At 35.6% G+C, this 247,848-nt stretch overlaps 2 protein-coding genes and 1 pseudogene across 4 annotated transcripts; 1 reads left to right on the top strand and 2 right to left on the bottom strand.

Annotated features, from left to right (window-relative positions):
* Nucleotides 1-88,766: 88,766 nt before the first annotated feature.
* Nucleotides 88,767-144,400, top strand: LOC149788864 (chitinase domain-containing protein 1-like). Of its 2 annotated transcripts, XR_016424270.1 has the most exons (13): nucleotides 88,767-88,857; nucleotides 95,776-95,922; nucleotides 104,146-104,298; nucleotides 108,811-108,943; nucleotides 118,664-118,705; nucleotides 122,934-123,040; nucleotides 126,207-126,268; nucleotides 128,223-128,315; nucleotides 131,462-131,560; nucleotides 132,801-132,956; nucleotides 135,770-135,847; nucleotides 139,334-140,147; nucleotides 140,241-144,400. XR_016424270.1 is itself a non-coding variant. In XM_089974979.1 (12 exons), the coding sequence occupies exons 2-12, from the start codon at nucleotides 95,803-95,805 to the stop codon at nucleotides 139,473-139,475; spliced, it is 1,185 nt and encodes a 394-aa protein (XP_089831105.1). In that variant the 5' UTR covers nucleotides 88,767-88,857; nucleotides 95,776-95,802; the 3' UTR covers nucleotides 139,476-144,400. The 2 variants fall into 2 exon arrangements, 1 of the variants encoding a protein (XP_089831105.1); XM_089974979.1 differs by having other exon boundaries at nucleotides 139,334-144,400.
* LOC149788865 (uncharacterized) lies at nucleotides 89,895-91,556 on the bottom strand (annotated as a pseudogene).
* Nucleotides 144,250-224,415, bottom strand: LOC149788863 (vacuolar protein sorting-associated protein 11 homolog). Of its 2 annotated transcripts, XR_016424269.1 has the most exons (29): nucleotides 224,352-224,415; nucleotides 220,596-220,670; nucleotides 218,575-218,748; nucleotides 213,727-213,777; nucleotides 212,157-212,222; nucleotides 209,971-210,068; nucleotides 203,428-203,569; nucleotides 202,887-202,976; nucleotides 201,721-201,857; nucleotides 199,823-199,961; nucleotides 197,937-198,016; nucleotides 196,093-196,246; nucleotides 195,447-195,593; nucleotides 193,840-194,031; nucleotides 191,513-191,618; nucleotides 188,540-188,569; nucleotides 182,365-182,465; nucleotides 180,532-180,618; nucleotides 177,640-177,690; nucleotides 174,653-174,741; nucleotides 173,648-173,722; nucleotides 168,618-168,709; nucleotides 159,459-159,666; nucleotides 156,434-156,532; nucleotides 155,666-155,725; nucleotides 153,215-153,281; nucleotides 152,370-152,435; nucleotides 145,782-148,377; nucleotides 144,250-145,740 (listed from the first exon to the last, which is right to left on the bottom strand). XR_016424269.1 is itself a non-coding variant. In XM_089974978.1 (28 exons), the coding sequence occupies exons 1-28, from the start codon at nucleotides 224,361-224,363 to the stop codon at nucleotides 148,300-148,302; spliced, it is 2,766 nt and encodes a 921-aa protein (XP_089831104.1). In that variant the 5' UTR covers nucleotides 224,364-224,415; the 3' UTR covers nucleotides 144,250-148,299. The 2 variants fall into 2 exon arrangements, 1 of the variants encoding a protein (XP_089831104.1); XM_089974978.1 differs by having other exon boundaries at nucleotides 144,250-148,377.
* Nucleotides 224,416-247,848: the final 23,433 nt, after the last annotated feature.

The raw sequence follows: 247,848 nt of genomic DNA, 5'->3' as shown, positions 1-247,848 counted from the left end.
CCTATCTAATTTATATATACATTCCTAATCAAGCATTTATTACACTGTTATAGCTTTTTCTTGAATCACGTAACTGGATATTTATCACAAGAATAACCATAATTAGCACAGTATTGTTAATTAATCCGCGAAGCAGATTGGTCTGGACAAGACAACTCTCTAATGAAAACATAAACACGAAGCGGATTGGTCAGGACAAGACTACTACCCAATGAAAACATAAACACGAGGCGGATTGGTCATGACAAGACAACTCCCCAATGAAAACATAAACACGAAGCGGATTGGTCAGGACAAGACTACTACACAATGAAAACATAAACACGAAGCGGATTGGTCATGACAAGACAACTCCCCAATGAAAACATAAACATGAAGCGGATTGGTCAAGACAAGAAAACTCCCCAATGAAAACATAAATACGAAACGGATTGGTCAGGACAAGACTACTACCCAATGAAAACATAAACACGAAGCGGATTGGTCATGACAAGACAAATCCCCAATGAAAACATAAACAACATACTTTTTAGAGTCATATACATCTTCCTTGAAAAGAAAAAATGACTTCTTTGTGATACAGTGTGAATTTAAAGAACAAAAAAAAAAACTTGTGTATAGCAGAAACAGTACAATACAACATTCTGGTCTATTTTGTCAACAGTACAGATAAGATAACAATTTTTACTTCCATTTCTAACTGTAAACTTGCGTGGAATTAATGGATGGAAATGGGAATCATGCGATGATTTACCAAAATGCACAGGGAACAATAGTCAACAAATTTCGTTTTTGTATCATTGCTTTACATAAAACTTTTCAGTTGAAATCTCACTAGTCATGCCCAGCGTATGGAGGTGAGAAATCACTAGCAATGCCCTGCGTATGTTGGCGAGAAATCACTAGCCGTGCCTTCTGTGTGATGGTGAGACATCACTAGCCATACCTAGTGTATGGTGATGAGGAATCACTAGCCATGCCTAGTGTATGCTGGTGAGAAATCACTAGCCATGCCCAGCGTATGGTGGCGAGAAGTCATAGAAAAAGCATATGCATGTCAGTACTAAGTAGTTATGAAACAAAATGAAACTTTTCTTTCTTTTACACACCAGACACAGAAAGAAAGTATGCATTGGGAATGAGAGCAGAGCGAAAAAGTGATATCGGTAAAAGGGCCCAAATAAAGCCGTATTCTTTTCATCTCACAACGAGGACAAAACTAAACAAAGATACTAGTTGCAACAGGATTCGCTTCTCTTGGTGTCTAGGTGTGTGTACAATTATCTTGGTGCAAATACACACTTGGTGTCTAGGTGTGTGTAAAATTATCTTGGTGCAAATACACACTTGGTGTCTAGGTGTGTGTACAATTATCTTGGTGCAAATACACACTTGGTGTCTAGGTGTGTGTACAATTATCTTGGTGCAAATACACACTTGGTGTCTAGGTGTGTGTACAATTATCTTGGTGCAAATACACACTTCATAGAAATAATTTGAACATGGGGATATTCTTTACATGGTAATACCTAATTTTGGTAATACCATTTTACCCTTTACATGGTAATATCCTTTACATGGTAATACCCTTTACATGGTAATATCCTTTACATGGTAATACCATAGTAATTCCATTTACCCTTTACATGGTAATACCATAGTAATTCCATTTACCCTTTACATGGTAATACCTATTTTTGGTAATACCATTTTACCCTTTACATGGTAATATCCTTTACATGGTAATACCCTTTACATGGTAATATCCTTTACATGGTAATACCATAGTAATTCCATTTACCCTTTACATGGTAATACCATAGTAATTCCATTTACCCTTTACATGGTAATACCTATTTTTGGTAATACCATTTTACCCTTTACATGGTAATATCCTTTACATGGTAATACCCTTTACATGGTAATATCCTTTACATGGTAATACCATAGTAATTCCATTTACCCTTTACATGGTAATACCATAGTAATTCCATTTACCCTTTACATGGTAATACCTATTTTTGGTAATACCATTTTACCCTTTACATGGTAATATCCTTTACATGGTAATACCCTTTACATGGTAATATCCTTTACATGGTAATACCATAGTAATTCCATTTACCCTTTACATGGTAATACCATAGTAATTCCATTTACCCTTTACATGGTAATACCTATTTTTGGTAATACCATTTTACCCTTTACATGGTAATATCCTTTACATGGTAATACCATAGTAATTCCATTTACCCTTTACATGGTAATATCCTTTACATGGTAATGCCATAGTAATTCCATTTACCCTTTACATGGTAATATCCTTTACATGGTAATACCATAGTAATTCCATTTACCCTTTACATGGTAATATCCTTTACATGGTAATACCATAGTAATTCCATTTACCCTTTACATGGTAATATCCTTTACATGGTAATACCATAGTAATTCCATTTACCCTTTACATGGTAATATCCTTTACATGGTAATACCATAGTAATTCCATTTACCCTTTACATGGTAATACCCTTTTCATGGTAATTCCATTTACCCTTTTCATGGTAATACCCTTTACATGGCAATACCCTTTACATGATAATACCCTTTACATGGCAATACCCTTTACATGGTAATAGCTTTTTCATGGTAATTCCATTTACCCTTTACATAATAATACCCTTTACATGGTAATACCATTTTCATGGTAATTCCATTTACCCTTTTCATGGTAATATTCTTTGAATGTTTATACTCTTATGTTTGTAACATTCTAGGGAACACTCGGTCAAACACAATGGCTGAAGAAGATACAGCAATTAAATTTCTAACGGCTTCGTATTTGCCTCCACCTTTTTCCATATGAAATGTGTCCATTCAGAGACATTGAAAAAAAAAAAAACACCAAATCAACATTGTATTGATTTTGATTAAAAAATTGAACAAAAGAGATTTAATTTCTATGTAATATTTGTTTGTACTCAGCTTCCGCCATATTTGTTCAGTGTAATATCTCAATACAAATGTAGTATTTATACGCACCTTAGATAGATGTCACAGCTTCGGTATTATGACTGCGTGCGCAGTTGCAAATACCAACGACTTTAACTGAGAATTTTAGTCCGGCTGTAGCGAGTAAGGGGTTGCAAGTAGCGTGTTACTTTCAGGCAAACATATAATCATTCCGGTTATTGGATTCTTAAAGTATTTTTTTTGCGAAGTACGTAAAGCATGTTGTAATATGGCAGTTATGATTAATGTTGTGTTGGCATTCACAGGATGATGCACGGAGGTTATTTTCCCTCTCGATTATATCGCAGTTATATTCCCTATCGATTATATCGCATTTATATTCCCTATCGATTATATTGCAGTTATATTCTCTATCGATTATATCGCACCGCCATCACTGACTCAACTAAAAAGATAAAGATCTCAACTGTTATTCAGCAAATATGTTGTTGCGCGAGCTACAGTTCTTGAGTGTTTTTACGTCTGTCTGGTTGTGTAGTCTGTGTCTCGATGTTTCCATTTGAGTGTTTTTACGTCTGCCTGGTTGTGTAGTCTGCGTCTCGGTGTTTCCATTTGAGTGTTTTTACGTCTGTCTGGTTGTGTAGTCTTCGTCTTGGTGTTTCTATTTGAGTGATTTTACGTCTGTCTGGTTTTTGTAGTCTGCGTCTCGGTGTTTCCATTTGCTACGATATGATCAAGTGGGACACTTTATGCTGGTCACAATGGTTGATTTCTGTCCGACCCTCGCGTACATTATAATTGAGTGTATATGATGCAACACCATTTCCAAGCAGATATCTTCGACAAAAGGAACATAATTGCTACCAATGTTAGCATCCGATTTCTTCTCATGCGCATAACGTCAGCTGATTCCTGAACATTATCACCGCGTTGCTGCTAATAAAGATCCTAAATACACACGCCAAAGGCATTTAAGTACCCCAAAACCAACCTGTTTCCATTTTAGTTTCTTTGGTTTAAATTCGTTGTGTTCTATAAAGTTACTACACGTATTAGCGATGGTATGGGCCGCCTTTGCAAAAATAGATATTGTTTGGTCAAATAACATCTTCGACCAAATGCTTAATAAATTCTACAGACTTAAATTATACCTCCGATGTCATTGATTTCGGAAACTTTTTTTTACGACGGTGCCTCCCGGCACAAAACAACGTCGCTGATGTCCACGTTGGACATTTAAAGTATTCTAGATTGATGCTCTAAAATCGCAAGCTCTCCCGAGTCGACATCATCGTTAAGCCGGCCAACCCAGCTGGTAAAATCAGTCAGATCCGATTTGGTAGCAAATGTAAATGTGAACAGGTACTTCATATATGTTTCAATAGTAGTTCCTAAGTCCCAGTTTAAATTCAATAGTAATTGTAGTGCAGTTGAACGAGCCTTACATGCACTGCTTCAACAACAAGATGTCCCCATAATGGTCAGTCTGCTCGTGTTTTGACAGCAGCGCTTAATAAAACTCTCGTCGCAGGGCAGAGCAACCATGTAAATAATCAATAACTTAACGTGCCCGTACGAGTCAAAATACAAGCATTCATTCGACCAAAAGAGTTCCAGGTCATGTTGTCAAATCCAGACCAACGATTCTGAATTCCCATTTATGATCCTCGGAGTAAGTTCAGCCAGCATAAAGACACATCCGTAATGTTTGAAGGACGTTGTCATAGTTTGTAAACAAAACTGGTCAAAGGCAAGACCACAACCGAAGACCGCTTCCGCTGTGAAACCCTTGTTTCAGACTGTGTACTCAAAGACCTTTTCTTTTCTTTATGCATCCACCGACCGCCTTTCTCAAAGCCATCCAGAATTCGATCCCGATGGCCCCCAATGCCACTGCGTTTGCGATGCATCAGCCTCAGCCACCAACATGGTATCATATCTTGTTCGGATTTGTTTTGTTTTGTTCAGTTTATCCAGTTTTGTTCAGTTTTTCCAAATGGCTCCTGTTTTATCGGATCCAGTGTGTGTGTGTGTGTGTGTGTGTGTGTGTGTTGCCTAAACAAGAAGGCTAGGGGTCTGTTGGACGGAATTCGCCAAAAGCGTCTGCATTAGGCGTTTCCAAAGCATAATTTATGATGTAAAGTAACGTTATCTTGGAAACCTTTTGGTTATTTCTTGCTCATTTTTAGAGACATGGGAGCCGCCAGTTGCCCCACCACTCCCTCCTTTAGACGCTCAACAGAGCATTATGGACATTGTCAATAAAGGCTAAGTTAAACCAAATGTACAACTGCATGTGTCTTTAATGTTTCTCACTTTGAAAATTAGTGATATTTCATGTAGTTTTAAAAACAAGTTAAAATATTTCATGTTGGCTGCACAGTTTAAGAATGGTTTGGGAGAAACTGATCCAGACTTCGCCTTGATCTAACTTTTCTTCATGTTCCATTCAACCAAATAATAATATAAATAATAGCAACAACAACAACAATTATTATTATTATTATTATTATTATTATTATTATTCCATTGTTACCTTCTCGTGCATAGTTTTACCGGGATGTAATTTTTGTATACATTGTACTGGCCGTCTTAGATGACTGTTTTACCATACGCATGGATTAAATCCATTGTTCTTAGCCGAACCCTTAGATCAAAGCAATATAGATTTCAATGCGATCAGCATACCATTTCCGCAGATCACATCTCTCTCCGTGTTATATATTACCCATCATGTCATGCACCGCTTGATTGTGAGTGTCTCAAAATGTTGTACCGGCAACACTGAAAGCGTCGACTATGAGCGAGCACATAGAAACTACCTTGCAAATTAGACAAGGAAATTAATCTGTGATAAAGAAATCTGACTAGATGTTGTTCGTGTATTTCTGAAGTTATTTCCCCATATTTCATTGATAACAAACTACAAATTCATAATTATGAATAGCTGAATTGGACTTGCATTGTTTTACATAGGGTCAAATTTATTGAAAATTTACTGCAACAGATTAAGTAAACTCAATCTTACCGCTTTCTTACGTCACGTATATGGACATGATCAGGCCATGAAAGTGAGGCGAGTTTACGAAAAGCGGGTGAACATGAGTGTGTTGTGGTATATACAGATTTTAATCTCATAAGCTTCGATTCTGAAACAAGTTTGGCATATAATAAAATCTTTTTTCCTCCCTGCTTTAATAACATATATATTTCATCTTATGGACACCCCAAAAAATTATATATTTCAAATTGTGGTTTGGCCACTCGTTGAAATATAATGATTTTAGTACCAGTCAAATGAAACGTATCCGCTATCAACATGGGATAAGAAAATGTCTTCTATTTATGTTAATACAGTATGAAAACATGCCTGTCTCTAATTTTTTTAATACCATACAACGAACACATAATTAAAACAACCCACCTAACCTAACCCATCTCAATATTTTGCAGTAGAGTTTGATACCCGTGTACAAACATTATTTATCTGATATCGTGATTATAGATAATCATAATAAAATACAGCCATGAATAAAAATGGCACGTACCATAGACACAATCATGTCCTATATATACATACATACATAAGACTCAATATGTTTTGTGTTTGCAATACATTTTAAATTCCGTATTCTTTAACTTTCTTTGCTTGGTATTACTAATTGATATGTTTGCTTTTTATTTTATTTTTCATTTTGCGTTGTTTGTTAAAGATATTATAATCTAGATAATGTTCTCAAGAGTCCTTTCTTCTAGATAATCTCTCTAGAGTCCTTTCTTCTAGATAATGTTCTCAAGAGACCTTTCTTCTAGATAATGTTCTCAAGAGTCCTTTCTTCTAGATAATGTTCTCAAGAGTCCTTTCTTCTAGATAATGTTCTCAAGAGTCCTTTCTTCTAGATAATGTTCTCAAGAGTCCTTTCTTCTAGATAACGTTCTCAAGAGTCCTTTCTTCTAGATAACGATCTCAAGAGTCCTTTCTTCTAGAAAACGTTCTCAAGGGTCCTTTCTTCTAGATAACGTTCTCAAGAGTCCTTTCTTCTATATAACGTTCTCTAGAGTCCTTTCTTCTATATATCGTTCTCTAGAGTCCTTTCTTCTAGATAACGTTATCTAGAGTTCTTTCGTCTGACAATGTTCTCTAGAGTCCTTTCGTCTGACAATGTTCTCTAGAGTCCTTTCGTCTGACAATGTTCTTTAGTGTCCTTTCGTCTGACAATGTTCTCTAGTGTCCTTTCTTCTAGACAATGTTTTCTAGAGTCTTTTCTTCTGATAATGTTTTCAGGAGTCCTTTTTCTAGATAATGTTCTCTAGAGTCCTTTCTTCTAGATAATGTTCTTAAGAGTCCTTTCTTCTATATAACGTTCTCTAGAGTCCTTTCTTCTAGATAATGTTAGCTAGAGTCCTTTCGTCTGATAATGTTCTCTAGAGACATTTCTTCTGGACAATGTTCTCTAGAGTTCTTTCTTCTAGATAATGTTTTATATAGCCTTCTCTTCTGATAATGTTCTCGGGAGTCCTTTTTCTAGATAATGTTCTCTATAGTCCTTTCTTCTACATAATGTTCTGTAGAGTCCTTTCTTCTAGATAATTTTTTATAGAGTCATTTCTTTTTATAATGTTCTATAGAGTCCTTTCTTCTGATAATGTTCTCCAGAGTCCTTTATTCTAGACAATGTTCTCAAGAGTCCTTTCTTTTGATAGGTTCTATAGAGTCCTTTCTTCTAGATAATGTTAGCTAGAGTCCTTTCGTCTGATAATGTTCTCTAGAGTCCTTTCTTCTAGATAATATTTTACATAGTCTTCTCTTCTGATAATGTTCTCACGAGTCCTTTTATCTAGATAATGTTATATATAGTCCTTTCTTCTACATAAAGTTCTCAAGAGTCCTTTCCTCTAGATAATGTTCTCAAGAGTACTTTCTTCTGATAATGTTATTTAGAGCCCTTTCTTCTATTCAGTGTTCTCTATAGTCCTTTCTTCTGATAATTTTGTCAACAGTCATGTCTTCTATATAATATTCTCTAGAGTCCTTTTTCTTTATCAATGTTCTCTAGAGTCCTTTCATCTAGATAATGTTCTCAAGAGTCCTGTCTTATAGATAATATTATCTCGAGTCCTTTCTTCTGATAATGTTCTCTAGAATGGCAATGACATTTTTTATATGTAATTCTAGGCCATATGTACTGAATTTATGAATTTAAATATCCAAATAGTTTTACCTTTTGCCAGTATATATTTATGTTGTAATAATCTTATACAGACTCCCATATTCTGTAATGTTTTATGCTATCATTGTATAGTTGGGATTTGGAATTTCTTAATAAATTCCATCTCACTGTGATGTTGTATCTGCCCTTGATTGATATCATGAAAGTCGAAATGTAGTTTCTTACTGTGCTATCGCATGTGACCCTAACTGTGTGCTCTGACTGTTTCGAGAACTTTTAGTCCAGTTCACATAGATTTAGAAACAGATCTAGATTCTTATTTTCGCCCTCTGTGCACACCTTCATACAATCATGAAAGGCAAACTTTATCTTCAATGATATCGAACATTATTAAAGTTTATTCTGATTCCATCAACTTTATTTCTTTTAGGAAAATACATATCAATAACGGCCACCAAAAAGGACAATAGGGATGAACTAGAAGAAGAAAACCCATCATTTTAGGGACGTTTGCCAGTTAGAGTGCTTTTTGTCTAAAATTTGATTTGCTATATTTTAACTGTTTCTTTCATTCTTTCTATCTTTTATATTCATCCATTCAGTATAATATTAGGAGATGTATTGATAGATGGCTCAACGCAAACAGAGACCTACGCGAAGCTCTACGAGAGTAAACAAGTAGCTTTTAACTTTGAAACGTGTATGGACTGCGCTACTGAAGCACGCTCATATGCCGGAAGAAGCATTTACAATAACACACTAGGTCTTGAGAAGAGTCACCCCGCTCTTGCAGTCTTGTTTGAACAGCGAGAAAAGAGCTTTTGATTGATGCTAAAATGTTACCAGGAGATGGTACAAAGCTTTGTCCTTTAGAATATTTCTGGTTGTAAAGTGTATCAGCACGATGTGCTTGCTATTAAAATAAACCCACATTTCTATGTTGCAGTTTAGATTCATTTGTAAGAGGTCTAGTCTCCACATTCTTTATAGCAAGGTTGAAGTGCTTTCTGTAATTCGTCTCACCCTGTCTTTCGAATCAAAGTCATTTTCTGGACCTTTTCATCTGCTCAAGGTATTAAATGTTTCCAGTTATGGCTTAATCAAATATGTCAAATAAACGGATTCTTTTGGAGAACATAAGCAATGAAACAACACTTGTATTTTTACCCACAATGATCTATGTAGATCTTTTTTGTATTCTTGGAGTTATCGGGAATCCATGTGTCATTTTCTACTACACTCCCACTTCATCCTGGTTTTTGGCGTGTTTGACTTCTGGCTATGTATCATTTGTATGCCGGTGGAGATACAGGAAATACGTTTTTCTTCTTCATGGCAAATGACACATTACTTTTAAATTCAACGGTTTTTCTAAGTATGTGTTTTCTGTTTCGTCACTGTTTGTGCTTTTGAGCATTGCTGTAGAACATTATCGAGGAATCTGTCAAACTTTCAAACCAAAAATGACAAAAATGAAATAAAAATTAGCTGTGTATCGTGCCTTTTGCTTGGTGTCTTATTATCATCGCCAGTGCTATTTTTTTCATGATATCATTCACGTGAACGAGACGTCATCGGATGAATATGTAGTGGAAGTGATTTATTGCACGACCAACACCGAGAATTACTTTCAAATTTTGTATTGGATTACTAATTTTTAGATTATTTTCAGATTTGCATTTATATGGTAAAAAGACAAAATATCCACACTTGTGCTTTAAAAACTGTTAGTCATATTTGTGGAACACTCTAAGCGATAATCCGGTATGATATCTATCCAGTATGAGTTTCTGTGTAAAGCTGGATCAATGATGCTTTCCTCAGTTCCTGTCCTGACTTTAGTAGAACTATGACTCGGACAATAAGTGCATCAGTTTCCGCTCTGAATTGTTTCAGTCTTTATAAAATTCTCACAAATAGGTTTTAGTTTCGAGCTCATATTTTGTTCCTAAATATTGTTATTCTTTTATTCCATTCTTCATGATTTTATAAAACCTTTTTCGTGACTTTTTCCCAACAGGGTCAGACACGATGTTTGTTATTACGTTTCAGCAAATTTGTACTTTATTGTCTGTTGTCTAACTTTACTCCAGATTTCCTATCGAGAATAATACATAAATGCTGGGGCTTGTGTTTCATACATGGTGCTTACACCTAACTGCCTTAGAATTACAATCTAGTTTTAAATATAATGACCTAAATCTCATATGCTGTGTATTATAATAAGTTATGGAGTTTAAATGCATTGTAAACAGGACCATTTGTCTACATTAACATATGGCGAAAATAATTTCTGGTTTATGGTTCATTAGCTGATTGCTAAAGATCTTTGATTCTAGTAATAATGCATATTAATCTGCATTAAGATGATACTTAAAACAGGATATTTGCTTGACACGAGTGAATAACGGATTTAGTTCATCGAGTTGATGAAAAACTCAGTATTTTCACGAGTGGCGAAGCCAAGAGTGAAAATTCTAGCGTTTTTCACCCACGAGATGAAATGTATCCGTTATTCACTCGTTTTAAGCAAATATTCTTGTTATTTTTTTGCTCACATACGTTGGCTACCTAAAGTTTGTGACACAGTGACTTAGCAGATTTCTTACGGTAATGTCGGCTATTTACCGTACATGTTATGCTGTGCTATGTGTACCTGCGCACAAAATTAGTTCCACATCAGATTGATAAAAATTAACTGATATTTCCAGAATAACAAACTTCAAGTTTCAAGAATAACAGACAGGGATTGTTAATAAGAAAACAACCACAAATAAGGAAAAAAGTAGTTTACTGACGGAAAATCAAAGGGAGGTAAGTATGTTCTGACCCAAAAAAGTAGTTCCTGTAGTGAAAATATATTATGTTTTCACTACAGTGAAATATTAATATTATTTGAATTAGAAAATCAAGTAATTCACTGCTTAGCATAAAATAAATATTTATATTTATTAGGGCCCACATTCATATCTTCTTTCAAATGTTATCAGCATTTGCATAATAACAGTTCATTTGAAAACTGGTTTGAATCGGACATTTTGCATCTTTTGAACTGTAATTTCATTTAGGAAATTATGATTCAGCAATTTTCTTTTGAGATATGACTAAATAACCATGAGCGATTTTACGAATCTATTTATTTATTGTAAATTTATAAAATTTATTTAAAAACATAATTACAGTTAAACCAGTCTTCAGTTATCTCTCCCATTATTTTTCAAATGACCTTAAATATATGTGCTTCAATGAAATTGTAACATCTGTTGGATATGAATATAACGCCAATATCCCTTTTTACGACTTATGTTCCACACTCACAAAATATGATATCCTCTTTTACGACTTATTTTCCACACTCACAAAATATGATATCCTCTTTTACTACTTATGTTCCACACTCACAAAATATGATATCCCCTTGTACAACTTATGTTCCACATTCACAAAATTTTATATCCTCTTTTACGACTGATGTTCCACGCACGAAATATATAATGTACTTTTTATGACTTCAACTCTACGCTCATAAAATATGTTTTGCCCTTTTTACGACTTGTGTTCCACACACAAACATATTTTATGCCCTTTTACGACTTGTGTTCCACACACAAAAATATGTTATGCCCTTTTTTACGACTTGTGTTCAACACACAAAAATATGTTATGCTATTTTTACGACATGTGTTTCACACACAAAATATATTATGCCTTTTTTACGAAAAATGTTCTTTAATCACACAATATTTTACTATTATTTTAATAGTTATACCTTTCAAACAATGCTTGCAAAAACCGGTTTTATTATCAATCAGAAAGAAACGGTAAATTTTTGAATAGTGAGAAAGGCATTCGGATTGACATTTTTGATTCGCAAATACCAAAAGTAGGTTAAATAAATAAAAGCCTAAAGAATAGTTTTGATTTGGCACTTACGATTCTTTTTGCAGGGTACAATATGCCATGTTTCATATTGGACACCTTGGAATATGTTCTAGGTCTACATTTCTTGAATTCCCGTATTACCACGGTTTGTAAGTCGTATAAAACTGCAGCTGTGTCGTCATTTGAAAACGATTTCGTGTTGGATTTGCAATCCGCATGGGATCCAATTTAACTGCAAGAGAGATTTGCGTAAGAAATCACAATTTCTGGAATAGAACACACACACACACACACACACACACACACACACACACAGAGACACACACACACACAGAAGTAAGCCAAATACAGAAGCACTAGCACATTGCGAATATATATATATATATATATATATATATATATATATATATATATATATATATATATATATATATATATATATATATATGCAATCCACATGCCTTATCAGTTTAATACATGCTAACTTCAGCTTTTATCCCTTACTTCACAGAGTGGTACGACACAGATTTTATAGCTGGAGAAGGAGAAGGAAAACAAAAGAATTTTGATCATTTTTTGACAATAATCTTATTTTGTCACCGTGCAAAAAGAATAGACTGGGTGGGGTTACGGGTTGTCTTTTTTAATATATGTTTGATAAACTTTTTGACTGATTCTCATTTTCGACAAAACGAAAAATAGAAAACACATCAAATGTATTCTCTTTATACATTGCTTTCATTTTTAAATAATTTAATTTCTTAACCTTTATATGAGACATGATTGAATGAAATTAAGTAATACTAAAACTATTGGTTTATTAATGCATAACACACATTAAAAAGTTCCTTCTGGTCACTCATGGATGTGCGTAACATTACGATATATGATTTTGTCATGAGATTATTTAGGTCACTGCATGATTGAAGATAGATGATACTATTTAACCAGGTCAGGGTCAGATTTATATTATTTCGCTTCACGGAGCGAGATTATACAGACAAGATCAAATGGATTAATTCTCCATTCAGATCCGGAATTTTAAAAAAAAGAAACGTTTCTGCTCAATCAAAAAGAAACGTTTCTGCTCAATCATAGAGTCTAGCAATGCAATCGACTATATTCATTGGACTTCAACAGAAACTGATGACAAAAGCTCTTAATGGAAAACGTTTAGAATTTTTTGTGATATGTCACATAAGAAAATTACGATTCCAAACTATGCTTTCCTTGTATATAAACTTGGATTAAGGCGAGATAAGAATCTTTCACCACTTTTGATTTCCTTATTTCTGAATGATCTGGAATTATAAAGGAATAGAGATGGACCGTTATGATGAAGTAGAACTATTTTTGAAAACTTGTTTGTATTCGTTCAAATTAAAATGAGACTGATCTTAACAATAATGAAAACAAACTACATAAAACTTCTGATAGAAACTTCTATGCTCATCGCAAGTCTTGAACCTTTTTATATAAAATAAACTTTGGTAAAATTTTATATAAATTGAATTTTCGTTCATATAAGCGAGAGAACATAAAATTCATTATTGGTGCACACGACACTGAAATTGTGAAGCATTTGAAATATAAAGGTGTTTTCCTTTCCTAATCTAAACGTCTTGCAATGCACTACGGCACGCAACGCTACCTACCTCTTATTCAAACTTGACTTACAATTTAAACTTTTTTTCATCCTGCTATAGTAGCTATATACCAAATAGAAGAAAGTTTCTTGGAGTTCAGAACAGAAAACTAACGAATTGATACGGTATCTAAGTCGACATCGAGATACTAACTCATTTGTATACGAACACAAGAGGATAACTGACTTTAGTATAAGTGTCATGCGGTTAAAGACCACAATTGAAAATACCTAGAATTACACAAGACAGTTTGAAACAAAATATAAATGATACAGGGATGCTACAGATATAGGATAAAAAGTTGATAGCAGAATTAAAACAAATTGGGGTCGAGGAAGTCCACTGTCTGGATGGTTGTTGTGATAAACAAATTATTGACTAATTTATTTTACCTTTATCTTTCTCTTTCATTTTTGTTTCTTTTTCTATCGGTCCATTGAGATGAAAAAGTGATGGATGTGGGATTTAAGAGAGCAGACAAATCGATTTTAAATTTTAAACATGCAGTGACTCTCTGACAGCATTTATCAAAGTAGCATCTGTTAAGGATCAAACTGTCCAGATAAGAGTCATCCTACTCCAGACAATTTTGTTTGAACAGCGAGACAAAAGTTCTTGACGGATACTAAAGTACAACCAGGAGATGGTACACAGGTGCATCCATTAGAATATTGTACGTTAAAAGCACTGTCAACATGATGCACTGTTTATATAAAACGCAACAAATTATTATTTTGCATCTTATATTCATTTTACCAATTACATTGCTTTTGTAATTTGTTCCAACGTGCCATTGTTTTACTTTAGCCCCTAATTAAGGTGTTAAATAGTTACAATCATGGCTACGTTGAATATGACGAAGAAAATAATTATTTTGGATCAGTTAAACGACGAAGCAGTACGAGTGTTGCTACCCACAATGCTCTACGTAGTTGGTTTTGTAATTCCTGGAGCTTTGGGAAATTCCTGTGTCATATTCTACTCCAGATTCAAAGCGAAGTATACACTACATTTGTATATCATTCTTGCTCCTGCAATGCTTGACTTATCTCTTTTTGCCCTTTGTATGCCTAAGGAGATCCAGTAAATAGGCGTTTCTTAATAGTACACGACATGATACCTTGCGAAGTCCATCATTTGTTCAACTGCGTATTTTCATTTTCGTTCCTGTTCGGGTTTTTGAGCATAGCTATAGAACGTTATCGAGGAATCTGTAAACCTTTCAAGCTAAAAATGACATGAGCAAATTGAAGGATGGCATGTATATTGTGTTTTCTACTTGGTGTCTTATTGTCATTGACGCGCGTAAAGGGAAGGATGGCTTGTATATTGTGCTTTCTACTTGGTGCTTTATTGACACGAGTAAAGGGAAGGATGGCTTGTATATTGTGCTTTCTACTTGGTGCTTTATTGACACGAGTAAAGGGAAGGATGGCTTGCATATTGTGCTTTCTACTTGGTGCTTTATTGACACGAGTAAAGGGAAGGATGGCTTGCATATTGTGCTTTCTACTTGGTGCTTTATTGACACGAGTAAAGGGAAGGATGGCTTGCATATTGTGCTTTCTAATTGGTGTATTATTGTCATTGACACGAGTAAAGGGAAGGATGGCATGTATATTGTGCTTTCTACTTGGTGTTTTATTGACACGAGTAAAGGGAAGGATGGCTTGCATATTGTGCTTTCTAACTGGTGTATTATTGTCATTGACACGAGTAAAGGGAAGGATGGCATGTATATTGTGCTTTCTACTTGGTGTTTTATTGACACGAGTAAAGGGAAGGATGGCTTGTGTATTGTGCTTTCTAAGTGGTGCATTATTGTCATTGGCATGAGTAAATTGAAGGATGGCATGTATATTGTGTTTTCTACTTGGTGTCTTATTGTCATTGCCATGAGCAAAGGGAATGATGCCATGTTTATTGTGCTTTCTACTTGGTGTCTTATTGGCACGAGTAAAGGAAAGGATGGTATGTATATTGTGCTTTCTACTTGGTGTCTTATTGACACGAGTAAAGGAAAGGATAGCATGTATATTGTGCTTTCTACTTGGTGTCTTATTGATATTGACATGAGCAAAGGGAATGATGGCATGTTTATGGTGCTTTCTACTTGGTGTCTTTTTGACACGAGTAAAGGAAAGGATGGCATGTATATTGTGCTTTCTACTTGGTGCTTTATTGACACGAGTAAAGGGAAGGATGGCTTGTATATTGTGCTTTCTACTTGGTGCTTTATTGACACGAGTAAAGGGAAGGATGGCTTGCATATTGTGCTTTCTAATTGGTGTATTATTGTCATTGACACGAGTAAAGGAAGGATGGCATGTATATTGTGCTTTCTACTTGGTGTTTTATTGACACAAGTAAAGGGAAGGATGGCTTGCATATTGTGCTTTCTAATTGGTGTATTATTGTCATTGACACGAGTAAAGGGAAGGATGGCATGTATATTGTGCTTTCTACTTGGTGTTTTATTGACACGAGTAAAGGGAAGGATGGCTTGCATATTGTGCTTTCTAATTGGTGTATTATTGTCATTGACACGAGTAAAGGGAAGGATGGCATGTATATTGTGCTTTCTACTTGGTGTTTTATTGACACGAGTAAAGGGAAGGATGGGTTGTGTATTGTGCTTTCTAAGTGGTGCATTATTGTCATTGGCATGAGTAAATTGAAGGATGGCATGTATATTGTGTTTTCTACTTGGTGTCTTATTGTCATTGCCATGAGCAAAGGGAATGATGACATGTTTATTGTGCTTTCTACTTGGTGTCTTATTGACACGAGTAAAGGAAAGAATGGTATGTATATTGTGCTTTCTACTTGGTGTCTTATAGACACGAGTAAAGGAAAGGATAGCATGTATATTGTGTTTTCTACTTGGTGTCTTATTGATATTGACATGAGCAAAGGGAATGATGGCATGCTTATGGTGCTTTCTACTTGGTGTCTTTTTGACACGAGTAAAGGAAAGGATGGCATGTATATTGTGCTTTCTACTTGGTGTTTGTTTTGTCATTGACATGAGTAAAGGGAATGATGGCATGTTTATTGTGCTTTCTACTTGGTGTCCTTTTGACGCGAGTAAAGGAAAGGATGGCATGTATATTGTGCTTTCTACTTGGTGTCTTATTGACACGAGTAAAGGAAAGGATGGCATGTATATTGTGCTTTCTACTTGGTGTCTTAATGACATTGACATGAGCAAAGGAAATGATGGCATGTTTATTGTGCTTTCTACTTGGTGTCTTTTTGACACTAGTAAAGGAGAGGATGACATGTATATTGTGCTTTCTACTTGGTGTTTTTTTGTCATTGACATGAGTAAAGGGAAGGATGGCATGTATATTGTGCTTTCTAATTGGTGCAATATTGTCAGTGGCATGAGTAAAGTTAAGGATGGAATGTATATTGTGCTTTCTACTTGGTGTATTATTGTCATTGACACGAGTAAAGGGAAGGATGGCATGCTTTCTACTTCGTGTCTTATAGTAATTGACATGAATAAATAGAAGGATGCCATGTTTTCTACTTGGTGCCTTTTTGTCATTGCCGATGCTATTTTATTCACGATATCATTCAAGAGACGTGACATCATCAAGGCAATACAAAGTGGAGGTATGTTGTTGCGTGATGACAAAAGAGAATTCATTTCGAATTCCTTGTTGGATTATTAATTATTGATACCTGCTAGGATTTGCTTGCATGTCGTCATCAATAATAACACTTTACAGGCAGAAAACAGAGCAGATTCAAAAAGCATGTACATGAAGGGTTGCAAAAGAAAAATACATATTCACCTTTACGTGTATCAAACAGATTACGGAGCATGATTCTGCTGTAACAAGCACACATCACTGGTATTTTACTTTAGTGGTCATCGCTCTTGTCTTATAAACCAATTGTTTTTGGTGACTTTATCAATCAGTTAAGAGTGTTCTTTATCGCAGTATTATGAAAAAATTGCAGTGTCATTGAAACTGTGCTTTAATTATATGGAATATAATATAACTTAACATGTGACAGAATGTCTGTAATCGTCTGCAAAAGCTTATATACAAAACACGAATGCATTTTCAATTTATTACGATGATGATATTTCCTTTCCTATATTGTTTAACTTAAAGTCCATTTACACTTTTAAGCATCGTCATGCACACACCGAAAGTCAAGACGACATAGCGTTCATGGCTGCAAACATTTGCTCCGTGTCGGTTAATATAAAGATATATGTTTCAAAAGTGAAAATAAGGAATGATAATGATTTAACCAATAAATTTCTACATTTCACAATAAAGTATATAATAGACAATAGCTATTGCACTTTTCATAAATTTGTACCATTTGCAGAATGAATGAAACTCAAACGGAGTTTGATTTATTTAACAAAAAGCTTTGTCACTGTGTGTAAAACTATCGCCTCGAGGACATTAAATAGGCACCAAAGTACAATCCGAGTGTGTGGTACATACGTATGGATCAAACATGTGTATCCAATGTGCCATTATCCATAAAATATAAATGGATTCGTGATAAGTACCCTATCTGGCAGCAGGTGTTGCCAAGACAGATCTTAATTTACCGATCGTAATTGAACGCTCGTGGACCGCTCCGGTGGCCTAGTGGTTAGAGCGTCGGCCTCGGATGCGGGAGGTCGTGGGTTCGATACCCGGCCAAGTCATACCAGAGACTTACAAAAGTGGTACTAACAGCTGCCTTGCTTGGCATTCAGCATTATGAGGTTAGTGTTAGGACTGGTCGGCCTTGTGTCAGGATAATGTGACTGGGTGGGACATCATGCTACATGTTTGCGGCATGATGCCCCAGTGCTAGACATCACTATAAACTGCCACATTGCAGACATCGTAGCGACATGACTGAAATATTGTTAAAGCTACGTTAAAAATCAAAATCACATCACATCTGAACGCTCGTGGTACACAGTTAAATATAATAATTTTAACTGCTTATTCATTCATGCATGCTATGACTAAGGGAAAACCAACCCATGCGTTACCGTACATTCCTATCATTCTTGAATGATGTTATGCTGCACCCCCATGCTACACGTGCACATTTTAAAACGTAAATATTAATTCTGAGGTAAATAATGATAATACTTATAGATGGATTGACTGATTGAGTAATCAGTGATTGACAACGGTGAAGTGTGCAATTAAAATCAAAGAAGTATCATGTGTTCATTCGCTGTGTTGCGTTACCTTGCTCATTATTCAAGTCTTTTGGTTCATTTATCCAAGAATCAAAGTTACGATTCTGCTTTCATTTTCGCAACTGATCCTTTACTTGAACATTTTATTCAGTGCTATATTATACAATCTGTAATTGGTTTGGAGACAGGTGACTATGTTTGCTTCTTAACCTACATTTTTTCATTTTGCATTTGTGTTGAAGGAAATTTTTGTCAGAACTTTTTTTGGAGGGAATGGTTCAACGAAATTTAAAATTTTTCCATAAGTATTCTTAATACGAATATATAACATTTCAGTAAGTATTAATAATAATAATAATAATAATAATAATAATAATAATAATAATAATAATAATAAGATAAAGAGTAAGAAGAAGAGCAAGAATTCCACTCACACGTACCAAAACCCTACAAGAGAGAGAGAGAGAGAGGGAGAGAGGGAGGGAGGCAGCTCGAGCTTGTGGGGATGGAAGGAATAACTTTGCATCTGACGATACAGTCATGGCATGCCTCAAAACTATTGTTATACTGCAAGGAGTGCAACTTTATATTTCACAGTAAGCATCAGATAACTGTGAATGTCGGAGAACCTGGAACGCTTTAAACATTTTATGTCTAGTTTTCGAGTGATTCCATCTCTGGGATACTTTCCCAGGTGGGGTTTTCAATTTATCACTCCATCTTTTGCTCACGCATGTCTTTTCCGTCTAATCATGCCTTTAAACCTTTTGCACAATTCCATTATGTTAGCCATTAACAACTGTCATGCCTACGAAAACAACTTTTCAGCTGTTTGAGTTTTAAACTGTTAATTTGTTCTTCGGTGTTACTACATTTCGCGTTGTATATACTTGCCAGAAGTATTAAGTTTGCAGCGGCGCTCAATTGGAGGCAGGTAAATGCATTTTCAGATTTGTCTATACAAAGGAAATAACAAACTTATTAATCCGGAAGTCACATAAAGAGTAATTAATATTGCTTGGATTCAATGACTATATGGAGTCTATACATTTTATATTGTCTATAGATTTATTATAGTGAATGACTTCTCAGAGTATATATGCTTTAAACTAATGAAAGAGAATATTTTAAATGGTATGACTGAAATTATATAAAGGAAGAGAATGCCAAATGTTTTTAAATATTGAAATATATAGCGACAAATATGTGTAAGAAAGGAAAGATATTATTCGCAAAAATACTGAAGATTTTGGGTAGAAAAGATTCAGAAGTTGAAATAACGAAAGTAGAAGAAATGTATAATAAAAAAACTAACGGAAACGAAGGAGCCGTCAGCTGGATGCGGAATGAACTTCTAACAGACTTGATAGTCAATGAAAAAGTAAACACAAATCTTAAAACCCAGGATGATGGTGGCTTCTTGTATGCAATAGAATAATGAGCAAATTCAAAGTCTGACAGCAAACAATGCCTCTACATAAAATATCACTAAGTAAAAATATCATTTATGCCTATGTATAGTAGCAATTAACGATATCCCGCCTTTTAAAAATATCGTGATATTTTCATATTTGTGTATCAGCCAACAGATGGGGAAATAAAATAATCCAGTTTTTAGCAATCATAATTTACCCAAAAGCATCTTCGATGTGGGTATTATTGCTATTATGTATACGATTATATAGAATAGTCTCCAGAACCCTGATAAATTGCATTTTCGCATGTTATTTTGCACGTGGCATTATGTTGAATCTGGCTACGTTGTTTAAAAACAGACAAACAAAAGCGAGGCAATAAGTAAAACAACATTCTGGGTTTCGTATATGTCATATTTACACATGACATACCTATTCTGTGGAAGTATTTAAGAACCATGACAGAACGAATCTTTAGTATTAGAATTCTTGAGTATTAAGCAAATGGGACTTAAAAATGCAAAACATCAGCAGAATATGTGTTAGGAGTTTATGTAGACTTCGAATCGATTGATGCTGTTATTAAAGTGGTATTCATTAAATAATACAAAAACTGGTTAAATTTTAACCGGATCATTAATTAAAACATATGCTCGATATAGAGTGATAAAAAGAGCTTAATACTGTTATGCAAAACAGCCAATTTATTTACACGAATCGATGACTGGAAAGCTCAATAAGTTGCTATGCAAAATTGTTTTAAGCAACAATGTGCACGATTTGGCAAATAACCCAATCAAATTTTCAAGATAGGACACTCGTCCCTACGAATATATGGATTTATTTGTGAAATGATTCTAATAACGTAATCTCAAACTAACTAAATCTGCACGAGAAGTAGGAGCTCACAATAAATTTTAAAATTTATACTGTGATCTTCATGTCTATTACGTAAGGAAGCCACTATTGTTTGTTGGTGGATTTCCAAGAGTTTATATTTCTCATGATTTTTATTTTTAAACAGAATTACCATACCTGTAAAAAGGAATAGACTGTGTTGGTGAGTTTTCTAAAGATGTGAAAAATGTTGCACATAACTTCAAAGTAAATGATAAAGACTTATAAACCAGTATATGTTGGGTTGGGTATATTACAGCTATCTAAAGGTACAATGTCCAAGATCTACTATGATGTGAAAATAAAACACAATTATAAAATCAAAGTATTTATCACTGACACAAATTCATTCATATTTCCTATGGAAATGAGTGCTGTTTGTTTCTAATGATCGGAAGGCAACAACTGAATAATTGACAGTGATTATCCGATTGATAATGTACACATAATTACAAAAGCGACTATGAGAGCAACATGACGTTTTAAAGATGAACTAAGTGGCATCCCATTACAAGAATATTAGTGCATTCGATCCTAAATTTGTGCAGTAGTACAGTCTTATACGACAAAGAAAATGTATGGTTTATATTTCATTAGCTTTTTGCTTAAAGTCTTTGATTCTAGTAGTAATTTATGCTTATCTGTGATGAAACGATAATGCTAGTCTACAAAGTTAATTAAGACCAGTATTCTTATATTCTGTCATATTTTATTAACTTTTGCAATATTCCTTTCAAATGTATTTAGATCAGACACATTTACACCTTTTAAAACTGTTATTTCGTTTAGTAAATTCTGCTTCATGGAATTTTCATTTGCGATCTGATAAACGGAACTGTACTGGATTTATGATTCACATGTGGGATCCAGTTTAGCAGTAAGAGAGATCCTCTAAAGAAATCACAATGACCGAAAAGAAACACGCACGCACACACACACACACACACACACAAAGCAACAACAAAAACAACAGTTCTGGAACTATACCAATATATAAAATTCCTCATTTGTCTTGAGGTTTTTTGATGCACCGTGTGACCGAAGATCTATGATACCTTTCCATAACAAGGTCAATGTCAGATTTATATTAGAAGAGGGACTGATTGATTGGTATGTATTTAAATTTATTGATAAGTTGATTGGATATTTCTAAATTTTGTCTTGGTAGAATCAAGACTATAAGATAGTATTTCTGCACATTGTAAAAATAAACGAATGGGGTTTGATTGATTTGTTTGTTTATAAAATGATATTTCATTGGCTGATTCTCAAGTTCCTTTGTCAGATGAAGAGGAAGACATATTGAATTTTGTTTCGTTAAACATTCATTATTTTTAGTGGTCATACATCAATATTTCACAATTAAAACAAATGAGTGACTAAATTAATATAAATATACAAAATTTATTTAATAATATTTGCAGTTACTGAACTATATCTAATATCAGACTTCTTAAAAACTATCCCAGATGTAGATATCCTTAAGTCACATTAATTTGTTGTCAGTTTGTTTAATTCATAGTATGATCAAACATGAATGACACTTTATATTACTAGATCATAATAGTTAAGTTGTTTAAATTCGGAATGACATCATCGTGTTTCAAAATGACAGATTAAAAAAAAATACGATTGAATGTATTAATACTCTTGTTTTAATCTGGAAATATGTAATAAAAGAACTTTACTACTCTCTCGTAGAGTTCAGTAAAACATTCAATTTAGTTCGGCGTATTGGACTATGACTGAAACTCTTCACAAATGCTCTAAATAGGAATAAATTGCGAATTATATTTAATAGATATCAGAAAAAAATAAATCTACTTTCATGGTGTGATAAAGTCGATGAACACAAGATAAGAGCATTTCATCAGTTTTGTTTTCTTTTTTTCTGAAAGATTAGGAATGATAAATAAATGACTGATTAGGGAGAACTATTATTGCAAACTTGAATTAGTTTTATAGATGAGACTTTCCTCCACTAATGGATGCAAGCTGCATCACACTCTAATTATTTCAATGTTTATCGCAAAATTGTTTAACAAATAAATTCTGGGACGTCTACAGAAGGGATCTACCTGCACACGCGATCAGACGGCAGTCTGTTTAACCTGGCACGACTAAAGGCAAAGAGCACAGTGCGTGAAGTAACTCACCATCAGGGACATGCTCTTCGCAGACGATGCTGCTCTAGTCACTCACACAAAAGCTGAGCTACAGCGCCTGATGTGCCGCTTTGCTAATGCATGTAATGAGTTTGGGTTGACCATCAGCCTAAAGAAAACAAAGTTGATGGTTCAACATGATCATCAACAACTATTAACTTGAAGTGGTCTGTCAATTCATGTACCTCGGTTCTACCATCACCAACAACTTCTCGCACGATGTTGAGCTCAACAAGCGGATCTAAAAGGCATCAACAACTCTCTCCAGGATCTCGCAGAGAGTGTGGAACAACGGCATGCTGATCAAGAACACTAAGATCTCCGTACCGTGCCTGCGCGCTTAGCACTCCTGCATGCAGTGAAACCTGGCCTCTGTAAGCCTCACAAGAGAAAAGACTGATCGCCTTTTACATGCGATGCCTTCGACGGATACTCAGGATCACCTGGATCGATCGAGTAACAAACAACGAGATGCTTGAACGTGCCAAGATTTCCAGCATGGTCACACTCCTCCGCCAACGTCGCATCAGATGGCTGGGCCATGTACGTTGGATGAATGACGGACGGATCCCCAAAGACATTCTTTATTCGAAGCTCGTCTCTGGCAAAAGGTCGATTGGACGGCCACATCTCCGCTTCAAGGATGTCTTCAAGCGCGACATGAAAGCCATTGACATCGATGTCAACACCTGGGAACAGCTCGCTCTAGACAGGTCCAGCTGGCAACATGCTCTGATCACTGGTCTGAAAGCCGACGAGGACAAGCTACGCTTGCTAGCTGATGAAAAGCGATAGCAGAGGAAGAAGAAGCAGCTCCAACAAACAGCAGACGCAACCTTCAAGTGTAGCAAGGACTGCCACCCCCGTGTTGGACTACAAAGCCACAACACAACCACCAACCGGGACATCTCTCATGGGCGCACTTCCATCGTCTCTCGAGACTAACGGACACACACACACACACACACACACACACACACACACACACACATAACTTAAAATTCACCATTGGTGGTCATGAAATTGAAATTGTCAAGCATTGGAAATGTAATGGTGTTTTCGGGTTTAGTCTAAACGTCTTCATAACGCCTCAGCACACAAAACTACGCTCATCGTATACAAACAAAGTTTACAAATAAACCTTTTCTTTCCTAATAATATGGGAGCTAGATCTAAACTCTTTCTAGATTTAAAATCAGAAAATATATTGAAGAATTACATAAAGAATTCCTACGATATATAAGATTACCACCAGTAGACCCGGAGAAAATCCTCAATTATAGATATCGCACCTCAAGCTATTAAAATTCTCATTAGATCATGATTTTGTCAGACATTAAAACTGGATACTGACCAATTTTAAGCAAACACAAAGACTGTAACTAACAGTATTGCCATAATGTAGAGAGGGGCTATAAGTGACAGAGGATTAAAGGCCACACTTGAAAATCTCCTAGCAACTAGAATTACAGAAGAAATATCGAAGAAAATAAATCAATTGTACATATGTAAACATAATTTGCGATCTAAATGTACTATATTATGACGGGTGATATACGCCTCATAGCTAATTTTAGTGTCTTCTATTAAGGTCACTATGTTGTGAAGGACGAAAATTTGACTTTTAAATATTTTTGCTGTGTTGCTTTGACTTTAGAAATTTCATAACTGTTTGAACATCTTTTCACAGTTGTTATTATTTTTTTAATTATTATTTTTTTTATCACCTTTGCGAAGTACAGGAAAACCTTTTGAGCCGGTGTTAGTATCGGCGTCAGCGTCATTACAGGTAACTGATATATACATATGGCACTTTTATTGAATCTTAACCCTTTTGTCACCTGCCTGTTGAAACGTTGTACATCTATCTGATCATAGTCGTTTTACATTCTTGATAACGTTTTGCGTTTAGCTCAGGATTTTGGACTTTGCATATATATATATATATACTCTTACAAATAGAATAATAAAACTTGATTAGTGGATGCATTTTCATGAGAAATACACGGTCATCACAAAACCAGGTCATCATGGCCTATAAGCTACCTTCACTGAATTTTTGTGTTAAGTTTATTTCTCAAACTATGTTTAAATTACAATCATCATCTTAGCTGATTGTATGTATCTGAGTTAGTAACATACCGTTACTACAAAAAAGGTCGTTGTTTCCTATTTTTCATTAGACTATGTTATGCAAAAAGTTGGTCACTGTCAATTATTTTTCATGCTTCACAGACGTTTGTTTTGTATTGTTTAAAGTTTGTTTCTCTGGCTCTATTCATACTAGATTTATCAAGTTAGATTAATGTGTGCATCTCTATTAGTACCACACCCTTACAACAAAAAATGTCTCTCATACGCCACATTTCACGTATTACTGATCTATATTTGGTTTTAGCGTTTAGCACATAACCGAATGACTTTTGTGCAGCCCAAATATATGTTGTTATACCAAGATTCATAAAATGAAGTGACGAGATGCAGCTAGACGAGTACTACATACACATCACAAAAGCAGTTCTTGTTACCAGCTTAAAATATTTTAAGAATCGATTTTTGACCCTCATCCTGGTTCTATTTTTGTGTCTTAGTTTTTATATAATATTATTTTCTTATACAACTACTCATTCCTGCTTTAATATATTTAGAAGAATCATTCTTATTGTTCTGCAAAGTATTTGATTTCGGTGGCAATTTGTATTCAAATTATTATTCACTGCAAATACAAAGTGCTCATCAATAATATTCTTAGACTGAACATTAATTTGGAATTATAGTGAATTCAGAGAGGACTGTTTGGTATTATATTATTGTCATACATTAAACGACTGCTAGAAGAGTATCACAACTGAGACCATATGTGTATTAGCATAATCGAGACTACTGACACATCAACACATTCAAGATTGGAATATATTTGTGATACCGTTGGAGTGCAGTTGGAACCCCATATAACTGGACTTGTGAAATCTTTAGGACCATTTGGGATTTAATTCACAATTATGTAAATTTATATTTAAACTTTTACTATTCTAAGAAAATAAATTATTTGTTGAATTGTACAAAACTCGTTGGTTCTTGCTCTTTTCTGTTCCTTAGTTTAAGACCATATGATCGTAATATCGTAGAATCGTGAAAGTGTATGAGAAAATTTTCCTGATAAGTATGTTCCTCTCATATTAAAATCAGGATTGCGGCCTTGTGGCCTAATAATATCAATGCCATTGGAAACTCTTATGAAAGTTTATATCTGGTTTCCGTTTTTTTATCTTTTATTTCACCTTAGCTTTTTCCTATGCGAGTTTCAAATGTTTAGACCAAGACTAGGACGTTTGAAACAGAACATCTATTGTTTGCACTGTCCATGCACGATAATCTATAATCATGATAATGAAATGATATCTTGAACAATACGAATCATTATCACAGTTTATCAAAATTCTGTTATTTGTGTTTTCTTTAGAAATATAACTCAATTACCATTAAATATCTGACAACATTAAATGCAGACTAAGACAATCAAAAGACAACATGAATGTAGAATGATTAGTTTGGTGGGTGGGAAACCTCTAATTAGGTGGATTGTTGTATAAACAAAAGATTGAATGAAATATTATACCATTTTCTTTTACTATTATTTTTGTTTTTCTAACTATATATTAGTAGAAAAATCAAGTGATGGATGGGTAGATTTAAGAAATTAACCTGTTTCTGTTAAATTTGAAGCAAGCATTGCCTTTGTGGTAGCAATAAACGCATAAACAGGAAGCAGCATCTGTCCGAGAACATCGCTCATGAGTATTGTCATCATGCATCAGCAAGTCTTGTTTGAACAGCAAGAGAAGAGATGATTTTGATCGATGCTAAAAGGTTTGTCAGCATGTTGCACTTAATATAAAAATATCAAAATATTCCGCCTCCATCAAGCAGTTTAAATTCATTGGTAAGATGCCTAAAATAATCATTCTGTCTGTATCATTCAATTTAAATTCATTGATTCTGTGTAATAGAATTGAATTGCTTCGGAACTTTCTTCTATTTTGTATTCGTTATAACGATCATTTATATTAACGTTTCAATCAACATACATATTCAATTACGCTCCGTTATAGCTATGTCGAACGTGACGAATAAACAAATTACTTTAGAGCAGCTAAACGAAGATGCAACACGAGCCTTGTTACCCGCGGTGATTTACGTAGCTGTTCTTCTAATTCTTGGAGCTATTGGGAATTCCTGTGTGATATTCTACTACAGATTCAAAGCGAAGTATACACCACACTCGTATTTCATCCTGGTTCTCGCTGTATTTGATTTCAGTCTTTGTGTCCTTTGTATGCCAATGGAAATCCTGGAATTACGATCTTTCTTTATGGCCTACGACGTTATGATTTGTAAAATCCACCATTTCTTTAACTACGTATTTTCACTTTCGTCACTGTTTGTGCTTTTAAGCATAGCTGTAGAACGTTATAGAGGAATATGTCAACCTTTCAAGCCAAAAATGACGAGAACAAAAGCACAGATAGCCTGTGTATTGTGCTTTTTACTTGGTGTCATACTGTCCTCGCCAATGGTATTTATTCATAATATAATTCGCGTGAATGTGACGTTATGGAGTCAATATGACGTGGAGGTACGATATTGCGTGATGACAAAAGAGAATTCATTTCGCATTCTTTATTGGATTATTAATTATGGATACCTGCTAGGATTTGCTTTCATTTCGTCAGCAATAATAACAATTTACAGCCTTATGGGCAGACGACTTTTAAAACAGAGTAAATTCAGAAAGCAAGTACATGAAGGGTTGAAAAATAAAAATAACAATCCACCTGGACATGTATCAAATAGATGCATTGGCAATATAAATATAGAGTATGTGAAAGACGGAAAACATGATATTTCATGGATACAGATGAATTCCGATTCAAAATTGCATGCAGAAGAGAAAAATAAGTCCCAACAGAAGAGTTGGATATTATAAGAAATATACCGAACAGGAACGCCAAGAGCCAGGGTCAGATGTCAGGAATTCATCAAATGAAGAGAAATCTAACTGGACGACATTTACTCAGCGCTCCAATAGCCATGAAAAGGCAGACAATGAAATTGATGAATGCAGACAAGTGACTCATGAATCAAACTTGAAATATAAAAACGGTGAAAGTCATAGGAGCGTAGAAATATTGAAACAAACGCGATTTCAAACATGGTCAAGAACATCCGATTTGCAGCCAAGAAAATTTACAATTTGCTTGGTTCTAGTAACGGCGGCATTTATCTTGAGTTACGTTCCATTTGTGTGTCTGATAATATGGCGTATTACGGAAGATGATTCTGTTTTAACCAATATGTCAGACGCAGCGCTCGTATTTTACTGTATTGGACTTCGCTCTTATCTTATCAACAGCGCAATTAATCCAGTTGTGTTTTCTGCTTGTAATAATCAGTTTAGAGCGTTCTTTATCGCATCATTATGCAATAATTGCAGAAAGTCTAATTGAAATTGTGCTTTCAGTATATATATATATATATATATATATATATATATATATATATATATATATATATATATATATATGTTGGGCTTTGATCGAGATAAGGAAATCCCAGTCAAGGGGTTACATTGATTGTCTTCCTACGAGGCTTGCCAAGTGCAGAGACATATCATGTAACCCCGTGATTGGGATTTCCTTATCTCGGTCCAAACCCCAACGTAGATTATTTTTCCAACCCAATATTGTCCTTTAAAGTAAAATAACTCTTCACTAGTGAAAGACAGTTCACGTGCAAATGTTTACATGCGGCACATTAATCCCAATTTGTTAATAAGGGCTGTGGTGTGACCGTTGCATCCGAAGTACACAGTTTATACGCGTGCGCAAAGAATAATAACAACATAAAACACTGCATAGAAATGAGGTAATGAGGTATCATCACATTTAATATATGAATGTTATATAAAATTGGCATTAAATTATTAATATTTATTACCAAAAAAAAATGTTTCATTTTATCAGTTCCAATTTTGAAAAGTTATATTGTAAATAACGAAACGATACCGGGTATTCATCTCTAATTTAGTTATACTTGGTAAAAGCTGTAACGAAGAGTACCATGTTGCTTTAGATTATTCATGGGTAATTAGTAATCTGTGTCACTATCGTACATCACTCTCCTTTCTTTGGAGGAGGTGAAACTATCTGTGACATACTTGTGTTGTCCTTAATATTGATTGTAAAATTATCCCCGTGTATAAAAGACCCTCCAAATAAGGACCCTAGCGGATAACCTTGTGCAACACTTTCAAGTTGACGGATTCTTTGAAAATTATTTTTTCTGTCTTAAAATGATGGCAAGTGCTATAGCGACATTTGCTTTTGGAATAATGTGTTGACGGATAAATGATTCCGTCTGGCTGGTAAGTGCATTATTTGTCATTAAATAGTGTAGGTATAATTTTGGTTCAGCTGGGTCACAATGGAGATGCTTAACAAAATTCAAATAAAGCATGCTTGACATAACACATTTCTGGCTGTTACTACAATTTCCGTAGTTGTTAAGAGAGTTAGGAGGCTATGAAGTGTATAGGTCTATAGGCTATGTGCATGGACCAGTGTTTTCTGTCATAGTTCATTTCACACAGCTTTGAGAATTTAATCCTATCTGTAGCACAGTTATTTTTCAGGTCAGTGTCATTAAATGTAGCTAACATTACATAATTTGTTTCACAGAACTATTTAAAACTAGTTAGGTAGCTTTAGATACATTTAATGATGCTGACCGTAAAATGTACTGAGTTAGGACTGCATATAGGATAAAACTGACCATGCTGTGTGGAACAAACTAGCATAATACCAAAAAGTTCGACATCGTATGCGTGTGTGTCTTTGTCGCTCTCGAAGTGTTTTTGTATGGTGTGTTATCAAAGATGGATTGACCTTAAGTCTTGTGTTTTTGTAATATATTTGTTGTTGTTGTTGTTGTTTGATCTTAAAACAACTACGTCAGGCACAGGAGATGACAACAAGGGTTTCCTTTTTTAAAAGTAGTTCTGAGTGCGTGGACACCTTGAATGAGACGAATGGTCTGAGATGACTTGACTGAGATAAGAAAAGTAAGTTTAGCAAAACAGCTAGATTTTTCTGTGAGAAATAAGGAATATAATAAAGGCTTAACATAAGAATGGATGTGCATAGTCGTCGTTATTACCTTGCATGCTTTTCATACTTGTAAAGGCATTAAACGTTAATTATATGTCACCCGTGCATTTTGTTGAATATTTAAACTGTTTTGAAAAGAATACACATTTATTATATGAATATTATCCTGCAATTTATATTGTAGTGCTCTAGCCTATTTATGTTTCAAAGAGAACGGTGAATGCTCTAATGTACAAACGTGCTTTGTTCTGAGTCTGCAGAAAAACGAATTTGGTATGGCGTAAGGATATGTCAAAACCCGCCAGGCTACGGCTCATTCATCGTGTTATTGAACAAGCTACTCGTCCAAACAAAGAACAGAACACGAATGCAGTACTTATTTTAATGAAGATATTTTCTTTTCCTTTATTAATATCGGATATGTGCACGCTGTATCAGTTTCGGAGCCCTTAAGAATTCGTAAAAAAATGTAAATTTCATTAGAGTTTATCTACACTTTGAATCATCGTTATACATGTACAGACCGTCAAAGCGTCAAAGTATTCATATCCGCAGACACTTGTTAGTGACAGTTTATATAAGGATATATTTGTCAAAAAAGAAAATAAAGGAATAAAAATGTGACCATTATTTTTCCAATAAATTGTTATATTTCACAATTAAGTGCATAATAGGCACTCGCTTTTCAAAATATTTTTACCTTTGCAGTATGAATGAAATTTTAAGGAATTTGACTTATATAAAAACGTCTTTTCAATGCGTGTAATAACATTTTAGAGCCTTATATGTCGACAAATGTTAAAACTGAGAACATTTAGAAAGCCAACACGTGTAGGGTTGCAAAAGAAAAATACTGATTCACCAAGTCATGTATCAAACAGATGCATCGGCGAATTAAAGCAATTTCAATAGAGCATGCAAAAATATAGAAAGTACTATAACATGGAGACATATAAATTTAGATTCAAAATAGCCGTCAAAGGAAACAAATGCTAGCACCAAGAGAAACGATAGAAATTATAAGAAACATACTGAACTGGAGTGACAGGAGCCAAAATCACATAGGAAGAAAGTGCCATATGGTTTTGAAAATAAATCTAATGGCATATCATTTACTCACATTTCAAACAGTCGTAGAAGGACATAATATACGACTAATGAATTCAGACATGTGACATTGGAATCCAGCTTAAAACATATAAACGTCTCAGGAGCGTAGCAATACTAAACAAAGCGGAATTTCAAGCAACTTCAAGAACATCAGATTTGCAATCAAGAAAATTTACGTTGTCCTTCCTTTTATTAACTTTCTGCATTTATTCTAAGTTATGTTCCATTTCTGTGCTTGATAATATGGCGCGTTACGGAGATGACTCTGTTTTAACAAGTATGTCAGACACACCCCTCGTATTTTAATTTATGGGGCTACAGACTTATCTTATCAACAGCGCAATTAATCCAACTGTATTTGGTGCCTGCAATAATCAGTTCAGAGTATTATGTATCGTAGTATTATGTAAAAATTGCAGACAGTCTCATTGAAATTGCGTTTGCAGTATACAATGATATGGAATAATATAAATATTTAACATGAGAATGAATATTCATAACCGTCCACAAAATCTCCCATACTTCGTACTTAAAAAGTCATTGAATTTCAATTATATATGGCACCTCTGTAATTTGCAGTAGACATTAAAATAATTTTTTGAAGATAAGAGAAATTTGTTTGATTATTGATGGATATTGATACAGAATTGTCTCTTTTAGCGCCCTCGCCCATTTATTATTCAAAGCGAAGCGTATTGAACAAAACTGCATACGTGTTTTGTTCCGAGTTTCCAGAAAAACGAATTTGATACGGAGTAGGATACGTGAAGCCCGTCAGACTGCCACGCATTCATCGTGATATCGAACTAGTTACTTTTCCAAACTCAGAACAAAACACGAATGCAGTACTTATTGCACAAAGGATATTTTGGTTTCCTATATCAATATCGGATATGTCTTCGAGGTATCAATTTCTGAGTCCTTAAGAAGAAATTCCGGACTAATTCGGAAACAATGTAAATTTTATTAAAAGTTCATTTATAGTTTTATTCACAGTTATACATGTACTACATGTCCAAACGTCAACGTATCCATGGCTGCAGACAGTTGTTCCGTGACAGTTTATAAAAGAATACTTTTAAAAAAATGATCATATTGAAATCAACACACATGGCAATTATTTTCCCAATATTTTTTTTATATATTTCACACTTAAGTATATTATAGTCACTCGCTTTTACACATGTCAAATTATTTTTATCTTTGCAGTACGAAAGAAATTGACAAAGAATTAAAATAAGGTATTTTGATTGCTAAAAATAATTTTGCCTCGCGAAAATTAAGAAGTCAAAAAGTACATTCAGGCTGAGTTGGTTGTACAGGTGTGTGGATTAAATATGCATATTAACCATACAAGATTAAATGGATCCGTAAGAAGTACCCTTTCTACCAGCAGATTATTCTAAGGATGATCAGAGATTATTGATTGTAGTTTAATGCTCGTGAACTACTGATAAATATAATTTTCACTGCTTAATTCATTCGTGCTAAGAGTAAGGGGGATCTCCATTACAGTCATTCATGTTACACATACACAAGAAAATATTAATTCTGAAGTAAATAATAATAAGACTCATAGATGGATAGATTAGCAGATCAGTGTTGGACATGGGTGAAGTGTGCAATTAAAACCAAAGAAGTATCATGTCTTGTATATATATATATATATATATATATATATATATATATATATATATATATATATATATATATATATATATATATATATAGTGATTATCTGGTGATACTGTGGAGAAATACAGTACAATAGATAACCAGTTTACTTGCTATTCGTCCAGTCGAACATGTTCTTTACAGTGTTAAATTCCATTCGTCCAGTCAAATACGTCCTTTACGGTATTAAATTCCATTCTTCCAATCAAATACGTCCTTTACGGTTTTAAATCACATCTATTTTTGAAATATGATTTACAGTAATTTTCTGATAGATGGACTTGAAAACGTATGGAATTTGATTAATGATGCTTATGGTTAGATATGGTCATGGAATTTATCGTACCTTTCAAGGATGTGACGGTGATGATAACTGAATTACATTTTCGGCTTTGACCCAGTTCGTCTTTACAAAATTTGAAATATTTTGTTGAAGGATAATTTTTTGAGTTAAAATCTGAGTCTGGAACTATAAACGTTTATGAATCACTAGCTATGTCTGGTCTAGAATCACGTGCCATATTTGGAGTCGAATTACATACCATATTAGGACATTGAAGAAATAGTTGATAGAATTCATCTAATAAAACAAATTGTGTGGCAAGAAAAGTAACTTAAAATTATCATTAACGCCCTTGTATGTATTTGATTTCAATCTACCACATTACTGTAGTAATAAAGGGAATGTTCAATGTGAGACATATTTGTAAATAATAATGGCACTGTGTAAGGTAACAAACCATTTTAAGTAAAACTGGTGATGTTCAATGTAGCACATAATTGCAACTAATAATGTCAATGTTCAATGCAAAACAGAATTGGATGTAATAATCGTAACATCTAATTGTAAGTAACAATATTAATATTCGTTATAAAATAATCGAAAGTACAAATCGCAATATTCATTGCAGCACATAATTGTTAATAATAATGTTATAATGATTGTTTATCATAACCTTCTTCTCGTTTATTGCTATGAGAAGGAATTAGTCATCATTAAAAAAAATGTATTTGCCCATGGTGAAAGAGAGAGAGAAGAAAAGAATGATGGGCTCTCTTGAAAGAGGGTGCCACTAATAACGGTGTAAATACAGATACATCTTGGGGAATCTTGGCTTGCAAGAGGTACATGGGATGCTGTAAAGGCAGAAGCCTGTTTGAGTTTCTGGCGAAGGAACATTTATTGAAATACTCAACGTATAAAATTACATTCCAATATCAATCTACATAAGCTTAAATTACGGATATAATAGATACATATAAAACTACGATATTCCTTCACTTACCAACATCATACATTGTATATTTTCTGCCTTTTAGATTATAATTAAATAATTAAATATCGAATCATTTCACCATAGCTAAAGAATCAAAAATTCAGACTAATACCATAATTGAAATATATTTAAAGAGTATTTTATTTCTAAATTAACTGTTACTGAGTATGAAGTTTGTAGCGAACGTTGCTTGTTACAATAATCAAGAATATAATTACAAGTAAATATAAGTTCCTCAAACATTTAAACGTTTTCAACACATTATTAAAGAATAGTAAAGAAATATTAAAATATTCTAATGTTTAAATGTACTGATGTTAGATTAACATCTTAACACTAAAATATCTTATAACACTAAAATTCCTTATATAATATGAAAAATTGTACATAGACAATAATCTTACCTGTAAAGACAGAAGTCTCTTTGAGTGTGCTTAGTTCTTGTGTACGCCAGAATCTTAAAGAAAGTGAGGCTTCATAGTTTCTTACAGATTATCGTCTGGGCTTATTTATGTAACTACGTAGGTAATTCTGCAAGATAGCTCATTTACCCATCTAGAAAAATCTTTGGAGTTCGCCTAGTTCATCTATCTACACAACTTATCAAATGCAGATTTTTTGTGTGCTGACTTTATGATGCAAAGGTAATGTATATATAAGACGGTTTTGTATTTTGTTCATAAGGGCACACTCTTTGTTAAATATTTATATATTTGTAATACCGAAATAAAGGATTTAATCTCAATATATGCTAATAGAAAATTATTTTGAATATAATTTAATCAAAACCTACTTTTAATACATATTAGAGAAAATTCCAGTCTTATTACTTTTACTAAAAAAGTCTGTCCTAATAATAACAGTAATGTTCAATGTAACATGGAATAGGAAGTAATGATCGCAATATTCAATATAAGGCAACTCTTATAGAAAATGTAAAGCGACTTCTACAAGAATGTTGTTACTCACAAGGACGTTTGCATATTTGGTGCTCTTTACTCCTGTGTCAAATACATAACACTTGCACTTCTTCCTGGATTTCGTTGTGTTTGCATTCTGTTATTGCAATCTTTATATATGGATGATGATTATAGAAATACATTTTCAGGGTAGTTAACTCATTTATTTGTATCGGACATTGCTCGTATCTTATTAACAGCGTAGTTAGCACATATATTGTATTGAACGTGACTCCTACCGTATCGACAGCTCATTAAGTCAGTTATTTGTTTTGGACATTACTACAGTCGTATTGACAGCCTGATATTATCTGATATTTTATTGGACTTAAATCCTATCGTATCGAACGCAAAGTAATTATATTTCATTGCACATCGCTACAGCTCAGTGAATCCGGTTCTTTTATTCGACATCACTCCTATCATATCAAAATCCAAGTAATCCCACTTATTTATTGAACAAACCTTCGTATCATATCTAAAGTCACAGTTATTGTACTATATACATCACTCCTATCATATCAAAAGCCAAGTAATCCCAGTTATTTTATTGGACATCCCTCCTGTCATATCGAAAGCCAAGTAATCCCAGTTATTTTATTGGACATCCCTCCTATCATATCGAAAGCCAAGTAATCCCAGTTATTTTATTGGACATCGTTGCAACTGAAGCACAGTTAGCAGTTATTTTATTGGACACAACCCCATTCATATGGACAGCGTAGTTAACCTACCTATAGACAATACAAATGATAACCGCTTTTAACAATTATAATGCATGAAGAAAAGAAAAACCGTATCTTTATTATAAGTTATTGCATTTGAAAGGGAAAAATAAACGAGTCTTTTAGGATGGATTCTGCACGACCTTGTGGAATGAAGTATCCATCCGACAAAACGAGTTCATATTTTCCCATACAAATGCAATAACCATTCTAGTATAAACTCATTTTCCCACTCTACCGGGGCGCCAAGTGGCACAGTTACGGATCACTGCCGTCTCATCTCTGCTGCGTGGGTTCAATCCTCGGGCTCGGCCATTGTGGGTACGTGGGAAAGCTTGCCAGTAGCTTCTCGCGGGTTGATGGTTCTTTTCGGGTTTTCCAGTGTTCTTCCTCCACCATCTATACTGGCCGCCATGTGTAGAATATCTTGTGCTGAAAAATGGCGTTAAACTCTACAAAAACAACATCTTATTCTACCTAAGCCTAATTATATACAAAATACATTCCAAGGAGCAAAATAATTGAATGTATGCTGTATTCAAAAGTAAATGCACAACCACAGATTTATCAATACACAGCAATAATATCAATGCGCACATAACTTCGCCTAGCGAAATGTAACCTTATGCGAGTTTTCGACATCACTTTCAATATGAATTGTCGCTTTGGTCTACTTAAAACTGTGAATGAATGCAAATTGCAAGAACTTTCCCATTTGGTCTGGAATGAATGGATTTTGGTATTATTGTCGATTCTACTAAAGTTCGTGATTATGGACTGGATTTACCTGCGTCAATTCCAGAAGAAGTTCATCTGATTTGAGCATACAGGGAGGCATCTTGACTCATCCGCTTGTGTGTTTCTGTTCCGTCATTGAATGCTTGGAACCATAATGTGGGATAAATATGAACTCTTTCAATTGTAATTATAAACAATGTGCCATTTGAATATAACGTTCATTTCATTTTGAGCGCAGTAAGGAGGATGCTTTTGCACTTGGAATGTAGTCGACATTTCATTACAATTTTGAAATGTGTAATCAGGCTTTAGAATTCATGATATAGCTCATGTAATTCGATTTTTCAAAATTAAGAAAGTTTGTTTTGAAGAAATTTTGAGATGCAAACATGTAATATATTTTCTGCCATTCTTATTACCGGCCAAAGAAGATATAGTTATTCCTGGGAACTTGGATGTTCCATAAAAAATGCACAAAAACAGTTTAAAACAAAAGGGGTTTAAATTGAAAACCTGCTAACAATCATCGCATCAAAACGAAATAAATTATTTTAGGTTCGAATTATCATTGAAACAATTAACAATAAATAACTATAGGTTCGACATGTTGTAGAGAACATTTTTGATAAGTCCTTTCAAATAAGGAAGAAAGTTTTTGTGAACCCTCGACAAATGGTCACCTCTTGAGCGTTATCAATAATTCGTCTAAAATGTCACTTCAAAAAAAACATCAGTGAAGCTCCAGACTACTATGTATTTTGACAACATAGTACAGTACTACTATGCACTTTATTTTTTAAGCACGAAAACTTAAATTAAACATTCTCCTTACTTCATATGTAATTAGCAAATGCATCGTACAAAACATACCAATGTCTGTGAGAAAACATCCTTTGCAACACCTATGGCTATTTCTTAGATGAAAACATTAGATTCGAATTTCTAAGATATATCTAGTATGGAAAACGATTTTTATCTGCCCTTGGGGCAGTACTCTTTCAAATTAGGGAAGCCTGTGAAACCAACACTTCTGGCAAGTATTAATTTACTGACATGGAGTGTTCGAGTTGATCTGTAAGACTATTATAATGCCAAGAAAAGAAATATATTGTTGTATTTGTTCCAATCACATTAATATGTGGATAGAGAGTAAATTAGAGAGGGTACATTTTTACTTCACAAACATTTTGTGTGTGGGAAAGGTTGAATAAACTAGCAATATTCCATGAGTTTTCCGAAATCGGACATTTAAGAATTTATATCACCTGATGATACAGTCGCTGCATTCTTGGTAAATATTGTTCTACTCCAAGTAGGGCATATGTCTGTCTTCCAGATATACATTATATCTCACCTGACGTTTGTATTCTTTGCAAATAGTGTTTTACTCTAAGGAGTACATAAGTGTTTCTTCCAGACAGACTTCATATCTCACCTGACGTTTGCATTCATTTTAAGCACCAGATAACTGTAAATATCATTGTCGGAAAACTGTGGAATACTCGAAACATCGCTTGCACGGGTTTCGAGCGACTCTATCTCGGGAATGGTTTTCCCTAGTGGGGTTTTCAGATAACCACGTTTTCAAATTTGTCTATACAAAGGAAAAACAAATCATAACGTAATATCTGGCTACAACAAAATAACTTGACATCAGTGTAAAAAGCCCAAAACTGAGAAATCTCTCTCTACGCATCTCCATTAAAACTAACAAATGAGCAGTAATTGAAAAACTGAAATTGCGAAATCGATATGGAGGGGGTCATGTGATTGTGTTTATGTCACATACACCAAAAATGACCATGACGAAAACCAATCATTTTAAAATAAAATAGAACTTGTTTACGATGGTTGCTACAAATTATGAAACAAAGTCAGGATTTAGATCAACACTTGGTGTTTACAAAAAAAAATGATTCAGGCCAACTGATTTTCAGGAAAAATATCATCTCCAGTGAAACAATTTACATTATAATAGCATATAATGTAATAAAATAATTTAAAACTGACAAACAATTAAATTAAAATGAATATGAATTAAATCAGATATATGTGACACCTTCCCCCATAAAAAAGAAAGATGTATATGATAAAGCTTTCTTTTTACCATATATTAATTAAACATGAATTTTAAGGAAAAACATAAGAAGTACTCTTATTAATTACAAACAGTGTACATGAAATAATACATTTCTATACACGGGAAAGTGCATCTGCTATTAAATTATCTTTTCAATTGATGTGCCTAATGTCAAGATTATATTCCTGTAACAACAATCTCTACCTTAGTAGTCTTTGATTTGTATTTTTCATCTTGTCGATGAAAGTTAGGGGGTTGTGGTCACTAAGTACAATACTCGAGGAAGGAGCTGAACTAAGGTACAATACAAAATGCTGTAATGTCAATATCAAAGCCAAACATTCCTTCTCGATTGTTGAATGATTCCTTTGGTGCTTATTTAATTGCTTGGAAAAATAGCACACTGTATGAGCAATACCACTTTCATCTTGAATCAAAACTGCTCCAACCCTATCATTTGCATCAACAGACAGTTTAAAAGATTGGCTGAAATTTGGAGCTGTAAGAACTGGCACACCTTTACGTACGGCTTTCAACTTGTCAAAAACCTCCTGACATTTTTCAGTCCAAACCAAGTTCGTCACTAATTCTGAAACAAGGTCAGAAGTTAGATCAACACCTGTTGTTTACAAAAAGAATGATTTAGGTAATATCATGTTCTGGAAAAAATATCATCTTCAGTGAATAAAAAATGTACATTATAATATCATATAATGGAATAAACAAATTTAAAACTGACAAATAAATAAATTAAAATAAATATGAATTAAATCAGATATATGTAACAATATACAACATTCTTCAGAATCCAGGTGAATTGCATGTTTGCGTATTATTTTACAACTGTCATTATGTTGCAAAATGGTTTAAAAACGAACAAACAAAACAGACAATAAACAAAACGAAATCAGGGTTTTTTATATGTCATATTTACACATGACATGCCATTTCTGTGGAACTATTATAACAAAACAAAAAACTAATATTATACAATTGGAGCATATACATGCAAAAAATCAGCAGAACATATATTAGGAGATTATGCAAACTTCGGATAGATTCTGGAAACAGATATGCTGTTATTATTAACGTAATTTTCAATGAACAATAATTGCAATTGCATCAGTTGATAAAAGTAGGGAATACTTCTATTGGTCTGAACATAATCATGTGATCAGACCGAATTACGTTTATTTCTGTACACACTATACGGCGAACTTTTTTGTACTTTTATAAACACAGTCACCTGCAAAGTAACTTCTGTGAACACTGAATCGGAAGGCATATACACTGCTTGCCTTTAAAACGATATAAAAACTTTGGGTTTATATTTTATTTAGAAAATGTAATAAACTGATTTGACAGAATCAAATAACAAACATGTATAACTTGCTTAAAGATAAATAATTCTTCTTTGATTAGGTTTGAAAAAAGCTGGGAAACTAACAATCTGCCAAGGACATCAGGACTATGCTGTATTGCTCGTTACAAATGAATTTATAACTATAGGTAAATGGATGTAGGGATTGAAAGGAGGGAGGCTCAAAGACATCGAAAAATTTCATTCACAGCACTATAATATAAGAAGCCGACCTTGATAATTACGACGTGGGGGGGGGGACAAACCCGCCACTCCCCCATTCTAACTACGATGGTCGATTTTCTTCTGGACCACATCACTATAGTCATTGATAGTCTTGATTTCTTGTATAGATAGTCCCTGTAGATATCCTAAACTGATAATGAACACGAACACAGATTTAAACAAACAAAAACTGGTTATCACGTATCTGGACAATAACGATTCGGCTACGGCACAATGAACTCATGATAGCATCAAAGCTACGGCACAATGAACTCATGATAGCATCAAAGCTACGGCACAATGAACTCATGATAGCATCAAAGCTACGGCACAATGAACTCATGATAGCATCAAAGCTACGGCACAATGAACTCATGATAGCATCAAAGCTACGGCACAATGAACTCATGATAGCATCAAAGCTACGGCACAATGAACTCATGATAGCATCAAAGCTACGGCACAATGAATTCATGATAGCATCAAATCCAAGAGTCATTCGTGTGTCAAACAAAAAACAACACGTCCTTTGCTTAGCATATTGGCCTTCTACTCAAATCACATATGCCAATTTAGATAAAAGTTTAAGACCATGATGTTGAACGTTCAAAAACTTCCAATGAAGAATTATTTTGTTATGTTGACGTAGCTATTACGTTTAATATGAACAATCCCCTGTTCTATAAATATACGAAAAATCCACACTCGGCAAGAATTATTACACTACACAAAGGCTCTAAAACTGATTGGAAACATGTTTAAAATAAAACAATAAAAATATAAAAAATTGCAATTATGAGAGTTTAATGTTGTTGTTTTATGAGTTTATCGTAATATAATCTGTCAGTTGCAGAGCTTGCACAAAGGCCCCTCGGGCGTTATTTGCTGTGTGATTCGGCAATCGACAGTATATACCACGATAAACTCAGAAAGAACAACATTACACTCTTAAATAAAAGAACTGATTGGTTTGATTAGGATCATGAAATAACAATTATTCCTGATAATACAGAGCGATAAAAACATATTACTGTTATGCAAAACAGTCATATTTATTTACACGTATGATTACAAAAATCAATGACTAGAAATCTAACTGCTTTCAAAGCAAATGTTTTAAACAAACTGATAAAGATTTGGAAAATATCTCAATCTATTTCTTTTGATAGGACATTCGGAGCTACGAATATTTGGTTTAAATCGTGGAATTTGACAATACAAAACTACATCCATTCGAATAATTACATTGTCTATGCAGGGCCGTGTTAACAACATTGTAGGCTCTGGGCAAAGCAATGCACTGGGGCCCACTACCGGCCCTACCCACCCACAGGAATTCCGCTAGATGTCACTGTTTTAAAATTGGGAAACGTGCTTCCCACTGCACTTTTAAAGCAAATTAAATTGCCAAACGATCTTTCAATATTCATTAACAATATGGGCAGCATGTTGCTCCTAGAACCGTAAGGCACTGGGCAAGTGCCCAGTGTACCCATGCCTTAATAGGGCACTGTGTCTATGAACATACTCAAACAGTAACTATATTAAGACTACAAATATGCACAAAAGTCTTGGATCATTCTTAATTAAAAATATTCATGGTTCATTTTGCATGCCAACTACGCGAGGGTAGACACTATATAACTAGGTGACCTATTTGCAGTAGCATATATTTCCAATTTCTATTAATTTACCGTTTTGCTTGGATGTAAATGGTCACGTGATACTGATCTGGAATTTTTGAAACGTCGATAAATCTCCATACCTGTGTAAAGGAATGGAATGTTTTTTTTATTTTTTGTTATAAAGGTATGGAAAACGTTGCAGATGAGTTTAAAATACAAAAAATAATTGATGTACCAATATATATTGGATTTGGTATATAAGTACTCTCTAAATGTCCAGCGTTTAATTGTCATTATAAGGTGAAAATAAAATACAAAGTATATGAACCACGCAGATTAGTTCATGCGTGTGTGATTATGATTTATAACGTAGCTTCGACAATTTTTCAGTCATATCGCTACGATGTCTGCAGTGTGGCAGTTTATAGTGATGTCTAACACTGGGGCATCATGCCGCAGATATGTAGCATACTGTCCCACCCAGTCACATTATCCTGAAACCAGGCCGACCAGTCTTAATACTACTCTCTTAACGCTGAACGCCAAGCGAGGCAGCTGTTAGCACCATTTCTAACCCACGACCTCCCACTTCCGAGGCGGACGCTCTAACCACTAGGCCAACAGAGCGGTCCAGATTCGATCATATTTCCTATTCGAACAAATGCTTGTTAATAACGATACTAAGGAAATGATTTAATGGTTCTGAATTACAATTACGGTTTAATAATAATATCAGAAAATAGAGAAACTGACATGTGCTTTCCTCGTAGGTGAACGCGGATTAGGACAAGATACCAACGTTTGACCTGTTTATTCTCAATATTTCTGGATGGCTTGAATAGATAAAGATAGCAGTGATGAAATAGAACTATTTTTGCAAACTTGCATTAACGTTTAAATGGATGATACTTTTCTCCACTTGTATACAACTCTTATTGTTTCTATCTAGGCAGGGCATTGTGACCTATCATTCACTGGCCTATGTTATGTTTTGCAAAGAGTTGGTCACTGTCTCTTATATTCTATGCTTCACTAACATTCGCTGAGTTTTGTTACAAGTTTATATATCTGGCTCTGTTTACGTTAGAGTCTTCAAGAAATGAATGTATGCATCTCTATTAGTAACAAAGCCTTACAACAAAATAAGACTCTCGTACGCCACGTTTCACATATTACTTACGTAGATTGTTGTTTACAGTTAGCACATAACCAAACGGCTTTGCGTACCCTGTATGCCTATTGTTATAGATTCATAAAACTTAGTGAGCAGATAATTGTACTCATAATTAATGATACATTGACTGGGATTCAGTATCAAGCATGTTCGAATCATTAATTTAGACGATCGTTTTTATCTTTACAAATACAACACACGCGCAGCAAATTTTCGCTGTGGCCTACATTTAACATTACACAGGCATACACTAAGATTTTGCAGTTAGCTCATGACTACATGCTTTTGTTATTTTAATGTGAAATGCTAATATAACTAGAGTCATGGAAGTTGGTGACAAAATGCTTCTTGATGAGAATTGCACTCTCATACCGTAATATATTTAGCACTAGTAGTAATATATTTAACACTAGTAGTAATATATTTAGCAATAGTAGTAATATATTTAGCACTGGTAGCAATATATTTAGCACTAGTAGTAACATATTTATCACTAGTAGAAATATATTTAACACAAGTACTAATATATTTAACACTAGTAGTAATATATTTAGCACTAGTGATAATATATGTAACACTAGTAGTAATATATTTAACACTAGTAGTAATATATTTAACACTTGTAGTAATATAGTTAACACTAGTAGTAATATATGTAACACTAGTAGTAATATATTTAACACTAGTAGTAATATATTTAGCACTAGTGATAATATATGTAACACTAGTAGTAATATATTTAACACTAGTAGTAATATATTTAACACTTGTAGTAATATAGTTAACACTAGTAGTAATATATGTAACACTAGTAGTAATATATTTAACACTAGTAGTAATATATTTAACACTAGTAGAAATATATTTAACACTAGCACTAATATATTTAACACTAGTAGTAATATATTTAGCACTAGTGATAATATATGTAACACTAGTAGTATATTTAACACTAGCAGTAATATATTTAGCACTTGTAGTAATATAGTTAACACTAGTAGTAATATATGTAACACTAGTAGTAATATATTTAACACTAGTAGTAATATATTTAATACTAGTACTAATATATTTAACACTAGTAGTAATATATTTAGCACTAGTAATAATATATGTAACACTGGTAGTAATATATTTAACACTAGTAGTAATATATTTAGCACTTGTAGTAATATAGTTAACACTAGTAGTAATATATTTAACACTAGTAGTAATATATTTAACACTAGTACTAATATATTTAACACTAATAGTAATATATTTAACACTAGTAGATGTAAATGTAACACTAGTAGTAATATATGTAACACTAGTAGTAATATATTTAACACTAGTAGTAATATATTTAGCACTCTTTGTAATATATTTAACACTAGTAGTAATATATTTAACACTAGTAGTAATATATTTAACACTAGTAGTATCACTTCCCTGCACCTGGCTCGTTTTGGTACCTTACTGTGCTTTAAATTATATGATTGTTAGAAGTACATAAGTATTTGGAATGATACATTCATAATATCCTGTCTCGATTCATGAAAACTGGGGACATAAGTTGATGACAACTAATACCGTCTTTGCGTAGTAGGTCATTTTGTCCATTCTTTACACTTCTCTGGCTAGGATTAAATGTTGTGGTTGACGTTCAGTTTTCAGGAACTCTTTATCCTAACATCGTAAAATTAAAAATGATATGCATCGCTGTTATTACCATGCACTTCAAACAATAAAAGCGCATCGTAACCTAGGCATGTGTGGTACAGGGATTAAGTTAGTGAACTGCGTGTATTTCATGCGAGACCTCAGATTAGTGCTTTTGAGGGAAAGGAATAAAAGTGAAGTCTTTCAAATATTTTATGAAGAATATTTTAAAAACAAATAACAAGAAATAACACCATTAATATATGTCTCATGTTTTGAATATATAAGGTTCAATATTTGTACGTCTAATTATGTAATTCAGTTTTCTTATACGGATGCGCATGTCATTGTTTGGCGAGATTAGTCTGCATTATTTTGGTGACATTGTGGCCTAATACTATGATTGCAATCGGACCCCATTATGACAATTCATATGTGGTTTCTAATTGTATTTTATCTCACCTTAGCTCTGTGCCATGTGACTTCCAAATGTTTTCAAACGTTTTGAGACGGGCCTTCTATTCATTGTTTGCATCGTCTATGCACGATTTTCTATAATCATCAAATATGAAACATCTTGAGCAATACAAGTCATTGTTATAACAGTTTATCAAAATTTTGCTAAAATTCGTTTTCCTTAGAGAAAAAAATTAACTGACATTCAATGTATGAGTATAATAAATACAGAAAAGGACAATATTAAAGACCACGATTTAGAATTATTAGTTTTGGGTAGGGACATTTTGATAATCAGAGGGAAAGCTCAATAAACAAATTATTTACTGAAATATGTTACCATTTTATTTTGCTTTCGTTTTCCTACATATCCTTTAGTAGAAAAATCAAGTGATGGATACATACATTTAAGGGAAAAAACCAAGTGTTGTTAAATTTGGAGCAAGCATTTTCTCTATGACAGCAATAAACACATAAACAGGACGTAACATATGTCAAGCATTTTCTCTATGACAGCAATAAACACATATACAGGAAGTATCATCTGTCAAAGAACTCTCGGTCTGGAGTAGAGTCATCGCGCATCAAAAAGCCTTGATTGAACAGCAAGAGAAGAAATATTTTTCGATGATAAAGTGTTACCATGGCGATGGTACTCATGTGTCCATTAGAGTATTGTATGTCAAACGGATTGTCAACATGATGCGCTTTGTATCAAAATATCAAACATTCCGCCTACAGCGTGTATTTTAGACCCATCGATAAGAGGCCTACAATACTCGTTCGGCCTGTATTATGCAACTTCATTGGTAACGTGTATAAAACCCATATCCTGTGTAACGAAACAGAATTGTTCGCTGTAACTTGTTCCATCTAGTCTTCATTATAAGGATAATTTATATCAACTTGTGCATATGCATACATGTTTCAACTACATTCGGTTATAGCAATGTCAAACGTAACGAATAAAACAATTCTTTTAGAGCAGTTAAACGACGAATCAGCACTAGTTCTGCTTCCAACAATGATCTACGTAGCTGTTCTTCTAATTCTTGGAGCTGTTGGGAATTCCTTTGTCATATTTTATTACAGATTCAAAGCGAAGTATACACCACACTCGTATTTCATTCTAGTTCTAGCTGTGTTTGACTTCTGCCTTTGTACCATTTGTATGCCGCTAGAAATTCAGGGAATACGGTTTTTCTTCATGGCCGATGACATAATACTTTGTAAAGTCCACCATTTCTTCAACTATGTATTTTCATTTTCGTCACTGTTCGTGCTTTTAAGCATTGCTATAGAACGTTACCGGGGAATATGTCAACCATTCAAGACAAAAATAACAAGAACAAAAGCCAATATAGCCTGTGTATTGTACTTTGTACTTGGTGTCTTATTGTCATCGCCAATGGCATTTTTCCATGATATAATACACGTGAACGTGACGTCATGGAGCCATTACACAGTGGAAGTACGTTTATGCGCGATGACAAAGGAGAATTCATTTCGCATTCTTTATTGGATTACTAATTGTGTATACCTGCTAGGGTTTGTTTGCTTTTCATCGGCAATTATAACACTTTACAGTCTTATATATAGACAAATGGTAAAACAGAGTAAATTCAGAAAGCACGCACACGAAGAGCTTCGACAGAAAAATACCGATTCACCTAGCTATGTTGCAAGCAGATGCATCGGCAATTTAAATTTACCATATATGAAAGACCGGGGAATGACTGTTTCGTGGATTCAGATGAATTCCTATTTGAAATCACAATCAGAAGAAACAAATACTAGTACCAACAGAAGAGTTGAAAATTACAAGGGACATGCTGAAGATCCAATTACACATGTCAGGAATTCTTTGAATGCACATCAAGTGAAATCTTACGAGACGTCATTTACTCAGCGCCCTAATGGTCAGAGAAAGACAGGAAATGAAATTGATGAATGCACACAAAAGATGGCATGGGAATCAAACTTAAAAGATGTGAACGGCAAAAGTCTCAGAATAAAGGAAATACAGAAACAAACACGACTTCAAACACCTTCAAGAATATTAGATTTCCGATCAAGAAAAGTTACATTGTCCTTGCTTTTAGTGACTGCGGCATTTATTCTAAGTTACGTTCCGTTTGTATGCCTGATAATATGGCGCGTTACGGTAGATGATTCTGTTTTAACGAATATGTCAGACGCAGAGCTCGTATTTTACATCATTGGCCTTCGCTCTTATCTTATCAACAGCGCAATTAATCCAATTGTTTTTGGCGCTTGTAATAATCAGTTCAGAGAGTTTGTTATAGCATCATTATGCAAGAAATGCAAAACGTCGCTTTGAAATTCAGAAGATAATTATACGTAATACAGTAACTATTTAACACAAGAATGTATGTGGTTAGTCGTCTACAAAATCTTTCATAGTTCATACTTCTAAAGTCATTAATGTTCAATTATTATGGCACCTGTGCTTTCGTTGTACAAATCTTGAAGATTTTTTTAATCATTATTGCAATGATGCTGATCCCGACGTTCTCTTTTTGTACTCTCGCCTATTTGTGATTCAAAGCGAGCGATATATACACAAACCGACAAAAGTAGTTTATTCTAAATCGGCAGAAGTACGAATTTGATATGGTGTAGATATACGTCAGGGCCGTCAGGTTGCGATGCATTCATAGCCATATCAACGACTTATTCTTCCAAGCTCAGGAAAAAACACAAATGCAGTTTTGCATTTGCTACATACAATATATTTTCTTTTCCTATATTAAAATGGGACATATCTTCGTGGTATCAGTTTGGAAGCCATTACGGATTCATAAGCAATGCAAGTTTTATTAAAAGTTCATTCACACTTTGAATTATCATAATACTTGTACTGGACGTAAAAATCTCAAATTATTCATGGCCGCAGACATTTATTCCATAACAGTTTATATAAAGATATATTTTCTTAATAATATTTGATTTGCACTGTTTGTTAAGCTTATTTTTTTATATTTCATTATATGCTATTGATAGTGTAGCATTCACTGTGCGTTGGACTTTACCGTGTCCAGAACCAAGTTCATTTCTACCTAACCTGAATCATTGATTTTTGTAATTCTGTAAACAACTAATACATAGCTAAATATTTTCTCTATGTGTATGGGTTCGTTATCTTTGCTTGAGTCAAGTATATTGTGTTGATCACATTTTATATTCTAATTATAACTGGGAATTTAGCTAGTAAACACTGAAAAGCTTTATGGAAGTTTTTTTCTTCCATTATGTGAGTTATTTTAACGCAAATGCTAGAAATTACGTCATGTAAAGCACTATATAATTTTTTTGTTTTTTGTTTTTCTAGAAATTATTCATTCGTGCCTTAGGATCTGACAATAATCAATTGTATTAGTGTTGTGTACAGAATAATTTTGGGGCTGTAGTTAATTATTCAAATTAATTATTCACTGATAAATACAGACGAATGGAATATAACATTCTTCGAAATAAAGACTTGAATTTATAGTGAAATAGTTTCAAATAACGATTGATTTATTGGATTGTATTATTGTGAGCCAACAAAAGGCTAATTGTATATCACCAAGAAATGGACCATCACAGGCACATCAAAACGTTCAGCGCTAGATTTAATTTAGATTACCAAATTAAGTATTTTTCTTCTCAGAACTTTAATCATTAGGACTTGTAATTGTAATCCTAGGATCATTTGAGATTTCATTCGCAATACCATTAGTTCCTTTATGCATTTTCTCTTCGTATTCTTACGGAATAATTATTTGTTGAATTTTACAAAGCTTGTCTTTATTTTTAGGATCATATAATCGTAATACGTTTTTGCAAGTGAAAATAAAGCAATGTAAATAAATGTGACACTTTTTGGTCAATGAATTTCGATATTGCACACTTAAGTGCATTATAAACACTCGCATTTGACAACTTTAGAATAATTTTAGTTTGGAAACAAATAGGACTGATATAAGTATTTACATTGCATCTAGAAATGTCGATTTGAAGTATGGAGTAAACATATAATAATAATAATAATAATAATAATAATGAGGACTTTGTATAGCGCCTAATATTTAGAAGCTCTAAGCGCTTTACAACATTAGACAGCACCTATAAGATAAAAAAACATATATAATGATATGATTACAGAAACAAACACCATGAAATTAGAAAACATAAAACACATGTTGAGAATATTTAAGGTAGGAAACATTATTAGGTCTTTAAGTTTCTTCTTGCAGTCGAAATAAGTGATTTTTGAGAGCACTCTTGCACTGTGTCTGTGTGTCTAAGTTCAGTGGGCAATTCATTCCACGTTTCTGGGCCCTGGTATGCAAAAGAACGCTGTCCCCATTACTTTATTTTCATAGTGAGAATAATGCATTTGTGTTGGTAAATGTCCCTAAATATCGATTAATTAATACGGATTATGATGTTTCGAGAAGAATATGTATCCAACGCGCCATTGACCATGAAAGATTAATTGGATTCGTAATAAATACCCTATCTGCCAGCAGGCTATACCAATTCAGATCCAGATTTACTGAATGTAGTTGGGTTTTTCTGTAACTCCTGGAACATGATTTTTTTCATCTTTATATTTTTTTTATTAATGGCTGTAATGTATGCAGAATAGTATTAGTTCTGCCTACGTAGCCCAAGTATCTCATGAGCGTAGTAGCTACATAGGATCTATAAATAGCTGTCTACATATTTGCTGAAAAGTAATAATAATAATAATAATCTTAATAATAAGACTTAAGTAGTGCTAATGGCTTTATTTTTCAGTAATTGATTGGGTTTGGACGTTTCTAGAATAATTCTGTAACTTCCCATTTGTTGGGCTAGGTCACACGATAAGGCCTAATTGATGCAAAATGAGTAGTATATTTTGTAACGTATGACCTATATGCATAATATATAAAATCACAATATAGGGTGTGTATTAAGAAAGAATTAAGCAGTCAGCTTTATTCCGACTTTGGAGTCATTCATACTTATCGTGTTCCTGTTGCAAGTCTGCAGACGTGTTAAATGGTTTACTTAGATATTATTAGAAAGAAGAAACATGTGTTTGTACTGTTCAGCAGAAAAAGAAAGTGCCTATTATTTGGACTATAATATTATTCTTGAACTGTTTAAAATTATTCGAAGAAATTTCGGACAGAACCATCTTGACAATGTCACGATTCCTGTAGGACTATTACATTTCTGGTTTTTAAATTTATGAGGAACTTTTAAGTCGCTTCGGACTTTCGTAGACCTTGATAAGGACTAGTTTAGTTTCACTGCATAAAACTTTAAGTTCCATTTACATTTTCATGTATAGATCTTATATAACTAAATTGTTTGTTAAGTTTAACAAAACTTTTTGGCGTTGCTTTGTTCTGTTACTTAGTTTTGTGACCATAGATTCGCAAAAACTATATTTCGTTTACTTGCACATTCACGTATTGTAGTCCATCTCTCAATTTACTATTTTTATTTATTTTTCTTTCATTTTTGCAAATGATCTATGGCTGCAAACATTTTCTCCATTTACACAACCTTTATTGGGTTGGCAGCAATGGCTCTGATTCGGTTTTTTCAACATTTTCGCATTCTGCATTTGTGCTGGAATAATCAAATGTCCGAAAATATCGATTAATTTAATAAGGATTGTGATGTTTCCAGAAGACTCTAATAGATAATGAGTTAAGAGTTTCTATAACTCACCACGCCATACTCTCATCACTTCGAAACTCGTACATGTAGAACATTCATATGGCTGTAGCTAAATCATTTAGCAGATCTGGAAATCAGTGCAATAGATAACTAGGTTACTGAGCATTCGTCCAATCAACTATGCCCTTTACGGTTTTAAATTCCACCTACCAGTGAAATAGTTTTCACGGTTATATTTAGATACTGGCAGTTGACAATCAGTGTTAACTAGAAGAAAGACACTTTGGTCAGTTTGAATTGTATCGAAACTTTTAAAACTGTCTGAATTACATTTTCAACTTTGACTTGGTTCAATTCTCTAGAATTTTATAGACTTTGAAAACTTTTATATGAGGAAATGTGATTTTACACGGCTAACATTCCAGGAAACGTCTTTTACTAGAAACGTTTAGGAGCACAACAATAACACAACAATAATAGAACAAGTCTAAAATAAAATGTCACATTATCAATAGCCTAATAAAATTAAAAAAGTAACTAACAAACAATGTAAATTAAATATACATAAAATATATTTGCAAATTTGTTACTCTTGAATCGCGAACATTCAGCAAAATTACATAACGCGCCAGCATACCAAGCATTTGCAATCTCATTTCTGCTGCCAGCGTGTGCTTCGTGAGCCAACTGCTTCTCCCTCCACCTATGCCCCCAACACCCCACTAATCCTCATTCGCATCACAGCTAGTGAGAGGGATCAAAGCATCGATCAGTACTACCACCAGGGCACAAATCAGTTAAAACATACGTCCATCTGCATTTTTAAAATAACAGTCTATATAAATAAATCGATGTTGTTAAAATATATGCTTTCTGTACATGGTGAACAGTAACATGTTACAAGTGAAGTCAATGGGCCTAATGTTAAAATGACAGACATACATAAATAAAGTGCTTGATTGTCGAATTTAGATGCCAGGAAAACCACCAAATCGCATGAAATTGCAGAAAATTCACTGCGCTCCCCAAAACCCTCTAAGTGGGGGAGGGGATAATTGTCCGCTTTTTGGACCTTCATCGTCGCCCTGAGAGCCATGTACGCTACTGACTCTGGACGCATTTTACCCTTATTACGCCACTGTCCAAAATGACAAGATTTTTTTAATTATCCATGAGATGTGTACTTTAATATATTTTTGTTGTTTCAACCTTACCCGATATTTCTGATATTGATGAGACCCAGTTCTCACTAGAAATGTCCAGATTATTTCTTTAAACGCAGTATTTGCAATAATCAATATGATTATTGGAATCTAATTGTAACATTTAATGACTCAAAATAAAGTATGTAACGTATTCTACTTACAATGAAACTACAAAATATTGTCCTGACCCCCCCCCAAAAAAAAAAAAACAGCAGTTTAAAACACGTGGTGTATCATTCTCCAAACCTCATTAATAATGAACAACATCATTGATTCCTAGAATGTCCATTAATAATGAACAACATCATTGATTCAAAGAGTACCCATTATAAATGAACAACATCGTTGATTCAAAGAGTACCCATTAATAATGAACAACATCATTGATTCCAGGAGTACCCATTAATAAAGAACAACATCATTGATTCCAAGACTACCCATTAATAATGAACAACATCATTGATTCAAAGAGTACCCATTAATAAAGAACAACATCATTGATTGCAAGAGTACCCATTAATAAAGAACAACATCACTGATTCCCAGAGTACCCATTAATAATGAACAACATCATTGATTCCAAGACTACCCATTAATAAAGAACAACATAATTGATTCCAAGAGTACCCATTAATAATGAACAACATCATTGATTCCAAGAGTACCCTTTTGCAGCAGACCATCCAAAAACGTAAGTTTTAATGCCATTTCAACATCTTCGAATTTTTCAGATTCCTCAAAGCTCTTATGTAGGTTACATATATGGGAAACTATTGACTACATAATATAATTCTAACTAATATATTTCGGTTTTCCTGTCGATGCGTTTCGACGTAATAATGATGACATTATAATGTTACTTTATACCAGAATATATATATATATATATATATATATATATATATATATATATATATATATATATAATAGCCTTTAAATATTTTGGTTCTGATATCGTCCACATTTTCAAAATGTCTCTTCTAGTAAATTTTGATTCAGGCAATGCTCTTTTGCACATAGAAATATTCATAACAATAAGCAAGTGCTTGAATTAACTTATTTGCTGTAAATTTATTTTCTTTTAATAAATATCATTTAAATATAATTACAATGAAACAATTCCCCATGTACAGAATACCATGAGTTTTATTCGAAATAATGGGATACACTGGGATAGGTTATATTTCATGATGCGATGTTACGCCATTACCAGGGTTTTGAATGGGAGTAAAACAACAACTTTGCCGTCATTTTTAACGACACTTTATTGGATTTACCATTCACCTGAGATCAAATTTAGTAGTCAGATAGCTTTCAAACAAATCCGACAAGAAATACCCACACAAAAAACAGACACAGAAACAAAGAAACAAATATCATACAGTATCGTTAACAGTAATTGAGGCTTGCAAATTTTCCTTTAAATGGAAAATTTATACAACTTTTATGAAAGGGAATTATTCATGATAGTCGTCCATCACTTGTTATGAAAAGGATTTATGAACAGAAATTATCCATCAGTTAAGAAAGGTGTTTGCCTATGGTGAGAGAGAGAGCGTTCCGGGCTCTCTTCAAAGAGGGTGTCGCTCATAACGGTGTAGATACGGCTACATCTGGGGAATGTGGTGATGCGGGAGGTACTTCGGGATGCTGTAGCCATTCACGTTCCGTCGTATGTAAAGTAGCGTGGAATAGAAAATAAGCGAAATGACGAACCAAGAAGAGGTAGTTAAAACATTTTAATCTAAAATTTCATCTAAGCTGATATTCTGCTTTAATTAACATTACCACTGACAATAAAATTCTCTCTCTCTCTCTCTCTCTCTCTCATATTATTTGCGGAGATTAATTCATCAGTTGGGTTGTGACTTTGAATTACTGAATAAAATCATTGTCACTAAATTCTCGTTTTGAATAACATCATAAGAGTTGTCGAGCCTTATTCTCTTATGCCCTACCTAGTTTTGTGCTCTGAGAGTTTGAATTGTTTGGACCAGTCCATAAAGTATTCGAAACAAGTCGTATTTCTTCATTTCAATATCCAAGCACTCTTTTCTTTATCATGAAAGTGAAATGTCATCTTGAACAATAATAATCATACTCACGATTTATTATGAAGCCGCCAATTTTATTTTCTTTCAAAATATCAATAAGGGACCAATACATTTATAGCTACATTAAATGTACAACACGACAATCAGACGGCAACATAGGTTGATTTGTGGAGGAGTCCTTCAATTAGTGCTTTTATGGGAAATAATAATTGGCTGAATTAATATACCCTTATCGTTTTCTTCCGTTCGTTCTTCTTGTATTTGTCCAAGAAGTTGAAAAATCGAGTGATGGATATCTATATTAAAGAGAGTAAACAAATAGCTTTTACAATTGTTAACAAGTGTTGACTATCTGGCAGCGGTACATGCATATACCGGAAGTAACATATGTCAAAGAACAATGGGTCTGGGATAGAGTAATCACCAGAAAGTATTGTTTTAACAGTTAAAGTAGAGCGTTATATTGATCCTAAATTGCTACGATGGTACGAAGATGTGTTCATTAGAATATTATAGGTTAAAAGGTTTATCTGCATAATATTATTGATATAAAAAGTCAATTCCGCCCACATCGTGCATTATAGATTCATTTGTAAGCGGTCTAATATTCACAATATGTACAGTGAAATTGAAGCGCTCTATGTTATTTGCTCTATCCAGTCTTTGTTATCGCGATTGTTTTCTCAAAATTTTCTTTCTATAAATTGTGCTCCGTGATAGCTACTTCGAATGTGACACATAAATAAGTCTTTTGGAGCAGCTAAACAACACGAGTATTGCTTCCCTCATTTTTGTATGCAGCTATTCTTTTAAATCTTGAAGCTATTAGAAATGCTTGTGTCAAAATTTACTAAAGATTTATATCAAAGTACATACCACACTTGTATTACATCATGGTTCTTGGTATGTTTGACTTAAATCTTTGTACCATTTGTATGTCGATATAAATTCAGGAAATGCGATTTTTCGACATCTCTAACAACATATCATCTTTTTTCTTCAACTACTTCTTTCCAATTTCATTACTGTTCTTTCTTTTGAGCATAGTTGAATGAATCAGTAAACCTTTCAACCAAATATAACACGAATGAAAGCACGGCTAGCCTGCGTTTTGTACTTTTTACTTGGTATCTTATTATCATCACCAATGATATTGTTTCATATCATTCTATTGAACGTCACGCCATAATTCCAATATGCAGTGGAGATTATTGCACAACCACAAAAGAGAATTCATTTCAAGTTTTCTTTTCGATTGCTAATTTTGGATACATGTATGGATTTGTTTGTCTGTCATCTGCACTAATAACACTTTACAGCCTTACAGGAATACAGATGCTAAAATAGAGTATATTAAGAAAGCAAGCACTGGAAGGGTTTCGACATAAAACCATTGCTTGATCTCGCTCTGTATCAATGAGACGAATCGGCGGTGCAAATAACGGAATTTCTGCAGAGTAGGTCAAAGGTAGAGAAAGCACGTTTACGTGGAAAAAGCAGAAGAATTCCGATTCGAAATAGCATCCAGATGAAATACATAATAGTGCCAACAGGTCACATGCTCTTTATACTACACCTACTGTTTCTCTTATTGAAATGGACCCCAAAGACCCACCGTCACATGTCAGGAAATCATCACATTCATATGAAGGTAAATCTAACGAAACGTCATTTACTCAGAACCCAAATAGCCATGGAGAAATAGGCTATTAAAGTGATAAATGCAGGCATGGAAAGACATCCTGTGATACTGGTAAATGCAGGCATTGAAAGACAGCTTAAGAAATTGATAAATGCAGGCATGGAAAGGCAGGCTATGAAACTGGAAACTACAGGCATGGAAAGACAGGCTATGAAACTCGTAAATGCAAGCATGGAATGACAGGCTATGAAACTGGTAAATACAGGCAAGTGACATGTGAATCAAACTTAAATGATGCCAAAGGTGACAGTCAACGTGATAATGCTAACCCAAATGATATTTCAAATACCTATAGGAACATGAGATTTGCAGTAAAGAAAACTTACGTTGTCAATACCCTTAGTAACGGCGGCATATATTCTAAGCTACGTTCCGTTTATGTGCCTGGTAATATGGTGCCTGAAGTATGATTATTTTTCAACGAATATATCTAACGTTGCACTTGTTTTCATTTTCTTTATTGGCCACCGATCCTATCTTACCATCAGCGCAATAAATCCAGTCATGTTGGTGCTTGGAATAATCAGTCCAGTGGTGTCCATGGCAGCATTATGCAAACAATGCAGAAATACGGTATGAAATTGTGCTTTTCTTTACGTAAATATAAGACAAACAATAAATAGATGAACACAAACTCATTCCCTACTGATGTACAGCATACATAAGCACCTTCATCTTCAGTTACCATGTTATTTTGTAATAAGAAACAAATTTTGATTTCGAAAAGATAGCGCATTTGGCAGATGGCAATTTATATTGATTCTGAATTCGCTTCTGTATATATCTAGCCCTTTTACGATCATCGTGAAACCAAATTAGCCGTCACAATAAATGCTGTAACGTATTAGGATATATGCTTTTTGTTCTATATGTGCTTCGTAAACGAATATATAAAAAACTTAAATCATGTTTCCTACACTTCCGCTCTGTTTGGTATATATCTATATTACCCTATATATGTTTGGTATATATCTACATTACCCTATATATGTTTGGTAAATATCTGCATTACCCGATATACATGTTTGGTATATATCTACATTACCCTATATAGGTTTGGTATATATCTACATTACCCTATATATGTTTGGTATATATCTACATTACCCTGTATATGTTTGGTATATATCTACATTACCCTATATATGTTTGGTATATATCTACATTACCCAATATATGTTTGGTATATATCTACATTACCCTATATAGGTTTGGTATATATCTACATTACCCTGTATATGTTTGGTATATATCTACATTACCCTATATATGTTTGGTATATATCTACATTACCCTATATATGTTTGGTATATATCTACATTACCCTGTATATGTTTGGTATATATCTACATTACCCTATATATGTTTGGTATATATCTACATTACCCTGTATATGTTTGGTATATATCTACATTACCCTATATATGTTTGGTATATATCTACATTACCCTATATATGTTTGGTATATATCTACATTACCCTATATATGTTTGGTATATATCTACATTACCCTGTATATGTTTGGTATATATCTACATTACCCTATATATGTTTGGTATATATCTACATTACCCTATATATGTTTGGTATATATCTACATTACCCTATATATGTTTGGTATATATCTACATTACCCTGTATATGTTTGGTATATATCTACATTACCCTATATATGTTTGGTATATATCTACATTACCCTGTATATGTTCGGTATATATCTACATCACCCTATATATGTTTGGTATATATCTACATTACCCTGTATATGTTTGGTATATATCTACATTACCCTATAATAACCTCTACTTACCACGATCGCTCTCGTGCGAATCCGGAATGGTAAGGTACTCAGATGAGAACTAATTGCTAGGTCGAGGCAAGTTGGTTAACGCCGTAAACCTTGTTCCCGGTTTCGAATCTCCGTAGAGAGCGAATAAATAATCCTCTAACGTGAAAGAAGTATCATATGTTCATTACAATATCATTGTTTAACTTAATGTTCAAGCTTTTGTGTTCATGTATCAACTTTTAACAGTCGTGTCTGAAAAAAATGAAAATTGATTCTAAGAAACTGATCAGTTCAGTTATGACTCCGTTTGTTTTCACTTGCATTCTTTTAAATGTAGGACTAAGAAAATATCCATTTCAATTAATTAGTCGTGTTTCGATGACACTCGAAGCCACGGGTGGGAAAATACGACTTATTTTTCTTTTATCTGCTAATTGACATCATAGGGTGTTGCTTTAAACATCATATATCAGGAGGACGTTGCCTGAGCCTGCTCTAAGCGATCTCCGATAGGATTTTCCAGAATTTACCACCCCATGCTGTCATCACTTCCAAGCTCGTACATGTACTTTCTCCATCTTGATGTAGCTGGATGCGATATTTCACAGAGGCTCATATTGTAGCTTTCAATGTACGTATAAACTGTATATGTACTATAACTAAATAGCACAAATTGAATCTAAAGGTAAATTGTTCGTAACACCATGTGGTATATGTATTGGGTTTATGTAGAGGGACTGTTGGAATCTTACATACCCATTTAATATTACATATCTGACCTGCCGTGTCAAACAGACGATCATTCTGTGTTTATGTACAACACACCTATAACACTGATCTACAATTTATTAGAAGTCGTCTGCTTCAGAGATAAAAATGTGCTATTTCGTATGGAATTTGATGTGCTGAATTCAAGTATGACAATTACAGCAACTGATTGGCTAATGTTTCCAAGATTTTTAAGTTTTACATTTTACGTCTATGTATGTTGCGTAGATAGTATAATTTTAATCATAAATTGTTATCTTAGGTCGTTTCATGAGTTTATGGTTGTTTAACATGATATTACACCTGTCCTGTTTATGTAACACTATAAAAGAAAACAACATAAGGGTTTTATAAATAAACTTTATTATGAAACAGAAAGAAAAAACACTATTTAAGTATATATAAGTACATAGGTGTACTAGGCGCTTCTTGGTTTGTCTCCTGCATTCATTAAATGGAGCTTTTCTTGTCCCTGTCCAACAATTGTCTGCAAGCATTGATTGGCTCTATTTGCCCTTAGAGCGTTTCTCCATTGTTGCAATGTCCTTGTGAATCGCTCGCAGTGCTCGTTGCTCACTGCTCTGCAGTTCGGTAAAAAAAAATCTAGATGAGAGTACACAGAAATGTATCTTTAGTGACATGTTGCTACCAAGGTTTTTGTATGCCTTTAGGAGGTTTTCCACCAACTCCCTGTAGTTATCTACCTTGTCGTTTCTGTCACTAACTGAAAGGCGTTCCATGCCGTCTTTTCAGTACACAGTCAGGTTCATCATCTCTAAGAAGTTCACGAATCTGAGGACCAACAATGTCACCTTCCTTTATCTGAGCTCCACGTAACCTTGGAAACTTTCCACGGAGGTACTTGAAAGCTACCTGTGTTGGGTCTATGGCTTTTATAAAATTATTCAGCTGTTATGTAAGGATATTAACAAAATCTTCAACAAGTGGTGGATGCCGAACTCTTTTCCTCCTAGGTTCCTATGACTGTCGGAGAGGCCAATCTCTCTTGCTGTATTGGGAATCTCTCGCATGCCAATCTCATTCGCAGAGAAAACAGCAATACTTGGTGTATCCAGTCTGCAGACCAAGCAAGAAATCAAGAACTTTCAAATCGCCACAAAGCTGCCACTGATGTTGGTCATAGTTTATGCACCTCTAAGGTTGTTTCATGGTTTAATAGGTTTTCTGTATATGGACTGCATTACCAACTGAAATTGATGGCAAAATATTTCCATTATGCAGCTAAACAGATTTAATACTCGTCTTCGATGAATCAATGAACAGTCTCTACTCATATGGATCATGAACAATGTTGAGTGCTGACATCACACCGTCGATGTTGTTGCAGGCTACAAGGTCACCTTCCATGAAGAAGAATGGGACAAGATCCTTGTGACGGTCACGGAACATATAAACCCTACCGTCACCTGCCAGGAGAATCCACTGCTGTAGCCTGGAACCCAGCAGCTATGCCTTACTCTAGGATAGTTCCAAATCCCTGACAAGGTCACTCAGTTCACCGTGTGTTATGAGGTGTGGTTCAGAGGAGGAGGCGGGGAGAAAATACGGGTCATGCGACAATGATTGTTCAGGACTAGAAACTTCATCCTCTTCAGTTTCCTCTTTTGACTCAAGTGAGAATGATTCTGGTGCATTAGGAACCGGCAATCCTTCTCCGTGTGGTATTGGGCGTATATCTGCTGGATTGTTTGGATAATGCACAGTCCACTTTTTAGTCTTTGGGACACCTTTTCCAACTGGAGGCACCATGCTGATATGATCTGTTTGCTCTGTCATTGGCACTGCAAACGGCATAGATGTTCGTTTCCTGTTCAACCACTAGCAAAGAATTTGTTGCACTAGCAGAACAACATATATGCGGGGCCCACCTCTTGTCCTGATCTTTAACTCTGCAGCCAAAATAACGGTGATAGTCTTTCTTAACCATAGTGGGTTTTTTGATGCAAAAGTCACTTCATCACAAGCATAGCAGAAGTTATCTACATTGTTCACACAAGTACGAGGCATCTCTGCACACTTTGGCAGAAATGTGTCTCCTTGCAAAATTAAACACTGACAAATAAGAGAGCACGACACTATGATTTCTAGAGCTGGTATCGGACGATTTGTTCAGCAGAGTGATGTAAGTTTAGTTATGAGTGCATCATCCATGACTTCTAGGAATAACATGATGCAATTTATATAATGCATGACGCAATACCAGCTTCGTATTGCAACGTTCATTGTTTTGCCTAAAAACATGTATTGTCCAAACCTAGTAATAGACTTATTCGTAGATCCAGTCAAAGATGTATTTGAGTTATTTGAGATCTCTTTCCTTTATAACTCATTTATCAGTGTCATATTTTTTAATCTAGAGCCAATCAACATCAATTAAGCATCATTTTCGTTCTCAGTGATCCAGAATTAGTAAAGTTTGACTACATTTATTTCGGAAACATTTTGGCTGTAGACCAGTGTAATTACCGCATCGTACACCCTGGAACGAGGGCTACAACTTGAAATATTCACCATGAATCGACTTATAAAATATTGTGAAAATTATTTTGCGACACATTTTAAACTACAGTGTGTCGGATTCCTGGTCATCAAGTGATCTACAGCGCTTGCCTTTTACCGATCGTTGCCATCTCTAAGTGAGTTCGAGGCTCGGGCTCGACGGATGTGGGTATGTGAGAAAGGTTCCCAGTAGCTTCCATGGGGCAGAGGTTCTTGTCGTGTTCCTTCTCCAGTGATACTGTCCGCCATGCATACCCTTTACTGTGCTTATAAATAAAGTTAAACCCACAGATACAATTATAATCTTTAATTTTAAACATATACAACGTTTTTTTATTCTTAAAAGTTAAAACCGTTTCAAGGGGGTGTACAACATGTCTTGTAAAATTGGCACAATTCACCAATGGGGTCAAATGGGTGAGTACCACACACACACACACACACACACACACATGTATATACAGCATGTTTCTATTGACTTTACAGCATTTATGATTCTAATGTTAATTTGTACTGAAATAACGAGCGATTTCCTTGCATGTAATAAAATCAGAAGAAGAAAATAAAACGTTGCTTTGCATTTCACCACAATATCCACTAAGCATAAAAATACAATAATAATTTAGCAACCAATAAACACAGCAACATGAATGAAAACTTCTAACAGCAAAAAACAAAATTTTCAGAAGAGGTGCAGTATCATGGCGCTAGATCAGAAAGGTCTGTTGTTCAACAAATCAAAATGATTAAAATGTTATTATACTGCAGCACAGTGACGAAATGGAACAAAATGAGACAAAAATAATGTAACCATACATTTTCACATTGTAATATGTTTGCTTTGATTTGTAAAATGAATCAATAATATAGTAAGTTAGTAATAAGTAATATCAATGATTCCATGCCATGGTTGGTTTCAACCCGAGAAAATAACAACTGTCGGTTGTTATTGCAACATTAGATGCAAAGGACAAGGATGATGTTTCGTTCTCTTTGACATTTAAATGCATATCTGGTATAATTGTATCAAAGAACTTGTCTAGATGGCACAACATAGTGCGGAGCAAGCACCGATCTCATGTTTAAGAATCCCTTTTTTAACACAGCACTGTATGGACGTTAGTTATGAATGAAATTGGCAAATGTCATATGTGATAGCTGTGACACTTGTGATAAAGTTTTGTATTTAATCTGTGCAACTGTCATACCTGCAATCAGTGTATATTGGTATCTCGTTACACCCTTATATATATATATATATATATATATATATATATATATATATATATATATATATATATATATATATATATATATATATATATATATATATATATATAGGATTACGACTGGCTATGGTATTAGATGTTCAACTGAGTTTGCTACCAGCCAAAAAGCGAACAACGGAACAGAGGAACTTTCAATTTGTCTATATGTATCAGCAGGTCTACAATTTAGAAGAATTACATCATCTTACAATGTTGTTGAAACTATTTCATCACTGGAACTTAAGTGGGGAAATATATTCATGTGGGGAGCTCAAGTGTGGAAATGAATTCATGTTTACATTTTAAATTCTATCCACCTTTCAAGAAGAAAATAAAAAGAAGATAAGACTAACAGAACAAAGTAGTTTAGAATAGTCTTATCAAGACAGTATCCAAACGAAAAGTAAAAATCTAGGCCGCAGTTTGCACAGAAAATAAATCTTGGATTTGTTTCTAAATGGCTTATATTGTCACCTCAAAAATGAACGATTCAATAATTTCTTGTAGTGAAAGCATACAAAATATACAGCTTCAGTATTAAACTTTCTATATAATTTAATTGATTTAATTGATGTAAGCTATTAAATATGCTCTGAACATTGCTTGAAAGGAGAGTATGTGTATTAAGTAAGTAGTCTATGTGTATTTAGTAAGTAGAGTATGTGCATTAAGTAAGCAGTGTATGTGTATTAAGTAAGTAGAGTATGTGTATTAAGTAAGTAGTGTATGTGTATTAAGTAAGTAGTGTATGTGTATTCAGTAAGTAGTGTATGTGTATTAAGTAAGTAGAGTATGTGTATTAAGTAAGTAGTGTATGTGTATTAAGTAAGTAGTGTAAGTAGTGTATGTGTATTCAGTAAGTAGTGTATGTGTATTAAGTAAGTAGTGTATGTGTATCAAGTAAGTAGTGTATGTGTATAGAGTAAGTAGTGTAAGTAGTGTATGTGTATTAAGTAAGTAGTGTAAGTAGTGTATGTGTATTAAGTAAGTAGTGTATGTGTATTAAGTAAGTAGTGTATGTGTATTCAGTAAGTAGTGTATGTGTATTATGTAAGTAGTGTATGTGTATTCAGTAAGTAGTGTATCTGTATTCAGTAAGTAGTGTATGTGTATTAAGTAAGTAGAGTATGTGTATTAAGTAAGTAGTGTATGTGTATTCAGTAAGTAGTGTATGTGTATTAAGTAAGTAGAGTATGTGTATTAAGTAAGTAGAGTGTGTGTATTAAGTAAGTAGAGTATGTGTATTAAGTAAGTAGCGTATGTGTATTAAGTAAATAGTGTATGTGTATTAAGTAAGTAGAGTATGTGTATTAAGTAAGTAGAGTATGTGTATTAAGAAAGTAGAGTATGTGCATTAAGTAAGTAGTGTATGTGTATTAAGTAAATAGTGTATGTGTATTAAGTAAGTAGAGTATGTGTATTAAGTAAATAGAGTATGTGTATTAAGAAAGTAGAGTATGTGCATTAAGTAAGTAGAGTATGTGTATTAAGAAAGTAGAGCATGTGCATTAAACAAGTAGTGTATGTGTATTAAGTAAATAGTGTATGTGTATTAAGCAAATGTGTATTAAGTAAATAGTGTATGTGTATTAAGCAAGTAGAGTATGTGTATTAAGTAAGTAGAGTATGTGTATTACGAAAGTAGAGTATGTGCATTAAATAAGTAGTGTATGTGTATTAAGTAAATAGTGTATGTGTATTAAGTAAATAGTGTATGTGTATTAAGTAAGTAGAGCATGTGTATTAAGTAAGCAGAGTATGTGCATTAAGTAAGTAGTGTATGTGTATTAAGTAAATAGTGTATGTGTATTAAGTAAGTAGAGTATGTGTATTAAGTAAGTAGAGTATGTGTATTAAGTAAATAGTGTATGTGTATTAAGTAAGTAGTGTATGTGTATCAAGTAAGTAGAGTATGTGTATTAAGTAAGTAGAGTATGTGCATTAAGTAAGTAGTGTATGTGTATTAAGTAAATAGTGTATGTGTATTAAGTAAGTAGAGTATGTGTATTAAGTAAGTAGAGTATGTGTATTAAGAAAGTAGAGTATGTGCATTAAGTAAGTAGTGTATGTGTATTAAGAAAGTAGAGTATGTGTATTCAATAATTAGAGTATGTGTATGCAGTAAGAAGACTATGTGTATACAGCAAGTAGAGTATGCGCATACAGCAATTTGTGTATCTGTATTCAGTAAATGGAGTCTGTGTATACAGTAAGTAGTGTATGTGTATACAGTAAGGAGTGTATGTGTATTAAGTAAGTAGTGTATGTGTATTCAATAAGTAGTGTATGTGTATTCAGTAAGCAGTGTATGTGTATACAGTAAGTAGAGTATATGTATACAGTAGGTAGAGTATGTGTATACAGTAATTTGTGTATGTGTATTCAGTAAGTAGTGTATGTGTATTCAGTAAGTAGAGTCTGTGTATACAGTAAGTAGAGCATGTGCATGCAGTAAGTAGAGTATGTGTATACAGTAGGTACAGTATGTGCATACAGTAGGTAGAGTATATGTATTCAGTAAGTAGTGTATGTGTATATAGTAAGTAGAGTACGTGTATACAGTAATTTGTGTATGTGTATTCAGTAAATGGAGTCTGTGTATACAGTAAGTAGAGTTTGTGTATACAGTAAGTAGAGTATGTGTATACAGTAGGTACAGTATGTGTATACAGTAGGTAGAGTATGTGTATTCAGTAAGTAGAGTATGTGTATTCAGTAAGTAGTGTATGTGTATTCAGTAAGTAGTGTATGTGTATTCAGTAAGTAAAGTATGTGTATACAGTAAGTAGAGTATATGTATACAGTAGGTAGAGTATGTGTATACAGTAATTTGTGTATGTGTATTCAGTAAGTAGTGTATGTGTATTCAGTAAGTAGAGTCTGTGTATACAGTAAGTAGAGCATGTGCATGCAGTAAGTAGAGTATGTGTATACACTAAGTAGAGTATGCGTATACAGTAATTTGTGTATGTGTATTCAGTGAATGGCGTCTGTGTATACAGTAAGTAGAGTATGTGTACACAGTAGGTACATTATGTGTATACAGTAGGTAGAGTGTGTGTATTCAGTAAGTAGAGTATGTTTATTCAGTAAGTAGTGTATGTGTATACAGTAAGTAGTGTACGTGTATTCAGTAAGTAGTGTATGTGTATACAGTAAGTAGTGTATGTGTATTCTGTAAGTAGTGTATGTGTATTCAATAAGCAGAGTATGTGTATGCAGTAAGTAGAGTATGTGTACACAGTAAGTAGAGTATGTGTAGACAGTAATTTTTGTATGTGCATTCAGTAAATGGAGTCTGTGTATATAGTAAGTAGAGTTTGTGTATACAGTAAGTAGAGTATGTGTATTCAGTAAGTAGAGTATGTGTATTCAGTAAGTAGTGAATGTGTATTCAGCAGGTAGAGTATGTGTATTCAGTAAATAGAGTATGTGTATACAGTAAGTAGAGTATGTGTATACAGTAATTTGTGTATGTATATTCAGTAAATTGAGTCTGTGTATACAGTAAATAGAGTATGTGTATACAGTAAGTAGATTATGTGTATACAGTAAGTAGAGTATGTGTATACAGTAAGTAGATTATGTGTATACGGTAAGTAGAGTATGTGTATACAGTAAGTAGATTATGTGTATACAGTAAGTAGAGTATGTGTATACAGTAAGTAGAGTATGTGTATACAGTAGGTGAAGTATGTGTATACAGTAATGTGTGCATGTGCATTCAGTAAATGGAGTCTGTGTATACAGTAAATAGAGTATGTGTATACAGTAAGTAGATTATGTGTACACAGTAAGTAGAGTATGTGTATACAGTAAATAGAGTATGTGTATACGGTAAGTATTGTATGTTTACACAGTAAGTAGAGTATGTGTATACAGTAAGTAGAGTTTATGTATACAGTAGGTAGAGTATGTGTATACAGTAGGTAGAATATGTGTATCCAGTAGGTAGAGTATGTGTATACAGTAATTTGTGGATGTATATTCAGTAAGTAGTGTATGTGTATACAGTAAGTAGTGTATGTGTATTCAATAAGTAGTGTATGTGTATACAGTAAGTAATGTATGTGTATTCAGTAAGTAGAGTATGTGTTTACAGTAAGTAGAGTATTTGTATTCAGTAAGTATTGTATGTGTATACAGTAAGTAGAGTATGTGTATACAGTAATTAGAGTATCTGTATTCAGTAAGTAGTGTATGTGTGTACAGTAAGTAGTGTATGTGTATACAGTAAGTTGAGTATGCATATACAGTAGGTAGATTATGTGTATACAGTAAGTAGAGTATGTGTGTACAGTAAGTAGAGTATGTGTAAACAGTAAGTGGAGTATGTGCATACAGTAGGTAGAGTATGTGTATCCAGTAGGTAGAGTATGTGTATACAGTAATTTGTGTATGTGTATTCAGTAAATGGAGTATGTGTATACAGTAAGTAGAGTATGTGTATACAGTAGGTAGAGTATGTGTATACAGTAATTTGTGTATGGGTATACAGTAGGTAGAGTATTTGTATACAGTAAGTAGAGTATGTGTATACAGTAAGTAGTGTATATGTATACAGTAAGTAGTGTATATGTATACAGTAAGTAGTGTATGTTAATTCAGTAAGTAGAGTATATGTACAATATTCCCTTAATGTTTAAATGGTATGTTCTATTTAAGAAATAAATCTCCGTTCGCCAGTGACTTCATCTATGTGCCTCATACATCGAACTGAACTATCTGACGTTAAAGAGGAAATTACCACATCAGGAATACGGGCAGACTGATAACATAAATACCAAGTATCTCTCTTAGGTCTAGCCCTGGTTACGTACGTCTCATGTTTGCTTCCTTTTGCCATTGGGTTGTACATTATCTTTTATAAACCTCAATATACCATAATGGTTTTACTTTTTAAAGATACATTAAAGATATTTGAAAATATTTTGTCAGTAAAATGGGCATATAATAAATACAAAACCACATCAGTGCTTTGTTCCGAGTTTAGGGAAAATATACTTTTGATACGATGTAGAAATATACATCTCGGTCTGACGATCTTGACAATATCCTACGACGTATCAATCGCGCTCTTTCCCTCGATTGGAAACTAGATACTTGTGTAATTTTGTCTATTTACGGTGTCCCATCGATAGTCAGGTTACTTGAGACAGGTCTAATCAATTATGCTCTTTAATGCATACCACAGATTACAAGTTTACCCACCATTATTACAAATCTGGTAATACTCTTTACGGTATACAGGCCATACCTGACCTCGAATCACCGTGTCTGTCTTAGAATCCCTGGCCAAACTAAAATTCGAATTACAGATTACAGACCCTACATGGCCTTGAATCACAGACCATGCCTAAGACTGATTTTTGTTTTAATTTTAAAAGAACTGCACAAGTTAAAATCGTTTTCCCTACTCGAAACTCACACGCCAGAAAGCATACTTCCATCGAAACAAAATCTTTCAAACTTTGAGGGAATACAATTATCATCAACGCCTTTGTAGACATTTGATCACATAGATTCCGTCATATTTTTACTCTTAGGGTTTTTAAATTTTTGTTATTGTTTAATGAAGTCAGAAGTCATTAAACGTTTGAAGTAAATGACTGAAACTGTGTTCCAAACACGATCACTAGAAATTATGCTTTTGCACTAAGGTGAGCTTTGAAAATACAACAGGACTGAGTTAACCACCCGCCACACTGCAGCCCTCATAAAAACTAAAGTCGCTGACCACGAGTTGGCCGTGCCAGATAGCGGATATATGATGCAGTTGCTGTTATAATAATCTTATCAACGTGGTCAGGACGCTGTGTTGGTTTTGTGTACCCGGATGACCTCTAGTGCGAGTAAACTCCTTACTTTTTTACTTCCCTCCGCATTTTCTGTCCAAACATGTGCTCTATTCCTTGGTTGCAAAGAGTACCTTCTCCATGCTAAGGCCAATGCCGCTGTCATTTCGAACATGTTCTCATTCAGTAAGCACTCGGTCTGGAACTATTTTCATCGCGTATTTTGTCCTCGGACAATGCACACTGGCGTTCTGGCTGCTCATACCTGGCGATATGGCAATTAACCCGAGTGTGTGCACGAACGTTATCAATGCTTTCGATGTTCGAGCCCTTGTATAGCGTCTTCAGGGGGGTAGCAAATTAGCAGCCCTAGACAACTTCATTATGTCAGGCACTCGCGCGGCTTGCGCTTGTTATTTCTATAAATACTGACTTTAAAACAGCTGGCCAGCAGCGTTGTCGACGTTTATATTTATATGGATGATTTTTTTCAATGATCAGGCTGGGAGAGGTTCATAGGTGACTATGTTTTCTTCTAGTGTATGACACAGCATAATTGCGGAGAGGATCCGTGGGCTTTTATCATAGTGTATGTGGAACATGTTTTGGACTATCTGCCATACATTGCGTGGCCTGTGTGACACAATGGCGTATGATAGAGGCTGGGGGTGGAAGGCGGCACACTCTCGCGTCACTGTTCGAGTCATACCATCACGGATGTCGATTGCGATGTCCTTCTCAATGACATATTCCATTTTGTACTCGACATTGGAGCTAATCTTTCTTTTGTCTGAAACTCGAGCAGTGAACTGGCTAGTCATGGGGAGCCTCAGAAAGCGACAGAACTGTACCAATAATTCTAGCTTTTAATTTTGTACTCCACATTCGAGCTAATCTTTCTTTTGCCTCAAAGTCGAACATTGGAATGGCTAATCATGCGGAGCCCCAGAAAAGTGACAGCGATAGAAATGTGCCAATATTTCAAGCTTTCGCAGGACAACAAGACCCAGTCCGCAAGCTTTGGAAATACAACATGACTGAGTTTGCGTCCCGCTTCATTGCAGCCCTAATGAAACCGAAGGCTCTGGCCACCAAATTACCAAGCTAAATAACAACGCTAGACTTGACTTCAATATTCCTCATTCTGGATACGAATATTTGCTTCGACATATCTCATTTTAAACTTCTTACAAATACGCTCTTGTTATTCTCTGAGATTAATATGTAACATGTGTTCTGGCACTGAAGTATCTAATAAACGCATTGTCAAGGTTTTGTACTATATACCAAAATACCGAATAAAATCATGGTCATATATTTATCCAGAGTTTAAAATTATTGGATCAATGCAGACTTTTCCATAATCGAGAAGAGAAGCATCATATTGAATAACACTAGTCATTATTTGTTGATTTATTTAGAAACATTGCATAAAATGCCAATAAATTTATAGCGAGATAGGTTTTAAGACAGTAGAACAATCATCTATTCATGTCATATAAACGTTGTCGTGGTGACAGGAATACAAGCATTATACTGGTAGCAGCATTTGTCGAAGACCAGATGGTCTGGCTAAGAGTCATCATACTCCAGAAAATCTTGTTTGAACGGCGCGAGAAGAGCCTGTGATCGATGTTAACGTATTACCGGGAGATGGTACTCATGTGTATCCATTAGAATATTGTATTATGATGTTTATCAGCATGATGTGCTTGATATTAAAAGTCAAACAATCTGCGTACATCATACAGTTAAGACTCATTGGTAGGAGGTCTAAAATCTACATTCTGCATAGTGAAAGTGAAGTGCTCTCCGTAATTGGCACCATCTAGTCTTTATTATCACGATAATTTCTTAGATTTTGCATCTTCATCGGGTTCTAAGTGTGTTTTCAATTATGGCTATGTCGAATATGACGAATAAACAAGATCTGCTGGAGCAACTACAATATGAAGCAGCACGAGTGTTGCTACCCACGATGATCTACGTAGCTTTTCTTCTAATTCTTGGAGCTATTGGGAATTCCTGTGTCATATTCTACTACAGATTCAAAGCGAAGTATACACCACACTCGTATTTCATCCTGGTTCTCGCTGTATTTGACTTCTGTCTTTGTACTCTGTGTATGCCAATGGAAATCCTGGTATTAAGATTTTTCTTTGTGGCCGACGACGTTGTCCTATGTAAAATCCACAGTTTCGCCAACTATGCATTTTCAATTTCGTCACTGTTTGTGCTTTTGAGCATAGCTGTAGAACGTTATCGAGGAGTCTGTAAACCTTTCAAACCAAAAATAACTAGAATAAAAGCACATATAGCCTGTGTCGCGTGCTTTTTACTCGGTGTCTTGGTGTCATTGCCGATGCTATTTTTCCATAATATTATTCGCATAAACGCGACCTCGTCGCACCATTATGAAGTGGAGGTTCGTTATTGCTCGATTGCAAAAGAGAATTCACTTCGCATTCTTTATTGGCTTACTAATTTTGGATACCTGCTAGGTTTTGTTTGTCTTTCATCTGCACTGATAACACTGTACAGCCTTATAGGTAGGCAGATGTTAAAGCAGAATAAATTCAGAAAGCAAGCACGGGAAGGGTTTCGACTGAAAACAATTGACTCACTATGTTGTGTTTCGAGAGGACGCATCGGCGGTTTAAATAAAGGAATTTCAATAGAGTATGTGAAAGATGGAGAAAGCACTATTTCATGGAGACGTATGAATTCTGATTCAACATCACATTCATCTCCAAGAAATACTAATACCAATGGAAGAGTTGCAAATAATAAGATGCATACTGTTTCTGCTCTTGAATTGGATTTCCAGGAGCCAATGTCACATGTCGGGAAATCGTCAACTGAAGATGAATCTAATACAATATCATATATTCATAGCACGAATAATTGTGAAGAGACAGACAATGAAATTGATGTAACATGCAAATCAAGCACACAACATGTGAAAGGTAAAAGTCAAAGGAGCCCGGAAATAAGGGACAAAGATGGATTTCAAACACCTCCAAGAATATCAGACTTGCAATCTAGAAAATTTACGTTGTCAATGCTCTTAGTAACGGCCGCATTTATTCTAAGCTACGTTCCATATCTTTGCCTGGTAATATGGCGCGTTATGGAGACTGATTCTGTTTTAACAAGCATATCTGACACATGGCTCGTATTTTACTTTATTGGTCTTCGGTCTTATTTTATCAACAGCGCGATTAATCCAATTGTTTTTGGTGTTTGTAATAATCATTTCAGAGCATTCTTTATCGCCGCAGTATGCACAAAATGCAGAAATACTCATTGAAATAATGCCTTCAATATATATATTCTGAAGGACTGTAGTAAACATTTAACATAGGAAAGAATGTCCGTAAACGTCCACAGAATCCTATATTCACCCATAAATTACAGATATGAAAGGTTTTCCTTTTCTACTATATGAAGCATGACTCGTTGTGACAATAAACGCCAACAGAGCAGGGTCTACGCTTTTCGTTTTGTGTGTGATACAAAGCGAATAGTATATACCCGTATCTGCTAGCGGATTATGCCAAGGCAAGTCTAGGTCTACTTTCTGTACTTGAATGCACTTAACAAAGAGGTAAGTTTAAAAAATTTCACTGCTTCACTAATTCATTCCTGCTATGTTCCAGTAGGACCTGTCTATTCTGTTACCAGTATGTACATATCCCGCATGGATTTATTATACTACAATCATATGTTACGTTCATAACCATTCTGATAAGAAAAGATTAATTCAGATATATCGATATATAGATTTTGGAAATACGTGCAGTATACAGTTAAAGCCAGAGAAGAATCATGTTTTCATTTGCTGTGTCTTTATTATACTTATACATTAGTCAGGTCTTGTGTTCTTGTGCCAACGCTCAAAAGTCGTGATTTTGCTTTCAGTTGTCATAAATGTTCTGGTTCTAAAAGAATGTTCCATGCGCTGACTCCAATTTTAATATGGATTGTGCATTGTTTTTAATGTTAGAATAGGACCATGTCCAAGAATTTCTTATAACTAAAAATACATGCCGTGATTCTAGGACACTTTAAGAGACAGTCTGTAGGAATTTCTAGAATTTACCGTCCCATACTCTCACCACTACCAAGCTCCTACATGTACATCATCCGTAACGAATAGCATATGAATTGAAATTATTAAGGCAGACGGTTGAATTCATAGGTAATACATTTACTAGCCCTTTTACCAATTAGTTATTTACTTTACGGCATACCATAGATAACAGTTATTCGCCACTAGTCATATGAATAATGCTCTTTACGATATATTATAAATGACCATGTTTCTCCCCATTAGTCGTATCATTTATGTCATTTACTGTACAACATAAGTAAACATTAGTTCTTTAATGTGTCATGCTATCGATAACAATGCTACTCGCCATTATGCATATCAGTTATGCTCTTGACCGTTTCATGCAATACATAACAAGGTTACTGGTCATTCGTCTGATCATTTATAAGCTATACGGTTCATACAAGATGCCTGTTTTTCTCTCCATTAAGGATATCAAATGTGCTTATTCACAGTTTTATACCATAGCTAACAAGCCATTAATCTAATCAAATATGCTGTACTGGTTTCGTACTGACGAGGTTAATCGCCATTGAGTGGATCAGTCATTACTTTTATGGTTTCGTACTGGCGAGGTTAATTGCCATTGAGTGGATCAGTCATTACCTTTATGGTTTCGTACTGACGAGGTTAATTGCCATTGAGTGGATCAGTCATTACCTTTATGGTTTCGTACTGACGAGGTTAATAGCCATTGAGTGGATCAGTCATTACTTTTATGGTTTCGTACTGACGAGGTTAATCGCCTTTGAGTGGATCAGTCATTACTTTTATGGTTTCGTACTGACGAGGCTAATCGCCGTTGAGTGGATCAATCATTATCTTTATCATTTCGTACTGACGAGGTGAATCATCATTTAGTGGACCAATCATTATCTTTATGGTTTCGTACTAACGAGGTTAATCATCACTGAGTGGACCAATCATTATCTTTATGGTTCAGTCTAACTCCATTACAAATCGATTTGGAACCATTGATTTTGTAACAATTAAATGCTGCCAGTTTTAACATTAAACATATAATACTTTTATGATCTATATGATTACAATGGACACACACACACAATCTCTCTCTCTCTCTCTCTCTCTCTCTCTCTCTCTCTCCAACCCCAATATGTACTTGACGTTCCAAATAGTAAAAAAATACATTAACTCCTGGTTTAATCAACACATTATAGTACTTTTTTTGTTATATAGAAAAGAATGTTTTCCATTAGTGTTTAAAGTCTTTATGTCATGTCACCGCAGGACGTTAGATGGATGGATACGTTTGTAAGTTTGCAGTTCGGCAGTTGAGTGGTCTAGAAGAAAGTTAACATTTTGAAATGTTAATATCATTAAAAATTCACATCAAAAGATAAAAGACGGCAGAATGTTATTTAGTAAAATATAAGGGGTTAATATCACTTTATATATATCTTTTCAAGTGTCTCACGCATACGCTTTTTACTGTATTATTTTGTGAGATTAGCATGTATATCTTTATTGTGTATTTAACTTTTGTCCTTGATTGCAGATTGTAAAGGTTATTTGTTAACAATATTACATAGCTAATATTTGTTTATCATTGTTGATTATGACTTTAAGATAATATTTATCAACATGTCTGCATGGCCTTTTGACCTTAGAAGGTTTTGGAAAGAGTACATTTTTACGAATTTGATTGGAAAATGACCCACATACTGGTCACCTTGTTGTCTTCGGCTTTTTTATATGATGTGTGTTGACCAAAATTATTTATTCCTGTTTTAACGTTTAGTGGAATTACTTTTAGCTGTGTTTAGATATAATTTGATGGGATTATATGAGTTATTCATTGGATGGGAATTATATGAGTTATTCATTGGATGGGAATTATATGAGTTATTCATTTTAATTACGATGTGCTGCTTTACATTTTGGACTAAGTCACTATTGTGAAATTATTACGAATTCATTCAAGAGCATTCTGGATTATATCATCGTAATACATGAAGATAGCTGGCATATCATTTCATTCAAGGCTATTGCCACATTCAGTCCTGGAATTCATTGGAAACACCATACTTTTGGACTTGTCAGAGAACTTTAACGACTGTTTAGATTTTATTTCACAATGCCGTAAGTTACTTTTAAATGTTCACTTTGCATTTAGAGATATAAATGTTTTGTTGAAATTTATTAAACCTATTGATTTTGCTTTTTCTAATACTTGGTTTAAGACCACAGATTCTTAACAGACTGTGTCACTGAATTACCTAATAAAATCTTTTGTCATTATTTTGTACTTTGAGAGCTTCAAATATTGCGAACAATTCACAACCGTTAGGAAAAAGGCGCTTATTTCTTGTTTTCTCCGTTTATGCAGTTCAAATTCATCGGTAGCAGGTCTAAACTACACATTCTGTATGGTGAAATTGAACTGCTCTCTGTTATTTGTTCCACCTAGTCTTTGTCATCATGATATGGTCTTCGATTTTGCATCTGCATCAGGTTTTAAATGCATGTTCCATTATGGCTATGTCAAATATGGCGAATAAAGAAATTCTTTTGGAGCAGATAAACGATGAAACATCACGATTGTTGCTGCCTGCAGTTTTGTATGTAGCTGTTCTTCTAATTCTTGGAGCTATTGGGAACTCTTGTGTCATATTCTACTACAGATTCAAAGCGAAGAATACACCACACTCGTATTTCATCCTGGTTCTCGCTGTATTTGACTTCAGTCTTTGTGTCCTTTGTATGCCAATGGAAATCCTGGAATTACGGTTTTTCGTTATGGCTGACTACGTTATGCTTTTCAAAATGCACCGTTTCGCCAACTATGTATTTACAATTTCGTCACTGTTAGTCCTTTTGAGCATAGCTGTTGAGCGTTATCGAGGAATCTGTCAACCTTTCAAACCAAAAATGACAAGAGTGAAAGCACAGATAGCCTGTGTAGCGTGCTTTTTACCTGGTGTCTTATTATCGTCGCCAATGCTTTTTTTTTCATAATATCACTCGCGTGAACGAGACGTCTTCGGGCCATTGTGAAGTGGAGGTACGTTATTGCACGGTTACAAGAGAGAATCCATTTAACATTCTTTATTGGATTACTAATTGTGGATACCTGTTAGGATTTGTTTGTCTTTCATCTGCACTGATAACACTTTACAGCCTTATAGGTAAACAAATGTTCAAGCAGAGTAAATTCAGAAAGCAATCACAGGAAAGGTTTGGACAGAAAACAATTGACTTACCGAACTGTGTATTAAACAGATGCATCGGCGATTTAAATAAAAGAATTCCAAAAGAGTATGTAAAAGATGGAAATTATACGTCGAATCCTGCTTCCGTCCTTGAGCTGGAATTCGAGGAGCCAAGGTCACATGTCCGAAAGTCGTCATATGAATCACCAAAACGTCATATACTCAGCGAACACATAACTGTGGAAAGGCAGACAATGAAACCGATCCATCCAGACAAGTAACATGCGAATCAGACAATAATTATATGAATGTCGAAAGTCAAAGGATCACGGAAATAAGGAACAAAACGGGATTTACAACTTCTTCAAGAACATCAGATTTGCAGTCAACAAAATTTACGTTGTCAGTGCTCTTAGTAACGGCTGCATTTATTCTAAGCTACGTTCCGTTTCTGTGCCTGGTAATATGGCGCCTTATAAAAGGGGATTCTGTTTTAACAACTATGTCTGACACAGCTCTTGTGTTTTACGTTACTGGTCTTCGCTCCTATTTTATCAACAGCGCAGTTAATCCAATTTGTGTTTGGTGCCTGCAATAATCAGTTCAGAGTTCTTTGTCGCAGCATTATGCAAAAGATGCAGACATATTCATCGAAATCTATAATTAGAAGGACTGTAATGAATATTTGTGATACAAAGCGAGTAGTATATACCCGTATCTGCTTGCGGATTATGCCTAGGCATGTCTAGGTCTACTGTCTGTACTTGAATAGCTACGTACACATAATAATTTTTACTGCTTCACTTATTCATTCATGTTATTAGAACTAGGTATAACGACACTATTGTTCCGCGGTATTTCCAACACACCGCGATAAGTACGTCGGTATACAACAGTTATATTCAATGTTCTGGGGCAAACGCCTGATTCGTTGTGGATTAATTTCCGTTTTTAAATTTCTGTCCAGAATGTTGCTCTGATTTCAAACAAAATAAGACCGCGATATATCCATATTATTAGGAAACAGTTTATTATCTTAAGATAAAAGAACAGAAATAATTCAGCTGTAACGAATATCGCAAACCTCCGGCCCCCACTCCGGTAATTAAACGCTCATTATCGCGGAGTAGATGAATTTGCTGTGTATTTATTAATTGCTTTATAGGTTGAAGTCTAAAACCTGGAACTAAAGCGGGATGATTAAGTACACAATATAGCTGATACTGTGAAAGACGTGGTGCTGACATTAGAGAGAATTGTGATAAAAATATGAAGTGTTGATACCGACGCCTACAATTCTCAAGATACAATATTGATAAATTATGAGGGAACCTATCAGACAGGGCCAGTAAACATTAAATATACTTTCTCAATAAACGAAAAATATTTAATTGACTTGAGAACTTAGGTAAGTTCAGACAACTGCCCTCCTGAAAATCGTTGGATGATACGCGTTCTTACAAAGCTATACATAACACATTCCCATTCCGTAGTATAATAACTCAGCTATTACATTTGGGGTTTCGTCGGAGGGTTTTTGTGTTTTAATACGAAATATTTCTGAAAGTTGGATTTTTGCGGATTTGTTTCACACGTGACAGGTGTCAAAGTGGTTTTAGGATCATAAATATCGTTATATTTGTCACCATAATCTTGTGACCGATACATTTTAAAAAAGGTAATTTTTAAAATTATTTTGTCATGAATATCATTAAAGTTGTAGCAAGACTCGTCGGAAATTTCCAACGTACGGTATAACGAAAAAGTTCCTCGGTACGTACCACATGCACAAACACAGCTAAAAACTGGTATAACCGTTAATACGACACACCTCTAATTGTTATGTCTAACTTTGACCCGTCCACTTCTTTGGACCCGTCCATTCCGTTACCGTACATAGACAAAACTATGTATGTGTTTTGTTCCGGAGAAGACGAGTTTGTTAGGCGTAAGATTATCTTCCTGCGCGGTAAAGAAACGAATTCTCCGCCCCCCACCCCCCACCCCATCTTGGAATAAAGCACTAATGTTGTTTTATTTTTTTTACATATTCCCTTTTTATTCACATTTTCTTCTAATAAATTTTCATGTTTGATTTTTTTAAAAATGAATTAGGCATTTGGTGTTTTATCAAAGATGTTGTACAACCCTCAATATGTACATATACGTAACTGGGGCTAAGCCTACATACTGTGCAGTTGCGACATCGGTCTGTCAGCATTACTGACGGATTTACTATTTCTCTTTGAAATTTTAAAAATGTCATACGGGACACGTGAATGGACTTAATCTGCAGTCACAGTAAAGTTCATTTTTTGTTATCTTCTCATATGGAACATAGGTCTTGTATGTTCCAAACTTGACCGTTAACTCGCATGAAATAAGGAATGTTGGAAACAATAAAACTCGTGTTATCTCTGTGAATATCATACATCAATAACGCTCTTCCAGAAATCGGTACCCTCAAATGAAACAAAAAGCAAAAAATACCTTCATTGGTCCGAAACATATAGCTTCATAAACGTAGTATTTACAATTCTCCAAAATGAGGCAGGAGACCACAAGAAAATGAGCTGATGAGAAATAATGTTTAATACGAAATAAAAGATTCGATACAGAAATAAATGTCAATATATTCAACCAATAATAACCTTTAGTAGAGACATTTGCAACATATGATTGATATGCCATTTTCATATGACGCAAAGCCTGCTGTATATGAGGACACATGCAAATTTCAATTGTAAATTGGTTGCACTGCAATCTATATTTATTTATTCAGTCTTGAAAAAGATTATGAGATAGAGAGAGAGAGAGAGAACACCTTGAAGTCAGTGTCCATATCATTATGACCTTTTGAAAATGGCTAATTAGTTGACTTTGACATTACCAGATGCCGGATGTTCAATTGACGTGAAGAAAAGGGCCTATATTAAAATCTTAATGCTGTTCAATGGTGATGTGATCATTTCCTTACAAACTTAGACACAGGTAGATGCTAATGTGTGCATTTCCTTACAAACCTAGTCACAGGTAGATGCTACTAGGAGTATTTCCTTACAAGCCTAGACAGAGGTAGATATGAATGTGTTTCCTTACAAACCTAGACACAGGTAAATGCTAATGTGTTTCCTTAGAAACCTAGACACTAGTAGGTGCAAATGTGTTTCCTTAGAAACCTTAGCACTGGTAGATGTTAATGTGAGCATTTCCTTAGAAACCTAGACACAGGTAGACGTTAATGAGTTTCCTTAGAAACCTAGACACAGGTAAATGCTAATGTTTCTCCTTAGAAACCTACACACTGATAGATGATAATGTGAGCATTTCCTGAGAAAACCTAAACACTGTTAGATGCTTATGTTTTTCCTTACAAACCTAGTCACAGGTAGATGCTACTAGGAGCATTTCCTTACAAGCCTAGACACAGGTAGATACGAATGTTTTTCCTTACAAACCTTGACACAGGTAAATGCTAATGTGTTTCCTTACAAACCTAGACACAGGTAGATAATAATGTGTTTCCTTAGAACCTAGACACAGGTAGATGCTAATGTGTTTTCTTAGAAACCTAGACACAGGAAGACGCTAATGAGCTTTCTTAGAAACCTAGACACAGACAGATGCTAATTTGTGTCCATACAAACCTAGACACACGTAGATGCTAATGGGAGTATTTCCTTACAAACCTAGACACAGATAGATGTTAATTGGAGTATTTCCATACAAACCTAGACACAGGTAGATGCTAATGGGAGTATTTCCTTACAAAGCTAGACACAGGTAGATGTTAATGTGTTTCCTTAGAAACCTAGACACGGGTAGATGCAAATGTGAGCATTTCCTTACAAACCTAGACACAGATAGATGCTAATGTATTTCCTTACAAACCGCGACACAGGTAAATGTTAATGTGTTTCCTTAGAAACCTAGACACTGGTAGATGCAAATGTGTTTCCTTAGAAACCTAAGCACTGGTAGATGTTAATGTGAGCATTTCCTTACAAACCTAGACACAGGTAGATGTTAATGAGTTTCCTTAGAAACCTAGACACAGGTAAATGCTAATGTGTCTCCTTACAAACCTAGACACATGTAGATGTTAATGTGTTTCCTTAGAAACCTAGACACAGGTAGATGATGATGTGAGCATTTCCTGAGACACCTAAACACTGTTAGATGCTAAAGTATTGCCTTACAAACCTAAACACTGGTAGACGTTAATGTGAGCATTTACTTAGAAAACTAGACAAAGGTAGATGATAATGTGAGCATATCCTTAGAAATCTAGACACAGGTAGATGATAATGGATTTCCTTAGAACCCTATATACTGGTAGATTCTAATGTATTTCCTTACAAACATAGACACAGGTAGATACTATGTGTTTCCTTAGAAACATAGACACTGGTACATGCTAATGTATTTCCTTACAAACCTAGACACAGGCAGATGCTAATGTGTTTCCTTACAAACCTAGACACAGGTAGATGCTAATGTGTTTCCTTACAAACCTAGACACAGGTAGATGCTAATGGGTTTCCTTACAAACCTAGACACAGGTAGATGCTAATGGGTTTCCTTACAAACCTAGACACAGGTAGATGCTAATGTGTTTCCTTACAAACCTAGACACAGGTAGATGCTAATGTGTTTCCTTACAAACCTAGACACAGGTAGATGCTAATGGGTTTCCTTAGAACCCTATGCACTGGTAGATTCTAATGTGTTTCCTTACAAACCTAGACACAGGTAGACACTAATGTGTTTCCTTAGAAACCTAGACACTGGTACATGCTAATGTATTTCCTTAGAAACATAGACACTAGTTGATGCTGATGTATTTCCTTACAAACCTAGACACAGCTAGATGCTCATGTGTTTCCTTAGAAACCTAGACACTGGTAGATGCTAATGTGAGCATTTTCTTTATCACATTCAATGCTAAATTGGTAATCAGAATTTTTCTATTGTGATTTTTATAAAAAGAATATATTTTTCTAAAATTGAATTTTTATATACAAAGGGTGGGCAAATATTTAGTTCGTGATTCTTTTTATAGCGTACAAACATTAATAAAATGAAATTCATTTTCGATATTAACATTACAAATTTGACATAATCTTTCTTTATAATAAACATTTTCATATCTTTCTGTGTTACCTCTGTTGATCAAGTTCCCCGCTCTTAGAACATTGATTATACAACAAAGATCGCTATCACCTAAGAGTTCTAGATATCTTTCAATAGTGAATTTTATTCTCCATCACCTATAGAAACACAGTCTTTCCATTGACTTATCTGATCCTGTTGCTTTTGCCTAACCATACTTGGAGCAGACTTAGAAGTACCAAGAATATATTTACAAAAAGACAGATGAACGTTTTCAATTACATTGTCTTCATAAAACTCTAAACCTCAGCCCCATAATTAAGAATGGGAGCAATCTTTGAGTCAAACAGTAGAAGCAATCTAGTTATAAGTACTTTGCCAGTTTGAAAGAATTTGTTTCAAAACATGCATGGCCTTCAGAGTTTGGAGAGACAGTTATCTTCACGTGTACCAGGAATTTATGTAACATAATATACATCATAGATACCTATAATTGATCCAATATTGACATATGTATGGCCATATTACCACTTAACGTAAATTCTGAGATGGTGCCTCTACGAAATACACTCTTGTTTTTTTCTTCCCCATATTCTCTTTTTAAGTTCTACTTTAGGCAATATGTATGCAGCCTATCGAACCTATTTTGCAGCTGCTGGGCTGTGTCAGCAAACACAATTAAATCGTCTGCATACAACAGTAAAAAATAGATCTAAGGTTTCTACCGAAATTCCAGTTTCAAATGGTGTCAGGTCGCTCAGAAATAAATAAAAGAGTAAGGACTATGCAACACAACCTCGCGTATTTCCATATGACAAACACTTCGGTAAAAAAAAAAAATGTTGTACTTGAACACATACTTTTGCATCATTAGAAATTGAATTAATGATTCGTGACATTTTTCCACTAATTTTTTCACTAGCTAACTTTTGGTACAGTAACAGTATCTCTACCCTATCAAAGCCATTTTCATAGTCTATAAATATTGCACATAATAATAATAATAATAATAATAACAAAATGATAAGAAATGTAATTACATGGCTAGATATTGGCACAGAATGTTCTTATGGTGCAAAATAGATTGACTACCTGAAAGTTTAATAAGACTGCGATGTGAAGATTAAATTTTGTTTATTTAGGCCAAACTCTGTGTGAGTTTTCAATTCTAGAACCAATTATTAATACTGTTACTGATACCTGTATTAGATATTAATTTATAATTTTGTTTTATTTAAGTCATTTGGACTTATGATATTCATATTTTAGTTGCTTAATTCAGCGGTTGCTCATGTTATAGAAAAAGTGCATTTATAATACAGTCATATAAAAATTTATTCATAAATCAAGGCCATGTCAACAACTAATTTGGTCAATGTACGCCACACATTTAGTTTGATTGGAGGTCACGAAAACATAACATGATGCTGGGAGTATTTTGGCTAGTAGAGATATCATGCACGCCCTAGTTGTTGAATGGCTCAATAACTTTGGTTCAATAATTAGAGAATGTCTGTCATGACTGTTAAGTTATTTCACAAAGAAATGATTTATACGTTAGAGAATCGTTTCTGTGAGTCATGTTTTGTTGATTTTGGTGCTCACGTAGAGACTATATAAGATAATCAAAGCATCACGTTAGGATTCTTCAATTTAAAGTTAGATTTGTAAGAGAGAGAGAGAGAGAGAGAGAGAGAGAGAGAGACAGAGAGGACATCGCGATTTATTAACAATTTGTTCCTGGACTAGCAGAGAGGAAAACATTTATTCTAAAGCAGAAAGTACGTAGCGGATTATGTAAAAGTATTCGACGGACTTGAAAATTTATATAATTCTGTCTGAAATTATTCAAGGATTTTTGTCTGCTTTCTAAATAACATTATGATTCATAATATAAAAGGCCTTTTCGAAATGAGCCAAAGGAGTATACAGGTGTTGATAGCTCATTGTTATTCAGCTGTTAATTTGACGGTTTTGACAGATGTGATTCTGTCTAAATCCAGACTAAAATCAATGTAGAAAAATATATTTTTGGGGATAGCAAAATTGGTGGACAAATATTTGTTTTTCAAGTATTCTTAAGATTTTAAGCAGGATAGAAATAGATTAATAATTTTAATTTATGGTCCCACATTTCTGAATCTGAAGAAGAAAAAAAAACTTTGATTGCTTCACGATATTAGGTGATACGCCAGTTTCAAAACAATTACTTTTCCTTATCCAGACAGAAAAGTGCTGTTAACTTTAATGACAGAGAGGCAATGTAAAGCAATTTCAGTATTAGAAGGTACTCGTTATGCTTTATGCTACGAAATCAGACAAGGAGGATGGGGGTGGGGACCCCGTTTAGTTCAGTAGATTGCTGACATTTAAAAAAAACACTCATTTATCCCATATGCAGTTCCGTCTTCATGCGAGGGATAAAGACTGATTTCGATGCGTTCATGTTTTTTTTTTTAAATTAATAAATGTTATCGAATCAATTGATCACCACGCAAAGACTCTTTCATTCCGTTACCTCAAACAATAAATATCATCAATTCCAACATTAAATGTATACGGTCAGTACGAAACCATTGGGTCACTCTGACAGATCGCTCTCATTACACCAACGTGTAATAAACATATGGAAGACAGCATATCTGGAGCTGAGACTCATCAGCTCCATTCGGAATTTTCTTTCGGTAGATGCCACTAAAACACTTGTGTGTTCCTTATTACTTGCAAGACTGGACTATTGTAATTCACTAATACGTGGTTGGTCTCAGTATCTACTATTCAAACGTCAAAAGGTCAAAAACACGACTGATTATATCATCCTTAGAGCATGAAAACCTGAGCACACCTCCTCCTTGGTTAATAACCATCCAGAATCAAGCACAAAATCTGTTCACTATGCTACATTTCGTTGACTGCTCCATAAAACTATACCTATCGGACCTCATCCATGTGCATAACCCATCTTGAAACTTGCGCTCCTCTTCCGACACATGCATTTTCATTGTTCCCATTGTTAAAAGAAAGTCAAACAGACAACGTTTTCTTGCGTACTAGGGCTCAGTTACGCAGAACAAATTTCCTATAGACGTTAGACAGGAGGATACATTTGATCTAGAGTGCTTTTAAAACTCATATATTTCTGTTACAAGAACAGACTTAAAGACTTAATAATGTTTACTTCCTTAATTATTGTTAGCACGCTTTTGTTTTATAATTTCATGGAAATTATTTTATAATCTTGTCGTTGTATATGTTTTTATTATCTAACGTTGTAAAGCGCTTAGAGCTTCTAAAGATTTGGCGATTTATTAAGTCCACATTATTATTATTATTATTATTAATTTTGGGTGCCGTTTGTCAGAAATTATGCTAGAGTAATATTTTATACTACATTTCTTGATAAGAGACGTCGTCCTGTTTCCCCAAGCTCTACAATTTAACCAATCTTTGCGAAGGAGGTTACGCAACTAACCATGTTAATATGATCAATGTACCATTCCTGTTGTACGTTTTGGATTTTTGGAGTATATTTATTAGTAAGGATAAAACTTGTCAGAACAAACTTACAACCCGTTGTCTGTCCTTATTGATACAACTGATGCGATCTCGATTATAGTTGTTAACAGAAGAAATCGTTATCAAAATGACAGAATGATCCGTATATAATAGTTCCATTAGTATAAATTATAGCTTGATCAGTTGATTTCGAGACATGCAAACCTAATTTTTATCACTTAGAACAGATCAGAGAATGGTGGTTTTTGAATATGGACTGTGGATGAGTAGTGTAAATATTAACACTATTGGTTTAATAGCAAATTTGGTACGGTTACGAATGAATCATATCAACCATTTTCATGATTTTATTAAAAAATTATGTTAAAATCATAAATGATAGTAAATTCCGTATTAGTCGTGGAGAGAGTGGTGCTTTCTATTTCGGTATTGGAAAGATTAATCCAAGTAGCAGACGATAAGGGGGGGGGGGGAGGGGCGGGGCGATAAACTGAACAAAACACGACTTTAAATGGTTGTAAATATAAAGAAAAACTATCCCAACTCCGATTTGGTGTACTATGTTTTTTCTTTCCAAGCTGTAACCTTCAAGGGTAATTACATGATAATCAATAGAATTGTCAGATAATGTTTCACGTTGACCAAAGAGATCGATAATGCTAGACTTTGCAATTAATTACTAATTTTGGGAAGAATTCATCCAATAGACAGATTTTCAATGTGTAAGCCGTTGAACCTTAAAACCAAAATTGAAAATAATTGGATATAACTTTATCAGCAACAATAGTTTAATTTATTAAATGGGTATAATTAGCAAGGAAGGATGCGGCGAAATGTTAAAGATATGAGGATTAGTTTTGGTGGAAGTAACATAATCAGTACATTCTAAATGGCTGCATATATACCTCAAAGTGGGAAAAAAGTTATTCCGTTTTCTTAAACGTGCAAATAATACAATAATTTGTCTTTATTCAACTATTAATCACGCATCACGAAATTCTAATAATTTCACACTTGCTTAATTTTTCTTATTTGACATCTGTATGACTCTTTAGTAAAGCTTTTGAAGCCGAATATTAGTACTTCACGCTAAGCAATACAAAACAGGAACCAAAACCCCAATACAAAGAATGATTCTTATTTCAAATTAGTAGATGCGTATACATAATCATAACCTGCTATTTCTCACTGTTTAAGAAATTAGGCAGGGTTCATTTTATGAACTAATCCATGCTATCATAAAGCCTCTTGAACGTTGTACACTATGACCTCAGTTCCTACACATTGGCAAATTACTGGGATTAAGAAACATATTTTCAGCATTGATTCCCAATAATCCAACAAATAATCAGTAAAATCAAAGAAAGCTATAAAAGGAGAATTAGTTAAAAATTGCACATGCCAAGTTTTATTACAATAATTTATCACTGACAAAAAAGAGCGTTGTACCTTATTCTGCATCCAGTGACGATTACTGTCTTTGTCTGACATACTGTTGAAGAAGGAGGGCATACTATTCTTATAATACAATAAGAACTGACATAAAAATTTAACTGATTTCTTAGATGAATGAATAGTTGAAGAAAAAAGAATCATTTATTGATTGATTCATGTGCTTTTTTGACAAGAAGAACAAGAGTAAATAAAAGTTGAAAAACACAATTTTATTTCGATGGAATTATCTTTCTTCCCAAAAGGGTCACATTTATTCACTTCGCAAGGAGATTAGATTGTTTAAACCTAAATAAATAAATAAATAAATAAATAAAGCGTGAATTCCACAATAAGTGGGTCTTACTAAATACCGGAAAAGACGTGCAAAATGACGCGTAAAGACAGCCAAGTATAATGTGCATCGTTTTTACAGTAAATTTCATAATTGCCAATTGCTGACGAGTTCTTTACATTTCGTTTGTTTTCAGTCGCATGCAGCTTGAATTCTGTAAATGACTGACACGGTGTTTCTCCACAGTTTGTCTTCGTGGTTAATGTAGTGTTTTGAAATTTTGTCCTGTGGGTACATCTCGTAGCAGTTTTTAAAAAGTTGGCTGGTCTGTGAACTTTTCTTTTAGTTCTCTGTTTTTGCTGTAAAAAGTAGGTGAATCGTTTGGACTTGATCTGTTGAACGAAGTTACTTTCATATTTTTACCCTGATCTTGCAAAAGTATTTTGTTCTCCTTCCGCCATGGCCTACTGGTGGTCAAAACTATTTTCGACAGCCTAATAATAAAATGATAAGTGTCGCGTATTTGCGTAATGAATCTTGATATTGAATCACATCCTCCAGTTAAAAGAAATTAGTTTAAGTTTTGCAGAACAAAAAGTATTAATGTATATATTTCGATAAAAGTTGGCAGGAATATTTGTAAATGAAATTACTAATCTTTAAGCTATGTATTTGATATCTCCGATATTGCTGATATTGCCATGAAAAATAAATGTCAGTCTAGGATAAACCCTATAGGCGTCAGTGATAATTTTCTTCAGAACTATGAAGAAGTAATTTTAGAAACATTTATTATATATATATATATATATATATATATATATATATATATATATATATATATATATATATATATATATATATATATTAAAATAATATGAAACAGAAGCATACAAACACTAATATATTGGTATTAGATGAAAATTTAGAAATGATCAGAGAATTAAAAGATCATGTCGTGTTTAAAACTGTAAACAACAGCGATAAAACCCACTATGTTTGTTCTAATAGCATGCCATTTTACTATTCCTATATTTCGTCATATGAAGGTGTAAAATGAAATATTGACCGCCATAGAAAACCTACACGGGGTTCACTATTGTACGGAAAATAATGACTCGTAGAAAACGTACCTAATTCGTAGAATTTGGCCCAATCGGAGTGCTATTTCTGCACTTAGTACTTTGGTTTAATTTAAATTTATTTTTTAAAAATCAATGAATATATTCATCAATGCCAACAATTAAATGGGCGCTATGCAAAAGAAGATTCATTATTTTGATGAAATGCATTATTGAATATTTAGCACGTGTCCTTCAAAGTTGAGTTCAATTAGGTATTTTAAGAAATAGAACTATCGAACATAGGCGCATCAATGATTTCTAATTTCTATATATTTTGTTTTGTATAAACTTTGTATCAGCAGCAAACATTTTCCAGTACTGCATGTTTATGCGTCTATCAAATATAAGCACATCAATAATTTCCTATTTTTATATATTTATTTTTATAATTTTTTTATAAGCAGCAAACAATTTCCAGTATTGAATTATATTACGTCTCTGCAGCGTCTTTGTGCGTCTTTGCCACGTCTTTGTGTGTATTTGCCACGTGATTGTGTGTATTTGCCATGTCTTTGTCCGCCTTTGCATGATTTTGTGTCTTTGAAACGTCTTTGCATGTCTTTGCCATGCCTTTGTTTGTCTTTGCCATGTCTTTGCGCCTCTTTGCAATGTCTTTGCTTTGCTTTTTTCTTTCTGAGTGGCTTTTTTCTTCTCTCAACTCTTACCGTAATTAAATATTTTAGAGACTTGCATTGCCAGTAAACTATATCAGAGATTAGAAGTAATAATTAATGGTGAAGAACATTTATATTCCGTATGTTAAAATGAAAATCACAAAATCAAATTCTAAAAAAGAAAAAAAATAATTCTAAAACTCTAAAAATATTAACGCAACGCATATATTATATGCACATCTATTTCCTTATGTAAAATGTTTACTAATAACTCTCCAGATAAGTGAAGTTTAAAAACATTTTTGCCTGTCTTTGTGCGCTACTTTTTATCAACAGTACTTCATATATGTACATAACATATGTTCAGTAGGAACTGTCTGCATCGGCATTAAACAGACTTAAATATATTTTAAAAAATTGCCATTGTTTTGACAAAATACATTATTGAACTTTGAGTGCAGATGTTTACTTAAAGAGTGTATATAGATATATATATATATATATATATATATATATATATATATATATATATATATATATATATATAAATGAGAGAGAGAGAGAAAACAAAAATTTCTAATTCTTATATATATATATATATATATATATATATATATATATATATATATATATATATATATATATATATATATATATATAAAATTCGAACCTCGGCCGAGTCATACCAGATACATAATTTTTTTTTTAGTACTAACAGTTGTCTTGCTAGGCGCTCAATATTAAGAGGTTAGTGTTAGAACTGATCGGCCTGGTTTCAGGATAATGTGACTGGGTGGGACATCATGCTACATGTGTGTGGCATTATCCCTGAGCGCAAGACATTACTATAAACTGTCACACTGCATACATAGTAGCTATATGACTGGATTTTCTTTAAAGTTACGTAAAAAATCAAAATCACACACACATTACCAAATCTTATATATATATATATATTCTATCAACAGTCAATATGTTTAAATTTTGTCAGTTTAGTACGTCTCTACCCCGTCTTTATACGTTTTTGCTTGTTTTTAACCGTCTTTGTCCTGTCTTTCCTTGTCTTTGCGGATTTGTGCAGGACCGCAACAAGGCCAAATTGGTCTTTCCCGGATGTACGTTACCACAAGGCATACGATTTCGTCCTGAGTTTTCGATTCATGGTACGACCGATAATCTATAGTATTTTGCAACACCAGGGTCTTAGGTCAATCGAAACGATGACCATATATTCATTATTTTACGTGATAAAACGTCATTATACATATTTCGTTGAATGTCATTGTCCCAACTGTTCTATATCTAGTGATGTTAGGTACTGTCACCTAGTTTCGTATGTACTGCTTTTAAACATTGCAGCAGTTTGAGGACACTTTATCCCATGCCGTGTCCTACAAATTTGAGGAACACACGCCATGTAAAAAAAAAAAAAATAAAGGAAACTAGCATGTAGTACTTAATGCACTGGTTGTGCCAAAAATGTGTGGACACTTGCATTTTTATAATTAATGTTTTATCAAGTAGCCCGGAACGCTGTATTATCGCCGTACATAATGTTGTTATCGGTATATATTAAAACCGTTTTGTTGTTACTGCATGGTTACATTTTGTGAAGTTTCTGTGACTTTCCCTCTATCTATTCCTATAAAAATTCTCTGTCAATCGAAGCCCGTAAATGTACATAAAGTCAAATATAGTTGATGACCCAGATTCAATTACCATGGGGAAACAATTCTATATTATCGCGGTATTTACATAACTTGGGTATGGTAACACGCACGTATTATAATAAACGTAAATTTGAACTTACCTATAAGAATGAATGTCCACACTTGCATTGGCTGAATATTCCACATAAATAAAAGGATTCAGTGATTAAATGGAATACACAAATGTAATTAAACTTGAAATCCATGAATAAAAACGCAATAAATTGTTTAAAAAAATTAAATATCTTTGAATTTTAAATGCATTGTGGGCAGAGAAATTAACTATGTCACCTAACAACTGATGTTGCACAACAAAATGAAACGTGTGTCCAATGTCGGCATTTGTCACTGTGCCCATTTAACAATCACAAGATTAACCCAACCCCTAAGTGCAGGTGGCTGATGCTTGTGACATACACAACAATTTGAAGATTCATCCTCTGATACAGATAAGCTGTCTTGACTGTCCTCAAATATGTTTTCATCGTCAATCATCGTCTACATAATATACTTAAGGACCAGGATGAGGAGAAGAAGGGATTGTAATCATAGGTGATGTTTTCAACAAAAAAATTGGCTTTAGTACAAGATTTCTTTGAGAAAGTAGGTACTATTCTGCTGTTCATTATTTCTGTTATTGCTGACTTCACAGTTGAGACAGATGATATCCTGACAGTGAAACTTGTGGAATTGTCTAGAACAGTTGGTGCTTCTTTGTAAGGTTTTGAAGCTGATGAGTGTTGCATGATGTTGACATTCTTCTTCTTTGCTAGGCTACCAGTAAGGAACGGTGTAGCAAAATTTTTTGGGGGCTTTTGGGCAATTTTTATAATTTTTCTCTTCTTAAAGAAATCATGTATGTCTTCATCTTTCTCTGATGTTTTGGCATTCATAACAACAGCTGTATCGTAATCCTGAGTTGCTGCTTGAGAGGTGTCAGTAATTTGTTCCTCACCGTGACTGGCATCATTCTCCACATGGTAAATGGTTGATGGTGCTAACTGGGAATCCAAAATTTTCTTATTTGAGAATGGATAAATTCCCGATTTACCACAAGCGGAAATTAAATTTTCAGGAGACATTGCCTTCAAGTAAGGTTTGCAGATAAGTTTTGCAATGTCATATCTTGTTACTTGTTGTCCTTGGTTCTTCTGCAGGAATAGCTGACATTCACTGTTGTACATTGATTTGAAGGGTCCAAAAATACCAATGTCCAGAGGCTGGGTGATATGGCTTTTATGAGGTGGCAGTTCAGAAAGAATGACATTGTTTTTATTTGCCCAGTCTAGAAGTGTTAAAGATATATGTGATTTATGACCATCATACAATATGAGGGTGGGCTGTAAGTTATTTCCATCAACTTTTCCACTATGCTTTGCAGAGTGTTTGGTGATGTTATTATGAAATATGGTTGAGTTTGACCAACCACTATCGGACATCTCACCAACAGATCCTGGAGGAGCACCGTCTAACAACTGAGTATTCCACTTCTTCCCAGGGAAGACAAAGTATGGTGGGATGTGGTATTGCCACACCCGATGATGGTTACATTTTGTGATCTTGTTGATGCCACTGCTTGTGCCTGAGTATCCTTGCCACATACGACTCTTGGAGGTGAATGCTCAGTATTGATTCCAGTTTCATCAATATTAAATATTTTATCTGGCCTTTCTCTTAAATTGTTGACTAAGGATGGTTGATAGCTCCTTATAATAGTGGTTTAGTACATCCTTTGAAGCATATTTTGCTCGCATGATAGATAGCTTCTGTGGCTTGGCAAGATTTAAATCTGGTCACCTGCACATAAACCCATAAAACCAGCAATCACTCGAAGGTCGTTCACTTGGATCTTTTTCCCACAAGATACTGCATAGTCTGCTGCAAGGTACTGCACATTTGCCTTTGTATATCCATATCCGATATCAGCCATATACTTGAGATGATCTACCAGTTGATGCTCTTCATTACCACTGAAGATTCTCTCTGGACCTGGCTTGGCATCAAGGGATATATTGTCCTCTAGTCCTATATCTCAAGGTTGACTCTGGAACACCAAACTGCCTAGCTGCATGATAAACATACATGTCTTCAAGAGTTGCATTAAAAGCTCTGTGTAAATTGGTATAATTATACTGTCTCTTTACCTTCGTCATACGTTGATTCTGAAAGACAGAGATAATATAAGTATACAAGTTTGTGATGATAATAGGTATATATATATATATATATATATATATATATATATATATATATATATATATATATATATATATATATATATATATATATAAATAAAGGTATGAATACTAAGGAATATATTATTATTATTATTATTATTTAAAAATAACAAATGGAAACAGTTCAGGATTAATGATTTCATATTTATGTATGATGTGTATGATCATTGTTCACGTTTTGGTCCTTATTGGCTACCATAGAATCTAATTCCATGCACAGCCTTGATATGACCGGTATATAATCTATAATTATTAAAGTGCAGACGACACATTTAGTATATTTAGTACTCAAGACTGATGTAGATATTCAAATTTCGATAGTACTTTTGTATATAGTGATCCATGAAATTGAATGCACCTTAACAGATAGTGCATTTCCAGGTTTTTCAAAATATGTATACTTACCAAAAATGTTGACATATTGATGAAATTGTGTTCTAACCGCTCTGCAGAACCTCTTTTCTGCAACTTTACCAAGGTAAACAGCCACTAGGCATCGCATGTGCAAAATTACTTTGGAAATCCCGTTTGCTGTGATAATATAGAGCCCGCGATAATACAGCGTTTGACTATACTTATGTCAAAATAGATTTTTATGAACTCTGGTTTGGCTAAAATAGCTGCTGTGTGGAATTCCCCATATGTGATCTTTCCCTGTTCAGTTTTAGTTTTCACATATTATCTACCAATGTTTATTATTACAGCAGCGAAGTTCAAGGTATATATATTTCTCTAAATGAATTAAAAAGACAGCGACAACATGTATCTCCATGTTTATCCTATCTAGGTTAATTTGTCAGTAAATGCTTCGCTATCATACATGAAAATTCATCTTGTTTTGATTTACTCTTAATTATAACATAATGCTGGCAATTCAGATAGTGTAAATTCATGTTAGTATTCCATTGTTTTAATTGCACACATTCTTGCATGTTAAAACTGAGTAGTAAATTAAAAGTCAAGACACTACTTTAACATTTTTCAAGAATACGAAGGGGATATTCCATGTTTATATTACCCATAGCCATCAGACCTATTCTGGCCGCATGGTCAACAGTTTAATAGATATCAACATCTGGTTTGTTCCTGTATATTATTGCCAGCCTATAAAAATGACATCTGGCAATTGAAAAGTCCTGAGTTTGTTATATTGTGTACTGATTTTAGTCCAAATATTGACCTATGTTTTGCACTGTAACATTTTCTAGCCTTTGGATTGACATCACTAACTACATGTACTACTGCTGCCATGTTGGCCATGCATCTTTTGGTTTGGATTACTTTCCTGACTCGCTTAAATCAAGACTCATTTTTAGGCAAGGTGCACCAATTAGAATTAACAAAATATCTTTTAAAAAGGGTAAAATTTTTGCTCATTTTAAATATGTTTGTGCTGAGCATGCATTTAGCAAGAGGCTCAGATGCAATATATATATTTTGTCATGCCATGGCTCACCCTAAAATGCGCAATAAAATTATAATAAGGCCCAATATGCAAGATTCGGGGTTTTCACTTTATAAAAATGCCAATAAATCCATGCAAGATGTTATTATATGAGCACAGGGTATGGTGCTAAGAAAGACTTGTTTTGATCTCTAATCTAATGTTAATTCCAAAAAACTGCTCACAGTCATAACACACTTGCTTGAACATAGCCTATTACATAGTTATCACACCCTTGCTTGAACATAGCTAATTACATAGTTATCCCACCCTTGCTTGAGCATAGCTAATTAGTACATAGTTATCCCACCCTTGCTTAAGCATAGCTAATTACCAAGTTATCCCACCCTTGCTTGAGAATAGTTAATTACCAAGTTATCCCACCCTTGCTTGAGGATAGTTAATTACCAAGTTATCCCCCTTGCTTGAGCATAGTTAATTACCAAGTTATCCCACCCTTGCTTGAGCATAGCTATTTACATAGTTATCCCACCCTTGAGTGGACATAGCTAATTACATGTCCCTTTTTAATGAGTTAAATTTATTTTCCAAATTATTTAAATGATTAGATGACAAAATTGTTTATCTGCATATGTTTATTTCCTTTTATGAATTATTCAGTATCACAATAAATTATAATTTCAAACTGTAAAGGCATTGCTTTATCATTGTAAATCCATTGCACAAGCAGTCATCAAAGACCCAACATAGCAATTCTGCTGATTACCATAGACTTTGCTTTTACTGCCAAATATGTTGTTTGAAACTAAATATAAATACCATCACCTATTTTTTATCACCTGGCAATGTACCTACTGCTAATGCCAAAATAGTTCATTGATTTATGTGCATGAAAAGAAGATGCAAGTTCATTTTTGTTATTATTTTTCCCTGACAAAAGCATACACTATGGCGTACAGGGGTAATAATTTCAGGGAGACAGGAGAAAAAGTTTCAGTAAAACCATGTACTGGCACTCAAAGTGCAGTTCTGACCAAGAGAAATATCCCAAGTCCATGGAGTGATAAAGTGGAATTGGTTTGATATTTCTTCAAAACATTAAACCATGTGAATGGTATTGACTTATCTGTAGGAATAACAGAAAATGGAGAGAAAAAAAAGGATGAATTATACATTAATCGTATTTGATAATGAATGTGACTGGGGGTGGTCCCAGAGATGTAAAATGGGAAAGAAAAATCCTTTCACAGAGGTAAGAAAGGAGATGAAAATTTAAATTAATCAGATTAAGAGTATTTATCCAGAGAAACTGCAGCACATTGATGTAAAATGTAAACAGATTATCTGAACTTAAATTTTCCAAATTGGTGATGATTCATTTGGAGATGGGGCCCTGAGTGGCAGAGTGGTCTAAAGCGCTTTCCATTACGGATCACTGCCATCTCACCTCTGTCTGCGTAGGTTTGAGTCTTGGATTTGGCCAATGTGGGTATGTGAGAAAGCGTGCCAGTAGCTTCTCGAGGGTCGGTGGTTCTTTTCAGGGATTTAACAGGTTCTTCCTCCACCATTAATACTGATCGCCATGTACAGCCTATCGTGTGCTGAAAAATGACGTTAAACCCCTCAACAACAATAATCATTTGGAGATTCCTCATAAGTATTAGTGATAAATTTAAAATGGTGCCCAGTTGCATCTCCAACAAATTAATCATCACAGTTTTTGTTTAGTGCTTTTATTGCCAGCCTTTATGTATTATTTTGCAGTCTCTTTATAGATAGAGTTCCTGCTTCTATGACTTCCTATTTCTGGTCCTGAACTCTTGCTTTTAAAAGCTTTTTTAAGCAATGGTTTTATATATGCTTGACTCTCACATTTTTATGAAATATAACCATGGACTTCGTTTTCATAAGCCAGCAGATAGCTCAGTTTATGACAAAGTGTTTTCTGTAAACTGTATCTGGTTATGAAACAACCAACCAGAGTAATACACAACCTAGTTGGAAACGTCAAAACTTAGAATTGCCTCTGGTCATAACACCGGCTGGAAAATACATTTTGGCTATGACACGGCCAGGTTGGAAAATATCTCTCATTATGACTCAACCTCGTAGGAAAATATCATTTATGACTCATCCTAGTTGGAAATATACAGCCCAGTCAGAAAATACCTCAGTATACAGTGGTCTCAGTTAAAACACAGATCACTTCTAAATGTTTCTCATAGATAACATGATTCGTAGTGCTGAAGAATACTACATGATGTCATGTAATTATGAGATAACATTGCATGTGATCGGTACAGTGTGTGTGACATTACATGACATAAACTGATATAAATGTAGCTCTGTATGTGACAAGTACAGTGTGTGACACTACATGACATGTGATTAAGAGATAACACTGCATGTGATAGGTACAGTGTGTGTGACATTACATGACATAAACTGATATAAATGTAGCTCTGTATGTGACAAGTACAATGTGTGACACTACATATCAAATGATAGAAAAGTAGCATAGTATGTGATAATTATTGTGTGACACTATATGATGTAACATGACAGAAAGATAGCTTTGCATGTGACAACTACAGTGTGACACCACATGATGTAACATGATAGAAAAGTAGCACAGTATGTGACAAGTGTAGTGTGCGATATGATACAAATGTAATCATGCATAAGATAAGAACAGTGTGACACTAGATGATGTAGCAGTTCCTTTTTCAGATAACCAGTTCCTCTTACAAGTAAGTCATGCAGATTAACCACCTGTATAGATGTCTGCTTCTGATAGCCATTGTGACGAAATTCACAACAGCCACCCTGTCAAAAAGTGACAAGGGCAAGTCTAAAAAGAAGGATAAGGAGGAGAAGGTAATACTATTTCTACTAAAGGTAATAGACCTTACATATAATCTTCCTCCATTACCTCATTGATGGGGGGCCCCGAGTGGCCGAGTGGTCTAAAGCGTTCTCTGTTACGGATCACTATCATCTCACCTCTGTCTGCGTGGGTTCGAATCCGGATTCGGCAAATGTGGATATGTGAGAAAGCATGCCAGTAGCTTCTCGTGGGTCGGTGGTTCTTCCCGGGGTTTTGCCGGGTTCTTCCTCCACCATTAATACTGGCCGCCATGCATAGCCTATTGTGTGCTGAAAAATGGCATTAAACCCCACAACAACAACAACAACCTCATTGATGGAATCTACCACCATGATATTGCCCACAGAATGTACCTCCATGACCTCACCCATGGAATATACTTCCATGACCTCACCCATGGACTTTACCTCCATGACCTCACCCATGGAATCTACCTCCATGATCTCACCCATGGAATGTACCACCATGAAATTGCCCATTGAACCTACCTCCATGACTTCACCCATGGAATCTACCTCCATGACCTCACCCATGGAATCTACCACCATGAAATTGCCCATTGAACCTACCTCCATGACCTCCCAGACAAGTTACTAGCAGTCATATCTCCTGAAAGATAATTCTGATCTTCATTAAATTTACTGGTTGTGACAGTTTGTAAGGTTTGGTTTCTTTAGTTGTACAAAGAAGCTGCATAAATGAATACATTGTGTTTGAAGGCATCAAATTAATGCCAAAAATTCTTTCTATTTACATGTCCCTTTTCTTGCATGCCAAGAAGAAATTTCAAACTGGAATCTCTGTTCTATGTATTCTAGCATATATAGCATGAAATAATTACATTTTTGAAGATCTGTGCTAAATCCTGTTTTTTCTTTAAAAAGGTTATCATCTCCATTATGGTAAAATATCCATATTTTAATATTTTTTTATTTTGTCAGTTTTACAGATTTGCTGATTAGAATAATTTATACTTATAATGTATAAGATGTCAGTGTAGGTAGTTATTACAGTGTAAACTGGAGGACCATGACAGAGTATTTGTTTTGTTATTTTTGTTCATCTTAATGGCATTGTTAACACATTATTTGCTACATCATGTGGAGGAAAGGGGTGCTAAGTTGACCTAGGCTGATCTGGGTTTGTATAAAACGTACTAATCTGTGATAACGAGTCTAGTTTTCTTCTAAGTGAAGCTACAAAGGAAACAGTACTGACTCCACTGTCAGCATCAGTATTTCTTTACAGTGGAGTAAACTGGAGAACAGTGCAACAAATGATACTGACTTTGATATCAGCACAACCAGTTTTTACACTGCAATAAACTGACAACAATGAAGGAAAAAATGGGTCTAATTCATGCCTTCTCCGTCAAAATGGGTCTAATTCAAGCCTTGCCCATCAAAATGGATCTAATTCATTCTTTGCCCATCAAAATGGGTCTAATTCATTCCTTGCCCATCAAAATGGGTCTAATTCATTCCTTGCTCATCAAAATGGGTCTAATTCAAGCCTTGCCCATCAAAATGGGTCTAATTCATTCCTTGCTCATCAAAATGGGTCTAATTCATTCCTTGCTCATCAAAATGGGTCTAATTCATTCCTTGCCCATCAAAATGGGTCTAATTCATGCCTTGCCCATCAGAATGGGTCTAATTCAAGCCTTGCCCATCAAAATGGGTCTAATTCATTTCTTGCCCATCAAAATGGGTCTAATTCAAGTCTTGCCCATCAAAATGGGTCTAATTCAAGCCTTGCCCATCAAAATGGGTCTAATTCATTCCTTGCTCATCAAAATGGGTCTAATTCATTCCTTGCTCATCAAAATGGGTCTAATTCATTCCTTGCCCATCAAAATGGGTCTAATTCATTCCTTGCCCATCAAAATGGGTCTAATTCATTCCTTGCCCATCAAAATGGGTCTAATTCAAGCCTTGCCCATCAAAATGGGTCTAATTCATTCCTTGCTCATCAAAATGGGTCTAATTCATTCCTTGTCCATCAAAATGGGTCTGATTCATGCCTTGCCCAAAATGGGTCTAATTCATGCCTTGCCCATCAAAATGGGTCTAATTCATTCCTTGCTCATCAAAATGGGTCTAATTCATTCCTTGCCCATCAAAATGGGTCTAATTCAAGCCTTGCCCATCAAAATGGGTCTAATTCATGCCTTACCCATCAAAATGGGTCTAATTCATGCCTTGCCCATCAAAATGGGTCTAATTCAAGCCTTGCCCATCAAAATGGGTTCAATTCATGCCTTTCCCATCAAATTGATGCAACAAACAATAGACAATAGCAGCTTATCAATTTTGCGAAGTACCCAATATTAATAAAAAGGAATTGTCATTTTCTAGCTCCTAATATATATATATCCCTTGATAAGGCCATACCTATATGATTCCGGTTGTAATTATTTCATAGTAAAGTCCACTTATACGTGTTTTCATTGTCTAATACTTGTATTAATTCCTTCATGAATCTGGGTTAATTAACTCAAACTATTCAGCTAATGGTTGAAAGCAAATGAAAAAAGTTTCTTAAATAGTAGTTTATAAAGACTTTTAAGTGTCTTCCTGAATAGTTATGCAAATGTTTATTAACCTTTGATAATTTGGGATTTTCCATCGAATATGTTCTCCAATCACATTACATTAGGAATATTTTTCAACTACATCGCGAATCCAGCCCTATGAAAGATGAAAAACATCTTATCCTGTCTACTTTTAGATAGACAAAGGGTAGTAACTCTTGTCCATTACCTCCCATTGGCTAACTCTTTGACGGGTCTTGCCAGTCTTTTCTCAATATGACATGTCGCATGTGGGCAAGCCACGTCACTCTTACCTTATCATACCCTGTTCAGGTCCCTGTTGTTCTGGAGGAAGACTAGAGGGAAATTGGAGGCAGGCAGCTCAGGTACTGCAACCCTTCTGTCTGCTCCACTCACATTGGCATTTGGAACCACTCAATTCCTATGTGTGAAGGAATTTTCAGTGGCCTCAAGACAGGGGGTGTCCTTAGTCACGTGCACCCACATCAATCCCTATGATGCAATAGTACAGTGGCAGTATGAAACTGATTTTTAGTTCACTGGACCTCACTATTCCCTCAGAAGGGGGTGGGGCTGATCCAGGTCTGTCAGAGGGCTTCAGGTTTTGTTCTTCAAAAATCCCCTCAACCCTTGACAGAAATACACTGTCAGATGGTCAGATCGGGAGATGGAGCCCTTTCAATTACAGAGATTATAGTCACTCATAAAAGGTGCTATGGGTCACATTCCCCAGCATTTTATTCACGACTGTTGCTTTTCAAAATGCAAACAGCAGGTGGAGGCCCATCATTGACTAGAGTCTCCTCACCCTATTCAAGATGGGGATGGCAAGGTCATTCTGCCTCAGTCAGATGGTGCAAGTGTGCCATCAGCTTGGATCTGACATGTATACTTTCATATCCCTATCGGTCTATGTTCCACTTACTGCCGCGCTGTTATCAATTCACTGTTCTTCCCTTTGGCCACAAAATCAGCCCTGGGCTTTCAGACTATTGATTGTGTCATCTCCCTGTTCTGGGCAACATCATCTACATTGATGGCAGCATAACTGGGCATTCTATAGAAACACATGGCAAGTTCTACTCTACTCCAAGGAATGATCTTTCTCTTGTAGATCATCTCAGCCTTTTCACTAACTGGGAAAGTCAGTCCTCCATCCATCCCAGAATTTCGTCCATCTGGGTTTGGACTCCATAACCAGCCGGAATCAGGCATGCCCACTTGTGGTTGCATTACAGGAATCATTGAACTCATCACGTTCATTTTCAGCAAGACTTGGATTTCATCAGGAGAGTTCTTGCAACTCCTCAGTTTATTGTAAGGCAGTGGGCTTGATCCTGCTTGGCTGACTCTTTATGTGGACCTTGCCAGCACATTGGTATCCTGTTTAATGTCCACTTAATCCAGCAGTCATGATCACACCCAGAATTTAGTCATTCCCATGTTAGTGGGGCAATCCAGGTTGGCTGACCATTGGAATCCTGATGTAGAACCCCAGGCAGAATAATATAAAGTACTGCTGTCAGTGCACATGGTGGGAGTGCCCACCTGTTGCTGACCTTTATCGTTAGCAACACCTGTAGAATGGACTCTACATGTCAACATCTTACAGGGATGGTCCTGGCTTTTAAAAAGCTGTTGCCAAAAAAATCGCCAACCTCAATATTTTGTCGCCAATTTTCAAAAAGTGTAGCCAAAAAAGGTAGTGTACATTTTTCTAAGTGTTAATTTAGTCTATTAATGTAACAGGCAATGAAAATTACAAAAGATGGATTAGTTAATACTTTAATTACAACAAGCATTAACAAATGTTACAAAGTGTTACATGAAGATCTGTCACGATTTTAGGGCTGCCCACTTGTTGAATGCAGTTTCAAAGTCTAATTTTTCACAACTGTACATGCTGATTCTCATTAAATTCTCGAGAGATGAGATGCAGAGCTTATTTCTGATGTCAGTTTTTATGAGGTTCATCTTACTGAGTCCATGTTCACAGTCCTCAGTGCTGACAGGTGACACCAGTAGTCTCTCAGCAGCCCCCCCCCCACCTTTTATGGTTAGCTTCACAAAGCTTGTAGCGAATCGCTTCTTAAATCCCAAGAATGATCACTGAATGCTGTATAAATTTTCTTGACAAGAAAAATATGATCTCCATTCCCACGAATGAAACTTACACGAGTCAACACCTGGCAATATTGGACCGTATATATATATATAAGCATAATAAATTCACACCCAGTTTAGGGATTCTTTCACTCCTGTATTTTGAGAAATAAATAATTATTATTAATTATGCAAAACTGTTTTTTTTTTTGCTATTTCTTGTTGCAGAGTTTTAAGTCTCGTCAGCCGTAACACGGGACTGATGGCAAAAGGAAAAGATCAATAAGTAAAATGCTGCACTGGCGACAGATGTAATTGTGATTGAGATTTTTTCCATTTGCTTTGTATTTATACACAGTAGTCGGTACTTCAAAGGTTATCAGTTTTCTATGAAGGTTCAGCAAAACTATTGTATTAGTATATGTATAAAAAAACAGAAGGATTAGCCGTACAATTAATTGTATCTGTTCTATTCGCGTCTTCAGAAGTCGGTCAGTTGTAGGTTAAGTGCGGTAGCATGATTGACTGTATCACAGCATACAGTACTCAGCCCAGATGTCAGCATAAGCAGATTATGATGTAACAATGCACTGTAAAGATGGTGTTGTCAATAAGAACAAAGGATCATTTGTGTAACAGATTGATTCCAATGCATTGCTTAGTCAAGTTTTTGGTTTCCTTTCATTCTGCCTTTTAATTTATCCAGTCCAAATCCATGATTGTATGTACAAATTAAATAACCAAAAAGTATGTCGCCCAAAAAATCGCCAGATGGGATATTTTTGTCGCCAATAAGGAAAAAAAATCGCAATTTGCGACATTGGCGAAGCCCAGGACGATCCCTGATCTTAGAAATCAAGGTTGTCATCAATGCCTTTCATTTCTGTAAAGATTGCATCTGGGTAGGTAATGGTCTTTTTCTGGTCCTCAAACTGGGGGTACCATCTGGCTGCATCAGTGTCTTGGCTGAGAATCCAGAGGTTGTCATGTCCTTCACACTGAATAGCCCCTCCAACACTTCAAGGGCATCCAATGATTGATCAACCTCTTTTCAATGAGGTGGCATAATAAGCTACCCACCTTCCTCTTCCCAGTTCCAGACACAAGAGCTTGGGTCATGGGATGCAATGTCAGCCATTTTGGAGGGGTTGTGGGCCTCTGCTGCCCCTCATATGGTGCTAAAGTGCTCAGAATGGCAAGATTATTCTGATAGCTCCTCTTTGCATGGACAAGCCCTGTATTACCATCCTACTTTTCCTAAATATAATACAACCAGAAAGATTCTGGCCAAGCTGAATCAGTCGCCCTCTTCTACACGCGCTGCATTTACCAGAACAGCCTTGATAGTCAGACCCCATTGAACTTCTAGCCTACAAAGTCACTATCATATTTACTGGTAGTTTTAGCTTCTACATGCAGGGTAAGAGGGCTGCATCCCCTTTATGTAGAGTAAGAGGGCTGCATCCCCTTTATGTAGGGTAAGAGGGCTGCATCCCCTTTATGTAGAGTAAGAGGGCTGCATCCCCTTTATGTAGGGTAAGAGGACTGCATCCCCTTTATGTAGGGTAAGAGGACTGCATCCCTTTTATGTAGAGTAAGAGGGCTGCATCCCCTTTATGTAGAGTAAGAGGGCTGCATCCCCTTTATGTAGAGTAAGAGGGCTGCATCCCCTTTATGTAGAGTAAGAGGGCTGCATCCCCTTTATGTAGAGTAAGAGGGCTGCATCCCCTTTATGTAGAGTAAGAGGGCTGCATCCCCTTTATGTAGAGTAAGAGGGCTGCATCCCCTTTATGTAGGGTAAGAGGACTGCATCCCCTTTATGTAGGGTAAGAGGACTGCATCCCCTTTATGTAGAGTAAGAGGGCTGCATCCCCTTTATGTAGAGTAAGAGGGCTGCATCCCCTTTATGTAGAGTAAGAGGGCTGCATCCCCATTATGTAGGGTAAGAGGACTGCATCCCCTTTATGTAGGGTAAGAGGACTGCATCCCCTTTATGTAGAGTAAGAGGACTGCATCCCCTTTATGTAGGGGAAGAGGGCTGCATCCCCTTTATATTCACCTGAATTTCCTTCAGAGGAGGATTTGGTGGTTCTCATCTCATGATACCATCGGGCTTTTTCGTTAGTCAGAAACCTTCCCTGCTCACTTCATTCTCTTCCATAGCCAGGTTGAGAACAGCAGCCATGCAAGTCACTGGGATCTATGATCTTAGACACATTCTGACATCAATGCATCATGGCAGATGTGACAATGGGCATGATAAAGATCTTTCAGAGCTGTTAGACAATTTCAATCTCTAGTGACCAAAGTTCATTACATTGTTTCCAAAATGGAATTCAACTTGGCTCAACTCAAGCAAATTTGAACTTCTCACCCATGCTTCATTAAAGTTCATATCATACAAGACATGCTTCCTGATAGCTTTAGCTTTCACATGCAGGATCAGTGAGCTACATGCCCTTTCAGTCGTCCTGAACTATCTTCACTTTGGTTTGGATCATTTAGTAGTCCTCCTGACATCAATGCAGATGTGACATTGGGCATGATAAAGATCTCTCAGATCTGTTGGATAATTTGATTTCCAGTGACCAAAGTCCATAACATTATTTCCAAATGGAATTTGTCTTGGGTTCTAACTTGGATCAACTCAAGCAAGTTTGAACCTTTCACTCATGCTTTGCTAAAGTTCTTATCATACAAGACATGCATCCTGATAGCTTTAGCAGGGTCAGTGAGCTACTTGCCCTTTTCAGTCAACCTGAAATATCTTCTTTACTCAACCAGGCTTAGTTGCCAAGAATTGGTTGTAGTCCGTAGGTAACCAATGCATCGTCATTCATCTTCTCTCTTCCATAGACAAATCAAGAGCGGCAGCCATGAAGGATCCTGTCTGCACTCTCATGCATACTTGGGACACACAGACAAGTCGTATCATGCACAAATGTATCTTCCTCCCAGTCAAGGCCAGAAAACAAGACATCACCTCTCAAGTCCTTGCTTCATGACTGAAGTGGGTTTCATGCTTGGCCTACTCTGAGAGCTCTCAAGATCAGAGTCACTTCACAAAGATTGCAGCCCACGTGATTAGAGCCATTTATGCAAGCCTTGCTTTCAAACAAAACATTTGATCCATCTTCTCAAGTGTTTACCTTAGAGATTTAATGCTGCAGAGACAAACGTTGGATCTTGTAGGGCCAGTGGCGGCAGCACAGATGACCACCAGACACAACTAGATTAATCAACACAGCCTGTTTGCTTCGCTTTATTTGCCAGTAAAAATAATTATGTAGATGAGAAGATTTCACATTCATCTTCTCATCCATATAAGAGTCCTAGATCAAGGGATCCCAGGGTGTGTTGCTTTTGGTATTAGGAGAATGGGTTATCCATCATATAGGGAATCCAACCACTTATCGCCCAGAAGGATGCCTGAGGTAGAGGTTGTATGCTCAGCATCTTGTCCTCCTGTTACCTATTCTCTTACCTTAATGTGATTGGGGAATATATTCATTACTAGGTCAAGATGGCTAACAAGAATTTGCTTTTTCATTACTAGGTCAAGCCAGCTGACAAGAATGTGCTTCAGCGAGGCCTAGTGAATTATGAAGTAACCTACAAGGAAATCCTGAAGGAGCATGCATCATACTGTGAAATTCTGAAAGAAATCAAGGTCTTTGAGACTGGAGATACCCTTGCATACGTGACACCGGTAAATGAATCAGATTTAGATTTAAATTTCCCTCCGTCCTTGAACACTTATCTCTACAGCTGTACCTTCAACTGTACTTCCCTCACTGACAGTTACCTCCACACATGTACCTTTCTGAAGCTGTGCTTTCTTTGCAATCCAACTTTATGTGACTTATGTACATCTGTACCTTCCATTTTGCTGCCTAGAACCAAAGTTATCTGTATACTTGTTCATCCATCACCATTGTTTTAATCACTTATTTCTACACCATTATTACCTCATCTGACTTTCTTTAATGACAGTTTGTACTACACCAGTACCTCATCTGACTTTCTTTAATGACAGTTTGTACTACACCAGTACCTCTTTCTGTACTTCCTTTAATGACGTTGTGTACTACACCAGTACCTCTTTCTGTACTTCCTTTAATGACATTGTGTACTACACCAGTACCTCTTTCTGTACTTCCTTTAATGACATTGTGTACTACACCAGTACCTCTTTCTGTACTTCCTTTAATGACAGTTTGTACTACACCAGTACATCTTTATGTACTTTCTTTAATGACAGTTTGTGCTACACCAGTACCTCTTTCTGTACTTCCTTTAATGACATTGTGTACTACACCAGTACCTCTTTCTGTACTTTCTTCAATGACAGTTTGTACTCCACCAGTAGCTCTTTATGCACTTCCTTTAATGACATTGTGTACTACACCAGTACCTCTTTCTGTACTTTCTTTAATGACAGTTTGTGCTACACCAGTACCTCTTTCTGTACTTCCTTTAATGACATTGTGTACTACACCAGTACCTCTTTCTGTACATCCTTTAATGACAGTTTGTACTACACCAGTGCCTCTTTCTGTACTTCCTTTAATGACAGTCTGTACTACATCAGTACCTCTTCTGACTTCCTCTAATGACAGTTTGTACTACACCAGTACCTCTTTCTGTACTTCCTTTAATGACAATTTGTACTACACCAGTACCTCTTTCTGTACTTTATTGACAGTTTTTACTACACTAGTACCTCTTTCTGTACTTCCTTTAATGACAGTTTGTACTACACCAGTACCTCATCTGATTTCCTCTAATAACAGTTTGTACTACACCAGTGCCTCTTTCTGTACTTCCTTTAATGACAGTCTGTACTACACCAGTACCTCATCTGACTTCCTCTAATGACAGTTTGTACTACACCAGTACCTCATCTGACTTCCTCTAATGTCAGTTTGTACTACACCAGTGCCTCTTTCTGTACTTCCTTTAATGACAGTCTGTACTACACCAGTACCTCATCTGACTTCCTCTAATGACAGTTTGTACTACACCAGTACCTCATCTGACTTCCTCTAATGTCAGTTTGTACTACACCAGTGCCTCTTTCTGTACTTCCTTTAATGACAGTCTGTACTACATCAGTACCTCTTCTGACTTCCTCTAATGACAGTTTGTACTACACCAGTACCTCTTTCTGTACTTCCTTTAATGACAATTTGTACTACACCAGTACCTCTTTCTGTACTTTATTGACCGTTTTTACTACACTAGTACCTCTTTCTGTACTTCCTTTAATGACAGTTTGTACTACACCAGTACCTCATCTGACTTCCTCTAATGACAGTTTGTACTACACCAGTACCTCTTTCTGTACTTCGTTTAATGACAGTTTGTACTACACCAGTACCTTATATGACTTCCTTTAATGACAATTTGTACTACACCAGTACCTCTTTCTGTACTTCCTTTAATGACATTGTGTACTACACCAGTACCTCTTTCTGTACATCCTTTATTGACAGTTTGTATTACACCAGTACCTCATCTGACTTCCTCTAATGACAGTTTGTACTACACCAGTGCCTCTTTCTGTACTTCCTTTAATGACAGTCTGTACTACACCAGTACCTCATCTGACTTCCTCTAATGACAGTTTGTACTACACCAGTACCTCTTTCTGTACTTCCTTTAATGACAATTTGTACTACACCAGTACCTCTTTCTGTACTTTATTGACAGTTTTTACTACACTAGTACCTCTTTCTGTACTTCCTTTAATGACAGTTTGTACTACACTAGTATCTCATCTGACTTCCTCTAATGACAGTTTTTGTACTACACCAGTACCTCTTTCTGTACTTCCTTTTATGACAGTTTGTACTACACTAGTACCTCTTTCTGTACTTCCTTTAATGACAGTTTGTACTACACCAGTACCTCATCTGAATTCCTCTAATGACAGTTTGTACTACACCAGTACCTCTTTCTGTACTTCCTTTAATGACACTTTGTACTACACTAGTACCTCTTTCTGAATTCCTTTAATGACAGTTTGTATTACACCAGTACCTCATCTGAATTCCTCTAATGACAGTTTGTATTACACCAGTACCTCTTTCTGTACTTCCTTTAATGACAGTTTGTACTACACCAGTACCTCTTTCTGTACTTCCTTTAATGACAGTTTGTACTACACCATTATCTCTTTCTGTACTTCCTTTAATGACAGTTTGTACTACACCAGTAGCTCTTTATACACTTCCTTTAATGACAGTTTGTACTACACCAGTATCTCTTTCTGTACTTCCTTTAATGACAGTTTGTACTACACCAGTAGCTCTTTATGCACTTCCTTTAATGACACTTTGTACCACACCAGTATCTCTTTCTGTACTTCCTTTAATGACAGTTTGTACTACACCAGTAGCTCTTTATACACTTCCTTTAATGACAGTTTGTACTACACCAGTATCTCTTTCTGTACTTCCTTTAATGACAGTTTGTACTACACCAGTAGCTCTTTATGCACTTCCTTTAATGACAGTTTGTACTACACCAGTATCTTTCTGTACTTCATTTAATGACAGTTTGTACTACACCAGTACCTCTTTCTGTACTTCCTTTAATGACAGTTTGTACTACACTAGTACCTTTTTCTGTACTTCCTTTAATGACACTTTGTACTACACCAGCATCTCTTTCTGTACTTCCTTTAATGACAGTTTGTACTACACCAGTACATCTTTATGTACTTCCTTTAATGACAGTTTGTACTACACCAGTACCTCTTTCTGTACTTCCTTTAATGACAGTTTGTACTACACCAGTACCTCTTTCTGTACTTCATTTAATGACAGTTTGTACTACACCAGTACATCTTTATGTACTTCCTTTAATGACAGTTTGTACTACACCAGTACCTCTTTCTGTACTTCCTTTCATGACAGTTTGTACTACACCAGTACCTCTTTCTGTACTTCCTTTAATGACAGTTTGTACTACACCAGTACCTCTTTCTGTACTTCCTTTAATGACAGTTTGTACTACACCAGTACCTCTTTCTGTACTTCCTTTAATGACAGTTTGTACTACACCAGTACCTCTTTCTATACTTCCCAAAAGCACATTCACCTCTACAACTAATTCTCTTATTCAGTTTCCTTAATCATCTTAACTCTCCATTATATACTCTCCCTCGATAACTCGAGCACAACAGAGTCCAAAAACATCACACTATAAGCAAGGGCACGTGTATCCAAGGGACCTATATAATGAAATAAAAGGATGGCAACCAACAGGATGGCAAGCATAGATTGGGGGAGGAAGCATTTACATTGTTGAACACTTATTTTATAATCATGTTGAAATTAACTATGAATAAACGTGTAGTTTGATTTCCTTCAAAGATTACCTTTAATTTCAGGAAGAGAATTTTAAAAAGATCATTAAGAACTTTATTACTCCACTTGGTGTCCATACACTTAGCATGTATACAACTAAAAAAACATTGTTTTATTCCATGTCAGCACTATAATCTCCAAAGCCGACCATGGCATGCCATGAAATCAGAGTCATTATTGATAATTTACATGCATTATCAGCACAAGAGTTATAGAGGGAAAGGTGTACTTTCATTAATCATAAATACCTCTACACCTATACCTCTCTACCTTTTCTTAACCACACCTACCCCTCTATCTGAACGTTCTCAACTGGTTTCCCATTATTACACCTGCCTCTATACCAATATATTCCCCATTTCTTTTCCAGGTTTTGAACTTACCTTCATACCTACATGACTCCACCTTATTTAGCTAAACCACAGTAGCCTCTACAACTGTGTCTCTCTTATCACTTCCCCATACCACACTTATTTCTACAACTGCATCACCTCTCTTCCATTACCTTCACTTGACTCTTCATCATCTGTACCTCACTTTCCTTAACCACACTTACCTTTATATTTGTACCAATCCACATCACTCACCTTAGCCACATTTACCTCTACACATGTACGATTGCACTTAACTTTCCTTAACCAAATATTCCTCTACACCTGTGTACCAATTTTAAGTGGATATGTATAATTGGTAGTAGTTTACCAGTCTACTGGCATTACCCAAGGATGTCTACCCTTGTGTAGTGGACAAACCAAATTGGGAGTAGTGTACCAGTCTACTGGTTTTACCCAAGGGTACATCTTTTAAATGAACTAATATTACACCTTCTTTCTTTTGCCTCACTTCAGTGGAATGGTCACGGCTACGATATTGCCAAGATGTTTGGAAATAAATTCACATATGTGTCCCCTGTGTGGCTTCAGATCAAACATAAACCAGGTGGTGCATACTCAGTGACAGGGGAACATGATATTGACAAGGGTGTGTAAGGTTTTTATATAAATAGTATATTCAACTATTTTTGACTTTAAATACTCAGTATTTTTAGCTATTTATTTTATGACTTGATATACTTCATATATTTAGCTGTTTATGACTGGGGCCCCGAGTGGCCGAGTGGTTTAAAACGCTCACCGTTCCGGATCACTGCCATCTCACCTCTGTCTGCGTGGGTTCGAGTCCAAGGCTCAGCTAACGTGGGTACGTGGGAAAGCCTGCCAGGAGCTTCTCGTGGGTTGGTGGTTCTTCCCTGGGTTTTCCAGGGTTCTTCCTCCACCAGTTATACTGGCCGCCATGTATAGCCTATCTTGTGCTGAAAAATGGCGTTAAACCCTAGAACAACAACAACTGTTTATGACTTGATATACTTAATATATTTAGTTATTTATGATTTGATATACTTATTATATCTTGCTATTTGTGACTTGATATACTTAATATATTTAGCTATTTATGACCTGATATACTTAGTATATTTAGCTGTTTATGACTTTAAATACTTAGTATGTTTAGCTATTTATGACTTGATATATTAAATATGTTAAGCTATTTATGACTTGATATACTATGTGTGTTTAGCTGTTTATGACTTGATATACTTAGTATATTTAGCTGTTTATGACTTGATATACTTAGTATATCTAGATGTTTATGAATTTATATACTTAGTATATTTAGCTATTTATGACTTGATATACTTACTATATCTAGCTATTTGTAACTTGATATACTTAATATATTTATCTATTTATGACTTGATATACTTAGTATATCTAGCAATTTGTGACTTGATATACTTAGTATATTTAGCTGTTTATGACTTTAAATACTTAGTACATTTACCTATTTATGACTTGATATACTTAGTATGTTTAGCTGTTTATGACTTGATATACTTAGTATATTTAGCTATTTATGACTTGATATACTTAGTATATCTAGCTATTTGACTTGATATACTTAATATATCTAGCTATTTGTGACTTGATTTACTTAGTATATCTAGCTATTTGTGACTTGATATACTTAATATATTTAGCTATTTATGACTTGATATACTTAGTATATCTAGCTATTTATGATTCTAACCATTTGTGACTTGATATACTTAGTATATTTATCTGTTTATGACTTGATATACTTAGTATATTTAGCTATTTTTGACTTGAGACCCTTAGTACATTTAGCTGTTTATGACTTTAAATACTTAGTATGTTTAGCTATTTATGACTTGATATACTTACTATATCTAGCTGTTTATGACTTGATATACTTAGTATATCTAGCTGTTTATGACTTGATATATTTAATATATCTAGCTGTTTATGACTTTATATACTTAGTATATCTAGCTGTTTATGACTTGATATACTTAATATATCTAGCTGTTCATGATTTTATATACTTAGTATATTTAGCTTTTTATGACTTTATATACTTAGTATATTCAGCTGTTTATGACATAATATACTTAGTATATTTAGCTGTTTAAGACTTTAAATGCTTAGTGTATTTAGTTATTTGTGACTTGATATACTTAGTATATCTAGCTATTTATGACTTGCTATACTTAGTATATTTAGCTATTTTTTACTTGAGACCCTTAGTATATTTAGCTATTCATGACTTAATATACTTTGTAGATTAAACTATTTTTATGACTTTATATACTTAGTTCATTTAACTTTTCATGACTTTAGATACTTAGTATAGTTGGCTGTTTATGACTTAATATACCTGGTATATTTAGCTATTTTTATGACTTGATATACTTAGTTTATTTAGCTGTTCATGACTTTAAATACTTAGTATTGTTAGCTGTTTATGACTTAATATACTTAGCATATTAAGCTGTTTTTATGACCTGATATACTTAGTTTATTTAGCTGTTTATGACATAATACACTTAGTATATTTAGCTGTTTAAGACTTTAAATGCTTAGTGTATTTAGTTATTTGTGACTTGATATACTTTGTGTATCTAGCTATTTATGACTTTATATACTTAGTATATTTAGCTGTTTATGATTTGATATGCTTAGTATATTTAGCTATTTATGACTTGATATACTTAGTATATTTAGCTACTTTTTGACTTGATAATCTTAGTATATTTAGTTGTTTATAACTTGATATGCTTAGTATATTTAGCTATATATGACTTGATATGCTTAGTATATTTAGCTGTTTATGACTTGATATACTTAGTATATTTAGCTATTTATGACTTGATATACTTAGTATATTTAGCTACTTTTTGACTTGATAATCTTAGTATATTTAGCTATTTTTGACTTGAGACCCTTAGTACATTTAGCTGTTTATGACTTGATATACTTAGTATAGTTGGATGTTTATGTCTGAATATACTTAGTATATTAAGCTATTTTTATGACTTGATATACTTAGTATATTTAGCTATTTATGACTTGATAATCTTAGTATATTTAGTTGTTTATGACTTGATATGCTTAGTATATTTAGCTATTTATGACTTGATATACTTAGTATATTTAGCTGTTTATGACTTGATATACTTTGTATATTTAGCTGTTTATGGCTTGATATACTTAATATATTTAGCTACTTTTTGACTTGATAATCTTAGTTTATTTAGTTATTTATGACTTGATATGCTTAGTATATTTAGCTATTTATGATGTGATATACTTCTATTTAGCTATTTTTGATGTGATATACTTAGTATATTTAGCTATTTTTGACTTGATATACTTAGTATATTTAGCTCTTTATGACTTGATATACTTAGTATATTTAGCTATTTATGATTCGATTTCTAATGTGAACTTTCGAGAGATTTCATAGTTTTAACACTAAAAGAATAACAGGGAATGAGATAAAGCATTGCTAGCACACTGATCAAAAGTATGAGGGATATATTAGTGGTGATATCCATATGGCTGCCAATCTGTCTGTGTGTAGATGTGGTTTCCATGACAAGACTTCAGTTTGCTGCAGGGTGCGATGTTCTTTTCACTGCCTGAAATATCATAGGTAAGAAAAACATGGGTAGGGCAGCTCCCTTTTGATTTTGAGACAAGCATTGTACAAGTCAGAGTCACAGGAATGGATATGGTCATTGTTTTGGTTTCTGCTCAGTAAGTCAGATTTCCTGGAACAAGTTTTCATTGAACTTTATATTTGCAGAAATTACACTTAGATAGAGGCACTGCCCTATTGAATCTTGGGTCCAGGGGTGAAAGGTCAACCCAATGTTCAGAGAAGCTAACATTGTGATTCTAGGTTCCATGTAATAGTCCTCATTCCTCAGTCCCCATGTTTCCCGTTTTATCGATTTTTTAGTTCAATTACACTTGAGGAAGCTTAGCTTCCTGTTGTGTCATGTAACTGCAATCAGTGGATCAAAGGTTAATGTTACTGGATGTTTAAAATTGGATTCTTGTGGACTTACTTTTCATTGGACTTCATAGGTATAATTCAGTCCAACAGAGGCACTTCATGGTCAGATCTGGGTTACAGATATATTTAAGGTCAAGGTTGCTGACAAACATATTTTAGTTTTTGTTACACTCAACTACAGCTGAATGTATTGTTACAGTAATGTTTAATGTTGACACAGTAATGCTTGATGCTAATACGGTAAAGCTTGATGTTAAAACAGTAATGATTATTGTTCATACAGTAATGCTTGATGTTAACTACAGTTAACTTTACAGCCAATCCTCTCCATCATTCCCTGTTCTTGACTGCCCTTTGGGAATCTCCAAATCCCATACCTGTCCACTCCTTAATGTTGTCTTCCCACCTATTTTTCTGTCTGCCCCTTCTTCTGCACCCTCACACTGTGCCTTGTAAGATTGTTTTTGCCAGTCCAGATGATCCTGACACATGACTATACCACTTCAGTTTATGCTTTATTTACATTGGTCAAGAGGTCTTCATAGGATCCGATGGCTCATTGGATCCTGTTGTGGACTTCTTCTTTGGTTACATGGTCAATGTATGAGATTCCCAAGATCTTGTGGTAGCATCTCATTTTGAAGGTTTGAATCCTTCTTTGTAGGTCTGATGTGAGCATCCATGTTTCACAAGCATACAGAAAGATGGATATGACAATCAAGTGCATCAGCCTGATTTTGGAACCAAAAGCAATGTTGGTATTTTTCCAAATTGGTCTCAACCTTGTTATTGCTGCTGTTGTCTGGGCAATCCTGCAAAGTAGTTCTGGTTTGGAGCCCTCATTTGTGATAACTGATCCCAAGTACTTGTGACTCTTTCCAGCTTCTGTCCACTGACCTTTATTTCTGCACTGATGCCATTGGTGTTGTTTGTTTACAGTTTTTTTTTTCAGCACTAATCTCCATACCATATCCTGTGGAGATTGTGTCGATGCGCTCAACCAAGTCAGCCAGTTCTTTTTTCTCTCCTGCTAAACCATCAATATCATCTGTGAAGCGAAGGTTGGTGATTGTTCTTCTTCTGATGCTGACAGTGCCCTTGTGGTCATGCAAGGCATCCTCCATGATCCTTACCAGGAAAATGTTGAAGAATGTAGGTGATAGTGTACATCCCTGTCTGACTCCATCTGTTGTTCGAAACTAATCTCATCTACTGCCATTGATGAAGAGAACACTTGGTGGCTTTGTCATAGAGGTGCTCAACAACCTGCACCAGGTTTGAGCTGATGTTATACTTTCTCATAGTTGCCCATAAAACCGCATGCCATACCCTATCAAAGGCCATTTTGAAATCTATAAAGACATGGTATAGATTCTGCTGATGCCGAAGGTATTTCTCACAATGAGTCTGAGATTGAAGATTTGTTCTGTGGTGTTCCTTCCTGCTCAGAAGCCTGTCTGCTCTTCAGCAATAATTTTTCTGCATGAGGCTTTAGTCTGTTGAGAATTATCTTCAGCATGAGTTTGCTCGGGTGACTGATCAGACTGATGGTTCTGTAGTTTTTGCATATCTGTGGGTTTCCTTTCTTAAGGGGCACGATGCTTGCCATGGATGATCCACAGAACTCAGATCACCGCATGGAATTATTGTGTATTCACAACATGACTTTCAGTCACTTTCCAAAACCACAAAATGTCAGTGACGTTAATGTCACACTCTTACAATCTCAGATACAATCTCATCTGCTTATCTTCTCTGTATACAGACCTCAGATACAGTCTCATCTGCTTATCTTCTTTGTATTCAGACATCAGTTACAATCTCATCTGCTTATCTTCTCTGTATTCAGTTATCAAATACAATCTCATCTGCTTATTTTCTCTGTATTCAGACCTCAGTTACAATCTCATCTGCTTATCTTCTTTTTATACAAATCACCAGTTGTTCCTGCCAATAATCAGCATATTTTTAAACAATTTGTCTTTGTAACACACATTAGTCATCATCTTGGGAGACTTCAATAAAGATCTGCACAAACATTGTAGATACAGTAGAATCCAACACCACAGTGGTAAGATCCAACACCACAGTAGTAAGATCCAACACCACAGTGGTAAGATCCAACACCACAGTAGTAAGATCCAACACCACAGTTGTAAGATTCAACACACTAGTAAGATCCAACACTGGCAAGATCCAACACCACTTTGGTAACCAATACCACAGTGGTAAGATCCAACACTGGCAAGATCCAACACCACTTTGGTAACCAACACCACGGTGGTAAGATCTAACACTGGTAAAGTCCAACACCACTGTGGTAAGATCCAAGAGCACAGTGGTATACCAGAATCAACCACATCTACATAAATATCTGTTGTTAAGACAGAAGGTGGGAATTCTACAGACATACTGATCTGATGTCAAGACAGAAGTTGGGAATTCTACAGACATACTGATCTGTTGTCAAGACAGAAGGTGGGAATTCTATAGACATACTGATCTATTGTCAAGACAGAAGGTGGGAATTCTTCAGACAAAATGATCTGACCATAACATTATCTGGATTTCAATTTGTTTTTAAATTTCCCATCACCTTGTGACTCTTCTTCCATGATGCCATGCCCATAATCATTATGACCATCTTTTATGATACCATGTCTGTAATCATTCTGTTAATTTCCAGTGACACCATGTCTAATCATTCTGTCCATTTTCTATGACACCATGTCTGTACTCATTCTGTCCATTTTCTATGACACCATGTCTGTACTCATTCTGTCTGTTTTCTATGATACCATATCTAATCATTCTGTCCATTTTCTATGACACCATGTCTAATCATTCTGTCCATTTTCTATGACACCATGTCTAATCATTCTGTCCATTTTCTATGACACCATGTCTAATCATTCTGTCCATTTTCTATGACACCATGTCTGTACTCATTCTGTCCATTTTCTATGACACCATGTCTGTACTCATTCTGTCCATTTTCTATGACACCATGTCTGTAGTCATTCTGTCCATTTTCTATGATACCATATCTAATCATTCTGTCCATTTTCTATGACACCATGTCTAATCATTCTGTCCATTTTCTATGACACCATGTCTGTACTCATTCTGTCTGTTTTCTATGATACCATATCTAATCATTCTGTCCATTTTCTATGACACCATATCTGTACTCATTCTGTCCATTTTCTATGACACCATGTCTAATCATTCTGTCCATTTTCTATGACACCATGTCTGTACTCATTCTGTCTGTTTTCTATGATACCATATCTAATCATTCTGTCCATTTTCTATGACACCATATCTGTACTCATTCTGTCCATTTTCTATGACACCATGTCTAATCATTCTGTCCATTTTCTATGACACCATGTCTGTACTCATTCTGTCCATTTTCTATGACACCATGTCTGTACTCATTCTGTCCATTTTCTATGACACCATGTCTGTACTCATTCTGTCCATTTTCTATGACACCATGTCTGTACTCATTTTGTCCATTTTCTATGACACCATGTCTGTACTCATTCTGTCCATTTTCTATGACACCATGTCTAATCATTCTGTCCATTTTCTATGACACCATGTCTGTACTCATTCTGTCCATTTTCTATGACACCATATCTGTACTCATTCTGTCCATTTTCTATGACACCATGTCTGTACTCATTCTGTCTGTTTTCTATGATACCATATCTAATCATTCTGTCCATTTTCTATGACACCATGTCTGTACTCATTCTGTCCATTTTCTATGACACCATATCTAATCATTCTGTCCATTTTCTATGACACCATGTCTGTAGTCATTCTGTCCATTTTCTATGATACCATATCTAATCATTCTGTCCATTTTCTATGACACCATGTCTGTAATAATTGTCATTTTCTATGACATCATGCCTGTAATCATTCTGTCCATCTTCTATGACACCATGTCTGTAATCATTCTGTCCATTTTCTATGACATCATGCCTGTAATCATTCTGTCCATTTTCTATGACATCATGTCTGTAATCATTCTATCCATTTTCTATGATACCATATCTAATCATTCTGTCCATTTTCTATGACACCATGTCTGTAATCATTCTGTCCATTTTCTATGATACCATATCTAATCATTCTGTCCATTTTCTATGATGCCATGCCTGTGCTTATTCTGTCCAAGTATGATGCCATGCATGTACTCATTTTGTCCATGTATGATGCCATGCCTGTACTCATTCTGTCCATGTATGATGCCATGCCTGTGCTCATTTTGTCCGTGTATGATGCCATGTCTGTACTCATTCTGTCCATGTACGATGCCATGCCTGTACTCAGTCTGTCCATTTTCTGTGATGCCATGCCTGTACTCATTTTGTCCATGTATGATGCCTTGCCTATACTTATTCTGTCCATGCATAATGCCATGCCTGTACTCATTCTATCCATGTATGATGCCATGCCTGTACTCATTCTGTCCATGTATGATGCCATGCCTGTACTCTGTCCATTTTCTGTGATGCCATGCCAGTACTCATTTTGTCCATTTTCTATGATGCCATGCCTGTACTCATTCTATCCAAGTATGATACCATGCCTGTAATCATTTTGTCCATGTATGATGCCATGCCTGTACTCATTCTGTCCATTTTCTACAATGCCATGCCTGTACTCATTCATTCCTTTTTCTGTGATGCTATGCTGTAATCATTCTGTCCAAGTATGATGCCATGCCTGTACTCATTCTGTCCAAGTATGATGCCATGCCTGTACTCATTCTGTCCATGTATGATGCCATGCCTGTACTCATTCTGTCCAAGTATGGTGCCATGCCTGTACTCATTCTGTCCATGTATGATGCCATGCCTGTACTCATTCTGTCCAAGTATGGTGCCATGCCTGTACTCATTCTGTCCAAGTATGATGCCATGCCTGTACTCATTCTGTCCATGTATGATGCCATGCCTGTACTCATTCTGTCCAAGTATGATGCCATGCCTGTATTCATTCTGTCCAGGATGATAGTATCTCCAGTTCTTAGTGCTCTTGAATTTCACTTGTATAACAGGACACCATATAGCAATGTAAATACTTCTAACATTGACCTTGCTCTATGGTAATCGTTAGGGAGCTAGCTATGTCAGCCCACAACCAGACAAGGGCTGCTTCCCAATGAATTTAGCATGAACATTTGCAAATTCAAAAACACTGACTTAGGATTTGGATTTTCCTGAACATTAAGGTCCAGTTTATTTCATTGATGGATGATTGAATGGGTACCATTTATTTCATTAATGGATGGTTTTATAGATACGGTTTCACTAAAAAACTTCATGTACCAACATGATGCATAAGAAGAATAACAGGAAGGGAAACCAAACAACTACAGTTTCCTCCAGGCAATAAAAACACTACACAAGGGCCTTTGAAGGAATCTTGGTCAAACTTAATACATGCACTACACAAGGGCCTTTGAAGGAATCTTGGTCAAACTTAATACATGCACTACACAAGGGCCTTTGAAGGAATCTTGGTCAAACTTAATACATGCACTACACAAGGGCCTTTGAAGGAATCTTGGTCAAACTTCATACATGCACTACACAAGGGCCTTTGAAGGAATCTTGGTCAAACTTCATACATGAACTACACAAGGGCCTTTGAAGGAATTTTGGTCAAACTTCATACATGCACTACACAAGGGCCTTTGAAGGAATTTTGGTCAAACTAAATACATGCACTACACAAGGGCCTTTGAAGGAATCTTGGTCAAACTTCATACATGAACTACACAAGGGCCTTTGAAGGAATCTTGGTCAAACTTCATACATGCACTACACAAGGGCCTTTGAAGGAATCTTGGTCAAACTAAATACATGCACTACACAAGGGCCTCTGAATTGTCTGAATGGTAATTTTTGTCAGTAAAACATTGCATCATTTGCAGGGGTGTAAGACTGGTTCCTATCTTTATATAATAAATGCATTTTTCAGACTTTTAAAAGGAAATTTAAAAGAATGAACCAGTCTGGCCAGAAACTTGATATTCACTCAGAAACACACAGCTACAAACCGTTGCTCAGGGAAACTTCTAGTATGCATCACAGTCAAATTTGGGTCACTGTGTGTCGAATTATGGTGTTAGTAATTACATACATTTTATTATGCATTATAATGACCTATATATATATTCATGACATTGAAATAGACCAAAGATATGGAATGACATTTTTCAAAAAGGCATTTGCTTTGATAAAATGTGCTTCTTGAGAGCTTCCAATTTTTCTGAGATGAATTTACAATCTATTTCAGGATGGATTTCTGGTGTCACCAAAGGCAGGTCTGTAAAGATGGGTAGGTAAGCCTAGAAAGTTTAAAGTTTGAAACCTTTTGCAGTTGTGACTTGTCCATAGTGCAAACAATGGAACTTTTCCTGATCATTTTAGTTCATGTATAACAGGCTTCCAGTTGTAAACAGTGCAGACCAAAGTCTGAACAGTGCCGAGTTAGGTCTTGACATTGCAGACACCAGTCTAAACAGTGTATGGTTAGGTTTTATGCATGCCTTTGTCTGACCACTGTAGAGTTCAGTCTGTACAGTGCAGGCACAAGTCTAAACAGTGCAGGCACAGGTCTAAACAGTGCAGGTCCAGATCTGAATTTACATCATATACCAACAGATTTGTGTCTGTGTTATATCTCTTACTTACAACTTTTAGCTGTAGGTAATACTGAGGCAAGTTTCTAATTGAAATGGATAGTGTCTTTCTGTGTTTGGGAATAAGTGATTCAGAAACAGGATAGCATTGTGTCTAAGGCATATCTAACTGTTTGGGAATATGAGTCACATGTGTTGAGTCTGTCTGATTAAAGTGGCAGAAAAATGAAAATGAGATGAACAATATTACTTATATAACCTCCAAATAAAAATGAGACAAATGATATTTCACATATGTGATAATTCACACCAGTACATCAAATCTGGCTACCTTCATTACTTTAGACCGGTACATGAAATATGGCTGACTTCATTACTTCAGACTGGTACATGAAATATGGCTGACTTCATTACTTCAGACTGGTACATGAAATATGGCTGACTTCATTACTTCAGACCTGTACATGAAATATGGCTACCTTCATTACTTCAGACCGGTACATGAAATATGGCTGACTTCATTACTTCAGACTGGTACATGAAATATGGCTGACTTCATTACTTCGGACCAGTACATGAAATATGGCTGACTTCATTACTTCAGACTGGTACATCAAATATGGCTACCTTCATTACTTCAGACTGGTACATGAAATATGGCTGACTTCATTACTTCAGACCAGTACATGAAATATGGCTGACTTCATTTCTTCAGACCGGTACATGAAATATGGCTGACTTCATTACTTCAGACCGGTACATCAAATATGGCTACCTTCATTACTTCAGACTGGTACATGAAAAATGGCTACCTTCATTACTTCAGACAGGTACATGAAATATGGCTGACATCATTACTTCAGACCAGTACATGAAATATGGCTACCTTCATTACTTCAGACCAGTACATGAAATGTGGCTGACTTCATTACTTCAGACCGGTACATGAAATATGGCTGACTTCATTACTTCAGACCAGTACATCAAATCTGGCTACCTTCATTACTTTAGACTGGTACATGAAATATGGCTGACTTCATTACTTCAGACCGGTACCTGAAAAATGGCTACCTTCATTACTTTAGACCAGTACATGAAATATGGCTGACTTCATTACTTCAGACCGGTACATGAAATATGGTTACCTTCATTACTTCAGACCGGTACATGAAATATGGCTGACTTCATTACTTCAGACTGGTACATCAAATATGGCTACCTTCATTACTTCAGACCAGTACATGAAATATGGCTGACTTCATTACTTCAGACCAGTACATGAAATATGGCTACCTTCATTACTTCAGACCGGTACATGAAATATGGCTGACTTCATTACTTCAGACTGGTACATCAAATATGGCTACCTTCATTACTTCAGACTGGTACATGAAATATGGCTGACTTCATTACTTCAGACCAGTACATGAAATATGGCTGACTTCATTACTTCAGACCGGTACATGAAATATGGCTGACTTCATTACTTCAGACCAGTACATCAAATCTGGCTACCTTCATTACTTTAGACCGGTACATGAAATATGGCTGACTTCATTACTTCAGACCGGTACCTGAAAAATGGCTACCTTCATTACTTTAGACCAGTACATGAAATATGGCTGACTTCATTACTTCAGACCAGTACATGAAATATGGTTACCTTCATTACTTCAGACCAGTACATGAAATATGGCTGACTTCATTACTTCAGACTGGTAGATCAAATATGGCTACCTTCATTACTTCAGACCAGTACATGAAAAATGGCTACCTTCATTACTTCAGACCAGTACATGAAATATGGCTACCTTCATTACTTCAGACCGGTACATGAAATATGGCTGACTTCATTACTTCAGACCAGTACATGAAATATGGCTGACTTCATTACTTCAGACCGGTACATGAAATATGGCTGACTTCATTACTTCAGACTGGTGCATGAAATATGGCTGACTTCATTACTTCAGACCGGTACATGAAATATGGCTGACTTCATTACTTCAGACCAGTACATGAAATATGGCTGACTTCATTACTTCAGACCGGTACATGAAATATGGCTGACTTCATTACTTCAGACTGGTGCATGAAATATGGCTGACTTCATTACTTCAGACCGGTACATGAAATATGGCTACCTTCATTACTTCAGACCAGTACATGAAATGTGGCTGACTTCATTACTTCAGACCGGTACATGAAATATGGCTGACTTCATTACTTCAGACCAGTACATCAAATCTGGCTACCTTCATTACTTTAGACTGGTACATGAAATATGGCTGACTTCATTACTTCAGACCAGTACATGAAATATGGCTACCTTCATTACTTTAGACCAGTACATGAAATATGGCTGACTTCATTACCTCAGACCGGTACATGAAATATGGTTACCTTCATTACTTCAGACCGGTACATGAAATATGGCTGACTTCATTACTTCAGACTGGTACATCAAATATGGCTACCTTCATTACTTCAGACCAGTACATGAAATATGGCTGACTTCATTACTTCAGACCAGTACATGAAATATGGCTACCTTCATTACTTCAGACCGGTACATGAAATATGGCTGACTTCATTACTTCAGACTGGTACATCAAATATGGCTACCTTCATTACTTCAGACTGGTACATGAAATATGGCTGACTTCATTACTTCAGACCAGTACGTGAAATATGGCTGACTTCATTACTTCAGACCAGTACATGAAATATGGTTACCTTCATTACTTCAGACCAGTACATGAAATATGGCTGACTTCATTACTTCAGACTGGTACATCAAATATGGCTACCTTCATTACTTCAGACCAGTACATGAAATATGGCTGACTTCATTACTTCAGACCAGTACATGAAATATGGCTACCTTCATTACTTCAGACCGGTACATGAAATATGGCTGACTTCATTACTTCAGACCGGTACATGAAATATGGCTACCTTCATTACTTCAGACCAGTACATGAAAAATGGCTACCTTCATTACTTCAGACCGGTACATGAAATATGGCTGACTTCATTACTTCAGACCGGTACATGAAATATGGCTGACTTCATTACTTCAGACCAGTACATGAAATATGGCTGACTTCATTACTTCAGACCGGTACATGAAATATGGCTGACTTCATTACTTCAGACTGGTGCATGAAATATGGCTGACTTCATTACTTCAGACTGGTACATGAAATATGGCTGACTTCATTACTTCAGACCCGTACATGAAATATGGCTGACTTCATTACTTCAGACTGGTACATGAAATATGGCTGACTTCATTACTTCAGACCGGTACATGAAATATGGCTGACTTCATTGCTTCAGACCGGTACATGAAATATGGCTGACTTCATTACTTCAGACTGGTACATGAAATATGGCTACCTTCATTACTTCAGACCCATACATCTTTAAAGAAACAGCTGAATGCTCTTTGACAGAGGCAAGGTGTTTTACCCCAATTACCATGCTGCTAATAACTTGTGTCGATGTGCTGTAAAACACCAAAGCCACTAAAAAAGGTTTTTAATATAAGAAAGTACCATGGTAACCTAGATTTATTAGCCATTTGTCCTTGATTTAACGTTTGAGTCGAGGTCAGCCAGATGAGTGATCTTAAATCCACCTGAGCCAGGCCCTGTAATTTTTTTAAAAATCTTCTTGTTTTGAAAAGCATCAGACTTTGAGGATTTTATTGATGATTTGATGAATGTTATAATTCCTAATGTTACAATATGCATCAATTATATTTCAATAAAATAATAATAATAATAATAAAATACAAATTTGATCCCTTAAATAGGCTATCCAGTATACTTGCATCAAGGGAGGTAAGTCTGTCAGTGAGTTGTAATTATAACCACTTAATTCTGTTAGTATCCTGTCTCTAATCTTTGTACTTTTCAGTTCCACGCATTCTGTTTGATAGCTGGACTGGGAAGGACTATCAAAACTTATTTTCCAACGAGGATGAAATGGAAGATTGTATAAACACCATCCTTGAATTTATCAAGGTCTGTAAGCCTTCCTACACAACAATATAATAAATATGTTTTTGTGAGTTCTCCTGTGTGGAATATAATATAGACCATATCAACTGGACTGGAAACTATGGTACAGGCTATATAAACTGGACTGGAAATTTTAATACCAACTGTATAAACTTGACTTGAAGAGGAAAAGAGGAAACCATTCATATGCAGAAATGTAGTGGGAGTCACAGTGTTAATGCTTGTTGGATTTTGAATATTTTTAAGTACAGAGAGTTCCATGTTCTGATTGACATAACAGTATAAAATTGTATCAAGTACAATGGACACTCACAGCTGAATGTTCAGATTAGATTCACATATGTTGGTGTATCAAGTACATGGACACTCACTGCTGAATGTTCAGATTAGATTCACTTATGTTGGTGTATCAGTGTAAATATGTACTCAATACAGGGACACTAACTACTGAGGGCTGTGTTTAGATTCACACAAATCTATATCAGTAGAAAAAGACCAAAAACGTTTTTGTTGCATTATTTAAAAGAAAACTACAAGTTAAATTACAATCCATTGGTGTTTTTACCAACAGAGGTGGTTAAGAAACAGTAAACTGTGAAGTATTTTTTGGGGGGTTGGGTACCATTATTTATGGATTTAATGGTTGTTGTAAGATTAAAGATTTGATGAAATATACTTCTTTGGATGCAATGAATAATTATGTCTCTATTGATGAATTGATGAATAATTATGTTTCTGTGGAAACAATACAAGTCCTTTACTAAATTTTGTTAATGAAGTATGACAAAAATGACTTAATTATCTGTGACAGAGCACCAAAAGCATGACTTATTCATGTGACAGCACCAAAAAGTACCTTCTTCATTCATGACAGAGTATTTCAAATTTCCATGTTATGCCAGTGTATAACATGCAGCTAGTGGTAAATATGACCAGATCTATGACAGGAATGACTCGCATACAAACACTGCAAGCTATGACATTGCATGTAATAAGTGTGTAAATCATGGTCTTGCTTTCATCAGATGTTTGGGGCTAACTGCAATTTATATTTCACAAGAAGGTCTCCAGATGGCCAAATGTCTAATGGTGCTTGCCTTTACGAATCACTGACATCCCACCTCTGTCTACATGGGTTCAAGTCTTGGTGCTACCAACATGGTTATGTCAGAAAGCTTGTAAGTAGCTTCCTGTGGGTCGGTGATTCTTCTCAGGTTCTTCCTCCACCAGATATACCGACTGCCATGTATAGCTCATGATGTGCTGAAAAATGGCATGAAGCTCACAACAACAACAACAACATTGTATTTCAGATGGTAATTTTTGTAATCCACTTAGAGATAAACTTTGCTTCAGTCAGGTTGGATATTGCAGGGCTTAAGATTACTGACTTGAGATTTGAGTTTATATCAGTTTTAAGTGTGGTAAATGTTTTGTTTATTACATATTTAAGTTGAGAAATTCTATGAACATGGAGCCAAATGTGTTTTTGGTCTGTGCTGTATGATCTGTCTAGGTCTATGCCTTATGGGATTGGCCTAGGTCTAGGCTATGAGATCCATTGAGGTCTGTGCTGTATGATCTGGCTAGGTATATGCTTTATGGGATTGGCCTAGGTCTAGGCTATGAGATCCATTGAGGTCTGTGCTGTATGATCTGGCTAGGTATATGCTTTATGGGATTGGCCTAGGTCTAGGCTATGAGATCCATTGAGGTCTGTGCTGTATGATCTGTCTAGGTCTATGCTTTATGGGATTGGCCTAGGTCTAGGTTATGTGATCCATTGAGGTCTGTGCTGTATGATCTGTCTAGGTATATGCTTTATGGGATTGGCCTAGATCTAGGCTATGAGATCCATTGAGGTCTGTGCTGTATGATCTGTCTAGGTCTATGCTTTATGGGATTGGCCTAGGTCTAGGTTATGTGATCTGTTGAGGTCTGTGCTGTGTGAGATCTGTCTAGGTCTATGCTTTATGGAATTGGCCTAGGTCTAGGCTATGAGATCCATTGAGGTCTGTGCTGTATGATCTGTCTCGGTCTATGCTTTATGGGATTGGCCTAGGTCTAGGCTATGTGATCCATTGAGGTCTGTGCTGTATGATCTGTCTAGGTATATGCTTTATGGGATTGGCCTAGGTCTAGGCTATGAGATCCATTGAGGTCTGTGCTGTATGATCTGTCTGGGTATATGCTTTATGGGATTGGCCTAGGTCTAGGCTATGAGATCCATTGAGGTCTGTGCTGTATGAGATCTGTCTAGGACTTCTTTGTGAGATATGAGATCTTTCTAGGTCTGTAGTTTATACTGTGTGAAATCTGTTTAGGTCTTTGAAGTACAAAATTTATCTCCATTTATGGTGTGTGAGACATGTCTAAGTCTATACTATATACAGTTGGATGTAAGAAATGTAATACATGACCCTGAATAATGCTATAGAGTATATGCCTAAATTGAATAATGTTATAAACTATATACCTAAATGGAATAATGCTATAGGGTATATACCTAAATTGAATAGTGGTATAGGGTATATACCTAAAATTGAATAATGTTGTTCCATTGGAAGCCTTCAATATCAAGGTTATTGTTGTTGTTGTTATGCGGTTTAACGCCATTTTTAGCACAAGATAGGCTATACATGGCGGCCAGTATTAATGGTGGAGGAAGAACCCGGGAAAACCGCGGAAAGAACCACCAACCCACGAGAAGCTACCGGCAAGCTTTCTCACATATCCACATTGACCGAGCCCGAGACTCGAACCCACATATACAGAGGTGAGATGGCAGTGATCCGTGACAGAGAGCGCTTTAGACCACTCGGCCAATATCAAGGTCATTGGATGTGAAGTTGTATAGTGTCATTCAGCAAGATATGTCATTTAAGGGACATCTCTGTAAAAAAAAATTGTATTTTGTAATGCAGTAAAACATGTATAATATAATAACAGTAAAACATGTTATAATGGATATCTCTGTATAAAGGTCGCAAATTGATTGTACTTTCCATTGATTCTCCTGCTTGGATTACTTTTTGTTGTATTTATTTGAAAGTCTGTGCTGGATACATAAGACTGGCAGTTGTTAGCATGGAAGCCCTAAGTACAAAATGAAAGGAGAACAAATGATGATTCATTCCATTAAAATACATGTTTATTCTCTTTTACCCAGGAGAATGGTTTCGATGGCGTTGTAGTGGAAATTTGGTCACAGCTTGGGGGATATCGCAGAAAGTGAGTATCACATCAGAGATTTTGTTAGTGGTCCTCTTGGCGATGAAAATAGACAGGTCCCAATCAAAACCAAAAATGTCAAAATGATGATTAATTCCAAATTTTGCCAATTTACTCCTTGATTTATTTTCCTAATTGGTTTTACTCTTTCACAAAATGTTGGCCCAAGGCTAGAAAAGCCGTTGCATAATGATTTCATTTTGTTCAGTTTGAGCTCAGATTTCTTTTTCTTATTCCTTTTCACTTTACATTTATTTTAATTTTCAAGATACCTTGGAAAAATAGCAACAAAAAAAATGTAAAGTTTGACCTTTTTAAGTGATTAAATATAGATTCATCACAGAAATCAGCATTTTTCTTCATACACAGAAATCAGTCAGCATGTTTCTCATTCATAAAAGAAATGTCTAACATGTCAATATGACTGCTTTCAAAAACATTCTACACTTAAGGTAAAATTTGGAAAATGGTCATATATTTGGCTTTTAAGAAACACCTATTGCCTCGCTAAGTTTGACCATTGATAACCACCTAGAAAAAACATGGCTGACTTGTTGAAATACTTTTACATACACGTAAAGTGAAAGCAGCTGATACTTTCATGTGAATATTAATATTGTATACCCTTCTTACGACTTCATGTGAACATTAATATTGTATACCCAGACAATGACTTCATGTGAACATTAATATTGTATACCCAGTCAATGATTTCATGTGAACATTAATATTGTATACCCAGACAATGATTTCATGTGAACATTAATATTGTATACCCAGACAATGATTTCATGTGAACATTAATATTGTATACCCAGTCAATGATTTCATGTGAACATTAATATTGTATACCCAGACAATGACTTCACGTGAATATTAATATTGTATACTCAGCCAATGACTTTATGTAAACATTAATAATGTATACCCAGCCAATGACTTCATGTGTATGTTAATATTCTATACCCTTCTGATTTTTTCATGTGAACATTAATATTGTATACCCAGACAATGACTTCATGTGTACATTAATACTGTATATCCAGACAATGACTTCATGTGAATATTAATATTGTATACCCAGCCAATGACTTTATGTAAACATTAATATTGTATATCCAGACAACGACTTCATGTGAACATTAATATTGTATACCCAGACAATGACTTCATGCAAACATTAATATTGTATACCCTGCCAATGACTTTTTTTGCAAATTCATTATGTGGAATGATGCGGTAAATTTACACTTATTGGATGTTGTTAAGCAATTATTGGAAGTTGTCAGGCACTTATTGGACGTTGTCAGGCACTTATTGGATGTTGTCAGGTACTTATTTAATGTTGTCAGGCACTTATTCAGTGATGTCAAGCAATTATTGGATGCTGTCAGACTTTTATTCAAAGTGTTTAGCACTCATTTGATGTTGAGAAGCACTTATTGGATGTTGTGAAGCACTGATTGGATTCTGTCAAGCACTTATTTAATTAAGTGAATCAGTTATTGGTTGTTGTTAAGTATTTATTCATTGCTGTCAAGCATTTATGGAATGCACACATAGGTCCCAATGCATCTATTGTTCTGTACCATAATGTTACAGCAGTTCTATTGTGATCTAACAGCATGTAACATTGCATTGTGTCATATTATGTATTTATGCATGATTCTGTTGTGAAGAACAATGCCAGTGCAGTGTATTATTTAACAAATGGAGCATATAATAAATGCAGTAACACAATTATACCAGTACAGTTTTTAGGGCGATTTTTGAGATAGTTTCTAATTTGAACCTCATGTGTCCTCCAAATGTTCACAGATGCCTTTAAAAATGAGCATGGTCATTGAAACGGTTCTCATACAACTCAACAATACAGCATTTTTTCAGCAATTGCACTCCACACAAAAATCACAGAATATCTTAGTCATTGAATGTCCATGTTTGTGCATTTCAGAGAATTGGTTCACTTCCTGACCCACATGGGAGAAATGTTTAAGGGGCAGGGCAGAATATTAATTCTTGTGATTCCACCACCTGTTCAGGCTGGGTGAGTATTTACTGGATTGATCACCTCCACTCCATACCTATATTCCCCCATCATCATTGCATGCAAGACTTCACATTTAGAGATTTCAATTCTTAATAGCATATTTCTTCAATGGCAACTCCTTCCTCAAAGATGAGCCAACTCTCCCCAAATAAAACTTATACCTGCTTGTAGCAAATTGGGAAATGTCTTATTCTAAGCCCCAGTAACACCTTGATCTCTGATATATCCAAGCCTTGTGCCACTCAATTGGGCACCTTTTTTAATTTATGACCAATACATTTATTTTATATTTTTGCCAAAAACTCTATGAATGTCTTGTACGTGGGATAAGGAAGGCGTCTTTCATATCTGGGTCAAAAGGTCAAAGGTCAAGAGAGTTATGACTGTAAGAAGAAAAATAGTTTCATACAGTCCTGAACTAAATATTATGGTGGCTTGCACTTGGAGCAGTATGTTTTGTTAACCTTTCTTTCCAAATGACATTGTACTACACAGAAAATAACAATATTCAACAAAGTTTTGATGAGTGAAAATATGAAAATGCCTACTGGTGACAACATTGTAATAAATAAGTACTAATTAAAATAAGTCATGTAAAGTGAAATTTGTGTTCTAGTTTTTTCAGTTTAGTTGCATTGTAATCATCATAACTACCTACTTGTATCCAAACACAAAAAATGTCAGTATACCATCACAGGTCTGTCTGCATTATTTCTGTGTGAACCTAGTTAAGTGCCGATTTTTGTGATCTCTGACTTACAGAAGTATTTGCTGTATTGTTACACTCAGTTATAAGCAGATCTGCTTTGTAATAGTATGTTAATTATGTTTTTTATGTTAAATCAAATAAAGGGGGTGACATTTAAAAATGAAAGGGTTGAAAGGCATGCCAATCCTACCAACATTATGAGCTAGTGGTCACAATCATGTGTCACGTCAACTCATTCCAATTAATGAATCAAGCACTTTTGTAAATAGTATGTAAGTAGTATAATTAAGCTACCTTTAAGTGGCCTACTGGTTCACTAATGTGATAAAGACAGCAAGGCGAGCAGTCTAAAAGAGTACATGGTGAGAACTAAACTTCACTTAACATGTACAGTTCATTATGGAGAAGAGAGTTCTATAGTTTATATTGATCATAAATGTTATTGAATTGGCACTAAAACATTTCCTCAAGGATGAGAAGAAGTTTCACTAATAGATAATCACGGCATCTGTATTTTACTATATTAAAAAAAACTAAATAAAAAAAGTTTTGACATTTTTTGTTGTTTTACAAAGTAAATGTCCCTTTTTCATTTTTTAAAATAACTCTCACTTTATGGTGAATCAACAACAAAATACACAATGTATTCACACACACACACACACACACACACACACACACATACATACATGCACGCATGCACACACATACATAGGTACATACATGCATACATACATACACAATGTATTCATGTACACATGATGGTTGTGGAGACCTTATTGAGTAATTTTGTTGACAATCTTTCCGACATTAGGTGTCTTGAAAATAAAAGTAGAAAACTTCATTAGAACTTTCTCTTTATTGACAGTTATTCCCAACATGAAAATAAAAGTCCCATTACACACCCACCCAATTTGTCTTCATGTCAGTCCCATTACACCCCCACCCCATTTGTCTTCATGTCAGTCCCATAACACCCCCACCCCATTTGTCTTGATGTCAGTCCCATAACACCCCCACCCCATTTGTCTTGATGTCCAGTGGTGTTATTGGGCAGTACACCAAGTTTTATCATTATAGAAATCATGGTTATTAGAGTCAACCTGGTAATGTCATTATACAAATCATGGTTGTTAGGCCACCTGGTATTGTCATTTTAGAAATCATCTTTATTAGGCAGTACACCTGGAATTGTCATTATATAAATCAAGCTGTTTAGGCAGTCCCTTTTTTGTCATTATATAAAGTATTGTTATTAGGTAGCCCTCCTGGTTTTGTCATTCAGAAATGGTTATTAGGCAGTTCACCTGGTATTGTCATTATATAAATCATCATTATTAGTCAGTCCACCTGGTATTGTCATTACAGAAATCACAGTTATCAAGCAGTTCACTTGGTTTTGTCGTAAAAATCATGGTTATTAGACGGTCCACCTGGTTTTGTCATCATAGAAATCATGGTTATCAGGTAGTCCTCCTTGATTTGTCATTTTAGAAATCATGGTTATCAGGCAGTCCACCTGGTTATTATCATTATAGAAATCATGGTTATTGGGCAATCCACATGGATTTGTCATTATAAATAATCATTTTTATCAGGCAATCCACCTGATTTTATCATTATAGAAATCATGGTTATCAGGTTGTCCACCTTGATTTGTCATTATAGAAATCTTGATTCTCAGGCAGTCCACCTGGTTTTGTCATTACAGAAACGGTTGTTAGGCAGTCCACCTGATTTTGTCATTATAGAAATGGTTATTAGGTAGTCCACCTGATGTTGGCATGATATAGAAATGGTTATTAGGCAGTCCACATTGTTTGCTTTTTTCATTGTAGAAGTCATGGTTATTAGGCAGCCCACCTGCTTTTATCACTTTAGAAATCATTGTTATCAGACAGTCCAAATGGATTTGTCATTATATGGTTATTAGACAGTCCACCTGATTTTGTCATGATATAGAAATGTATATTAGGCAGTCCACCTGATTTTGTCATGATATAGAAATGGTTATTAGGCAGTCCACCTTGTTTTTTTTAATTGTAGAAATCATTATCAGGCAGTCGAAATGGATTTGTCATTATAAAAAATTATGGTTATTAGAACAGTCTACCTGATTTTGTCATTTTACAGATCATGGTTTTCAGGCAGTCACACCAGGATTTGTCATTGCAGAAATCATGGGTGTTAGGTAGTCACCAGTTGTTTTTTTTTTCATTATGGAAATCACAGTTGATTTGCAGGTCCCTGATTTTATTATTATAGAACTCATTGCTATTTTAGAAGTACCCTGATTTTATAAATTTAAAAATCAAGTCCTCACATGTCTCAGATTCCAGTTGTATGCTGAATCAGTAATATTTAATTACACCAGTTACTAGTTTACTTTTTATATTTTCGTATCTATGTGATGTTTAACATGTCTTTGTTTCAGGAACACCCCAGGGATGATAAGCAAAGAGGACTTTGATGCTCTGGTTCCAGTAATTGATAAGTTCAGCCTAATGACTTATGATTTCTCTAGTCCAGCCAGGTTAGTTGTAATTGTTTTGTTCAAATGAATCTTATATCTACTGTGAATTGATAAGCTTTGTGAGGCACCAGATTTTGAGGATTTTGTAGTTATTACAAACTTTGAATATGTAAAGATCTGGTAAACAATGACATTCCATGTAAACATAATTGATCTCGTCCTCAGTTGAAGAAAGTAAGTGAAGAATTTTTTTAATTTTTTCACAAATTCATGACAAACTGATAATACACATTTAAATAAATGAATTGAAAGCCATTGATAAGAGTTTACAATTTTTAAGCAGTTCAGCATGGGTGATTTTTTTTTAATGTACTTGGAATCAGTGATTGTTATTTGTAACTCTTCATAATGTATGCTGACATTTTTGATGATAGGCACAAACCCATTGAAATGTGGACAGTGATATTTAAAGAGGCGGTGAGTGATGTAAACTGCAGGATTACTTGCCCATGACAGATGCATCTACTAGTTTAAAAAATTTCACAAGAATAGAGGACATAGGTTACGGTATCAGTTCTATGGCTGTTATTTTCCACAGTGATGCAGCATACCAGTGTGCTGTAAATTTATTAGCTACTTTAACTAGGTCACTAAAATACTTGAGAATGCTTCATGGCACTTCGTTCAGGCATTTTTGGGATTGTAAGTTAGTACTGCTGAGTTTCATGCTGTTTATAAGCTATTAACTTATAAAACAAAACAGTAAAGTTTATTATCGTTCTGTGGAACAGATGAGAGGTCTTTAGATATGAAAACCTTCTAAAAGGATTGTGTACTTGCATGAGCCAATTCATGGATACAGCGATGATTCAGTGGATGGGCTGGACTCATTTGAGAGAGGATCATCTATGGTAGAAGAAGTTATATGTATACTGTGCGACATTTGTCAAAATTGTTGATGTCCCACCTAATGTCAGTTTTAGGTGTTGGCTAAAATTACAAACTTTGCCAAACTACTAAGATATTTTTAGCGTTGAAATGTCCATTCATTTTGTAACATTAAAATTTAAATAAGTAAATGGAAAATATAGTAAAGATATGCAGTTGACTGACATACATTGCTCCATATTTTAAGCAGGATAAGAAAACTAGTCCCTTTAGAAAGGGAGACAGTCTGAATTTGATACATTTGAAGCCTTATTAGCACTTCAAGCTTACAATGCAGTAGAGTGAGATAGGTGGCTAGCAGGCTGGATTGGTAGACAGATGGATGTTAAAGAGTAAGTTATATCCCTTGCAGACCGGGACCAAATAGCCCCCTGGGTTGGATGAAGCTGTGTGTTGAAACACTTGTCCCTAACAGTACTTCACCATATCGGCAGAAGATCTTAATGGGGCTCAACTTCTATGGCAATGATTACATACCAGGGAGTGGAGAACCTGTTGTTGGGAATAAGTGAGTATATGATAGGTTTTTTTGACATATTTGTTTTATATATGCTTAGCCATCTCATGATGAAATACTAAAGTCATTCAATGGAAATTGGCCCTAATATTTTGTACCTTTTCTTTCATATAATTAAAACACCATTTACATTCATATTTGGGCTATGTTCAGTAAGGAAAATGTTTTTGTTTCAGGTTGGGGCTATTTTCAGTAATAAAGACCTTTGAATGTAGGGTTAAATTCAGTAAGGAAGACCTTTTCATTTGAATGTAGGGCTACATTCAGTCAGGAAGACCTTTTCATTTGAATGTAGGGCTACATTCAGTCAGGAAGACCTCTTCATTTCTAGTTGGGTTACATTCAGTCAGGAAGACCTTTTCATTTGAATTTAGGGCTACATTCAGTCAGGAAGGTCTTTTCATTTCTAGGTAGTTACATTCAGTCAGGAAGATCTTTTCATTTGAATGAAGGGTTACATTCAGTAAGGAAGGCCTTTTCATTTCTAGTTGCATTACATTCAGTCAGGAAGACCTTTTAATTTCTAGGTAGGGATTAAGTCAGGAAGATCTTTTCATTTCTCGATAGGGTTATATTCAGTAACGAAGGCCTTTTCATTTCTAGCTGGGTTACATTCAGTTAGGAAGACCTTTTAATTTCTAAGTAGGGTTACATTCGGTCGGGATGATCTTTTCATTTCTCGATAGGGTTACATTCACTAAGGAAGGCCTTTTCATTTCTAGGTATGATTACATTCAGCCAGGAGGACCTTTTCATTTCTAGGTAGGGCTACATTAAGTCAGGAAGACCTTTTCATTTCTAGCTGGGTTACATTCGGTCAGAAAGATCTTTTCATTTCTCGATAGGGTTACATTCAGTAAGGAAGGCCTTTTCATTTCTAGGTATGATTACATTCAGCCAGGAAGACCTTTTCATTTCTAGGTAGGGCTACATTAAGTCAGGAAGACCCTTTTCATTTCTAGCTGGGTTACATTCAGTCAGGAAGACCTTTTCATTTCTAGGTTGGATTACATTCATCAAGGAAGGCCTTTTCATTTCCAGGTAGGGTTACATTCCGTAAGGAAGGCCTTTTGATTTCTAGCTGGGTTACATTTGGTCAGGAAGACCTTTTCATTTTTAGGTTGGGTTACATTTATCAAGGAAGGCCTTTTCATTTCTAGGTAGGGTTACATTCAGTAAGGAAGACCTTTTCATTTCTAGATATGTTTATATTGTCAGGAAGATCTTTTCATTTCTAGGTAGGGTTACATTCAGTAAGGAAGACCTTTTCATTTCTAGGTAGGGTTACATTCAGTAAGAAAGACCTTTTCATTTCTAGGTAGGGTTACATTCAGTAAGGAAGACCTTTTCATTTCTAGGTAGGGTTACATTCAGTAAGAAAGACCTTTTCATTTCTAGGTAGGGTTACATTCAGTAAGGAAGACCTTTTCATTTCTAGGTAGGGTTACATTCAGTAAGGAAGACCTTTTCATTTCTAGGTAGGGTTACATTCAGTAAGGAAGACCTTTTCATTTCAAGGTAGGGTTACATTCATTATGGAAGACTTAATTTTCTAGTTAGGGTTACAATGAGTAAGGCAGACTTTTAAATTTCTAGTTAACCTGTATAATAGAATTGTTAACCTCACACCATATGCTGGCAGCCTATTCAGTAGCACCATTGCAAATTTGGCACCATTCACTATCAATCTGGCACCATTGTAAACATGGCACCATTCACTGGCAGTCTAGCACCATTGTAAACTTGGCACCATTCACTGGCAGTCTAGAACCATTGTAAACTTGGCACCATTCACTAGCAATCTAGCACCATTCACTGGCAGTCTAGCACCATTGTAAAATTAGTACCATTCACTGGCAGTCTAGCACCATTGTAAAATTAGTACCATTCACTGGCAGTCTAGCACCATTGTAAAATTAGCACCGTTCACTGGCAGCCTGTAAAGTTGAATTGTTGCCTTAGCACTAACCTGATACTGGCCTTATTGAACAAAGTCCTACTTTTCAATCTGTTCCAATATAGTTCTATTTTTTTCTATTCTAGTATAGTTCTGGCAGAGACGCACAAAACTAAAAACACAATCATTCAGAATTTTTAAATGTGTAACATTTTCACATTTGGGTCAAATTCTTGTACACTTGTAATAACTACCTATGTTACCTGTATATGAAGACAGTCAATCTTACTGTTAGCTTGTCCTGAGTGGTTCTTATTACTTTACGTACATTTAACTGTAGATGCAAAGATGGAATTTATGTGATTTGCCTGTTCACACAATGTGTACACAGATGTTAAGTGTGGTTTAGATTAGTTTCAGAACCCTCCTGCAAACAACATTCACGTTTTCATTTGAAGCAGTCTTCTCAAAATCAAAATTACAGGGTTGGGGCAATGCAACATACAGTCAACTTGAAATCAAAATTACAAGGCTGGGTGAGTGCAACATATGGTCAACTCAAAATCAGAATTACAAGGCTGGGTCAGTGCAACATACATTCAACTTGAAATAAGAATTACAAGGCTGGGTCAGTGCAACATACATTCAACTTGAAATAAGAATTACAAGGCTGGGTCAGTGCAACATACATTCAACTTGAAATCAAAATTACAAAGCTGGGTCAGTGCAACAATTCCAACAAATGTTAGCTGCAGTGTTTCAGTTTAAAAGTAGCAAAAGTAGAAGGTTGGTAAATCTGCTAGGCTTCTAATGGGTGCATTGTTCACTGTATTCAAGTTTCATTTAATATAAAAACAATATTTAAAAGTTACATATGAGGTTTAAAATTATAATTCACTGATTGCAGGTATCTGGAAATTTTGAAGAAATACAAGCCAAAACTTAAATGGGAAAAATCTGTTGCAGAACATGCTTTTGAATATTTGTAAGTACAAATCATTTGTGTAATATTTTTTATGCTGATTCCCTCTCTTTAAAGTCATGTAAGATTTTTATGGTAATTACCTCTCTTTGAAGTCATGTAAGAATTTTATGCTAATTTCCTCTCTTTAAAATCATGTAACATATTTATGCTAATGACCTTTCTTTTATGCTAATTCCCTCTCTTTAAAGTCATGTAATATTTTTATGCTAATGACCTCTGTTTAAAGTCATGTAAGATTTTTATGCTAATTTCCTCTCTTTAAAATCATTTGAGATTTTTATGATAATGACCTCTTTTTAAAGTCATGTAAGATTTTTATGCTAATGACCTCTCTTTAAAGTCATGTAAGATTTTTATGCTAATTTCCTGTCTTTAAAGTCATGTAATATTTTTATGCTAATTCCCTCTCGTTAAAGTCATGTAATATTTTTATGCTAATGATCTCTTTTATGCTAATTCCCTCTCTTTAAAGTCATGTAAGAATTTTATGCTAATTTCCTCTCTTTAAAGTCATGTAAGATTTTTATGCTAATGACCTCTCTTTAAAGTCATGTAATATTTGTATGATAGTTACCTCTCTTTAAAGTCATGTAATATTTTTATGATAATTCCCTCTCTTTGAAGTCATGTAAGAATTTTATGCTAATTTGCCCTCTTTGAAGAGGAATAAGCTCATATATTGTTCATTTTACAATTATTCTTAATATGATATTTTGTAACTCTTTCTCTGATACTCCATGAATTGATCTGACATTTGATAACTCTGTGTGATATGTTTGATATTCCATGTATTGATATTGCACTTTTTAACCTTGTGAAATATATATTGATACTCCATATAGAAATAAAAAATGTGATAACAATAGGTGAAACAAACATGGATGCATAATGAACAGAACTGAAATGCAGAATGATTGCAAATAAAAATGATGAATTCATTTTTAGCAAAACAAAAATGCAGAATACTAAATGATAACAAAAATGGAATGAAGCACAAATCTGTTTCATGAATATTTTTAAGCCATCACTAAAATCCATCATAAGATTCTTTATACTAACTGACGGTTTTGTACTCCTTGCAAACTGATATTTTTGTTGTTGATGCTGACATAAAAACAACTAGTGTTGATTTGATTTACACCATCACTCTTTGTTGGATCTCTATGGTCTTTATATAAAGGAAATTCGTAAAAAAACTTTGCTGACAAATATTCTACAGCTATTTTTTTAGGCTTATTACAATTGAAGATATATTTTAGTTTAACATAAAAATCAGTGCTGTCTTATATGCATTTGCTATTTCATTACACACACTTTTATAAAACAAGATACAAAAATTCTAGTTATCTCTCTTTAAAACTAGAAAACTTAAAAATAGACTTTTGTAAAATGCATTTCTTTTTCATTCCAAAAGAGTGAAAACCATATGAAATGATAGATCAAAGTGAAAAGTAGAAGCTGAATGCACTTCTAAAAACAGATGAAAAACACAGAGATAGTTTCCTGAGGGTTGTTGGTTCATACTGGCATTTTCCTGGGCTTTTCCTTGGCTGCCATTTTATAGCTTATCTTGTGCTGAGAAATGTCATTCAACCCAAAACATCCAGACATTCTCAACATGGGGTTTTCATCAAAATACATTTTTGACATGAACATGGTCCTAAGTGGGGCCTTCATCAAAATACATTTTTTGACGTGAAGATGGTCTTAAATGAAAATAATGCTGATCTGACCTTCAACTTAGCAGTTGTCTTATGTTCCTTATTATTGCTACCTTCCTTACCAGATGGTTGCATGAACATTAGGTTTTCACTCAAATACTTTGTAATTAATGTAGCTAGTCCACGATACAAATTGATGCCAATTTGACCACTCGCATGACTTTCATGATGGTCATATTGACTACCTCATTATCACTGCTCCTCCTAAATGGATGGTATTACCAACACATTTTTTCATTTGGCACTTCTTTCTTGCAATATTTAGTTGTTCAAATATTAAAATGATTCTTATCCAATCTTCAAAATGCCTGCCTTTATGGCCATCTTGAAAATCTTTACATGGTTGATTTTCATGAACAAAATGAAGTTGGTGCTTACCGGACTGCATAAATAGCATTACAGTGGTCAACAGAAAAATAATGTTGCCATTACTCATTTTGATCTCTAGTCATAACATGCTTTCCACTAAAACACTTATTACATATTTTGGAATGTCAGGATATGACCATCAATATATCCATGTTTTTTAATTTTGAAAACCAGGCCCAATTGACCTTTGGGTCAAGCCAGAGGTCATCGATTGTTTTTGATTCTTCACTGAGCTCATAAATAGTGACTTGTATATATACAGGTGGCTTGTAATATATTAGTGGATTTTGATCATTCTTAGTATTTGGTTGCATTCCAGTGAACAAGTTGATAGCACTGCACAGCAAAATTGATTTTAAGGTCAGAGGTCTAGACAGAGGTTTTTTTTAGCTTTTGTGGCTTGTGAGCAAGTCCGATGCCCTGCCATCTCAACTATTCTAATTCCCCAGGTCAGAGGCCCAGAGCATGTCTTATGTTCTGCCATCTGAACTGTAATTGCCCAGGTCAAAGCCCTGAACTATACGAGTGCTATAGCATCTGAACAACTGTAATTTCTGAGATCAAAAGCCCTTAACATGTATGATGCTTTTCCATCTGAACAGTAATTCCCAGGGTGAAAGGTCATGGTCACTAATTCCCAAGGTGAAAGGCCATGGCCAATTATTTCTAACTGCATTAAAGACATTGTAAATATAACTCCAACTTATATCAAAAATTTCTTTTAATTTAATTATGCTGGAATTTCTCAAGAATATATGGGATGGTTTCAGGACTGGCAGTCAATAGGAACAGAAGGATAGAAAAAACAACTTATTGCAGATTTCTTGAAATGTTTGTTGTCATTAAAATGTTGTTCTTATATAAAAGTCGTTCAATAAATATATTAGGAGATTAGCTTGTATCAAATGAATAATGGGCACATTTCATCAAGTTGGTGAAAAGGTATTTTCATGAGTGAAGCCATTTCTGAAAGTACTAGTTTTTCACCCATGAGATGAAAATAGTCTATTAATCACTCTGAACTTGCAAATTTTCTTTTTGTGTTCATATGTAATGGTTTGCACATGAAAAGAGATAAAGATTTTATAAGGTATCCCATAATGTCAGCTGTTTACTTTATATATTTCTTTATGCAGTGTTTTGTGTATATTTGCACAAAAATATCAGTAACATTTCTTTTTTCTAATTCAGTTTAAATATTCTGCTTGTAACCACACAAAAAGAAAGAAGCATATTGATATTCCAGACTAACCTGAAAAAAATACTTAATCTAATGTAATCATATATATTGAAGACAAGTATTTCAGCTACAAGATAATTGCAGTTGAGACAGCTTGAAAGTTCTTACTAACTGGTATTTAAGCAGATATTTATAGCACACTTTTTTTTATTTCAGAACTGGAATAGGTAGCCATATTGTGTATTATCCTACCCTAATGTCCATTAACCTGAGACTACAGCTTGCCCGTTCACTTGGAGTAGGCATTTCAATATGGGAAGTGGGGCAAGGACTGGACTACTTCTATGATTTACTCTGAGTATCAGGAAGCATCAGGCTGCTTACTCAGTACAACGACCTTTAAATGACACACTTTGACTGGATTATTTCTTCAGCAGACTGGACTATTTTTAAGTTGATGCTTTATTCATTTTCTGTCAAGACTTCAATTCTGACGGCTATCATGTTGCATTTGATAATGTTATCCTATGGCATTAGGTAATGTTAATCTATGACATTGGTTGATGTTATTGCATTGGTTGATGTTATCTGATGGTATTGGGTATTGTTAACTTATGGCATTGGTTGATATTATCCAATGGCATTGGTTGATGCATGGTATTGGTTAATTTTCCTATGGTATTGGGTAATGTTAACTTATGGCATTAGTTAATATTATCCTATGATATTGGTTAATATTATATTATGGTATTGGTTAATATTATCTTATGGTATTAGTTAATATTATCTTATGGTATTAGTTAATATTATCTTATATTAATATGATCTTATGGCATTGGTTGATGTTTCCAGTTACAATTACTCTGAAGAATCTTGAAATTGCTGATGCACAAATTTATCATTTTCACAAGTTTTTATTATCTATCAATACATGTCTATCAAATAAAGGGAACCAATGATAATTATCTCATTATCAGTTATTTTCATGACTGAAATCAGGTAATCTCTGCAATGTAATGGGTGAGCTCAGGTAATCTCTGCAGTGTAATGAACGAGATCAGGTAATCTCTGCAGTGTAATGGGTGAGATCAGGTAATCTCTGCAATGTAATGGCTGAGATTAGGTAATCTCTGCAATGTAATGGGTGAGATCAGGTAATCTCTGCATTGTAATGAATGAGATCAGGTAATCTGCAATGTAATGGGTGAGATCAGGTAATCTCTGTATTGTAATTTAAAGAGCTCTGCAAGTTTTTTTTTTATCCATTGAGATCTATGCAACGTGCACAATTTCATTGTATTAAGCCTGCAGTAGCAACTTTTTTATGTTAATAACCAAATATTTGAATCATAGTGCAACAGTATTCTGTGAATTCATTTTTATTCCGGAGTTATTCATTTTGAAGAACACAACAAAATAGTGGTCCACGTATCAGTATAAAATAATCTGTCAACATTCCCACTATGAAAACAAAGTCATATGGACATCGTTCTTTTGCATACCAGGGCCCAGCAACGTGGAATGAATTGCCCACTGAACTTAGACACAAAGACACACTGATCCCATTCAAGAGTGCTCTCAAAACTCACTTATTTCGACTGCAAGAACAAACTTAAAGACCTAATAATGTTTCCTATCTTAAATATTCTCAACATGGTTTTTTTATGTTTTCTAACTTCATGGTGTTTGTTTTTATAATCATATCATTATGTTTTTTATCTTATAGGTGTTGTCTAATGTTGTGAAGTGCTTAGTGCTTCTAAAGATTAAGCGCTATACAAATATCCTCATTATTATTTTATAGGGGCTCATCCATATGGTCTAAAGTGCTCGCCTTTACCAGTCACTACCATTTCACCTCTGTGTTGGTTTGAGTCTCTGTCTTAGCAAGCTTCCTTGTGGGTCGTTGGTTCTTACCAGGTTTTCCTCGGGTTCTTCCTCCACCAGTTACATTTACTGTCATGCATAGCCTATCTTACTCTGAGAAATGGTATTAAAACCATGAGAAATGGCATTAAACCCAAAACAAAACTTCTGCAGTACATGTCAATATAAATGAATCCATCAATACAAAAGGACCCCTTTACCAGTGTAAAAGAATTCACCTGTCAATACAAGAGGATCCTCTTGTCAATACAAGAGATCCACCATTCAGTACAAAAGAATCCTTTTTTCAGGATGAGAGGATCCAACTGTCAATAGAAAATGATCCCTTTTACTATTTGCAGGGTATCCTAATTTAAGTGCTGCTGAAAATGTCCTTGCTTGCCAAATCCCCAGAATTAATACCCAGAATAATACATGAATTCACATCATATGTTGTTGTGTAAATCCACTGCTGTTTATATTGCTTTATCTGTGTATGTTTTCTTTCTGAATGACTACCATTTAAAGATGAATGACATGAATAGATGATACTATATGAAGGCTGCTAATAATTTTTAAAATTTTCACTGAATGTGATCATTACATGAAAATGGTCCAGATGTGTGTATGTGCGTTGTTGTGTGATAAACTTTAAATATTCTATATATGGTTACATTCCTATGTTCAAGTGTGACAGAGACAACAAGTGGCCTTGTCATTAACAAGGTTATATCTACGTGTTTTGTCAGGAAATAAATGTAATCTTTTCATAATTATTTAGAAACAATTAACAGACAATTTGTTTAATGAAAATGTTGCTGTTATTTGCATTCATTCTTTTTAATAAGTACTATCAAATGTAAACAAGTTTTCAAGTTTTGACTGAGTAAACATCATATTACATAAAGTTATTATACCACACCAATGTAAAATAATCCAAGTTAAATAGTTTTTAATGATTTGGATGATCATAGTTAATAGCTTTTAATGATTTGAATGATCCCAGTTAATACCCTATAATGATTGGATGATCCCAGTCAATAGTCTTTAATGATTTGGATGATCCCAGTCAACAGTCTTTAATGATTTGACTGATCCCAGTCAACAGTTTTTAATGATTTGGATGATCCCAGTCAATAGCCTTTAATGATTTGGCTGATCCCAGTCAACAGTCTTTAATGATTTGGATGATCCCAGTTAATAGCCTTTAATGATTTGGATGATCCCAGTCAGTAGTCTTTAATGATTTGGATGATCCCAGTCAATAGCCTTTAATGATTTGGATGATCCCAGTTAATAGTCTTTAATGATTTGGATGATCCCAGTCAATAGCCTTTAATGATTTGGATGATCCCAGTTAATAGTCTTTAATGATTTGGATGATCTCAGTTAAATAGTCTTTAATGATTTGGATGATGCCAGTCAACAGTCTTTAATGATTTGGCTGATCCCAGTCAACAGTTTTTAATGATTTGGATGATCCCAGTCAATAGTCTTTAATGATTTGGCTGATCCCAGTTTATAGCCTTTAATGATTTGGATGATTTTAGTTAAATAGTCTTTAATGATTTGGATGATCTCAGTTAAATAGTCTTCAATAATCTGGATGATTCCAGTTAAATAGTCCTAAATGATCTGGATGATTCCAATCACAACAGTACCAACAATGACAACATCAACAAAACAAACATAGCATTATAAGAACAGTACAAACCTCAGGGAAACACCAGCATCAACAGCAATAATAATAATAATGTCAGTAACAAGGAGCAGGCTAACCACACATGCCAACATATACTGTAAAGTGAACAGCAAGTGTGCTTTGTTTCTGGACACTTTTTTTTAGATGTAACTATTTTTCATGATTTCAGAAACAATTAAGTCAGAGGGGACTTCTCAAAGTCAGTAGTGAATTGCAGATTCAATAGCTTTAATTAAATAAAAGTTAATAATTAAAATAATATTTAAAAAATTATTTAATAAAAACTGCAAACATCTTTAATATATTTGAGATCACTTCTGGAATTTTCCTCAGACTCGGGTGGTTTTTAAGAAGATGATGTTGAACACTTGAAATAATATAATTCCTTAAAAGTTCCCTTTTCCTGGCATTTTAATGTTACTTTGTTGGGATGGGGTGTATTTAAATCATATTTTCAGTTGTTGTGTTTATCTTATTGTATGTTTAATTTTTTTAATTGTGGGTCAGAGTTTTGCCTATCTGACATTAGTAATGAGTGGAGGAAGTAACCAAGATGTTACTTGAATTTGAGTTCAAGACGTGACATTCTTTACAAGTTAGTGAGTTTTTCCAATGGAAATCTATTACATCACATGACATGTTAATTTCTATATATAAAAGGGATTTAGTAAACAATTTTTTATTCTTGTTTCATATTAACCTTCAGGAATCTATGATCAGAATTTTGTAGTTGTGTTCAGGTACAATTCTAGAAGAATTATTTATTTCAATTTTTCATTGGAATTACAAAGCACTCATTGACTTTTTGGACTCAAGTGCTATATTGGGATTATTGAGAACTCATTTAAAGGCATTCCAAGTTGCATGATTGTGGCACATAATAAACATTCAAGATTATTGGAATACAGTCAGAACATTCTGTACTTTGGACTTGTGATAGGACATTTAAGATTATTTGGGATTTAATTAACAATATGGGGTCTTTTAAAAAATGTTGTTTTATAGGGAAATAAATTCTTGAACGTTACTTAAACTGTTGGTGTCTTACCTTCAGTCACACATTTTAAGACAGAGTCATAACACAGTATCAAGAAATATTAAAAAACTTAACTATATGGATATTTACAAGTAAATATACATCACATTAGAAGTATGTATAAAGATGCAATGTACTTTTTTAAAAGTATGAAATCATTTTCTGCATCATTGTGATACTGTTTACAGGAATAAACATAAATGCAAATCCATCTAAACATTTTCAATCTATTGACCTTGAAAGTTTCCCAAAAACATTTGGGTTTTTTTTATATCCCTCATTGGGTTAACCCATTTCCTTGAAACAGTTTAGGTTTCAAGGACCAAACTCGGCAACTAAGTTTGTACGTTTTAGGCAGTAGTCGGATATTGTAAATCAGTCTTTAAAAAACGTGGATTGCTGTCTCTTTAAATTTAGCCATGGTAAATGTTTATAACTGAAGGTCTTTCAATAAAGATATCAGATGAGACAAACCCATGGTATTGCAAGGTAAAAAAAATAGGCAGAATGAGGGAAAAGAAGAAGAAATGGATGCATTAATGCTTTTATTCAACCTCTGCATACTTGCCATATGTGGAGTGAGTTTATTTTCATAGATATTTTCAATGTATGGAGAATTAATGTCTTTTTAATTTGTATGTACACTTTTAGATCTACAATAAAAGGTTGTGTTAATGTAGCTATCTCTCTCTCTCTCTCTCTCTTTATCCCCCATCCCCCCGTAAGTGTGCAGTCTGTGTAAAGTCACCACTGGCTGCTAAAAGAAAATTTGATTGGAATTAATAGACTGCATCATACATACATAATTTGATTCAAACAAAAAACTTGTATTCTTTCAGTAGCTCAATGAATCAAGTTAAATACAAATATAATGCAAACAAAATAAGATCTCAAATCAAAATAAGGTGTGTTGAAAATTATCACAGGTACATAATAATACAATGGCATTTCTCAAAGACTACATATTTTCAAAGAAAAGTGACAGGGAATGTACATCTGAAAAGCTATAAGGGGTGTATAACTGAAACGAGGATAAATTTAATTCCAGCTAAATGAGTTAAAATAAAAACTTTCTTATGACAATTCATAAAACTTAAAGTTGCAACAAATCGGAGTGTAAATCTTTCAAACAGTATTTATTTTTACCTACCCTTGTTTTGACTTTTTGACCTCCCTGTGTGATTTTTTTTTATATCTCCCCTCATCTTTCACTGTTTGTCAATATTATTTCACATATCTAAAACATGAAAAGTAATAAATTTAATGTTGCAAAACATTGCTAACAACAACTGTACAACAATGCATGGCAAGCATAATAAGCATACTGTTTTAAAGAATTCTTAACCCATGGATTGATAAGCATGATGTCTTCCAGTATCCTTAAGCTTTGAAGTTGTCTGATTTGGCATAAATATCAAGCATTCCAACAGCAGCAGCAAAATCCCAATAGTGTAACAATGTCAAGGAAATTTATGATTCTAGTAGAGACACAAGGCAAGTAAAACCTAAAAGTTTTGTGGTTATGGCTTCATTCCAATTAAAGTTGTAGATTATCAAAGGTTTGGCACTGATCTTCAGGCTATTGTTCCAAATGTTTTGAGAATACAAGGTTGGTCCTAGCTGTTCATTCTAGCGAGAATTTCAAATAAACGGTGTAGAACATGATACGCCAGCCCATACCTTTAGAACAAAAAAGAAACTTATCTGACAGCTTGTTGTGTGATGACATCTGAATCAAACCTAATCTGCCAGCCTGTTGTGTGATGACATCTGAATCAAACCTATTCTGCCAGCCTGTTGTGTGATCAAACCTAATCTGCCAGCCTGTTGTGTGATGACATCTGAATCAAACCTAATCTGCCAGCCTGTTGTGTGATGACATCTGAATCAAACCTATTCTGCCAGTCATGTTGTGTGATGACATCTGAATCAAACCTAATCTGCCAGTCCTGTTGTGTGATGACATCTGAATCAAACCTAATCTGCCAGTCCTGCTGTGTGATGACATCTGAATCAAACCTAATCTGCCAGCCTGTTGTGTGATGACATCTGAATCAAACCTAATCTGCCAGTCCTGTTGTGTGATGACATCTGAATCAGACCTTATCTGCCAGCCTGTTGTGTGATGACATCTGAATCAGACCTTATCTGCCAGCCTGTTGTGTGATGACATCTGAATCAAACCTTATCTGCCAGTCCTGAGCCTGAGCTCTTTACACGAGTGTACAATATATACTCTTGGTAATTACATAAACACATAATTTCATAACCAATTAACACAAAATTTCATAAACAATTAACACATAATACATAATTAATATATTATTCACTTTAATGTCTTTGAGGAAATAAATGTTTTAAAGTACAGTACCCCACCAGTGGCCCGAGTGGTCTCAAGTGCTCTCTGTTATGGATCACTGCCATCTCACGTCTGCATGGGTTCAAGTCTAGGATTCAACTAATGTGGGTATGTGAGAAAGCTTGCCAGTAGCTTCTCGTGGGTCGGCGATTCTTTCTGGGGGTTTCCCAGGTTCTTCCTCCACCATTAATACAGGCAGCCATGTATAGCCTATCGTGTGCTGAAAAATGGCATTAAACCTTACAACAACAACAGTGCCTCATCTATTCAGCATTATTTACAATTCATACTAAAACATTTATATCTAACAGAATCAATATAACTATCAACAATCATTTTAAAAAAACTTATACACGTGAATGCAGATTTCTATAATGTACATACATTTACATTACTGTTTTTTTCTGTCCATGTCTAATACATACGTGTGGGTGAATGTAATTGTGCATTTAATAAAACATTCAGTCCTAAGTTCATGGCTACATTTATAAAAATATCTCTGTCTTTGCCTACTGTAACTAGTCAGTAATCTTAGTCTAACACTGATCAGTCTTCTTACAGCCATCCACAATTCTCTATAAAAGCCAATACAGAAAATGGATGGCAATATGCCAAGTTAAAACAAATTATGTTTCTCTGTGCTTTGTCTGACAGCATTATTTCCCTCTTGGCAGCTCAGTAAAACTGCCTGTTCTCATTCCAACCAAGCAAAAAGAGTAAATGCCAAATAAAACATTACCTACTCGTCTGTGGACTGAGCGGATGTACCTTGAGAATAAATCTGTATGCATTGTCTGCCCTCAAGTACTGATAATCAACACTGCTTAACAGTTAGCATGCATCAATTTTCAATTGCCTTTGCTTCTTGTCTAGGAAAGGTCATAAAGGATGTTGACCATATTTTGTGCAATTGCCTAATACCAACATGACATCAAAATAGATAAAATCATGAAAATATGTATCAGTAAGGAAAAGGGTTTCAAGTCCTTTTGAATGCATGACCCTTTAGACAGATATAAGTAAGAGAAAAGATTTATATACATACTTTAAGAAATTGCAGTGTCATAGTCCTTGATTTCAAAATAACATTTGCATTTTTACAGTGATACTTCTCATTAATGTAGGTGTCATTTTATTGTGGAGAAATGTTCCCATTATCAAAGCACCTTTAAGGGTTAGACCTGTGAGGAGTCAGAGAATGTCAAAATTTGGTCAGTTTTTTCATCTTATCCGACAGTGCTCCACTTACCCCAGGATATTGCACAGGTACTTGATATAGTGTTAACATTTGTTTTCTCTTATTTCACACCCTATATAAAGTCTTATTACATACAGGGTATAATATTAACACAATTTAACATCAAACTCATGTGGGATACTGGTATCTTCCAGGCTGTCGAGAGGATTAGAATAGTGTTGTGCCAAAGGGATTACAACAGCAAATTTTTGTGGAAATGGTGGAAATGCTTTTGGAATGTTTCTTTCAAATGTAAGTTAGCAACACCGTTTTGTTGAAAAGTAATAGATACTAATGGAAATATTCGATGGCACCTTAGCATTGACAGGATAATGCATCAATACAGCTGGACAGTCCTGAAAATAAGCATAGAAATCAAACAATTTAAACATTCTGTGGCTCTTAACGTCTCACTGGTCTTGCTCCTAAAGACTTATTGAAAAGGAAAATATATCCACAATAAACTGATGCATCGACCACTTAAAAGTGTCACTAAATATGAATACCCTTGGGGGCTTGGAGCAAAGGTACCATCCTTGACTCTTATTATATACCGATATAAGATTCTATGTAAACTTGATCACAGTCCTCACACTACACATTTTTTAACCCATGTTATTAGTAAGACTGCATTAAGTACTTGTGTTTTTTAAAAATAAAAATGTAAATAGTGTAGTGGCAAAGCGTAATGTATTTTAAAAATAACAGAAATAATGGTGACAAGAAAACTCGCTCAATCCAGGGATGAGTGCTTGCGGGGAATGAATGCTCCAACAAATTTACCCCATGCCCTGTCCCTGGAATAGCAATGGTTAAATCATGTCTCAACCTGCATGATTAATTTTCAATCCCTGCTCTTGTTCATTTACATAGAGGCTTCAAAGAGATGACCCTGTTGATCCGTCAGTTCAGATAGCTAAAGTAGTTGAAAATAATTTTGAACTTTACAATGAGAACATGGTCTACTAGTTACATAACAATGCTAGGTGAACTGTGAAGATAAATTCCGACCAGGTGGTGATGCACTGAATCTAGCATTTGAATCTGTGATCACTGTGACCTGCAAAAGAATGAAGACAAAAACTAAATTCTGACAAAGCTGCAAACTTTATGTGCAATAAAACAATGTGCTACTGTTATAAAAAAATACTTTTAGGGTAACAACCCTCACTTTGCACCTCTAGGTTTCTAGGTTTAATCCCCACTTCAGGCATGTACAAGAGTTGGTGTTTTCTACACCTTACAGCATACCACCCTACAGGAGAGTCAGGGGTAAAAAAAAAATTGTTCAAGAGCCAATGACAATTAAAAATTACGACATGTTCACATCTTTTATGTGGGTTTAAATTTTCATAGTTATGGAGGAAAAAGACTATTGACCACTTCTTATTGAGGAGTACTGTTGTGTCTACAAATCATGAAATCAATGACAATTGGTACCTCATGAAAATTAGTATCCTAAGAAAAAACAAGAACCCCTTTATAATAGTTGTTTCAAATTTGTAGTTTATTGTATATAAAATAATTCGCTACAATAGGTATACCCAAAAAATTGGAGTTTTAAATTAGTGGCTTATAACCATAAATTTCACTAAAACTGAGACCACATGAAAACCGGTAGCTCTTGAAAACTGACACCCAAAGAAAATTGGTGTCTGATTTGGATTTTTAATGTAGCTTTCACAATTGTTTGGTCATATCGCTACGATGTCTGCAGTGTGGCAGTTTATAGTGATGTCTTGCACTGGAGCATCATGCTGCAGACGTGTAGCATGATGTCCCACCCAGTCACATTATCCTGACACCGGGCCGACCAGTCCTAACACTAACCTCTAAATGCTGAGCGCCAAACAAGGCAGCTGTTACTACCATTTTTGAAATTCTTTGGTATGACTTGGACGGGGATCGAACCCACAACCTCTCGCATCCAAGGTGGACACTCTAACCACAAGGCCACTGGAACAGTCTCAAGAAAACTGGAGTTTTAATTTGTGGCTCATCATAACTGGGAAAATTACTAAAATTGGTACCCTATGAAAACTGGTACCACATGAAAATAATGAATTTGTAGTAATAACAAAAATAATTACTTCTATATATTTCCCTAAACATTTTATCACTGAAATGGGATAGATAAAGCTGGGCCTTGTGATTATCAAAACCTTGTCAATGAAAACAAATTTATATGATACTTTAAGCCATGCTGAATACATGGGAAATTTCCTGAAAAATTTCCATATATTGTAAAAAAAATTAAATTGTTAAATTCATGTAACTGAAACTTTACAATTCTACTACTGACACAAAGTAAATAATAGGGTGTAGTTATATATATCTGTGTAGAATTAGATATATAATTATTCAAATGGAATAATGTTCAAAATTAAGCAGTCATTTTGTTCTCACAAACTAACTGACACACTGTTTCATATTAGCAACAATGCTATATTTACAACTGAAAAGATGCTGTAACCAAAACCAAAGATAACTTCAGTGTTGATCAGCCTTCCCTATTTTTTGTTACAACTTTAATGATTAAAAGATCAGGATTGGCAAAAAAAAGGCTGGTTTGTTGCAACCATAATTGCATTTTGAAATGGGAACTGTGAACACAACAAGAGTGACTTGAATCTTGAAAAAACAATACAAATTGTAACAAAAATTGTTCTGCCACATCTTTTTATTTGTGCATTCTGCATGATAAAGAGACATGTTTTTCTTTTTAAAATTGGAATTTAATTTATATTGTAACAAGAGTTGTTTAAGTCCCTGGAATCATTAAAGATATCTAAGATTTGAGTTAAACAGCTGATGCTACTATTGGTTTTAATGAAGCCGCACTTACATCTTTAATAATGCAGACAACAACCAGCAAGGATTAATAATGTAGACAACCTGACCAGCAAGGATTAATAACGTAGACAACCTGACCAGCAGGGATTAATAATGCAGACAACCTGACCAGCAAGGATTAATAACACAGATAACCTGACCAGCAAGGATTAATAATGTAGACAACCTGACCAGCAAGGATTAATAATGTAGACACCCTGACCAGCAGGGATTAATAATGTAGACACCCTGACCAGCTGGGATTAATAATATAGACAACCTGACCAGCAGGGATTAATAATGTAGACAACCTAAACAGCAGGGATTAATAATGTAGACAACCTGACCAGCAGGGATTAATAATGTAGACAACCTGACCAGCTGGGATTAATAATGTAGACACCCTGACCAGCAGGGATTAATAATGTAGACAACCTAAACAGCAGGGATTAATAATGTAGACAACCTGACCAGGAAGGATTAATAATGTAGACAACCTGACCAGCAGGGATTAATAATGTAGACAACCTGACCAGCTGGCATTAATAATGTAGACACCCTGACCAGCAAGGATTAATAATGTAGACAACCTGGCCAGCAGGGATTAATAATGTAGACAACCTCACCAGCAGGGATTAATAATGTAGACAACCTCACCAGCAGGGATTAATAATGTAGACAACCTGACCATCAAGGATTAATAATGTAGACAACCTGACCAGCAAGGATTAATAATGTAGACAACCTGACCAGCAGGGATTAATAATGTAGACACCCTGACCAGCTGGGATTAATAATGTAGACAACCTGACCAGCAGGGATTAATAATGTAGACAACCTAAACAGCAGGGATTAATAATGTAGACAACCTGACCAGCAGGGATTAATAATGTAGACAACCTGACCAGCAGGGATTAATAATGTAGACACCCTGACCAGCAGGGATTAATAATGTAGACAACCTAAACAGCAGGGATTAATAATGTAGACAACCTGACCAGCAAGGATTAATAATGTAGACAACCTGACCAGCTGGGATTAATAATGTAGACACCCTGACCAGCAAGGATTAATAATGTAGACAACCTGGCCAGCAGGGATTAATAATGCAGACAACCTGACCAGCTGGGATTAATAATGTAGACAACCTCACCAGCAGGGATTAATAATGTAGACAACCTAAACAGCAGGGATTAATAATGTAGACAACCTGACCAGGAAGGATTAATAATGTAGACAACCTGACCAGCAGGGATTAATAATGTAGACAACCTGACCAGCTGGCATTAATAATGTAGACACCCTGACCAGCAAGGATTAATAATGTAGACAACCTGGCCAGCAGGGATTAATAATGTAGACAACCTCACCAGCAGGGATTAATAATGTAGACAACCTCACCAGCAGGGATTAATAATGTAGACAACCTGACCATCAAGGATTAATAATGTAGACAACCTGACCAGCAAGGATTAATAATGTAGACAACCTGACCAGCAGGGATTAATAATGTAGACACCCTGACCAGCTGGGATTAATAATGTAGACAACCTGACCAGCAGGGATTAATAATGTAGACAACCTAAACAGCAGGGATTAATAATGTAGACAACCTGACCAGCAGGGATTAATAATGTAGACAACCTGACCAGCAGGGATTAATAATGTAGACACCCTGACCAGCAGGGATTAATAATGTAGACAACCTAAACAGCAGGGATTAATAATGTAGACAACCTGACCAGCAAGGATTAATAATGTAGACAACCTGACCAGCTGGGATTAATAATGTAGACACCCTGACCAGCAAGGATTAATAATGTAGACAACCTGGCCAGCAGGGATTAATAATGCAGACAACCTGACCAGCTGGGATTAATAATGTAGACAACCTCACCAGCAGGGATTAATAATGTAGACAACCTAATCAGCAGGGATTAATAATGTAGACAACCTGACCAGCAGGGATTAATAATGTAGACAACCTGACCAGCAGGGATTAATAATGTAGACAACTTGACCATAAAGAATTAATAATGTAGACAACCTGACCAGCAGGGATTAATAATGTAGACAACCGAAACAGCAGGGATTAATAATGTAGACAACCTGACCAGCTGGGATTAATAATGTTGACAACCTGACCAGCAGGGATTAATAATGTAGACAACCTGACCATCAAGGATTAATAATGCAGACAACCTGATGATCAAAGATTACCTTATTGAATACTCCTCTGCCAAAGTAATCTGCAACAACTGAGAAGCCATCTTGTGATCTCTCCAACTGCAAGTAAATGAACAGGCTGATTACTGCAAGAAGTTTTCTCCTTATGAATTCATTTGTTACAAAGCATTTGAAAAGCACATGCATGACATAGTACTCTACTTGCATCATCATAATACAGCTTTGAATGTGTTGCTGTACAGTAAAACATGAAACCAAACACATCTGTATTCTGCTGTAATATATATACTTTAAGATATTAGCTTATTATGTGTGTGTGTGTGTGTGTGTGTGTGTGTGTGATTTGGAATGTCAAACAATGTCTGCATTGTGGCTGTTTATTGTGATGTCGAGCACAGAGGGCATCATGCTGCAGACATGTTGCATAATGTCCCACCTAGTCACATTATCCTGACACCAGGCCAACCAGTCCTAACACTAACTCCTTAATGCTGAGCACCAAGTGAGGCAGCTGTAAGTACCATTTTTGTAAGTCTTTGGTATGACTTGGCCGGGGTTCAAGCCTGCGACCTACCACATCCGAGGTGGATGCTCTAACCGCTAGGTCACCAGAGTGGTCTATATTAGCTTAGTAAAAAGTCTGATAAAAATGATGACAATATACTATAGGTCTCAAGAATGAACATAGATTAAAGTCCTAATTGTAAGGGTACACATGTATGATTGCAAACTTCAGGACATGTCATCATAGGTAAAGGGAGGGATGAATGGAAAACAGTTCAATTGGCTAAAGGCTTTCACTTTGGGATAACTTTATTTTCCAAATGGTTTTCTTTTTCTCCCCCTATTCACTGCAGACGGGCCATTGATTTTCATACCTGATTATGGAATGATTCGTGTAGATCTTTACTCTGCTCTTGTGCCCGTATGATGTCCATTATTTTCCTGAAAAGATATTTGAATGCCCTACAAGAATACACCATACACCAACTGAATCTGATTTGTAGCAGGTACTATTTACACAAGCTGAACCAGATCTCTATCAGGTAATATTTACTTCTGTATCAATTAATCTACTGAAGCATGAGGCCGCAATATTAGAACTTTGTTATTATTTTTAATTAAGGATATACTTTCTGGTTCCATAGTGTGGGGATGACATGCATGTTTTAGCAACCACAATACACCTTCTATACAATACACTTTATATTTCAATACACCTTCTATAATGAAAAGATGATGTATAATGTGTATCTCATTGAATATCATCAATCATAAATACATCATATTACATGTTCAGTTTCACAATACAGAGAATAATTTTGATTGGTGGGATTCAGAAATTTATGTCGTTGCTAAATTGGTTGTTTAATAAAAATGTAAATATTTTTGCCACAAATGCCATTTCTGTCATCTTTATTATAAGTACAATGGACCCTCAGTATAAAGCATCTCAATATAACATAGTCCCTGCTATAACATGGGTATTACCCCATTATAAAGTACCTAAAATATAACACAGTCCCTGATATAACATGGGTATTATCATGGATCCCACTAAAAAGACACTCAATATAACACAGTCCCTGTTATAGAATGGTTATTCTCATTGATCCCATTACAAAATCACTCAATAAAACAGTGCCTGATATAACATGGGTATTGTTATGGGTCCCATTAAAACGTCTATCAATATAACTCAGTGCCTGATACAACATGGGTGTTGTCATGGATCCCATTAAAAACATATATCAATATAACTCAGTGCCTGATATAACATGGGTGTTGTCATGGATCCCATTAAAAAATCTATCAATATAACTCAGTGCCTGATATAACATGGGTGTTGTCATGGATCCCATTAAAAAGTCTATCAATATAACACATTCCTGTTATAACATGGGTGTTGTCATGGATCCCAATACAAATTATATCATTATAACTCAGTGCTAATAGAATATGGGTGTTGTCATGGATCCCTTTACAAAGCCACTCATTATAAGACACTCTCTGATATAACATGGGTGTTGTCATGGATCCCTTTATAAAGTCATTCACTGTAAGACACCATCTGATATTTCATGGGTATTGTCATGGATCCCAATAAAAATTATATCAATAGAACTCAGTCTTGATATAACATGGGTGATGTCATGGATCCCATTAAAAAGTATATCAATATAACACAGTCCTGATATAACATGGGTGTTGTCATGGATCCCTTTACAAAGTCATTCATTATAAGACACCCTCTGATATAACATGGGTATTGTCATGGATCCCTTTACAAAGTCTATCAATATAACTCAGTCTTGATATAACATAGGTGTTGTCATGGATCTCATTAAAAAGTATATCAATATAACACAGTCCTGATATAACATGGGTGTTGTCATGGATCCCTTTACAAAGTCATTCATTATAAGACACCCTCTGATATAACATGGGTATTGTCATGGATCCCTTTACAAAGTCTATCAATATAACTCAGTCTTGATATAACATAGGTGTTGTCATGGATCTCTTTAAAATATTCTATCAATATAACTCAGTCCTGATAAAACATGGGTATTGTCATGGATCCCATTAAAAAAAGTCTCAATATAGCTCAGTCTTGATATAACATGGGTGTTGTCAAGGATTCCATTAAAAGGTCTATCAATATAACTCAGTCCTGATAAAACATGGGTGTTGTCATGAATCCCATTAAAAAGTCCCAATATAGCTCAGTCTTGATATAACATGGGTGTTGTCATGTATCCCTTTACAAAGTCTATCAATATAACTCAGTCCTGATATAGCACGGGTGTTGTCATGGATCCCTTTACAAAGTCACACATTATAAGACACTTCCTGATATATCATGGGTGTTGTCATGGATCCCATTGTACTAGTTGACCTCACCTATATCCCAGTATATTTTTATGGATACTGTACATATCTGCTTATAAGTCAAGTCCAACTGCATCATGCACTGGCAGATCTAGGTCTGTGCAGTTTGACTGGAGTAGTCAGTACAAACAATAAACAGACCCTGATGTGTCAGCCCATTTTGTGCATGGTCTATGTTTTCTTTGTTTGCTAAGCAATGAATTTGTAATTTCATAATACCACATCTCTTGTGCTCGTCAAAATGTTAAAGACTTCATAATATTCATTCCCAACTCATTCAGGATATTTTTTAGACTTTCAACATGATAAACACTTGTGCAATGAAAAAAAAAGATTTAAAATGACACACAATCGGCATAGGAAATGATTTATAATTGGAGTGGACATAGTTCATTATCCATTTTTGTGGCAGACAGACTGGACATATTGTCTTTTACCTGTTTTCTGGCAGGCAGACTGGACATTCTGTATCATTTTCTGCATAGCTCTCCAAACACCTAAGAACAGTAGAAAACTTGCTACAAAGGTAATATCAAATACATTGACAACAAAGCTTTATTTACTGAGGGAATCTTTCCTGAAGCAATAAAAATCTATGTGCTCTAAATTAATGCTGAATTTCTGATCAACAGGGCTAGGCCCCAGCCAGTTAGTATGCACGCAAAAAATTAACTATTTTCAACCCCCTCCCCCTTGTTGCATGGAGTACTTTTCTCAACCCCCTCTCTGGTGCATATGTTTTTGCTCATTTACATTGCCAGTATCAGCTGGTTCTGAAACAACAACACACTGACAGTGTTAGGGGACCCCTGGTGACAATCAGGTTAGAAAGTATAAATTGGTGAAAGTTTTATGCATTTTTATATCCTTGATGCTTACTGATTTTAAAGTGGTAGTGTTTCAAACAAACAAGAAAGTCTTCAAATATTATAGGTTTTGTTGTTGGATAAGTTTTACTTATAGTAGTTATAATATACATTGTAGAATGTTAGTACAAACTACATGGTCTTAATCACTGTCCCCAATATGTAAAAAATATCCAAATCCCCCTATCTCATCCATTCATACTTACTAAACGGATGGACCCCCATGACTTAATGAGTACGATTTCCACATCTGACATTGTCTTTATTGTAAATCTTATGGGAAATCAGAAGAATGGTAAAGGGCTGGAAAGAGTGTGTGTGTTTTGAGTGAATACTTACTGCTGATGGAATGAATGAGGTTCACACAGGAAGTGAACAGAGGGAAGTTCTAATGGATGACTACAAATACTACACTTGCTGTTCTGGAAAATTTTGGCCCTGAAAAAAAAAGATCACTTGTATATGAAAAGGTACCTTTCTAGTGTCAACAAAATTTTAATATTCTTCTTGTAATAAAATAAAGTTTCTGCTACTGATCTGGCTTTAAATAATTCTAATAAATTAACAAGTCTAATAATGTAACCAGTCTAAGTCTGTGAATAATTCTAATAAAACAATAAGTCTAATAATGTAACCAGTCCAAGGCTGTAAATAATTCTTATAAAATAACATGTCTAATAATGTAACCAGTCTAAGGTTGCAAATAATTCTTATAAAATAACATGTCTAATAATGTAACCAGTCTAAGGTTGTAAATAATTCTTATAAAATAACATGTCTAATAATGTAACCAGTCTAAGGTTGTAAATAATTCTAATAAATTAACAAGTCTAATAATGTAACCAGTCTAAGTCTGTGAATAATTATAATAAATTAACAAGTCTAATAATGTAACCAGTCTAAGGCTGTAAATAATTCTTTCATAAAATAACATGTCTAATAATGTAACCAGTCTAAGGTTGTAAATAATTCTTATAAAATAACATGTCTAATAATGTAACCAGTCCAAGGCAGTAAATAATTCTTATAAAATAATATGTCTAATAATGTAACCAGTCTAAGGTTGTAAATAATTCTTATAAAATAACATGTCTAATAATGTAACCAGTCCAAGGCTGTAAATAATTCTTATAAAATAACATGTCTAATAATGTAACCAGTCTAAGGTTGTAAATAATTCTTATAAAATAGCATGTCTAATAATGTAACCAGTCTAAGGTTGTAAATAATTCTTATAAAATAACATGTCTAATAATGTAACCAGTCTAAGGTTGTAAATAATTCTAATAAATTAACAAGTCTAATAATGTAACCAGTCTAAGTCTGTGAATAATTATAATTAACAAGTCTAATAATGTAACCAGTCTAAGGCTGTAAATAATGCCAATAAAATACTAATTCCAATAATATAACAAGTCTAAGGATATAAATAGTTCTACTTAAATATCATGTCTAATAATAATGTTTACAGTGAATTCACTTATTTTTGAGAGTAACAATGGTGTACTTTTTAATAATTATATTTTTTTGTCAACACATATTATGAAGAAGACATTTATTTCCAGAAACTGGACAGAATTCATGCAGCCTTAATAGTCACGACTTGTAGTATACTGTAAACTCACCAAAATTTGCACTATCTTTAAAAGTAATGAATTTCACTGTCATTATCAACAGATACCAATTTTTGTGGATTCCATTCTTGTTACATACCTTGGACTTAAATCTTCAATGAATAATCATTTTACTGTTCCGGCAATCCAACCCCTTTCCCAATTTTCTATTCTAGAAATCTGACCACTTTCCCAATCTTCTATACCTCTTTCCCATTATCTTCCCTTTCAATCCATGAAATATGTACAAAGGAAAATGACCCTCTGCCAAACTCTGAAAATGTCTCCCTTGTAAACTAAACCAATTCCCAGTACACTTGTGTATTTTCGTTGAAATGTATTGTCACCAAATCTTAGTCTCTAAACGTGTCTCTTTAAAGAATTTTACTTGGCTCTCGAGTTTCCTTTCATGTGAACTCTACTGTATTCCATAAATACATTTGTTACGGATCACTGCCATCTCACCTCTGTCCGCGTGGGTTCAAGTCTTGGATTCGGCCAATGTGGGTATGTGAGAAAACTTGCCAGTAGCTTCTCAAGGGTCGGTGGTTTTTCCTCCACCATTAATACTGGCCGCTGTGTATAGTCTATCGTGTGCTGAAAAATGGCATTAAACCCTACAACAACAACAACCAATCAAAATCATATGTGATAAAAAAAAGTGATAACAAAGAGCGCTACATTAATTACAGAAAATATGAAAAATACACTCTAATTCACAAAACAATGTATGCACCATATTGAGGGGCCCCGAGTGGCCGAGTGGTCTAAAGCGCTCTCCATTTGGGATCACTGCCATCTCATCTCTGCGTAGGTTCGAGTCTCGGATTCGGCCAATGTGGGTATGTGAGAAAGCTTGCCAGTAGCTTCTCGAGGGTTGGTGGTTCTTTCTGGGGATTTCCCAGGTTCTTCCTCCACCATTAATACTGGCTGCCATGTATAGCCTTTCGTGTGCTGAAAAACTGGCGTTAAACTCTACAACAACAACAACACTGCACCATACAGAACAATAATTTGACTAACCTACCACTGAAAATAAAAGATGGATAATTTAAACTTTAAAAGACTCATGGGATTTTATGGACAACATCTTTATAGCATGACAGTGAATGTAAAAAAATGGTACACCCATGTATCATGGTGGCCATCTAGTCATTAATAGGGGAGTTAATCTGTAAGTGTTGCTTCCCTTTGTCCATATAATCTCTGGACAGAAAGACAATTTTAATCCTTCCTAGAGGGCTGGATTTGGAGGTAGCAGAAAAAGTTATCCTAATGTAATATGATCAGGTAATTTATTTGACAGAGAAATTTCACAATAATTGCATCATCAAAAGTGGGAAGAAGCATTAGAAAATTGCCCTGTTTGCTAGTCCATCCATCTCCTTGCACATGTGTTCAACTGTCCATCCCAAAATCATTTTTTTAAAGTACAATGCATAGTAAACATGGACAATATTTCTACATGAAGTCCACCAACTCAAACATAAAGCATTAATTCTTCCACCAGTATCCATCGTTTGCTTGGTGCTTTACGGCACAGAAGTATAAGCAGGTTATTTAGGTAACTGGAATCCAGCAACTTGTCAAAAGATGCATCACTGCAGCTTACCAAAGCTGGTGTAATTGTAGGATTCTAACCAACACCTTTTTGGTCATGGGTCTGGCATGCTAACCACTGAGCTATCATGGCTCCAACTATCAATGGAGGAAATTGATTAAAGGAGAAATGATAAAAAGGTCCAAATTACGTTGTTTTTAGCTCCTCTATTTGCTTTCTCTTCTTCTCTGTATCTTCCCGATATTGTCTGATTAGTCGTTCATCTTCAGCAATCTGGTCGTTCTCAAGCTGAAGACGGCGTATGATGTAATCTTTAATAATAGACAACGTTGCAGTTGAGTTGTGGGCCAAGGTCTCTATTACTAGCAATGGTGGTAATAGATTCCTCTTGTCAATGTCTTAGCACGGATAAGGAAAGTTTCATTTTCTTTTGTCAAGTTAAATCACACCATCACTACTCGTGACTGATATGTGAAAGGACAGAAATCACTTAATTCATACATAAGTTATATTAATTAGTATAGCTATAATCATACATAACAGTGATATTAATCAGTATAGCTATAATCATACATAACAGTTATATTAATCAGTATAGTTATAATCATACATAACAGTTATATCAATCAATATAACTATAATCATACATAACAGTTATATCAATCAATATAGCTATAATCAAACATAACAGTTATATTAATCAGTATAGCTATAACCATATATAACAGTTATATTAATCAGTATAGCTATAATCATACATAACAGTTATATCAATCAGTATTGCTATAATCATACATAACAGTTATCAGTTATATTAATCAGTATTGATATAATCAAACATAACAGTTATATTAATCAGTATAGCTATAATCATACATAACAGTTGTATCAATCAGTATAGCTATAATCATACATAACAGTTATTTTAATCAGTATAGCTATAATCATACATAACAGTTATATCAAACAGTATAGCTATAATCATATATAACTGTTATGTATGATTATAGCTATACTGATTGATATAACTGTTATGTATGATTATAGTTATACTGATTAATATAACTGTTATGTATGATTATAGCTATACTGATTGATATAACTGTTATGTATGATATGTATGATTATAGCTATAATGATTGATACAACTGTTATGTATGATTATAGCTATACTGATTAATATAACTGTTATGTATGATTAAAGCTATACTGATTGATACAACTGTTATGTATGATTATAGCTATACTGATTAATATAACTGTTATATATGATTATAGCTATACTGATTAATATAACTGTTATATATGATTATAGCATTACTGATTGATATAACTGTTATATATGATTACAGCTATACTGATTGATACAACTGTTATATATGATTATAGCTATACTGATTAATACAACTGTTGTGTATGATTATAGCTATACTGTTTGATATAACTCTTATGTATGATTATAGCTATACTGATTAATATAACTGTTATGTATGATTATAGCTATACTGATTAATATAACTACCGCTCCGGTGGCCTAGTGGTTAGAGCGTCCGCCTCAGATGCGGGAGGTCGTGGGTTTGATCCCCGGCCGAGTCGTACCAGAGACTTAAAAAATGGTACTAACAGCTGCCTTGCTTGGCGTTCAGCATTAAGAGGTTAGTGTTAGTTATATTAATCAGTATAGCTATAATCATATATAACAGCTATATTAATCAGTATAGCTATAATCATACATAACAGTTGTATCAATCAGTATAGCTATAATCATACACAACAGTTGTATTAATCAGTATAGCTATAATCATATACAATAGTTGTATTAATCAGTATAGCTATAATCATACATAACAGTTATATTAATGTGATGTGATTTTCATTTATTCACATAGCTTTAACAATTTTTCAGTCATATTGCCAAGATGTCTGCAGTGTGGCAGTTTATAGTGATGTCGAGCACTGGGGCATCATGCCGCAGACATGTAGCATGATGTCCCACCCAGTCACATTATCCTGACACCAGGCCGACCAGTCCTAACACTAACCTCTTAATGCTGAATGCCAAGCAAGGCAGCTGTTAGTACCATTTTTTAAGTCTCTGGTACGACTCAGCCGGGGATCAAACCCATGACCTCCCGCATCTAAGGTGGATGCTCTAACCACTAGGCCACCAGAGCAGTAGTTATATTAATCAGTATAGCTATAATCATACACAACAGTTATACTAATCAGTATAGCTATAATCATACATAACAGTTATACTAATCAGTATAGCTATAATCATATATAACAGTTGTATCAATCAGTATAGCTATAATCATATATAACAGTTATATCAATCACTATAGCTATAATCATACATAACAGTTATATTAATCAGTATAGCTATAATCATATATAACAGTTATATTAATCAGTATAGCTATAATCATACATAACAGTTGTATCAATCAGTATAGCTATAATCATACATAACAGTTATATTAATCAGCATAGCTATAATCATACATAACAGTTATATCAATCAGTATAGCTATAATCATACATATCATAAATAACAGTTATATCAATCAATATAGCTATAATCATACATAACAGTTATATTAATCAGTATAGCTATCATCATACATAACAGTTATATCAATCAATATAGCTATAATCATACATAACAGTTATATTAATCAGTATAGCTATAATCATACATAACAGTTATATCAATCAGTATAGCTATAATCATACATAACAGTAGATATTAATCAGTATAGCTATAATCATACATAACAGTTATATCAACCAGTATAGCTATAATCATACATAACAGTTATATCAATCAGTATAGCTATAATCATACATAACAGTAGATATTAATCAGTATAGCTATAATCATACATAACAGTTATATCAATCAGTATAGCTATAATCATATATAACAGTTATATCAATCAGTATAGCTATAATCATACATAACAGTTATATTAATCAGTATAGCTATAATCATACATAACAGTTACATAAATCAGTATAGCTATAATCATACATAACAGTTATATTAATCAGTATAGCTATAATCATGCATAACAGTTATAATAATCAGTATAGCTATAATCATACATAACAGTTATAATAATCAGTACAGCTATAATCATACAAGTTATATTAATTAGTATAGCTATAATCATACATAACAGTTGTATCAATCAGTATAATCATACATAACAGTTATATCAATCAGTATAGCTATAATCATACATAACAGTTATATTAATCAATATAGTTATAATCATACATAACAGTTATATCAATCAGTATAGCTATAATCATACATAACAGTTATATCAATCAGTATAGCTATAATCATACATAACAGTTATATTAATCAGTATAGCTATAATCATACATAACAGTTATATTAATCAGTATAGCTATAATCATACATAACAGTTATATCAATCAGTATAGCTATAATCATACATAACAGTTATATTAATCAGTATAGCTATAATCATACATAACAGTTATATTAATCAGTATAGCTATAATCATACGTAACAGTTATATCAATCAGTATAGCTATAATCATACATAACAGTTATATCAATCAGTATAGCTATAATCATACATAACAGTTATATCAATCAGTATAGCTATAATCATACATAACAGTTATATCAATCAGTATAGCTATAATCATATTTAACAGTTGTATCAATCAGTATAGTTATAATCATACATAAAAATTGTATCAGTCAGTATAGCTATAATCATACATAACAGTTATATCAATCAGTATAGCTATAATCATACATAACAGTTATATCAATCAGTATAGCGATAATCATACATAACAGTTATATCAATCAGTATAGCTATAATCATACATAACAGTTATATCAATCAGAATAGCTATAATCATACATAACAGTTATATTAATCAGTATAGCCATAATCAATAATAACAGTTATATCAATCAGTATAGTTATAATCATACATAACAGTTATATTAATCAGTATAGCTATAATCATACATAACAGTTATAATAATCAGTATAGCTATGATCATACATAACAGTTATAATAATCAGTACAGCTATAATCATACATAACAGTTATATCAATCAGTATAGCTATGATCATACATAACAGTTATATTAATCAGTATAGCTATAATCATACATAACAGTTATATTAATCAGTATAGCTATAATCATACATAACAGTTGTATCAATCAGTATAGATATAATCATACATAACAGTTATATCAATCAGTATAGCTATAATCATACATAACAGTTATATTAATCAGTATAGTTATAATCATACATAACAGTTATATCAATCAGTATAGCTATAATCATACATAACAGTTATATCAATCAGTATAGCTATAATCATATATAACAGCTGTATCAATCAGTATAGTTATAATCATACATAACAGTTGTATCAATCAGTATAGCTATAATCATACATAACAGTTATATTAATCAGTATAGCTATAATCATGCATAACAGTTATATTAATCAGTATAGCTATAATCATACAAGTTATATTAATCAGTATAGCTATAATCATACAAGTTATATTAATCAGTATAGCTATAATCATACATAACAGTTATATCAATCAGTATAGCTATAATCATACATAACAGTTATATTAATCAGTATAGCTATAATCATATATAACAGTTATATTAATCAGTATAGCTATAATCAATAATAACAGTTATATCAATCAGTATAGCTATAATCATACATAACAGTTATATCAATCAGTATAGCTATAATCATATATAACAGTTATATTAATCAGTATAGCTATAATCAATAATAACAGTTATATCAATCAGTATAGCTATAATCATACATAACAGTTATATCAATCAGTATAGCTATAATCATACATAACAGTTATATCAATCAGTATAGCTATAGTCATATATAACAGTTGTATCAATCAGTATAGTTATAATCATACATAACAGTTATATCAATCAGTATAGCTATAATCATATATAACAGTTGTATCAATCAGTATAGCTATAATCATACATAACAGTTATATCAATCAGTATAGCTATAATCATACATAACAGTTATATCAATCGGTATAGCTATAATCATACATAACAGTTATATCAATCAGTATAGCTATAATCATATATAACAGTTATATTAATCAGTATAACTATAATCAATAATAACAGTTATATCAATCAGTATAGTTATAATCATACATAACAGTTATATTAATCAGTATAGCTATAATCATACATAACAGTTATATTAATCAGTATAGCTATAATCATACATAACAGTTATATTAATCAGTATAGCTATAATCATACAAGTTATATTAATCAGTATAGCTATAATCATACATAACAGTATACTAATCAGTATAGCTATAATCATACATAACAGTTATATTAATCAGTATAGCTATAATCATACATAACAGTTATATCAATCAGTATAGCTATAATCATACATAACAGTTATATCAATCAGTATAGCTATAATCATATATAACAGTTATATTAATCAGTATAGCTATAATCATACATAACAGTTATATCAATCAGTATAGCTATAATCATACATAACAGTTATATCAATCAGTATAGCTATAATCATACATAACAGTTATATCAATCAGTATAGCTATAATCATACATAACAGTTATATCAATCAGTATAGCTATAATCATACATAACAGTTATATTAATCAGTATAGCTATAATCATACATAACAGTTATATTAATCAGTATAGCTATAATCATACATAACAGTTATATTAATCAGTATAGCTATAATCATACATAACAGTTATATTAATCAGTATAGCTATAATCATACATAACAGTTATATCAATCAGTATAGCTATAATCATACATAACAGTTAAATCAATCAGTATAGCTATAATCATACATAACAGTTATATCAATCAGTATAGCTATAATCATATATAACAGTTATATTAATCAGTATAGCTATAATCAATAATAACAGTTATATCAATCAGTATAGCTATAATCATACATAACAGTTATATCAATCAGTATAGCTATAATCATACATAACAGTTATATCAATCAGTATAGCTATAATCATACATAACAGTTATATCAATCAGTATAGCTATAATCATACATAACAGTTATATCAATCAGTATAGCTATAATCATACATAACAGTTATATTAATCAGTATAGCTATAATCATACATAACAGTTATATTAATCAGTATAGCTATAATCATACATAACAGTTATATTAATCAGTATAGCTATAATCATACATAACAGTTATATTAATCAGTATAGCTATAATCATACATAACAGTTATATCAATCAGTATAGCTATAATCATACATAACAGTTAAATCAATCAGTATAGCTATAATCATACATAACAGTTATATTAATCAGTATAGCTATAATCATACATAACAGTTATAATAATCAGTATAGTTATAATCATATATAACAGCTATAATAATCAGTATAGCTATAATCATACATAACAGTTGTATTAATCAGTATAGCTATAATCATACATAACAGTTCAACAAAACAAATGTGACTGAACATTGACAGCTATGTGACGTTTTTCAATTCATAATTCCAAATATACATCATATAGGCTATTAATCACAAGTACAAAGCAACTACTGTGTACAAGTCAATGTATGTAGTTGGAATGCAAATGTATAAAAGTGACTGTGATTACAGTGGGCATGTTTTCCACTTTTCTATTTCTGTGAACCTAACAATATAAAAAGCATAAATTTTAGCAATAACTATTTCTGAGGTTATACCTCTGTACATAAATTGGAATATTTCATATTTATCCAAACAAAAAATAAAACAAAAAAAACAACAAACAAAGAAAAACCCAAGGAACACAAAGCTGTGTCCACTGTACCTAGTCAAGATATACTTTCCTCATGCTATTCTGTCTCATGATGGCATAGAGGTCAATTCCAACTCATACCGCACTGAACACATTTAAACTGTTCATTATTTGATTTGAGGATTTTTTAATTTTAATTTTAAATTAATCACAGTGGTCCTTGGTTTTCTTGGAATAATTTTGTTATGCTGTATCAATACATCAATCTATTATTAACATATACAGCCTTGTGGAAACCGATTCTGAATATGCTGTCATTTATATTTTCTTAACTGATTTATTTTTGGTATTTCAAATGGTACCATCAAGATGGTGAATTTTATTTGTCATATCTTGGTGTGCTCTACAGTAAAACTTTAAAAACATTTAAACTGTAATTAACTATGGTTGGATAAAAATTGGTAGCTTACAGGGAGTTTAGAAAAGAATTATTGGTAAAAAAAACAGGCAGTACAGAAAAGAATTATTGACAGCATAAAGACAGTATAGAGAAGAATTATTGACAGTATAAAGACAGTACAGAAAAGAATTATTGACAGTATAAAGACAGTATAGAGAAGAATTATTGACAGTATAAAGACAATATAGAGAAGAATTGACAGCATAAAGACAGTAAAGAGAAGAATTATTGACAGTATAAAGACAGTATAGAGAAGAATTATTGACAGTATAAAGACAGTACAGAAAAGAATTATTGACAGTATAAAGACAGTACAGAAAAGAATTATTGACAGCATAAAGACAGTATAGAGAAGAATTATTGACAGTATAAAGACAGTACAGAAAAGGATTATTGGTAGTACAAAGACAGTACAGAAAAGAATTATTTACAGCACAAAGACAGTATAGAGAAGAATTATTGACAGTATAAAGACAGTATAGAGAAGAATTATTGGTAGTATAAAGACAGTATAGAAAAGAATTATTGACAGCATAAAGACAGTATAGAGAAGAATTATTGACAGTATAAAGACAGTATAGAAAATAATTATTGGTAGTATAAAGACAGTACAGAAAAGAATTATTTACAGCATAAAGACAGTACAGAGAAGAATTATTGACAGTATAAAGACAGTACAGAAAAGAATTATTTACAGCATAAAGACAGTACAGAGAAGAATTATTTACAGCATAAAGACAGTATAGAGAAGAATTATTTACAGTATAAAGACAGTACAGAAAAGAATTATTTACAGCATAAAGACAGTACAGAGAAGAATTATTTACAGCATAAAGACAGTATAGAAAAGAATTATTGGTAGTATAAAGACAGTATAGAAAAGAATTATTTGTAGTATAAAGGCAGTACAGAAAAGAATTATTTGTAGTATAAAGACAGTATAGAAAAGAATTATTTTTTAGTATAAAGGCAGTACAGAAATGAATTATTTACAGCATAAAGACAGTATAGAAAAGAATTATTGACAGTATAAAGACAGTATAGAAAAGAATTATTGGTAGTATAAAGACAGTATAGAAAAGAATTATTTACAGCATAAAGACAGTATAGAAAAGAATTATTGACAGCATAAAGACAGTATAGAAAAGAATTATTGACAGCATAAAGACAGTATAGAGAAGAATTATTGACAGTATAAAGACAGTATAGAGAAGAATTATTGACAGCATAAAGACAGTATAGAAAATAATTATTGGTAGTATAAAGACAGGACAGAAAAGAATTATTTGTAGTATAAAGACAGTATAGAGAAGAATTATTGGTATTATAAAGTCAGAACAGAAAAAAGTATTGGTAGTCTAAAGACAGTACAGAAAATATTTATTGTTATTATAAAGACATAACAGAAAAATATTATTGGCAGTCCAAAACCAAGACAGAAAAGAATTACTGGTAGTATATTTGCAGTAGAAGAAAGAATTCTTTCATCTTTTGGAAGGTCAACATGTTTCACCTGGGATGGCTGCCTCATGGTGTTCTTGGGAAAGGTACTTAGTTCCCATTTCTTCGGCCTGATGTAGCCACATTGCCATTAACATACAAAAATTAGGTCTTTCCCATCTTGAAGCCCCATTAACATACCATCCAATGAGTTTTCTTTCCTGCACATATTTTTTCCAATGTGGGGATTAAAGTCATTCTTGATTATTCTCACTACATTCAATAAATCAAACACTATACATTTGTTATAAAATTCTCAGTTGTGACCATTTTGAATGATGACAACAGAAATCACGATTATGATGCTGATGCATATGATTTTAATGACAAAGTATGGTAATGATGATACCATTGTTTGATGATAAGGTATGAAGATGAAGATGATGTATGATGATAATATGAAAATGTGATGATGATAATGTCACAAAAATTTGAAAATATAAAATTACAAAGAAAACAATTCTAGTACATATATGCAATGTAAATTTATGCTTACATGAATGACTTTGCGAATTTTTGTTAAAGGATACTGGAGAGGACCTCCATGAGTTGAGGTTTACAGCTTTCTTCCTTCTTGGCAAAATATGATAAGGCCTGAACCCATAGCTGGGGGTCCTGTTGTCTGTAAATATATATGAATAATCAGTCAAACTGTCTGCTATAAAATATAAGATAGAGCATAAACTCATACTTTGGTCTTATTGCTTGAAAGTATATACAAATTTTCAGGTTACAACCACTACACATCTGCAACGTAACATATAAAATAAGAATAGGACCTAAGCTGGCGGTCCTGTTGCAAACTGTATACAGATAATTAGGTCACAACCTACAGCTAGGGATCTTGTTGCAAATTGTATACATATAATCAGGTCACAACCTACAGCTAGGGATCCTGTTGCAAACTGTATACGTATAATCAGGTCACAACCTACAGCTAGGGATCCTGTTGCAAACTGTATACATATAATCAGGTCACAACCTACAGCTAGGGATCCTGTTGCAAATTACACAGATAGTCAAGTCACCAGTACACTATCTGTCATGTAAAAGTGCATTTAATAACACAGCCCACAGCTAGTGGTCCTGTTGCAAACAGTATATAAATAACTATATCACAACCTACAGCTAGGAATCCTGTTGCAAACTGTATACGTATAATCAGGTCACAACCTACAGCTAATGATCCTGTTGCAAACTGTATACATATAATCAGGTCACAACCTACAGCTAGGGATCCTGTTGCAAATTACACAGATAGTCAAGTCACCAGTACACTATCTGTCATGTAAAAGTGCATTTAATAACACAGCCCACAGCTAGTGGTCCTGTTGCAAACAGTACATAAATAACTATATCACAACCTACAGCTAGGGATCCGGATGCAAACTGTATAAGTATAATCAGGTCACAACCTACAGCTAGGGATCCTGTTGCAAATTACACAGACAGTCAAGTCACCAGTACACTATCTGTCATGTAAAAGTGCATTTAATAACACAGCCCACAGCTAGTGGTCCTGTTGCAAACAGTACATAAATAACTATATCACAACCTACGGCTAGGGATCCTGTTGCAAACTGTATACGTATAATCAGGTCACAACCTACAGCTAGGGATCCTGTTGCAAATTACACAGATAGTCAAGTCACCAGTACACTATCTGTCATGTAAAAGTTCATTTAATAACACAGCCCACAGCTAGTGGTCCTGTTGCAAACAGTATATAAATAATTATATCACAACCTACAGCTAGGGATCCTGTTGCAAACTGTATACATATAATCAGGTCACAACCTACAGCTAGGGATCCTGTTGCAAATTACACAGACAGTCAAGTCACCAGTACACTATCTGTCATGTAAAAGTGCATTTAATAACACAGCCCACAGCTAGTGGTCCTGTTGCAAACAGTATATAAATAACTATATCACAACCTACAGCTAGGGATCCTGTTGCAAACTATACGTATAATCAGGTCACAACCTACAGCTAGGGATCCTGTTGCAAATTACACAGATAGTCAAGTCACCAGTACACTATCTGTCATGTAAAAGGGCATTTAATAACACAGCCCACAGCTAGTGGTCCTGTTGCAAACAGTATATAAATAACTATATCACAACCTACAGATAGGGATCCTGTTGCAAACTGTATACGTATAATCAGGTCACAACCTACAGCTAGGGATCCTGTTGCAAATTACACAGATAGTCAAGTCACCAGTACACTATCTGTCATGTAAAAGTGCATTTAATAACACAGCCCATAGCTAGTGGTCCTGTTGCAAACAGTATATAAATAACTATATCACAACCTACAGCTAGGGATCCTGTTGCAAACTGTATACGTACAAACAGGTCACAACCTACAGCTAGGGGTCCTGTTGCAAATTACACAGACAGTCAAGTCACCAGTACACTATCTGTCATGTAAAAGTGCATTTAATAACACAGCCCACAGCAAGTGGTCCTGTTGCAAACAGTACATAAATAACTATATCACAACCTACAGATAGGGATCCTGTTGCAAACTGTATACATATAATCAGGTCACAACCTACAGCTAGGGATCCTGTTGCAAATTACACAGATAGTCAAGTCACCAGTACACTATCTGTCATGTAAAAGTGCATTTAATAACACAGCCCATAGCTAGTGGTCCTGTTGCAAACAGTATATAAATAACTATATCACAACCTACAGCTAGGGATCCTGTTGCAAACTGTATACGTACAAACAGGTCACAACCTACAGCTAGGGGTCCTGTTGCAAATTACACAGACAGTCAAGTCACCAGTACACTATCTGTCATGTAAAAGTGCATTTAATAACACAGCCCACAGCAAGTGGTCCTGTTGCAAACAGTACATAAATAACTATATCACAACCTACAGCTAGGGATCCTGTTGCAAACTGTATACGTATAATCAGGTCACAACCTACAGCTAGGGATCCTGTTGCAAATTACACAGATAGTCAAGTCACCAGTACACTATCTGTCATGTAAAAGTTCATTTAATAACACAGCCCACAGCTAGTGGTCCTGTTGCAAACAGTTCATAAATAACTATATCACAACCTACAGCTAGGGATCCTGTTGCAAACTGTATACGTATAATCAGGTCACAACCTACAGCTAGGGATCCTGTTGCAAATTACACAGACAGGCAAGTCACCAGTACACTATCTGTCATGTAAAAGTGCATTTAATAACACAGCCCACAGCTAGTGGTCCTGTTGCAAACAGTATATAAATAACTATATCACAACCTACAGCTAGGGATCCTGTTGCAAACTATACGTATAATCAGGTCACAACCTACAGCTAGGGATCCTGTTGCAAATTACACAGATAGTCAAGTCACCAGTACACTATCTGTCATGTAAAAGTGCATTTAATAACACAGCCCACAGCTAGTGGTCCTGTTGCAAACAGTACATAAATAACTATATCACAACCTACAGCTAGGGATCCTGTTGCAAACTGTATACGTATAATCAGGTCACAACCTACAGCTAGGGATCCTGTTGCAAATTACACAGACAGGCAAGTCACCAGTACACTATCTGTCATGTAAAAGTGCATTTAATAACACAGCCCACAGCTAGTGGTCCTGTTGCAAACAGTATATAAATAACTATATCACAACCTACAGCTAGGGATCCTGTTGCAAACTGTATACATATAATCAGGTCACAACCTACAGCTAGGGATCCTGTTACAAACTACACAGATAGTTAAGTCACCAGTACACTATCTGTCATGTAAAAGTGCATTTAAAATGTTTGCCCACAATTTTCATAAAGAAACTTGACACAGAAACTTAAATAAGGAGTTCAGAAAACATATTTAAAGTTAAGTATTCTGCAAGAATGATTGTGCATTTTCCCTCAACAGTGAAGAGATACTACTATACATTGTTTGGTTGAAATATGATGTTACTTGCCATCTTTTCCACCATCTGATGTACTGAGTCTTGTCCAAAAATGACTGCAAAGGCATGGCATTTATCCAATGTCAGTACCGTGCATATTCCATTTACAATGTGCAAGCCAGGTGGCTCAGCCAGTAAAGTATAGGATTCATAAGACAAGGATCATAGGTTCTATACTTTTCCTGGCCAGCATGATATAGCCAATTTTGTGTTAAAAGTGAAAACAAAAGCAAAAATATCAACAAAAGAAAAAAGAAATGAGGTACTTTTTAACTAAAGAATTAGGATCTGACACACAAGTGTTTCTGTGATTTAGACAAACCAGTGATCTAGTTCTGCTTTTACTACATAAAATTATATCAAAAAAGAAAATTAGGTATTCCCAAAAAGGCAAACTCCAGTGATAGGTGTGAAGCATAATCCTGGATATAGTGTCAAGCATGTTCAAATATTCTCGTAAGGCACATAAAGTAGGTAGGTAGTACAATTCTGGGCATACAATGCTGAGTACATTTAGGTATCCTAATAACAACACAGAAAACAAACATGAAACAACAGTTTATATAAACTGCACTCTTTTAAAAAGACCTCCTCAGCTAAAACTTCATCATGGGATGAATCTCCGAGCAAATGAGTTGAACATCAGTTGCCTGTTACAATATACAAGGGGGTGCATCAGGCATCTAACAACATCACAGTGGGCCTCGTACATCACATCAGGCCTCTAACAACATCACATATGGACCTCTTGCAACATCACACTGGGCCTTGTACATCACATCAGGCCTCTTACAACAAAACATTAGGTATTTTAAAACATCACATTGGGTTTTGAACATCACGTCGGATCTCTTACAGCACACACTGACCTCTTAAAATATCACATATGGGCATTTTACAACATCACACTGGGCATTTTACAACATCACATTGGGCCCTGTACATCACATCAGGCCTCTTACAACCTGACATCAGGCCTCTTAAATCACATGAAATGAAGACACATGTAGCCACTTGGTCAATGATTTCCGCACAGTGTAAACAAATACATGGAACTGTTTGCGTTATGGTAATATCACAAGCTTCCAGACACATGGAATAAAAACCCTGGAAAGATCATGATATAAGCTAAGGTTTTGATTTCAATACCAACAGTGAAGAGAAAAACACAAAAGCCAAACTATGATAGAGGGTGCAGTTCTAGAAATTCTAACTTCAGTCAACTAGTTTAACATGGTCAATATATAAAACCATTCAATATTGGTCTGTGCTGGCCAATACTTGCTGAGAATTATGACCTCTCATACAAGACATGCTTTTCTTCAAATTTCTTCCTTTCCAATATTAATATTGCATTACTCAACTTCAAATTTCTTCCCTTGCAGCACACATGTAAGAAATTATGCCATAAATACCATATATGCATGCAAGAAAATTAACCCTAACCTGATGCCACATAATGTAGTAGCAGATTAGCTACTCCTAACAAGCTACAGTGATCTAGAACTGCTGGCAATTTATGCCATTGCAGATCGGGGGCTGTGCAAACTGCAGTTGGACATATAAATCAGTATATATGATACATGTGTAAATTATGAATGTTTCAACACAAGATTAACTTACCCAAACTTCTTGCAAGTTTCAATAACATGTACATTCTCGTTATGTTCCATGTGGTACCGTAAGATTTGTTGGTATCTGAAATAAATTATATATAACTTAAATACAAATTGGGTGAATGTATATACATTAACAAAAGTGAAGAAATACAACTCAAAGGTAATAAGACATCTGTGTCACTTATGTTTATGTAATAATTGCACTCATTTAAAACACTATAAAGACACATTGTCTACCTGAATGGTACTATACATAATATATAGTGTTTAATACAAAATGTATACATACACTCAATATTTATACATCTTTACACCCTAATAATACTTGCCAAGTAAATAATAATACTTTTAGTGCCTTTCAATGTTTGGCAAATTTTGTACATGCTGTATGTTACCATCACAAAGTCTGTACTAATTAATGACATCATAGCCTTATTCCTAAAACGTATTTCCTTAATTTGGCTTCCTTGCTTTATCGCAAAATGTATATGCTTGTGAATAGTTGGTGTAAAATGTTTAATGGATAATATTTACCCTATCATGTATTACTTCTTGCACATCTAGCCCTCAATAACAAGAAAAATATTCATCTAAGATGCCTCGCAAGAGCAAAATTCAGTTAGAAAAAAGAAGAATATTCCAACTTGCAACAAAAAATAACTTTGGATCACTCAAACTGAGAATAGGCACAACAGTGGAAGATATTTGTGGGGCAGCTTTAAGGAGAAGCAGTAGTAACTTTTGAAACTAATCAATTACGAAGCCTGGTGACAATCCCTCTATCTAGGAAGGGGGGACCACTCTTGTTTCATATCTTCGTAAACAAATTATATTTCAGCATTTGAAATGCTAAAACAGGCCCAAAGACATTGGTAATGCTTTTTATTTGCTTTGCAGGCCTGTATTTGCAAGGCAGTGTGTGTGTGTGTGTGTGTGTGTGTGTGTGTGTGTGTGTGTGTGTGTGTGTGTGTGTGTGTGTGTGTATATATAAATAGATGGTGGTACTCACAACTGAGCCTTTTCGTATAAGAAGAGTATGCCGGCCTTAAAGTTGTTCATCTGGCACAACACTAAGGCTTGATCCAGGTCATAGTTTGCCTATAAATCAAACACGTATAAATATGTACATATCAATGCTGTATATACAGATTGCCCATAAATCAAACATATATAAACATGTACATATCAATGTTGTGTATACAGATTGCCTATAAAACCAACACGTATAAACATTATGTACATATCAATGTTGTGTATATAGATTGCCTATAAATCCAACACATATGAACATTATGTACATATCAATGTTGTGTATACAGATTGCCTATAAATCAAACACGTATAAACATTATGTACATATCAATGTTGTGTATACAGATTGCCTATAAATCCAACACATATAAACATTATGTACATATCAATGTTGTGTATACAGATTGCCTATAAATCCAACACATATAAACATTATGTACATATCAATGTTGTGTATACAGATTGCCTATAAATCCAACACATATAAACATTACGTACCTATCAATGTTGTGTATATAGATTGCCTATAAATCCAACACATATAAACATTATGTACATATCAATGTTGTGTATACAGATTGCCTATAAATCCAACACATATAAACATTACGTACCTATCAATGTTGTGTATATAGATTGCCTATAAATCAAACACGTATAAACATTATGTACATATCAATGTTGTGTATACAGATTGCCTATAAATCCAACACATATAAACATTATGTACATATCAATGTTGTGTATACAGATTGCCTATAAATCCAACACATATAAACATTACGTACCTATCAATGTTGTGTATATAGATTGCCTATAAATCCAACACATATAAACATTATGTACATATCAATGTTGTGTATACAGACTGCCTATAAATCAAACACGTATGAACATTATGTACATATCAATGTTGTGTATACAGATTGCCTATAAATCCAACATATATAAATATTATGTACATATCAATGTTGTGTATACAGATTGCCTATAAATTCAACACATATAAACATTATGTACGTATCAATGTTGTGTATGCAGATTGCCTATAAATCAAACACGTATACACATATAAAGATTAGGTACATTTCAATGTTGTGTATACAGATTGCCTATAAATCCAACACATATAAACATTACATACCTATCAATGTTGTCTATACAGATTGCCTATAAATCCAACACATATGAACATTATGTACATATCAATGTTGTGTATGCAGATTGCCTATAAATCCAACACATATGAACATTATGTACATATCAATGTTGTGTATACAGATTGCCTATAAATCAAACACGTATAAACATTATGTACATATCAATGTTGTGTATACAGATTGCCAATAAATCCAACACATATAAATATTATGTACATATCAATGTTGTGTATACAGATTGCCTATAAATCCAACACATATAAACATTACGTACCTATCAATGTTGTGTATACAGATTGCCTATAAATCCAACACATACAAACATTATGTACATATCAATGTTGTGTATACAGACTGCCTATAAATCAAACACGTATGAACATTATGTATGAATCAATGTTGTGTATGCAGATTGCCTATAAATCAAACACTTATAAACATTATGTACATATCAATGTTGTATATACAGACTGCCTATAAATTCAACACATATAAAGATTAGGTACATATCAATGTTGTGTATACAGACTGCCTATAAATCCAACACGTATAAACATTATGTACATATCAATGTTGTGTATACAGATTGCCTATAAATCAAACATGTATAAACATTATGTACATATCAATGTTGTGTATACAGATTGCCTATAAATCCAACATCTATAAACATTATGTACATATCAATGCTGTGAATGCAGAGCATTAGAACCCAGTTACTGTTAGCTTTAAAAATACAACAACACAGAACAAGATAAAAAGTTCAGATTGTACAAATAGTGTAATCCCTACTGAATTTACATTTCATTCCTGTAATACTACTAAATGCCTTGAACTATTTGTCCCATTTCACTTTTACAGCAGGTAGAGAAGATGATGTATCAGTAATCAGGCAACGATAATTAGTAAGTTGCAGGTCCAGTTTAAGAGTTTAGTAATCAGAAAAAATATTTGTTAAATTGTTAAGTCCTGATATCCAGACTGATCAACTTTTTTCCAAATGATAACAAACTTCCAAGCAAAAATTCAAACAGAGGGCCATTTGTTCCAAGCATGAAAATTGTAATATGAAATGTGTCTAATTTTTTATTGTAGCTTATTTTATATATTTAGAATAACAAAATCATGTTGGTAAGTATGATGTTGATGCTGATTTTGATGTATTTATTTACTGACTGATTGTTTGATTTATAATTCTAAACATACAGTGCAGGTTGTCAAGAATAACCTGTCTGATCATTCAGACGAATTTATTGCTTATGCCGCAACAATGCTTGTATCAGAGCCTAAACAAATAAAACACAGTGGGTTTTGCTTATGCCTCAACATTGCTTGCATCAGGGCCTTAGACCACTCACAACATTGGGTATTGCTTATATCTAAACATTGCTTGCATCAGGGATTAGACCACTCACAACATTGGTATTGCTTATGCCTCAACAACAGTTGCATCAGGGATTAGACCACTCACAACACTGGGTATTGCTTATATCTAAACATTGCTTGCATCAGGGATTAGACCACTCGCAACATTGGTATTACTTATTCCTCAACAACAGTTGCATCAGGGATTAGACCACTCACAACATTTGGTATCGCTTATGCCTCAACAATGCTTGTATCAGGGCCTAGACCAAACAAAATATTGCTGAGAGAATCTTAATTATCTTGCGTGCATGCATTTTATCTATTCTCACAAGGACAAGGACATAATATCTGTTCTAATGAAAATCAAATAGATAGTCCATTCTTGACAAGCGTTAATATAAGCTGCCAAATGTTTGAAAGAAAAAAAATGACTTACATCTGGATTCTGCAACAAATCCAGAGTTCTCCTTTGTTTCTCATTCTTGGCCTGCAATATTGAATACAGAGTAATAGATGTCCATCTTCTAAGATTAGTACTATGTATTGCATTTTAAAATCATACGATATGAATCACTATAAAGGTGTCACATTCACCGTATGTTAAAAATCACAAAATTCATCATGTGTTAATTTACAAATAGGCGCTGTGTATTGCCTCTGATATAATATGACATGAATCACTATACAGAGATCACATTTACTGTATGTTAGAAATCTCAATATTAACCTTATGATCTTGTGATAATTTACATATTAGGACTGTTTATTGCCACTAATGTCAGGATAAGTAATTATCAACAAATATATTCCACAGTATGTTTCCTAATTTTTACTATCCACCATATCTGGAATATATCTGTAACTGACAATACAATATTGTATTGAATTAAATAAAGAACATCATTACAATGATGGAAAATTGAATCTGGTTGACTGATTAGACCAGACAAGACTCCCTAAGAAAGAACAAGAGTGAATCCCCACTGCAACACACAACATTATAACATGAATTCAGATTTAGCATGAACACACTGACCGAAAACTGAATCTGGTTGACTGATTAGACCAGACAAGACTTCCTAAGAAACAACAAGAGTGAAACCCCACTGCAACACACAACACTATAACATGAATTCAGCATTGACACTGTGGCTCTAGGACTTTTACAACAACCAATTTATGGTTGAAGTATTACAAAGCTTTAGTGCCAGAAAAAAACCCACAAGAATGTTAGTTTTCCAGCAAGCTTTGTTATATTCCTAATATGTATGACTGTACAGTACACACATACATGTTTGTTACCTTTGTACAGTGATGTCACATACAATGTATGTCCTCTGCAGTCATACTACAATACATCACCAACTGTATGTGACCTCTGTACAGTGATACTGCAGTATATCACTGACTGCATGTGATCTCTGTACAGTGATACCAATGACTGTATGTGATCTCAATAGTGATATTGTGACAGATCACAATGACTATTTTGTGAGGTATGAACAGTGATATTGAGATGTTACATACAGCAAGTCACCTCTGTACAATGACACTGTGATAAATTGCTTAACAGTGTATTGTGATATATTATGAAAACTGTATGCAAGTTATCACAATAATTACCTTGTGCTAATATCTATGTGATCAGCCTAATATAACCCAACATTATTACCATTCAGTCACATCTCTCTGCATTTTCTCTTCAATAATTTTGATTTATTATTATTAAGTCTAAAACAATATGACAACACTTGCTAAAATGTTTATACATTATGACAAAAAGCTGACTATGGCATGAATGTCCAGTCCACCACAAAATTATTTGATAATAAAGACATTTATTTAGCTAGAAAAGAAAAGAAACTAGAAAACACTCAGGTTCATCTAACATGTGGACGTATGTAAACGCAAAAATACACAAAGATGCCAAGATGACGATGGTGCCAAGATTCTGTCATGGCAAACTTTAAAAAGTGTCGATTCATTTTTGAGAACAAAAGATCTTCACTGACAGACAAGTGTCAAACTATTTCACAAAGTCACTTCATTAGTTTTATAGAGAATTGTGTGTGTCATAAAACGTGTGGTGATTCAATATAGAGAGCATCAAGAAACAGAAGCATAATACAATATTGTGTGCATCATGTAAGCCATAAGAATTCAAGAGAATGAGCAACAACATAAAAAAACATTTGGAAGATAAAGTCATCCAAGTAAACATACTATATAATAAAATGTGCAAAGTAAAGATTTTAAAATCTGTACAAGTTTTATAATATAAAACCTTTGAAATATCATAAAATTTGCCATCTTTCAATTCAAAGGAATTATGTTAAGTTTTGAGTTTAATCTAAGAACTGTAAAGGGATAATCAAAGTGTTTGTCCAGTGGCTTTGTCTATTCAATAAATAGTATATATATATATATATATATATATATATATATATATATATATATATATATATATTTGCAGCAACATTCAAAGGTCAGGAAACATTTTTTATTTCATGCAAACTTTAAAGGCAGAAAGCAGCTATATCTTTTAATGAGCTTTCCATAACTTCATGTATTATTGGTGGTGAGTAGGAAACAGTCAATCCATGACTGACAATGTTACACTTTGGGCAGGAATCAGTCAACCCATGACTGACAATGTTATACTGTAGGCAGGAAACAGTCAACCCATGACTGACAGTGTTACACTATGGGCAGGGAACAGTCAACCCATGACTGACAATGTTACACTTTGGGCAGGAAACGGTCAACCCATGACTGACAATGTTACACTTTGGGCAGGAAACAGTCAACCCATGACTGACAATGTTACACTTTGGACAGGAAACAGTAAACCCATGACTGACAATGTTACACTTTGGACAGGAAACAGTAAATCCATGACTGACTATGTTACACTTTGGACAGGAAACAGTCAAACCATGACTGACACTGTTACACTCTGGGCAGGAAACGGTCAACCCATGACTGACAATGTTACACTTTGGGCAGGAAACGGTCAACCCATGACTGACAGTGTTACACTATGGGCAGGGAACAGTCAACCAATGACTGACAATGTTACACTCTAGGCAGGAAACAGTCAACCCATGACTGACAATGTTACACTTTGGGCAGGAAACTGTCAAATTAAGAATGTGAAAATGTTGTTGAGCAGAAGACAGTCAACCTAAGATGGCAACAATGTTATAAAAAAAAGACTGTTACTAAAATATGTTACAAATGGTTGCTATAAAAAAATTAAATATGCTGCAGTAGTTTTGTGTCCTCCAAGTAAAAGACTTACTAATCCTCCTAATAAAATGGAATTTACCTCTATATCTCCACCTTCATGTACAATATCATGTAGATACAGTTCAAGCAGTGTGTTGTATAGCAGACTGGGGGAATTAGGCTTTGTCTGAAATGAAGATCAATATAGTATATTGGATCAGTGCTATTCACAGAAGCAGATTTTAGGGACTGACAATACACAGACTGGTATAAAGAAACTGCCAGAGCCATTGCAGCCTTAAAACTATTTCACAGTGACCTACTTAGATATGACTGATTTACTCTTGTTGAAATTCATCCATATCCCAATTTTCCTGTGTAAGTGAAATAGTGTCAAATCTACTGAGGGTATAAGAAACAGATCGCTAAAAATTCAGAAGACACTTATGCATGAAAATTAGTTTCAGTGACCTATATTTGATATGGCTCAGTTACTATCTTTGAGACACCTACTTATAGAGAAAGAGCCCAGATTGGCCAAGCCAAAATTTAAACCCATGCAGACAGCAGGGAGATGTCAGTAAGGCAAGTTCCTCAGACCACTTAGACAAACAGGGTCCCTCATGAGCATATGAAAATTCAATAAAAGTCACTCAAGCACACAAAAAAAGGTCACACTGTCCTTCCTTGGTATGGTTAAGTTACTTTTATCAATATGTATCAGAATGCCAATTTTCACACGTGTGTGAATTATGGTCCAAAATAGTGAGGATTTAACAAATAAGCAGCTGAAAATACATAAGTCATTTAAGAATGCATATCAGGTTACAGTGGCCTAATTTTGTTATGGCCAAGTTACTTTCAGCGAAATATATCTACATGTCAATTTTCATAAGTGTAGGTGAAATAGGGTCCTACACATTGAGAGAGAAATGAACAAAGAGCTGAAAATACAAAAGTTACTCAAGCAAAGCATATCAGATCACTGCAATCTAATTTGGTATGGTAGAGTTACTCAAGCAATGCATATTAGATCACTGCAACCGAGTTTGGTATGATAGAATTACTTTCATCCAGGATATCTACGTCTAGGTTTCCAAAATAAGAGTCCAAGATATTATGAAAAAAACAAAAGATACCTAGGTGTGCAAATTGGATCATAACCTAGTTATAGCATACTTCAACCTGAGATATTCATACATACCAGTTTCATAAGTGTATATGAAATTAGAGTCAGAGATACTGACAGGGCAAATAAATATTGTTCGGGTATCAAATAAACAAATAGATGAACACACAAAAAACAGGCAAAAGTTATATCTCTCCCAACTTTTCTTGTTGAGTTGATAACAAATTTTTTTACCTCTGATTTATGGATTCAGCATCATATAGTCTCACATGAAAATATTTTGCACAATGTCAACAACAGTTCATTATGACATCACATTATGTGCACAGCAATCAGTTACAATGACCAACATGCATATATTGCTATGTGCAAAGTCAGCAGAGTGCAATTTTATAAATAGCCCAACTTTAATTTGTTTTTCAGTGCATGACTATTATCTAACCCAAACAGACCAGGGAACCAAAAATTATTTAGGAAAGTAACTGGGCGCAATACTGAATTCAGATTAAATATTCACCTCCAATATTTTATCTTCAGGTTCATACCCAAATAACTGACTTGAACCAAGATACTTTTTTCAACAGACTAATAATGATTATCCATAAAGAGTAAAGGCTCCTTTTTAAAAAAATACCACACATTAATGATACCACATTAATTGAGGGAAACTAAATTGTCCATTCCAAGTATCTAAATGAAATGAATTAGCTCATGACACGTATATCATCACTGGAAAATAGCAAAATGTATCAAAATACATGCTTTGAAATAATAATAATATACAACTGTTATCATCTGCCATACCTTTATCATATATTCCAGGAATTCTGTTAGTTTTGCCGAATTGTTCACAAAAATATGAATAAATTCTTCTGCTGAAGCCTTCTGGATTCTAGGCACACTACCTACAATCAAGTGAGAAAACTCTTTAAATTCTCCTGTACATATAGGTACTAAAACTCCTGTACATAGAGGTACTAGAACTCCTGTACATAGAGGTACTAAAACTCCTGTACATATAGGTACTAAAACTCTTGTACATATAGGTACTAAAACTCCTGTACATATAGTTACTAAAACTCCTGTACATAGAAGTACTAAAACTCCTGTACATATAGGTACTAAAACTCTTGTACATATAGGTACTAAAACTCCTGTACATATAGGTACTAAAACTCCTGTACATAGAGGTACTAAAACTCCTGTACATAGAGGTACTATAACTCCCATACATAGAGGTACTAAAACTCCTGTACATAGAGGTACTAAAACTCCTGAACACTCAGGTACTAAAACTCCTGTTCACTGAGGTACTAAAACTCCTGTTCATATGGGTACTAAAACTCCTGCATATATAGGTACTAAAACTCCTATACATATGGGTACTAAAACTCCTGTACATATAGATACTAAAACTCCTGTACATATAGGTACTAAAACTCCTGTACATAGAGGTACTAAAACTCCTGTACATATAGATACTAAAACTCCTGTACATAGAGGTACTAAAACTCCTGAACACTAAGGTACTAAAACTCCTGTACATAGAGGTACTAAAACTCCTGAACACTAAGGTACTAAAACTCCTGTACATTGAGGTACTAAAACTCCTGCACATAGAGGTACTAAAACTTACCAAGAGACCCTAAAAGGGACTGATGCTCTACTGGCTGAAAAGGATTTCAAGAAATTCATGACCATTTCTTCATTTTTAATTGCTAAGTGTTGAAACCATCTCAGGCACTGATATTCTTCAGCAAAGAAAGATTTTAAAATTATTTGCTTAGTGAACACACTGTCTGTCAAATTTGCAACAAAACATCATTTATTACCAATCAGACATCATTTATGACCAGTAAGACACCATTTAAGACCAATCAGACATCATTTAGGACCAATAAGACACCATTTAAGACCAATCAGACATCATTTAGGACCAATAAGACACCATTTATGACCAATCAGACATCATTTAGGACCAATAAGACCATTTATGACCAATCAGACATCATTTAGGACCAATAAGACACCATTTAGGACCAATCAGACATCATTTAGGACCAATCAGACACCATTTAGGACCAATCAGATACCATTTAGGACCAATAAGACTCCATTGAGGACCAAAACGACATCATTTCGGACAAATAGGACATCATTTAGAACTGATAAGACATAATTTAGGACTAACAGGATATCATTTAGGACTGACCAGACATCATTTTGAATCAACAAGACATCATTCAGGACCAATAAGACATTATTTAGGACCAACAATACATCATTCAGGACCAATAAGACATTATTTAGGACCAACAAGACATCATTTAGATGCAATAAGACATCCATCAGGACCAATAAGACATCATTTAGATGCAATAAGACATCCATCAGGACCAATAAGACATCATTTAGGACCATCAAGACATCGATCAAGACCAACAAGACATCATTTAGGACCAACAATACATCATTTAGGACCAAAAATACATCATTTAGGACCATCAAGACATCATTTAGGACCAACAATACATCATTTAGGACCAAAAAGACATCATTTACGACCATCAAGACATCATTTAGGACCAACAATACATCATTTAGGATAAAAAAGACATCATTTACAACCATCAAGACATCATTTACAACCAACAAGACATCATTTAGGACCAATAAGACATCTTTTAGGACCAATAAGACATCATTTAGGATCAACAAGACATCATTTAGGACCAACAAGACATCTTTTAGGACCAATAAGACATCATTTAGGACCATCAAGACATCAATCAGGACCAACAAGACATCATTTACAACCAACAAGATGTCTTTTATGACCAACAAGACATCATTTAGGACCAATAAGGCATCATTCAGGACCAATGAGATATCATAAGAAGTCTAATGGAAGAAAAACCATGTTGACATGACTTTCCAATTTTGAATGATAACAAGATTTTCAAGATGGTGGTCATATTTAATATTAGATTGGTGCCATTTCATTCAAAACAAGTAGACATCATAAAAAGCCTTCAGTGGGAATCCCATGCTGATATGGTTATTCAATCAGGAGTAGCAATAACAAGATTTTCATGATGGCCATTGTGGTGGCCATACTGGATGTCCAAGCAGTATGATTTCATTAATGCCAAACCAGACAAAGCAAAAAGGTATTCAGTAAAAGAAAAGACATGTTGATACAACCATCCATTGCAAGGAGTAGCAAAAACCATGATGGCTATCGTCACAGACATACTGGACATTGTAATGTCATTTGGCAGAAGCCCCATGACAACATCACTTTTCATTCAGGAAGAGTAAAGAAAACAAGATTTTCAGGATGTCATTTGGCAGAAGCCCCATGACAACATCACTTTTCATTCAGAAAGAGTAAAGAATACAAGATTTTCAGGATGTCATTTGGCAGAAGCCCCATGACAACATCACTTTTCATTCAGGAAGAGTAAAGAATACAAGATTTTCAGGATGACTGTTCTGCCAGTCATACTTAACATTAGATCAAAACCACTTTCATTTATTACCAACCAGACATAATAAAGTCTTTACTATGACCAACTAGATATTACAAAGTCTTTTAGTGAAAACCTCATGTTGATATGACCATCTAGACATTATAATGTCTATTAGTGAAAACCCCATGCTCATATGACCAACTAGACATTATAAAGTCTATTATTGAAACCCCATGTTGATATGACCAACCAGACATTATAAAGTCTTTTAGTGAAAACCCCATGTTGATATGACCAACTAGACATTATAAAGTCTTTTAGTGAAAACACCATGTTGATACGACCAACTAAACATTATAAAGTCTTTTAGTGAAAACACCATGTTGACATGACAAACTAGACATTATAAAGTCTTTTAGTGAAAACCCCATGCTGATAGGACAAACTAGTCATTATAAAGTCTTTTAGTGAAAACCCCATGCTCATATGACCAACTAGACATTATAAAGTCTATTACTGAAACCCCATGTTGATATGACCAACCAGACATTATAAAGTCTTTTAGTGAAAACCCCATGTTGATATGACCAACTAGACATTATAAAGTCTTTTAGTGAAAACCCCATGTTGATACGACCAACTAAACATTATAAAGTCTTTTAGTGAAAACACCATGTTGATATGACAAACTAGTCATTATAAAGTCTTTTAGTGAAAACCCCATGTTGATACGACCAACTAAACATTATAAAGTCTTTTAGTGAAAACCCCATGTTGACATGACAAACTAGTCATTATAAAGTCTTTTAGTGAAAACACCATGTTGATATGACCAACTAGACATTATAAAGTCTTTTAGTGAAAACCCCATGTTGATACGACCAACTAAACATTATAAAGTCTTTTAGTGAAAACACCATGTTGATATGACCAACTAGACATTATAAAGTCTTTTAGTGAAAACCCCATGTTGATACGACCAACTAAACATTATAAAGTCTTTTAGTGAAAACCCCATGTTGACATGACAAACTAGTCATTATAAAGTCTTTTAGTGAAAACACCATGTTGATATGACCAACTAGACATTATAAAGTCTTTTAGTGAAAACCCCATGTTGACATGACAAACTAGTCATTATAAAGTCTTTTAGTGAAAACACCATGTTGATATGACCAACTAGACATTATAAAGTCTTTTAGTGAAAACCCCATGTTGATACGACCAACTAAACATTATAAAGTCTTTTAGTGAAAACACCATGTTGATACGACCAACTAGACATTATAAAGTCTTTTAGTGAAAACACCATGTTGATATGACAAACCAGACATTATAAAGTCTTTTAGTGAAAACCCCATGTTGACACGACAAACTAGACATTATAAAGTCTTTTAGTGAAAACCCCATGCTGATAGGACAAACTAGTCATTATAAAGTCTTTTAGTGAAAACCCCATGCTGATATGACAAACTAGACATTATAAAGTCTTTTAGTGAAAACCCCATGTTGATATGACCAACCAGACATTATAAAGTCTTTTAGTGAAAACCCCATGCTGATATGACAAACTAGTCATTATAAAGTCTTTTAGTGAAAACCCCATGTTGACATGACAAACTAGTCATTATAAAGTCTTTTAGGGAAAACCCCATGTTGACATGACAAACTAGTCATTATAAAGTCTTTTAGTGAAAACCCCATGTTGACATGACAAACTAGACATTATAAAGTCTTTTAGTGAAAACCCCATGTTGACATGACAAACTAGTCATTATAAAGTCTTTTAGTGAAAACCCCATGTTGACATGACAAACTAGACATTATAAAGTCTTTTAGTGAAAAATCCATGTTGATATGACCAACCAGACATTATAAAGTCTTTTAGTGAAAACCCCATGTTGATATGACCAACTAGACATTATAAAGTCTTTTAGTGAAAACCCCATGTTGATATGACCAACTAGACATTATAAAGTCTATTATTGAAACCCCATGTTGATATGACAAACCAGACATTATAAAGTCTTTTAGTGAAAACCCCATGTTGATATGACCAACTAGACATTATAAAGTCTTTTAGTGAAAACCCCATGTTGATACGACCAACTAGACATTATAAAGTCTTTTAGTGAAAACCCCATGTTGATATGACCAACTAGACATTATAAAGTCTTTTAGTGAAAACACCATGTTGATATGACCAACTAAACATAATAAAGTCTTTTAGTGAAAACCCCATGTTGATATGACCAACTAGACATTATAAAGTCTTTTAGTGAAAACACCATGTTGATATGACAAACTAGACATTATAAAGTCTTTTAGTGAAAACCTAATGCTGATATGACCATCCATTTAGGAAGAGTACCTTAACAAGACTTTCAAGATAACTGCTGCTCATTTTCCATTATGATCAACTAAACATCCATTCTGGTGAAAACCTGAAGTCAATATGACTTTCCATTCAGTGGGGAGTACTGACAACAAAAGATATTTGAGATGGCTACCATAGCATACTGGACATTAGATTGCCACTGTATTCATTTATAACCAACTAGACATCATAAAAGGTATTTTAGTGAAAACCAAATGTGGATATAACCATCGATTGGGAGGAATAATAAGATTTCCAAGATAGCCTTCAAGGCCTCCATATTGGATATCTGTGCAGCACCATTTTCATTTAGAATCAACTAGACCATGGGATGAAGATGTGTAAAGTGTACTTTTAACGTAGCTTTAACAATTTTTCAGTCATATCGCTATGTTGTCTGCAGTGTGACAGTTTATAGTGATGTCTAGCACTGGGGCACCATGCCAGACATGTAGCATGATGTCCCACCCAGTCACATTATCCTGACACCAGGCCAACCAGTCCTAACACTAACCTCTTAATGCTGAGCACCAAATGAGGTAGCTGTTAGTACCATTTTTGTAAGTCTTTGGTACGACTCAGCCGGGGATCGAACCCATGATCTCCCGCATCCGAGGCGAATGCTCTAACCACTAGGCCACCAGAACGGTCAAATCTCCAAGTAGTTTAGGTGCAGGACTAACAAACTTGTGGTAACAGACACACAGACAATGGATGATGGAAAACATACCATGTCCTAATCGTTTCTGGTCTATGACCAGCAGAACTAAATATTGCTAATATTGAGATAACGTATATTAGTTTTTACTTGAGGACTATTCTGACTGTTAGGACTATTTTTTGCATAGCAATGATCGTGCTTTTCCATATATATTGGCTTTAAATATTTTCATATAAATATTAAAAAATTGCACACACATCTAAATTTGACAGCGACTGAATACATTGATCTTTCTTGTTAAATCAATTCCAAAAACTACATACTTTTTAAAGATCTAAACCAACTATTACATGATTTATCTTAATCTGATCCAGTTACTATATGATTTTTTTCAAATCTAAGATAACTTATAAAATCATTTTTCTTAATCTAATTAGCATGTGTCAACACATGAATATGAATACATACCATCCAAATCTGACTGATCCACCAATAATCCTAAAATGAAAGAAAAAGAAACAAATAACATTCTCAGAGTCTATTCTACAAAAGAAAATTTAAGGTGACAAAATCACCCTCCACCTTTCCATCTGGAAAAAAAGTAAAGCACTTTCTGAATATAGAGGGATTCAATAAAGAAATAAAAGAGGACTTGAAATTGTAATGCATGATTTTCATGCATCCGTTAATTTTGACATGATTTTCATGCATCCTGTTAATTTTGACATGACTTTCATGCATCCTGTTGAATTTATGTAGTTTTCATGCATCCAGCTGATTTTGAACATTTTCATGCATCCAGCTGACATATTAGTGTGCCTCCAAAAATTGTGCTTCACAGAACAGATCCTGCTATCTTCAACATAATTAAATGTATCAGGCATCATAACTGGCTCAGAACCTACTCTGAAATTATAAACAATTCTGCAAAGGCAGAAAATATTTCTGAAAATCTGACCATGAAAGTATAAATTGCCCATAACAGTTGTCTCTACTGGTGAAAAAGAATTTCCAGGAATCCAAGACAAGACCATTTCTTCTTTCAACTGAATGCTCAAACCACATCTGATATCCTGAAGCAATAGCAAGATTTCAGGCTGGTCACCATGCCTACCAAACTGCATGTAGGATCAAGGATCAGCACCATTTTTCATTTTGGACCAACATACATCAAAATGTCTTTTGGTGAAAACCCTATGTCAATATGACCCGCAATTCAAAGGCAGCATTGTGACTATAATGGGAATAAAACTGGCACCATTTTTAATAAAGGTCATCATGGTATTATAAGAAGTCAGGTGGTGAAAACAACATGTCAAAATGATTGTTCAGGAGAAGTAGTGACATTTTCAAGATGGCTACGATGGCAGCCATATTGAATGTCAAATTAGCCCGATTAGTATTTAGGCTTAGCATCATAGCAAGTCTATTAGTAAAATCTCTGTGTTTTAACAGGACCATCCATTCGAGAGGTGAAGCAAAAACAAAGATTTTCATGATAGCTATTGTTGCAGTCATATTGAATATTTAAGTGCCATCATTTTCATTTAGGACCAATTAGAGTTTGAAGTGAATGCATAAATTTTCATGGCAATCCTCCAAGTAGTTCAGGAGTATTTGCAATAACAGGCTTGTGCTAATGGCTAGCTGAACAATGGAGAAAACAGGCTAGAAGCCACGAAGCTCTTGTGATCTATGAATATATAGCAGCAGTGTCTTAAAACCCCAAACTGCCGGCTGTCAACACATATGAATACATATATGAACCATTATGATACATGTGATAATTCACATAACAAAGTTATACAATTTTGAGAGTAATAATTTTACTACAAACAAATTCTGTTTCTGAATTCTCATTTCCAAATTTGCACAAAACTGATCATGGAAATAATCAGTAAAATATACTCAAATTCTTAAAGATGACCACAGAGTTTTCATAGAAATATGGTAAACTGTACCAAAAGTCTTAAAGATGATCATACAAGCATGTTTCAAAGAAATACTGCTTCAGCAATCAATTCTCTGTCCCTGGGCAGTACTAGCTCTGAACAAAGCAAAATAATTGACAGTTTATTTTTAGTAACATAGAAGTACTTTCAATAAGTACTTATCCAAAAGATGCATATACTGTGCTAAATAAGAGGCCTAAACAAATCTTTGCATCCTGCCAGATCTAGTCAGCAATATAAACATTATTTCCCTTTTCAAAATTATTTTTCACAATCATATCAAGATGCACTGTTAGCATAGAAAAAACCTTACAACAAGCAAAAGAAACCATGTGATAAAACAATAATAGGAACTGTTTCCCATGACCACTAATGAATCTGGGTGAGATGAGAAGGTAAATATCTTGCTTGTAGTTTGTATTCAATAGATGCTTGCAACTCCAGTTAAAAATTCTTGTGAGACTATGTGATATCTGATTCCAATTCACATGAACAGTAATGCTAGCTGAGGCTAAAAACCATATACAGCATAGGAAAAACAAAACTATTCAAGGCAATGACACTATGAAATGAAAACAATGTTTTGAAAATAGTTGGGTAACATTCATGTTTAGCTGTATTTACTAATGAATCACTGACTATATTTTGTCTGCCTCATGAAATGTTGACTATGACAGGACCAGTCTCATTTCTAGTTTAATGGTCATGCAGACATGCTGGATATTTTGGTGAGTTTCACACTCTTTGCATCCATATGGCTGTCAATATTTTAAGACTGGCTGTCAAAATGTTCCCTAGACAAAAACCTTTTAACTTGCATAGTGGCTGTCAATATTTTAAGACTGGCTGTTAAAATGTTCCCTAGATGAAAACCTTTTAACCTGCATCAATGGCTTTCTAAGTTTTCTCCAGAAAAGATTCTAAGGTATCATTAATGGCTGTCAATATTTTCCAGCGGAAAGAGACTTCACAACTTGCATCAACAGCTGTCTTTATTTTCCCAACAGAAGACTTTACAACATGCATCAATGGAATTTTACAACATGCATCAATGGGACTTTACAACTTACATCAATGGGACTTTACAACAACCTGAATTCACTGGTAATCAGGTCTGATTTTTTTATACAAATAATTCTGTTAATTTTGAGCTTCAAACTTACATCAAAAGCACTGAAAGGCTGAGACAACATAAAAGTAATTTAAATTAAAAGTCAGTTTTTAGGCTCATGACAAAAACTCTAAAGACATTATTTTGAAAAATTATTTGCATCCAGAGAATTATTGTTTTGTAGTGTTTCAAATAAACCACTGTGACACAGCTCAAAAAATGTTAAAAAATTTCTTGATTTCTCATACTTATTATTGCTCAGAAAATATTTAGAAACAATTTTAGTTTCCTGCACTTGTTTTTCCTCAAAAATATTTACAAAATTACTTACTCCTGCTTAGAAAATGTTTAGAAAATTCCTAAGTATAGTGTACATACTGTTGCTAGGTCTGTAGTCAGTACACAGTTTTTTGAGAAGCTCTGTGGTCTGATCAGGGATTTCACTCATCAACATCTTGCCATACTTTTTCAGGTTCTCATCTGCCTAAAATGAAAAGGATCTCAGACAAAAATCTGTTTATATTTGTTGTTTTAAGTCATACGACCGGCTGCTATATTCCCACATTAGCCAACTGCTGAAAATTACCAATACAGACACATGCCATAGGTACATCTTACATATACCAGAATATTGTACATGACTCAGTTTTTTACATGGAACTAAGTAAATAGCTTGTCATTGATTCTGACATGGAACCAATTAGATAGTTTGTCACAGATTTTGACAAGGAACCAATCAGATAGTTTGATACAGATTTCTACATGAGGACACTCAGCTAGCTTGTTACAAGTCCCAACTAATGTCGGTATGAATTTCACTCACACCATAACACTGCATATAAAGTCAATAAGAAATTCACTGACCCCCATTAGATCCTACATAAGGTCAGCAGGAATTTTGATGACCCCATAAAATCGCATATAAGGTCAGTAAGATATTCACTGACCCCATACAATACCACATAAGGTAAATATGAAAATACACAACTTAATGTGCAACTACTTTGATAAACCAGATCAAATGTGTCATAATGCCTGAAAAAAGGGCTATAGTGGCAACAAATGGAAGGGAAGGCAAAGAGTGCATACTATTTTAAAGTCCTAAACCCATTCCAAGTTTAAATCAGACACAAAAGACGTTGTTGCTAAAACTGGCCTCAAAACATTCATATTAATAGCTCGATTTGTAACACCCATATTCGCTCACTGCAGACCTAAAATTCCATCTCTAAAAAGATCAAAAATGAGTGAAAAACAAAACTGCATTGCAACATAATCTGATTAATTATGTATGCATACAAAACACGCACAGCAAATTTCAACTGGCTACCTCATGTACTTTTTTTTTTCACCTGTAGCTAATCAGGTTCTTTTTAAAAACAGTCATTTTTAGAACTATATACAAATTTGCAAAATTGCTGTAAAGGCCTGTAAAAGTAAATCCTGTCATCTACATGTATATAAAATTAAGCCTGCATAATATTTCAATTGTCTGCATCAAGTGGTTTTTGAGAAATCATATGAACAAGGTTGTTGTCACAAAAGTCTAAGTTCGATAACGTTAAAAACTGTATTCAATGACAAATTACATTAATGGCATGAGAATCTAATCAGGTCATTTTCAAATGCATACAAACAAACCCACCAAATTTAATATATTTACCTGAAAGTGGTTTCTGCATAACTGTGCTAACATAGTTCAAGTCCAGTTATGGCATACACGCCATCCCCCCAAGAGGTGTAAGCATAATTATTGCTATTATAAGTGGCAAAAATGTGTAATTTGAGCATAAAATGTGTAATCAATACATTATATGTCAGAACTACAACTTTCAGTAAGTATGGATAAGAAACATTGATACATCTAACTTGGTTCTGCAGCTGATCAAAATTCTTGTCACAAAAGGCAAAATCCATATGGATTAGAATCAGAATACAAACACAAAATATACTGAAAAAATATTTATATTCATTACTCCCTTTAACTAGTCTACATGTGTAACTTTTGCCGAATGATCCCAAGCTGGAATACTGTAATGATTATAGTCAGGTGCTCAGAGTGGTGTAGTACAATAATCTCATATTCTTCTTTTAAAGTTTGTAAAGAGGTGTTGATTTGTCCAATTTTCACATCTGACATGTTTTGAAGTTTGAAAAGATCCATCTGTTCTAACATTTTCCATCAGATATCATCCACAACCATAAAGCATTTCACTTAACATCTGGTGCCATTTTCTTTAAATGTACAGACTGGTAAATAAGGAAAGTACTATTATGGTATTATTATGCAGCAGTCACCTTTTTAAGAATATTCTCAAATTTATATGAATGGAATTAAAGAAATGATACTAAAAATGACAAAAACGTTTTATTACTTTATTTTAATTGTATTTTTTACTGTATGAAAAAAGTGTAATCCATATCCAGTCTAGTGTAAGATGTAATTTCGTGAAAAAAATCGTAATGTTTATGCCAAAAGTGTAATGGAGATCTAATCAAGATATTATATACCAATACATATAATGCCTACCAAAATTTCATTTGCTGTCTTTGCATAATTGTACTAACTAGTTTCTTGGGATGTGTGAACAGCTGTACCAATAGATGGACAGGCCGGGCCAAATTCAGACGATGTTGTGCAAGAAGGAGGTGCATTGAAACTGATGGCAGATATAACCAATCAGTAACTGTCACTAATGTCATACCTCAGCAAATTCCAAGTTCCCAATATATTCCAGTGCTTTCTGGTAGTCTTTGATCTTCTCCAACTGAATGCGCAGATACCATTCATGTTTTTCATGCTTCTCTGCCAGAAACAAAGCATGTTCATAGTATCCTGCCTGGCGACACACTTTAATGGCTGTTTCCACGTCAAAGTCAACTTCACGGTCTTTGGTCTAAAATTCAGAGCAAGAAAAATGCTCAAGTATCATGTTAAAGTCATTATATTTAAGAATCCTGCCTAGGAACATACTCTAGTCACTGTTTCCATAACAAACTTCAATTCATGATCTTTTGTAGAAATTCTGAACATGAGAAAATGAAAGACTCTTCTTTTTTATCTTTCTTTTACAGCTTAATAACATCTTTCTCAACTTATAAGAGACATCAGGCTCCTGTTCTGCAAATCACCTACTGTACATCATGGATGACAAAGAAGTTATTGATAATTTAAAACATGTACTTGAGCTCAAGATGTCCCCTGTGCTCAGCAGATGTAAAGTGTATCACAATAAAGTTCAAGTTCCAAAACTGACTAGCCAAGCTAGAAAGAGTTGGTACAAGAGTTGTAACTGATCAAGCAGGTGAAGATTTATTATCTGCCCATGTCAAACAAAGTGTAAAAAACCTAAAAGGACTCAGGGTACTAATTCAGTTCCAATAGTAAACCTATGTAAATACCATGATATTAAAAATTCAATAACTTTAAATCTCTGAATGCTCAAAATCAAACCTATATTATTCATTACAGAGGCATCTGGATGACAGCTTCTGTGTAGCAAAAAAGATATGAACCATAGTTATATAGACAAAGGGAAGCACCTCTTACAGATAAACTTTGTATCATCTTAAACCAGCCCACCAATCAAATCCCATTAAGGAGTTTCCATCCTCAACAACAGCCAAGTCTGGAACGATCCTTGGTGATGTTTGCTTCCTTTTAAAACTGGGCTTTGCGAAGAGCATCTGCAGTTCTATTATGAATGTATGCATGTACTACTGGGTTAAATGGCACATCAGTTCTATTATGAATGTATGTACGTACTACTGGGTTAAATGGCACATCAGCACAATCATGATGATACAGAATTAAATTTAAATCCGAAAATGAAAGATGAGCACAATAAAGTGTAAAAAGCTTACAAATATATAAAGTCAAATTTGCTATATATACCACACTCTTCACAGCTGAAACACACAAAACCTACGGCAAAATGATAGCCTTCATTAGTCAATATCACATGCTTACCAAACTGTAGTTGTTCTGATTAGAGTGATGAAGTATGTCCAGGTTAGAGTTGAATCAGTTAATAAAAATGGTGCAATAGTACATAGCCATTTTGTGACTTATTTGTGTCACTTATACAATAATCTTATAATCAACTTGTCCTGCTTGTCACAGTAAAGTTGTCCAGTTATGAGACCTCTTTGAGGTTAGTGGAGCATGTGACACTAAATGGCTCTCTGTGCCTTGTGCTATCAGCTTACCATTATAAATTCATCCAGTTTTGAGACATCTTTGAGGATAGTGGAACATGTGACACTAAATGGCTCTCTGTGCCTTGTGCAATATTGTAAACTATCCACTTACCATTATAAATTCATCCAGTTTTGAGACATCTTTAAGCTTGGTGTAGCAGTTGAGGAGGAGGGTGGTGTGTTCCTCTGTAGCCATCTGTGCCTTGTGCAGTGCCTGCAGGTACTTGGTCAGATTATGAATCCTCTGGGAATCCAGAAACTGGGACATACCAAAAATACAGGTCAAGTTAAATCAAAGCCAGTTCAGGAGATCATGGGCAAACAATTTTTTTTTAAATCAATATATAAGGATCTGAATGTAACATGCATGGTGCATAGATGGATGGAAAGAAATTATGCCAAGAGCAAGCCAGATCCCTCCCTACCTGGATAACCAGACTCTTAAACCTAAACAATATAAAGGTAACTTAGTGTTTTTCCGAGATCATATTTATATAGTATTATACAATTACAGACCTTTGCTGAGGTACTTATAAAGTAATGACATTAATGAATATGACTTACGACTTTTGAACTGACACAAGTGGCCTCGAGCCAGCAGATTGGTAAGACGTTCTGATCATTGACGCTGTTTATCAAAAAACCTTAAAATGTTCCCATCTAGTTGTGTGATATGGAAATACAGACTGAACATCAAACATCAAATCAACCATGCAAGACTAAGTGGTTAAATACATCATATAGGATAAAGATCCCACCTTTCTAATGACGTAGGAAGCCTCCAGCTTGCCAATGGTTTTGATGTACTGGTCAATGGCACCATCATGGTCTCCCTTGCTGTACAGGTGGTCACCGTACTGTGTGAAAATGTCAATCAGCCCTTCCTGGTCATATTGCTGACTGCGAGCAAGGCTACAATATAAAGTAATATCCAACATTAATCACTTCTCTCTCTTTCCAGTTAATTCATGTATTAATTAAAATTATTAGTCTTTCTAAAATGTTGCCTCAAATATTTATATCTTTATTGCTGCAATTGTATTGTTATGAACCTAGCAACTACAATGTCTATGAATAATTTTTTTGAGTTTATGAGAAGAAAGGTACATAATATGTTTTTTGTCTTTTTTGTTTTTAAAAACTAAAAATGTGTTTGTCCTGTACATAGAATGCCGCTGATAATTAGTCTGTGTGGAAAATTTGTGTATGAATTTGACCTTGTTTTTACATCAATACTGTTTCATAATATAAACACTGTCTTTAACAACCAATTGTGTCACCAAAATATTATACAAATAAAAAAATGCAAACCACATTTAGTTTACTGATAAATAGAAAATAAGATATTACCCTTCGTATATATTTAAACACTACAGTACACAAATTGATCCACTTTACTGAGAAAAGGAATCAATGTTGAAGACTGATTTGTCTCCCTTCGCACACTCTTCTGTTGTAAATATCAAAGAAGCCTACAATCATATTAGTGATAACCACAGATTTTGTCAGAGTTATACATTAGGAGGTGCTCACCAGTTTCATATTTTGCATAGGGCTAGAATTTCAAAGAAAAAGAATTTCCCCAGGTGTCCTCACTGGTTATACTGGCTATTTAAAAAGGACCTTGTATATCTTAGGTATTATTCAAAGGCTCTTTAATTCCCTTTATTTTGGTATATGATTGATGGGTGTAATATGGGTTATAGAGTATACAGCTTGGCCTTACTTCATATGTGCACCTCTCAAAAAACTGCTAGCTTCGCTTGGTCATTTTCATTTCCTCGACTTCAGAGGTAAATTGTATAAAAAAGAGCCAATAACGTTTTTTTACATTTTATATATTTGTAAATTCATTCATTGCATTTTCGGAAGCTGTTATAGTCTAGTCTGACAAAATTCATTTTCCCTATTTTAACAACTGCTAAAGTTAGTGTACTTTAGACTAATTCAGGCTGCTTTTTTTTAACACAAGGGAGCAGTCCTTTTAGCTAGCAGTGTGCTGAGATCGTTTACAATTTCCACAAGTACAATATCCAATGAAATTTCAGCCAAATTATATGAAAGTAACATAGAGGCATTCCAACATCCTATCCACTGTGAATGTTGCAAATGTAAACAACTTCACCTTACACTAGCCACTTTATCAGAAGTTCAAAATATCTGTACAGGGCCCTATTAATTCTGCCATTGGCTCAAGATGAAAAAGTTTTTCCTTTGCCATTATTTTCAAAGAATTACCTTGAAAGAAGCTTCTGGCTCACTTTATTCAGAGATCTGCTTGATCATAAGTTGTTGAATGTGTCAGCTGATTTTATTACTGTCTTCTGACAATACCTTTAATTAGTCCACCTAGCACTGTGAATAAATTAAAGCAGAAAGCAGCTGCATGGCCCGAGTAAAATTCCTAAGCTTACATTCCAACCTGATTTGCTGGGTTTCTGTTTCAACAGCCTTACATATAAACAAAACATACTTGCTGTCTGAAGAATTCTGTACTATTTAAAGTTAAAACATTCTGAAAATATGGTGTTCTGAAAATTGGTGGACCTATCTGGGTCAATTAATGTACACTAAAACCATCATGACTGATTTAATTTCTTACCTAATTGCCAATGTATAATTATTCTTCTTGAACAACATTTCTAACTTTGTCTGGGTATCTTTTTCCTGCAACTGATATAGCTGAAAATATAAATAAGAGATGAATAAATTGATACACGTGCATGAATTTCCATTTAGAAGTTAACGTGCAGTGAATCCATTCTTTTAAGTCTTTAATTTTTTATTTAGTTAATCATTAACACTATTGTACTATATAGCTTTGTAACATAAGATCCTACTTCGTTTAACTGTTAGAGAAAAGATGACAAAAATTGCATTATACTTTTAAACTGAATTAGGATTGATATATTTTCTACATTTAATTTGAAATATTGCTGAAAGAGGGGTTGATCTGCATGCTGCCTGTTTATGTCCATCCAGCATGCTTTTCGGACTTGTATTCAATATCGTTACTTTCATTAACACTTTCACAGCTCAAATAATTTAATATATGCCTAGTTAATAACTTTAAAAGTCATTGTCACTATCATCAGCCATTATCTGCCAAATGAAATCGCCATCTGAAGATACTCCCAGCAATCAGGGTCCATGCTGTTCTGTTCTACTAATTACTCCCAACAATCAGGGTCCATGCTGTTCTGTTCTACTAATTACTCCCAAGAATCAGGGTCCATGCTGTTCTGTTCTACTAATTACTCCCAACAATCAGGATCCATGTTGTTCTATTCTACTAATTACTCCCAAGAAACTACATAGTCAAAGATTTGTTAGTACAATATGTGATTTCAGATCTGGGTCTGTGCATTTTGCAGTTGGACTCGACATAAAAACAAACATATACATGATATTTGTTTTGTTTTTTTTTATTAAAATAAATCATTTAAAAGATTTAAATCATAAATTAAATTAGTAATACATAGTCTAACGTCAGTCACATCCACCACTCATTTAGACTTCAACTTGTTCTGAGGCTACATATCAAATACTACAAATGCATATCATCTACCGAAGGGCCCCGAGTGGCCTTAATCACTCTCTGTTATGGATCACTGCCATCTCACCTCTGTCTGCGTGTGTTTGAGTCTTGAATTCGGCTAATCTGGGTATGTGACAAAGCTTGCCAGTAGCTACAACAACATATCATCTACCAAATGCCACTGTCTTAATATAGTTATTTCCCCTGCCTTTATCTGTTCACATATATTTGCAGAACCTGGTTAATCACATGCCATCTCTTGGCAAAACATCAAGCAAATAAGTGGAATGTACTGTATTTTATACCTGGCAAGGAATTACTGGATTTTCTGAATAAAATAATCATGATAAACCACTAGGGTTGAATAATATATTTTCTCACTGCCAGTCAAAAGACACTGAAACCCAAGAAATTTTAAGTTATTTTTTTATGCTTGTGTAGTTGAACAATAAGCATCGTCGCTTCCCATTAAAGACAAATCTAGTTCAAATCCAATAAGGTCAAAAAATGTGCAATTAGAATTGAAATTCATTCAGTTCACCACTGGAATTTGTTTGGAGCTCTATTCTTTTGGACATGTGATAGAATTTCTAGGGCTATTTAGGATTTAATTCACAACGCTCTACGTTCTTTTTAAATTTTCACTTTGTATTCCAGGAAAATAAATTGTTTGTTGAATTTTACAAAACTTGTTGGGTTTTGCTCTTTTCTGTTATTTAGTTTAAGGCCACAGAGTCGTCAACATTGGAAAAATTGTTGCAGGTAAAAATCTTCATTATCTCCCCCACACAAAGGAAAACCAATATTTCTAGTACGATATATTTCTTCACAAATACTTCCCCAATCATAACACCTTGGGAGAACTACTACTACCAACGTGTTTAAAGAAGAAATAAATATATATCATAACGTATATTTCTTTAATATAACAACCTTTAGTTCAAACAGACCTTTCTGTCACCACTTAGCACATAGAGGGAGCCCCATTCACTGAGCACATCAATAACATCAGGGTATGGTGCTGTGTGGGCAACAAATTTGTTCTGCATGTCATACACCGTCACCGTATGCATCTCCAGGTTATGGCTACTGGAAATAAGAATAAAAAATATCAACCCATTTTAGTTAAATGGTAGGGAATAATGACAATCGTATTTGATCCAAAAATAGCAACATTAACAAAAGTCTGTTCTAAATTTTGAGGCTTTGCTCAACAAATGGTGTGCTGCCATTTGCAACATGGGGTATAGCGTTTGGGTGGTCAGAAGGTATTTATTTTTAATTACGTACGAATGGTGGGGATAGTGTTGGGGGTCATCAGAAGGTATTTATTTTTAATTACGTACGAATGGTGGGGATAGTGTTGGGGGTCATCAGAAGGTATTTATTTTTAATTACGTACGAATGGTGGGGATAGTGTTGGGGGTCATCAGAAGGTATTTATTTTTAATTACGTATGAATGGTGGGGATAGTGTTGGGGTCATCAGAAGGTATTTATTAGGTATTTATTACTAATTACATATGAATGGTAGGTTATTGAAGAATAACCAAAGCATTCTGTATCGATCATTCTAATTAAAATATAATGGGTTTTTAAAAAAAAGTACATTCCTACTTCCCGACTCAACCCTCATATTTTACTTCTGGAACAGCGTTCATGGATTCAGCTATGCTACCTTTGGTAAATACTCTATTTTTAAGGCAATATTTATTGGCAGAGGTGTAAAAAAGCTTGGATCTTTATCAATGGAACCACCGCAGTGTTGCATCTAGGATCCCAAAGGCATGACACATTATCTCCCAACCCCAACACAACAATTTAAAGGTACAAACTAAAACTGAAGTACACAATGCACAGCAATTAGATATTTCTTGTTAGCTTTGACAGTTTTGCATATTAACTTTGTCATCTGCACTGAGCAGTCTTATTTTCAATGGTCACTTATGTTACTGCAATTCTTGTTTTAACATGTGGTCAGCTGACTCATGTAAACATTAACATGTGGTCAGTTGACTCACGTAAACATTAACATGTTTAATTATCTGCTTAACTTGAAATGAATAAAAACCCATTTTTCTTAATTACCTTTTCTTCTTCAAATTAATAAATCAACAAATTGTGCATTCAATTTAGGGGTCTCCTGTCATTAATTCAACCTCAAAATAACTTAAATCTTCCTTGTCATAGAATTTAGCCTTGAAAATACATTAGAACAGGGTCACCTCAAAAACTTGTTATCGCAACTTTGATGACTACCACAAACCTTTAATGTTTTCTTTGTGAGATAGATCGTTTTAATGTGGCCCTAATATTTAACAATGCAAATATTTTGACAAATGGTTCTCAAACTTTTATTTCCCAAACCACTTGAACAATGCTGTGTGTCTCGGCACTTAAATCTGCCTAATATTGACTGTACTGTTATAACTATTGTAAAGCACTTTGCATAAAAAGCAATGCTTAAAAAAATTAACATTTTCTGTTCCACAAATAAAACCATATGACCAATTTTAATACTAATAGTCTTTCCATTCTGGGGCCCCGAGTGGCCGAGTGGTCTAAAGCACTCTCCATTACGGATCACTGCCATCTCACATCTGTCTGCGTGGGTTCGAGTCTCGGATTCGGCTAATGTGGGTATGTGAGAAAGCTTGCCAATAGCTTCTTGTGGAACGGTGGTTCTTTCCGGGGTTTACATGGCCCTCATAATGCACTTTGAGAATTCTGATTTAGATGATTTATAACCATGAGATGCAGTTAGTTTGTCTTGTTTCCTGTCATTGTGAATTTCTTTCATATTTTTATACATTTTTTATCAGTATGCATCATAAGAAAAACGGACATACGAAATCGGTGCCTTCAAGAGGGATTTGCTTTCTTTTCCAACAATAATGAGGTAGCCACGGAACCATTCTAGTCTGAGTTTCTCTCCTTCAATTACTACACAGGGACCCCGACAGTCTGGCTGGTAAAAATACACTCCCTGAAAAAAATTTGACAAATATTTATCAATTTGCAAATTGCCTCAACCACTAAAGTATTTCTAACACTCAATGAAAAAAAGGAGATTAGAAAGCTTCTGATAATTTTTGTGTAGCTTCTGACAATTTTTGTGTACTTTCATTTACTAGAATATTACTTTATAATGAGACTTTAATGTGACATGTAGTCATTTTTATTACATAAATCTGACTTAATTATTAGTCATTCCAAGTCTTAAGCAGCAAACACTCTCAAGAACATAATTCATGTATGTATGGCCACTTTATACTGCAGTAACTTCAAATCAGGCCAGGTTAAATTGAGGTAAATTGATGTGAGTCACCTTATAGTGACGTAAATTCATTATACCACCTTATCGTGAGATAAATTGAAGTGAGTCACCTTACAGTGAGGAAATTCATGTGAGGAAACCTTACAGTAACAAACTGATAAGAACACCTTAGAGTGAGGTAAATTGATGTGGTGCCAATTTATAATGTAAATTTATGTAATGCGACCTTATAGTGAGGTACATTCATGAAGTCTCTCATAATAAGTTCACAAAATACAAAACATGAGACCCAAGTGGAGGCCAACTTATATAAAAGTTCCAGCAACGCTCTCATGACTGCACAAAATACAAACAAAATGACTTATGTTGTTAGGCCAATTTAAACCAAGGCAAATTCCATCAAGGCTCTCATGACAGTGTAGAAAACACAAACAAGAGGCCCAAGTTGGCTTGATGTCACTCAAAATCCTGAGTGCTAACAATCCTGATATCTGTCTGAAAGACCACTACAAATCAGATTCACAAGCCACCATAAAAACAACAAAATATCAAATATGTTCCTCCTCCCCCAGGTACATTTAAAAGGAATAGCCTTAGACTATAAGTTCAGCCATTTGTGTTACCTATCTATGATTGATCTGCTTGAAAAGATAAGCAAGCATTGTATTACAGAAAGAAAAGAAACTTAGCCACTGGAAGAAAATAAGCTAGTTGTATGTTGTGATAAGAGACACTTACATCCTGCCGCCCTATAACAAACTGATGGTCTTGGTTACTGTCACTCATCACACTGCATCCTAGGGAACAACCAAACTGCTCAAGATTGGTCTGCAATGTTAATTAATTAATTAATTAATTAATGGTTGAAAAATGTATAATATGAAAGTAACGATGTCAAGGAAACAATTTTAAAAACACTTCAAGTTTTTAATGGCACACAAAATATTGTGCAAATTTACTGTGTAATGAACTTATCTCTTAAAAATAATTTCTGCACAGATTAACAGATTACATGTTCTGCTTCTAGCGAATAACCTCAGAAATTTTCAAACAATAGATTTTTAACCTAACACCAAGGACTGTCAGTATATATGGAATGTATATATGGAATGTCAATCTTTAGTACTGCCTGATACCATTTGAATAAATGGTGCAAGTACCTGCCTTTTTCACAAATTAAGCTCCACATAAACGTTCACAATTATGTGTTTGAAAACTAATATTGTTGTGAACACCGTGATTAAGATATTATGAAAATTGATGTGATCCACTGTTGTACCGTTTTATCCTTAGCACTCAGATTGATGGAGAGTACACAGTTATCTGTAGCCACAAAGAGGATGATGTTCTTCCCTGTGGGTCTAAAGGCCAGTCCTGTTATGGGTTTTTGGTTTTCATAGACTGTCCAGGTTTTACTGTGCCTAAAATGCATAGAAATAAATCAACATCTAATATCAATTAAATGTGTTAATAAGCTAATGCTTACAGAATCCCAAACCCTCCAACTCTTTAGTTCCCAACTTTCCATTATTAAGTCCTAACAGAAACCCCCACCCAGACTCTCTCACTAAGTAATGTTAATTCAAATTTGTAAATGCTTAGAGAATCCCCCACCGAGACTCTCCCACTAAGTAATGTCAATTCAAGTTTGTAAATGCTAACCATATCCCCCCCCCGACTATACCACTAAGTAATGACAAGTTTGTAAATACTTAGAAAATCCTCCATCCAGATTCTCCCACAAAGTAAAGTCAATTCAATTTTGCAAATGCTTACAAAATCCCCCACCCAAACTCTTTAGACCTCAAATTTTCCACTAATATCAATTCAAGTTTGTAAATGTTTGGAGAAGCAATGATACCCAGTCAAAATGCGAAGTCTTTGCTGTAAACCTGAAAAGAGATCTGTACAAATGGTTTCAAGAAAGCTTTCTTTAATAAAATACTTTCTCTTAAACACTGTCTGAAACTCAGTTTAAAGTACACTGGTAATGCTGACAAAAAACAAGATATATGTTTAAGTAATAGTCCCAGGAGTCTCTGCATGACTCCTCCACACAAAGTCAGGGGTCTCTGCATGACTCCTCCACATAAAGTCAGGGGTCTCTGCATGACTCCTCCACATAAAGTCAGGGGTCTCTGCATGACTCCTCCACATAAAGTCAGGGGTCTCTGCATGACTCCTCCATATAAAGTCAGGGTCTCTGCATGACTCCTCCACACAAAGTCAGGAGTCTCTGCATGACTCCTCCACACAAAGTCAGGGGTCTCTGCATGACTCCTCCACACAAAGTCAGGGGTCTCTGCATGACTCCTCCACATAAAGTCAGGGGTCTCTGCATGACTCCTCCACACAAAGTCAGGGGTCTCGGTATGACTCCTCCACATAAAGTCAGGGGTATCTGCATGACTCCTCCACACAAAGTCAGGGGTCTCTGCATGACTCCTCCATACAAAGTCAGGGGTCTCTGCATGACTCCACACAAAGTCAGGAGTCTCTGCATGACTCCTCCACACAAAGTCAGGGGTCTCTGCATGACTCCTCCACATAAAGTCAGGGGTCTCTGCATGACTCCTCCACATAAAGTCAGGGGTCTCTGCATGACTCCTCCACATAAAGTCAGGGGTCTCTGCATGACTCCTCCATATAAAGTCAGGGTCTCTGCATGACTCCTCCACACAAAGTCAGGAGTCTCTGCATGACTCCTCCACACAAAGTCAGGGGTCTCTGCATGACTCCTCCACACAAAGTCAGGGGTCTCTGCATGACTCCTCCACATAAAGTCAGGGGTCTCTGCATGACTCCTCCACACAAAGTCAGGGGTCTCGGTATGACTCCTCCACATAAAGTCAGGGGTATCTGCATGACTCCTCCACACAAAGTCAGGGGTCTCTGCATGACTCCTCCATACAAAGTCAGGGGTCTCTGCATGACTCCACACAAAGTCAGGAGTCTCTGCATGACTCCTCCACACAAAGTCAGGGGTCTCTGCATGACTCCTCCACATAAAGTCAGGGGTCTCTGCATGACTCCTCCACACAAAGTCAGGGGTCTCTGCATGACTCCTCCACACAAAGTCAGGGGTCTCTGCATGACTCCTCCACACAAAGTCAGGGTCTCTGCATGACTCCTCCACATAAAGTCACAAGTCTGTGCATGACTCCTCCACACAAAGTCAGGGGTCTCTGCATGACTCCTCCACATAAAGTCAGGGTCTCTGCATGACTCCTCCATATAAAGTCAGGGTCTCTGCATGACTTCTCCACATAAAGTCACAAGTCTGTGCATGACTCTACCACATAAAGTCAGGGGTCTCTGCATGACTCCTCCATATAAGTCAGAGGTCTCTGCATTACTCCTCCACATTATGTCAGGAGTTTCTGCCTGACTCTTCTATATAAAGACATGAGTCTCTGGATGAATACCATATAAAGATTACCTGCCTGTAAACGAATAAATAGTTCTGAATTTTCAGTATACTTTATAGACAGGTCTCAATAACCGTAGGACTAAGCACACTAATATTGACGTAAAAGAGAAGCTCTTTTACCTAGTTCAAAATCTCAATTCCTATCTCCAAAAAAAAGCCAAAATATCAGAGATATTGGCCACTATCAGGCTATATCATTCAGGAAAATATCTGAAATGTAGGACACTAAAAGAACACATCATCCAGGGAAAATATTTGAAAGCAAATTTTTAAAGTAAATTATGTTTCTCCAAGAATACATACCCAATCACATAATATTAGGAATATTAGCCTGCTACCTCGCGAATACAGCCCTACTAAAAGACAAAAATCATCTTATTGTCTATTTTTAGATAGACAAAGGGCAGTAACTCTTGCTCATTACTTCCCCTTGATACCATCAGGTGTTGCCCGTTTTTAGCTGAGTGAGATATTAATGCAGATGCTTGCATTGCAGGGTGGTTTGGAGGGTTTTTAAGTAAGCACATAACCACTTCAACCACAAAGCAAGGTTTTGAGGGGTGTGGTCTTGTTTTCAGACCTTGACCTGGAGGAAGTGATATTTGCACATGTCACGACTTTTGTGTCTGTCTGTCTCAAATAGTGCTTGAGGGTGCAGACATGAGGCTACTCTGATATAGTGAGATGTCAGAGTATACCAAGCATATGACTCCCTTCAGCCAAGAATAAAGGGCATGAAGCATGATATCCAGAGTTCTGTTTCAGAGATTGCTCGAAACTTCGGAGCAGTAAGCCATGTGAGAACAGGCATCTCAAGTAGTGCTTGAGGATCCAGACAGGATCTCACATGGCTGATCTCTAGACTTGTCTATGGGAAAGAGAGGATAAAAATGATGACTCATCGGTTACCTATGGATGGCAACTGATTCTTGGCAACTAGGCCTGGTTGTGTAAGGAGGATTTCTGAACGATCCAAACCAAACAGAAGATAGTTCGGGATGACTGAAAGGGCATGTAGCTCACTGATCCTGCATGTGAAAGATAAAACTATCAGGAAGCATGTCTTGTATGACAGGAATTTTAACGAAGCATGGGTGAGAAGTTCAAAGTTGTTTGAGTTGAGCCAAATTAGAACCCAAGACAAATTCCATTTTGGAAATAATGTTATGGATTTCGGTTGCTGGATATCAAATTGTCTAACAGATCTGACAGATCTTTATCATGCCCAATGCCATAATGTCGGAATCTGTCCGAGATCACTGATCCCTGAGGGCACGAACAGAATCTTGCATGGCTTCTGTTCTTGACCTGGCTTTGAAACAAAGCAAGCAGGGACACTGGTTAACTATGAACAGACAATATTCTGTTCTGAGCTATGAATCCTGATGGTTATCTTGAGAACCACGGTACCATCTGATCTGAAGAGAATTCTGGTGAACATTAAGGGGGATGCAGCCCTCTTACCCTGCATGCTGAAGCTAAAGCTGTCAGTAAATGTGGTCTGTAGGATAGTGATTTTAGCAATGTGGTGGCTAGAAGTTCAAAAGGATTTTAATCTAGCCATGTTATAAAAGAATGATTGGATCCCTTTAGAGACAAATAACGGATATCGGTCAAGAAGACCAATATTTTCTAAAAGAACATAAAGGTCTCCATCCCCCACAGACATGCTGCCATGATATCGGAATTTGTCCAATATCATTTCAACTGTTTCTCCTCCAAGAACATAGCCAGAGAAAACTGGCCAGTTGAGGGATAGAGGCACACAGATGGGCAATATACGTGGTTACTCTCAAGATTCTCTCCAAAAATGAAGGTTTGAATTGTCTGACTCGCAAGGCTGTACTGGTAAAGACCGAGCATGTAGAAGAAGAGGATGGTCAATTCAGGTTGGCCGGAATCTTCATGGGTGTATTATCATTGGGAAAATTAGATCGATGATACAGGGCTTGTGCCCTAAAAGAGGGGCTATTGGAGTCATCTTGCCCTTCTAACCCATAATTGTAGCACAATAGGTGGGGTGGCACAGGCCCATGAACCCTCCCTGATGGCTGTCAGTGCTTCTCACAGCTCAAGCTGCTGAGTCTTGAACTGGGGGGATGATGATGAGTAGCTGTTGCCAAGCGGTCGATCATCAGATGCACTTGAAATGTGTGAATCTGAGTGATGACCAACTGATGGAGAGGACATTCTGTGTGAAGGACATGACCCCTTCTGGATTGATTCTCGGTTAAGCCACTGATGCAGCAAGAATTTGTCTGAATTGTATGTTGATATGTGGATTGCTGCAAACACGTAGAAAAATGCCAAATCAGAACACTGGACAAGTGGTCTGGTATCTCCCTCCTTGAGGACATAGGTCACCACCACAGTGTTGTTGGATCGAAAGAAGACCATTTCACTCCCCAGGATCAATCTTTACAGAAATGAAAGGTACTGATGACAGCCTTCCTTTCTGGGATACTGATGTGTAGAGGCCATTCGCAAGGTGTTGCCAATGGTACTGAAGGTCAGCAACAGGTTGTTACTCCCACCATGTGCACAGGTGTCGGTACTTTACATTATTTCCGCCTGGGGTTCTTCAATGGTATTCCAATGGTCAGCTAGCCTGGATTGCCCCACTGATGTAGATGTGATCAAATTTCAGGTGTGATCATGACTGCTTGATTACGAAAACATAAAATGAGGCGTTAATGTGCTGGCAAGGCTCGCATAACAAGTCGGCCGAGTGGGGTCAAGTCCGCTGCCATATAATAGCTGAGGAGTTGCAAGAACTCTCCTAATGAAATCCAAGTCTTGAAATCGACTCAAGGAGTTTGATGATTCTAGAAGCACAAACAAAAGGGAACATGCCAGATTTCAGTTAGTTAAGAAGTCTGTGCCCAAAGGGATCAAATTCTGGGATGTACGGATGTCTGAACTTCCCAGTTCATGAAAAGGCCTGGATGATCTAGCAGAGAAGGAAGATCATTCTGCCTTGGAGTAACATAGAAATTACCATGTGTTTCTTTAAGATGCTGCCCAGGTATACTGCTGTCGATGTAGATGATAATGCCCTAAACAGGGAGATGGCAGAGCCCCTAGTGTGAGTGAAAACACAAGGGTTGTTGAGGGCTGAGGGGAACAATGGTGAGCTGACAACGGTGTGGCAGTAAACAAGGAAATTAGCAACAGATGGGATGGATGGGGAAGTAAGGTCCAGCTTGAGAAAGTAGATTATCCAGGTTATTAGGTAAAAACACGTTTAACAAAGAAATGTTACTGTATAACATAATGTTAAATACTCTTTAAGGCACAGAAAGACCAGCAGCTTTGATTGAATAGGGATTTTGCTTATTGTGGCCCAATTATTGCTGGATGACAGCCACTACCATAGAGATGGACCAGCAACTTGGATTGAATGAGACAATGGTGTTTGTGGTACTACCCCCAAGATAGACTAGCAACTTGGATTGAATGAGACAACAGTCTTTGTGATACTACCCCCAAGACAGCCTAGCAACTTGGATTGAATGAGACAATAGTCTTTGTGATACTACCACCAAGACAGACTAGCAACTTGGATTGAATGAGACAATAGTCTTTGTGATACTACCCCCCAGATAGACTAGCAACTTGGATTGAATGAGACAATAGTCTTTGTGATACTACCCCCAAGACAAACTAGCAACTTGGATTGAATGAGACAAAAGTCTTTGTGATACTACCCCCCAGATAGACTAGCAACTTGGATTGAATGAGACAACAGTCTTTGTGATACTACCCCCCAAATAGACTAGCAACTTGGATTGAATGAGACAATAGTCTTTGTGATACTACCCCCGAGACAGACTAGTAACTTGGATTGAATGAGACAATAGTCTTTGTGATAATACCCCCAAGACAGACTAGTAACTTGGATTGAATGAGACAATAGTGTTTGTGATACTACCCCCAAGATAGACTAGCAACTTGGATTGAATGAGACAACAGTCTTTGTGATACTACCCCCAAGATAGACTAGCAACTTGGATTGAATGAGACAATAGTCTTTGTGATACTACCCCCCAAATAGACTAGCAACTTGGATTGAATGAGACAACAGTCTTTGTGATACTACCCCCCAAATAGACTAGCAACTTGGATTGAATGAGACAACAGTCTTTGTGATACTACCCCCCAAATAGACTAGCAACTTGGATTGAATGAGACAACAGTCTTTGTGATACTACCCCCAAGATAGACTAGCAACTTGGATTGAATGAGACAATAGTCTTTGTGGCCCAAGTATAACTGGATGGACAGCCACTGCCCAACACAAACAACTTGAAATGAATGAGGATTATACATGTAAAGAAAGAGTAATGTCTCTATATTCAGAGTACATTTTTTTGTGGAATTGAGAAAACTCACCGATCTGACTTCACATCTCCCTTAAAGACCACAACACTGCCATTTTCAAACCCCACTGCCATCCAGTTTAGGTTCTCATGCACTGTTAAACAGGTCACCTGAAACATCCATACATAGACATTTAAGCATTTTCTTAAAGGTTAATAACTTACCTATTGACAAATCAATGAATGGTTATCACTTAGTCTAGGATTAGCAGTAAAGATTATCGGCATTTTTATATCAAATAACTCAATTGTCCAGACTTAAACATTACTTGTGCTGTATACAAATTGGCTTCATCTTTAAATGATAAGTAGTAGTCTAAATTCAAATGAAAATTTAGGAATCTTGTTGAAACAGCATCAGTATTTATTCTTGTAACATACATAAAATATTTATTTTCATTGTGATCTAAGAAAGCCAATTTGGATGGACATGTCCAAGTATGGACAGATGGCTCACCAGAAGCATTGGACAGTACCAGTGTGACTCAGTGTTACCACTATTCATGCCACAGAAGTAGTGACAGAGACTGGCTTTTATTAAGATCCCAGTCGAGGTATAGTATCGGCAATGTCAAAGGAGTGGTGAAATTGACAGATTTCTCACTGCTATCCCTGCATGGATCCAGTACCATCTTAGCCACATTACTTGTAAAGCGGATGGATCTATCAATAAGATCCCTGTAGTGCCCATGGCATATGAGTGGAAAGATGGACCGACCTATCAAAATGATCCCCAGATGGTTCAATACTTTATGGCCCCATTGGCCAGGCATGGTTTTGTGACCTGTGTCATTTTCTAAAATATAGGATCATTAAGATCTGTAATAAAGCAAATGCACCCTGACTACAGGCCTGATGGTCATGCCTAGATCAGCAAGCAGACTTATGCCCAGTCAGCTGAAAAGAAAACGGCATGCACTCCCCATTAAAATAATATTTATAATTGAACAATAATACAAAAGGAAGAGCAGCCTTTGGACTGAATTGAGAAATTGTTTTGTCACCTTATGCACCAGACAATGCATCGACAGCTCCATTAACATTCTAGAGAATGGTAGGTTTGGCAAGACTTCTGTATCTGTCTCCTCCACTTCAGCTGCAATTATCAATGTTGATGCACCTTCCATCTCACTAATGGGGGAAGCAAAGGGGGTGGAGAACCATCAATGCTCACACCAACCTCACAACTGATTCAGTTCTAGGATGAGTGCTAAAGACATTGACCAGTTCAATGATGAACTTTTTATTGTGTGTCTATTTTTCACCGTTTTGATAGAACACTAGAGCACATCTTTGGACCAATATCAGTATCTCTATGTTTAAAAATGAAATTATGATCAGCATCATATACAATAACCTTCACCCTAAGGGAACATTTTATCCATTTATTCACCAAAGATTTATAAAAATGGATGGCCTGGTGTCAGGATAATGTGACTGGGTGGAACATGATGATGCTATAAGTCTGTGGCATGATGCCCCAGTGCTAGATATCATTATAAACATAAATTGCAACACTGCAGACATTGAAGCAACATGACTAAAGCTGTTAAAAATCTAATCACACACAAATCACACATAATTATGGAAATTGGCACTACTGTTTTTATTATTTGGGTGAAACACATAGAAAAAACCAATGTCTCTCTGAATTAATTTGTTTTAAACTTTCATCAAGAAATAAGAAGATTTTTGCAGCATTCAAAAAATGAAATCACTCCAAGGGCAATGAATAGTCCCCGGTAAGATCACAATGAAATACACTAAATGTGCATTGACTTGAAGGCATACCGTGAGAAATTACAAGATCAAGGATGTATAACATGATTTTTCAGGATTCCATGCCTAAGCATGCATAGAAATTGTTAACTTGTTGGAAATAACATTGCTTCGAGCCCCTCGAAAGCACAGTGTGAATGAGAGTGCAGACTCGGAAACAAAATCACATGTATATTAGCCCAACCAATTTCTCGTGATTGACTAGGATACTCAAAATAATTGTAAAACAACGGCCTTGTCAAACATGTGGATTTTAAGTCAGGGCAAGCGACCTTTGTTGGAAGTTACTTGCATTGCGGCCTTGTTTGAACGAAATTTCTTCAAGCACTGAGGGTAAAATTCTACACTCCATCTGAAAATAACAAGTCATATTTTCTGAATACACGAGGAACTTAAAGAAGAAATAAAGGTTAGGCTTACTGGTGTTGGTTTGTTGGATGGAATGGCTCTACAAATCCTTGAGCATACTGGGGTACCCTTTTCAAACTGAAATATGAATATATGCTAAGATTATAATTAACCCACAGTCAAAGATAAAACGGCCAATGCATACAGGTGATTCTTTAGCAGGGTTAACCTTAGACCGATAAATCAGCCATTCACCCGTGATGATATTGATTTTCGGGTGAGGGGCTGATATCACCTATTCGTTAAAAGCTGCAATTATCTGCATCCAAATTTGGATGCACACATTGATGTATATTTTATACACTTACTGGTATTTCTCATGGCTGTGCAGTTACCGTCGGCTGAAGGGTTCTTTTGGTGACATGTAGATTATATTTCCTGAGCAAATCATATGTTTGGTGACTTGTAAATCCACCTGGAATATCACAACCATCTGTCCTGTGGCCATTCTTAATTTTGCACTTGATATGGCTGTTACCAATTACCGGTATGTGTCTAAAGTGTACATGGGTTTGTTCCGAAATGATCTGCATGCAGCAAAATTACATATTTTAATGAACAGGTGACACCAGACCCACAACATCATACATCAGTATCAACACAGACTTGAGGGGATGATTTATAGGACTAGGTTAACTTCTCAAAATTAGTTTATGAATGAATGCCATGCACCAAATATCATCATTATTATTATTATTACAGCAGTTCCCTGATGTCAGGGTTTCTCATGAATTGACCATTCCCAACCCCAAGCAAAGGCACCTTGCTCAAAACAAGAGCTAGTTTTTATCATCTGACATCACCATGAGAGACCATGCTTTGTATTAGGATACTTCTATTATTGTCAAAGACATGGCCTGCTAACAGACCATAGTATTATTACCATAAGCATTATATACAGAATTACTTAGATCTAAAGAATACAGTACAAATTTTTTTAAAATTGTAGCAATATTAATGTCATAAAATTAATTTAAGGATAAGTGTCTCTTGTAGTGAAATTCAGGAAATGAAATGTGAAGAGTAAAGAAAATCAGACAACTAAACAGGAATGAGCGACACAGTGAGAGAGCATGTATGCAATGGTTCAATAGCATATTAGCATAAGCATGGAAAAATTAGTGCCAAGCAAGTTTAAATATCAAACCCAAAACGTTGAAGACCTTGTCAACTGAAACATCAGTATGCCACTATCAGTTGCCTTTTACATCATGCAGACCATTACATCAGACCTGTCCCAGTATGCAACTGACCCAGCAGAAGGAAGAGACAGTGCTATACACTGACCCAGCAGAAGGAAGAGACAGTGCTATACACTGACCCAGCAGAAGGAAGAGACAGTGCTATACACTGACCCAGCAGAAGGAAGAGACAGTGCTATACACTGACCCAGCAGAAGGAAGAGACACTGTTATATACTGGCCCAGCGTAAGGAAGAGACAAGTGCTATACACTGACCCAGCGTAAGAAAGAGACAAGTGCTATATACTGACCAAGCAGAAAGAAGAGATAGTGCTATATACTGACCCAGCAGAAAGAAGAGACAGTGCTATATACTGACCTAGAAAGCACATTTGATTACCTTGTCTAAGTTCCAAACTTTAATCAGAGGATTAACACCTTCCTCATCTTCCTGAAAAACAAAGTATGGAAACATTTTATTAACTAAAATACACTTTTAAAATTTTTGATACATCCCTCCTTAATGATTATGAACACAAATGCATGTAATCTCTTTAGCCACCATTCAACTTCACAGAACCATTGTAAATAACTTGACTTAAAGGGAAATGGTGGAACACATAAATTTTGTTTCCAGCAGACTGATAGACAAATTAGATAATTTCTATACTTTTCTATACCCTCAAATTATTTTCTTCATGTATCTGCAATCTGTCGTTGTTTCATATTAAGACACTAGATTTGTGTTTACAACATGTCAACCAGGGCTTGAAATTAAAATTTTCTTTCATTGATCCAAAGAATTATCAAAGCAGAATTTTCACTGATCCTCGCTAAATTTCACTGATCAAGCATGATTGTTTATTCTATGCTGCTTTCAGTTCACAATTTTCCAGCTGGGCAGATGTAAAAGAATGAACCACCCTGCCCAGTTACACATGTAAGTATGTACCAATTGACACATGCCATACAGGTTACTGACCACATTATAGCACATGCTATACAGGTTACTGACCACATAACACATGCTATACAGGTTACTGACCACATTATAACACATGCCATACAGGTTATTGCCCACATTATAACACATGTTATACAGGTTACTGACCACATTATAACACATGTTATACAGGTTACTGACCACATTATAACACATGCTATACAGGTTACTGACCACATTATAACACATGCTATACAGGTTACTGACCACATTATAACACATGTTATACAGGTTACTGACCACATTATAACACATGTTATACAGGTTACTGACCACATTATAACACATGCTATACAGGTTACTGCCCACATTATAACACATGCCATACAGGTTACTGACCACATTAAAACACATGCTATACAGGTTACTGACCACATTATAACACATGCTATACAGGTTACTGCCCACATTATAACACATGCCATACAGGTTACTGACCACATTATAACACATGTTATACAGGTTACTGACCACATTATAACACATGTTATACAGGTTATTGACCACATTATAACACATGTTATACAGATTACTGACCACATTATAACACATGCTATACAGGTTATTGCCCACATTATAACACATGTTATACAGGTTACTGACCACATTATAACACATGCTATACAGGTTACTGCCCACATTATAACACATGCCATACAGGTTACTGACCACATTATAACACGTTATACAGGTTACTGACCACATTATAACACATGCTATACAGGTTACTGACCACATTATAACACATGCCATACAGGTTACTGACCACATTATAACACATGTTATACAGGTTACTGACCACATTATAACACATGTTATACAGGTTACTGCCCACATTATAACACATGCCATACAGGTTACTGACCACATTATAACACATGTTATACAGGTTACTGACCACATTATAACACATGTTATACAGGTTATTGACCACATTATAACACATGCCATACAGGTTACTGACCACATTATAACACATGCTATACAGGTTACTGACCACATTATAACACATGTTATACAGGTTACTGCCCACATTATAACACATGCCATACAGGTTACTGACCACATTATAACACATGTTATACAGGTTACTGACCACATTATAACACATGTTATACAGGTTATTGACCACATTATAACACATGTTATACAGGTTACTGACCACATTATAACACATGCTATACAGGTTACTGACCACATTATAACACATGCTATACAGGTTACTGACCACATTATAACACATGTTATACAGGTTACTGACCACATTATAACACATGCTATACAGGTTACTGACCACATTATAACACATGCTATACAGGTTATTGTACACATCAATGATATACATAATTTTTATGAAGAATTTAAAGAGATTCAATAACAATCAATGTAATATCAAAGGAAAGATAAAAAAGTTCATAACAAGTGATAGCAATTAGAATTTTTTCAGCAACAGCAGATTTTACAGGTGGCTGAAGTATATGTACCATGCTAAATATTGACAGACCTATCTTGATCATAAAATCAACACACCTCAGACATTCACTGTGTCTCTTCAAGCACAAGGTCTTATGCCATCAATAAACAAGGCAATAACACACCTCAGGCATTCACTGTGTCTCTTCAAGGACATGGTCTTATGCCATCAATAAACAAGGCAATAACACACCTCAGGCATTCACTGTGTCTCTTCAAGCACAAGGTCTTATGCCATCAATAAACATGGCAATAACACACCTCAGACATTCACTGTGCCTCTTCAAGCACAAGGTCTTATGCCATCAATAAACAAGGCAATAACACACCTCAGGCATCCATTGTGTCTCTTCAAGCACAAGGTCTTATGCCATCAATAAACAAGGCAATAACACACCTCAGACATTCACTGTGTCTCTTCAAGGACACGGTCTTATACCATCAATAAACAAGGCAATAACACACCTCAGGCATTCACTGTGTCTCTTCAAGCACAAGGTCTTATGCCATCAATAAACATGGCAATAACACACCTCAGACATTCACTGTGCCTCTTCAAGCACAAGGTCTTATGCCATCAATAAACAAGGCAATAACACACCTCAGGCATTCACTGTGTCTCTTAAAGCACAAGGTCTTATCACATCAAAAGACAAGGCAATAACACACCTCAGGCATTCACTATACCTCTTCAAGCACAAGGTCTTATCACATCAAAAGACAAGGCAATAACACACCTCAAGCATTCACTGTGCCTCTTCAAGAACAATGTCTTAGGTCATCAATAAACAAGGCAATAACACACCTCAGGCATTCACTATACCTCTTCAAGCACAAGGTCTTATCACATCAAAAGACAAGGCAGTAACACACCTCAGGCATTCACTGTGTCTCTTCAAGCACAAGGTCTTAGGTCATCAATAAACAAGGCAATAACACACCTCAGACATTCACTGTGCCTCTTCAAGCACAAGGTCTTATGCCATCAATAACACACCTCAGGCATTCACTGTGTCTCTTAAAGCACAAGGTCTTATCACATCAAAAGACAAGACAATAACACACCTCAGGCATTCACTATACCTCTTCAAGCACAAGGTCTTATCACATCAAAAGACAAGGCAATAACACACCTCAGACATTCACTGTGCCTCCTCAAGGACAAGGTCTTAGGTCATCAATAAACAAGGCAATAACACACCTTAGGCATTCACTGTGCCTCTTCAAGCACAAGGTCTTATGCCATCAATAAAAAAGGCAATAACACACCTCAGGCATTCACTATACCTCTTCAAGCACAAGGTCTTATCACATCAAAAGACAAGGCAATAACACACCTCGGGCATTCACTATACCTGTTCAAGGACAAGTTCTTATCACATCAAAAGAAGGCAATAACACACCTCAGGGATTCACACACACAACAAATTCCATTTGTCTACCTTAATTGGCCTTTTTGTTTAATTGTGTTCACAAGGTTTTCAATGAAAAAATCTAAATACTAAAATTTAAGAGATGTGTAGCAAAAATGTAAACAATCAGATCATCTATATAAAAATACAAACAGTCTTCTAAATTTCATTTGTCCTCAATTGTGCTGACAAATTTTTTTACAAAAAGTTTACAAATGTGTACAACACTAAAATGATATAGTTGCCTCAAAATCAATTCAGATAATGTATATGCGTACTTCAAATGATTTTTCCTTACTTGTGGTAACAAGATTATTGCCAAAAAATTCTTCAAGTCCAAACAATTTTAAAATGTACAAAATAAAACAAAACAATAAACTTGCTATTTTCTAATCAGGTCATCTGTATGTATAAATTTAATTTGTCTATCCCATGCAGTTTGATTTATTGTACTGACATATCTATTTTGTCAAAGGCACCCCAAGGTCTGAAAAATTTAAATTTTAAGTTTAAAATCTGCAAAATAACAAAATCATTAAGGTCATGGTGTAGAAATGCAATATGATCGCACACATGTGGACACAATTAAATTTGTCAACGCTGAGCATTTTTTGCACAAGCTTGTAAAAAGGATTCTCATGATAAGTGGACCGATGAATGGATGTGACTAAACAAAGATGTCCACATTGCATATTAAACCTGAAAAGAAAATGTTTCAAATGCCTGTCACTGACATATGAAAGAGGGGTGATTCCTACAGTAACTTGTATGGCATTGTTGTTTTATCAAGGGCTTTTCAATGACAATAGAAAATGGGGGTGATTTCCATAGTAACTTGCATAGCATTATGGGTACCTTTCAAAGAAGCAAGTAAAGCAACTCTGTCAAATTTGTTTTGCTGAAGAAATAAAAACAAAGTTTATGTTGAAACTATTTGGCAAATTAAACAAGCTTTTATGAGATGAAGTCAAAGCCAAACTACAACCGCACAAAAATCAAATCATGCAAATTATTTCCATTCATTTAAAGTACTATAGACAGAATGTCTACATGCAGAGATTCTGTAGGCATTGCATCCAGGTCAACAAGAAGGAGATCTGTTAGTGTTGCATCAGGGTTTTCTATAAAGGAGACCACTTAAAAGCCAGTGTAACTCAGGCAAAATATTTACAACATTAGCACATTCATTTGTTTCATGTTTCTGCAATTCATGTGTAACGTCTCTAAAACTTCAAAGACAAACTCAGTTTTCTGTAAAATAATTAAATATATCACGTCTATTAATTAAATATATCATATATCACGTCTGTAAAATAATTAAATATATCACGTCTGTAAAATAATTAAATATATCACGTACGCCAACGGCAAGAAGGATATTGAACTGTTTCAGCTGGTAGAGGTGTGAGACTCGGATATCATATGCTTTAAATGATGTGATCTGGAACTTTCTGTTGATCATATAGATCATCCCTTCACAATCTGCTATGACAATCTGGCCACGCCCACTGGCACATGACGATATGTTGATATCCTGCCAAAGAAAAAAAATAGGACCCATTTATTGCAATACACTTGGTACTAATTCATAAAATGTAAAAATGCAAACATCATAATAACTGTAACTTAAATATTAACTTTGTTAAAGACAGAAATAAAGTAATCAAAGTTTATTATGATTATTATTACAGCAAATAATAATACCCCCTATTAAAGTGTAATATATGGCGAGTCACAAAATGCTAAAGGAATATGCAGTGAAACCCATATTATATGGGGTGCTCAATCAACTTTCATGAGCAAGTGTATTACACTGCAGTGTCTGCTAAAATATTTTACACGTTAATACAAGGCATGAACTTAGGATTTTATTCAATAATCAACACAAATACCCAACTAAATTTTTTTACCGATCCTGCTAAAATCGGAAGTCTGTTCAATTTCTAATTCAACATTCATTATTCAGTAAACTCAAAACAAAATCAACAAGATTTGCAAAACGTTAAAAATTCATGTTCATTATCTGTATTTGAATCAATGTCAAATCTAGGTCCATAGGTCAATGTCAAATCTAGGTCCATGGGTCATAGTCTATGACTAGGTGTTTCTTAAACCAGCTGCTTACCATAGCTTGATGGCATCTCTTGGGCTAAACACTTGGTGTGTGTGAGTGTGTGTTATTTGGATTTTTAATGTAGCTTTAACACTTGTTCTGTCAAATTGCTACAGTGTCTGCAGTTTGGCAGTTTATAGCGATGTCTAGCACTGGGGCATCATGCCATAGACATGTAGCATGATATCCCACCCAGTCACATTATCCTGACACCAGGACGACCAGTCCTAACCTCTTAATGCTGAGCTCCAAGTGAGGCAGCTGCTAGTACAATTTTTTAAAGTCTTTGGTATGACTCGACCAGGGTTCGAACCCGTGACCTCTTGCATCCAAGGCAGACACTCCAACCACTTAGGCCACCAGAGTGGTTACTGTAATGATAGTGACCTGCTATAATTTTTACTACAGATTAGTGATGGCTGGGTTTTAATGATCCGTTGTCAAAATCACTAGCTACACTACAAAGTCATGTAATAATGTTTGATCAAGTCCTTCTTACCACGTCTGTACTTAACCATTCATTTATTTCCTTATAAACACTAAATCATGCTTAATCCTATACTGTAGTAAACAGATGCACTGAATTTAAACATAGTAAAGTTGACATGGACCTTTAAGATTAGCCCTATTGCCAGGGCCTGTCCAAAGATCAGCCCTATTGCCAGGGCCTGTCCAAAGATCAGCCCTATTGCCAGGGCCTGTCCAAAGGTTAGCCCTATTGCCAGGGCCTGTCCAAAGATTAGCCCTATTGCCAGGGCCTGTCCAAAGATCAGCCCTATTGCCAGGGCCTGTCCAAAGATCAGCCCTATTGCCAGGGCCTGTCCAAAGATCAGCCCTATTGCCAGGGCCTGTCCAAAGATCAGCCCTATTGCCAGGGCCTGTCCAAAGATTAGCCCTATTGCCAGGGCCTGTCCAAAGATCAGCCCTATTGCCAGGGCCTGTCCAAAGATTAGCCCTATTGCCAGGGCCTGTCCAAAGATTAGCCCTATTGCCAGGGCCTGTCCAAAGATTAGCCCTATTGCCAGGGCCTGTCCAAAGATTAGCCATATTGCCAGAGATTGTCCAAAGATTACCCCTACTGCCAGGGCCTGTCTAAATCTTATCCTTGCCCCTTTTCATTTGTGGCCATTTTTGACCAAATGGCTTGATGTATTTTGAGATGGAGCTTAAAAAGAATTCAGAGTATATAGAATTTTACTTGTTGCAGCAATTTTTCAAAAGACACTTGCTTTAGTTTATGTTTGAGAAAAATGTTACTGTGTACAAACCTTTAACTTTTCAAACACTTGGTTTGTCTCTGGATCCTTCACAACCTCCTTGTCAAAAAAGTTGAATCTTCTCAGCTAAGAAAAATAGATAAGAGGAGCATGTAAATAAAGGTGATGCATTAAATGGTTCTTTTAAAAAAATCAGATTCACAAAAATAGAAAGTCATTTAGTTTTTAAAAGCATTTCATGAAACTATTTGTGAATGACATACAGTAAGTCATAAAATTCATATTACTATAATACCACCATCCCAAAATTAGTAATCTAGCACATCTCTGTATGTTATTTAAACCCCTAAAATGTGCTGGAAAAGGTGCTAGTTGGTTCTCTGACTCATTCAATTTGGCGCTTTGTCGGACTTCAAGGTCTAATGTCTATCCCTTATCTAACTAAATCGTAAATATCAACTATCGTAACCTTATTTATACAGCCATTTTTCAAGCAATTTTACATAGGCACTAAAATATCAATACTAATTCACATGGGGTAAGTGTCAACATAAAATACTTTTATTTTCTTAATATATTTTAAGATAAGTAATACATGGCTATCTGGCTATAGGTCAATCTCTTATGCCTTTCCCATGCTGGATGGATCACATTATCATTTCAAAACTAGCTTATTTATCAGGGGATAATCCATTTTAATCTACTTTTATATCATTCTGTTACATATTTAATAAGATAAAGTGATTGATGATAATAAATCCACCATCAGCTTTCGCACAGCATCAATTCAATGACCAGGCTTTGGTATTGATTTTTACCAGAATGCAGTATTCTGCTTGCATACACAAGACAAGAAAACATTAGACTTCATGCTTTATGTGTCATTTGTTTGCATCTCTGTTGTGTAATAACCCACCAGCCCTATCAGCTGTTAGTCACATGTTTGTTGGAATAAGAAACCTTCAGGAGTAATGTTATATGTTAACAACGGATGATAAATAACCATTTTTATGCCTTATGCCAAGATGACTTAAATGGAAGTGGTTTGTACACACAAAGGTCTACAATACAAGATGGGCTACAAAAGTACTTGTCCAAGGTCTAGATCAGGTCATTTCCGACGCAGACATGCAGATTTTTCCAGTCTGTAATCCATTGTAAAGCCAATATGACACAATTTCTGACTTAAAACCATCAAATGCATCCATAGCATTTATTATATCTTAGACTTTCAGAATTCTAATAAAATGATAACTATTCAACTGTATGTATACTCTCATGTGTTGAATGAATGAATGAAGGAATAGTTCCAAATATAGGAATTGAACACATTTTATAATTTTATTGTAATATTTTAGCAAATGTCTCATGCTGCACAAAATACAGAGAGAAGTTATGAAGGTTACAATGGTTTGTGAAGGTCACCCGGTGAATAACTCATCAAAAGCTTATTCAAGTTTGGTTCTTGAACACTACAAATTAGCCAAGCATAGACTGTCAATAACAGCAGTGTTTAAAAGTGAATGCTCAGTAAAGTTTGAAGATCTGCCATACTGAGTCCTGGACTTGCGACGAACAAGTAAATTTGAAAGCAGTTAATATACTTTTATAGCATTCAGTTTGTTTATAACCCTACTGATTTTAAAAACGAAAAGTATCAAGGATATAAAAATGCATAAAATTTAACCATTTATCAATTTATAATTTCTAACCTCTCAAGATGGAGTCCAGAAGTGTCATGTTCTGAGCTTTTCAAAGTGAAAGAGTTTCTTTACTAACATGGTTCCATATTTGCATGGGCAAGTCATTATTTTCAGGCAACAGGCATAATGTAGTACACTGTTGTCAACAAGCTCTGTATAATACCTCCAATTTCCACAAATATTGGAGTTATTTCCCTCAGAACACACAAACACACACATATATATATGTATGTATATATACACAAGTTATACTTTTTAATCACGCTTAATGTTTTTTTTTTCTTCAAAACATGACACTATAAGTATTGCATGCAAATGAGTCTTTTCTTTATAAACAAGGACAGTTCTAGAAACTACAGAAAAGTGAGCAGTATGTCTGGTTGTTTTCAAAGACAGCTTCAGTTTGGTTGTTACATGAGAAAGATGACAATGTTAGAGGTCACCTGATGACAATCTAGTTAGAATATATAAATTGATGAATGAAATGATATTTTATGCATTTTTATATCCTTGTTGCTTATGTCTGTTTTAATATCAGTGGGTGGGATTTACAAAAAAATGGGAGCGTAAGCAAACAATACATTTTTGCAACTGGATTATCTTAAACTCTGTCAATATAACTGACCATCATTTATTTTATCATTATACTTGTCAAAATGTTTCTTATTTGCTTTTGTACCAACATGCTCCAACAATAAGAGATGTCCACTCCCTAACCCTCTCTTTCCACATCACCAATATCATAGTATTTGCATACCTCCATATTTGTTTGTACCTCACATTTTAGAAATGAAAAGCATAGCATCAAGGCTATACAAAATGTACAAAACTCAAGTCATTCATCACTTTAAAATTCCTAAACCTGATTGTCACCAGGGTCTCCCTACCACTTTCAGATCATTAGCATTTCAAACAAAACATAAGCTCTGTGTGTGTGTGATTTGGATTTTTAACGTAGCTTTAACAATTTATCAGTCATATTGCTACGATGTCTGCCGTGTGACAGTTTATAGTGATCTCTAGCACTGGGGCATCATGCCACCGAAATGTAGCATGATGTCCCACCCAGTCACATTATCCTGACACCAGGCCAAACAGTCCTAACACTAACCTCTTAATGCTAAGCGCCAAGTGAGGCAGGTGTTAGTACCATTTTTGTAAGTCTTTGTAATGACTCGGCAGGGGATCGAACCCATAATCTCATATCCGAGGTGGACACTCTAACCACTAGGCCAATGGTGCGGTCCAACAGAAGCTCTTGGTGCAAACAAGTTCACTGTCAATTTCAAGTTTCAATAAAAGTTCACTTCAGAAAAAACTGTCAACATCAATTGCAATGGCTAATTTTATTCTTTACAATTTTTTTTATTTTGTTCTTGTTTTGGGTTTAATGCCATTTCTCAGTCCAAGACAGACCATACATGGCGGCCAGTGTAAACTGAAGGAGCAAGAACCCGGGTAAAACCCTGGTAAGGAACACCGACGACCCAACTGAACCTACTGACAGGCAAGCACTTTAGTCCCCTCAACCACCCAGGGCCCCACCTTACCTTAAAAAAAAATGTAATAAAAAGAGGAACTATTGCAGACATGTGTTTAAAGAGATATATCTGCAGATTTACAAAATTACTGAGATTATCAAAGACGATGAACCAAGTCACATTTGTTCCTTTAAAACAGGCTTTTCCGTTTCGTTTTGAAACGCCAACAACTTATGTGTTTGGGGCTCCCTGGTGACAATCAGGTTAGAACTTATAAATCAATGAATAAAATGACCAACTGACGTGTATTATATATATATATATATATATATATATATATATATATATATATATATATATATATATCTGATGCCTTTTTTCAAAATGGGGTGGGTGAGGTATAAACAAACGGGAAGCTGTACAAAGTACTATTGGATCCACGCATTGCAGACTTCGTGTAGTTTAATAGCAACAATAACGAATAACACTATTCCACATGCGTTTTGAAATTTCATATAAAACTAGTCCATTCGCAAGATTTATGCTAAAAGTGTTGAATTAGCATCTTTTTTCATCTGTCAAGCGATAAAATCTGTAATATCATCATAATCACATCCGCCTACCAAAACAGACATTTTCCTCCAAATGGACTGCGATTTCTTGGTCCGCTGGTGAAACTATTATGACTTTTATAGTTTGTTTTGCAATACCAGTCTACTTTCCTTAACCCTCCAATAAACGCATACAATTCTATTTGTTACGGAAAATAAAGAATAAATAAACACACACGCAGACCAAATCTGCGTTAAAAATTAAATTATATTTAATAGTTGAAAGATAAAAGGTAAGAAAATTTATAATACTTTCAACACCATACAATTTTTCCAGTTAAAAGAAAATGGCCTGATTTAAACAACAAGCGCATAAGCACTTTACGTTACATGAGGCATTTGATTGTTGTTTTGTTTTTCTTTTCTTCACCGGCATAATATTAAAACAATAACGACAAGAAATCACCACGATGACTTAAAATTTAGAAAAGTAAATAGTTTACAGAAGGACGTATTTTATAGTGAAATTGGTTGAATCTATCACAATGTAGTTTTAAGCCATTATTTATGTTGCTGACAGATTTCAGTTATGTTATGCTTTGCTCGATGCGTTTTCAAAATGCGGGTGTTGGAACTGGAGTTTTTGGTTGTGATTTAGAAATTTGCTAAAGTTTAGCTCTGTTCATGTTTAACCAGAAGAACAAGAGTTTTGCAAAGCGATCCTCCTACGCCTATACTGTGTAGCTGCGATGTGCAAATGCATCCCTACACTGTGTAGTTATGATAAGTAAATATACCTCTACAAGGTGTATTTGCGATATGTAAATGGACTGTTATGTATATCTATATTATATGTATTATTTTCATGAATATTCTTTGAAAGACTTTTTGGTTAAGAATATTTTAAATACTACTGTTTTATGGTTCATATGTTTGCACTTTAAAGAAGAGGTCATTCTTGTGTCAAATGTGTAGATTCATTCATAAAGTTTCAAGTTTGAGGCATACTGCAAACATCACGTGATCCGCCAAGGACATCAGGTTTTGAAAAGGCCAATCAGACCTAGTTTCTGATTAGCTATTGAAAAGCAGCTGACCTTGTCTACCGGTTAGATGTGCAATATAAATGATTCATCGAACCTCTTTCTGATTTTGATACTAGGTCTTGGTATTTTGTATAGATAATTATTGTCTAGAATTAAGTATTCTTATTAGTAAACAAAATTCTTGGAAGAGATTAAGTTGTACTGAGATGGATTTGTTCATTTATTTAATTAAATTATTCGTTGGAATTACAGTGATCTAACATTCATTTAAAGACATTTGGATATTTAATGGATGCTATGAAATTATTTTAAATTCATGCAAAGACTGATTCTTATGTACTGTTAATACATTAGTATATTACTCTTCATCCTTCACAATAACATGGAAACACATTCAGTTTAACCGATACGTTTGGAACTTATAGAAAATTTGGGAATGTTAGGATTTCATGAAACCATACTGTAACTTATTGTTTACCTGTTAATTTTGTATTATATTGAAACAAATTATATTTTCAATTATACGAAACTTGTTGGTTTTATCACGTTGTTGCTGATTTTAAGGCCATACTATCATAACAGTATCCCTACAATGTGTAGTTGCAATATGTATATGTACCCCTACACTATACCGTAGTGATATATATAAGTAGTGAAGGGGGACACTTTACGTATAATGGGAATTAGCATTAAAAACACCCTTGGGACACTTTACGTATAATGGAAATTTAACATGGAGAAAAATCGTGGGACACTTTACGTACAAGGGGAATTAACATGGGAATAAATCGTGGGACACTCTACGTACAAGGGGAATTAACATGGGAATAAATCGTGGGATACTATACGTACAAGGGGAATTTAACATGGGATTTTTTTTTTTTTAAAGTTTTTTTAAATTTAAATTTAAATTTAAATTTAAAAAAGGGGTAGGCAATTCAAAGACTATCTCTTTTCGAGAAATATGGCTGGCCCTGAAAAGGGCCTTTGGGTTTATGTTAATATGCCCTTAACATAGAGGGCATTTGCGACATCTTCTTTTCCTCAAACTTCGTCTTACAGCAGGGCCATACATCAGAGTCCTCTTGAGGCAACCTTGTCTCTCTATATAGACTCTTCTTATCCACAGGCTGCTGTTGGTCCTGTGGACAACGGTCCACTTGGATCGGACATACATGAGCATGTCCGTCCTGAACATCATTGTTGACACAAGGGTTGAAGATTCAACGTCGGTCCACATGTTGAGGCTCCGAGAATAGGTGAATCAATGCAGTGAACGGCGCTTATTTATAGGGACAGAAAGGATTGAAACGGATTGAGTTCATTCACCAATCCAAACACGCGTTACAGAATTCAGTCAGCCCGCATCCAATCCGAAGAGATCAGTCTGTGACGTCACGTAGTCAATATAGATTCGCTAGCGCTTGTGTGCAGTCAATCTATGCGATAGTGATTCAACATGACGGAAACTCAGAAAACGATCCAGTGGGGTGCACCAGCAGGGGAGACCGTCCAAGGGAACCCGGACTTACTTTCAGAAGAGGTGAATTGGGATTTTGTGGATTTTCTCTCCTCGCAAGAATTTGTTCCGGAACCTTCGTTACCTTCTTCATTACCGCAAGTGGAGAATTTTAGACAGAGACAGAAAGAAGAATTGGAGAAATTTATACAACGACAAAAGGAAGCGGAACAGGCTTTTCTCCTACAGCAACAGCAGCAAGAAGAAGAGGTAAGAAAAAAACAACAGCAAGAAGAAGTAGCAGCAAAGAAACAAGAGGGTGAAAATCAAACGGTCACGGTACTGTTGGACATTTTAGCGGAGTTAAGAAGTCTGAAACAAATGTATCAGACTTCTTTATCACGACCGAAGAGAATACGACCTTCCCGAGCTAAACACGTCAACCCTGTGACTAAGCCTACCGTACCACCCTTAGTGATTTCAACCCAATCATTATCATCATCATCAACATTACGCAGTCCAGAAGTAGGCCTTGGCCGTGGCAAAGGCATAAGGCAGTTAAAGTTGATTGCTTAAACTCACCCCTGCACCGAAATAAAAAAGGCCCTTTTCAGGGCCACCCACATATCTCGAAAAGAAATACAATTTCAATTTGCCAATAACTCAAAAATAAATCCCACCCATGTTACCCTTATAGTACGTGTCTTTGTATGAGTGCGTGAGTGTAGCTTCTTATTTTAAAATCACAACTCAAAGACACTTACCTTATATCATTCATTTATTCTTTTCTCCATTTTTTACAATCCAATTCACAATTCACAACACAACACTTTAATGAAAAGTTCATTGATTTCTTCTTTTCTCCTTGTTTAGTCTCTCTGTTTTTTGAATTTCTTCACCGTCACACTCTTTTCCTCTTCTTTCTCCTCGCTTTCTTCCCTTCTTCTTTTTTTCTCCTGTTTCTTTTTCTTCACCTGTCTTCTTTCTTCCTCAGAAGAATCCCTCTCTTCCTCTGAAGAATCCCTCTCTTCTTCTGAAGAATTCCTCTTTTCTTCTGACTCCTCTTGTTTCTTTTTTGGGCAATCTGGAGACCAATGTCCTTTTTCTTGACAATAATAACAGGTATCTTGACTTTTGTCTTTTTTATCCCCTGTTTTTTTTCTTTTTTGACGGTCTGGACACTCTGAAGACCAATGCCCTTTCTTCTGACAGATATAGCAAGTATCTTGACTTTTATCTCTAAAGGAAGGAGAGTAGTCCGTAGGCTGGTCTGAAGAGAATTTTCTAATGACCCCTCGCAAAGCTCTGACGAAACGTTCCATCTGGTTAGTCTCTTCCATCGTTGTGCTCGGCTTGAGAGTGAAATGAATAGTGAAAGGACAAGACACACACCCTTTTATATACGCTGGTCTGCTATGACTATAAAGTAGTTTATGGTGTTTGAACTTGAGTCATTTGACTTTTTGCTTTCAAGATGAAACGATCTAATTCATTCGAGAAGAAAGAAGAAGAAGAAAGTAAGAGGCAGAAACGTGATCTATCGCCTCGTACTAGGGCTGAAATCTTGGCACAAATTCATGCCAGTGATTTTGAAGAGGACATGAGTGAACCAGAATCAGAACCCTCTAAACCAAGTTCACCACCCTTTGTCAACCCTGAAAAGTACTATTCCATTCGAGAGACGGAAAAGCGCTCCTCTAGAAAATTTAGAACCACGGCTTACAAATACACGGTGAAGTTTAAAGATTTCAAGGCTGAAGTGCCGTTAGAGAAAGCAGAAGTGTTCATCACTGAGGTGTGGGATTCTTTGCTCACTGCACTCAAGCGACAATGTCAACCCAAAGAAGACGATCGTTTGAGACTTTCCATACAACACGACGGTTTGAAATCCCCTGTTTGGATCGAGTTTAGCACCCCTGCAGAATTGACTGCTTCCAAAGTCATGGACAAGATTCAACACGTACAACAATCTAATGATCAGTTTGACATCACCGATGGTAAAGCCACACTGGACATGACCCACGTCTCTCCTCCTCAAGGGACTGGACGCAAAAAGATGTTATTGGTGGACGACCTTCGCAACACCAAAAAGAGTCTCGTCCGAATTAACAACTCTCATGACCAGATGTGTTTAGCCCGTGCCATCGTGGTGGGACGAACCTATGCCGACAAGAACGACACGGTAGAATGGAAAAGAACCTGGAACACTATTCAACGTTCCCATCTAGCCAAACAACGAAACGAAGCAGAACTCCTGTTACAACAAACCGGACTGTCCAAAGACACACTCTGTGGCATTCCTGAGATGCAAAAATTGCAAGATACCCTAGCTCCACGCTACACCTTGAAAGTGCACCCTCAAGAAGTACGCGGACCTCTGTTGTTTCGAGGCCAAGACTTTAAGGACGGAAAATACATTCATCTTTATCATCACGATGAACATTTCGATACCATTACCAGTATCACCGGATTCCTGAAATACGGTTATTACTGTGAGAAATGTGACCATGGTTATAACAATCGAGAGCAACACAAGCATTGTGGATCGAAATGCACAGGATGTTTGGCCTCTTCACCCTGTCTGAGCGAAGAACCAGTGCCTTGTTCAACTTGTCTGCGCACGTTTGTCAGCCCAACCTGTTACCAACAACATTTGAACACGCAAGGTTCACAGAAGAAATGCGCTTGCCAACTGCTGAGATTGTGCCCTACGTGTGAACAAGTCATACGTACCAATAATACCAAGGCACACGTATGTCGAGGAAAGAAAAAATGTCACATTTGTCACCACATCGTGGACTTGGAACACCAATGTTACGTGCAAAAATACCAACCCCCACCTGAGAAAGAGGACGGTCACAAGAAGAAAGGCAATTTCATCTTTTTCGATTTCGAATGCATGCAAGAAACTTGCATTCACATTCCTAATTTCTGCGTGGCTCATCGAGCGTGCGAGAAGTGCATTCAAGAACCTATCTTCAGTCATTGCCCTCACTGCAGCAAGATACCCGGAGGGCGTGAAAAAATCTTTCGGGGACCAAACACGTTAGCCGATTTTGCCCAATGGGTCTTAGACCCCGTCGACAAGACGTGGAGCCAAGAGGACATCGAACGTTACGGAGATTGTCATCGTCATGCCACAGTGATGGCTCACAATTTCTCCGGATACGATGGACAGTTTCTTTTGAGGTACTATACGGAACAAGGCACCGAGCGTCCTAAAGTGACTTTGAACGGAGCCAAAATCATTTTCATGCAAGTGGGACAAGTGCAGTTTAAAGATTCGATGAGTTACTTGGCCATGCCTTTGAGTCGAATGCCTAAAACGTTTGGAATGACAGAAATGGCTAAAGGTTATTTTCCACACTTTTTCAATACGGAAGCCAATCAACATGCCGTTCTACCCCATTTGCCCGAGGCTCACTATTACGACCCCGACAACATGCGTACCGAACAACGAGAAGCTTTCTACGCTTGGTACCAGATTCACGCCTCGGACCCTTTCGACTTTCAGGAAGAAATGCTAAAGTATTGTCGTTCCGACGTGGACATTTTACGGCGTTGCTGTGGAAAATTTCGAGAACTGTTCATGGAACACGGAGGGGTCGATCCTTTGAAAGAAGCTTGCACCATTGCCAAAGCGTGTTCCTTAGTGTATCGACAACGATTCATGCCTGAAAAGACCGTGGCTGTCATCAGTCCTCAAACGACCCACTTTGTCAAACGTCAATACTCGGTCAAAGCCCTACGCTGGTTACATTACTTGTGCGACAAGGAAGACAAGTGGATTCAGCATGCCCGCAACGGAGGAGGCGAAAAGACCATCGGAACGTATTCGGTCGATGGCTGGGACTTAGAAAACCCCAAGATCGTGTACGAGTTTAACGGTTGTTTATTTCACGGATGTCCCGTCTGTTACCCTGACCGTGGCACTAAAAATCAGTTTTTGCAACGAACCATGGAAGACTTGTACCAGGACACTTGTCAGCGACGCCTAAAGTTAGAACAGGAAGGATACCAAGTGGTGGAAATGTGGGAACACGAGTACGATCACCGTATGAAAACCGATCCCGAGTTTAAACGCCTCGTGGAAAGTTACCAGTTCATGGACCCCCTGAACCCGAGGGATAGTTTGTACGGAGGAAGGACCAATGCCACCTGTTTGCTGTACCAAGCCGACGAAGAGAAAGGAGAAGAAATCAAATACTTGGACGTGTGTTCGCTGTATCCCTACGTGTGCAAATATTGTCGCTTTCCTGTAGGGCACCCGCAATTGCTGACTGAACACATCGACCTGAAAAACATTCGACAATACGAAGGCTTGATCAAGTGCAAAGTTTTGCCTCCCACGAACCTATACCATCCCGTCTTACCTCACCATTGTCAAGGCAAACTGATGTTTCCCTTGTGTCGTACTTGTGCCGAAACGTGCAACCAAGACCAACCTTGCCATCACAGCCAGGAAGAACGGGCCTTGACGGGAACTTGGGTCAGCGTAGAATTGTTCAAAGCTCTGGACATGGGATACCAACTGTTAGAAGTGTACGAAATTTGCCACTTTCCCAAGACACAACAGTACTGCAAGGGTGACCCCACGCAGAAAGGCATTTTCGCAGACTACGTGGATGCCTTTTTGAAACTGAAGCAAGAAGCCAGCGGCTATCCTTCCTGGTGTCACACTCCCGAAGACCAAATACAATTCAAAGAGAAATACTACGAACAAGAAGGCATCACTTTAGACCACATCGAGAAAAACGAAGGCAGGCGATCGTTTGCCAAAGTGATGTTAAATTGCTTGTGGGGTAAAATGGCACAACGACCGTGTTTACCCAAGACGGAATATTTGACAGAACCTTCCCGCTACTTCCAGATGATTCACGACAAAACCAAATACATGAAACACGTGGACGTCGTTCGAGAGAATTTGATCTTGGTCAATTACGAAGAAGATCTGGACTTTGTACAAGACGACCCTTTTGGAAATGTCATCATTGCGGCTTACGTGACAGCCCATGCTCGCTTAAAATTGTACGAAGCTTTAGAACTGTTAGAAGAACGCGTCCTGTACTTTGACACGGACAGTTGCATTTACATCCATCACCCGATTCAACATCACCCTAACATCGAAGGAGACCGTTTAGGAGCCTGGATAGACGAGCATCCCGACGACAAGATTCTAAGTTTCGTCAGTGGCGGTCCCAAAAATTACGGCTACGAATACCGGGACAAACAAGGAGAAGTGCACACGATGTGCAAAGTGAAAGGACTAACTCTGAATTATCGTACCAGTCGAGTGGTCAATTTTGGGGTATTGAAAGAAGCCTTGCAATCGGGAGAGGATGGAAACTTTAAAGTGACCACCTATCAACCTAACAAGATTGTACGTTTACCCACTCACCACATCGTCAGTCGACCCTTGGAAAAAGTCTATCAAATCGTGTACCAGAAGCGAGTTCGACTTCCCAATCATTTCACCTTACCGTATGGACACGTTGGTATAAAACATTGGTTGTAAGGGGATAGCCACCCACCAGAAAGATGACTTCGCCACAGCAAGAATCGAGTGAGAAACCCAATGAGAACTCCAAGTTCAAACCCTACCATTTTCCAGTCTTCTTACCTGACTATTGTGATTGTGCCCGTCGATTGGACACGTTTCAGAAATGGCCTACGGATAGGGAAGGATTACCTTCTTCGCATGTTTTAGCTAGAACAGGATTTGTCTACTTGGGACCTGAGTCAGGATTGGGATACGAGGTACAGTGTTTCGCTTGCGGACTGAAGTTACGAATGGATCTATGTATCTATAAAGATTCAGCTATTCTGGAACATACTCGATGGTCTCCGCACTGCCCTTACCTTTCTATGGCCTTTCCACCCATTACACTACGGTACAATGTTGACGGTACCTTAGAGACGGTACCTTCCGAAACAAGACATAAAAAACGTAAAAAAGGAAAGATGTACAAACTGGAGACTGCATTGCGACTAGTATAAAAAGGGGGCTATGGTCAAGATCGATAGTTCATTGTGACTACCAAGACCGAGCGAACAAGATGAATACTTTCAAAGAGACATCGTTCCAGTTTGGGGATTGTAAAAAAGTTGTATCTTCCTCTAGTGTGACTAATATTGGATGGATAAGACCCAGGCATTGCGACGGAAAATGTCCGGAAGGAAACTGCGATTGTCCATGTGGTTACCATTGTAATTGCGTAACGGAGTTTGCAGACGAGTGCGATTGTGAGCCTTGCGATGGGACCGATGCTGTACGTTGTGACCTGAGCGATGCCGTAAAGCATCATGGGAACTTTAGTGCCCCTACCCCTGTCATGGAAAGTGATGCTGTGCGTGTCAAACCTGTGGGATGCGAAAGCGATGCTGCTCGTCCTCTTGGACATTTTACTGGGTTTCGTTTTAAAGGGGAATGTCGACCTTCACGTTTACCTCCCTACGGATGTCATCCAGCCCTGAGCAAACTCCTGCCCATTTCACTCAACCCTCATCGAAACGAACCTGTGAAAAACGAATATTCGTTTCCTGTGCGTTTGTCGGAATACTGCGACTTTGAAAATCGTCTTCAATCGTTCAAAGGAAAATGGCCAAAGTACACTGGTCAACAGTGAAATCATTACTGACTTGAAAAGGCCCTAATCTGTAGTATTTTGGTGTGCCGAACACGAATATAACCGTGAAAAATTTGTATTGGCTCTCGTTTTGAAGATATTCATATACCTCATTTTCTATGTTTCACTGTGTAAATTTCTCCAGTAGGACTGCAGCAACATCCGGAATAATGATGTAACATTGCATAATACCATCATGCTCACATCATCCACAGTTGATTGCATCATTTTCTGATGCAATGCAATACTAATGCCATGCGGCTGCTGAAGTAAGTTGACGTCAGCAGTGTACTATACATGTGTAGGCCTATTATACTAATGCCAGGCGGCTGCTGAAGCTGACGTAAGCAGTGTACTATATAAAGCCCAATCAGATAGGTTCAGCATTTAAAATATTTTAGACGTTGTGCGAGACAGTTCAAGCTACTGTTACATAAAACTTATTATTTTATCCATTTACGTACAATAAAGAACAGTAATGCCTCGAAAGTGTGTTAATACCGCGGACAATTTTTGCTATATTTGTGGGGAAGTGACATTTGCCAACCAGAAGAAAAGTATCAATTCTCAAGTGAAGAAGGCATATCATCTTTACTTCGGATGCAAGGTTGGTGACCAAGACAAGCCTTGGGCTCCGCATATATGCTGTGCTACATGTACAACACAGCTTTCACAGTGGTTGAATTGCAAAAGGTCATCAATGCCGTTTGCAGTCCCAATGGTGTGGAGAGAGCCAAGCAACCACCTAAATGACTGTTACTTCTGCTTGGTTCCTCCTCTTTCCGGCGGAATAACGAAGCGAAAGAAGTCGAGAATAGTCTACCCAAACATTCCGTCTGCATTGAGACCAGTTCCACATGGTGAGGGACTTCCTATTCCAGAACCTCCAGCAGAATATTCTCTTGATTCATCTGACGAAGACAAAGGTGAGTCGACCTGTTCTTCTCCTGGTCCATCAGCATGCAGTGATCCAGATTTTCACTGTGGTGCATCATCAACCCCACACAGAATAACACAGGAAGAACTAAATGACCTGATTCGTGATTTGGACTTATCAAAGAACAAGGCAGAATTGCTAGGATCAAGACTCCAACAATGGAATCTTCTAGAAGAAGATGTCACAATTACTGCATATCGAAAGCGCCACCAGCAATTGGAGCCTTTCTTCAGAAAGGAAAGTAATCTGATATTCTGTTCCGATATTGAGGGCCTCATGAATGCTTTAAAAATCACTCATGACCCACAAGAATGGAGACTATTTGTGGACTCTTCGAAACTGAGTCTCAAGGCTGTGCTTTTGCACAATGGAAACATTCTTCCATCTATTCCAGTAGCGTATGCTGTCCACATGAAAGAGACATACGATAACTTAAGGCAGCTACTGAATTCCATTGAGTATAACAAGTACAGCTGGCACCTCTGTGGTGATTTGAAGGTAGTTGCCCTTTTAATGGGACTGCAGCAAGGATATACAAAATACATGTGTTTCTTATGCGAGTGGGATAGCCGAGCAAGGGAAATGCACTACATGAGGAAGGAATGGACTCACAGGCAGAATGTAGCCATTGGAGAGAAGAATATCCAACACCCAGCTCTGGTTGAGGCTCAGAAAATCTTGCTACCACCCCTTCACATCAAACTAGGTTTGATGAAGAACTTCGTGAAAGCCATTGACCGGACTTTGCCAGCATTCCGATACCTGCATGAAAAATTCCCTCGACTCAGCGAAGCAAAGATTAAAGAGGGAGTTTTTGTGGGTCCTCAGATTCGAGAGCTTTTCAAAGATGACCGGTTCAACAACTTGCTGGAAGGTGACGCGAAACAAGCATGGAATGCTTTTCGCCTAGTTTCTACAAACTTCCTCGGAAATGTTAGGGCAGAAAACTATAAGGAACTAGTAGAAGACATGTTGATGAAGTATAAGAAACTTGGCTGCAATATGTCTCTAAAGATTCACTTCCTTCATTCCCATTTGGATTTCTTTCCTAGCAACTGTGGTATTGTTAGTGATGAACACGGCGAACGTTTTCATCAAGATATCGCAACAATGGAACAAAGATACCAGGGAAAATGGTCCACTACAATGCTGGCTGACTACTGCTGGACACTCCTCAGAGATGCTCCCGAACAGCTGTACAAGAGACAGGCGAAGAAATCTAAGATGTAGTCAATGACTTGATTTTTTATAGGTAGGCTATTACAGTTGACCTTTTACTATTGGAATGCATTTCGTTATGTAAACATTAATTTCTTGCAGATTACAAAAAAACTAGAGCCAATTTTGCAATTTGACTGTCATATTCGTGTTCAGCACATAAAAATTGATAAGAATTGACTAATTTTATTTCAGTAACATGACTTTTGTAAAAATTTGTTGTCCAGTGGTATCTGGGAGGACCGACCCCCGAAGAATTAGCCAGAGCTGGATTTTTCTACTTGGGCGAAGGAGATAAAGTCAAGTGCTTCAGTTGCGGTGTGTCACTTCACCACTGGGAACCGCAAGATTCGGCCTACGTAGAACATGCTCGATGGTCACCGAATTGTCATTACTTACCTTTAGTGGGACCGAGACATTGAAGTAACTTCTTACCATAATAATCTGTTCATGGATACTTTACAAGAGAACATTCGTGCTTTGCCTGTGGAATTGAGAGAACGCATTTACCGAGAGCTGGTCAAAATACAAGTGAAACGTAAAGAACAATTGCATCCGTTACGTCACCGGTGTTTGAACCACTGGTACCTGAAGGCTATACAAGGACTGATTCAATTGAAAGTGTTCCATCGGACAGACATTTATCAACGATCCTCTAGTTTTAAAAAGGATTGGTTTGGTATGGACGATTGTAGTTACATCATTGTAAACGTACTGCATCGAATTCCAGAGGAAGAGTTAACGAATTACCAACATCTTTCACACAATGTCAACTTGGTGAAAGAGGAAACTTCTGAACGAATTGTAATGTGTAGATTAGTGACTCAACGATTTAAATTTGACACTGAAGTGAAACCATGTTTGTGCAAAGAGTACATTTCTTGTGTCAGACCAAAGAGGATTTAGTATGACCTATTCATGGATACTTTGCTAGAGAACATTCGTGCTTTGCCTGTGGAGTTGAGAGAACGCATTTACCGAGAGCTGGTGAAAATACAAGTCAAACGTAAAGAACAATTGCATCCGTTACGTCACCAGATCTTTAACCACTGGTACCTGAATGGTATAAGAGAACTGATTCGTCAGAAATTGTTTCAGTGGTCAGACCTTGTTCAACACTTTGAGTTAGTGAATGATCGAAATGTTCATTATTTTGGTTACTTCGAGATTCACCTACAGCAATACATTGAGGAAGACAAGTTAAAGGATTATCAACATATTTTACGTGGAATCTACTTAGAGGAAGAGGAAACTTCTAAACGAACTCTGAAGTTTCGGTTACAGTATGCAAGATTTAGATTCCCTACTGGAGAACGAAGATCTCTGGCTAGAAAGTACGTGTATTGTTTCCGAAACAAAGAGACTATAAAAACAGGCTGCCATGCCACGACTTATGTCACATGTCATCCAACAGATTCCGTGGAAGGAACTCAATGACCATATTCAAACCGTGGATCATTACCATCAATTATTACAAGAACTGTATCCGTTCAATTTGGGACGACAAGTGGTGTTTGTCTTAGTGACTTGTTTTTTGGGATTTCGTTTACCAGCCGATTCTTTGTGGACTCTTTACGATCAGTACTTACCACCTTCATGGCCTTAAATGGTCACGAAAAACTCCTTTTGCTCAAAGCCTTGCGTTTTCATCTGGATACTTCTCGACCTCAACAGGAAAAAAAGATTCGTCAACTTTTAGCTACCCAAGACGTGTATTACGATGTGTGTGTAGCTTGTGACTTACATCCCCATTGGACAGATGTCCGTGCCTGGAAAGAATGGGATTTTGAGGCTTGGACCAAAGAAGTGGCCCAGTATGCACGAGAGTTGTTCAAGGAAAAAAGTTACTTTTCAACCCGTGTTAGTGACGGTGCCAGAAGAACCCGTCACCCAGGACAGGACTGTCGTGGACAGACCTGAAAGACCCTTTCGGGAGGACACTTGTGTGACTTTACCCCCTGTTGAACTGGTTAGAACATTACCCAAAACATGTGGTTGTTGTACAGACACTTGTGTTTATTCCACGTTCATCGTTATCATGTGCCTTTTATCCTTGTACTTAAGCCTTTGGCTTTTATGTATTTTTGTCTTTCGTATTCATGTTTGAAAAAAACATTCAATAAACGTGTTCTGAAAAAGTATATAAACTCTTGTCTTGTTTGTTTTTCGTGTCACAAGTGACATTTTTCACACCATGGCTACCTCTGCTGTCTCTGCTCCCTCTTCCTCTACTGTCAAAGTCATCGACGAACACTTAGATCGTGCCAGTTGGGAGGCTTTGTATCTTCGCCATCCCTTTAACATGCTCATTGCTGGACCTAGCGGTTCTGGCAAAACCGAATTCGTCAAACGTTTGATTGAACATAAACATCATTTGATCGATCGGCCCCCTCAACGGATCGTGTGGTGTTACAAAGAGTGGCAATCGGCGTACAGCCTCTTGCGAGAAAGTCAAGGCGATTCCATCGTGTTTGTGGAAGGCATTCCTAAAGAAGACGACGGCATCGTCTCTGACTCCCGTCAAACCCATTTGGTCATTTTCGACGACATGTTAGGAGAAGACGAAGAAGAAATTAAATTGTGGTTCACGCGCAAAGGGCATCACCGTAATGCCAGTGTCGTTTACATCACCCAAAATTTGTTTCAACAAAGTAAAGCCCATCGCACCATCAGTCTCAATGCGCATTACGTGGTCTTGTTTAAAAGCCCTCGAGATAAATCGCAAGTGCAAGTCTTAGCCAAACAGTTAGGAACGCCTTGGCTGACTCAGGCGTACGACGATGCCACTCAAACGCCACACGCCTATTTACTCGTCGATTTGAAACCTACGACCCCCGAGGATTTGCGATTTCGTACCCACTTGTTTCACCACTGGTGCCAAGACGGAGGGCCTGTCCTGTACACGTCTCCGTCCTCGACTTCATTTCACTCCCCATGAAAAAAAATCTATAAAAACCTCAGACCCTTTTTCGTCTGTCTCACACAGTGTGAACATGACGTCCCTTCAGTCGCATCTTCCCGTCAAATTGATTCGTGCCTTGTATGGCATCAGTCGAGAAAAAGATCCACAAACACGAGCCCGTGTCTTAGAAGCTAGTCTCAAAGAAGTCTTACGATGGTTCACGGTGACGGCACGTCAATTACTCCAAGGAATCATTCAGATTCCTCATCAAACCCAACGCTTTTTCGATCGAAACAAAGTCGCTTTGGTCCAACTGGCCGATCCCCGCATCGACACTCAAACCAAAAAACAAATCATTTTGAAACCTGGAGGGAGCGGTACTCTAGGAGGGGTCATCATTCGCTCACTCTTAAGATGGGATCCTAATGCCCCCAAAGTTATCCCCAAGACAAAAGTTCAACGAAGCCCCAAGAAGAAAAAGAAAAAGACCAAGTCCCCAAGAAGAATAACTTCTCCAGTGGCAGGACCCTCCTCTTACCAGACACCACCCCGAAAAAAGAAAAGAAGCCCCCAGAAAAAGAAACAGAGAAAAAGTCCTCAGAAAAAGAAAAGTCCACAGAAGAAAACTAGTCGCAAGAGAGGCACTTCGGCCAGGACGCAACCTTACACTCGCAAACCACGACCTGCCACAGCGGTGACTGCGTCTCCGGCAGCCTCACGTTTGTCCACTTCTCCGTTGATGTCACCAGGAACTGAAGAGTACTTGGAGACGTTGATCACACCAAGAACTTCTCCGTTGATGACCCCCAAAAGAACTTCCCCAGTGGCAGGACCTTCGAATTTAGCGGCAGTGGCTGCTGCTCACAAAGTACCTTCTCCCAAAATCAAAGTCCATGAAAGATCGGGCATGTTACAAAGTTTACTGGATTTGTCCAAGCAAGAACTGGCTCGATTTAGTCCGTTACGTACCCCTGCACGACGTGTCATGCCTGTCCTCAAACTGATAAAACGTAAAGACAATCAGTGGCGACGCGTTCCAGTATAAAAAAGGCCTGTGACCGAGTAGGGTATCAGTGTTTTTAGGTGCTCCTAAAGACTCAAAGATGTCACCCTCCAGAAAACCCCAAGGAAAGAAAAGGAAAGGACTGCCACCACGTTTAGCCAAACATGGGGACCTGTTATCTGTCCTGTCCAAACCTTCTCCACCCCTACGAAAAAAACTCATTCAAACGGCCTCCAAAGAGGTCATCGATACCGTGTGCGAATGTTGTTTGAACGTTTTGAAAGGCACGATCCCTTTGTCCAAACATCAGAAACAATGCTTAGGCAAACATCGTCACGTTCTTCGGAAAATGGTTCAAAAGAAAGTTCCCATTCGTCAGAAAAAGAAGATGTTGGTCCAACGTGGAGGTATTTTACCTCTCTTGTTAGGCCCCATACTGAAAGGAGTCTTGGGAACCATGTTGGGAGGACTGATGGAAGCAAGATAAAAAGGCCTTCGGAAGTCCCAAGATCTCAGAATTCACCCCTGACAACCCCATGGAAGGACGAAAACTAGCTTTAGTGCCTTACAAACGATGGATGGAATACCATCGGTGGCAAGAACAACGCACCCCGCATTTACCTCCCAATCCCAATTTGAGCGAGATGTCCCAGTTACAACACGAATTGCAATCCTTGCTGGATCGCCAAGATTTGTCCGAAACAGAAAAATCGCAAAAGTACGGTCAACTCTTGCAACGACTGCAACTCTTTCACCAGAAAGCTTTAGACGAAACAGCTCTACCCACTTTGAAAGATTTTAAGACCTTGATGAAAAGTCCAGCACCATCACCAGTACCAGTACCAGTACCACCAGTACCCGTGACCAAGACAGAAAAAGGAAAAGAAGAAGAAGAAGAAGGGTTTCAAACTCCACCAGAAAAAGTACGCAAGTTAACAACACCACCTACCTCCAGAATTGGATGGATTAAAAAGATGATGGCCACCCCTTCTTCCTCACAAGAGAAAAAGAAAGTGAAGACAGAAGTGAAGACAGAAGTGAAACAAGAACCGATATCCCCTGCTCAGACATCCTCCTCCTCTTCGACACCTATTGCTGGCCGCACACGCAAAGCCTTGCAATCCAAGAAAATACCCCAAGAGAAAAAGAGTAGCCTCTTCCAAGAGTGGGTGCCTTATTAAGACACCAATCAACACAAAAAAATGGAAAAAGTCTTAGCTAGCATTTACTACGATCCCTCCCATCCTGCAGGTTACGCAGGAGTTCAAAAATTGTATCGTGCTGCCAAAACGCGACTGAAAAGTCTCCGTTTACCTCAAGTGCAACGATGGTTACAAGAACAAGCTACCTACACTTTACACAAACCCATTCGACGCAAGTTTGCCAGAAGTCGCACCCGAGTGGAAGGCATCGATCATCAATGGCAAGCCGATTTAGCCGATGTCTCTCATTTGGCCAGCTACAATCGTGGCTACAAATATTTGTTTTGTGTCATCGACGTCTTTTCCAAATTTGCCTGGGTCGTGCCCTTGACTTCCAAATCGAGCAGCGAGTTAGTGCGAGCCCTGCAACGGGTGTTGAAACAAAGCGGTCGTCACCCTCTTCGATGGCAAACGGACAAAGGCACCGAATTTCTGAACCAAGCTTTCCAAAAAGAATTAAAGAAACGTGACATTCATTTTTTTACCACCGAGAATCCCGAAACCAAAGCCAGCATCGTGGAACGTTTTCAACGCACTTTGAAAGAACGCATGTGGAAATATTTTACGCATCACCACACTCTGAAGTACATCGACATCTTACCGCACCTGGTGCAAGCGTACAACCAATCTTACCATCGAAGCATCGGACGTGCCCCGCAAGACGTGACTCCCGACAACGAAGTGCTGGTGTTCGAGCGCCTGTTCGGTACGTCCCCGACGAGGGCTGTCCCCAAGAAAAGTGGAGAATTGACCGTAGGAGATTGGGTGCGCATTGGCAAAACCAAACGCACTTTCGACAAAGGTTACTTACCTAACTGGACGACCGAACTGTTTCGCGTCACTGGACGAGTACATGGCCGTCATCCTGCCGTCTATAAATTGGAAGACATGAACGGAGAAGTACTCAAAGGAACGTTTTATTTGCCCGAGTTACAACGTGTCACCAAAAAAGAAGACGACGTGTACGACATCGAAAGCATTCTCGAACGCAGAACCCGTAAAGTGGGCAAACGACGTGTCAAAGAAGTCAAAGTACGTTGGAAAGGATATCCACCCAGTTTCGATTCTTGGATCGACGCTTCGCAAGTCATCGACTATAAAAAGAAGAAGTGACCATCATGCCCTTTCACACATCAGACGCAGCTACGTCGACCAGTCCTTCTTCCCCTAGTTCTTCTGTGCAAGATTTACAAAAACAACCCTTGTGGGTGTGGTGTGGAGAACGTGTGCCTAAAACGCAAATCGTCTTTTTCTGCCAAATCTTCGTGGTGCATTGTGTCATCGGGGCAGCCATCGCCAATTTGAGTTTGCAACAAGGAGACAAACAATTGTGGACCATTTTATTGAGCAGTTGCATCGGTTACCTGCTTCCCAATCCCTCCCTGAAATTCTCCTCGAACGGGAACGTTGTGTCCAGTGCCAGTGCCAGTCACCACTCCAACAACCACAACCAGAACCCCATTTTGGGCGGAGACACGCCTCTGACATCCACTAACCCCTCGGACAGCCACAGAACTCTGGAATTATGAGTCACCAAAACCAATTTTACTTAACCTTACCCAGTGACAGTTCCATGGAGGTGTTTCCCAACAACACGTTGTGCTGTTACACGGCCAAATTACCTCAAGCCATCCCCTTAGATCACGAAGCCCATTGGGAAGTGGCTTTAGTAGAAATAATTCACCCAACCCAAGTCCACAATGTCATTGCCCAGCAAAATACTTTTACGGTGGAAGTTTATGACAAACAATTGCAAGAGGAGTTGGATAAGATACATAGTAGTAACACACATATCAGTAAAATCTATGATGACAAAACTAAAACGACCACCTACAACTTGTTCATTCACCCAGGCTATTATTTCAGCGGTCATCATTTGGTCAGCGCCATAGCCTCCAAGTTTAATGGCGTGTTTGGGAAAGCTTTTGACATTGTCAAGAACAAAAGTGTCACCATGGAGTACCACAAAGTAGCTCGTCGCTTCTTGATGAAATTTGAGCGAAGTAAAATCGTGGGCATTGAATTTTGTCCTGAATTGTTTGACATGTTGGGCGGTAACATGGAGCTGAGGAAGAAATTAAAAGAAGAAAAAAACGAATTACCCGTCATTTACGACAACGTGATTTTTGGCCAGTATTTTAATACCCCGGTAGAACTGAACCAAGGACTGAATTTGATCTTTGTGTATTCCGATGTAGTGGAATACAACGTGGTGGGACACACCTCCGTACCGTTACTGCGTGTCATTCCTTTCAAAGTGGATTCTGCCACGAACGCTGACGAGGAAGGTGGAAACACTTACCACGTCCACCGCGAATTTGTCCATCCTCACTATTTGCCGGTCAGCAAGTCGTATTTGGACACGGTCAACATTACTATAAAAGGAGATTTGGGACAAAATATTCCATTCACCAAAGGAAAAGTCACGGTGAAACTCCATTTTCGAAAACGGTTCTCTCACGACTCGTAAGTCATGTATCCAGTGTACCAAGGGGTGGCTCGACAGCGAGGACACGGTTTAGGAGACATGTTAAAATCGGCCTTTCGTTCGGTGGCCCCAGTGTTGAAACCGATGGTGACACGCGGATTGCACGCCTTGAAAGATGCGGCACTGACACAAGGCAAAGAATTTCTCCAAAATGTCATCATCGACAAACAAAACCCTAAAGAAGCCTTCATGAGGGCAGGCAAAAATGTCTTGCTGCAAACGGGCAAAGACATTTTAGGCCAACGAGACACACCTATAAATGCCCTGCACGCTACCGAGTCAGGCATTCAGCAAGGACAAGGCAGAAAGAGACGACGAAGAAGAAAACACCCTTTCACCAGACTTCAAGCGAGAAAGGCCAAGAAAAGAAGAACCGTTCGAGACTTAGACGTTTTCGATTATTGAGAAAGAACAGAACAAAAAAATGATGCACCGAGAGTCTTGCGCCTGTTCCAAGACGGAACTGGATCTGTTTGCCATGCCCCCTACCATGATGACCATGCAAGAATCCCAGTGGGTGGAATTTTACCCCGTCTCCTCACTGATCGATTCCGCTCCCATCGAGTTTGACATCAAAGGACAGCCCGAAGATTATATCGATTTGAATAGCAGTTACTTGTACCTGAAAGTCAAAGTTCTAGATAAGACTGGAGGTGGTATAGAAGGTAACGAGAAAGTAGCTCCGATCAGCAATTTCATGCATTCCTTGTTCAGCTCAGTGGACTTGTACTTGAACAACAAACTGGTTAGCAGCAGCATGGATACTTACCCTTACCGTGCCTACCTGGAAAATCTCTTGACGTACGGAATAGATGCCAAGGATACTCATCTCGATGCCTGTGTGGTGTGGCAACCTGACGAAGCGGGCGAATTTAATGAAACAGGTCTTGAACCTGACCCCAAATCAAAAACAACCACCAATGAGGGATTTGTAGAACGAAGAAAGAAAATATTAGATGAACATAGTTTAGAACTGATGGATCGTTTGCATTTGGACATGTGGTTGCAAGAGAAATATTTGCTAAACGGAGTGAATATTCGCCTGAGACTGAATCGTAGCAGTACTGCTTTCCATTTGTTGGCTGATAATGATGCTACTAATGGTGGCAATCCTAAAAGCAAAATCGAGGAGGCCAAACTCTACGTACGACGCGTGGAAGTGTTACCTAAAGTAGGCAACGACATCAGTCAAACGTTGAGCAGAACGACCGCCAAGTATCCCATCCGACGCGTGGAAGTGAAAACGTTCACCATTCCCGCTAACCTGCAATCCATAACCGAAGATCATCTGTTTCAAGGACAGTTACCCAAGCGTTTAATCCTTGGTATGGTCTCGAATTCAGCCTTCAACGGAACCTTCGGTGAAAATCCTTTCAACTTTCATCACTTCAATGTGTCCAAGATCGAAGTCAGTCGCGATGGCAAGACCTTGTGTACCCAACCTTTCGAACCTAAATTTAAAAAGAAGAATTACTTGAGATCGTACTTGTCCCTGTACGAAGCCACGGGACAGTTATGAACCAACACCAGTCACGGCATTACGTACGACGATTATGACGGAGGCTATGCTTTGTGGGCTTTCGATTTCACTCCAGACCAAGGCAGCGACGAGGGACATTTCCACCCTATAAAATCCGGCCAGATTCGTGTGGAACTTCAGTTTGCAGATAAACTGACAGAGACAGTGAACGTCATCCTGTATGCAGAATTCGATAATACCATAGAAATCAACAGTTTGAGAGAAGTCATTCTAGATTATTAGAAAGCCACGGAAGACTGTTATCCCTCTTTACCTAGTGGAGAAACTTTAAAGATGGAATGTGAGGAGACCGTGGAAGGAGAAGAATCTCAAGACAAAGAAGATATCATGATGAAGTCGAGATGGCCAGAACAAGAAGCCCATTTAGTCTCCTGTTTTGCCAAACACTTGGTCGACAAAATGACGGAATTGATCAAGAAAAATTGCTATGGATGTCAAAACGATCATCCCAGTCAAATTCAACACGATAAATGCCTGATGTTAAGTCAAGAAGAAAAATTGGACGAGTATCTGGACGAAGCTTGGAGTCTCATCTCGAACAAAGACGTGTTGCACCAGTGGTATAAAGACTTGCGTGAACATTCTTGTCCAGCATTAACTACTCAAGAGATCCATCGTATCGAAGCTCTCCTGAATCAGAGTGAGGAAACAGAACGAATAACCGTTTATTCGTCAGACATTTTCAAGCAAAAAGTCAGGATCGAATTGACGACTTATTATTACCTGTGAAGAAGAAAACAAACACAAATGGATACCTGGGAACTTTATTACCTTTTGAACCACAGTTCGTATACGTCTTCTTGGAATCCTGTCGTCTGTGCTAAAGATGAACTCCCTCATCGCAAACCTAAAGACCATCAAGCTTACGTGATCAACACGGACGAAAGTCATCTCCCAGGAACCCACTGGGTAGCCGTCTACTTTCCTCAAGAAGGCTGTGTGGAATATTTCGATTCGTACGGATTGCCCCCTTTGGAAGACGATATCATCGACTTTATGAGAAGAAATGCTCAAACCACCCGATTCAATAACGTGAAATTACAAGGCACAGATTCCTTGGTGTGTGGACAGTACTGTGTGTATTTTCTGCATCATCGCAGCCTGGGCTATTCCTTAGAACATTTAGTGACTCATTTCGATCCTCGTTCTTCTGCTAGAAACGATGTGAAAGTAGATCGATGGTTTTGTGACCATTATGCTTATCTTTTGTCTCAAGCTAGGAAACGTAGTGTCCATCAATGGCCTAATGATTTCCAACAGTGGAAATCACAATTTCATTCACAACGTTGTCAGCCCTGTTCAAAGTAGATTGTATTTGAAGAAAAAATGTTTGTGATTTGAAAAAAATTGTTTGATGTTATAGTGTTGGATTATTGTTAAAAATGTTGTTGTTTAGTGTTAAGTGATTTTTTGAATAAAAAATGTTGTGTTTAGAAAAAAATGCCTTTGTCTTTTGTTTAGCTATAAGAATGTTGGATTGATGCTCTTTCATTTCTTACTATCCCTCTCATGAACGTTGCGGCTCGAAAACCGTGTGGGGATGTTTTCCTTCACGTCCGCGCTTTAACTTTAAGAACCGGGTTGTTCCCAGTCTAGCCATCCATTGTCGACTCATCCTCCTAAGAAGATGTGCTCCAAACTAGCTAAGCTCAACGAAGCCTACGTGAATCTGCATAGGGTCAGACACAGTCTGATACCGAAGCCAGAAGAAATAGAGAATGTGAGAATGTTAAAAATCACTGAAGACCTGATAGAAGAGCTCTTCAGAGAAGAAATGAACAAGGAGAAAGAAGAATGGACAGAGAAGTACAGACTTCAGAGACAGCAGCAACAGCAGCAGCAACAACAGCAACAGCAGCAGCAACCTGAAGCTGACAGAGGCTTTGTCGATTGTCGTATCGACACCAAAGAATTCTTCTTCTCTTTCCGAAGAAGCAGACCTATCGCCAGAAAGTCTATCCTCAGAGGACATCGCATTCTTAGAAACTAAAAAAGAATGCCATAGCAAAAAAAAAAAAAAACAGCCCTTTTCAGGGCTACCCAATACTCTAGAAAAGAAATAACTATTAATTTGCCAATGTGTGTAGGTAGAGTAGTGTGAAAATAAACACTAACTCTTTCTTAAAAAATGTGAGGGTATGTGTTTGTGTGATTGTGTTTGTAAGTGATAAAGTAGGTTGGTGTGGATAGTAGATTAAAATGATGTTTGTTTTTTGGGCTGTTTGAGGTGTATATTTTGGGTTAGATTGGATTGCTTTGCGTATGTGGATAGTCTATTGAAGTGATGGGTAGCATAAAAAAGTGAGCGAGTGTTTCTTTTAGGTCCGCGCGTTGTTGTTTTTTTGGTCATGATCTAGGTAAGATATATTTTATGTTTTTAGGGGGATGTTTTCCTTCACGTCCGCGCTTTCAGTATAAATTGAAACTCGTTCGGCAGTCCAGCTACCCTTGTTGATTGATCAACACAGCCAGAAGAATGACTAGCAGAATAGTGAAACTGTTAGAACTCCAGATGCACCTGGAATATGCCAGGCGGATAGTAAACGAACTATCAGCGGAGGCTATAGTAGAAGAAGCAAGAATAAAGAAGGAAGAAGAGGAGAGAAGACAGAGGGAAGAGGAGGAAAAGAAAAGAGAAGAGATGATGTCGTTTAATATTCCTGAAACAGAGGATTGGGGTGCTGAAGCGAATCATCCTCCCTCTGCGCTCCCCAGAAGAAAGGTGAAAGAAGACTGGGGAAGAAGATGCGTGTGCGGCGCCAGGCCAGGAAGGTGCAACCATTAGATAGGTGCATCTGGAGTTTAAAAAAAACAGCCCTTTTCAGGGCTACCCAATACTCTAGAAAAGAAATAAGGATCGATTTGCCAATGTGTGTAGGTAGAGTAGTGTGAAAATAAACACTAACTCTTTATTAAGATATTGTGAGGGTAAGTGTTAGTGTGTTTGTGTGTTTGTAAGAGCTAAGGTATGTTTGTGTGAATAGTAGATTATGGATTTTTTAGCAAATGTGGAGAGTATAGTTAGGGTTATATTATATGAAATGAGAAAGTAGGGGGATGTTTTCCTTCACGTCCGCGCGATGTTGGGTCATCATCTAGGTAAGATCCATTTTATGTTTTAGGGGGATGTTTTCCTTCACGTTCGCGC

This window comes from Sinohyriopsis cumingii, chromosome 11 (assembly GCF_028554795.1).
Source record: "Sinohyriopsis cumingii isolate HCF-2022 chromosome 11, ASM2855479v2, whole genome shotgun sequence".
In the NCBI taxonomy this organism is placed as follows: Eukaryota; Metazoa; Mollusca; class Bivalvia; order Unionida; family Unionidae; genus Sinohyriopsis; species Sinohyriopsis cumingii.
Note: the sequence above shows the minus strand (reverse complement) of the source record. Positions and strands in the feature narration are given on the sequence as shown.

Coding starts and splice junctions, on each gene's coding strand:
- LOC149788864 (XM_089974979.1), top strand. CDS start 95,803: ATGCAGATTAACCACCTGTATAGATGTCTGCTTCTGATAGCCATTGTG. Junction 123,041..126,206: donor CCATCCTTGAATTTATCAAG/GTCTGTAAGCCT, acceptor TCTTTTACCCAG/GAGAATGGTTTCGATGGCGT. Junction 132,957..135,769: donor GAACCTGTTGTTGGGAATAA/GTGAGTATATGA, acceptor CACTGATTGCAG/GTATCTGGAAATTTTGAAGA.
- LOC149788863 (XM_089974978.1), bottom strand. Junction 198,017..199,822: donor TGCTAAGTGGTGACAGAAAG/GTCTGTTTGAAC, acceptor TTATATTTTCAG/CTATATCAGTTGCAGGAAAA. Junction 148,378..152,369: donor GCAGAGGAGTATTCAATAAG/GTAATCTTTGAT, acceptor ATTCTTTTGCAG/GTCACAGTGATCACAGATTC.